Source organism: Orbicella faveolata, unplaced genomic scaffold, assembly GCF_042242905.1.
Source record: "Orbicella faveolata isolate gen_17 unplaced genomic scaffold, um_ofav_v1 contig_3, whole genome shotgun sequence".
In the NCBI taxonomy this organism is placed as follows: domain Eukaryota; kingdom Metazoa; phylum Cnidaria; class Anthozoa; order Scleractinia; family Merulinidae; genus Orbicella; species Orbicella faveolata.
In genome coordinates, this window is record NW_028301558.1 from 3673989 (window position 1) to 3958225 (window position 284237).

Here is a 284237-nt window from a genome sequence, read left to right on the forward strand (position 1 = left end):
AATAATTAAGAAAAAGATACAGTAGTGAAAAAAAAAATTAGTGACGAAGCTCCACTCACAGCAGAAGTTTTCAGTTAGATCCTGAAAACTTTCTTTTCTACAACAAAATAATAATTATCATTACTTTATACATAAAAATTAAAACAATTCAATTTCAAATAATTAGTAATTTTCTCAGTCATATAGTAAATGAATAATCCTATGAAAGCTCGAGTAGTTATGGATTTACACCACTATTAGAAAATAACTCGTAGTGTAAATTCACCGATCGGCTACAATCAATTAGTCAACCTGGTTCCCATGGTCTGTCATCTTTCCGCCTTACATGAGAAACCCTGGGAACGAGGTTGTCAATTACTGACGGGTGGATGGGTCAACAACGAAAGGGAGGTGCGTTAACCCTGACGAATATCACTATCTAAAATTTAGAAATTATTTGCACATTTTTTTGACTTACCGTTAAAGTGAACAGGGACGGTCGTTTGCAATTGCAAATCTTAGGGAAGCTCAACGTATGTATTATCAAGTAGAGGGTGACCATGACCCAACAGAAAATTGTGATGCCTTTGAAGAAGCTAGCTTTTTCATCATCCACTACTGTGTTTAAAAAGTCTTCTAGATCATCAAAGTACCTGAGGATACTTGCCCATGCGCCAAGCAGCACACCCTGCAAAACCGGATATTTCAATATATGACTTGAAAGGACTGACTGCAGACATTTTCACTGAGTTGGCAAATTGGCCGAAGACGAGTTTGTTGTTCTGCTCATACCGCGATCGTAGAGTTTTCAAGATGGGGGAGAGGCGAAGAAAGAAGATAAGAGAAACGAGAGGGAATCGGGGGTACCGCTTTTGGTATCTCTAACGTGCACTGTACATAAGCGAGCCCATCCATCTTAGCTATGATAATGAAAGTGAGTTTATAAAAGATGTTACATTTGAGCTGCGGAGAAAGTCATTTTTTAAATAAATTCGAAACGGCACGCAAAAATGAGGCTGCTGTTGTTTAAATCACAAGACACAAAAATGACCAATCATCAAAGTTAACTTAGTTTTCTAGTTAACCGTCTTCTCGCCCCGCAAGTTCTCAAGTCAAGTTGGATTATGCGAGGAGTCCTTGAAGTTAGGACTTTCCGTGCTTGTCTTCTTATTTTCTCTACTCGAAATTAGAGGGAAATGCGATACTCACAAATTCTGCTATTTTAATGTAGCACAGAGGGCTTTTGAGAAAATCTGTGTCAATAGTGAGATCCAGCCCCTGTCCAGCCTGTTGTTGAGGTTGTACATGTTGAACGTAAACCGGTTGCACTGGTTGGCCCAGCTGTACTATTTGTACCGGTTGTACTGGCTGTCCCTGTTGACCCGGTTGTATTGGTTGCGTCACAGGGACATAATAATACTGAATAGGCTGCCCATCTGCTGTAGTGGCTGGCTGACCGGCAAGAGCCTGAACAAAACCCGGTTGTTGTTGGCCGGGCTGCATCTGGTACATGATTGGTTGTCGGGGAAGGACTTGTTGTTGAGATATCACTGGCTGACCAGGAGGAGCCTGGGCTTGAGTTGTTTGGGCAACTGGAAGTTGAGCTGGACTGTCACCTTCCATCTGAGATTAAAGAAAATGTGAACTTGTACGAAAATATTCAGATTACATATCTTGCATCTATCCAAACTAAATAGGCTATAACGCACCATACAGTTTATAATTATAGAACTTGTTTATTTTATGTTTTTGTTTGCCATTTTTGTGTTTGACCGTGCACAAAATACAATGTGTAGTTGTTTAATTCGGACTTAGGAATCAATCAATCAAAACGTTTCGGTTGTGCACCTTTCTGGATCGGACCTTCAAATGTAAATCAATGTGTCTGGCGGGACTGCTTCGCGTGTGTATGCTTTTGTTTTACTTTGTCGGCATGCAAAACTAGGGCTTGCCACAAGTTGCTCGAGATTTCCCAAAAAGATGCCCGAAATTTCTCAAAAAGTTGCTCAAAAGTCGCTCCAAAAAAAGTCAAAAGTTGTTCTTCGCAACGAAAGTTGCTCAAAAGTTGCTAAAAAAAGCAAATTCTTTTTTTCTCTCTCTCTCTTCTTATATTTGGTCTAATGCAAAATTATGCAATCTGTACAACAAAAGTAACATTTCTAAGCATTTTTGTGCAATTTTGCATCGTAACCAGCGTCGTTAAATAAATTTGTTCACAATACGTATGATTAAATTCTACGCATCAATATCAAAATTTTGTATTTTTTTTTAACTTAAAAAAAATTTAAAAAATTTAAATTTTTTTAAAAAAAAATTAAAGAAATTCACAAACTGTCTGCTGAAACATTGGAAAATATGGAAGCATGGCCAATTAAAGCAACAAAAGCTGCTCCGATATCCAGAAAACTAGAAAGTCCTTAGAATGCAAAAACATGGTGGAAACAAAAAAAGTTGCTCGAAATACGAAAAGTTGCCAAAAAGTTGCCGAGCAACTTGTCGCAAGCCCTATGCAGAACCCACTCTCACGCGAATCCCGCCACCTACGCGGGCTAAACGTGTCCGTGACTTGAGAATGCATGTAGCAAACTTAATTAAACAGTTCATAATTGGACGGATAGACACAGGTCTCTTCTTTTGACCATCCCGGCCGCCACTAATTCAAGAGTTTTGACTCAATTTCATGGAACAACAATGCCACCACTGCCCTGTTGTCTCCCAATTCTTTTTTTTCCCTGTTTCACTCCCGTTTCCAGTTGAATATTTCGCGATCAAGAGCAGGCCAGAGGTCACAAAGGTGAAATGTTTTAGATTAGAAATCATGCGATACCAACCAAGATTCATTTTATCGCAGCAGTTAATGCCAAAAATTCTTTCCTAATTTATTTTACAGAGAAAAATGAAAGAGGATCAAAACGCATGCATCAGCACATGCTGGCGTACCATTTTCGTTTCACTTTCTTTATTATTAGTAGAACAAGAAATGATCACAACATAAACACAGCTTTACTGAGACTATTGTAAACACGAGCACTGAACCCAGCGGGTAATAATAGCTATAGTCGGAACCTGCTAAATCGAGTTCTGTTTTTTGAATCTCCTCTTTATTTCGAACTCAAACGCATTTTCACTGCAATCTTTTACAATTGGATATTTCGAACTCTTTTATTTATGTCTTTGCCTCTCCTGGCTAGACTTTCTAAAAGTCCTTTCCAATAATATTTCCATTGTTAGTTTTCGTCGCGCGAAGATTACCCTCTCGCTTCGCCCGAGGGAGATAAGTAAGTCAAGGATAAAGAAAAGGTCGACTTGTGGCAAGTCTACTCCTGGCAGGCGCGTAGCTGAGGTTTTTGGAAGGGTGTTCGTATTGACAGGAATATTTATCAAGGGGGGTTATTAAATACGAGCGCCGAAGGCGCGAGCAGCCTTTGGGGGTGTCTGGAGGCATGCCCCCCCCCCCTCCCCCCCACCCAAGAAAATTTTGAAATCTAGAGGCCCGGAAATGCTATTTTCAGCATTGTGCACGTCAATATTTCAAACTCGATGGAGTGTAAAATAGCTGGTATTTTTAGTACGATCGAACTTCTCAGGAACCTCACTCGCTGAATCGATCGACACATGACAAGTTCGACGTTTGGCCCGGGCCTAAGCTTAAGTTTTGCCGGCTGGTTGACATATCAATGTAACGGCCTTTTCGAAGGTTTGAGTTGCTTTAATTATGAATACATGTAACTTGGCGTCTGAGTCTCAATACGTAACTACGGCTAGTTTAGCGAGGCTCTGTCCTTGTTGATCCTTGCGATTGTGTAAGTCTATATCCACGTAAAACGATCGATATTCAATATAACACAACATTAAACAGACGTAAACACGCTTTTGTGGTCTAACATTACGAACTTAAGCCTAAAAGGAATAAAAGTTGAACAATTAGTCACTTACCTTTGGAAAAGTAACTTAAAATAGAAGCTGATCGTCCGGCTGATTGTTTAGACGCCACTTTTAAACTCCATACTTCATGTAAGGTTCTCGAATTTCACTTGTACCCATTCTCCTAGCAATTTAATACTTTCCCGATACTTTTAGCGTTTTCTTGCAGGGTAATTTAAGGTCATTCCATTGAAATAGAACCGGCACTGAAATTTTTGTCAAACTTTGCGTATTGACTGTTTATGTTGTAGGAACTTAAATTTGGAAATAAAAATGAGGGGTCCCCATGGTCGTTTAGGAGCAACAGCACCTTGTTTATACCATATAAATCCTTACAATAGCACCATGATTACAGTCACGATTGCTTGCTAAAATCACGTTTCCGACGGTTGTTTCTTGCTCAACACTGAGAATTGGCCCATATTTATTTTACGCAGAGAAATGTATTACTCAATTCAACACAACAGAAAAAAATGATAGGTCACCGTACTCGTTTTCGAGAAGATATATTTTGTAACGTTTCGCTAATTACACTGGAGTATGTTCACTATGTATGGTTCGTGTTAACTGTAGAAGTATTTTAGGCGTGAATCCCTAAGGGGCTAGTAGGCTATTTAAGAATTTGTAAGTTATGCAAGAGCCACTCGAAGGCATCTCTTTCAACTTTGCTGTTTAATTTTTCAGTTTATTCACTCTGTATTTTCTTTATGATGATGTACCGCTCGCTGTATCCTGCATCAATAAACGAGATGCCCGCCCCTGATGCTGTGTTTGTGTTTATTAAGATTGGTTACAAAATATTTTATAACCGTTTCAGGGTGATTAGAGTATAAATGACGATTTACCTCTATGGCGAGGTGCAGCCGCAAAGAAAAAGCCGCCATTTTTTAATGCGCGCGCGCTAATCACACGTGAAATCATGCGCAGTAGGGATGCGCAATGCAATACTGGGGAATGACCTTAAACGCTGCAACACTCAAAGTTTCTTTTCCATTCCTCCACTATTTGCTAAAAGCTGAAAATCAACGGTGCGTGTTTTCAGTCCTCCATTATTGACCTCCAAAAGGGGTTCGTTCCAACCCCTCGAACCCCCCCTCCTACGCGCCTGCCTGGCTTAGAATCAAAACCCCGTTTCTCTTTTCGATTACTTGCTCTTGGATTAGTTTACTCCGGGGCCCTTTTTGTCGCAACTATCAGCCGATGGAAATGTTAACCTTAATTTATTTCTCATTTCCAACATGTTGGTATTAAATTTAAAAAAAAAATTTCCAATTCGTATTTCCGTTTAGTTCTGTTTTGCATCTTCTTGTTTTAATGGAGGGTAGCAGTTCAGAGATTTGCTGATATAATTCGGTTCAGTTTACAATGTCAGAGGTAACTTTTTTCAATCATCAGATGAACTTCTATCTCACTAAATATGCTATGCAAAATGGCGCATGATAGCCTGTTTAATACACTATGACTATCAGTAACACTGAAAGCGTTCAGTGTTTGATGTGTATTTATAACTGTATTTGAACGCCCCAGTAAGATCCAGAAACTGAAGCCCACATAAGATTCGTTTAGGTGACCCTCGAGTCATGGTTCAGAAATCTTCTAGTACAATTTTGTAATGTTTTACGAAAAATGCGCCTTCTTAAAACCCAGAAAAATAGCAAAACAAAAAATAATCGTAACTTTCGCTAAAGTAGATTTTAAGGACTCTAAGGACGCCTGCCTGAGGAGGCTGAACTTGAAAAACTCTTCAAATTGATATACAGTCAACCCTCTCTAAGACGGACATCATCGGGACCGGCCTCAGCTGTCCGTCTTAGAGAGGTGTCCGTCTTAGGGAGGTGTCCGTCTTAGAGAGGTGTCTTGTAGAGAGTCGACATAACATGACCCCATGAATTTTAAGATAATAATGCTGAACCTGTGCACAGTAAATAAGCTTCTGTTTAAAGTTTGTTTTAAGTTATTTACTTGAACAAAACCTACAAACTGGAGCAAAAACATATTTATAAAATTGAATTTCTTGTCGTATCACAATCATTAGTTAACGTGTTAACTAGAGTCCAAACAGTGAACGGTACATTCTGCAAACGGGAACATGACCATCTTATTACTCAGGACTGTCTTTCGCGGCACCAAGTCTAAAAAGATGACATTTTTTCTAAAAAATAATTGGTAAAAGCAAGTTAAGTTAATAGCTTCTAATAGCCATGGCTTTGGTGGGCTTGCACTCAAGGTAGCATCCCACCGAAAATGGCCGCTTTGCGTTCGCACAGTTTTAAGGCGAGACGTTATATAAAAACCCGGACAAACTATATTAACTACTTAATAACCGAGAGTGAGGTCGTTACGGGAAAATCTCAAACTGAGGCCTTGCCGTATTGACCGAGCGATAGCGAGGGCAATACGGTAGGCCGAGGTTTGAGATTTTCCCGTAACGACCGAACGGTCGAGGTTATTAAGTTGTTTATTATATCACTCATGAATTTAACAAAGAAAAGAAAAAAATATTCGAGCGGAAGTCGTCAATTTACATCCGGCGATGCGCGCGTTTACCGATTCATTCATCGTCTCAAACCCAGAGCAAAACTACACAGTCAGTGACCTTTACGTATTCTGTGAAAAACACACATTTCTTAACGGAAAAAATGATTGTCACAGCCTCAACAAGGTATTTTAGTACCGTGGTGCCACAACTTGATGGGAGAGTTTTTCCGACTTTTGTGGCGAAACGTCAACGCATATAGAAAAGACAGAAAGTGCTTCAAAATAGTCCAAACCAAGGGTCTTTCGGTGAAAGAAAATACTAATGCTTCAGAATGTACTGCTCAGAATAACTCGATCTCCGCATCGCTTTGGACAACATATCTTCGCCTTCTTCATTCTGGGATTTATGGATGAACTTTTCAAGCCTTGTGAACGTCTAAAACTACCTGCAGTTATCAGAAACAGTGCTACCGACAGAAACCGCCCGATTGTTTATATTTGATGATCCTGGAAGCTGATTTACACTTGCTTGTGTTAAAGCGAGGGAATCTATTTGATAAGAACTGTTGCGGAGTTCAATATTTCAGTAATTGTTGTGACTAGGATGATGACTTATAAGTTTCTTAGTGGTGTTCTGCTCAGGATGCATGACAGATCTGCCGATGGTGTTTTTCACTTAGCGATTTTAGCTTTACCAGACTCGGTAAACTTCGATTGTTTTTCACCAGTGCCCGCCAAGGTTCCGGCTGGTAAGTCAAAAACGACTTCCATATAAATTTTGTTAAGGAAAAATCTCTAAACTTTTAGCAACTCGGATTAAATTTACTTTCTCTTACTGTTTTTAATCGGCTTTCATCGTTGCAATGCGCTTGAATTTTCCGAACCGGGCTCTTCCTAATTTGCATAATCCGTAATCGGACCGTGGACATTACGGCTGCATAATGACCGTTCAGATCTCGTTCTTAGCCAATCAGAACGCGCGTTATATTGACCACAAGCCAAAGCCATATAATAAATTTTCTGAAAGCTCAATAAATGAACATTGCCATACAATATTTATTGAAAGAAAAAAGATAAATGCCTTGAAAATATACCAATCGTTTTGCAAAAGTACATGGCTTGCAATATTCAGTTCCTGTTCAGTCGAAAGTGGTCTAGAGGAAGAGACAAACATTGCGCCAAGTTCTTAACACCTTTGTCTCAAAAACTGTGTCGGCGAATTTTGATATCTTGCCTCGTTTGTTTTTTACGCCCGCTTAAACTTCGAGGTTCGAAATAATATTCCTCCTGTTCCTTCATTTGTGTACAACTCTAGAAAGAACAGGAAAAACCGAAAACGCCGACATGGTTTTTGAGCCACATTATATAGGAATATTCTCGCCAAATTTGAGCTAAAACGGTTGAAAACTCGATGCACGCAAACTTGAGGTCATTCCTCACATTTGCATTGCGCATCCTTACTGGGCATAATTTATGGCGTCATTAGCGCGCGCTCGTGCACGCGCGCATTGAAAACATGACGGATTTGCCTTGATATTGAGCTCTGTCAGTTGAAAAATGGGTCTAGCTCACCAAAGAGCACGGGCACACCAATTTTTTTTCCAGTCATTGTAATCAACTAATCATAAGCTTTGCGTGAGAAAATACTGATCTAAATTCTATTGCTGAAAATTGAATAAATAAGAAAAATAGCAGATACACTGTGGCCTTTTCTATTTTGCAGTCGGTAACCACGTCAAGAAATTTGGTTCAAATTTTTAATCAAGGATTTAGCTTTCTGCCTGGATCAAACCTAAAATATTTAGCTGTGTCCGACACACTGTATTGACTGTAGTTTAATGCGTGTTCTTATGAGTCTGGGCTCACAAAGATTTTACAATTACTGGGAATGCGTTTTTATATTAAGCATTAAATAATGCCAAAATGGGGCATTTTCAATGCCTCACTGCTCCTTAATGAGCATGGGTACCCCCCTTTTTTTATTCCAAATTGAAGTTGTCATATGACAAATATTCAGTAGACAAAGTTTAAACAAAAATCTATTGCCACTTTTGTTTCAGAGGAATTACCTTAAAACATGCGCCCAATTTCTTGAAAATATAGTTTCGAGAAAAAGAGCAAAACAGTTTCAGAGACGTTCTACCGGTCGAATGAGATTAAAACAACAAGGCGTGAAAGTAATTACCTGCGGTTTACAAGCAAACGGCTCAACTTACTTCATAACAATAGCGCTCAAACAAACGAAAAAGGGGACAAAGGTAAACGGGACAAACACGACGAAGAATACGACGCGACGCCGAACGCGCAAGGCAGGGAAGAAAGCAAGTACCCCTGACTCCAGTGAAAATCCCAAGGAAGTCATGCTTTCTGAGATGCTAGCAGCTGGGTAAGAATGGTAATAAGCTGGATAGGAAACAATACAAATTGTTTTCTGGCCCATATGATCAGTACTGACGAATAGAGCCACACAAGTACCGCCACACAATTAATTGCCAGGCGCAACCTCCGGTGCGGGATTTATTTCTTGTTGAGTGTCTTTCACAATCTTTGCGAGGATCCCCGTTTTCGTACTAGAGACTAGGAGAAATACAGGCACCAGTATCTAGCCAAACTATGTTTGGTAGTGCGTCGTTCAAATCTGTCTTGTACACGTCTATACTCGATGGACTACGAGACGCATTGTTCAGAGGAAATAATAACGTTATTTGCCAAAGTTGGTCTCAGAAGGATTACGCCTCCAAATCCTGTCCTTCCTTGAACAGTTCGTGCTACTTATAGCAGGACCCTTTGTCGCCAGCGGCAAGTTTGTCAGCCCAATCCCTGTCAAAACAATTTCCTTGTTTTCTTTTTACCGATCCCTTTGGTACAAAAGGGCAGCTCAATCGCTTTCGCTTTTTTCTGTAAGACATGGCAACAGCGCGAAAATATTGTTGCGTGGTCTGGCCGTGACGAAATTGAGTGTCCAAACAAGGCCGGTGTTCGGGAGGTCATGGGTTCGATTCCTGTCGGGGACTCAGAATTTTTCTTTGTCCCACGCTCGTGTCATGTTGATTAATTCACCTTCACATGATAATAATGTGTTGACTGTCACAATGACTTGTCAACATTCCATTAAAGGCAATTAGTGAAGAAAACACTATGTTGTCCATAACTTCCCGTAGAAACAGTTTTTCAATTTTTTTTTAAAAAACAAAGAGAGGAGTAAGAGCTATCTTTCTATCGTAAAATATTTTTTTTCCCTTAATGGTTACATTTGGGGTGGGATGCTACCTTAAGAAGAAAAGAAATCTATGATCGTGGATTGTTTCAGGTAGACAGTTTAAAATCCTCAAAGCGCTGACTAACGCTGCTTAATTTTGATATGAGGATTTCATCTTGAAGCGTTGTGGAAGCGAATTCCTTTAGGTCGTCAACCAGTCTAAGAGCTTCTTTTCTGTAGTAGATTTGCCCGGTAGATTTGAAGGTTGGAGCCGGTGGTTCAAAGTCCACATCTTGGCCTTGAATGGGACAATGACTGATTTAATTTTAACTTGTATGGTATGTATTTCCCCGACAAGATAAGAGCTGTCAGTTAAACGTCTGGTGTTACAAAGAGTCACGTACTTGGTAATTTAAGAATTTTTCTGTCCTAAATCATAATTTGCGGTCACATTTAGGACGTCACATGCACAAGTGTCCGTTAACGATTTCAAAGTGTCCGTTGTCCGTCTTATGGAGGTGTCCGTCTTATAGAGAGTTTGGTTATAGTAAAATGACCGAGGTACGGCCGGGACCAGCACCAGGTGTCCGTCTTATAGAGGTGTCCGTGAAGAGAGAGTTGACTGTACATTCTTTTGCAATATACGATCGATAATTATCTCTAACTGCTTCGAGAATTAAGTGCAATATATATCATGAGGACTGAAAATGCACTACATTTTAATAGAGTAATTTAACCCATCGATGCTACAGGAAAGGGCAGTTTTAAACCATTTTAAATATACAGGCGAACCGGTTTAAAACGGGCACCAATGCTGGGCGGGACCTTTGTTCCCGCAGAAATAATTCTGCGCTATTTATCCGAGATCAAGCGAATTGTTCGTACACAGAGGTGGTAGCTTACCGAGGTGTCCGTAAGGAGAGGTTCGACTGTAAAAATAGTTTGAAATGGTTAAAAATACTCCTGGAGAAAGAAGTTGATAAAATATTAAGAAATCTAGGTCGCCAAGTAGTAGATGAAGGATTCGACAAATCCCAGCAGCGTTGCGCGGCTCTGCTCGGCTCGCGTTGCTCGTCTCGCCGCGCAACGCTGCCAGTATTTGTCGAATCCTTCACCTACTACTGAGGCGCGCCGCGCGCGTCCGCAAAGTTAAGCCTTCTGACGCTGCGCTCGGACGCACGCAAAGTAAGCCTTCTAATGTCGCACTCGGGCGCACGAGCACTATTTTAATAGTAGCCTTTCCTTGGAATAGCGATGTACGTCGCCCGTCACACCAAACGGTTTATCAAGACCGCCCCCAATAAAGCGCCCTAAAAAGCCTCCGATTATTGACTTTCAGAATGAGATCGAGGAGATGTATGTCGCTCGCGAGGGGGTGCCTGAGGGGGTAGAAGTCGAAAAGAAAGGCAGAATATTATCAGATGGACCTTTGATAAGAGGTTGGGCGAAAACCACACGCTTTCTATTACGGCAAAGTTTAGGCAACGCATCAACTCGGCTTTTTATGTTCGTTACATCTATGCATATGTCATAGTAAACACCGAAACAGATTTGAAAATGGTTTATTATAAATAGCGCAAGGGCTCGCCTTGGATGAACAATTTTACTGAAGCGGAAAGATGGCTGAATGCGCAGGAAACTGAACGGTTAAACCCTGACAACATCGAGCACCCGAACACCAAATGGGTGTTTGTAAAGTTTTTGAACATCCAAGTGAAGGTCGTGCTTGACAAGCAGCTAATGTTAGTCACAGGCGCATCGTCAGACTGGCTGCGAAACCTTGCTCACGGGCGCCAAATGGTGGCGCTGGACACTTTTGACGACAACTTGTGCCTGTGGCGCTGCATTGCTATGTATCAAGGAGCGCGCCCCGATCGGAGCACACAGACGGCGAGAGAGCTAGCACAGAGTTTTTTGAAACAAAAGAACATCCCAAAAACTTCTCTCGATGAATTGGATAAGGCCCAGACAAACCTCAATCAAGGGAAACGGTTGTAAGCTTGGTTTGCTATCAGAGTCTATGAGCCAGAGCGCCAGGAAAACGGCGAAATTTTGTGGCATCCAAAAAGAAACCCTTTAGACCAGCTGCAGAAAATTATGACGATTGGAATTTATGACGGACACACGTTTTTGATCAAACACATCAAAAATCTAGCAAGGCTGTATACATGCGCAGATTGCCAAGCACGCTTCACACAAACCTGCCATCTTCAAAGACACAGCCAAACATGCGCGCAAGGGAAAACAGTTATAGATTGCCCCAACAGGAGAGTCGAAGCCCCGCAGACCGTTTATGAGCGAGTTTTCTACGGCAAACCCCGAGCTTCAACGTCATCGGTCCGCTGGCTAGAGGGCGCAAGCAAGCAGCTGGGCCGGCAAATTCACCACGCGTTATGCGGCCACGGCGGCGAGCGGTGGATTGAGGGAGCGCCAGTTGACGGTTATGACCCAAAAACAAAGACGGTGTTCTAGTACCACGGCTGCCATTGGCACGGCTGCTGCCGCCATTGTCCAAACACCCGTGAAGAGATTATCAATCACGGCCAAACGCGAGAAAACCGCTTCCTCGCCACGGCAGCAAGGACCCACGCCTTGAGAGAAGCCGGCTACCGAGTGATCGAGAAATGGGAGTGCGACGACCAAAAAACCCACGACACCCTGCCAAACCAAGCAAAGCGGACCTATCCGCACGCGATCTTGTACGATTTTGAATCGTGGCATGATAAAAGCCAGAGAAACGAAGTGACAGCGTCGCTCACGCACGAAGCAACCCACATGGCAATCACCGTGAGCATCGGCGACACGTTAGAACGCGAGCCGACGCATATCTGCGAAGGAAACCCCAAAAAGCTAATCCAGACGTTCATGAAAGAGCTGGAGAGGCGCGGGGCAAACATCCGCAGGCGAGTCAGAGCTGAGCTTATACCGAAGACAGCCCTTTGTTAACAGGAAAGGGTCGCAGGGCGATCGCAGAATGGTGCGCCCAGGTCCCTGTTCTCGGTTTCAACTCTGGGCATTATGATATGAACCTGATAAAAGAACATTTCGTGGAGCTGTTGGCTGACACGACAGCCAAGGTACAAGTGGGGAAAAAGACGCACACGACGATGTTCATGAAAACCAGCGGCTTCCTCTTCGTAGACCTCATAAACTATCTGGGGCCGGGCAAGAGCTATGAAAAGTGGGTCGAAGCGTACTGCGGCGCCGATCTGAAATCCCACATGCCTTATGATAGGTTCGACACCCCTGACAAGCCAGATTTCCCCGAGCTGCCGGATTACCCGGCATGGTATTCGCGCTTGAAAGGCGGTTTTTTCGTCAAGCTATCAGAATGGCGGACTCCAAAAAAATCTTTAAAGAAAGGAGATGCAAACTTTCACAAACTGGCTGCGCTATTACAACAACCGCGACGTGGCGCCGGGGTTGGAAGCCTTGAAAAACGTGCGCGCCTTTTACACAGCCAAAGGGATTGACATCTTAAAAGATGCAGTCAGCCTCCTAGGGGTGAGCCTGCATTACCTGCTGAGAGGCACGATAGAGCGCGGCGCCGACCTCCACAGCCCTTGTGAAGAAGCATATGGGATGTTGAAAGACGCCGTGGTGGGTGGGCAAAGCCTGGTGTTCACGCGGTATCATAAAGCCGGCGTCACGCACATTAGACCGCACTGCTTCAAACAGCCGAAAATCTGCGAGCGCATCATCGGCTACAACGCCAACGCGCTCTATCTGTCGATAATGTTGAGAGACATGCCCTGTGGAAAGGAAAAGGTCGTGCATTAGGACTATCCAGCAAAAGCCGCGCCCGCGTTGACAGAACGCCTGAAAGCCGGAACCTTGTTTGGATTCGCGGAAGTGGACATTGAAATCCCCAAAAAGCTGTGGATGAAGAAATGAAGAAATGCCGTCCATCTTCTTCACCAAACAGATTCGCGACGAAGCAGTGCCGCAACACAAGAACGTTTACATGGTCCGCACCGGCAGAAAAAGAGGCGACGGAAAAAAGCTGGTGGGAGCGTTGTCAGCACAAAAGCTGCTGCTATATGCCCAACTCTTGCGCTGGTATGTTGCCCATGGCGCGGTGATTACAGCCGTGCACCGCACGATCGACTATGAGGCGACGAAGATCTTCACCTGGTTCGTGGAGTAGGTTACAGAAGCCCGCCACACTGGAGATGTGGACAAGAGCAAGGCTCTGCTGACCGAGGTATTCAAGCTGCTCGGTAACAGCGCATACGGCAAGTTCATCAAAGCGCTAGAGCGGCAGACATGAGTGGTGTACACAAAAGATGAGAAGGTAGTGGACAGAGTGCTGCAAAGCGCGTAATTCCGCGATGTGGAAGAGGTCGGGCAAGCCTATGAGCTGGAAAGCAGGAAGGCGCGCATCACGATCACTCGTCCTTTCCATATAGGCATCGCGGTGTATCAGCTGGCCAAGCTGAGGATGCTAGAGTTCTTTTACGACTTCTTGGATCGGTACCTCCACCGCCGTGACTTCGAGCTGATTCAGATGGACACGGACAGCAATTATATCGCCATCTCTGCTGAGCGGCCTGAGGGCGTCGTTCGCCAAGGTCAGTGCGCGCAGAATTTGAGGCAAAAAAGCACGAGTAGCTGGCGTAGGACAAGTGGAGCGGGCGCACGCCTGGGCTGTTCAAACTCGAATGCGAAGGCAGCCGGATGATTGCGCTCTGCGCGAAGTGCTACTATGTTGAGCCTTTTAACCCACGCGGTCGACCGCTGGCCCGCAGGCAAGACTAGTTCTACAGCATACTGATGCTCAAATAAGCGCTCGGCGAGCGTGCGGTTGAAACGCTCCACAATAGCTTGGTCTCCGTTAATTTGTGGGCGCCCGCGACGAATAGCTTTTTTGTGGTTTTCCATTTCTTTGGTCACGCCTCCCATGAACTCGCGCCCACGGCCCACCTGCAGCACCTGAGGCCATGTCAATGGGCTGTGCTTGTAAATCGACTGAAAAGCTTTCGCAACCTCAGCAGAGTCTTTGGAGGTCAGAGGCTCAACTTCTTTGTAACGGCTGGCGACGTCGACAACGGCCGGCGCGTATTTGTAAACTTTGCGGCCAAGAGGAAGCTTGTTATGAGACAGAGAAAGAAGGTCCGCCTGGTGGACCGCGTTAGGCGCCGATATGTCGAATTTGGGGCGAGGAATGTAGCGCGACGCGGGGAGATAGATCTGCCAGAGAGCTTGTTTGATGAGCCACTGCTTGGCGGTTCCTTCAGGGACTTTCGCGGCGTTCGCTAATTTTTTGATGGTAGCGATGTCTTTCCAGTAGCCTTTGGGGTTGTAGTAGACTTTGGCGAGCTTGGTGTCCATTATTTTACATCCGCGAAAGTTTAAAGAAAACGAAAAGCGGCACAGGCGAGCGCGAGTGCGTTGCCGCCCACAAAAACCAGCTCGTCTTGTTTCTGCAGCTCACTGGGTTGATAAAAGTCAGCGAATTGAGGCTCTTTGGGTGGCGTGATTTGCTTGTCTGGGTGGGCTTGGTTATGGAGTTTGAATGCGTAATCGGTGTTCGTGAAGTTCTGATTCGCTTGTTCTTTGATTTCTCTGTTGGTTTGAATCCAATCAAGAAGGTTCGTGCGGTCACGCGTGTATTTGGCCATAGCGGCCTGATGAGCCTCAAAAGTTTTGTCATGCCGCTTTTTTTCATCCAATGCCGCATTTCCGCTGTCGCCGGACAAGTATTTAGTGAGTGAAGGCAATGAAAGCAGCGGCTTTAAGAATAGCACCTCCGACCATCATCACAATGCTAGCCATCGTTAAAAACATGCATATCTTTTTTCTAAACAGAGGTCGGAAGGATCTTTTTGTCTTCCAGGTATTGTTTTAACGCGATACTGCCTGCCAGGACAGCTTTGCATAGTTCATGGCGCTGCCGCTAGGGTCAACGGTGAAGGTCTCTTTCACCACCTTTTTCGCAATCCAGCTGATGCCGGCGACTAAGCCGGTAAGAGCGGCCGCATCCATGATCGTTTCCACTACCTTGTTTTCAGACATATCTGTATAAGTTGCAGAGGAAAGTTTAATTGATTTTTAAATCCATAGGGCGGAGGCCTTTCCTTTGAATTGGTTGCTTTAGCTACAACCTCAACCGACTCTGCGAGTCAGCAGCCGGAGGTCTGTCAACACTTGCTTGCATAAAAGGAGAGGTCGCAGCCGGTGGATTGGTGCTGCTTCCACTTGTGGAAGCGCTGAAAACTCTTTTTATCTCTTCACGTTTGTAATAGAGCCCGATCATTGAAACGAAAATGCTGATGACACTCAGCCATTGTGTGGTGGTGAGAACGTTTCATGTGGTGTTCGTGTCTTCGCTCTCGGGAACGGCCGTTTGTGTGTCATTTTTTTCCCTTGTTATTTGCGATTATGACCGCAGCTTCAGATGCGGCTTTATTTCTGCGCCTCTCGAGCCAGTCTTGTTCTCTCAGCGACAGCCTTGCCAGCAACCACTCGGTTTGGGTTTTTTGCCGGTATCGTGGTTGGAATTTTTGCAGAGTCGGGCGAGGCCGCAGACAATTGACCCGAAGAGTCAGCCGCAGGTTGCGTGTCTGTAGAATCCGACATTGCGTATATTTACTAAACAAAAATATTTAATTGAGAAATTAGTCAGCAATGCTGACCAATTGTTCAGCAGTTGCTGAGGATTGCTGAGCCGCACTGAAATCGATATGTTTCGTTGTGATGAGTGCCGTGTTGGCTACCATGAGCAGCCGCCCACATCTCAACGCAAGACTTCCGACAAGGGTGGACAACTCTTTGGTGATGATGTAATCTTTTTTGAGATCATTCTGCAGAGCTTCAACGTCTTTAATCGGCACAAACGTCTCAACCGCCCTGGTGTACAACGAGAGAAAGCTATCAGCAAAGGTTTCAGTGGTCTTGGTGCCCGCATAAGTCTCGTACCTTTTGTAGTAAGCGCTTAACCTGCTCTTGTGTCAGCTGCACGCCGATGGCCTCTTTTGCTTTCAATTGCCTGTAGAAACCAGAATTGCAAGCTCTTCACGGAGGGCTGGAATGTCAGGCCCTGGCAGACTCAAAGAGTCGGTCAGCGAATTACTCTTCAAGTCAGGCTCAGCTTCCAGAAGGCTCATGACTTCAGCCGTTACCGGATGTTTTCCTTCAGCCATCGTATATATTGTAATTTTATTCTTTCACTTCAATTGCGAAAGGGTCGTGAAGAGAGAACACCAGGTGGGAGAACTTTCGCTCTTTCAGCCTTGCAATCAGCTGCTTGAAGGCGTCTTGGGAAAGCTCGCCGGCTGACGGCTTGTAAAACAGCACGAGCGTCGCCACATGTTCTCGGAAAGGCTTCGCGATGCTGGAGAGCTGCTGGGTCAGCATCCACATGCTGATGCCGGCGTGGCGAGCGGAAAAGGCGATCTTGACCAGCTCCCCGGTCCGCCCTTTCACGTCTTTCGAGGCTGCACAGTCATCAAGGACTATGAGAATGTTGGTGTCTTCGAAGAAAGTACTTATCGCTTTCAACCAAAGTTCAACCTGGTGCTGCTCGCAGATGATGACAAACAACCGCGGGTCTCTCTCAGCGAAGCGGTAAAGGGTCCTGTTGTGAGCGAATTTCGGGCAGATGAGCGCAAAGTAACCGAATTTGCCGCAGAAAGGACCACAGAGCTGGTTCACGAGGAACTGCGTCTTACCCGAGTTGGTCGGCCCCACGATGAGCGCGTTGAACGGAATATTGCCGGGGTCCATATTCAACACTGCACAGATTCTAGTTGTCTGTCCATGATGTTAAACCAGGAGTCAGAGATCACGAACACATGGCAGTTCACGTTGCCCGAGCGTGTGGTGGTACGTTCGATTTCCAGCTGGACGCCGTCCGTTGTGTTCACAAGGCGCGTGCCGCTGCCGTGCATTTTGCGGTCTGCCATAGAACGCAAATCAGTGAGCAGCCCAAACTTACTGTCGGTGTAAAACTTTTGCAGGGACATGTGTTCGGTTTTATTTTGGTCTTGCACAAAGAAGCGGCTGGCGTCTGCCCACATGTCTTTGCTTTCGAGGCCGTCGTTGTACAGCATGTTGGGCGAGCCGTTGATGGTGACGCTGACTTTTTTATGTCAGGGAAGACGTGTTTTTCCGAGTCCCTTGTGCCCGCGTTATACGGCTCTACCAACAGAAGGAGTATGCCTTTCATTGACCTTCTCGGGGGATTGACTTTGATATTCAGCCGCGTGACTGTGTTTTTTCTGAGGGTCTCCACTTTGTACCGCATCACGTGGTCATAAGCGAACTCTTTGCCGCTCGAGTTCCCCGCTGCGCGCCTCGTCTGCGAGCGTCTCGCTGCGGATCATTTCATACTCAAGCTGGATGTTGGTCAGCTTGTACGCCAGCTTGGTGGTGACCCTCTGAACAACTGTGAAGCCGGCGCCAGGGTGACTTCAAATACGAGATCATTGTAAAGGGCCTAGGGGTAGAAAACGCCGTGGTCTGTCAGCAGCTGATGGTGAAGCCTTATTCGGTAATTGGTTCCGTAGATCTCGTTCAGTTTGTTTTCAGCGTCGACTCCCGAGGTTTTCTTGTCCCCTGCTTTTGAACGTATCTTGCATAAGTCCTCGCTCTGTATCCCCTCAAGCAGCATGTTGTCGTGCTTTTCAGCTAGAAGGAAAAGTTTTGTAGATGTCGTACCCCACGGTGTCTTGTAAGATGGTGCCTGAAAACTTCACGACCAGCTTGTTTACCAGCGCCCGCGTGGTGTTCTGAACGAGGAAGTTGTTGGCGTGCCCGCCAATCAGGTCGATGTCAAAGCGCAGCGCCAGCGAGCCAGACACCAGCACCTCGTTTTCATGCAGCTTGGACACTGAAACATACAGTGTCTCATGGGGGATGGCTTCGGTGCGTTCGAAGGTGACGCGTTTGACAGCGCGGGGCCTTCATGGCCCACAAGGTCTTTTCCTTGTGCGTTTGGCGCACGGTCTCTGGCACGGACATTTCTTCTTCGAAGAAGGTATAATAAACCGGGTTTATTTTCTAATTTAAAAAACATAATTGAAATATTGCAATGGCAGAAGGCGGCGATTTTGGTAACGAGGATCCTGTCTTTGACCATCGGCTTGACCAGGATGATGACGAAACAGAAGTCAATAATAAAACGCAGCCCTATGCCCCTGGCGCGGCGTCCACCCCCTACCAGCCTGGCCAATGGCAAAGTGGCGAAGAAACGGAAATGCAAACGAGGCGACACGAAAAGACCGGGCTGCCTGACACTTCTTATGAAGAAACCCCCTTGTTGGGCGACTGTTTGGTTCCAGAAGAAAAACTATCAAGGCTTCAAAAGGCCAGAGATTTCATCAAAAAACGGTTCTATAGGGTAGACTTCGGAAAATTAGTCCCAATTAGTTTCAGCAAAAAAGGTAATAATACTGAGATTGTTGTTTTGGGCCCAAAGAAGGGTGAGACCAAAATTTTCAAGAGGGACGAATCAGGGTTTCTAAAGCGTTTCACAGACAAATTATCAACAGCTCTGGGGGAAAGGTCTGAAGAAATCATTGCTGAAGATCGTGCAACCATCCGGGAAGCACACCAAAGCTTGATAGAATCGCAAAAACAATTAAAAGCAGACGAAGACCTCGCTGCAGAAAAGCGCGAAAAAGAACAAGAGAGACAAGAACTTAGACAAAAAACTAGAAAGAGCTCAAGCACAGTGTGACAACATTCATGAAGAACATGGCACCACTATTGAAATGCAATCAGAAATTAACACGTTGGATCGGTTTTAAAAAATTATCAAAACGATTATGACAAGGTAAAAAAAGAAGTGGCCGCGCTTGAAGAAAAAGTAAAAAGCAAAGAAAAAACCCAAGCAAAGGTTGCCAGAGAAAGAGCAAGAATCGCTGCAAAAGAAAGAGAAACAAATGTCTTGTAGGAAAGGCTGAACAGCACAAAACCTTTGAATGACTTGAAAGAGCGAGAAAGCGAGCTGCAGCGTTAAAAACAGCAACACCATGATATCATCCAAGCTGAAGGCTCCTCGCCCGTCGACAAAGAAGCGGCAGAAGAAAGAGTGGCAGAAATAAACGAGGAGCTCGCACGTTTGCAAACTCAAGTTGAGGAAAGAGAAAGGGCGCGGCCTCTCTCGGAAAGAATCAAAGAGATCTTCAAAAATATGGTGTGAGAGTGACGGCTGTTCTTCTCGCCGCGGGAGTCACAATCGGGGCTGTCGTCAGTTGGGTTACTAAAGCTTTGAAAGCCACTGGCAAAGCTTTGGGAAATTAAGGTCTTCAAGATATAGGCGCTCAGCTTGGTTCCATGCTGCCCAAGCTGATTGGCTCGATTGTGAACTTCCTTTTCAAAACAGCGGGGAAAGTGGTCAGCTATCTCGCCGAGCACACCTGGCTGCTGGTTCGTGCCACGGTGGTCTTTTTATTCGAAAGATATATCAAAAAGTGACGGGCCTCTAATTAAAAAGGCTGCTCCTACACTAAACATGGCAAAAGATGGCGAATATGACCCCTGAGACGATGATACTTATTATCCACCCAAGAAGGACGATGGCGAAGGCGATTACGATGAAACCATCTGGTACAAAGCCCCCGTCTGGCCCGATGATGATGAGGACGATGAGGATGAAGACGATGACTTGCCAACAGCGGGGCAACATGAGACGGCCGAGCTGGCTGCTTATGTCCAACCGCCCGCCTGGCTGCCCACCCGGGACAGCACTGTTGATACCCTATTCGATCATATTCATGTTTTGAATGCCTCGATACACCCGGCAACGAAAATGGAAATAATCCAGCGTTACTTCAAAAAGCTTTTAAAATTTTTTTGTCCCTGGATTCACCGCATTGTTCACCCACAGTTTCATTCCAGCAACCGCCTGTTTCAGCTTATTGTTGTAACCAACCGTGCTTTCTGTGTTGATGTTCATTATAGCGGGCATTAGCCACGCGCCAGGGCACACCGCCAGGTTGAGTCTGACCTTCGCTTGATCCACCGCCAGCTGGTATCTTTGCCCGCTCTGTGCCTGGTGTGGCTGTCTGATCGCGTCTTCCATCAAAACCAGAAACTCGCTCTGGGCTTCTTTCGCTCAACCTCCTTCTCCAAGAATACTGCTGCGCACGATGACTTGCGCAGCCAAGACGCAGTAAACAAAGGCTTCGATTGACTGATTGATGCGCGAAAGGCCCGCCTGCGTCAAACCGGCGGCTGTGTTTGGGGCGAACCAGTCATACTGGGTGGAAGCAATATTGTCTGGCTCGATGTAGCCGATGTGTTTGGGGCCGAAAGTATGGTACTCGGGAAAATGAGCCCATTCTACCTTCCCTTCCTTGTCTATGTCATACATGTAAAGGTACACGACCCCCAGGCCGTGGTTCATTCCACGTTTAAAACGGAAGTCACTCGAGGGGTCTATTCCAAACTCATCGCAGATTCTGTCGTATGCGGCCTTGTCATAAGGATTATCGAATTGGTTGAATGTCAGGTCGCCGGGCAGAGCGTTTTTTCTGTGAATGCCGCCTATCTGATACAGAATTCGCCTGACCGTGAAATACACGTGGAATTGGTAAAAGGCTCTTATTTGGGGCGGCAGAGACATTCCGCTGTCAAAGATTTCGCGAGATATTCCACAAGCTTGTGTCGCGCAGAAAACAGCGAAGTTGAGTTGCTGAGGCCAATATTTCATTTTAGGGCCGCCCAGCCAATTTTTCGATTCTGTCTCATCAGTGTGTTTGAGCTAGGCTTTTTGGAAAATGTCGCGGAATTTTGTTACGAAGTAGCTGTCGGGCGTCACGTAGATGTTTATCTGGCCACTGAAGATTTTCTTAAGGCTTCGGCCGCTTTTGCAAAATCTACGGCTGGAATTGGCAGCGATTTTTTGGTTTTAATTAGCGGCAATTGATAGGGAAAGCCCGCCACGTCTGTCAGCCCAAGAGCGGCTTTCATTTTCTGACTCCAAAAGCGTCTGTCTGAACCGAACACGCTTTGAAGGGAACCTTTTCCTGCATTGAAGAAGATTTCTGCCGACACATTCCGCTTTTCATCAACATTGATTTGTGCAACGAATTAGGCTTTATCAGCATTCGGGAACTGTTTTGTGAATGCTGCCCACGCGCTTTGTTGGGCCGCGGCTTCTTTGGCTTTCGTATCTGGCGTTTGCGCCTATCTGTCAAAGTCCTTGAACGCATCCATTTTGAATATGTTATATTTGTACCATATAAAATGGTTGTGCTTACGATTGTCGCGCAAAACAACGGGGAAACTGTGTACTTTGAGGAGCCGCTACCGAAGGTACATTTCATCAGACTCCTCTCTTGCAGTTTGTACAATAGCTGGCATACTCTTGAAAAAGAAGGGAGCGCGGCCTTGGGTAACCCAGATAACACTCAAGGTTTATCAGTTGATAGACTCCCACCAGGGCATTACACTTTAGAGAGCTTGGCAAAAGAAATAGACAACCTGTTCAAAAAATATAAATATACCAAATTAGAAACAGAAACAAATTACCCGGTTGGCCAGCTTGTAATCAAAAATTTTGGAGGAAAACAAATTACCCTTGACCGTGATTTAGCCCAGTTGCTTGGTAATGGGCGAAATTTAAAAAAAATGCAACATGCATAAAACGGCTTACACCTCCAACGACATATTTTATTCATTGCGATCTGCTTGACAAAACCAAAAACTTTTTAAACGGGAAGAGATCAGATGTTTGGGCTAGATCAGGAGCCATAATCGGGGACGGAGACCGTAAGTCTTGGGATCCGAGCGCACCTATGATATGGGACAATTTTTCTATTTTTAGAACAAATTGCGCCATCCTGACGTCATATATCCGCGCCGACACATGTCGGGAGCTCTCGCGTGGATGTTGTCACGTTGCGTGATCAAATGGTGAGAGTTGCGAGATTCTCTTGCAGATTTTTCACAACGATGCCAGGGAATAAGGTAGGGAATAAGAACCAGGGCTCTTATATGTAGTTTTATGTTCTGAGCTAATGGAAAAGGTGAGTTTTTCAAGGTCGAAAAAATTACTTCGATTTCGCGCTGTGAATGGATGCTCGCGCTAGTTGTACGCGTAAGCTTTCGCGCTTGTTTTATAAAGAAAAGTTATGTAAGACAACTCTTTACTCTGGTATCGAGTTAATTTGTGAGTTTCCCAAACAATGCTTAGTCATAACCAAACCCTGTTTTGATAGTTTCTTATTGTTTCTGTTTGTTTGGCGAGTTTGCAAAAGTTTTTGAAAGGAAAGTCTGACGCGTACAAGTAGCTCATTTGCATAGTGCAGCGCATGCACTTTCAAGTCCGAACCGGTGTTTTCAACTGTCAACAAATCTTGACAAAGATTTCTTTCGTTGTCTTTTGTGCCGAGATGCTGCAACAATTTTCACCAACGCCAAAAGGCTACTAACATCATGAGTGTTGCTTTAACATAGTGAAAGTTTACACTGCGAAAATAAAATAGGCAAGGAGTTTTCAACCAACAAAATCGAAATCTTTATTCGGGTACCGTGACTATTCGAGTTGATTAAAGAAAGCTGAAAGAAAGCCGACCAATTTGACTAACAATAGATGGATCGAAACCCGCCAATGACTGATGACAAACTTTACACGAGTCTTTCAGCCAATACCATCATGATTAAACTGACCACTCATGTTCAACGAACCAGACTTACAACATCATCGACTGACAAAACTATTCACTTGACTCAGAAGATGACTTTCGCTCAGGTTGTCGAAACGTCAGTCACCAACAACAGTTCTTTTCAGAACTACCCTCACCCGGACGATCACACTATACGAACTATTGATACTCCTGGGTTCAAACCATTTACTATATTTCTGCTGTATTCACATATTTTCAGCTAAGCTTTTAATATGTTCTCAAACATTTATCAACCTTAAAAATATTGAAAAACTAGAGATACATGAGTTCGAGGTACGTTTTCACTCGAAAGTGGGGAAGTCCAATTTATCATGTTTTACTGACTGTACAAAACACGCATCGGCGGGTGCTCTTATTCATCGTTCTTCATCGACAACAGTCAATTTATTGGATTTTTACAAAACAAAACTGAGCAGCATCTACAGACTTAAACTTTATTGTCGCTTATTGGGCCCTGATAAAACATCAAGCGTTGCTTACAATTCAGACGAAACGCAAACTTGCAATTTTTTTTTTTTTTTTTTTTTTTAACTCTACGGTCGAGATAGACTCTGGTAAAATCCTCGCAAGCCTGTGGCAAGAGGAGGGAAACTTTGAAGTCCTGAAACGCTGCTATATCCAAATATTTCCAACTAGTGTTTTGCTGTGTTTTGGAGAAACTGTTAATCTCCAACATGTGTGAAACTTAGAGTGGCGTAATGTGGATCCCTTGTAAAAGAAGCTGCGGAACACAACTTGGTTAGTGATATAAAGCGGCACATTACTAAATTTGACACTGTCTTACTTCACTCAAACTGGAGCAGCTTACGACGTAAACACTGAAGCGAAATTCCAACAGACATGAAAGTATTGATATGTGGGCCGAAAGCATCAAACATTTCGGGAATTTCGGACGCCATTTCCCCGCGCTACATCCGCAAAAATCCTCGCAGCATGTACGCGCGTGTGCCGCACGGGATGGCGCAATTTGTTCTAAAAAAATAAAAAAATTGTCCCATATCAGAGGGACAGCCCCAATACTAGAAATGGCGCGCGTTAACGGTCTCCGTCCCCGATTATGGCTCCTGATAAAATTGATGATTTCTACAAAAGCTACGCTAAGAATATTAATCATTCATTCAAAGTTAAACTGTGCTATGAGAGACGAGACGTCCCCTTAGCGCAATAGAGCCGCATCTCAAGTTTCTTTCTACAGGTTCCATCGGATGCTAATCAGTGTTTGTAGCCTGCTTTCTTTTTGTTTAATTAAAGCAAAACTCTATATACTAACCACTTGCGGATCTGAATGCAAAAGAACTTCATATAACTAATCACGCTGATGTAATACATTATATTTACCAAGACTTCTCTTCACGTATTGTTCCGATTTGTAAAGCAGCTGAGCTATTCTGCTTACAAACGTCAAATGTTCCACCATTGACCAACATTTGTGCAGCATTGGCATGTATATGTAATGACAATATGTAATGACAATATTTGTTATGGTATAGCAGCCATTGTGCTTTAAAGTGACTACCTGTTGCTGACTTGTATGATGCGGGTTGTAAAAATGCTAAAAGCTGAAAATTAAGTTCTCTTTTACAGCATTGTTTCTATATACTGGACGCTTTTAAGTTACAATAGAGCTAGATTTCATCGCATATGGCGGATTTCGCATAATTCGGCAGCAGGCAATGTTATATTTTATTTCTGGGTCTCTCCTTGTGGAAGCTGTTGAGTGTAAGCCGGCGGAGGCATTCCCATCAGGACAGGCTGTTGTCCCGGATATTGAACTGGCTGCTGTCCCGGATGTGTAGGCGGTTGGTAGACTAGCTGTGTCGCGCCTTGTGGGAGAAAAACCACAGCGGGCTGTCGGACGACACCTGGCTGGCCTGCTTGCTGTGGATGACAAACCTCCTCTACCCTTTGCTGTCTGTACAACTTGTAAAGAAGGTAGACGTCCACAATGAAAATTATCCAGGAAAAGTGACCGAACCCCTGTCAAAACACCAAGAATGAACGGACATTTTTAAAACTCTGAATAGCTGTCATCAAGTAAGTATTTCTCTTAATCAAAGAAAAGAGTGATTGTTCCGACAGGTGGTACAGGGTAAGGGAATTAGTTGGGCCATGGGACGAAGGCTTTGATTAATTTCCATGCATTTTTGTCCAAAAAGAGTACTTGGATAGAAGAATAGCAACCCAGTTAGGTGAACTGTCTTTGAGGAATTTCCTGCTGAAAACTGGAAAGAATACGCAGTCGGCTATTTATGTTAAATAAATAAATTACGTTTAATAAATAAATATGTAAAATAAATAAATAAATAAATAAATAAATAAATGGATCAGACTCTTTACATTAAATAAATAAACCTGATTTTTTTTTTTTTGAAAGACAATATAGGAGAGGCCGTCCCGTGGCTTCTTAACCAATGCTGAACAGGCAAAGTTACAATTTGCAACTGAACAGGCCATTATAACAGTACAATTGAATTCTACTTACCAGCCCAATCCGATAGGCTAACATGTTGGGCTCGTACGCCCCTCCATAGTCGATAGGATTAAATGTCATGATTCCACAGCAAGCGCCCAATAAAACAGACAAAACGAATTGGATAAGCAGTGTCTGCAAACAAAGCAAAAAAAGACTGTGAAATACAAAAAAAACAACAACAACAAACAAAATTAGTGATTAGTGGTTAACGGGATTAACGGGTATTCTTCGCCCCTTAGTCCCCCTTTTTTGTGGTTGCCCGCGTATTCCTCGAAGTGCAAGACAAGTGCAACTTGCATATGACCAAGAGAGAGTACCTTTCATTATTCTCACCGAGAAAATAGCTTCATTGTGGTTGCCATAGAACGGGTAAATTTATCGATAATTTGAATTTGCACTGCCGTGCAAATTAACACTTGCGCGTGCATAATAATAATTAAGAAAAAGATACAATCGTCATAAAAATTTAGTGACGAAGCTCCACTCACAGCAGAAGTTCAGTTAGATCCTGAAAAAATTCTTTTCTACGACAAAATAATACTTATCATTGCTATATGCATAAAAATTAAAACAATTCAATTTCAAATAATTAGTAATTTTCTCAGTCATATAGTAAATGAATAATCCTACGAAAGCTCGAGTAATTATGGATTTACACCACTATTAGAAAATAACTCGTAGTGTAAATTCACCGATCGGCTACAATCAATTAGTCAACCTCGTACCCATGGTCTGTCATCTTTCCGCCCTACATGAGAGACCCTGGGAATGAGGTTGTCAATTACTGACGGGTGAATGGGTCAGAAACGAAAGGGAGGTGTGTTAACCCTTACGAATATCAGTATCTAAAATTTAGAAATTGTTCGCACATTTTTTTTTTTTTGGACTTACCGCTAAAGTGAACAGGGACGGTCGTTTGCAATTGCAAATCTTAGGGAAGCTCAACGTATACATTATCAAGTAGAGGATGACCATGACCCAACAGAAAATTGTGATGCCTTTCAAGAAGCTAGCTTTTTCATCATCAACCGCTATTGTGTTTGAAAAGTCTTCTAGACTATCAAAGTACTTGAGGATACTTGCCCATGCGCCGAGCAGCACAACCTGCAAAACCGGATATTTCAACATATGACTTGAAAGAAATGACTGCAGACATTTTCACTGAGTTGGCAAATTGGCTAAAGACGAGTTTGCTGCTCTGCTCATACCGCGATCGTAGAGGTTTCAAGATGGGGGAGAGGTAAAGAAAGAAGATGAGGGAAACGGCATGGGATCGGAGGTACTGCTTTTGGTATCTCTTACGTGCACTGTACATAAGCAAGCCCATCCATCTTAGCTATGATAATGCAAGTGAGTTTATAAAAGATGTTAAATTTGAGCTGCGGAGAAAGTCATTTTTTAAATAAATTCGAAACGGCAGGCAAAAATGAGGCTGCTGTTGTTTAAATCACAAGACACAAAAATAACCAATCATCAAAGTTAACCTAGTTTTCTAGTTAACCGTCTTCTCGCCCGCAAGTTCTCTAGTCAAGTTGGATTATGCGAGGAGTCCTTGAAGTTACGAATTTCCGTGCTTGTCTTCTTATTTTCTCTGCTCGAAAGTAGAGGGAAATACGATACTCACAAATTCTGCTATTTTAATGTAGCACAGAGGGCTCTTGAGAAAATCTGTGTCAATAGTGAGACCCAGACCCTGTCCAGCCTGTTGTTGAGGTTGTACTTGTTGAACGTAAACCGGTTGTACCGGTTGTACTGGCTGTCCCTGTTGACCCGGTTGCATTGGTTGCCTCACGGGGACATAATAATAATGAATAGGCTGCCCATCTGCTGTAGTGGCTGGCTGACCGGCAGGAGCCTGAACAAAAACCGGTTGTTGTTGGCCGGGCTGCATTTGGTACATGATTGGTTGTCCGGGAAGGACTTGTTGTTGAGATATCACTGGCTGACCAGGAGGAGCTTGGGCTTGAGTTGTTTGGGCAACTGGAAGTTGAGCTGGACTGTCACCTTCCATCTGAGATTAAAGAAAATGTGAACTTGTACGAACATATTCAGATTACAAAAGTTGTATCTATCCAAACCAAATAGGCTACTTGTATAACGCACCATACAGTTTATAATTATAGAACTTGTTTGTTTTATGTTTTTGTTTGCCATTCTTGTGCTTGACCGTGCACAAAATACAATGTGCAGTTGTTTAATTCGGACTTAGGAATCAATCAATCAAAACGTTTCGGTTGTGCACCTTTCTGGATCGGACCTTCCAATGTAAATCAATGTGTCTGGCGGGACTACTTCGCGTGTGTATGCTTTTGGTTTACTTTGTCGGCATGCAAAACTAGCGCTTGCCACATGTTGCTCGAGACTTCCCAAAAAGTTGCCCGAAATTTCTCAAAAAGTTGCTCAAAAGTTGCCAAAAAAAGCAAAACCTTTTTTTTTCTCTCTCTTCTTTTACTTGGTCTGATGCAAAATTATGCAATCTGTACAACAAAAGTAACATTTCTAAGCATTTTTGTGCAATTTTGCATCGTAACCAGCGTCGTTAAAAAAATTTGTTCACAATACGTATGATTAAATTCTACGCATCAATGTCAAATTCTTTAAAAAAATTTAAATTTTTTTTAAAGTAAAGAAATTCACAAATCGTCTACTGAAACATTGGATAATATGGAAATGTGGAAGCATGGCCAATTAAAGCAACAAAAGCTGTTCCGATATCTAGAAAACTAGAAATTGCTTAGAATGCAAAAACATGCTGGAAACAAAAAAAGTTGCTCGAAATACTAACGGTTGCTAAAAAGTTGCCGAGGAATTTGTGGCAAGCCCTATGCTGAACCCACTCTCACGCGAATCCCGCCAGCTACGCGGGCTAAACGTGTCCGTGACTTGAGAATGCATGTAGCAAACTTAAACAGTTAATAATTGGACGGATAGACACAGATCTCTTCTTTTGACCATCCCGGCCGCCACTAATTCAAGAGTTTTGACTCAATTTCATGGAAAAGTACAACAAAAAAGATTTTGCCAATGCCACCACTGCCCTGTTGTCACACTCCTCCCAATTCTTTTTCTCCCTGTTTCACTCCCGTTTGCAGTTGAATATTTGGTGATCAAGAGCAGACCAGAGGTCACAAAGGTGAAATGTTTTAGATTAGAAATCATGCGATATCAACCAAGATTCATTTTATCGCAGCAGTGAAATGCCAAAAATTCTTTCATAATTTATTTTACAGAGAAAAATGAAAGACAATCAAAACGCATGCATCAGCACATGCCGGCGTACCATTTTCGTTTCATTTTCTTTATTATTAGTAGAACAAGAAATGATCACAACATAAACACAGCTTTACTGAGACTATTGTAAACACCAGCACTGAACCCAGCGGGTAATAATAGCTATAGTCGGAACCTGCTAAATCGAGTTCTGTTTTTTGGATTTCCTCTTTATTTCGAACTCAGTCGCATTTTCACTGCAATCTTTTACAATTGGACATTTCGAACTCTTTTATTTATGTCGTTGCCTCTCCTGGCAGGCCCGTAGCTGAGGTTTTTGGAAGGGGTGTTCGTATTGACAGGAATATTTATTAAGGGGGGTTATTAAATACGAGCGCCGAAGGCGCGAGCCTCTAGGGGGGTCTGGGGGCATGTTCCCCCAGAAAATTTTCAAATCTAGAGGCCCGGAAATGCTATTTTCAGCATTGTGCACGTCAATATTTCAAACTCGATGGAGTGTAAAATAACAGGTATTTTTAGTACGATCGAACTTCTCAGGAACCTTATTCGCTGAATCGATCGACACATGACAAGTTCGACGTTTGGCCCGGGCCTAAGCTTAAGTTTTGCCGGCTGGTTGACATATCAATGCAAAGGCCTTTTCGAAGGCTTAAGTTGCTTTAATTATGAATACATATAACTTGGCCTCTCAGTACGTAACTACGGCTAGTTTAGCGAGGCTCTGTCCTTGTTGATCCTTGCGATTGTGTAAGTCTTTATCCACGTAAAACGATCGATGTTTAATATGACACAACAGTATACAGACCTAAACACGCTTTTGTGGTCTAACATTACGAACTTAAACCTAAAAGGAATAAAAGTTGAACAATTAGTCCCTTACCTTTGGAAAAGTAACTTAAAATAGGAGCTGATCGTTCGGCTGATTGTTTAGACGCCACTTTTAAACTCTATACTTCATGTAAGGTTCTCGAATTTCACTTGTACCCATTCTCCTAAGAATTAATACTTTCCCGATACTTTTAGCGTTTTCTTGTAGGGTAATTTAAACGCTACAACACTCAAAGTTTGTTTTCCATTCCTCCACTATTTGCTAAAAGCTGACAATCAACAGTTTGTGTTTTAAGTCCTCCATTATTGACCTTCAAGGGGGGTTCTTTCAAACCCCTCGAACCCCCCCCCCCCGCCTCCTACGCGCCTGCCTGGCTTAGAATCAAAACCCCGTTTCTCTTTTTGATTACTTGTTCTTGGATTAGTTGACTCCGGGACCCTTTTTGTCGCAACTATCAGCCGATGGAAATGTTAACCTTAATTTATTTCTCATTTCCAATATGTTGGTGTTAAATTAAAAAAAAAAAAAACACAATTCCCAATTCGTATTTCTGTTTAGTTCTGTTTTGCATCGTCTTGTTTTAATGGAGGGTAGCAGTTCAGAGGTTTGCTGATATAATTCGGCTCAGTTTACAATGGCAGAGGTAACTTTTTTCAATCATCTGATGAACTTCTACCTCATTAAATATACTATGCAAAATGGCGCATGATAGCCTGTTTAATACACTATGACTATCAGTAACACTGAAAGGGTTCAGTGTTTTATGTGTATTTATAACTGCATTTGAACGCCCCAGTAAGATCCAGAAACTGAAGCCCACATAAGATCCGTTTAGGTGACCCTCGAGTCATGGTTCAGAAATCTTCTAGTACAATTTTGCAATGTTTTACGAAAAATGCGCCTTCTTAAAACCCAGAAAAATAGCAAAACAAAAAATAATCGTAACTTTCGCTAAAGTAGATTTTAAGGACTCTAAGGACGCCTGCCTGAGGAGGCTGAACTTGAAAAACTCTTCAAATTGATATACAGTCAACTCTCTCTAAGGCGGACACCATCGGCACCGGCCTCAGCTGTTTGTCTTAGAGAGGTGTCCGTCTTAGGGAGGTGTCCGTCTTAGAGAGGTGTCTTGTAGAGAGTCGACATAACATAACCCCATGAATTTTAAGATAATAATGCTGAACCTGTGCACAGTGAATACGCTTCTGTTTAAAGTTTGTTTTAAGTTATTTACTTGAACAAAACCTACAAACTGGAGCAAAAACATATTTATAAAATTGAATTTCTTGTCGTATTACAATCAATAGTTAACGTGTTAACTACCATACAATATTTATTGAAAGAAAAAAGATAAATTCCTTGAAAATATAGCGATCGTTTTGCAAAAGTACATAGCTTGCAATATTCAGTTCCTGTCCAGTCGGAAGTGATCTAGAGGAAGAGACAAACATTGCGCCGAGTTCTTAACACCTTTGTCTCAAAAACTGTGTCGGCGAATTTTGATATCTTGCCTCGTTTGTTTTTTACGCTCGCTTAAACTTCGAGGTTCGAAATAATATTCCTTCTGTTCCTTCATTTGTGTACAACTCTAGAAAGAACAGGAAAAACCAAAAACGCCGACATGGTTTTTGAGCCACATTATATAGAAATATTCACGCCAAATTTGAGCTAAAACGGTTGAAAACTCAATGCACGCGAACTTAAAACGTGCGCCCAATTTCTTGAAAATATTGTTTCGAGAAAAAGAGCAAAACAGTTTCAGAGACGTTTTTCCGGTCGAATGAGATTAAAACAACAAGGTGTGAAAGTAATTACCTACGTTTTACAAGCAAAAGGCTCAACTTACTTCATAACAATAGCGCTCAAATGTTGACCAGACAAGATGTCAAATACGCTACAAATCAGCTCTACCAGGTATCACTGTTGGGTCGCTCGCTCCGAAGGTAAGTTGTTACTGTAAAATTGAAAGTGTTTCATCCCAGTTTCCGGAGTTTTCATGATTCCTCTGACTGGTAAATTGTATTATGAATAGACCAAACCAACGTTAGCAATGCCTAAACAAACGAAAAAGGGGACAAAGGTAAACGAGACAAACACGACAAAGAATACGACGCGACGCCGAACGCGCAAGCAGGGAAGAAAGCAAGTACCACTGACTCCAGTGAAAATCCTAAGGAAGTCATCCTTTCTGAGATGCGAGCAGCTTGGTAAGAATGGTAATAAGCTGGATAGGAAACAATACAAATTGTTTTCTGGCCCATATGATCAGTACTGACGAATAAAGCCACAAAATTACCGCCACACAATTGCCAGGCACAACTTCCGGTGCGGGATTTATTTCTTGTTGAGTGTCTTTCACAATCTTTGCGAGGATCCCCGTTTTCGTACTAGAGACTAGGAGAAATACAGGCACCAGTATCTAGCCAAACTATGTTTGGTAGTGCGTCGTTCAAATCTGTCTTGTACACGTCTATACTCGAAGGACTACGAGAAGCATTATTCAGAGGAAATAATAACGTTATTTGCCAAAGCTGGTCTCAGAAGGATTACGCCTCCAAATCCTGTCCTTCCTCGAACACTTCGTGCTGCTTATAACAGGACCCTTTGTCGCCAGCGGCAAGTTTGTCAGCCCAATCCCTGTCAAAACAATTTCCTTGTTTTCTTTTTACCGATCCCTTTGGTACAAAAGGGCAGCTCAATCGCTTTCGCTTTTTTCTGTAAGACATGGCAACAGCGCGAAAATATTGTTGCGTGGTCTGGCCGTGACGAAATTGAGTGTCCAAACAAGGCTGTGTGTAACATGAGTTCTCGTAGCTCAGTGGATAGAGCACCCGCCCGGTGTTCGGGAGGTCATGGGTTCGATTCCCGTCGGGGACTCAGAATTTTTCTTTGTCCCACGCTCGTGTCATGTTGATTAATTCACCTTCACATGATAATAATGTGTTGACTGTCACAATGACTTGTCAACATTCCATTAAAGGCAATTAGTGAAGAAAACATTATTTTGTCCATAACTTCCCGTAGAAACAGTTTTTCAATTTTTTTTTAAAAACAAAGAGAGGAGTAAGAGCTATCTTTCTATCGTAAAATATTTTTTTTCCCTTAATGGTTACATTTGGGGTGAGATGCTACCTTAAGAAGAAAAGAAATCTATGATCTTGGATGGTTTCAGGTAAACAGTTTAAAATCCTCACAGCGCTGACCAACGCTGCTTAATTTTGATATGAGGATTTCATCTTGCAGCGTTGTGGAAGCGAATTCCTTTAGGTGGTCAACCAGTCTAAGAGCTTCTTTTCTGTAGTAGATTTTCCCGGTAGATTTGAAGGTTGGAGCCGGTGATTCAAAGTCCACATCTTGGCCTTGAATGGGACAATGACTGATTTAATTTTAACTTGTATGGTATGTATTTCCCGGCAAGATAAGAGCTGTCAGTTAAACGTCTGGTGTTACAAAGAGTCACGTACTTGGTAATTTAAGAATTTTTCTTCCCTAAATCATAATTTGCGGTCACATTCAGGACGTCACATGCACAAGTGTCCGTTGTCCGTCTTATGGAGGTGTCCGTCTTATAGAGAGTTTGGTTATAGTAAAATGACCGAGGTACGGCCGGGACCAGCACCAGGTGTCCGTCTTATAGAGGTGTCCGTGAAGAGAGAGTTGACTGTACATTCTTTAGCAATATACGATCGATAATTATCTCTAACTGCTTCGAGAATTAAGTGCAATATATATCACGAGGACTGAAAATGCATTACATTTTAGTAGAGCAATTTAACCCATCGATGCTACAGGAAACGGCAGTTTTAAACCATTTTAAATATACAGTCGAACCAGTTGAAAACGGGCACCAATGCTGGGCGGGACCTTTGTTCCCGCAGAAATAATTCTGCGCTATTTATCCGAGATCAAGCGAATTGTTCGTACATAGAGGTGGTAGCTTACCGAGGTGTCCATAAGGAGAGGTTCGACTGTAAAAAAATAGTTTGAAATGGGTAAAAATACTCCTGGAGAAAGAAGTTGTTAAAATATTAAGAAATCTGGGTCGCCAAGTAGTAGATGAAGGATTCGACAAATCCCGGCAGCGTTGCGCGAAAAGAAAGGCAGAATATTATCAGATGGACCTTTGATAAGAGGTTAGGCGAAAACCACACGCTTTCTATTATGGCAAAGTTTAGGCAACGCATCAACTCGGCTTTTTATATTCGTTACATCTATGCATATGTCATAGTAAACACCGAAACAGATTTGAAAATGGTTTATTATAAATAGCGCAAGGGCTCGCCTTGGATGAACAATTTTACTGAAGCGGAAAGATGGTTGAATGCGCAGGAAACTGAACGGTTAAACCCTGACAACATCGAGCACCCGAACACCAAATGGGTGTTTGTAAAGTTTTTGAACATCCAAGTGAAGGTCGTGCTTGACAGGCAGCTAATTTTAGGCACAGGCGCATTGCCAGACTGGCTGCGCAACCTTGCTCGCGGGCGCCAAATGGTGGCGCTGGACACTTTTGACGACAACTTGTGCCTGTGGTGCTGCATTGCCATGTATCAAGGAGCGCGCCCCGATCGGAGCACACAGACGGCGAGAGAGCTAACACAGAGTTTTTTGAAACAAAAGAACATCCCAAAAACTTCTCTCGATGAATTGGATAAGGTCCAGACAAACCTCAATCAAGGGAAACGGTTGTAAGCTTGGTTTGCTATCAGAGTCTATGAGCCAGAGCGCCAGGAAAACGGCGAAATTTTGTGGCATCGAAAAAGAAACCCTTTAGACCAGCTGGAGAAAATTATGACGATTGGAATTTATGATGGACACGCGTTTTTGATCAAACACATCAAAAATCTAGCAAGGCTGTATGCATGCGCGGATTGCCAAGCACGTTTCACCCAAGCCTGCCATCTTCAAAGACACAGCCAAACATGCGCCCAAGGGAAAACAGTTATAGATTGCCCCAACAGGAGAGTCGAAGCCCCGCAGACCGTTTATGAGCGAGTTTTCTACGGCAAACCCCGAGCGTCGACGTCATCGGTCCGCTGGCTAGAGGGCGCAAGCAAGCAGCTGGGCCGGCAAATTCACCACGCGTTATGCGGCCACGGCGGCGAGCGGTGGATTGAGGGAGCGCCAGTTGACGGTAGACCCAAAAACAAAGACGGTGTTCTAATACCACGGCTGCCATTGGCACGGCTTCTTCCTGCCGTTGTCCAAACACCCGTAAAGAGATTACCAATCACGGCCAAACGCGAGAAAACCGCTTCCTCGCCACGGCAGCAAGGACCCACGCCTTGAGAGAAGCCGGCTACCGAGTGATCGAGAAATGGGAGTGCGACGAACAAAAAACCCACGACGCCCTGCCAAACCAAGAAAAGCGGACCTATCCGCACGCGATCTTGTACGATTTTGAATCGTGGCATGATAAAAGCCAGAGAAACGAAGTGACAGCGTCGCTCACGTACGAAGCAACCCGCGTGGCAATCACCGTGAGCATCGGCGACACGTTAGAACGCGAGCCCACGCATATCTGCGAACGAAACCCCAAAAAGCTAATCCAGACGTTCATGAAAGAGCTGGAGAGGCGCGGGGCAAACATCCGCAGCGAGTCAGAGCTGAGCTTATACCGGAAGACAGCCCTTTTTTAACAGGAAAGGGCCGCAGGACGATCGCAGAATGGTGCGCCCAAGTCCCCGTTCTCGGTTTCAACTCTGGGCATTATGATATGAACCTGATAAAAGAACATTTCGAGGAGCTGGTGGATGACACGACAGCCAAGGTACAAGTGGGGAAAAAGACGCACACGACGATGTTCATGAAAACCAGCGGCTTCCTCTTCGTAGACCTCATAAACTATCTGGGGCCGGGCAAGAGCTATGAAATTGGGTCAAAGCGTACTGCGGCGCCGATCTGAAATCCCACATGCCTTATGATAGGTTCGACATCCCTGACAAGCCAGATTTCCCCGAGCTGCCGGATTACCCGACATGGTATTCGTGCTTGAAAGGCGCTTTTCTCGTCAAGCTATCAGAATGGCGGAGTGCAAAAAAATCTTTAAAGAAAAGGAGATGCAAACTTTCGCAGACTGGCTGCGCTATTACAACAACCGCGACGTGGCGCCAGGGTTGGAAGCCTTGAAAAACATGCGCGCCTTTTACACAGCCAAAGGGATCGACATCTTAAAAGATGCAGTCAGCCTCCCAGGGGTGAGCCTGCATTACCTGCTGAGAGGCACGATAGAGCGCGGCGCCGACCTCCACAGCCCTTGTGAAGAAGCATATGGGATGTTGAAAGACGCCGTGGTGGGTGGGCAAAGCCTGGTGTTCACGCGGTATCATAAAGCCGGCGTCACGCACATTAGACCGCACTGCTTCAAACAGCCGAAAATCTGCAAACGCATCATTGGCTACAACGCCAACGCGCTCTATCTGTCGATAATGTTGAGAGACATGCCCTGTGGAAAGGAAAAGGTCGTGCATTACGACTATTCAGCAAAAGCCGCGCCCGCGTTGACAGAACGCCTGAAAGCCGCAACCTGGTTTGGATTCGCGGAAGTCGACATTGAAATCCCCAAAAAGCTGTGGATGAAGTTTGAAGAAATGCCTCCCATCTTCTTCACCAAACAGATTCCCGACGAAGCAGTGCCGCAACACAAGAACGTTTACATGGTCCGCACCGGCAGAAAAAGAGGCGACGGGAAAAAGCTGGTGGGAGCGTGGTCAGCACAAAAGCTGCTGCTATATGCGCAACTCTTGCGCCGGTATGTTGCCCATGGCGCAGTAATTACAGCCGTGCACCGCACGATCGACTATGAGGCGACGAAGATCTTCACCTGGATCGTGGAGCAGGTTACAGAAGCCCGCCGCACTGGAGATGTGGACAAGAGCAAGGCTCTGCTGGCCGAGGTATTCAAGCTGCTCGGTAACAGCGCGTACGGCAAGCTCATCAAAGCGCTAGAGCGGCAGACATGAGTGGTGTACACAAAAGATGAGAAGGTAGTGGACAGAGCGCTACAAAGCGCGTAATTCCGCGATGTGGAAGAGGTCGGGCAAACCTATGAGCTGGAAAGCAGGAAGGCGCGCATCACGATCACTCGTCCTTTCCAGATCGGCATCGCGGTGTATCAGCTGGCCAAGCTGAGGATGCTAGAATTCTATTACGACTTCTTGGATCGGTACCTCGACCGCAGTGACTTCAAGCTGATTCAGATGGACACGGACAGCAATTACATCGCCATCTCTGCCGAGCGGCTTGAGGGTGTCCCTCGCCAAGATCAGTGCGCGCAGAATTTGAGGAAAAAAGCACGAGTAGCTGGCGTAGGACAAGTGGAGCGGGCGCACGCCTGGGCTGTTCAAACTCGAATGCGAAGGCAGCCGGATGATTGCGCTCTGCGCGAAGTGCTACTATGTTGAGCCTTTTAATCTACGCGGTCGACCGCTGGCCCGCAGGCAAGAGCAGTTCTACAGCATATTGATGCTCAAACAAGCGCTCGGCGAGCGTGCGGTTGAAACGCTCCACAATAGCTTGGTCTCCGTTAATTTGTGGGCGCCCGCGACGAATAGCTTTTTTGTGGTTTTCCATTTCTTTGGTCACGCCTCCCATGAACTCGCGCCCACGGCCCACCTGCAGCAGCTGAGGTCATGTCAATGGGCTGCGCTTGTAAATCGACTGAAAAGCTTTCGCAACCTCAGCAGAGTCTTTGGAGGTCAGAGGCTCAACTTCTTTGTAACGGCCGACGACGTCGACAACGGTCAGCGCGTATTTGTAAACTTTGCGGCCAACAGGAAGCTTGTCATGAGGCAGAAAAAGAAGGTCCGCCTGGTGGACCTCGTTAGGCGCCGATACGTCGAGTTTGGCGCGAGGAATGTAGCGCGAGGCGGGGAGATCGATCTGCCAGAGAGCTTGTTTGATGAGCCACTGCTTGGCGGTTTCTTCAGGGACTTTCGCGGCGTCCGCTAATTTTTTGATGGTAGCGATGCCTTTCCAGTAGCCTTTGGGGTTGTAGTAGACTTTGGCGAGCTTGGTGTCCATTATTTTACATCCGCGAAAGTTTAAAGAAAACGAAAGGCGGCATAGGCGACCGCGAGTGCGTTGCCGCCCACAAAAATCAGCTCGTCTTGTTTCTGCAGCTCACTGGGTTGATAAGAGTCAGCGAATTGAGGTTCTTTGGGAGGCGTGACTTGCTTGTCTGGGTGGGCCTGGTTATAGAGTTTGAACGCCTAATCGGTGTTCGTGAAGTTTTGATTCGCTTGTTCTTTGATTTCTCTGTTGGTTTGAATCCAATCAAGAAGCTTCGTGCGGTCTCGCGTGTATTTGGCCATAGCGGCCTGATAAGCTTCAAGAGCTTTGTCTTGCTGTTTTTTTTCATCCAACGCTGCATTTCCGTTGTTTGCCGGACAAGTATTTAGCGAGATAGTTGCCGCCAGTGAAAGCAGCGGCGTTAAGAATAGCATCTTCGACCATCATCACAATGATAGCCATCGTTAAAAACATGCATATCTTTTCTCTAAACAGAGGTCGGAAGGATCTTTTTGTCTTCCATGTACTGTTTTAACGCGATGTTGCCTGCCAGGACAGCTTTGAATTTTGCATAGTTCATGGCGCTGCCGCTAGGGTCAACGGTGAAGGTCTCTTTCACCACCTTTTTCGCAATCCAGCTGATGCCGGCGGCTAAGCCGGTAAGAGCGGCCGCATCCATCATCGTTTTCACTAGTTTGTTTTCAGACATATCTGTTTAAGTTGCAGAGGAAAGTTTAATTGATTTTTCAATCCATAGCGCTGAGGCCTTTTCTTTGAATTGGCTGCTTTAGCTGCGGCCTCGCCCGACTCTGCGAGTCAGCAGCCGGAGGTCTCCCAACACTTTCTTGTACCGGAGAAGAGGTCGCAGTCGGTGGACTGGTGCTGCTTTCACTTGTGGAAGCGCTGAAAACTGTTTTTGTCTATTCACGTTTGTAGTAGAGCCCGATAATTGAAACGAAAATGCTGATGACACTCAGCCATTGTGCGGTGGTGAGAACGTTTCTTGTGGTGTTCGTGTCTTCGCTCTCGGGCACGGCCGTTTTTGTGTCATTTGTTTCCTTGTTATTTGCTATTATGACCGCTGCTTCAGATGCGGCTTTTTTCTGCGCCTCTCGAGCCAGTCTTGTTCTCTCAGCGACAGCCTTGCGAGCAGCCACTCGGTTTGGGTTTTTTGCCCGTATCGTGGATGGAATTTTTGCAGTGACCTGCGTTTGCCGACTCGCAGAGTCGGGCGAGGCCGCAGACAATTGACTCGAAGAGTCAGCCGCAGGTTGCGTGTCTGTGGAATCCGACAATGCGTATATTTACTAAACAAAATATTTTATTGAGAAATTAGTCAGCAATGCTGACCAATTGCTCAGCAGTTGCTGAGGAGTGCTCAGCAACACTGAAATCGATATGTTTCGTTGTGATCAGTGCCGTGAGCAGCCGCCCACATCTCAACGCAAGACTTCCGACAAGGGTGGACGACTCTTTGGTGATGACCTAATCTTTTTTGAGATCATCCTGCAGAGCTTCAACGTCTTTAATCTGCACAAACGTCCCAACCGCCCTGGTGTACAACGAGAGAAAGATATCAGCAAAGGTGTCAGTGGTCTTGGCGCCCACATAAGTCTCGTACGTTTCGTAGTAATTTCAACATCTTTAGCCTCCAAACACTTAACGTGCTCTTGTGTCAGCTGCACGCCAATGGCCTCTTTTGCTTTGCCTGTAGAAACCAGAATTGCAAGCTCTTCACGGAAGGCTGGAATGTCAGGCCCTGGCAGACTCAAAGAGTCGGTCAGCGAATTACTCTTCGAGTCAGGTTCAGCTTCCAGAAGGCTCATGACTTCAGCCATCACCAGATCATTTCCTTCAGCCATCGTATATATTGTAATTTTATTCTTTCAATTCAATTGCGAAAGGGTGGTGAAGAGAGAACATCAGGTGGGAGAACTTGCGCACTTTCAGCCTTGCAATCAGCTGCTTGAGGGCATCTTGGGAAAGCTCGCCGGCGTGCTCTTCGTGGTCTTGACCGACGGCGTGTAAAACAGCACGAGCGCCGCCACATTCTCTCGGAGAGGCTTCGCGATGTTTGAGAGCTGCTGGGTCAGCACCCACACGCTGATGCCGGCGTGGCGAGCGGAAAATCCGATCTTTACCAGCTCCCCGGTCCGCTCTTTGCGTCTTTCGAGACCGCACAGTCATCAGAGAGGAAGCAGAAAGGGCTACAGAGCTGGTTCACGAGGAATTGCGTCTTACTCGAGTTGGTCGGCCCCACGATGAGCGCGTTGAACGAAATATTGCCGGGGTCCATATTCAATACTGCACAGATTCTAGTTGTCTGTCCATGATGTTAAACTGGGACTCAGAGATCACGAACACATGGTAGTTCACGTTGCCCGAGCCTGTGGTGGTACGTTCGATTTCCAGCTGGACGCCGTCCGCGGTGTTCACAAGGCGCGTGCCGCTGCCGTGCATTTTCCGATCTGCCATAGAACGCAGATCAATGAGCAACCCAAACTTATTGTCGGTGTAAAACTTTTGCAGGGTCATGTGTTCGGTTTTATTTTGGTCTTGCACAAAGAAGCCGCTGGCTTCTGCCCAAATGTCTTTGCTTTCGAGGCCGTCGTTGTACAGCATGTTGGGCGAGCCGTTGATGGTGATGCTGACTTTTTTATGTCAGGGAAGACGTATTTTTCAGAGTCCCTTGTGCCCGCGTTATACGGCTCTACCAACAGAAGGAGTATGCCTTTCATTGACCTTCTCGGGGGATTGACTTTGATATTCAGCCGCGTGACTGTGTTTTTTATGAAGGTCTCCACTTTGTACCGCATCACGTGGTCATAAGCGACCTTTTTGCCGCTCGAGTACGCGCTGCGCGCCTCGTCTGCGAGCGTCTCGCTGCGGATCATTTCATACTCGAGCTGGATGTTGGTCAGCTTGTACGCCAGCTTGGTGGTGACCCTCTGAACAACTGTGAAGCCGGCGCCAGGGTGACTTCAAATACGAGATCATTGCAAAGGGCCTAGGGGTAGAAAACGCCGTTGTCTGTCAGCAGCTGATGGTCAAGCCTTATGCGGTACTTGGTTCCGTAGATCTCGTTCAGTTTGTCTCCAGCGTCGACTCCCGAGGTTTCCCTGTCCCCTGCTTTTGAGCGTATCTTGCATAAGTCCTCGCTCTGTATCCCCTCAGGCACCATGTTGTCGCGCTTTTCAACTGGAAGGAAAAGGTCTTTGAAAGTTTTGTAGATGTCGTACCCCATGGTGTCTTGTAAGATGGTGCCTGAAAACCTCACGACCAGCTTGTCCACCACCGCCCGCGTGGCGTTCTGAACGAGGAAGTTGTTGGCGTGCCCGCCAATCAGGTCGATGTCAAAGCGCAGCGCCAGCGAGCCAGGCACTAAATGCATTACCTCGTTTTCATGCAGCTTGGGCACTGAAACACACAGGGTCTCACGGGGGATGGCTTCGGTGCGTTCGAAGGTGACGCGTGTGACATCGTGGGGCCCGCAAGGTCTTTTGCGTGTGCGTTGGGCGCAGGGTCTCTGGCACGGACATTTCTTCTTCGAAGAAGGTATAACAAACCGGGTTTATTTTCCAATATTGCAATGGCAGAAGGCGGCGATTTTGGTAACGAGGATCCTGTCTTTGACCATCGGCTTGACCAGGATGATGACGAAACAGAAGTCAATAATAAAACGCAGCCCTATGCCCCTGGCGCGACGTCCACCCCCTACCAGCCTGGCCAATTGCAAAGTGGCGAAGAAACGGAAATGCAAACGAGGCAACACCAAAAGACCGGGCTGCCTGACACTTCTTATAAAGAAACCCCCTTGTTGGGCGACTGGTTAGTTCCAGAAGAAAAACTATCAAGGCTTCAAAAGGCCAGAGATTTCATCAAAAAACGGTTCTATAGGGTAGACTTCGGAAAATTAGTCCCAATTAGTTTCAGCAAAAAAGATAATGATACTGAGATTGGTGTTTTGGACCCAAAGGGCGATGAGACCAAAATTTTCAAGAGGGACGGTTCAGGGTTTCTAAAAAGTTTCACAGACAAATATTCAACAGCTCTGGGGGAAAGGTCTGAAGAAATCATTGCTGAAGATCGCGCAACCATCCGGGAAGCACGCCAAAGCTCGATAGAATCTGAAAAACAATTAAAAGCAGACGAAGACCTCGCTGCAGAAAAGGGCGAAAAAGAACAAGAGAGGCAAGAGCTTAGACAAAAAATTAGAGCGAGCTCAAGCACAGCGTGATGATATTCATGAAGAACATGGCACCACTATTGAAATGCAATCAGAAATTAATAAGTTGGATCGGTTTTAAAAAATTATCAAAACGATGATGACAAGGTAAAAAAAGAAGTGGCCGCGCTTGAAGAAAAAGTAAAAGCAAAGAAAAAACCCAAGCAAAGGTTGCCAGAGAAAGAGCAAGAATCGCTGCAAAAGAAAGAGAAACAAATGTCTTGTAGCAAAGGCTGAACAGCACAAAACCTTTGAATGATTTGAAAGAGCGAGAAAGCGAGCTGCAGCGTGAAAAAACAGCAACATGATATCATCCAAGCTGAAGGCTCCTCGCCGGTCGACAAAGAAGCGGCAGAAGAAAGAGTGGCAGAAATAAACGAGGAGCTCGCGCGTTTGCAAACTCAAGTTGAGGAAAGAGAAAGGGCGCTGCCTCTCTCGGAAAGAATCAAAGAGATCTTCAAAAATATGGTGTGAGAGTGACGGCTGTTCTTCTCGCCGCGGGAGTCGCAATCGGGGCTGTCGTCAGTTTGGTTACTAAAGCTTTGAAAGCCACTGGCAAAGCTTTGGGAAATTAAGGTCTTCAAGATATAGGCGCTCAGCTTGGTTCCATGCTGCCCAAGCTGATTGGCTCGATTGTGAACTTCCTTTTCAAAACAGCGGGGAAAGTGGTCAGCTATCTCGCCGAGCACACCTGGCTGCTGATTCTTGCCACGGTGGTCTTTATTCGAAAAATATATCAAAAAGTGACGGGCCTCTAATTAAAAAAGCTGCTCCTACACTAAACATGGCAGAAGATGGTGATTATGACCCCTGAGACGATGATACTTATTATCCACCCAAGAAGGACGATGGCGATGGCGATTACGATGAAACCATGTGGTACAAAACCCCCGTCTGGCCCGATGATGATGAGGACGATGAGGATGAGGACGATGACGTGCCAACAGCGGGGCAACATGAGACGGCCGAGCTGGCTGCTTATGTCCAACCGCCCGCCTGGCTGCCCACCCGGGACAGTACTGTTGATACCCTATTCGATCATATTCATGTTTTGAATGCCTCGATACACCCGGCAACGAAAATGGAAATAATCCAGCGTTACTTCAAAAAGCTTTTAAAATTTTTTTGTCCCTGGATTCACGGCATTGTTCACCCACAGTTTCATTCCAGCAACCGCCTGTTTCAGCTTATTGTTGTAACCAACCGTGCTTTCTGTGTTGATGTTCATTTTAGCGGGCATTAGCCACGCGCTAGGGCACACCGCCATGGTTGAGTCTGATCTTCGCTTGATCCACCGCCAGCTGGTATCTTTGCCCGCTCTGTGCCTGGTGTGGCTGTCTGATCGCGTCTTCCATCAAAACCAGAAACTCGCTCTGGGCTTCTTTCGCTCAACCTCCTTCTCCAAGAATACTGCTGCGCACGATGACTTGCGCAGCCAAGACGCGGTAAACAAAGGCTTCGATTGACTGATTGATGCGCGAAAGGCCCGCCTGCGTCAAACCGGCGGCTGTGTTTGGGGCGAACCAGTCATACTGGGTGGAAGCAATATTGTCTGGCTCGATGTAGCCGATGTGTTTGGGGCCGAAAGTATGGTACTCGGGAAAATGAGCCCATTCTACCTTCCCTTCCTTGTCTATGTCATACATGTAAAGGTACACGACCCCCAGGCTGTGGTTCATTCCACGTTTAAAACGGAAGTCACTTGAGGGGTCTATTCCGAACTCATCGCAGATTCTGTCGTATGGGGCCTTGTCATAAGGATTATCGAATTGGTTGAATGTCGGGTCGCCGGACAGAGCGTTTTTGCTGTGAATGCCGCCTATCTGATACAGAATTCGCCTGACCGTGAAATACACGTGGAATTGGTAAAAGGCTCTTATTTGGGGCGGCAGAGACTTTCCGCCGTCAAAGATTTCGCGAGATATTCCACAAGCTTGTGTCGCGCAGAAAACAGCGAAGTTGAGTTGCTGAGGCCAATATTTCATTTTAGCGCCGCCCAGCCAATTTTTCGATTCTGTCTCATCAGTGTGTTTGAGCTAGGCTTTTTGGAAAATGTCGCGGAATTTTGTCACGAAGTAGCTGTCGGGCGTCACGTAGATGTTTATCTGGCCACTGAAGATTTTCTTAAGGCTTCGGCCGCTTTTGCAAAATCTACGGCTGGAATTGACAGCGCTTTTTTGGTTTTAATTAGCGGCAATTGATAGGGAAAGCCCGCCACGTCTGTCAGCCCAAGAGCGGCTTTCATTTTCTGACTCCAAAAGCGCCTGTCTGAACCAAACACGCTTTGAAGGGAACCTTTTCCTGCCTTGAAGAACATTTCTGCTGACACATTCCGCTTTTCATCAACATTGATTTGTGCAACGAATTAGGCTTTATCAGCATTCGGGAACTGTTTTGTGAATGCTGCCCACGCGCTTTGTTGGGCCGCGGCTTCTTTGGCTTTCGTATCTGGCGTTTGCGCCTATCTGTCAAAGTCCTTGAACGGATCCATTTTGAATATGTTATATTTGTACAATATAAAATGGTTGAGTTGTGCTTACGATTGTCGCGCAAAACAACGGGGAAACTGCGCACTTTGAGGAGCCGCTACCGAAGGTTAATTTCGTCAGACTCCTCTCTTGCAGTTTGTACAATAGCTGGCATACTCTTGAAAAAGAAGGGAGCGCGGCCTTGGGTAAACCCGATAACACTCAAGGTTTATCAGTTGATAGACTCCCACCAGGGCATTACACTTTAGAGAGCTTGGCAAAAGAAATAGACAACCTGTTCAAAAAATATAAATATACCAAACTAGAAACAGAAACAAATCACCCGGTTGGCCAGCTTGTAATCAAAAATTTTGGAGGAAAACAAATTACCCTTGACCGTGATTTAACCCAGTTGCTTGGTATTGGGCGAAATTTTAAAAAATGTAACATACATAAAACGGCTTACACCTCCAACGACATATTTTATTCATTGCGATCTGCTTGACAAAACCAAAAACTTTTTAAACGGGAAGAGATCAGATGTTTGGGCTAGATCAGGAGCCATAATCGGGGACGGAGACCGTAAGTCTTGGGATCCGAGTGCACCTATGATATGGGAAAATTTTTCTGTTTTTAGAACAAATTGCGCCATCCTGACGTCATATATCCGCGCGGATCCACACACATGTCGGGAGCTCTCGCGTGGATGTTGTCACGTTGCGTGATCAAATGGTGAGAGTTGCGAGATTCTCTTGCAGATTTTTCACAACGATGGCAGGGAATAAGGCAGGGAATAAGAACCAGGGCTCCTATATGCAGTTTTATGCTCTGAGCTAATGGAAAAGGTGAGTTTTTCAAGGTCGAAAACATGACTTCGATTTCGCGCTGTGAATGGATGCTCGCGCTAGTTGTACGCGTAAGCTTTCGCGCTTGTCTTATAAAGAAAAGTTATGTAAGAAAACGCTTTACTCTGGTATCGAGTTAATTTATGAGTTTCCCAAACAATGCGTAATCATAACCAAACCCTGTTTTGATAGTTTCTTATTGTTTCTGTTTGTTTGGCGAGTTTGCAAAAGTTTTTGAAAGGGAAGTCTGACGCGTACAAGTAGCTCATTTGCATAGCGCAGCGCGTGCACTTTCAAGTCCGAGCCGGTGTTTTCAACTGTCAACAAATCTTGACAAAGATTTCTTTCGTTTTCTTTTGTGCCGAGATGCTGCAACAATTTTCACCAACGCCAAAAGGCTACTAACATCATGAGTGTTGCTTTAACATAGTGAAAGTTTACACTGGGAAAATAAAATAGGCAAGGAGTTTTGATGACTCAACCAACAAAATCGAAATCTTTATTAGAGTACCGTGACTATTCGAGTTGATTAAAGAAAGCTGAAAGAAAGCCGACCAATTTGACTAACAATAGACGGATCGAAACCCGCCAATGACTGATGACAAACTTTACACGAGTCTTTCAGCCAATACCACCATGACTAAACTGACCACTCATGTTCAACGAACCAGACTTACAACATCATCGACTGATAAAACTATTCACTTGACTCAGAAGATGACTTTCGCTCAGGTTGTCGAAACGTCAGTCACCAACAACAGTTCTTTTCAGAACTACCCTCGCCCGGACGATCACACTATACGAACTACTGATACTCCTGGGTTCAAACCATTTACTATATTTCTGCTGTATTCACATATTTTCAGCTAAGCTTTTAATATGTTCTTAAACATTTATCAACCTTAAACATATTTAAAAACTAGAGATACATGAGTTCGAGGTACGTCTTCACTCGAAAGTGGGGAAGTCCAATTTGTCATGTTTTACTGACTGTACAAAACACGCATCGGCGGGTGCTCTTATTCATCGTTCTTCATCGACAACAGTCAATTTATTGGATTTTTACAAAACAAAAGTGAGCAGCATCTACAGACTTAAACTTTATTGTCGCTTATTGGGCCTTGATAAAACATCAAGCGTTGCTTACAATTCAGGCGAAACGCAAACTTGCAATTTTTTTTTTTTTTTACTGTTCGGTCGAGATAGACTCTGGTAAAATCCTCGCAAGCGTGTGGCAAGAGGAGAGAAACTTTGAAGTCCTGAAACGCTGCTATATCCAAATATTTCCAACTAGTGTTTTGCTGTGTTTTGGAGAAACTGTTAATCTTCAACATATGTGAAACTTAGAGTGGAGTAATGTGGAGCCCTTGTAAAAGAAGCTGCGGAACACAACTCGGTTAGTGATATAAAGCAGCACATAACTAAATTTGACACTGTCTTACTTCACTCAAACTGGAACAACTTACGACGTAAACACTGAAGCGAAATTCCAACAGACATGAAAGTATTGATTTGTGGGCCAAAAGCATCAAACATTTCGGGAATTTCGGACGCCATTTCCCCGCGCTACATCCGCAAAAATCCTCGCAGCAGGTACGCGCGTGTGCCGCACGGGATGGCGCAATTTGTTCTAAAAATAGAAAAGTTGTCCCATATCAGAGGGACAGCCCCAATACTAGAAATGGCGCGCGTTAACGGTCTCTGTCCCCGATTTTGGCTCCTGATAAAATTGATGATTTCTACAAAAGCTACGCTAAGAATATTAATCATTCATTCAAAGTTAAACTGTACTATCAGAGACGAGACGTCCCCTTAGCCCAATAGAGCCGCTTCTCAAGTTTCTTTCTACAGGTTCCATCGGATGCTAATCAGTGTTTGTAGCCTGCTTTCTTTTTGTTTAATTAAAGCAAAACTCTATATACTAACCACTTGCGGATCTGAAGGCAAAAGAACTTCATATAACTAATCACACTGATGTAATACATTATATTTACCAAGACTTCTCTTCACGTATTGTTCCGATTTGCAAAGCAGCTGAGCTATTCTGCTTACAAACGTCAAATGTTCCAACATTGACCAACATTTGTGCAGCATTGGCATGTATATGTAATGATAATATGTAATGACAATATTTGTTATGGTATAGCAGCCATTGTGCTTTAAAGTGACTACCTGTTGCTGACTTGTATGATGCGGGTTGTAAAAATGCTAAAAGCTGAAAATTAAGTTCTCTTTCACAGCATTGTTTCTATACACTGGACGCTTTTAAGTTATAATAGAGCTAGATTTCATCGCACATGGCGGATTTCGCATAATTCGGCAGCAGGCAATGTTATATTTTATTTCTGGGTCTCTCCTTGTGGAAGCTGTTGAGTGTAAGCCGGCGGAGGTATTCCCATCAGGAGAGGCTGTTGTCCCGGATATTGAACTGGCTGCTGTCCCGGATGTGTAGGCGGTTGGTAGACCAGCTGTGTCGCGCCTTGTGGGAGAAAAACCACAGCGGGCTGTCGGACGACACCTGGCTGGCCTGCTTGCTGTGGATGACAAACCTCCTCTACCCTTTGCTGTCTGTACAACTTGTAAAGAAGGTAGATGTCCACAATGAAAATTATCCAGGAAATGTAACCGAACCCCTGTCAAAACACCAAGAATGAACGGACATCAGTTTAAAACTCTGAATAGCTGTCATCAAGTAAGTATTTCTCTTAATCAAAGAAAAGAGTGATTGTTCCGACAGGTGGTACAGGGTAAGGGAATTAGTTGGGCCATGGGACGAAGGCTTTGATTAATTTCCATGCATTTTTGTCCAAAAAGAGTTCTTGAATAGAAGAATAGCAACCCAGTTAGGTGAACTGTCTTTGAGGAATTTCCTGCTGAAAACTGGAAAGAATACGCAGTCGGCTATTTACGTTAAATAAATAAATTACGTTCACTAAATAAATATGTAAAATAAATAAATAAATAAATAGATCAGACTCTTTACGTTAAATAAATAAACCTGGTTTTTTTTTTGAAAGACAATATAGGAGAGGCCGTCCCGTGGCTTCTTAACCAATGCTGAACAGGCAAAGTTACAATTTGCAACTGAACAGGCCATTATAACAGTACAATTGAATTCTACTTACCAGCCCAATCCGAAGGGCTAACACGTTGGGCTTGTATGTCTTGTACACATCCTTGTACGCCCCTCCATAGTGGATAGCATGAAATATCATGATTGCACAGCAAACGTTCAATAAAACGGACAAGAAGAATTGGATAAGCAGTGTCTGCAAACAAAGCAAAAAAAGACTGTGAAATACAAAAAATATATATAATAATAATTAGTGATTAACGTCTTAGCATGTGCAGTGAAGAGAGAAATAAACAAATAAGCGGGTGGTTAAGTACGAACGGGTATTCTTCGCCCCTTAGCCCTCCTTTTTTCTGGTTCCCCGCGTATTCCTCGAAGTGCAAGACAAGTGCAACTTGCATATGACCAAGAGAGAGTACCTTTCATTATCCTCACTGAGAAAATAGCTTCATTGTGGTTGCCACAGAAGGGGAAAATTTATCTGAATTTACACTGCCGTGCAAATTAACACTTGCGCGTGCATAATAATAATTAAGAAAAAGATACAGTAGTCATAAAAAAAAAATTTAGTGACGAAGCTCCACTCACAGCAGAAGTTTTCAGTTAGATCCTGAAAAAATTCTTTTCTACAACAAAATAATACTTATCATTACTATATGCATAAAAATTAAAACAATTCAATTTCAAATAATTAGTAATTTTCTCAGTCATATAGTAAATGAATAATCCTATGAGAGCTCGAGTAATTATGGATTTACACCACTATTAGAAAATAACTCGTAGTGTAAATTCACCGATCGGCTACAATCAATTAGTCAACCTCGTACCCATGGTCTGTCATCTTTCCGCCTTACATGAGAGACCCTGGGAATGAGGTTGTCAATTACTGACGGGTGAATGGGTCAACAACGAAAGGGAGGTGTGTTAACCCTGACGAATATCAGTATCTAAAATTTAGAAATTATTTGCACATTTTTTTTGACTTACCGTTAAAGTGAACAGGGACGGTCGTTTGCAATTGCAAATCTTAGGGAAGCTCAACGTATGTATTATCAAGTAGAGGATGACCATGACCCAACAGAAAATTGTGATGCCTTTGAAGAAGCTAGCTTTTTTATCATCCACTGGTAGAAAGTCTTCTAGATCATCAAAGTACCTGAGGATACTTGCCCATGCGCCGAGCAGCACAACCTGCAAAACCGGATATTTCAACAAATGACTTGAAAGAAATGACTGCAGACATTTTCACTGAGTTGGCAAATTGACCTAAGACGAGTTTGTTGCTCTGCTCATACCGCGATCGTAGAGTTTTCAAGATGGGCGAGAGGTAAAGAAAGAAGATGAGGGAAACGGCATCGGATCGGAGGTACTGCTTTTGGTATCTCATACGTGCACTGTACATAAGCGAGCCGATCCATCTTAGCTATGATAATGCAAGTGAGTTTATAAAAGATGTTAAATTTGAGCTGCGGAGAAAGTCATTTTTTAAATAAATTCGAAACGGCAGGCAAAAATGAGGCTGCTGTTGTTTAAATCACAAGACACAAAAATAACCAATCATCAAAGTTAACCTAGTTTTCTAGTTAACCGTCTTCTCGCCCGCAAGTTCTCAGGTCAAGTTGGATTATGCGCGGAGTCCTTGAAGTTAAGACTTTCCGTGCTTGTCTTCTTATTTTCTCTACTCGAACGTAGATACTGCGATACTCACAAATTCTGCTATTTTAATGTAGCACAGAGGGCTCTTGAGAAAATCTGTGTCAATAGTGAGACCCAGACCCTGTCCAGCCTGTTGTTGAGGTTGTACTTGTTGAACGTAAACCGGTTGCACCGGTTGTACTGGTTGTCCCTGTTGACCCGGTTGCATTGGTTGCGTCAAAGGGACATAATAATACTGAATAGGCTGCCCATCTGCTGTAGTGGCTGGCTGATCGGCAGGAGCCTGAACAAAAACCGGTTGTTGTTGGCCGGGCTGCATCTGGTACATGATTGGTTGTCCGGGAAGGACTTGTTGTTGAGATATCACTGGCTGACCAGGAGGAGCTTGGACTTGAGTTGATTGGGCAACTGGAAGTTGAGCTGGACTGTCACCTTCCATCTGAGATTAAAGAAAATGTGAACTTGTACGAACATATTCAGATTACAAAAGTTGTATCTATCCAAACCAAATAGGCTACTTGTATAACGCACCATAGAGTTTAAAATTATAGAACTTGTTTGTTTTATGTTTTTGTTTTCCATTCTTGTGCTTGACCGTGCACAAAGTACAATGTGTAGTGTTTTAATTCGGACTTAGGAATCAATCAATCAAAACGTTTCGGTTGTGCACCTTTCTGGATCGGACCTTCCAATGTAAATCAATGTGTCTGGCGGGACTGCTTCGCGTGTGTATGCTTTTGTTTTACTTTGTCGGCATGCAAAACTAGGGCTTGCCACATGTTGCTCGAGATTTCCCAAAAAGTTGCCCGAAATTTCTCAAAAAGTTGCTCAAACGTTGCTCCAAAAAAAGTCAAAAGTTGTTCTTCGCGACGAAAGTTGCTCAAAAGTTGCCAAAAAAAGCAAAACCTTTTTTTTTCTCTCTCTTCTTTTATTTGGTCTGATGCAAAATTATGCAATCTGTACAACAAAAGTAACATTTCTAAGCATTTTTGTGCAATTTTGCATCGTAACCAGCGTCGTTAAAAAAATTTGTTCGCAATACGTATGATTAAATTCTACGCATCAATATCAAAATTTTGTATTTTTTTTTTAACTTTAAAAAAAAATTTAAAATAATTCTTTAAAAAAATTAAAATTTTTTTTTTTTTAAAAAATTAAAGAAATTCACAAATTGTCTACTGAAACATTGGAAAGTATGGAAATGTGGAAGCATGGCCAATTAAAGCAACAAAAGCTGCTCCGATATCTAGAAAACTAGAAATTGCTTAAAATGCAAAAACATGCTGGAAACAAAAAAGTTGCTCGAAATACGAAAAGTTGCTAAAAAGTTGCCGAGCAACTTGTGGCAAGCCCTATGCCGAACCCACTCTCACGCGAATCCCGCCAGCTACGCGGGCTAAACGTGTCCGTGACTTGAGAATGCATGTAGTAAACTTAATTAAACAGTTAATAATTGGACGGATAGACACAGATCTCTTCTTTTGACCATCCCGGCCGCCACTAATTCAAGAGTTTTGACTCAATTTCATGGAACAGTACAACAAAAAAGATTTTGCCAATGCCACCACTGCCCTGTTGTCACACTCCTCCCAATTCTTTTTCTCCCTGTTTCACTCCTGTTTGCAGTTGAATATTAGGGACTTTAAACAAAGACAACTCGGACGGCGACGGGAACGCCATGAGATCAGGGAAAAGCCAAAAGGTCCACTGCGCATGACTGGTGGGAAACAAGTTGACGTTCTGCGTTCGGGCCCGACGTGAGTGAAGCTCATTTCGCGTTGTCTGAAAACGTGTTACTAATTTCGAGGAACTTTAATGCTTGTCTTCTCTTGTTATGTGACATATTTCATTTTAAAGAAACGTCGAGAAATCTGAATTGCACTCAAGCCGGTCGGCGAACATGTGAGTACCGTGAAATATCTTTTTGAAAGCTTATGTAAATAAAGACAACTTACACGAATTTCAATCGAAATTTTTCCTTTCAAGAAGTACTCAAATGTCAAATGGCTCATTATGGTGAAATTCTAACACATTTAAAAGGGTAGACACCATTAAAACTTGCGTAGCTGTTTCCATTTTCAGTCGTAAGATCAGTGGTTTACCTAGATCTTTATCAGTCGGCACACTGATCTGTCGCGCCAGTCTGATTAAACTTCTGCTGATAATAAGTTCATTTACTTCATTGCACAGCTCAGCGAGAAGGGGCAAGTTGCGTTTGTGGAAACGAAATTCGGACCGGCAGTCGTCTTCAAACCATCGAAGTTAAAATCAGGAAAGGAATCATAGCGTTGGTCGAGATCATTCGACCGGGTTTAAATCGTACAAGAGTAGAAGTTCGTCATCGTTTAACACACCTTCATCGTGATTATCAGGAGTTGATTGCGAACTTCTTTCAATGAAGTCACCCTAGTTCATCCTGATAAACAGAGGACGAATAATGTCAATAAGCTTGACAGTGCGGAAACCGCGGTTTCGGACGGTGCTGCTTAAGTAATGTTTGCGAATTGCCGCCACAACGGCGTTCTCTCCCCAGCCTTCTCACAGGTTTCGGCGTCTCCGTCGCCGTCCGCGTTCCCGCTGTTTAAAGTCCCTAATGTTTGTGAATTCCCGCAGGTGTCACAGTGATTTGGGTATCCCTGAGTTTTGGGTACCCCAAACAAACACTCGAGAAGGGGATACCCCATATCACTAGGGATTTGGGTATCCCTTACATTTCAGCATTTCGATCTAGTCCTCGTTCCTCATTGGAATTTTCGTCTTTGTATTTTGCTTTGCTTTTTTTTTTTATCTTCGGTCGATTTGGCTACCCTGAATTAAATAAACAATGTCAAATAAACATATTGGAAGGGGATACCCATATCACTAGGGATTTGGGTATCCCTTAAGTTTTAGCATTTCTAGTCCTTTCCACATTGGAATGACTTTCGTCTTTGCAAGTTTGCTTTGCCTTTTTATCTTCGGTCGATTTGGCTACCCTGAATTAAAGAAACGATAAGAAATAAACATATTGCAAGGGGATACCCATATCACTAGGGATTTGGGTATCCCTTACGTTTTAGCATTTCTAGACCTTTCCTCATTGGAATGACTTTCGTATTCGCAAGTTTTCTTTGCTTTTTTATCTTCTGTTGATTTGGCTACCCTGAATTAAAGAAACGATAAGAAATAAACATATTGCAAGGGGATACCCATATCACTAGGGATTTGGGTATCCCTTAATTTTTCACATTTCTTGTCCTTTCTCCCCTTCAAGGCCTTTCGCCTTTAAAAATTTGCTTTGCCTTTTTAATCTTCGGTCGATTTGGCTGCCTGAAGTAAAGAAACGATAACAAACAAACACCCTAGAAAGGGATACCAATATCACTAGGGATTTGGGTATCCCTTACAGTTCAGCATTTTGATCTAGTCCTTTCCTCATTAGAATTACTTTCGTCTTTGTAAGTTTGCTTTGCCTTTTAGATTTGGCTACCCTAAATTAAAGAAACAATAAGAAGCAGGCACATTGCAAAGGGAAGTAATAGGAGAGATAATCAAGGAAAGAGCGATAAATAAACAAGTCTGAGACAAAGTTTATTTCAGACAGGCAACATACACAGAGGTCAGTCACAGCTTGAGACCGGCATGTTGCGTGACGGCCGTATCTCAGTGTGCCCGCTCGCATATTGATGTTATTCAATGGCCGAACTATCCGAGGTTTAGAATGCGCCTTTCTTGTTTAAAATGACGTGCATTTCAGGGATTATCGATAGGCACTAAGCGCATATTCATACAGGGAGCTTTGGCGCGTGAATACGGTTTTGTATGTCGTTATAAATGCGGACTAGGATCGGACAGTCTGTTATAAATTGCGACTATTTTCAGCGACGTTCTGTGTTTATATCAAGATTAAGAAAGCTTTTACTTATTGAGACAAAGCTTCGTAAGAATATAAATGGTTTTTGAGCAGAATTATGCATGATTTCACTTGCCCCAGTCTGTGGTATTTAACACTTTCAGTGTTTTGGGTACCCAAAACACTAGGGATTTGGGTACGGGGGTACCCAAAACACGGGGATACCCAAATCACTGTGACACCGCCACAACGGCCTTCTCTCCCCAGCCTTCTCACAGGTTTCGGCGTCCCCGTCCCCGTCCGCGTTCCCGCTGCTTAAAGTCCCTAATCGCCAGCAGGAAACTTGAGGCAAAAATTAAAAAGCATCAAGACATTACCACGCTCGCCGTCGCCAAACGTGACACAGTCAGCAGACTATTATCCAAAGCTTTGAATAACAACGCCGTGTCTGCCCACGAGTTTGACATCATTCTTTCCGAGTTTCAGCAGTACAACGTCCGGAAAGAACAAGTCCGAGCCAAGCTGCCTCGCCAACCGTCAAGCGGAAAGCTTGTTGATGTTGACGAACTGGAGAAAAATATCCGCGGCAACGTTGAATCCGAATATAGAAAAAAAAAAAGTAACCGATCTTGCCGCCGGTTCGAATTATCGTTTGAAAATTCACGATTTCATTTGCATATTATAAAAACATGATTGTCAGTGTTCACTTGATTGCGTGTCTTGTGAATACATATTTCACGCCTGAGTGACAGATAAACGTTCGCGATATTACACGCGAGATCGTCGCAGTAATTAAATGTTGGTTGCTACGGAAAGACGAATATCACGCGCCTGTTATTTTTTTTACGTGAAGTAACAATAGGTATGCGCGTGTAAAACAATAGATCGCATACCTGTGCGCCCTAACAGCCTGCATTCCTTTGCGCCCTAAAAACAAAATTTCAAAAGATAAAAAATCAAACTCCAGCGCTGATTTTCTTGGGCGCTCAGGAATTTTATGCTCGAGTAACTTTGCCTGTTTGTTTTGACAAGAGAATATTGGCGACCTCTTGTGGGTTCATCTGTTTCATCGCGTCTACAAAATCAGATTGTAAAAATAATGGCGGTTTTTTATCAACAGGCTTTTTTATGCCATTCCACTACAACATGTCTGCATCTTCTCTGTTTTTGTTGGCGGTTTTTTGGCTTCATTTTGCTCTGTTCAACCACCCCTTTTCTACCGCGGCCCATTTGTTATAGACAAGTAGCGCGAATCTTAAATTGCTTTTTTTGTCTAGACCGAAGGCAAGCCTCGTTATACCGATAGCTAGCCTTGCAGCCAAAAACCCCGCTCCAAAAGCAGCAAAACTTCTTAAAATTTTGTCACAAGCTTCTAGCTCTTCCAAACGGGCCTCTATGTCTACGAGAGATTCATCGACCTCGACCCTCCTTTCGATAAAATCGCTTGTTAGTTTCTCGTGGGTGCGTTGATCGTAGATGGTGGCCATCTTACACCGGGCCCTGCGGCGTGTTTAATTGACTGAAATTTCGGTGCACAAAAAATTGTTTTCACACCGCGAAGGCTTAACTTTGCGGACGCGCGCGGCACGCCTCAGTAGTAGATGGATTCGACACAAACTGGCAGCGTTGCGCGGCGAGGCGAGCAACGCTGCCGGTATTTGTCGAATCCTTCATCTAGTACTCGCCAGAAACGAATGTTCCTTGGGTGTCTGGAATAGTCGCGAATAGCGATCAGCGAATAGTACGAATAGTGCGAATAGTGGCGAACAGTCTCGAATAGTGGCGAATAGTGGCAAATAGTGACAAATAGTGGCAAATAGTAGCAAATAGGGTACCCAGTATCTCGCAGTCAACCTCGTAGCAACTTAGGATGGGATTTTCCCGCTAAAAAGCACTACGCTTATCAGGACAAAAGGTGTTTCTAAACGTAATTTCTTCTGTGTTAACCGCTGCAAAAGCCTAAATACGTCTTTATTAGGTTATCCTTGTGTTTTCTGTTTTCTTAATGTCGGCGATGGACAGCCTTAGCCGGAGTCCGGAGAAGAAAAGGTAATAAATTCACTGAAATTCTGTTGCTTATTTGGATAATTAATTAACGCAGGATATTAGATCTAAAGCGGTGACTATTGATGACTATTCATCACTTTTCGCCACTTTTCGTGACTGTTCGCCGCTATTCGCACTATTCGGGACCATTCGCTATTCGCTATTCGCGACTATTCGCTATTCGCTATTCTGGTTTTCAAGACACCCAAAGTTACTTCGAATTATAAATGATACAGCCTAGCAAATCGCTGTGGTCTCGAAACATTAGTTTCGTAACAAGGGCCATTAGAGGTGTAAATGTTTTCAATTCGCTTGAGAAAGTCATTGCTTGCAATGCCACTGATGTAATATTCTTACCTTATTTCGGGATTATTTCGCCTGTTGAATTCTTTTTGAGAAGTTCGGCCGAGCAGAAGACTTTTCGAGATGACAGGTTTACTGTACTTTGCAGTTTGAGCTTCCGGGGGAGGGGGAGGGTACTCCCTTACATGGGCTATATAGGTACGTGCGGCCCCAAAGGATATGGTTTTTCAGCTGTTTTGGTCAAAAACAGGGTATCGATTTTAGCTGATTTTGGTCATTTTGGTCATAAATAGGGTATGGTTTTTGCACTCTAGCCTTGATATGGGTATGTTTTTGAAAAGAAGCCACTTTTGCGTCATTATCGAAAAGAAAATCAACAAAAGCCCGTCAAAAATTATGTTTACGGTAATTTAAGATTGGTCTGAACTAGGGAACTTATCATAACGCAGGTCTGAAACAGGGTAAATAGGGTTTCGAATATTTGGTCAGGTAATAAATAGGGTAGGGAATATCGCAGATTTTGGTCATAAATAGCGTAAGGGTTTTGGGAAGTGGGCCGCACACCCCCACCCGATTTTTCTGGGAGTACTCCCTCCGGGTTTGAGTTACGGATCAAATTATACTTGAAAGTGTTGCCTTGCTGTCAGCTAATGCGCTAAAAAACGAGACATCAAAGTCAGAAGCCTCTTCATGTTTCTTGGTAAAACCGTTACAACACGCATCTCATCATAGCTTGCTCAGCCTACCTACATCCTCCCGGGGGGGGTGGTACTCCCTTATATGGCCTATATAGGATGTGCAGCCCCAAAGGGTATGATTTTTCGCCCGTTTTGGTCATAAATAGGGTATTGATTTTGGCCGTTTAGGTCATAAACAGGGCATGGCTTTGCCTGTCTAGTCTTGAATTTTTTAGAAGAAGCTATTTTTTTTCATCAATATCTGTAAGACCATCAACAAAAGTCCTTCATAAATTATGTTTAGGGCAACTGTGCCAGCCGCAACGGTCAAAAGTAGGGTTTCAAAGTTTTGGAAAGGTCATAAACAGGGTAGAGAAAGTCGCAAACTTTGGTCATAAATATGGTAAGGGTTTTGGGAAGCGGGCCGCACACCCCAACCCAATGATTCTGGAAGTACCCGATATCATTTGAAACATGACTGACAAAATGCAGGAAAAACACTGGTAAACAGAGCTTGTTTGAATATAACAGCAATGGCTAATAGTTCTACTTATTTTAAAAGCAATAATATATAAAAATGTTCCCAGTATCCTTTCCACTAAAAAAAGTTTGAAAGCAAAATAACTTTGTCAATTTGAAGTCCAGAAGGATACTATTCCATATGAACCCCTGACCATATTGAAATAACACTTGCTATAAAATAACTATCATAGGAAACTTAGTTTGATGGTGTGATTAATCACGTAACTAAGCCCAGATAATCAATTAATTTTAATATGCAAAAGGACGCTGATGTTTTTCAACTAAGGGAGCTATTAAAAAAGAATAATTAAAGAAACTAGACTTTTCCTTAGCTTACGACACGAACACACGAACGAAGAACGATCTAGCGGCGAGAAGTACAGTCATATTCTCCTCACCTCTCCTTTAATTGGCATAATTTTAACTTCTCTGATCGCTCGGAGGAATTCAGAACTAACTGTCATGTTATGTTGGTGTTTTAGATCAATTATACAAGCAACTTTTAAAAATTATGTACTGATGAGCGTATTCGATGCCCGTAATTATCTGCTCTGTTTAAAATGGTCTCTTTTAGGGGTCAAAAAATTAAATCGGGCTTCGACCAGATTCGTCTCCTTCACAGGTTTAATCTAAATTTTCTGAGTAAAATAAAACTACAAGAAAACTACTTGCAAAAATCCAACAAAATAAATTAGATAAAATCAATGATTTCTGCAAAAGCTACGCTAAGAATATTAATCATTCATTCAAAGTTAAACTGTGCTATCAGAGACGAGACGTCTCCTTAGCCCAATAGAGCCGCGTCTCAAGTTTCTTTCTACAGGTTCCATCGGATGCTAATCAGTGTTTGTAGCCTGCTTTCTTTCTGTTTAATTAAAGCAAACCTCTGTATTCTAACCACTTGCAGATCTGAAGGCAAAAGAACTTCATATGACTAATCACACTGATGCAATACACAACATTTACCAAAACTTCTCTTAACGTATTGTTCCGATTTACAAAGCAGCTGAGCTATTCTTCCTACAAACGTCAAATGCTCCAACATTTGCACAGCATTGGCATATATATATAATGACAATATTTGTCATGGTATGGCAGCCATAGTGCTTTGAGTGACTATCTGTTGTTGATCTGTATGATGCGGGTTGTAAAAATGCTAAAAGCTGAAAATTAATTTCTCTTTTACGGCATCGTTTCTATACACTGGATGCTTTTAAGTTATAATAGAACTAGATTTTAACGCATATGGCGGATTTCGCATAATTCGGCAGCATGCAATGTGATATTTTATTTCTGGGTCTCTCCTTGTGGAAGCTGTTGACGGTAAGCCGGCGGAGGCATTCCCATCAGGACAGGCTGTTGTCCCGGATATTGTACTGGCTGCTGTCCCGGATGTGTAGGCGGTTGGTAGACTTGCTGTTTCGCGCCTTGTGGAACAATAACCACAGCGGGCTGTTGGATGACGCCTGGCTGGCCTGCTTGCTGTGGGTGACCAACCTCCTCAACCCTTTGCTGCCTGTACAACTTGTAAAGAAGGTAGATGTCCACAATGAAAATTATCCAGGAAATGTAACCGAACCCCTGTCAAAACACCAAGAATGAGCGGACATTTTTAAAACTCTGACTAACTGTGATCAAGTAAGTATTTCTCTTAATCAAAGAAAAGAGTAATTGTTCCGACAGGTGCTACAGGGTAAGGGAATTAGTTGGGACGGAGGCTTTGTTAATTTCCATGCATTTTTGTCCAAAAAGAGTTCTTGAATAGAAGAATAGCAACCCAGTTAGGTGAACTGTCTTTGAGGAATTTCCTGCTGAAAACTGGAAAGAATACGTAGTCGACTATTTACGTTAAATAAATGAATTACGTTCTATAAATAAATATGTAAAATAAATAAATAAATATATAAATAAGTAAGACTCTTTGCGTTAAATAAATAAATCTGATTTTTTTTTTTAAAGGACCATATAGGAGAGGCCGTCCCATGGCTTCTTGACCAGTGCTGATGAGGCAAAGTTACAATTTACAACTGAATAGGCCATTGTAACAGTACAATTGAATTCTACTTACCAGCCCAAACAGAAGGGCTAACACGTTGGGCTTGTATGTCTTGTACACATTCTTGTACGCCTTTCCATAGTCGATGGCGTGTGATGTCATGTTTCCACAGCAAGCGATCAATAAAACGGACAAGAAGAAGTGGATAAGCAGTGTCTGCAAACAATGGAAAAAACCGATATTAAATAGAAAGAAAATTGTACGGTTGGATTATTTTCAGACTCAAATGTTTCGAATTATTCTTCTCCGTTTTATCGAAAGATTTTTCCAGGCTTTAAATTAATTGAAAGATTTTTGATTATCTGAGATGCCTTGGTTGACGGTTCAAAGTTAAAGCATTTTTCAGCTGGTTCAACCAGTTTTAACTGTGACAAGATACTGAGAGCAGTTTTCAATTGAGTGTCATAAAACCAAAACCAAGTCAATCACGTATCAATTAGACTACTCAGCTAATCTTAAACCGTAGTAAAACCAACCCAAAGTAGCTGCCTTATTACTTTCGACACTTAATTGAAAACCGCTCTATCTCAGACTGTTCCATGACGTACCGTCAGAGTCCAGGGAGATGATCGACTACAAAGCTTGTCAAAACTTAGCACAAACGTCAAGGCCAAGAGGATGACCATCACCCAGGAAAAGATTGTGATTCCTTTAAAGAAATCGGCTTTAGAATCTTCTGCTGGGGGCTGGATTTTAAAAATGGCCATGTCAAAGTACTTTATGATACACACCCATGCTGCAAACAGCAACGCCTGCCAGGTATAAAACATTTCGAGTCAGCGGAGTTACATGATAAAAATTGAATACATGGGTAAGTACACGGAGCAAATAGCACATGGTAAACCTTTTAATGACACTTAAACTAAGAGACGAGGAAGGTGCACTGGTTGTTTTAATAGACATTATAGATCCATCTCACCTTATAAAGTTAATTGCATCGAAATAGAACTCACTACTTTTTGAAACTTCACCTGTTGGCTGCTTATATTATATCAAGAGAAACTAAAATTTGAAATAAAAAAGGGGGGTCCCCGTATTCGTTTAGGAGCAGGAGGACCTTCAATAAACTCCACAATTCCTGAAATTATCTGAAACGTTTTCAGAAACGTTTATATTTGAACCATTCACCTTACGCTTTCAGAGTGAAGAGGAGCAGAAAAATAGAGACAAAGTTAAGCGAGAAATACAGCAAAAACCCGCATAAAAGAATACGTGTTTTAGGGTTTCAGGCTGATTTTGTTCTTTTATATATCAGGTGTTTTCTGCAAAATCAGCCTGAAAATGTTCTTAAGGTGTTCTTAAAATACTGCATAGACTACCAACAGATGAAATCAATGTGCAAGCACAACATTTTAATTAATTAATGGATAACACATATATTGATCTACTCAGTACTGTACTTAATACTGTACCCTAGTAGGTTATTCTAATCTAACTGGCAACCAAATTTATATGAGAACAATTTTCATCTTTCAGGCTGAATGTGTTCTTATGTATATGGTACCTTTTTAACCAAATTTCCGCCTGAGTGTTCTTAATCCACTTGTTCTTTTATGCGAGTTTTTACTGTACAACAATGGTGTGTTACATCAATGTCAAGGAGCAATTTGATGTACGTTTCGCGATAAAGGCACTCATATTTAGTCGACAGGGATTTAATACCTCCAAGCACGCAGTGTTCTGGGGCCCCACATATTATCTTTTACGAGTGCTAGCTATGCTCTCATTTTCCGTGATAATTTTCACTGTATAGAATATAACCTTCACTGTATAGAAGGAAGGTGATCTCTGCATGCAAACTAAACAAAAAAAAATGTTGTGTCCCGGTACTCATTCCCGAGGAAAAAACGATGATTTGTCTCTCGCAAGCCAAGCGCTAGCCGTTTAAACCAACCGTTTTGGGCACTCATGCCGAAATTAAGAGTAATTTTCGAATATTGAGTTGGCTATCGAAGAATAGTCAATGGTTTATTGGTATCGCTAGACAAACTGGTAATAGAAGATACATTTAGCTCTTTAAGAATTTGGTCAGTCAGTCAGTCAGTCAGTCAGTCAGCCCGTCAGCCCGTCAGTCCGTCAGTCCGTCAGTCCGTCAGTCCGTCAGTCCGTCAGTCCGTCAGTCAGTCAGTCAGTCGGTCAGTCAGTCAGTCAGTCAGTCATTCAGTCAATCAGCCAGCCAGTCATTCAGCCACTTGGCAACAATCAGCACTGGCCACAATCGTATCGCGATCAAAAGACAAATCTACATGCCGTCATTTTAAATTTTGCGAACTGTGTTCAGATTAGTGCTTTTCCCTAAAAAGTACCCCTCACTGCTTGTTTTGTCAGTTATCCGAGGAAAACTGACAACGTTAAAGCTACTTTTGAAAGGCTTACCATTTCTGCCAACTTCACATAAAACAGCGGGGATCGTATGTACTCGGTGTTGACATCCCAGGCTCGTCGCTGGGGAGGTCCTTGCTCAGGGGGCATTTCCTGTGCTCGCTGTTTCTGAAACAACTTGTGATTCAGAATCATATCAACGACGAACGCTATGCAGGATAAAAATCCAAAGGCCTGTCAAAGATGAAGGAAACGGAGTAATGTTAGCAAGAGAAACAGCTTGTAAATATCACAATAAGATAGAAAAGCCAATGTATGAGGTTCGTAGGTACGTTATCAGGCTAAAAGCCGTATTTTTCCTTAACAATTAAATCATGAGCTTGAGATTACTACCGAGTGATCATTTCTACCGCGTAATTTTTTTTTTCCATTGAATTCTTTTTCTTTATTTTTTAATTGTCTTGCAACAACTACAATTCCTACAGTACTAAAGCTACTTACAGTACTAACATTACTTACAGAATTAGTTTACAGCACTGTAAATTACTTACTATACTTTAACATCTAAATAGTACAGAGCTGGCCAGGATGTAGGGGAATTCACAAGATTGTAACTATAACTATATCAGAAGATGTCTTTTCGTTAATTGATATTTATTCTAAACATTTGTTGTGATAGTTGACGCGTAATAGTTGACGAGGGCTGCGCCCTCGTCAACTTTCACACATAGAATTCGAAAGCGATTAATCTAATTGATTTAGTATAAATCTGCTCGTTGTTTAAAAGTTTATCTAATTAAATCTTCTTCACAGACACTTCGACAACGCAAAGAAGCGACGGCCAGTTTGTTAACAAGCGTTTACTACTATGCCACTCACTATCTATCACGGAATAGATAGTGAGCGGCCTAGCCAATCAGAGAACTACATTCTTGACAGAACAATAGAAGATTTATATTAATTACCAATTAGATTGTGAGCTCGAGATTTCTATCGCGTGATACTTGACGAGGGCCGAGCCCGAGTCAACTAACAATTGTTTTAGTATTTCTCGTCCTCGCAAACTTCCACTCGTGTTCCTTAAACTCGACAAAACTGTCTCGGAACATGTTTGCTATTTCTTAACTGATTTCCGTCCGCTCATAGCGGGGGGTACAGTTAACCTAACCACGCATTTAGGCACCCAGGAAAAATGATTAAAAGTAACTGTTTTTACCAAGGCAACGCTGAGTGTGTTGACAAATTTCTTGACTGTCTTGTTAAGAAAAGGCAGTTTTAGGACTTTTCCAAAGTCGACGGCCCTGGAAACCAAGTTTCCTGTACAGGCGAGCAGCAATGCAAACATGATGAAGTAGAAGATCAAAGACTGTGAAATAAATTAAAAAAAAAAAAAAAGTGATTAACGTCTTTGCATGTGCAGTGAAGAGAGAAATAAACAAATAAGCTGGTGGTTAAGTGCAAACGGATATTCTTAACCCCTTAGCCCTCCTTTTTCTGGTTCCCCGCGTATTCCTCGAAGTGCAAGACAAGTATAACTTGCATATGACCAAGAGAGAGTACCTTTCATTATCCTGACTGAGAAAATAGCTTGATTGTGATTTGCATAGAACGGGTAAATTTATCAATAATTTTAATTTGCACTGCAGTGCAAATTAACACTTGCGCGTTCATAATAATAATTAAGAAAAAGATATAGTAGTCATGGTAAATATTTTTAGTGAGGAAGCTCCAATCACAGCAGGGATTTTCATTTGCAATAAAACGACGGCGAAAAAGCGTTGATCTTTCTCCAAAATCGTTTTTTGGACGTCGAAACAACTTTTCGCTATATATTTCCTTCTAGCGACAATGTTTGCCCCCTGACGATCCCAGAGTTCTTTGCGCAAACACGGGTATTCGATTAGTGGCAAATCATTCATTGCGCTCGTATTCATACGATCGCCTATACTTAACCGATCGGCTATAATCAATTAGTCAACCTCGTTCCCATGGTCTGTCATCTTTCCGCCTTACATGAGAGACCCTGGGAATGAGGTTGTCAATTACTGACGGGTGGATGGGCCAGAAACGAAAGGGAGGTGTGTTAACCCTTACGAATATCAGTATCTAAAATTTAGAAATTATTTGCAGATTTTTTTTTTTTTGACTTACCGCTAAAGTGAACAGGGACGGTCGTTTGCAATTGCAAATCTTAGGGAAGCTCAACGTATACATTATCAAGTAGAGGATGACCATGACCCAACAGAAAATTGTGATGCCTTTGAAGAAGCTAGCTTTTCCATCATCCACCGCTTTTGTGTCTAAAAAGTCTTCTAGATCATCAAAGTACCTGAGGATACTTGCCTATGCGCCGAGCAGCACAACCTACAAAACCGGATATTTCAATATATGACTTGAAAGGAATGACAGCAGACATTTTCACTGAGTTGGCAAATTGGCCAAAGACGAGTTTGTTGCTCTGCTCATACCGCGATCGTAGAGTTTTCAAGATGGGGGAGAGGTAAAGAAAGAAGATGAGAGAAACGGAGGGCATCGGGGGTACTGCTTTTGGTATCTCTTACGTGAACTGTACATAAGCGAGCCCATCCATCTTAGCTATGATAATGCAAGTGAGTTTATAAAAGATGTTAAATTTGAGCTGCGGAGAAAGTCATTTTTAAAATAAATTCGAAACGGCACGCAAAAATAAGGCTGCTGTTTTTTAAATCACAAGACACAAAAATAACCAATCATCAAAGTTAACCTAGTTTTCTAGTTAACCGTCTTCTCGCCCCGAAAGTTCTCAAGTCAAGTTGGATTATGCGAAGAGTCCTTGAAATTAGGACTTTCCGTGCTTGTCTTCTTATTTTCTCTACTCGAAAGTAGACGGAAATGCGATACTCACAAATTCTGCTATTTTAATGTAGCACAGAGGGCTCTTGAGAAAATCTGTGTCAATAGTGAGACCCAGACCCTGTCCAGCCTGTTGTTGAGGCTGTACTTGTTGAACGTAAACCGGTTGCACCGGTTGTACTGGCTGTCCCTGTTGACCAGGTTGCATTGGTTGCGTCACGGGGACATAATAATACTGAATAGGCTGCCCATCTGCTGTAACGGCTGGCTGACCGGCAGGAGCCTGAACAAAAACCGGTTGTTGTTGGCCGGGCTGCATCTGGTACATGATTGGTTGTCCGGGACGGACTTGTTGAGATATCACTGGCTGACCAGGAGGTGCCTGAGCTTGAGTTGTTTGGGTAACCAGAAGTTGAGTTGGACTGTCATCTTCCATCTGAGATTAAAGAAAATGTGAACTTGTACGAACATATTCAGATTACATATCTTGTATCTATCCAAACTAAATAGGCTACAACGCACCATACAGTTTATAATTATAGAACTTGTTTGTTTTATGTTTTTGTCTGCCATTTTTGTGCTTGACCGTGCACAAAATAAAATCTGTAGTTGTTTAATTCGGACTTAGGAATCAATCAATCAAAACGTTTCGGTTGTGCACCTTTCTGGATCGGACCTTCCAATGTAAATCAATGTGTCTGGCGGGACTGCTTCGTGTGTGTATGCTTTTGTTTTACTTTGTCGGCATGCAAAACTAGGGCTTGCCACAAGTTGCTCGAGATTTCCCAAAAAGTTGCCCGAAATTTCTCAAAAAGTTGCTCAAAAGTTGCTCCAAGAAATTCAAAAGTCGCTCAAAAGTTGCTCAAAAAAGCAAAACTTTTTTTTTGTTTCTCTCTTCTTTTATTTGGTCTGATGCAAAATTATGCAATGTGTACGACAAAAGTAACATTTCTAAGCATTTTTGTGCAATTTTGCATCGTAACCAGCGTCGTTAAATAAATTTATTCGGAATACGTATGATTAAATTCTACGCATCAATATCAAAACTTTTTATTTTTTTTAACTTAAAAAAAAATTTTAAAAAATTCTTTAAAAAGATTTTAAATTTTTTTTTAAAGAAGTAAAGAAATTCACAAATTGTCTACTGAAACAGTGGAAAACATGGAAGCATGGCCAATTATAAAAGCAACAAAAGCTGCTCCGATATCTAGAAAACTTGACATTGCTTAGAATGCAAAAACATGCTGGAAACAAAAAAAAGTTGCTCGAAATACGAAAAGTTGCCAAAAAGTTGCCGAGCAACTTGTGGCAAGCCCTATGCAGAACCCATTCTCACGCGAATCCCGCCAGCTACGCGGGCTAAACGTGTCCGTGACTTGAGAATGCGTGTAGCAAACTTAATTAAACAGTTAATAATTGGACGGATAGACACAGATCTCTTCTTCTGACCATCCCGGCCACCACTAATTCAAGAGTTTTGACTCTATTTCATGGAACAGAACAACAAAAAAGATTTTGCCAATGCCACCACTGCCCTGTTGTCACACTCCTCCCAATTCTTTTTCTCCCTGTTTCACTCCCGTTTCCAGTTGAATATTTCGTTATCAAGAGCAGACCAGAGGTCACAAAGGTGAAATGTTTTAGATTAGAAATCATGCGATATCAACCAAGATTCATTTTATGGAAGCAGTGAAATGCCAAAAATTCTTTCATAATTTATTTTACAAAGAAAAATGAAAGAGAGTCAAAACGCATGCATCAGCACATGCTGGCGTACCGTTTTCGTTTCATTTTCTTTATTAATAATATACATGAAAAAATTACTCGATTGTGATTGGCTGAGAGCAGTGCAGTTCAAGTATAACACCAGTGCAAAAAGTGTAACACCGGTGCAAAAAGTGCAACACCAGTGCAAATTGCACATCGTAATTCTGGATTATGATTGGCTGAAAGACAATAGGAATTTTCCAAGCCAGTGATATTACGTAAAATGATGACGAAAATTTTGTGTGGAAACTTTGAAAAAATGGTTTCAAGAAAGGTCTTCCGGCACTTGCTCCGCGCAAATTTTTTCATGTTTATATTATTAATAAGTAATCATACGGTTTTTCTCATTCAATTTGGAATTAATTCGCACTTGTGAGTTTTTCAAAAAGCTGAAATTACACTCGCCGAAGCGGCTCTTGCAATTTCAACTTTTTGAAAAACTCACTCATGCAAATTAATTCGAAATTGAACTCGAAACCGTCTGATTACCTATACTAATAGTAGAACAAGAAATTATCACAATATAAACACAGTTTTACTGAGACTATTTTAAACACGAGCACTGAAGCATCAATAAAGCTGTGGTCGGACCCTGCTAAATCGAGTTCCGTTCTTTGGATCTCCTCTCTATTTTGAACTCAAACCCATTTTCACTGCAGCCATTTACTATTGGATATTTCGAACTCTTTTATTGAGAAGTCTTTGCCTCCTCCGGCTTAAAATCAACTCTGTTTCTCTTTTCGATTACTTGCTCTTGGTTCAGTTGGCAGAAGGGGTCCTTTTCGTCGCAAGTATCAGCCGATGGAAATGTTAACGTTTATAATTCATATCTCATTTCTAACATGTTGGTAAGAAATCAAACACCAAATTCCAATTCGTATTTCTGTTTTGACACATGATGCAGAATCGAGTTTGAAATAAAAAGAGATAAGACACAAAAAGAAAATACTGAAAGGGCAAGTTATAAGCTAGCTAGAGCCAAGCGTTCTTTTTTGCGCAAAGGCGGGCGCGAAAATGAACGCCTAATAATGCAAGTACTGAGTGTTTGTACTTGTGCGACTTTGCACTTTCACAGAGTTGTGAGGGTTGGCACGGCGCAACGCGTGATGTTTTTGTTTTTGCTCCCGTTTAGAGGGTAGCAGTTCAGAGATTTGCTGATATTATTCGGTTCAGTTTACAATGTCAGAGGTAATTTTAAATATACTATGCAAAATGATAGCATGTTTAATACACTATCTATGACTATCAGTAACACTGAAAACGTTCAGTGTTTGATGTGTATTTGTAACTGTATTTGAACGCCCCAGTAAGATCCAGTAACAGAAGCTCACACAAGATTCGTTTAGTTGACCCTCGGGTCATGGTTCAGAAATCTTTTATTGCAGTTTCGCAATCTTTCACGAAATATGCGCCTTCTTAAAACCCAGAAAAATAGCAAAACAAAAAAATAATCGTAGGTTTCGTTCAAGTAAATAACTTAAAACAAACTTTAAACAGACGCGTATTCATTGTGCACAGATTCAGCATTATTATTATCCACATCTTGGCCTTGAATGGGACAATGACTGATTTAATTTTAACTTGTATTGTAGGTATTTCGCCGACAAGATAAGAGCTGTCAATTAAACGTCTGGTGCTAAAAAGAGTCACGTACTTGGTAATTAAGAATTGGCCTTGAATGGGACAATGACTGATTTAATTTTAACTTGTGTTGTATGTATTTCGCCGACAAGATAAGAGCTGTCAATTAAACGTCTGGGTCACGTACTTGGTGATTTAAGAATTTTTCTTCCCTAAATCGTAATTTGCGGTCCCATTCAGGGCATGTACTAAAACCCGAAGCAACGAAACGAAACCACCGAAACGAAACGACCGAAACGACCGAAACGAAACCACCGAAACAAGCGAAACCACCGAAACGAGTAAAATAGTAAGTAAATAAATAAAAGTACGACCAGAAAACCTTTCTTTGAAATTAGATTTCTTGTTTTAGCTAGAATACCATTCAACATGTGAAAATACCTACTTTTTTCTCGATGTCTTACTGCTCAACACGCTTGCGTTCATCCACCTTTCAGGTTTGTGATGCCACGATGTCACACATGTGGCTTAAGAGCAGGATCTGGGTACGAGATCAGGCTGCCATAGTAACGTGCCAGAGATTAAGGCTGTTTTTTTTTCTTTTTGAACTTTTTCATTTGTTTACTTGTTATTTTACTCGTTTCGCTCGTTTCGCTCGTTTCGCTCGTTTCGGTGGTTTCGGTAGTTTCGGTGGTTTCGGTAGTTTCGTTTCGGTGGTTTCGTTTCGTTGTTTCGGGTTTTAGTACATGCCCACATTCAGGACCTCACAATTGTCCGTTGACGATTTCAAATTGTCCGTTGTCCGTCTTATGGAGGTGACCGTCTTATAGAGAGTTTGGGGATAGTAAAATGACCGAGATACGGCCGGGACCAGCACCAGGTGTCCGTCTTATAGAGGTGTTCGTTAAGAGAGAGTTGACTGTACAAAATATACAATCGATAATTATCTCTAACTGCTTCGAGAATTAGTGCAATATATATCACGAGGAATGAAAATGCACTACATTTTAGTAGAGCAATTTAACCCACCGATGCTACAGGAAACAGCAGTTTTAAACCATTTTAAATATACAGTCGAACCAGTTTAAAACGGGCACCAATGCTGGGCAGGACCTTTGTTCCCGCAGAAATAAATTCTGCGCTGTTTATCCGAGATCAAGCGAATTGTTCGTATACAGAGGTGGTAGCTTACCGAGGTGTCCATAAGGAGAGGTTCGACTGTAAGAATAGTTTGAAATGGGTAAAAAATACTCCTGGAGAAAGAAGTTGATAAAATATTAAGAAATCTGGGTCGCCAGAAACGAATGTTACTTCGAATTATAAATGATACAGGCTAGCAAATCGCTGTGGTCTCGAAACATTAGTTTCGTAACAAGGGCCGTAAAAGTGTAAATGTTTTCAATTCGCTTGAGAAAGTCATTGCTTGCAATGCCACTGATGTAATATTCTTACCTTATTTCGGGAGTATTTCGCCTTTTAAATTCTTTTTGAGTACGTTCGGCCGAGCGGAAGACTTTGCGAGATGACAGGTTTACTGTACTTCGCAAATTGAGTTTCGAATCAAATTATACTTGTAAATGTGGGTGTTGCCCTGCTGTCAGCTAAAACACGAGACATCAAAGTCAAAAAGCCTCTTATCATCTTTCTTAGTAAAACCGTCACAGCGCGCATCTCATCATTTGTTCACCCTGTCTACATCCTCCCGGGGGGGAGGGGGTAATAATACTCCCTTACATGGGCTATTAAGGTATGTGTGGCCCCAAAGTGTATGGTTTTTCGGCCGTTTTGGTCATAAATAGGGCACGGGTTTGTCCTTCTAGTCTTGAATTGGGTATGCTTTTTTAGAAGAAGCTACTTTTTTCATCATTATCCGTAAGACCATCAACAAAAGTTAAAAGTCCTTCGTAAATTATGTTTAGGGCAACTGTGCCCAGTTGCCAGCCGCAACGGTCATAAATAGGGTATCAAAGTTTTGGAGAGGTCATAAATAAGGAGGGAAAATCGCAGATTTTGGTCATAAATGCATTAATAGGGTAAGGGTTTTGGGAAGCGGACCGCACACTCCCACCCAATTATTCTGAAAGTACCCCCGGGCTGCATCCGCTTTTATGCTGCTATGAGATTCTTGGAAAGGGGCAGGAAGTTGTCTTGTTGAATACTGGTTTATTAAATATTTAGCTCGCAAAACATGAAGGTATATGTTATTTAAGGGCAAAGCTTTCCGTAAAGCCAGATCCCTATGAAATATAATTTTTAAGTGCGTGCGGACTGTAGGCTGAAGCTCCGGTAGGTTAACGCCAGTAATACTTAGCTTGCTGATCGCACACGCACGCAGTTTTCATATTTAGAGGGGGTGTTGAAACCTTTACAGGAAGTTATTTTAACCTCGCGAAACATTCTTTTCCCCAGTCTTGACTAAATAAATGCAGTTTTATAAGGAAAAAACGAGAAATGTTAGAGGAAAGAGTCGCACAGCTTTTTCTTCCCTTTTCCGGGAGTCATTTACGTCACGTTGCGCCTGTGTAAGTTCCGTAATCAGTTTCCGGTCTGTTTTTCTCCGAAACACATGCGAAGCCGTGACTAAGCACATGAGCAGCTTAAGGTAGCGGGCGTGACGCTATTAAGTCTGTTGAAATCTTTGAGCTCACACACCAAAAATTGGAAAACAAAGGAAGTTTTACTTTTGATATTTATTATTCCTCACGTACGTTTTGTCTGTTGTCATTCGGGGAAGATTAAAGAAAAAAAAAACAAGGGAAAAAACAACATGCACAGTAACGCAAAAAAAAAAAAAACATTAGCAATCTTAATGAACTTCGCCGTCGTGTTTTCGAGCCGCAGGCTGAAAATTAAGAGAGTTGTTTGTAGGTACTTTTGTTTTGCAAATTATGTTATTCCAAGGAATCTTAATCATAGGTAAATAGCTGCATGGTTGACCGGCTGCATGGTTGATCCGTCTAAAAGAACTTGTGATTATCATGAAATCTCTAACGTTAAAATTAACACGCGCGTGACCTGTCTACATGTGCAGTCCAGACTACTGTTGCCTGCAGAACAGGCGGATTAGCTTGGCAGAGAACGAAACGCGATACACGAGCGCGGGATTTTTTTTTCGACTCGCGCTTCGCAGTGCTCCGCTAATCCGCCTGTTCAGCAGGCTAAGACTACTGATTTGCAGGGTTCTTTCGTGTCTGAAATCATGATGAGTGTCACGTCCCTTAGCTAAGAGGGGTAATGTCGCGAATTGCGCATGTGCGACGTTTCGATCGAAACTTGAAAAGTCCAGGCGCAATTTTACAAGTTTGAATTTCGGCAAATTCAAAATGGCGTCGACTAGGGATCCAGTCGTGGTGTGTGAACCCGGTGTGTAAACAACGTGAATTTGTAACTGACTTGGACAACTGACTTAATAGCTATTAAGTCAGTTGTCCTTCGGATCTTATCTTTCCGGTCAGGGTGTGGGCATAATTAGTCATGTCTGATTTGTCTTCATTGATTCACCTCGTGACTTGACCGTTCTTCATCGAATAAAGGAGAACAGGGACTGAAAGCAATGCGGTGTGGCTTCACCTCTGCTGCCTGTGCAACAGACGTTTGCATGGCAATAACGGCCTCTCGTCCTATTTTCAAGGTAAAAAGGCAAATGCTTTCACAGGCGCGCTTTGCTTTTCTCCTTACCATATTCTGAGTACCGTGTTCTCGAAACGCAGTGGACGAGGGAATTTCTCTTGTTTGTTGCACCAGCATAACTTCAATGTCTTTGCAATTAGAATGTTTGAATGTTTAGGCATTGCCTGTAGACACGTTAGAATGAAGAGTAAGAGATTTTATCCCCTTATAGGACTTTTTCCCAAGGTCAGTAACCCTCTCAAGTTATTTTTAGAAATGGTCACGTGAAAAAAAATCCGCGTTAATTCTAGAGCCTCCTTTGATTTCCGAAACGGGGGAGAAGAGAGGGACATATAATCGAGAGGGATTTCCTTGGTTTCCTATATGGTGGATTAGCCCACAACGACAAAGAAAACTCCAGTGCATCAAAGATGGAAACGAAAGGTACAATACGGCAGAGGGGATTGAATTAGCAATCGCAGAAATGGAATTAGGCGTGGGACGGGATATGGCCATCGAGGTAAGCTATTCTATCTTCAGTATATCTGGACAAAGAGCCGACAGAGGGAGGGTCGCGAACTGTTTCGATACTGTTATTTCCATTGCATAGTAATGAATCATAGTAGGAGATGTTTCGGTCCTAACCACGCTTCGCTTATGCAAATTGAACGAAATTCAGTTACAGCTCTCCGCTTGGAATATAGAAGCAACTTGTTCAGTGTCAATTTGTGAACTCAAGATGTATTTACTGTTAGTGTTTCGTTTATATTTTATACAGACTGTTGAACAGCCAGCTTCGCCAACTACCAAGAAAATGAAGCCTGAGTGAAAATAGAAGCTATCATATTAATATCAATAAACAACCCTTTTGTGAACAGAATAACTGTTGTCTACCTTCGTGTGTTTTTACTCGGAACAAATATTATACGGTGTCTATCTGAAAATGAAACTTTTCGCTGTAGCTTTTGGACAAAGACAGTTTTCTTCCATACATCTCTGTTTCTATTCCATAATCCAATAACTATTGCGAAGTAAACATACAATTACAATTAAATGAAATTGCATTGTGATGTTGTGAAAAAAGTAACTCCTTTCATCGCAGCGCCCCGTCGACCGCCATATTGAATTATACACTGTTGCTACCAAATAATGTCACGCCGTGAACGAAAACTTGCGCAGCGATTGGTTAATGGTTTGTTTTGGTCGAGGTTATCAAATCTGATAACGATCCCGGACTGTTTAGTAGAGCAATTTAACCCATCGATGCTACAGGAAACAGCAGTTTTAAACCATTTTAAATATACAGTCGAACCAGTTTAAAACGGGCACCAATGCTGGGCAGGGCCTTTGTTCCCGCAGAAATAAATTCTGCGCTGTTTATCCGAGATCAAGCGAATTGTTCGTATACAGAGGTGGTAGCTTACCGAGGTGTCCATAAGGAGAGGTTCGACTGTAAGAATAGTTTGAAATGGGTAAAAAATACTCCTGGAGAAAGAAGTTGATAAAATATTAAGAAATCTGAGTCGCCAGAAACGAATGTTACTTCGAATTATAAATGATACAGGCTAGCAAATCGCTATGGTCTCGAAACATTAGTTTCGTAACAAGGGCCGTAAAAGTGTAAATGTTTTCAATTCGCTTGAGAAAGTCATTGCTTGCAATGCCACTGATGTAATATTCTTACCTTATTTCGGGAGTATTTCGCCTTTTAAATTCTTTTTGAGTACGTTCGGCCGAGCGGAAGACTTTGCGAGATGACAGGTTTACTGTACTTCGCAAATTGAGTTACGAATCAAATTATACTTGTAAGTGTGGGTGTTGCCCTGCTGTCAGCTAAAACACGAGACATCAAAGTCAAAAAGCCTCTTATCATCTTTCTTAGTAAAACCGTCACAGCGCGCATCTCATCATTTGCTCATCCTGTCTACATCCTCCCGGGGGGGAGGGGGTAATAATACTCCCTTACATGGGCTATTAAGGTATGTGCGGCCCCAAAAGGTATGGTTTTTCGGCCGTTTTGGTCATAAATAGGGCACGGGTTTGTCCTTCTAGTCTTGAATTGGGTATGCTTTTTTAGAAGAAGCTACTTTTTTCATCATTATCCGTAAGACCATCAACAAAAGTTAAAAGTCCTTCGTAAATTATGTTTAGGGCAACTGTGCCCAGTTATAAATAAGGTAGGGAAAATCGCAGATTTTGGTCATAAATGCATTAATAGAGTAAGGGTTTTGGGAAGCGGACCGCACACTCCCACCCAATTATTCCGAAAGTACCCCCGGGCTGCATCCGCTTTTATGCTGCTACGAGATTCTTGGAAAGGGGCAGGAAGTTGTCTTGTTGAATACTGGTTTATTAAATATTTAGCTCGCAAAACATGAAGGTATATGTTATTTAAGGGCAAAGCTTTCCGTAAAGCCAGATCCCTATGAAATATAGTTTTTAAGTGCGTGCGGACTGTAGGCTGAAGCTCCGGTAGGTTAACGCCAGTAATACTTAGCTTGCTGATCGCACACGCACGCAGTTTTCATATTTAGAGGGGGTGTTGAAACCTTTACAGGAAGTTATTTTAACCTCGCGAAACATTCTTTTTCCCAGTCTTGACTAAATAAATGCAGTTTTATGAGGAAAAAACGAGAAATGTTAGAGGAAAGAGTCGCACAGCTTTTTCTTCCCTTTTCCGGGAGTCATTTACGTCACGTTGCGCCTGTGTAAGTTCCGTAATCAGTTTCCGGTCTGTTTTTCTCCGAAACACATGCGAAGCCGTGACTAAGCACATGAGCAGCTTAAGGTAGCGGGCGTGACGCTATTAAGTCTGTTGAAATCTTTGAGCTCACACACCAAAAATTGGAAAACAAAGGAAGTTTTATTTTTGATATTTATTATTCCTCACGTACGTTTTGTCTGTTGTCATTCGGGGAAGATTAAAGAAAAAAAAAACAAGGGAAAAAACAACATGCACAGTAACGCAAAAAAAAAAAAAAACATTAGCAATCTTAATGAACTTCGCCGTCGTGTTTTCGAGCCGCAGGCTGAAAATTAAGAGAGTTGTTTGTAGGTACTTTTATTTTTTTGCAAATTATGTTATTGCAAGGAATCTTAATCATAGGTAAATAGCTGCATGGTTGACCGGCTGCATGGTTGATCCGTCTAAAAGAACTTGTGATTATCATGAAATCTCTAACGTTAAAATTAACACGCGCGTAACCTGTCTACATGTGCAGTCCAGACTACTGTTGCCTGCAGAACAGGCGGATTAGCTTGGCAGAGAACGAAACGCGATACACGAGCGCGGGATTTTTTTTTCGACTCGCGCTTCGCAGTGCTCCGCTAATCCGCCTGTTCAGCAGGCTAAGACTACTGATTTGCAGGGTTCTTTCGTGTCTGCAATTATGATGAGTGTCACGTCCCTTAGATAAGAGGGGTAATGTCGCGAATTGCGCATGTGCGACGTTTCGATCGAAACTTGAAAAGTCCAGGCGCAATTTTACAAGTTTGAATTTCGGCAAATTCAAAATGGCGTCGACTAGGGATCCAGTCGTGGTGTGTGAACCCGGTGTGTAAACAACGTGAATTTGTAACTGACTTGGACAACTGACTTAATAGCTATTAAGTCAGTTGTCCTTCGGATCTTATCTTTCCGGTCAGGGTGTGGGCATAATTAGTCATGTCTGATTTGTCTTCATTGATTCACCTCGTGACTTGACCGTTCTTCATCGAATAAAGGAGAACAGGGACTGAAAACAATGCGGTGTGGCTTCACCTCTGCTGCCTGTGCAACAGAAGTTTGCATGGCAATAACGGCCTCTCGTCCTATTTTCAAGGTAAAAAGGCAAATGCTTTCACAGGCGCGCTTTGCTTTTCTCCTTACCATATCCTGAGTACCGTGTTCTCGAAACGCAGTGGACGAGGGAATTTCTCTTGTTTGTTGCACCAGCATAACTTCAATGTCTTTGCAATTAGAATGTTTGAATGTTTAGGCATTGCCTGTAGACATGTTAGAATGAAGAGTAAGAGATTTTATCCCCTTATAGGACTTTTTCCCAAGGTCAGTAACCCTCTCAAGTTATTTTTAGAAATGGTCACGTGAAAAAAAATCCGCGTTAGTTCTAGAGCCTCCTTTGATTTCCGAAACGGGGGAGAAGAGAGGGACATATAATCGAGAGGGATTTCCTTTCTTTCCTATATGGTGGATTAGTAACTCTATTGCCTTCGTCCTCTCTTGATGCAGATTATTAAAGCTAATAGGTATAACAGGTGTAAAGCACAATATGAATACAACAGTGCTAAAGGCTATGTTTATTTGATCGTGTATCTGTCTACAAGAGTACGACTTTTTAAAAACTAACTTTTAACTGAAATATACTGCTAATTTTCTTAAATTCTTACTGATCGGAAATAAACCTTACAACTACTCAATAGCTTACAGTAAATGATCTTCTCTCACTACGTTTTTGATCCACAAAGACCTGGTAAATCTCAATTTATACCACTTCAGTTTGACACAGTTTAGTCACCCGAAAGTAGGACTAAGCCCCAAAGTAGAGACCCTTGGAAAAGGTTCTACAAGTAGGATTAGACGGCTTAAGCGGGGAGCAATGAAGTGTCGTCACTTGCGGAACTTCACAGTATATGACCAAGATTTCATCGCTAAACCTGAGTATCCTTGAAAAAGGACCCATTAATTAAATACAGTAGCATTGAATTTGACTAAACCACCGGCCTAATTAAAAACAAAACAAAACAACGAGTTACTTAATATTATTTGCAAGAAAAGCTATCAATATATTCCTTAACTTCTAGATGAAACAAGTCTCTGTTTTCTCTTTACCGCTTTACAACAAATTTAGGCAAGCATTGTATGGGAGCAAAAACCCTGATCATCTCGAGAAAAGTGTTTTGGTTGAAATAGAAATTCTCAAAAGGTTAATGATACAAAGAGTACGAAGATCAGAAAGAAGAATTTTGAAACAGACGGCTTGGAAATATAAAAGGGCAAAATCTCTACAAAACTAGTAGCTCTTGGAAGACCAATGCTTAAATCACGAGTTTTGCGCCAACCACAAAAAATACGCCTCCTGTATTTTAATTAGCAAATATTCACCGAAGTGGAGGTAAATATTGGTGGATATTTACTGAGCCACGAAGACCATGATCACTTTCACCGACACTCAGATGAATAATTGTTTTTCATAATAAAACTGGACAACAAAGCCGTTTTACAGATCGGTCACCGGGTTATCAAAACGGCTGAAAAACCATACCCTTCGGGGCCGCACATATCTATATAGCCCATACAAGGGAGCAACCCCGCTGAATACTCGCCCTCGTGTCGTATGACCGCTCATGGAAAACTAGCTCATGTAGTCCAGTTGTTAAATAGAAACCTGGAGATGTGAGTCTTATTCTTACTGCAAATAGTTTTCTTTGATCAGAATACCTTTATGGATTCAGATTAACACACTCAACTTATAATTAGGTTATGTCAACACATTTCAATTACATTTACTTCAGTTTACTAGCTTGTAAATTGACTCAGTGAACTAGATATGTATAGAGCATTTTCACCCACGTCGTAGCAGCCACGCAAATTTATTGGAACAAAAGAAAGTTTTTACGTAAGAAAAGAGTTCAACTCCCACAGGATTGGTTTGGTACACCAACATGGCCGCCGTTTCATTGTTATTGAACACCAATATGGCTGCCGTGACGTGACGTGAAAACGCTATATATTTGTGGTTCGCGGACGCTGCGCGACACACGTGACCAGGAAGATTATGTGACGTCAGATCGTCGACTTCTTTACCAACTTTATCCTAAGTGTTCCCACGTCTTCCAAATGTAAAATGACATCTGTGCATTTGAACAACGGGAGGACGCTATGGACGTTTCCTCCTATCTTACTCAATACAAATCTAAAATTAATTACTTCGTCAGCAGTTTCTAACCATGACTCAGCGTTACTGAGAAAACAACTTGATAAAGGGATATAATATTTAACTTTCACTCAACAAGTACAGCAACACAAAGATAAGAACCACACTGGTCAAGGACTGTGTTGGATTACATTTTTCCGCTGTATTTCAAAAAGTGCACAACAGCATCACCGATGAACACAAACATGGAGATGAATCCAAAAGCCTTGAGAGAGAGAAAAGTGTCTTGCATTAAAAAATGGAAAAAAAATTACAAATAGAGACTAGAGAAGAAGATGGGAGGGAACCTGGGAACGAGTAACAGGCCGTTGCAGTTCTCTCCCAAGTCCCATTTCATCTATTTTTAATTGGTTATTTTTCTGGCCTTTGCGAACACCTCTTACAAGAACAGTTCAGAAAAGTGGATAGTCACATCTGTTTTTAACCGGTTCTCTTCTTATTATCTCAAGTTGATGACACCGTAACCTGCAAGCAGAGGTCCCTTCGACATGTTCGATCTTTCTTGGAAGATTGAAGGGCCAGACCTCTACGACACCGTGGGTCGCGCGCGGGCAAAACTGAATCCACTTTGGGCTTATTGCAGGAATTTCTATATTTCACTCTTGTCCCGTTTGCAACTTGTTCCCTGCTGTGTACTAACCTTGGTTTTATTATATTTGCCAAATGAATGCTTACCGCGGCAGCTCGTAACTTGTCAATCGGAGAAACAAGTGATGACAATATCTTCCAGTCCTCGGCATCGTCAGCGATCAGAGAAGAACTGATCAGAAGAAGAAAAGCAACTACAACAGCAAATATCAAGACCTAGAACGAATGAAAAAACGGAAATAATGATTCAAATAGCTGCTATCAAAACCAGATCTTTTGGCTGAAAATGTTTGTGTCGTGTCCCTGTATTTTTGTCACTAATATAATAAATAGAAGCATTCAACTGGCATGCAAGTTATGATCACACTGTCAGAAAAAAGCCTGTGAAAAAAAGAAAAAAGGAAAAGAAACTAGGAAATTAAGAATTTCTATATGCTCTGATGAGGTATGTAATAGAACTTAGACTTCAACTTATTGGTTACATTATTCTGCACAAACAGAATGCCATTAGTCAGTATCACGCGCAAAATGGTGTCAGACCCTCAAACCAGTTTTCCCTGATTGTTTGAGCAATGTGACGGGGCGGCATAAATTAGGAGACTTACCGGAATATTCCAGTCAATATTGAGATTGATCTTTGAGATGATATTGAAGGCGAACAGGACAAACACCGCCATTACAAGGATCCATGACGTAATGGTGACGAAGAGAAAAAAACTCATTCGTCCCCAGGTTCCAGGTATGTCGGCCCCCAAAGCAAATGCTATCATCAGCGTGAACTGAAAAGTTTAACAGTAAAAGAAATATGTCTTAAAAACGTCTCAAGCGGCATATACACAACTCGGTTATGACAAAACTAAGTTGAGGAAACGATATGTACCAGATTTGGCAAATCCGTTTTTCGTAATCTTGTCATCCAATCAAAAGCCGAAAATCCATGCCTCATGTTGCTTAACAACTTCAGTGGCGAAATAGGCCAGTTTGCTAATGCAAATATTTCCTTGTTCCCTTGTGGGGGCAAGAAGTGATCACTCAGCAAAAAATGGCCTCATTAATTCATTAATTAGATCAAATTTTGCCCCCACAAGGACTGGAGCTAGCATTAGCAAAATGGTGTATTGAACCCGGAGACAGTTTTTGGTTTTGGTTTTCGTGATGCACAAAATTACTTCCAGCTCGAGCGATTTCAATATTAATAATAGTTTTTTAATGCAGAAAAACACGTAATACTTGTTAAATCATATGATGAATACTCTGATTCTGTAAAATCTTTTGCCTCAGCAACTCCCCCTTTGCTACCCTCATGTAGATAAGCTAGCAGTCAGAGAATGCTGCTAGCTGGAAGGACAGGTTTGTTCCCGTCCGTAGACGTTAGTCAGTAACTGTCTTGACGTAATCAAAAGTTTGTGGGTTACAAAGATATATATCTGTGATGTCTCCCAATGATCTCTGAGGTGTAGTCCTTGATGTAGTGTATAGTCACTGTCGTAACGGGGGAAAGGAAGAAAAATTCGTCATCTCGGTCACCAACAACATTCCAAGAAAAACTACCAGTACTAGAAAAAATATTCGTCTGGGGGCCCTTTTATTTTGAAGGTAAAAGAAACTTACGAACTCAACGATCTTCAGGATTCCAGGAATTGACATTATATAGGCCATGGAGAGTCCTATCTCGCCCCCAGACCCTCCACCGCCAGATTTCTCTGCGGGGGCTAGGCCGGATTGAGCTGCAGTTCCTTGGTTCTCAGGATCTGCCATCTTTGTAAAGAACTTCTAAATTCTCAAACTGAAGAAAAAGAGAAACTGTTATCAGTGCCAGAGGCCAATATACTCAACATTTCTGCCAGGGAGTGATCTCGACTACGTGAAAAATGTTTGCTCCGTTGTGATGAAAAAAAAAGATTAATTATTAGCAGATGATTGAGTTGCTCGTCCGCTCTTTGACAAAGAATTGAAATTTTCAAAGAATTTCAAGTGAAATTTAACATCGTTACAACGGCATAACAAATAACCATAGTAACCATGGCTAACTGGCAGATGCCAATTAACTCTTAAACACATTGTTTTCACTACAAATACCAAGATATGGAATGCTGAAAAACACACACGTAAGTCTAAGAATAAATAATTTGAATAACACTCCGAAACCGCGTCCTGTTTAAAGCCCTTGTTAGATCGTCTACTTTCGATCGGTAAAAATCGGTTGCAGAAGTGCTCCAGAATAGAGTTGAATACCAACCTTAGAGTAGTGTAACGCATTCTTTTATTGGGTTTGATTAATTCTAATTAAGTTTGGTTGAATTTCTAACGTCGTAGAAGTATCAAGATATCCAGGTCTAAGAAGGTGAGTGGCTTCAATTCTCTTACAGATTCACAGAAGGAAAGGGAATGAGTTTTAAAAGACGAAACGTAAATAGTCAGCAACCTAGCCCCGAAATATATACACTGTGACGTACATGTCCGTATTGGGAAAATATCGGTCGTGTTTTGCCGCAGGCGAGGTTCATAAATTTGCAGAAAAAGATATAATGACACCAAATATTTCCCATTTCAGCACGGACCGAGCAAGCTAGATGAGCAGAGTATTAACTTAAACGGCTGTTTTAAAATTCTACTACCAATAATTGGTGCGCCGGCCTCACGAGTCATTCTCAGTAAACGAAACTAATTCTTGAGCGGTGCATCTTAGCGGTCCGTATTGTAAAATTCGGACAGCTTAAAGAACCAATCAGAATTTTCCTTTTCATCTTGGACCATTTTTTCAAATAATAAATAAATTTGATGCTATGGCTGTTTTCATAAGAATTGAGTCTTGAGCGGACAAATGCAGATGTACGAACTTAGAAACGTGCAGTGGTCACAATACTTTTTCGGCATAACGTATCTTTTTTATCATCGGGTTAAGCTAGAAAATTGTGGTGTTTGTCCGCTTTATCATGAAACCAGACCTACACCTACTAACCTATATGGTTGCCAGGTAACGTCCACGGGCTACGAACCTGGGGCCTGTGTTTCGAAAGCCCCGCAAACTTTTCGGGCCCGAAAAGCCATTTTTCTTAATCGGTATTTAAAGACAGAGAGCCGGTGTATACGCCTGAAACTTCTTGTACGGAATGGAACCTTCGTTTATGTCAAGAATGTGTGAATATAACAGCTCTGTAATCATAAGGTTTGAGACTTTGCTACGGCTTTCTGGGTGCGAAAACTTTTCGGGACCTTCGAGGAACGGGCACCTGGTAAGGTTTTCTTAACCAAACCATTACTTTAGCTAGCTGTTCAGTTCCTCACAGTGGCTGCTTCGCGAAACTGGGATTAACCGGCGCGCTAATTTATTATACAACAATAGCAGGATGTTCTGAGTATTTAACTTCCGTGTAACCTAAGTTGATATTGCTCTCTTTTGAGTGAAACGTTAAGCGAGTTATTCGTGATAAGCGTCCGATATTATAATCCCGCTTAATTGAGCCGCCATACTATCGACTTCATAAAACAATAAAAAGTTGATCGATTATTTCAGTTTAGCTTGAGCTCCTGTCGGGGGAAAAGGTTTTGAAATGCACGTATTTTAGTTTCATAAACTAGTTTCAGCAAACCTATTGAGACACTGACGTGGGAGTTTACGTTTCTATTCATTAGCATTTTTGTCGTTTTTTTTAAAAATACACCTACACGCGAAACCATTATTCTGACCGGAGCCGAACTTGGATGATGGCTTGGATATCAGTTGCTCTATATCGGGTTTTCGTTTAGAATTTTGTTTTCAAGCAGATTTTCGCAAATTGCTCGGTTTCTCATCTCCCTCCTCTCTAAAATTTGTCATGCCATATTCCAGTTGAAATTCGCTTGCTTAAGCGAATACTGAAGTGGATACACTCCAGACACTTGTTACAGAACGTAGCCAAAAGGTGGTATTTTTAATCATTACCATAATTCTCAGTCTAGGCTTTTTCAAACTGGATGGATTTTTTCCAAGGCAACCACCGAATTGAGTTCCAGGCGTTACAAGATTGACGTGTCGAGTCACGCTACGTGAAGTTATTTCACCCTTTGGCCAGCTTAAGCGATGCCGCGTCAAACGAATTGCATAATTTAAATAAAATTACATTTTGAATAAGAAATGTAATAGAAGTTATAACGGCTAATTTAGAAGCTATAGGGGTTGTACTTCGAAGTAATCGACAGACACCAGTGTAAAGGCTTTTCAAATCAATATCGTATTTTTGTAGAGCGAAAACCTTTGTTCTTGATCAGTGAAGCGTATATCATTCGTTTTCTATGCCTAACTAACAATAGTGTGGATTTTAGTAGTTTGAGGTCTTTTTAAACTAAATCTTGATGTTTTGCGTCTTTTTGCATTTTGCGAATACAGCTGGTCTCGAATGTTTCGAAATAAAAAAAGAGAACGCGGTTTACAAGACTGAAAAATTTGACGCCGAACAAAATTAGTATACATAAACAACAGTAGTGTGTCTTCCTATCTATGCATATTCAGTTAAAATTACGCTTTGAAAACTTATTTCTGATCTGCCCCCGTTTTGTTTGGCATCACGGTAATGATTAAGCTCACAATTTATTTTATAACTTACTTAACTTAAGAAAATTCACAGATGCAACTTAGTTGTTCGAAAATTGACTGCATTTTGGTGATCGCTGGCTTATTTCAAGTGTACTGCGAAGTTGCAGTTGATCGAGTGCAAGCGACGCTGCAACACTACTTTTAATACGACTAGCTTCTAAAGGCCTTCGTGTGGTTGCCACTACAAGCTGGGCAAGTGTGTCACCCGATGCTTGCACTGTGCGATATGGAAAACGAAGCATTGGTAAATCGAACAAACGAAAGGGCAAGATAAGTCAATCGACGAAAACCAACAAAGCGAGCAGACACGAATGCTTTGTTATTGTCGAAGACCTAAGCTTTTACAAAAAATAGTCCATAAAAAAACAGTCATTCTTACCTCAGCGAGCTTGGCGTAAGCTAGTGTTCTGTGGCAGGTTGCTCTCTCTCGGGGTTGAAGTCAACGGCCAGATGTCAGTTATACTTTTGATAACGCCGTCCGCGGTCGTTCGAAGTGAGAGTCAACGCCTACTTAATTTAAATTTTATACAACTGCTTAGTACACTGCTTAGTCGCTTAGAGATCATTCGACCGTGAAGCAGCAGATGAAAAACCGGCGAACTGTTGGTCGGTTCTTGTTTTGTAAAGGCGGCTGTTATCAACTTCTAGCGTGTAAATTTTGCATTAATTTTTCCTTTATTTATATGCATAAAACTGTAATGTCCGCAATTAAATAAGTCAAAGAAACGGACAGAATGCTTAAAATTAAAAACGTTGACAGCTGTTACATATGTAGTGCAAAACTTCCCAGTTTAAAATACACGAAACCTCTTACAAGTAAGTTATTTTTAAAAAATCATTTTTTTTTTTTTTTACCACAAAGATGAAACATTTTAGAAATTTTCCAGTTTATTTAGTTGGTAGTTAATAAAGATTTTTTACGACGCTAAAATATTAACACCAAGCTGTAGTAAATTGACCACTTTTCAACCTCCCTTCCCACCTTTTTAGTTTTACGAATTTCGGTATTCGTGAAAATTCCGAGCAAGGAACTTTGTAAAAACAAATAGAGAGGCATTTTCATCACTTTCAATTGTTTATCTCGGATGGAAAAATGACAAAATCGGTTATTAATTGCCTCTCTCGGTAATTCAAACAAATGTGAGATTGATTGAAGTCAATGTGGAAAGATATTTTTGCAGTTCGTTTATTTTCGACCAATTTCGATGTACTTCGCTCCGAGGCTTAGGGGGATAAAACAAAAGAAATTACACCGAGGGCGATGGATGAATAATTGATGTATTTTTGTTCCATTCCCCTAAGCCTCGGAGCTAAGTCAGAATTTAAATATGTTTAAATTAGCCTATTTTTGAGGTAAGCGTCCCCAGTGCCAGGGCTCTTATGACGTAGGATTTCAAAATATAGGCAAGCAGGGCGTGCACAAACATTTTTCAATATAAGCTGACTGACATAATTTTTTTTCATTGAACTAGAACATCTCTAAGAGGAGATTAAATGGACTGTGGCAATATACCAGAATTAATCTCCAGACTATTTAAAGCTCTTACACTTTAATCTTTTGCCTTTTGGAAAACATTAATCTTAAAAACACACAGCACTTCAAAGAGATTTATAGCCATGACCTGAACATGCAACGCACCGTTCGGGGTTTTATAAGCTATCAAGAGTCATACTCTGTGAGATTCGAGTAATATTAAAAGGTCGCGGCCACGGTACCTCATGTCATGATCACCGATTTGGCTTAAATTTTGCATGTAGTCTTGCTTTGGGGTCCTAACTACGAAATAGATGTTTTAAAGTTCTGGCAAATTTTATTTGGTGGTTCTGAACATGGCCGGTTTCGGCCAGTTTGGGCAACCCTAAAAGCATGGAATCCGGAATCCGAAGGACGAAAGAGAAAATTCACTTCAGCAATGTTCAATAAATAAATATAGGAAATATTGTTGTTGTTGTTAATTTTCTTTGCTTTACTTCAACCACAAAATGCATGTAACTGTAAAAACATAACTAGTTTTGAACAACCCCCAGCTACACAGGCGGCCCGGTTGTGCGAAAGGTGGATAACCCCATCCATTGGATAAATCATTTTCCAGTCAGGGTTCAGCCGGTGATTGTTTCGGGTGGATAATTTGATGACCTTTGGCTGGCTTCGATTCTGGAACCCGTTTGTTGTTTTGAAATGGATAGCTCGAAGATTTGTGAGATGAGTAAATTTAATTATTTGCTAGAATTAGTTGAAGGGCAACCGAAAGATCCGATTCTGGGACTGCCACACATCCCTGAAGGCTATAATGAAGCCAATAAAATTCTTGAACTAACATTTGGAAAGAAGATTAAAGTCCACAAGGCCTGGGACTTGAGGAGCTAGTTGACAATCTGATGAAGTAATCGTAAAATCGTAATCTACAATCGTACAAGACAATCGTACTTCTGTTCCAAACGGTCACTTCTGAAGATGTATGTCGAAACATACGAAACGTCAAGTTAATGAATTTTGTTTTCCAAAATGCGTTTTATTGTCATGTTTGTCACCGCAGTTCGTGTGTTATTTCTTATTAAGCTACGATGGCTCAAGAAAAAGAGTATTAACGATATTGGTTCCAATTTGTTAGTAACAGAACCCGGGCTATCCAGGCCAAAGAGCATTCACAGTGGCATCATGTCCCTACTGCTGAAAACTCCAGTGATCAAGGAAGCCGTGGCGTGGCTCCTAGCAAAATGGGGGAGTTGTGGTTTCGAGGGCCAAAGTAGCTAAGTACTCAAGAAGAATGACCAGATCAACCTGAAGTGTCAGAGAATCCAGAAAATTATGCGGATAGGGTCAAACATAAGCATTAAAAATCAGCTCCTAGTTAAAACAAAGGAAGAAACGAATGAGACCAGAGATACTCTTCTGACCAGGTATGAGGGTCACTGCATTCTTCAAGCGATTCATCAACAACTGTAGAAACCAGAAAAGAAGAAATTCAGAGACCCACTAATGACCGAAGAGCTCCAGGCAGCTGATAGGTTCTGGATCATTCAAGCACAGGCTACAGTGTCCAAGACAGACGTGGGGCTAATGGAGGATGAAGAAGGAATATTGAGATGTGCTTGCAGAGTTCTCCATTATCATCCAGTCTTTCTACCTCGAAACAGTAAGTTGGTTTCCTTTATGGTTCAGCAAGTCCATGAGCAGATGCTGCATGGGGAGTTTCATCAACCATGCGCTGTATGAGAGAAAAGTATTGAATACCAAAGCTGAGGTCGCCAACCAAGACAGTTATCGGCAACTATAACGTTTGCAAGCGTTAACCTCTCCAAGCCGAGATGCGATCTTGCCAGCGTTCAGAACTGAACTGTCAAACCCTTTTGCTGTTACAGGAGTGGATTTCGCTGGTCCTGTGAACTACAAGATAAACAAGTCTACTACTTCATAGGCATACATCGCACTAATTACCTGTACCAGTACTCGTGCGGTGCATCTCAAGTTATGTCGTGACCTGTCTGCCCAAGAATTCCACAGAGCACTGAAGGAATTTGTTGCCAGGAGAGGCTGCCCTTAGATCATTGTGAGTGATAATGGAAAAATGTTTGTTGCCACTAGAAAATGGATATCCAAGCTGAAGAAAGACCAGCGTCTCGCAAACTATTTTAGGTGCTTTGGAAATAAAACGGAAGTTCAATTTAGCCCGCGCCCCATGGTGGGGAGGATTCTTTGAACGCCTTATTGGCATCATGAAGAGCCTGCTAACCTTCCAGGAACTAGAAGAAGTCTTGCTGGACGTTGAGATGACCATGAATAACAGGCCACTCATGTATCAAGGAAAGGAGTTTGAGAAACCAGTATTTACCCCAAATACCCTACTAATTCCTATCTTGGAGGAAGACCTGCAGAACATAGGAGAAGAGGATGTGACTAACCGCGTGAGATTCCTAGAGAAAAGCAAACAGCACCTACGAAAGAGGTTCACGAAAGAAAACGTTCACGCCCTTGAAGAAAGGCAACAGCGGTCTGGAGGAAAATAATGCTGAGAAGATACCAAACACAGGAGCAGCGGTGTGGTCAGAGAGTGACGCCAAGGACAAGGCATTGTGGAAGCTCGGACAAATAGTGAGCAAGATCACTGGCAAAGATGGGACGGTCGGCGGATTGAAGCAGAAACAGGGAAATGGGTACATAGTAGAGCGCCCCTTGTAGCTTGTGTACAACTTGGAAATTGGAGGTGAACATTTCAAGTGGAAACCGAACCCTGAGACTGAAGTGTTCGTCCGGAGAGTAGGACCAAACCGACGAGCCGAAGAGATTGCAAATGAACTTTTCCGGAAGCAAGTAAACATTCAGCTTTTCCACTCACCGAAGTTTCAGCCTTTGAAGTGCCTGCTATCCTGAAGAAATTCTTCTCGAAAGAGACCGCCATTTTGAACTGTACTTGGCAGCAAGGCCGTGTTTGTGTGACATCATTCCGTCCGACTCGAAATTGGCGGCAGGGAGAAAAACCTGCTACTGACTTTGCATCCTTCACAAGGTCGGCAAAATATATTTTTCCAAGCGATTATCAACTTCACTATCTTCACTTCTATCATTTTCGGAGTTTGGAGCATGTTTGGCTCAAAATAATACGGCTCAAGAGCAGCCATAACCCAGAGTGATAGTTTAAAGGCTTGCTGGAAGCCATTTGGACAAAATCTCTTGGACGAAATGACATCACGAAAACGCGGTCTGGCTGCTGAGTACTGTTCAAAATGGCGGCAACGATGTCGAATTTTGGTCTTCTTTGGAGACGAATTTCATAAGGAAAACCCGCACTTTAGAGGCTGAAACTTCGATGAGTGGCTAAACTTACCGAGGGGTTTTTATTAGAGTTTTCAAAAATATACGTTTTTTTTTTTATGGACCTTCTCCTTTAAACGGGGGGAGGGTGTCCGAAATCGTATTATGCAAATTTTTAGGTCACGTGATATGTAACTCGAAGACCTTGTTGTTAATGGCGAAGACGCACTGAGCACTAAGTTGAAGGCGGTTTATTAAATCGAGGAAGTGTCAAACTTGTGAAATTTATTTGGTGTACCGGGTGAAACGTTCCCCATAAACATTCAGTTTAAGTTATCGTTATTACTCGTGGAAATGTTAGCAAATTTTGCTTCTAAACAGCCATTTACTATTTTATTTGTACTTGCAATATCGTTCGAATGATTTGTCGTAGAGGATCTGCTTTCACTTATAAAGAAACGCTCGAAACAAATCTTATTCCGTTTTGCAGTCTAAAGGGAACCGCGCTCTTTTAAAAATATCATGATTAAAATGCGTTACGCGCAATTTAAGCTGACGAAACTATATCTATTGAGGTGGCCAAACGGCAAAATAAGTCTAGAGGACATGGACAGTTGAATACAGATCTAAATTCTAAGTCAATGTACCGTACGCCGATGTCAATAATCTCGGCCTAAAGTAAACATGCAGACACGCTCGATGTCACGTATTGAACGCAGTTCACTATACATTATTTGAATTAGCTCAATACTTGACTCACCTTGTGCACATCGATAAGAGCTCTGAAGCACAATTCAAGGTTGGTGTTCCTTTCTGTTTTAATATCACGCGTCCCACTGGCACTAGTGATCATCAACCAGCACAACAAACAACCAGCGGAAATAGATCCTTTTATCATTGAGAGGGTAGGGGGTGGACGGGAGGGCAATATTCCGCAATAGAAAGGAGGAGGGAAGTAAAACGAACCAAAGAAGAATAACATTTCCAAACCCTAGCTTGCTACTGTTGGGATCTTGGAACAAATGCTAAAACAAACCTTCCTGAACCTTCAGGAGGGAAACAACTTTTGCCAAGCCGTTAAAGGCGACTGACAATTTTTTTATCAGAAAATACGTGACTGTCCTCAAAGAACAAATTGTCCGTCTCTTATCAGTGTATTGTTGTTTCCCTTGGGAGTCCCCACTATTTGATAGCATTTTAACAGTCTGCGATGATGAAAGCTGCGCGTTATTCTGAGCAAAAATTTGAAATTGCATTGGCTAGCGTAATTAAGGGCGTATCAAAAAAAGATAGTTTATCGATCCTTACTAACATTGAAACACTGTACTGAAGAAACGTTGATACATGTACAGTGGAAACCTAAGTAGCTCGTTCAGTGAGATGTTGTGAATTCTTAAAGTTAGCATTACCAGGATACGCCAGAGACTGAAGACCGTCGTTACGATCTCTCCCATCGCGTAATCTTACCGGACGTAGTGACAGTTGGCGACAGGGTAAACGGAGTTGGGTTGGTTGGCGGCGATATGGGGAAGCTCCACCAGCGGGCAAAACAATCTCTCTTTACAAGGTATGCGACACAATTGAAATGATCAGCTTGCAGTTGCATGTCAAAACAAGAACGAGCTCGCACATGTTTCTCCAATATCTCTACGTATGGTGCTTGTCGACGGAGTAGTTGCTGTGATTTTGAATTGATCTTTAGTTCAAAGTGGCAACAAATGCCTCGTAGAACGGGTACTGTAAGCCTTTTATTTCGTGACTCGTGCTCTCAGGGCAGAAAAAAATAAACGGTCCGCAATGCGTACTTGTGGGCTTGTGGCTATAGCTAGTGTTATTTCGACAGGGTTCTTCATTTTGCGATATAGAGCATCCTTGAATTTTCAAGTTTACGCGTTGCGTGATATTGAAATGGCAGTCCTAGAAGGCTTTCGCGTAGGTCAAAAGATGAGGTTTTGCTCACTGAACAGTTCTTGCACTAGAAGAAGTATAAATTTCAATCTGTCGGGGCTGTAGAGTAATAGCTTTTCGTTTTAATAACAAAACTCAATGACAGATGTTTGCCTCTCCGAGGGTCTCTGTTAAAAGCTCTATAAATTTGCATGGGCGTAACATCTCTCCGAATAACGCGGGAATGAAAAACCGCACAGACCTACATCTTGGTGAGGTTGTGTTTACATCAATCATCAATCATGTACCAGATTCTTCACTTAATTTATTGAATGCTTGCGATTTTTATTTTCTATGGCGTGACAGTGAAAACCAGAAATAACGGTTACACGGTTGGTTAATAATCGTACAATGGTCACACCTGTTTAGTTTTATTTCTCTCGTGCTAAAGAAGTTGCACATTTTTTATTTCTTCTGTCAAACTTGCAATAAAAGCTCTACGTCCAGGTTAAATAGTAAACTGTCAATCCTTTCGATTTACAGTAAATTTATGTGCCTCTCAAAAGTAACGTGGAAGTACACTAACAACTTTTCGCTCGGTCATGACCAAATCGTCAGAATCGTTTTATTTCAGAGAAGTATTTGACATAGAATGTGAGACAAAAATAGCTCTTTTAGGCCGCATTAATGGTTGAACGATGACAAGAAGTCCTTTGATCCGACATGTTGGCGCCCATTCGGGGCCGACCGAAACCGGCCATGTTCGGAACTACCAAAGTAAAATTTAACAGAACTTTTTAAAGATTCGAGGTTTTTTAAAACGTCTATTTCGTAGTTAGGACCCCAAAGCAAGACCACATGCAAAATTTCAGCCAAATCGGTGAGATACCGTGGCCGACCTCGAATCTTATAGAGTACGCCTCTTAAAGCCCTGAATTTTGCGCTGCAAAAATTTTTTTTTATCGTAGTTGCTTTTCCTGACAACAATGGTTTTCTTAATAACAATCATTTGTTAAAAAATAAGATATCTGTGATGAACTAGAAAACATAGGTAACGTTTTATTAACACTTTTCAGTCTTTAAGCTTAAAATGAGGCCAAACCATCTTCAATACGACAATGTAAATTTGGAGTTCTGAGGAGCTTCACGCAGTCAAGCAGTTGATTTTTGTGTTGTCACACAACGCGTCTGGAGAGTAAACTCGAGGTGACAAAAGTTTCCCGGTTTATTGTTCCGCTTGCCTTCGCTTTAAGCGACGGTACTGGACCAAGCTCACAATGATATCTATGATGAGCAGTAGCACAACAACAAATGCAAGAACCTGAAAAGAAAAGAAACGCAAATAGTTATAAAACGCGTGTAAACTAGTAAGAGTCACTTATACATGTACGCCCCGTCTTTCTAGCCTGCGTAACAGGCGCCGGGGGGGGACTTACATATAAAAAGGACGGAGGTTCTCGTCATACCTTTTAAGGGTTAAAAACGCAGTTTTTGAACCTCTTAGGACGTTCAGTCTCAAAAGTTCAATGGCGAGAGCTTTCGCAATACCCTTTAGGGCATTGAGCCGAAAAAAATATGTCAGGAGATATTTGACAATCAACTGATTTCACTAATTTTTTTTTTTTTTTTTCATTTACAAAGTATTCATCGCTTTGAAAATTATGAAAGTGTCGGTTAGTACCTCTTAGGGGTGAAAAAAATTTCAAGCCACACCCACAAAGCAGGATTTTGGTAGTTTTTAGTGATTCTTTTCAAAATTTCCGTCCCGCCCCCTGGAGCAGGCGTTTCAGCATTTGTGAATAGCTGTCATTTTCTTCCTGTTACGTGGTCTAAATAATAATAAAGAGAGGACACTCGTACAGTAGACCAAACAAAAGTCGATTTCAGTCATTTCAAAAATACACTTTTAATTGTCTGTGGGATTTCTGTTTTTGTACTCCTGAAGTTCGAACAACTCCTCCACGTAGTGAGTGAGCGTGAGTGTGAGTGAGAACTTTATTAAAGTGTCAAAAAATCTTATAGCCCGGGAATAAAAACACCATACTAATTAGGGGACAGTGCTAAAAAACTATACTAATACTAATATTAATACAATAAAAAAATAAATGACTTGAAGGGCATTATGTGCAGCGTAGGATGCAGCCCTTACAGCCGGTGTCCATTAGAGAGCTTCACCAAACCACGACGGCAACGGCAACGAGAACGCTACCAAACAAGCAGAAGAACAACCTCTGCACAACAACAACTTGAAATGACGGCGGCTAATTTTCTCGTATTTTCATTTGGAATTGAACGGTGGCGTTGGATATTTACCTTGAGCAGGCTCTGAGACGGCGCACTGAACAGATCTACACAATTGCGAAATTCGAAGGTAAAATATAAATTCATTTTTACCAGCCTCTGTCGTCCCCGGAGTCGCCGTCGTCATTGCTTAAGCTCCCCAATAATAGTTATGCTTTAGTCTTACAGCTGCTTATAATAAAAAAGGAAATGTGGTGTTACGTACCACAGCAGTGACCAGTCTATCATAAAGCCAATTTGTGAATTGAGTTCCATGCCTTTCTTTAAGGTCAGCCTCTCGAACAAGAAGTCCAGCGCTTGCTATAAGGAACACGGCTAGACAGCCACAGAAGATGATATCCTATAATGAGACACAGAAATGATGAAGGAAATTGCCTGTGAAACATTCTTTGGTACTAAAATCTTGAAGCGAACGCACAGCAAGAAAGGACTAGAATTTCACAGCCTGACTATACTTCAATTCTTTTCTCCCCGGCCCTCCCCGGGTGTTTCCTAAACCTAGGATTGTTCAGCGCTTGTCACCTCACCATTTTGAATGAAGATTCAAAGCACTCGCGAGAACAAAATGCTATGGTTAAGCTGATAGTGAAGTATCGCGAAAGTATGAAAGTGGTAAAAAAAAAATGGTAAATAGATAAATAATTTGCAGGGGCACGTCCTGCAGAGGGGCTCTTCGTCCACTGTTTTGAGATCGAATTGGACTTTAAAGTGCTGGTTTTTGTTTTGTTTTGTTTTTTGTTTTTTGTGTTTTGTTTTTTTCTGAGGGATGAACAGAGAAAAAGTTCAAAACCCTCATTGAGTATTTCTTTCTTTTTTGGTATTAGGTCAATTCCATCTACACTTACCAAAAGATACCAGTTAAAAGTATCAAACTGTTTATCCAAAGAGAAAAAAAAGAAGAGGTAGAATGCCAGCAGGAGAATGAATCCAGTAAACACAGCCACGAAAAAGAAGGGAAGATGAGGCGGACTGTAAAACGATCTATAAAGCTGACCAAATATGAAGGCCACCAGCAGGAGTATCTATAAAAGAAGAGCAATGAAATGAGATGAAACGAAGAGCCAACACAGTTTCTTGGTTGTGGATGGGGTTTAATTGTATGAGAACTGGTCTAAATTTCAACTGTCGGGCGAGAAATGTAGTGCGGGGTTTTTTAACAGTTGAGATCTGAGATCTGCAAAATGCACTTGGAAATAAAAAAATGAGAAATGAGAAATGAGAGATTGTGACTGACTGCCGAAAATTAAACTGATAACTGAAAAAAACAGCGTCCCCATCGATATCAGACCCTCCTCCTTGCTTCTTATGCCGAGAAATAATAAATGGCTTAAATAAAACTACTAGTGCGGAGAAATATAGACGACTGAAGAGGTCAGAACGTATATCGCCTCGACGAGGTCTCCGATACCATTTCGTATGCTTCGTTTCTGCTTCGTTATAAGCAAGAAAGAGCGATTGTATTACGACCTTAATCGCGGGCTCAACGTCTTCCCCATTGGCTCCGATTCCACCCGGAAGCATTTCGTACCAAGCTGTAAACTTCAGAGACTCTTTACCTCTTATATTTGATTTGCTGCTATTTTCTCGTTCCAGGATCCGAATAAAAGATATCTAAGATAAAAATTACGGGCTGCATGTGTCTCCTTAAGGATTTAAGCGCAAGTCTGAGGTTGTTCGGTACTGTCATCAGGCAAGGCGTTCTGACGTCATCATTTCTCTATGAGTATCAGATTTGAGCGCTTAAAAAAGAACAAGCTTTTTTTCGCCTGTTGGGATAATTTTGTTTTGAGGACTGCCATTTCCCACGGGTCCTGACATTTTTTTGTTGTAACTGAGTCGGAACAAAACACGCATGCCATGAATGCCTTAATCTCAAATGGAGCGGGTAAAATAATATTTTACAATAACTGTTTGCCACTGAATTGGAGGTTGATGTTAAATCCTACCCCAAATCCGGATTAGCTTCAGTCCTGATTTCAGCAAATGGCCCATGTGATGCATGGAACCAGCTCGGCGTAATCAAAACTTTCCTTCGCACAAGTTCGGAAAGAAAATATTTGAAGTACGCAAGGCTAAATCAATGGTCAGGCTCTTTGAGTATTATTTGAATGAAAATATTTGACAGTTCAGCCGTGTCTTGATCACTTTACCTCCGGCTAACATTCCGGGCCATATTTCACATCTGTTTCACTTACACTTTCGATAATCTTGAGGAATCCCCGCACGGACAGGACATAGTCACCGTTGATGACAACGGTTTTATCATTTTCTGGATAGCTGCTCATCCTGTGTCGTGAACCTGATGATAAAAAAAAAACAGTCTGTGGTTTAGGTTAAATGCTGTGCGTTCTCGTTACTATATGCCTTTTGTGGTATAAAGGGTGGAACGGTAAACAACAGTATCACACCACAGTCACTGTAGGATAATTAAACAATAGCATCCATTTGGCGGAAAAATATGCTCGGATATTTGTCCGCGGACATTATCTGTTCCAAGAAGCGAACAATTTTCCGAGAGCGTAGCTCGAGGAAAACTGCGAGCTTTGAGAACCAAATCAGATATACTGTCCAAGAACAAATATCAATATAAGCATATTTTCGGGCCAAATTGAATCGAGGCAATTGTGTTTATTATCCTTCAAATATTTCTCGCAACATGCGCAGTTTTTAAAATTGGGAAATATCACTCGCATATTACTCAGTTTTAGCTGGAGCATATTCAGTCACGTGACGCGTTTAGACCCATCGCGCACGAGTGAAAATATTTGATGGATTATCGAAGCGCAATATTTCACTGCCCCACTCCAAAGCACCAAATAATGTAAGTATAATTTACAATTCAGAGATCCGCAACATTATGGCGGGAATACATCGTTACAGTGGTTTTTTTAAGCCACCTCAGAAATAACAACTGACGAAACATCGCGAAACTGAAGACTTTGCTCATCAATTGAGTAGACAGGTCATTAATTTCAAGCCTCGCTTCATTTCGTCATTTTTTGTTTCCAGCACAGTGCAAACTATCAAGCTTGGTTGGATTGCTCATTACACTGGGCAACATGTCTTTGCAATCAATAGGGTCTCTAGAGTCTCGTACTTTCCGCGAACCGTCATATTTTGTTGCTTCGAAACCGCTTTCGTTTTCTCCTAAAAACCGAATCTGCCGTACTAATGGAGCGGTAATCATAACAAGCGATCTTTAGTAACAGCAATAAGAAATTATTTTCGATATGTTATCTAAATAACCGTATTTCTCCTCACAGAGGCCACAATTGTTTCTACCTCTATTCAGTAACCAGCGAACAAAAAATTTTGGTGTCTATTAAATGACTTCTTCTTTGCCTCTTAACTCTGTATGAATGACGCCGCGAAAACATGCAAAAACCGAAAACCGCGAGCTAGGCGCGAGCTTAAGCTAACCGCCAGATAAATGTGAATGTACCCAAAAACGGACACTCAAAATTGGCTTGAAATGCCAAACCGCCAGAGTCTAACAGACCCTCAGTTTAGGTCTTTTGCTATTTAGTCTAGTGTTTTTGTAATTCACGTACGGCGCTAAAATAACTACATGTAATTAACATATTCTCCCAGTCTTCTCGCGATTTTGCAGTGAGCTATATATTAACTTTGAGACCACACGAATTTCACAATTAGGGGAATTAGAGAGTTTAACATAAATTAGAGAGCTCAGCTAAATTAAACGGGACTTAAAAACAAATGCCATTACTTGCGGAAACCGCTCTAAGAGGGTTCGTGGTTCACTCGATGAAATAAAAATTCACTAATCGTCACACGTTCAGCCGCGTACCTTGATCTACCTTGAGCCTCATTTTCAGAATATAAAAGGTGTACAAACTAGCCCTTCTTCGAAAATTCAACGAGATAAACTACGGTTAATTACTTTTGCAAAATGAATCGTGAAAAATTCTCGGCTTTTGTTACATTAATGAGTTATCGAAATATATTATGCCAAGGTCGGTGTACAATATAAGATAACACATGTCCGAAATTATATTTCCCAATATCTTATCGGCTATCTTTAAAAAGGGGAACGGGGAATCGGGGAATGGGAATGGGGAATGGGGAACGGGGAACGGGGAATCTTTAAAATGGGGAATCTTTAAAAGCAGGAATCTTTAAAATGGGGAATCTTTAAAAGCGGGAATCTTTAAAACGGGGAATCTTTAAAAGCGGGAATCTTTAAAATGGGGAATCTTTAAAAGCGGGAATCTTTAAAACGGGGAATCTTTAAAAGCGGGAATCTTTAAAATGGGGAATCTTTAAAAGCGGGAATCTTTAAAATGGGGAATCTTTAAAAGCGGGAATCTTTAAAATGGGGAATCTTTAAAAGCGGGAATCTTTAAAATGGGGAATCTTTAAAATGGGGAATCTTTAAAATGGGGAATCTTTAAAATGGGGAATCTTTAAAATGGGGAATCTTTAAAAGCGGGAATCTTTAAAATGGGGAATCTTTAAAAGCGGGAATCTTTAAAATGGGGAATCTTTAAAAGCGGGAATCTTTAAAATGGGGAATCTTTAAAAGCGGGAATCTTTAAAATGGGGAATCTTTAAAATGGGGAATCTTTAAAATGGGGAATCTTTAAAATGGGGAATCTTTAAAATGGGGAATCTTTAAAATGGGGAATCTTTAAAATGGGGAATCTTTAAAATGGGGAATCTTTAAAATGGGGAATCTTTAAAATGGGGAATCTTTAAAATGGGGAATCTTTAAAAGCGGGAATCTCTAAAATGGGGAATCTTTAAAAGCGAGAATCTCTGGGAATTATTATTCATTGTAATAATATCGCACGCTAAAGCATATCTGTTTAGCGGGCTAGTTAAGCGGTTCAAATCTCGATTCTTACTCTTTGAGATCTGCTACACCGACCGAAGAATTGATCCGCCTGAAGAATTGAACTCCGGACTGTGACGTTTTTAAATCGAGTTTCGCAGCGATAGATATTTGTCCTAGCGTTATCAAGTACTACTGGAAAGACATGCTACTTAACGACAAAAATATGGCACGCACAATGGGTTCTTGGTTTTGTGATAGACTACGCTTGAATTGGCGGCCGAGAGAGCTGTAATGTTTGTTAAAAAGGTGATGTACTTCATGGAAATTGGCTATCTGAACAGTATTAGAAAAAGTACTATTGTAATGTTTATGATTTTCTCACGCTTTTGTGGCAAACTCAGCGACAGATGTTTCTGTTGGTTTCCGGCCAGCATGGCGTCTCCATACAAATCTCTTGAAATGTGGTAAAAAGTTTGTCCGTATATCTTGCATAAGAAAAATGGCTCTGACCTGAATCCAGGCGGGAGTCTTAGCATATTTACTTTCTTTCTTTTCCCAGATTCTGTACTGCACCTTGTTACTGGGAAGTTTCATGCGTCCCCAGAAACACATAAATAACATATTCTTCATTAAAACAAGTCCGCATTAAATTGTCCTCAAGAAGAAAACTCGTGTTTTCAGCTTTTCTTATACATCTCTGAAATTTACAAATTATTATAATTAACGAACAAGAACGTTGCTGATAACCGAACAGAACACGAAATGTAATTCAACTAAATAACTAGCACCATGCAAACTAAGCGTCTATGTTTTGAGTGCGTGACCAAATGACATCTATGCAATGTGATTGCCTACGCAGGAACGTATTATAGATGGCCATGATAGTGTTATCTTTTTTCTTTGCACGCGGTCTTAAAAAACATTGTCTAAAATTACCCTAAAAGGGTTAGCCACTGGGCACTGCTACATGTAAAGCAATATATGTAAGACTGATCGCTATAACAATAAGTCTATCGGTTTACTGACTCCTATTTACAAATGAAATAAAGGACTTCAGGAAAACAATTGACATATTTTGTTTCCTCACGCCGTGAAAGGCCACCTTTTCGCAAGTCTTATACAGTGTTCAAACTTTTCGAAATGTGCTGGGTGATTCTTTTGCGACCCGTTCCCGCCGAGGTTGCGTCGGATGCATAAACTGTGCCATGAAATGACAAAATAGACAAATGCGTTTTTTTTCCCCTAAGTTATGCTAACTGCAAAGGTCCTGCCCTTATGTCGTGTTAGACCTTTCGTAGGAAACCATTTCACATCTTTAGCGTGCCATACGACGCATTGCGTATGTGACATAACGAAACGCCTGCTTCTTAGGTGGCGGCTAATTATTTCCGCGGATAGTATTTCCAGCATTCATACCTTGATGGATCAATAATACCAGTCCTTTACAGTTTACGCTAAACCAAACGTATCAAACGAACGCCTAGTTATTTGTTATAAAATTCATGTCTTTTTCTTCAAGTAACAGAGTACTAAAGCAACACTATAATCGATTAGATTTAAATGCTTATAACCCGAAAACAGGCCCCGTGACATGAATTTTCTATAATGTCACTATAATTATGAAACGGACATTAGCACATTAGACAAAAATTTTCCCAAATTTTGCAAAACAAACCGGAACAGCCAAACAACGGAAGTATCATGCAGGCACTTTAAAAGTTTGTTTTAAAGTTTGCTATTATTGATCCAGCAAAATGTTAGTGCCGGAAGCCGTTATCAAACGCCTTAACACCGCAAAAACACTAGATTGTCAAGACCAACTCAACTTTGCCGTGTCTATCCCCAAGCAATTTCGTAATGACGTAATAGATTAGTTCGCTGAATTTTTACTTCAAATTTTCATCGAAACCTTCTACTCTCCAGATAAATAATCTTAATTCCATCTGATTTGATTCCCTGTCCCGCCACTACTTCTTCGAGGCCGACCCTGAACAAAGAAATGCAAAAAGCTTCATGAAAGAAAATTTCCGTTACTGTGTATTTATGGCTCCATTGCTGCGTTATTGACAGCAAAAGTTTACTTGTCCAGGCTTGACTTTGAAATATGCTTCGCAATCTAAAAGGGGAATTATGGGGTCCACCCAAACTCCGACATGAGCCTGCCAACGTGTTCCACCCCGAAACGTACTGCAAATTCCATTGGAACCGACAGGCAACTTCCCGTAAAATGGGGATATCTCGCGCGCACGCAGGCAATGCGAAGATGGAAATGGACGTTTTGTGGCGTTTCTGTGCAGTGTAGCTGACCAGTGTATCGATCACGATATCGCCGAATGTCCCTATACACTATAACGATATCTTCTGGTGCTCCCAAAGGAGGGTTCTGAATGTCGCCACCGCACCCATAACATCGTGTAACTTTAGTACCTGCTACCCACTTTAGCTGGAAAGAACTGGTGTTTGGACCCGGCATTCCAACAACTTGACCTGCATAGCACTGCTGCTGTTGACTTGAGTAAATGACGCTGGGGTTTTGAACCCCCAAGTGTCTTGGTAATGCGATATTTTGATTATTAAATGAAGAGGGGTACTGACCGTGACTTGCTAGGAAACCACCGTTTGACAGACCAACAGCTGGGTGCAAAATGTTGTTCGAACCGATCGGGTTATGGGGAGCAGAAGACTGGGCTGAACTTGAGTCGAGGCCTGGCGGGGTATGGCCCTGATTCAGGGTTGCTAACCCACTGCTTTGGTGATTTACATGCATTGCATGTAATTGATTGCCGAACGCCATCGAGGGGCGCTGATCGTGAAGTACATGGAAATCCTCCTTAGCATGTTTAGGAGAATGCGTTGACGGATCTTCAAGTAAATCAACGGTTTCGTGAACAGGCTGAGATTTGGCGTTTGTCCTCTTCCGTTTGCTTGGCTTTTTTCCTGCACATTTTGGACCTCCGCTAACGGCCATGTCTAGCATCTTAGGACCTCTTCTTGATCGCCTATACCAGTTGATAAACCCCTCTAACTTGTCGGTGAATTGCGCCACTGCAAGGGTATGCTCGCACATTTTTGTGGAGTGGTTTACACAACCACGGTCGCAGACCAAAGAACCACCTTTACCTGGGGTAACAACGTGTATTTTGTTGCATACCCCGGCAACTATGAAAGATCCATCTGTTGCCCCAGGTTTCGGGATGATCTTTCCTGGTGTTGCTCTCAAATTTGCCGCCTTCTGGAACATCGCTTCGAGGATAGCAGCGGGTATGGTGGTTATACCACTGTTTTTTGCATCGATGGTGAGAGATGGAGGAGTATCAATGGGCGCTGCTTCCATTGGGTCCTGGATGGGGTCTTTCCTGTCGTCTATTTCTGCCTTGAGAAATGTGGACAGTTTTCTCATACGTTGCTCATGAGTCAACTGTGCCCACATTACGTCATCGACGACAAGATATTTAAAACCTTCTCGAATTTGGAATGGACCTTTTCCAAAGACCGCACGGTCCTCGTTACGTTGCTGCGTTTCGATAATGTTCTTTATCTCTTGGATAAACTCGTGCGGTTTCTTGGCATCGAAGTGCAGCCCATGCTTGATCATAAAGTTCGCTGCCTCAGGGTCATTGTTGGTGTACTCCGATGGAGGGTTGCCCAGTCCCGCATCAATCCTAACTGACTTCAGCATAGAATCCTTCATGTCGTCGGCCTGGCGAAACAAACGCACGTTTAAGGAGTTTGATTATCGGTGTGTGTATGTGGATGTATATAAGGTGAGCGATGAGGAGAGGAGCATTTCATAGCCCAGAAGAAAACATGTATGTCCATAGATATATCTATAATTTAAACCAAAAATGGGAATGTCTGAGTCATAGCCTCATGTACTTCACCATACTTTACTATATACTATATGTAGTATATACTATACTATCTTTTACCGTCTATAACGCGAATCACGATTTGAACCTTTCAAGAAAATCGAGGAAAAAAACAGTGACCAGGCGTCTGTAACATTATTTCATTTCATTTTCACGTTTTGTAGCCATATAGTTTACTAGTGGACGATGATGTTGTTTGTCACAAATATGACGTAAAACGTCTTTTCTTCTCAAAATAGTACACCGCATGCTCTATTTAGGTCGTGTTTTGTTACGTTAGGTACAGATTTATAATCTAGAGGTATCTTTCAATTTTCACTTAACATTCCTACCACTTACTGTGTTTAAAATGTTCACTGTGCAGTAAAAACTGTTTGTCTCCTTACTCCCGGCTATTTTCACCGAACTTCCAAGAAGTCGAGATTTCGGATAAGTCTAATTTTTTGTCGACTTCTCCTGAAAGTTGGAGTTATCGGGAGTGGACTTTAACAAAGAACATGCGCACTCGCGTCAACCGTAGAAGAATTCACTTGACATATTATACGTTTGAATCTTTTAGACCATTTTTGGTCCAACAATATGGCCGTACTCTTGATTAAATGCACAATTTTGATTTCAAGACATGAAATACCATCACAAAGCTTCTTAATGATAATAAAAGGAAATTTCCTGAAGATTGCGAACGTCACCGTGCAAAAGAATTTCATTTCATACCTTTTCTTTTCGAAACCAGTTGTAGAACGACGACTGTGAGCTGCCCTTTGATCCCGAGGTCTTTTCCCTTTCTTCCCACACCTCTTTTAACACTTCGAGTTTGGTCTCAAATTCGTCTTCTGAATTGCAATCTACGAGTCCGTAAAATTTAACATTTCCCTCTTGCTTGCCGAATATCTCTTCTACGAATTGCTTCCGAACTTTCTCGTCTAGGCCTCTGCTGGTAAGTTCCCTTTTAATATTGTCCTTGAAGTGGAGGAAACACCTCAGAAACACTGCAAAGCGAAGGTTTCTTTTGAAGCCCTCCATCAATGCTTTTTCGCCGTCAGTCCCGCATGCTAATATTCCCTCAAGCTGTGGTTTCTCCGCAATTAATGTATGTGCAAACTTAGAGTATGTCTTCCAGTCTTTGTGTTGGTGCATCAGAAGTGGACCTATGAACACTGGTGGCTTATTAGTGCTTTTGCTCTCCAATCTCAGATTACGGTAGGTGGTGACTGTAAGGCTGATGTTCTTATCAAAGATATTAAACGTTGGATCAATGCCAAAGACACAGAACTCGTTTGGGTTGGTGCAGAACTGGCTGATCTGTTGCAATTGTCGGTCATTGGCCAAAACAAGAAACAGGTCTGGGTGAATGGAGCATTCGCGAATAAAGACTGCATCTTTGGACGCTTCTTCTTCTCGTTTGGCACGCTCTAGGAGTGTCCACACATTACTCAGGCTGACTTGTTCTTTCGTACCATTTGTAGTAACACCGTTCTCACCTTGAAAGGTTTCGGGAGCTGATTTCTTGGCGGAATGACGCGCATTGTACAAGTCAGCTGGTCCTCGTGGAAGCTGTCCCACGGATCTGGCTTTGGTCACGTCTCCCACTGAACGATATACATCATCAAGAGATTCTCTGGCAGTCTTGCCCTTGATAAACGCTGATTCCTTTAGTTTATCGCGAGTGCTCGATAGCACACGCCTATAGGATTTTTTCTTCTTAGCGTTTCCGTGTGGTCTAATTAGACGTATTCCATGCTCTTCGCCCTTGAACAAGTACTGTACTACTGTATTTGGCAACGTCCTGCCCTTGTTATCTAAAGAGGAGCAAAAGACCATAAACGGTTAAGTCAATTGAAGAGCACATCCTGCATTACGTACATTATTACCGAGACAATATAGAGTGTGTATCATTGAGTCAAACAATAACCACAAGAGTGCGTGGCTTTTTCGGAAAGACATTCTAAGTTTATATTCTCTGCAGAACCAGGGAGTCTATCACGTCGGTAAAGCACAACCTAGACATAATGAAATGAATCCAGGTATGGAATTGGGCCATGAAAATCGATAAGTTAAAGTAGCCTTCTGCCAAGAAAATCTAAAGTTTTCACATGAAATTATCATGGATAATCGTCAATTATCTAAATATCGACAAGGCGAACTGAAGACATCGAGAATCGTATCACAGGGTTAAACCACACCTTAAAACTGTTGTGTACTTTGTTAAGCCCTTTAGAGTTTTACGCTGTCATATTGTATTGTCTTGTCTTAATAGTTAAAGGTCTGTTCAAAACTGGCACATAATACTCTGTGCGGGTTGTTTGGACTTGGATTGATCACATTGTTGTCAGGTACAGAAATTTGATTTAGAGAAGGTGGAAGGGTCCTTTTTCAGAACAGAGGCTCCCTCCCCATACACCATAAGCCCGTCATACACCATTAAAAAGCAATGGCCCTAACCTGTTAATGTCGCGACCACCTTGCGTACACTGCTGTCAGAAGCGTTCTCGGAATACGATCTTCTTAGCATGTATACTCCTTTATCCTGCTCATGATCTTTTTCCGTAACAGGCACAATACTTATGATATCGTTGTGTCTGTTCCTCTCAACAAAGAAAAATCTTTTCGGCGACCCTTTGTGTTTCCACACGCCCATATCGTCGCACTTTAGGTCTTCTTGGTTGTGTAATTTGGAGCAGTCCACCAGGAAAGAGACATTATTTTCCACATTTACAGGCTGGGAAACGCACATAAATTCGGGTTCATACTGCGTTAAGAGTAGCTTAACTAACGTCTGGCCGGTGTAAGCCGTTTTACTCCAACTGAAAACGGGAACAGAGGCATCTCCTTTGTATGGAATTCCAGTCGGCTGTAAGGTCTCCATATCGACATCCTCTGACTCACAATCACTGTAAACAAACGAGTTAAAAACGTATCAGTGCATAGTGTACTAAATACTCAGTCCCATTGGTTAGAACAATGTCACGTTCAAGCGCTTAAAAGAAATCTCAACGCGACCCGTGGGTAAGTCTACTGAGAGACCTGCGATATTCTAGTCTGTTCACTATTGTGGTGCTCGACCCAGAACTCAACCACTCCACCCCAAACCGTGACATGGACCGAAACGTAGTAGTCTATAGCCGGTTTTCTTATTGCAATACAGTCTCGTACTAGTACTCATGTACTTCGTGTCCATACTCTACAATGCTATACTATGTAGGGATGATACTGTGATGATGTTGAAAAGCGTCATTGACATTTCAGCTCAGTCTTCCTGACGTTTCATACCTTGATACTTCTCTCACTGTGCACGGACTGTCTGTTTTTCTCGTAATTGAATGATCTTTACATGAATCAGCCTGAAAATGAAAATAAAACCCGATGTTGTCAGCTAACAATCATACGATATTCATTGTTGCTCTTAAATCCTTTTTTACAGGAAAAGGGCAATTTCTCGGTAGGAAAAAGAAGGCCTAAGTTTGGTGATCATGGCTTGAACGGTTTTCAAGCTATTTAACTTTTTATCGATGGCGAAGGGAGGGGGCTGAGTGGGGCTAAGGGAGAGGAATGAATCAGGAGGGGCCTATTTGGGCGGATAGAATTTAATCTGAGCACTTTAAAATTCCGTATAGTGTTTATGCGTAAGAAAAAAGCGACACTTACACATGAGTCAGTGTTGGCGTTGTCTACCTTCGCATCCGTCTTGTCCATTTCCCAGGGCATCTTCACAATAAAAATGTCACTAACATCTTCGCCTATGTCACTTGTAGTTAAGTCGTGTCTCTGAGAGTGCTCCGCTTGAAGCCATGAGTGAACAGCCGTCATATCATCTAATGGATAGAGGAAATTGATTTTTTGGGGGCAATGTTTCGTCCAAAAAGAAAATGAAAAACAGAAGACTTTCAACATATATCCACAACATCGCAAAAGGCAGACAAATGAAAAGCCCACATCCACAATCATTTTTTCTGTGAGATTTTTCCCTTCGATTTTAGGTGGTACCATTGATTATTTTGGTTCTTGTTTTCAGTGAAAAATCGTCACTAGAAAAAGCGTCGCTCAGCTTGCAAGGGAAAATTCTCCTTTACCACGAATTACCAACATGTCCTGCTTATTAACTAAAATTCTGCTATAAATCATTTAAGTGAGTTAGTGTGCTAGAACTGAACGCTTACCTTCATTGTACGGGTCCTTACGCGACAACCTCTCAACATTCATACTACTTTCACCTCTGCTGTCGCAGCTGTTTTCACTATTTCGCTGGTAATGTTCCTCAAGAATCCTGGATTGGCCAGCATTGGTAACGTCTGAAGGGAAAGGACAATGCTTTAGTATGGATAAAAAATTGAACGAAACGGTATCCTAGAAAAGGAACGATCCTCGGCTATCTAGTCTTTCACCTTGTATTTACATCGCTGACAACAGTACTCCTCATTGTCAGGAGTCTCTTACAGCATCTGATATAGTATTTTCACCTCTCTATTTTTTTTCACTTGCGAGTTGGGTGAATCAAGTCTTGCACATAGTTATTCCAGGATACCCTTACCCTTACTGTGTTGTTGTTGACTCGAAGCGGAACAGTTGACCCTGTTTTGCTCGGTGTTCATTTCCCGGGTATCTTCACTGTCGTCGTTGCTTTCATTATTTCCCTGGGATTGTTTTCCCTGTAACCCGGGTTGGCCAGCATTCGCAACATCTAAAAGGAACAAGACAATTCTTCAGTTTCCCTAACAAAACAACGGAAATAACGTCATCCTAACATAAAGCGTTATGTTCTTGACGGTAATCAGAAACGTGAGGCTTTATCCTGAAGTAATAACGTTGATCAAAGTTCTCTTCACGTAACGGAATACACTCTTAAAGCATCTGACACAGTACTATAATTAAATGTCCAAGTTTTTCTACGTCGACATGGGCCAAGGTGTGTTTTGCCGCGATACACTTACCTTCCGCATAATTGTGCTGTTCTTGACCGGACGCCGGAGGTTTCTTTCTGTTTATTGCACTCTCATCTTTACTTTCCTTGCCGTTTCGATTTTTTCCTTGGGATTGTTTTCCCTGTAAGCAGGGTTGGCCAGCATTCGTAACAGCTAAAAGGAACAAGGAAATACTTCAGTGTTGGTTAAAAACGAAAAAACGAAGCTTACGTTATCGTAACAAACAGCCTCATGGTATTGATCATGAAAGTCAGAAACTTGAGGCTCCACCCTCAATTACCAACGTTGATCACAGTTCCCTGCATGTTCGGGAAGACACTCTTAAAGCATCTGACACAGTACTATATTGAACTGTCCACGTTTTTCTATTCATTACCTGCGTTCAGTTTTATCGGCATGCACTTCCCTTCCGCTTCATTGTGCCGTTCTTGACTCGACGATGGACTTTCCCCCACTTTTTTCTTCCTGTTTATTTCTCTCTCATCTTTGCTTTTCTTGCTGTTTTCGTTATTTTGCTGGGAATGTCCCACGTGAATCCCGGAGTGGCCTGCATTCGCAAAACCTAAAGGAAAAGGATAATATCCTACTTTTGCTTCCGCAGAGAAGGTACGTTACGTTAAAATGTTTTACATTCAGGGCTCAAATTGACCGGGTCCAAACCCGGCCCCAAAACAGCTCTCTCCACTGTTCGACCGTCATTCTGTAAGTATTAGACATGGTTTTTCCTATCACCTGGGGCCATTTGTTCACAAAGTGGAGAACAGTATCACACAGTTAGGTAAATTTTAATTAGTTTCCCCACAACTCATCCTCTGGATAGTGATTTATCCTGTGTATATACAGTAGATTAAACCAGGTTCTCCTTTTCAGTCTCAAAGTGCAAATTGATTTACACCTTAGCGCTATCCGTTTTTGAAAAGTGGCGGAAGGTTTTACACTCACTTGATACCACAATCAAGCGGTGCGTTCAGGTTTTTCAACATGACCTTACCTTGAGAATAATTGGGCTGCTCTCGACTCGCCGGCGGAAGATTCACACTGTTCTGATTTGTTTTCATTTCCCGTTCATCTTGGCTTTCGTTGTTGTTTCCATTATTTCGCTGGGATTGTTTCAAGAGAATCCACGAGTTCTCAGCATGAGTACCATCTAAGTAGGGAAGACAACGTTTAATTCTACTTTGGCACGCCACGTAATACCGTTACGTAAATTAGAAGAAACTTACATACATCTATTAGCATAAGAAACAAACGATGTACAAGCCAACCAGCCAGGTTGGAGTAACAGTACTCTTATTTGATTGACCTGGGGAACCTAACAGGGATACGCACTGGACGCTTGGCCTTCTGTGGGTCATGTGTGAATTTAGTTTTTTGAAGAAAGCTCTAAACCAATACAGACTTGATTTTCTCGCACAACGGCACCAGGGTCCCTTCGCCATCATTGAATACATCGTATTTCATTAAACTTATTTTTTTCCATTCTTTAAAACTATTACTTATTGTTAAGTAAAATGACTATAAAACAAGCCTACCTTTACCGTTGAAATTTTGGCTTGACGCTGAACATTCTTCCTCGCTCGGTTCTATAATGTTCCCTTTTTCCTGACTTGCAAAAGCAACACTTGCACTAGATGATCGGAATGGTAAAAAAAGGAGAAACAGTTTTCACTTAATCCAACATAATCATGCACAGGTATCTGGCTGCTCTAAAAAAAAAGAATTTGTGCGTTCCAGTTCCTCACCTCTCATCCCTTCCCCATTATCAACTGACGTTTGAAGCTCACCAAACAAGCCTTATTAACTTCGCGGTTGACTCTCATTTTTGCTGTTAATTGGTAAACCAAGTGTACGTACTAGGAAGCCTTGAAGGTTATTGCCCTTAAGGTGACTGAACACAGTTTTCTGATAAACTATCGAAATCTTAAACATTTATAACGAATTCACGATATTTCACACAAACTGAATATATTCTGTGCATGCCAACTTTGCATCTTTACAGCTACAAAGAGTCATCCAATGAATGGTAGCCCCTTACAACCTATAAAGGTTGTGTTCAGCCACCTTAAATGCATCATAATGCGCACTTTTCGCCAGCAGATATTACTTGAAAGGAGAACCCAAGCTACTAGCAAGTCTTTTACCCGTATCGCAATGACCGCATTAATTTATTGTTAACCGCTATCTTGCAGTTAGTTATAAGTTAATAAATTGCATACACTGATTAAAACGTAACGCAAAACGAGAGAAGAAATAAAAGAACTACAATATACAAATGCTGAAACGCTGCACAGTTGAAGTGATCACAGAGAAGTGTTTGTTATTTGTGGTTGGCATGGTAACATCAATTTGCCTGACAGGGCTATCATTAAAGCAAAGGTTAAATAAGAAACTCATACCTTTCCTGGAGAATAGATCCCTGAAGGCAGCCGACTCGAGTACCTCGATGTAGCAACCGTAGGGCGTTTGTTGCATCTGGTCTTCCACACGGTTGGACAACTGTGCAGGCTTGATATACGTTCCAAACGTTGCGCCACTCCAATTGACATCTCTTAGCATACTTCTGAGTTGGCTTTAACCTTTCACCTTTGCGGTGGAAACGGATAATCTTTTCTTTGGTGTCACCATTGTCCTCTTTCTTCAGGACTTCTTGGAACGGATGATGAAGACAGGGGTTTAATAAATTAAAAAGCAGCATCCCGTAGGCCTACATGTCCACTCGCAGTAAATCCTCAACTGTGGCTCCCCCACGTGAAATGTCACCTCCGATAAGTATTTCCGGAGCCATAAAGGGTACAGTCCCCCTGTCAATGTCCAAAGTTCTCGATTGGCAGACAGATCTTGTTTGAAGAAATAATGACCTACTCTCACCAAAGTCAGTCAGCTTACATACAACCGGCTGGTGACTCCACGCATAAGCGAGTTTATCGCGATCTTCCTCCTCGCGATAATGATGATTGCTCACTAGGACATTGGCTGGTTTTAAATCTCGGTGGGCAATCCCTCTTTCGTGCAAATAAAGCAATCCAGCGGCAATATCGGACGCGATCTTCGTCATGAAGGATCCTTCAATACCCTCGCAGTTGTGGGTGTCAAGGCAAGCCATAAAATCCTTTAGTGAGCTGACCTGGCCTTCTCCTCCGAAAACGCTAAGGTCAAAATAAACATATTCCAGCATAACTGCCACTGGATCGTGGCATACAGCTTTGAATCCAACGATGTTGTCGTGCTTGAGGTCGTGCAACAACCTAGCCTCTTTGGCGAACGCATCGATGAAGTCGAGTGAAGACCCGAGCAATTTCTTTACAACAACCGTTTCACCTTTCCTGGCAGAATCTCCGTCCTTCCTCCTTGTGTACTCGGTGACAAAAACGGCTCCAAATGACCCTTGCCCGATGACATCTTGTCTGCCGATGTCAGTCCACTTAAACTGCGGAAGATCTTCGAAGCGACCGATTCTTTTTTTCTTGGAAGTAAAAGCAATTGGTATTTTGAAGTTGTCTTCGGAAGACCGCATCGCGTAGAAAGAGGTATGATGAAGCACACAATGACGAATTATACGCGAAATTCCCGCCAAAATATCTAACAACCGACCGATGAGAGTTTCTGTGTCAGATAGCTTATAATACTGACATGAAATAGTAAATTCTCCTCAACTCTTGACTTAAAAAGTAAACTAAGATAAATCATGTCAAAAAATACCGCCGGCACATCGTTCGGGATATAGTTACTGTATGCTGGTTTTCAGTGTCACGCCACTGAAAATACATCAAAATCAAAATAAATCAAAATCAAAACCGTTCAATAGATAAAGTACAGAATCTGGGAAAAGAAAGAAAGTAAATATGCTAAGACTCTCGCCTGGATTCAGGTCAGAGCCATTTTTCTTATGCAAGATATACGGACAAACTTTTTACCACATTTCAAGAGATTTGTATGGAGACGCCATGCTGGCCGGAAACCAACAGAAACATCTGTCGCTGAGTTTGCCACAAAAGCGTGAGAAAATCATAAACATTACAATAGTACTTTTTCTAATACTGTTCAGATAGCCAATTTCCATGAAGTACATCACCTTTTTAACAAACATTACAGCTCTCTCGGCCGCCAATTCAAGCGTAGTCTATCACAAAACCAAGAACCCATTGTGCGTGCCATATTTTTGTCGTTAAGTAGCATGTCTTTCCAGTAGTACTTGATAACGCTAGGACAAATATCTATCGCTGCGAAACTCGATTTAAAAACGTCACAGTCCGGAGTTCAATTCTTCAGGCGGATCAATTCTTCGGTCGGTGTAGCAGATCTCAAAGAGTAAGAATCGAGATTTGAACCGCTTAACTAGCCCGCTAAACAGATATGCTTTAGCGTGCGATATTATTACAATGAATAATAATTCCCAGAGATTCTCGCTTTTAAAGATTCCCCATTTTAAAGATTCCCCATTTTAAAGATTCCCCATTTTAAAGATTCCCCATTTTAAAGATTCCCCATTTTAAAGATTCCCCATTTTAAAGATTCCCGCTTTTAAAGATTCCCCATTTTAAAGATTCCCGCTTTTAAAGATTCCCCATTTTAAAGATTCCCCATTTTAAAGATTCCCCATTTTAAAGATTCCCCATTTTAAAGATTCCCCATTTTAAAGATTCCCCATTTTAAAGATTCCCCATTTTAAAGATTCCCCATTTTAAAGATTCCCGCTTTTAAAGATTCCCCATTTTAAAGATTCCCGCTTTTAAAGATTCCCCATTTTAAAGATTCCCGCTTTTAAAGATTCCCCGTTTTAAAGATTCCCGCTTTTAAAGATTCCCCGTTTTAAAGATTCCCGCTTTTAAAGATTCCCCATTTTAAAGATTCCCGCTTTTAAAGATTCCCCGTTTTAAAGATTCCCGCTTTTAAAGATTCCCCATTTTAAAGATTCCCGCTTTTAAAGATTCCCCATTTTAAAGATTCCCGCTTTTAAAGATTCCCCATTTTAAAGATTCCCCGTTCCCCGTTCCCCATTCCCCATTCCCCATTCCCATTCCCCGATTCCCCGTTCCTCTTTTTAAAGATAGCCATATCTTATCACTGGGGTCGTATACCCTAAACAGGACGGCTGATCCATAATGTCTGTCTGTTACTAAACTTGAGACGTGTTTCTAGCATCAGAATTTCATAGAGGTAAGCGGAACTATGAGTAGAGTAGAAACTAGTGAACCATATCGTGTCTAAAATACGTGTCTTTCAAAAACATCAGATGTTACACTAATGTGGTTTAATCATTCACCAAATGCCCTTGAAAGTAAGATAACTTATACACAGTCACAGTCTTAGCTTTAAGTAAAGACTGCAAATTTCCTCCATTTTCGATTATTGCCATCAAGGTTTCTCCAGCATTTTTTGACTTGTTTTGAAATATTTGAATTATAAACGCAAACAGACGCCCTCGACGCGAGCGCCTATAGAATACATAAGCGAACCCTCAATCCTTGTCATTTCTTACCTGTTTGTGAAAATTTTGCTATGAGGCGAGGAAAAGGAGCTTCGATTCGATTTATCCCACAATAGACACTGAATAGAGAACACGAGTCTTCAAAAGACAGATGAATACTCGAGAACGTTGCGGTTCGGTTGTCTGATTATTACACAGCAATCAAACATGCTAATTGTGTAAGGTTATGCATGGCAAGGCTCAATATTTGCTACACGAGTGATTGGTTAAAGACTTTAACCTCTGACGACAGACTACAATGCTTAGGGTCCGCTAAATTTGCCGCATAACTTTGTTTTAATAAGTAACCATTATCTTATCATTGCCTTTGTACAAGGGACATTGTTTTTGCGCACAGTCGAGGACCCTTCTACTGTAATGTTGGTGTCCTCGTTAAAGATTACTACTACTATTACAGTAAGAACTAGTAAACTAGCAAAAGCCAAGAACTGAGACAAGTCAAAATTGAACATTATTAAACTCAGGCAGTTTAACAGTTCCCAGCGCGGGACTTTACATTGTAACCTGTTTTGGAGATCTTGGCATTCTTTAACATCAATACTGTCTTAGCTACCTTTATATGCTCTGTGAGATTTTTAGGTGAAAAGATTGGGGTTCGAGGACTCAAATATCTCGAAGTTTACTCAAGATTAATGTTGATATCGGAATTTTTGTCATCAGTTTGTCTTTTGTGCCATGGAGGCATAATCTGTCCGAAAATAACTCTAATTAACCAGAACTTTCGGTGACTTCTAATTTTTTCTGGTGATCAAAAGGTTGGATAGCAGCATTCCAAGAATTTTCATCCTTTAAATACTTGTCAGAATTTCCCAAAACGATCCAGTACGTGACGACCCAAAACACCATATAAGTGCTCGTGATTAATTTTGATACACTACAACCAGCCACCACATACACAACACAAACCCTGTAGAATACAATCTGAATGAGCTTAGTTTTAACGGTGCAATGGTCTCACGGACCGCTGAACTATAACAACGCGCGGTTAGGTTAAAATGGAAGGTCCGCGTCGGGCCAAGTGGTCCATCCCGTTTTCCGTTGCATAAAGCATCTAGGAGTATTTCTACTCCCCCCTGGGATGGGATGGATGGCATGCTAGTCCATCGCAAGGTTAACCCCTGGCATTAAATTCTCCGGCACCCATTTATACAACTGGGTGGAGACAGACAGTGAAATGTCTTGCCCAGGAGCACAACACAATGTCCCTGGCCAGGGCTCTTACCCGGAATGCTTTCCAGTTTTCGCGCGCACGCAACAACCTGAGAAGACCGATATCTTTGGACCGATATGGCCTAATCCCTAGACCTGTTTCCACGATCTGTCATGTCTGGCCTTGGAGAAGGGTAAGGCGGGGGGGGGGGGTGGTTAATGAGACACCAATATACCCCATATAAACCCCAATATTTGCCCCCATTTGATACCAATATACCTCAAATTTCTAAATAAATAAATAAATAAATATATATATATATAAATTCTATTTCCTTGTGGTGAATGGATTTCAAAAAGCGCTCAACTCTTAGAGGAGCATAGTATATTCATTAAATGTAGTTCAGGACTTCAGAAGTGATTCATCGTTTTATTGCTACAGACCTGTTTCGTATGGTCAACAAGTGACCACACTCATCAGGCAACATCAACGAATGACCGGTTAATTTAAATGCTGGCGGTTAAATACAAATTCAAATAGTTGCCATGGTGCTGATTATTGCGTTACGTTATCTTAAGGTTTTTGAGTACATATCTGTTTCTGTGAGGGCACGAAGTTGCTAATTCATTACGTTTGTTGAGGCTACATAGGTCTTTCCTGCAGATTATTAGAAATTTTTCGTAAAGACATAAACTGCATTTTTTAGTTACGTTGTTGTAAGGCTTGGATTTTCTGAGGACTTTCCATGCTATATTGAATGGTTTCTTGGCGTCTTTCAGTTTCCATACATGTTTTGACAGTTCGGTGCTGTTTCTTTTGTTGACGTGTCGGAAGGATGTTATATGATTTCTGAAACGTTCTTTGAAGTTTGTTGCGAGTCCTACGTATGATTCTGTTTCTGTGTCGGTTGTTACGGTTGCTTGGTATACCACGTTCGTTTCAAGGCATTTACCTTGAAGGGGGCATTCGTCTTTTGTTCGGCAGTTGCACTGTTTGTTGGGTTGTTGTGTTGGGACACCCCCCGCAACTACTAAAGAACATCCCAGAAAACATAAACAAAAGGCTAACAAGCATCTCATCAAGCCAAAAGGTTTTCGACGAAGCCATACCCCCGTACCAAAAAGCTCTAAATGAAAGCGGATACACCTACAAATTGACATACAACCATCAGCCCATACAAACACCGAGGAGAAACCGCAAGAGAAACATCACCTGGTACAATCCCCCATGGAACTCCAACGTCAAAACCAACCTAGGAAAGAAGTTCCTCCACATAGTCGACAAATGCTTCCCAAAGAACCACCCACTTAACAAGATCTTCAACAGACACACGCTCAAGCTTAGCTACTCCTGCATGCCCAACATGAAATCCATTATCTCGTCACACAACAAAACACTCCTCTCCGATTACAACACAGCCCCAACACAACAACCCAACAAACAGTGCAACTGCCGAACAAAAGACGAATGCCCCCTTCAAGGTAAATGCCTTGAAACGAACGTGGTATACCAAGCAACCGTAACAACCGACACAGAAACAGAATCATACGTAGGACTCGCAACAAACTTCAAAGAACGTTTCAGAAATCATACAACATCCTTCCGACACGTCAACAAAAGAAACAGCACCGAACTGTCAAAACATGTATGGAAACTGAAAGACGCCAAGAAACCATTCAATATAGCATGGAAAGTCCTCAGAAAATCCAAGCCTTACAACAACGTAACTAAAAAATGCAGTTTATGTCTTTACGAAAAATTTCTAATAATCTGCAGGAAAGACCTATGTAGCCTCAACAAACGTAATGAATTAGCAACTTCGTGCCCTCACAGAAACAAATATGTACTCAAAAACCTTAAGATAACGTAACGCAATAATCAGCACCATGGCAACTATTTGAATTTGTATTTAACCGCCAGCATTTAAATTAACCGGTCATTCGTTGATGTTGCCTGATGAGTGTGGTCACTTGTTGACCATACGAAACAGGTCTGTAGCAATAAAACGATGAATCACTCCTGAAGTCCTGAACTACATTTAATGAATATATATATATATATATATATATATATATATATATATATATATATATATATATATATATATATATATATATATATGTATGTATGTATGTATGTATGTATACATCGATACTTTTATACTTTTAATTTATCCCGATATACCGAATACCTATTTATAAATTCAGAAAAGTCTAAATAATTTATGCCCGAATTGTGACCAAAACAAGAACCGAAATTAAAACGGCCCCGGATATCGTAGATACCCAAAAAAGGGGCCCGTTTCTTGAAGGTCCCGAGAAGTTTTCGCATCCGAAAAGCCGTAGCAAAATCTCAAACCTTTGACTACAGAGCTGTTTTATTCATATATTCTTAACACGAACAGATGTTCTCTTCATACAAAAAGTTTCAGGCGTATACACCTCTCTGTCTTTAAATACCGATTAAATAAAAATGGCTTTGCGGGCACGAAAAGTTTCCGGGGCTTTCGAGAAACGGGCCCCTGATCATATCGTTTTTGTGGCCAATAATACCCTTGGTCAGTAAGACTCAACTTTCATTGACACAATTTTATCAGTGTTTCTTGTTGATTTTTATCACCCAGTTAAACATAGGAAATGAGTGTACTGACTAATAAAAAAGGATGTCGTAAAATGCGGAACGCTTGCTTTCCGATGTGAAGGTGCTAAAAATAATATCCTTCAATATTCCACTGTGTGCACAAATTAAAAACATTGTCAAATTTGTTGAGTAAATTTTCAAGCGTCAGTTTTTCCTCCAAATAAGCGATTACTGTAGTTAGAATTAAAAACAAGCAAGGACAACAAGAATTTTCGGGCGAGTTTAAGTCATCTGGTCTTGTCGCGCGTGGTGCACGCGTGATCCATGGACTTCAATTCTTGAAGGGAAAAGATATTCCCGTACTAAGCCATTCCAAACTGGGGTCGAATTTAAGTTTACGCCTTTGTCGCTCTGAAAACTGCAGCTGAATGTCCTGTTTGGTCCTGCCCCTGGATTAAAAACATCCAAATAAACTTTTCGAAAGCTCTTTTAACCCAGTACTTACTTGTTTTCAAATAAACCTGACTCTCTTCCGCGTCTTGAGTGTCTCTTCCAGTCAAATTTAGGTGGAGTAAATGAACTACAAAGCAATTTATTTAAGATCGCCTCTTTCGATGTAACTCTTTTATATCATGTGTTTTTTCAAATCTTGTTTTGCTTCCATTCGTTACATATTTAGTATAGCTTTTTCGGGTTTCAATTGCTGTACACAACATTTTAGCGTTTGTTAAGAGTACGTTCTGCAATTTTAGATGTTTTCAATTTAGCTAATATTTAGGTTTGGACATCAATAAAGGACCCTTTCTAAAAGTCAACTTTGGCAAATAACTCGTATGTTGTTGTTATGTAAATAACGACATCGATAACTTTTTACGTGGGATTAGCTGAGTTTCAACAGTTGTACAAGTTGGCCCTTCGATGCAAGCACTGTTCATTGAAATAAACGAATTGGAAGATTTCCAAGGAAATTAAACATTTCAATCCGTCAGTCACTGCAGATATCCTTATCTGATGGTTTAACACTTAAAGAGCGCAGAAACGTGGCGAATTACGCAGAATTTTTTCGAGCCCCGAATTATGTTTGCGAGCAATGAGTAAAATATCATGCGTATTATATGTTAAATCGTCGAATAAGGGATTAATTTACTCCATTATTATGTCGTTCTCTAGTATTTCGCCTCCTAGTTTTTGAAATATATCTCGCATCATCCGAAAATCCTACTGATCGCATAAGGCGCGTGCGAGAAACGAAAACAAAATGCGACTCTTCAGTGCAACTTTACAGGCTTATATTTTGCGCTTTCTCTTTATCTAATATAGTTTAATGCCCGGAGTGGAAAAAAAAAAATGCCTGATTAACATTTTCGTGCCCTTAATTTGACTCCTGAGAAACAAAAAAAATATACTCCTGTTACTTCTATGTTACTTTGTTTGGTTTTTCTTGGCAAGGAAATTAATTTCAATTTAATTTGGCCCTTGGTGAAAGACAACTATTCTTCTTCAGATAATAATTGTCTGTTGAAAAATACTCTTTTAATCTGTCAAAATTAAACGGCATGACAGTTTCAGAGGTCGATTCTTCAATGTCGGGTTTTTCTACGCTGCAAAAATTATTTTTTGATATTTCAACTTCCCCGAGGAGCAGATAAACACTTTTTAGACATCAACAAATTTTGTTATGGGCCGATCAGTTATATTGAATCCAGAAAGGAATAGGACCGTGTAAACTTAAGTGTTTGAAGGAGCTGACATTTAAAAACAAAGTCAAATAAACTCGATGTCTGTACTGCAGGTGAAATGGCTCCCAGCAATAGCACTGAAAATGTCAATAGAAACGTATAAAGTCAATATTTTACCTGACGCCTCAAATTACATTCGTTTTCGTATTTGAAGATCAGTTATAATGGTCTTCAATTTTTCCTTCTTCGCTTTGTCTTTCGTAGGTACATGTAGATGGAAACCTCCTTAACAAATTAAGGTTCTAAGTACAATAATAACAGCTCTGAAATAAAACTGGCTACGAATAACTCATGCAGTATTCATGTGGCTTTAAACACACTTAACATATAATACAGGTGATATCACTAAAGCAAATACACGCGCTCTTTGGCTTAATATAGTTTTAAAGTTTCTTTCAGTTTCTTATCTGCTCTTGCAACAGTTTTTTCTCAACATTACTGCCAAGAAAATTCAATGCACAGACCGGCTATGTACTAAACTAAGCGCATTTTCGGTTAGTCAAAGCCAGTTTATATTTGAGTTCTGTGATGCAAATTTGTTGGTGAAATCAGTGAAGAAAGTCAAGCCTTCTTGCAAGTGATCGTTCTTTTATATTCCGCCCGGAACGAGCGGTTCATGAGGCCGTACAACACTGGGTTTATGGCTGACGACATGTAGATTGACAAACCGTAAAAGTAATAAACCTGTCTGGGAAGCATTGGTGCTCCATTGTTCATGTCGATTTGGTCGATAGCCCTAATAGGAAGCCAACAACACGAGAACCCAACAAGAACAGCGGCCAGCGTTTTGGTCACTTTCACTTCTTGCACGTGTGCGGTTCGTTGCTGGTTTTCTGCATTCGAGTTGCTTTCTTTTGGAAACACCGTCCTCCGCACCGAGAAACAGATACGGCAATACAGGCACGACATGATAATAAAGGGTGATATTATAAACGCCAATCCCATGCAAAGAGCGAAGATGAAATTCTGTTCCATGGCGAAAGCGCAGTACGCTTTTCCCGGGTGAAACATGTAGCCTTCTCGAGAGTAAAACATCGGGGATAGAGTTGGAAAACACGCCAAGCAAAACACCATCACGGCGAAACCAATCGACTTCTTCGTCGTGAAGACTCGGCGACACAGGTTGGGTTTAACCACACGCAGGTATCTGTTCACGGAAATGACCACCATTAACTGTAAAGATACGACCGCCAGGGTCAGAGGAAACGAGCCTTGGAATTGACAGACTTCGTTGCTGTAAATCCAGCGTCCTGATATGAGGACGCCCACGGTCAAAGGCATTGTAGCAATCGACATGGTTATGTCGGTCATGGCAAGAGCAAAGATCAACATATTAGTCGGCGTGTGAAGGCGAGGGTTTCGAGCAATCGCAACGCACACCAACGTGTTTCCCAGAGAAGCGCACAGGGCCACGAATGCTATCAGACCAGACTCCGCCACAATCACGGGCGTTGTTCGGGACTCAAGTTCGCGGGCTAACCGTGCGTTGTGAAATTTCAGCAGCTCTTCCAGATTTGACATGGAAGAAGGCTATGGTTGTAAAGTAATAAAAACAACTGCGTTTTGTAAAGCTTGTGCTTCTCACGTTAGGTGTGAAGTAGTTTTGTATCAAAACCCTCTCATCCTGGACTCTTATATGTTGGCATCACGTGACACTAGAAGAAACAAAGAAACACAGGTGCTAAAACCGCTGTTTTTCCAAAGCTATAATTTTTTGAACCGATCCTCATACATTTCTCACAACGTTAGCTCTCGGAAATATATTGAACGTTGTCACATTTGAAGATTTAAAAAAAGTGTTAATGAAAACAGTGTTCTGCAAATAACCACTACCGCTTGTACTTTCCTGTCGAACATAAATTTCCGTGATTGTAAAAAAATTGGTGAACTTACTAAACGTGTTTGATTAAAAACTAAGAAGCCTCCGGCACCACTTTTCTGTCCATTTTTGTTCATTTAATTTCCTCTGCTTTTTCTAATATAACCTTCCTCGTCATTATAGATTTGAAATTGTTCCTTTCGTCATTAACGTTCTCCTTGTTTTCCTTTGTTTGATAATCTTTTTCTCCTAATATTCAAGGCACTGATTAAATAGTCATTCCATATATCTTGAAATCGAGTAACGAAGCCCGCAGTGTCCCGAATTGGCTATTTCATGAAAGACGAGATTACATGTAAGAGCATGAACGAATGTTTTTATTTTATTCGGTAGGCTGGTTTGAATAATTAATATTTTATTTACGTACCAGCAGAAAGATCATAGTGAAAAGCCAAAAAGGAAATTGATGCACAGCTACCCGCACCATATGAGTCGGAAACCAATTATTTATGAGGCTCTTGCGTTCTCGCGTCCAGTGATATCCCCATCAAACATAATAGATTTACAAATTTTCAGTATTCCGACTTATATATCCCGGATTGTTTTTTTGGTTTTTTGGTTTTTTTGCGGGTACTATTCTATTAAGTCCACCGATTGTAGTTGGATATATGTTTTTAGCCTGTCAAAATCATGCTTAGAAATCATCATATGGACATATACATACATACATCATATGGACATATATACCCTGAGTGAATAGGACGTGAAAACAACTTTTAAAAACAATTTTACAATACGAAGTCCAACCGCTTGCAGTAATAAAGGATTTGTACCTACCCCCTGTTTCAGAAGATTTTATTCCCAGCATTTTTCGTGTGAGTGTAATTTACGGTTTTGTTGTAGAACGTTCATTTGTAGCATTGCGAGTGACTACATAAAAAATTACATGTATGTGAAATAATTCCGGTGGTAAATTTTGTAATTGACAAAACAATTTAGGGTGGTAAAGGGTATTTTCGTGACCCGTGATCGGCCCGTTTTATTTCCTGTGAAATGAGAAATAGCCATTTTTTTTCCTCGTGAATCGTGATTTCCATAGTCGCCGTGAACCGTGATTTTCCAAAACGTTCTCTTTTATTTTCCGTGAAGCGTGAAATTCCAATGTTGTATTTTTCGTGAATTGTGAAAGGGCTGCTTTATTTTCCGTGAAACGTGATCTATATCTCCCCTTTACCACCCTCACAATTCTGAGTTCAAGATCGATAAGTTTTAGTTTCAACGAAAACCGTAGGTAGATTTTTTTTCGGAAGAAAGTACATTGAACTTATGTAAAGTTTTGCTGCTAGTTTTCAACTAGATCTGATCGATATCATGTTGATTTGTCATATGTCTCTGGTATGATCGGATTTCCAAAATGATTCACTGGTCATAATTTGAAATATTATCGCACGTGCTTGAAAAGGTCATAAAATAATGGGTTCTTCGGAGTGAAAATTTTAATTTGCTCCTTCCACTAGCCTTTATAGACCGCGTTGATGTTCTTTTACAAAACTAACTTCTTTTTAAAGATAGATGCTAGTCTTACTAACCAAAGTGTGTATCGTTTTCATGTGACGTCATCATTTTCTAAAATCGAAAACTAAAAAGCCATCAAAGTTTTTATCTCCATCAGGCATAACAGGGGTGGGGGGGGGGGGGGGGTAAATTTATATCTGTTTACAATGTTGCAGCCCAATAGTGTGCTTCGTTTGAAAACCAGCGTATCAGTTAATTTCAGAGTTATGGCGGTGCGTGACACAAAGCTACAATCATTTGTCGAAACATATTTACCTATCTCAGGATTTTTAGCTTTTTCAGAAGTTAGATCATAAGGGAAAGTGCTTATGCAAATGTTTGTTTGTTCAGTACAGATAATCAGTCGCCTAGATAGCAAAAGTAAGTTCCATTGTCCGGCCACCATATTGGTGCACTAACATGGCGTTTCCATACTGGGCTCTGTAAATTTCTGCGAAACGTTTCGACAAATATCTGCAGTCTGGGAAAGCGCACAAACCTAAAACTTGGAAAAGTGTCTTCTCTATCTATTTCCTATAAGATCAGATTTCTTAACTTTATCCACTGAATGGTTTTCGACTTATTTTTTAATTTCTTTTTTTTTATTGAAGTCGATTGTATCGCGGACGAGTTGGGGACTAATTGGTTTCCAGTCTTTCAGGCGCGTTCATTCCAAAATGGCGACCGAACTCAACTGAGTCAATGCGCTTTTAATTTTGAAAGCTATTTTTGCTGCCTCGACTTAGCAAAACGATGAATAGTGACAGCACTGCGACAGTGGCTTGTTGAGACGTCAGCTGGTTGATTTAAGCGAGGTGAGTACAAAGTTGTTTGTTTCCCTTTTGTGCTCGCAGCACTGCTCACTGGAGAAAACATTCTTGAAGTTGATAAAACGACCATACACAGCACAGTTCAGGTAATAAGCTCGAATATTTAGGAGGCTTATATTTAAGGGCTGAATGGGGGATGGGGCTGTTGCCGGATCAGGCAGGACAAGTATATAGTGTACTAGCTAGGTTTTAATTTCCATACTTTGCCCTTATAATCAATCAAATATGTCCAAACGCGTCACGTGACTGAATTTGCCCCGGCTAAAACTGGGGAATATCCGAATGATATTCCCCGATTTTCAAAATTGTGCATGTTGTGAGAATTATTTGTTCTTAGGCATTATCTGTTCCTTGAAGCTCACAGTTTTCCTCAAGCTACAGTATCCCCTCGGTAAACTGTTGGCTTCTTGGGAACAGATAATGTCTGTGGACAAATATCCAAGAATATTTTCCCGCCAACTGGAGGCTATTGTTTATATATCACATGTGACGCCTGTAGTGAAGATATCAGTGACCTCACAATCAGTTTAACACGATCCTTGTAGGCATAATGTGATGATAACAGTCAAGGAAATATATAACTATGAAGTTCAAGTGTTCTTCAATTGATTGTCACTTCACTTCAGTTTAGGATTATTTTTTCATAAATTTCTGAAACTTGGCCAAAACACTAATTTTGGGGTGCTCTTTCCAGATGCAACTGTTGCATTGGTGATTTTTCAATCAAGCAGAAATAATGAGTTTCAAATGACTGTATCGTGGACTGTTTATATTACATGGGCTACATCAAGGCACACTAAGATTGAAAATCTGTTGTTTTAGAGCTTTCTTGTGAGCACCTAAGTGGATTTTGATGGTTTAGTTAGAATAGTACAAGTCTAGAATGCTACATCGCAAAACTGAAGGAAATTTAAATGCTGATGCATACCAAAAGTCATGTTGGAAATTCAAGCACAAATAAATGTTTCACTTGCTTGAAAGCTCTCTCTGGTGGTGATGGACAAAACACTGACCCCTAGTCCATGGACTACCGTAATGGACTACCCAAATGGACTACCCTCAAATGGACTACCCCTAAAAAATGCTATTTCAGATGAGTGGTATGTTAAGAAGCTGCGATTATATACATTGCACTTACACTGCACAAAGGATGCTTTTCTTTTCACTCCACATCACCTTCAGCCGCCATTTTGAATAACTATAGTGAATAAAATTGATCCAATCCAGACAACTCTTTTCCGAAAACGTTTATTTAGAAAATAAAGATGTTGTTGTTGTTGTTGTTATTGTTGTTGTTGCTGTTGCTAAAGGGACAGTCTCTGGGATGTTGTGGCATAGTGGGTTTAATAGTGACTTTGTTGATGATTTGTCCAACTGTACTGTTTCAAAATTGGTCCATACTCCAGTAACAAAGGAGGAGGAAGCTTCGATAGACTACCATATACTGACTCTCGCAAAACCACAAAAATTTCCACATAATTATAGTCCAGGCCAGCCAAGAATACTACTGCTTCCACTCCACTCTGAATTTTTGTAGCGTAGTCATTGGAATTTCTTGCTGTCCCATAGCTTTATCCTCATTCCCATTTCTATTTCATTTTGATACACTCAGGAAAAAACCAGAAGACTAGCTGCTTCTATGCCATAATTTTCACCACAAAACAAGCAAAACAAATCATGAGTAACATCCTGAAGATCATTTCGTCTGTTCAAGAAAGACTGAGCTACTGAATCACATGGGAGGAAGACTGAGTTGTCCACAGAATAATTGATTTGATTTGAGTCTACACTTTTTGTGTACAGCCGTTGTTTTATTCAGTATAGTTATTCAAAATGGCGGCTGAAGGCGATGTGGAGTGAAAAGAAAAGCATCCTCCGTGCAGTGTAAGGATATAATTGCAGCTTCTTAACATACCACTCATCTGAAATAGCATTTTTGAGGGATAGTCCATTTGAGGGTAGTCCATTTGGGTAGTCCATTAGGGTAGTCCATGGATTAGGGGGTCAGTCTTTTGTCCATCACCCTCTCTGGTCGCTACACCCAGCTTTGCCAAAAGTAAAAAAGCAATTAAGTAGTATGGAGGTTGAATGTTGCCGTTGTTTGTGAAGGGTGCATATACATGTAGGGCGGGTTATGGAAAGAGTTAAAAACTTTCAAATCTCTCACATTCACACACTTTCAGTAAATAAATATAGTGATACCAAACAATTTTACAGTCTTCATTAATTTTCACATGCAATTATTTTGCCATATTTAGGCAACACAAAGATGTCTCAACCCATAAGATCAGGCCATAGTTCAAGATCTTTTTCTAACCTTCCCTGATACTGAATGGGTCTGGAATTTGTTCAGCTACATTAAATCCACTTCAACTTACTTTTGTATTGATCATATTATGCTGTGGAATCCAAACTTTTCATGCATTCAGAGCACAAACTTCTAAAATCACCCCCACACGCCACGTACATGTAGTAAACACAAGCAACCAGACAAATGCATATGTCTTTAGGGTGATGTCATTGTTTGTAAACTGATACCTTCACTATAGTCTCAAACAAGTTACTGTACATGTAGGTGTTGGAACAGATGCCCATATCACGTGTATGTGCTTTGAGGTCCACTGGTTTAATTTATTATGAGTTGTCTTTACATTTAATTTGCTGTGCCATAAGAAAGTATGTGATCAGTCAAAGATATTTTAATAGTAAACATTTCCAGGCCAAAAATGATGTTGCTTTAAATATTGAGGTTTTAAGAAATAACAATTTAAAGGAATTTTTTTCTATTAATTCTAGGTAATTTACAATTGAGTCACTACTGCATGAAAAGCAACCCATATGACATGGAATATGCCTGATTTACAATCAACAACATCACATTCCAGTCCCCTCTGGATGGTCAAGGGAGATGGTGCAGATGATGACCATGTGGATCTCGCCACCTTCTTGAAAGAGGACCAGATATATCTGTGAGTTGGTGAGTGATAATGACTTGAGAAATTTGGAGGTATTTTTTGTTCTTTTCCTTTATTAATCAGTTGCATAATATTAGCTGCCATTGGTTGGTCTCATCAAAACAATTGAGAGCAAGTTCTTCTTTGCATTGTTGATCAATTCTGCATTTATCCCACCCTCCACCCTTCCCCCCCAGAAAAATGTATGATCGTTCATTCAGGTCACCAACTGTCTGCAACAAAGAGAGGAACCATCTATTGTATGTAAAATTTGTTTGAAGGAGATAATCAGGTAATCAGAATTTTTGTTGAGGGAGCTTCACCCATTCTTTGAAACCCTAGCCTTAACTTATCTCAGTCATGTGTCTGACCAGTCCACAAATATTTTACCCTGTTTCTTACTTACTGTATGGCATTTCTCTGTGCCACAAGAATGCAACAACACCTTATTGGCATGATTATATAGGTGTGTTCCCTGATTTCCTAACTCAATCTTAGTCCCCATTTAGTTTGTGAGAAGCTCAGCCAACAGGAAACCATTTCTTGCTGGTCTTTTTAAAATGTTGAAGTGGTATTTGATCATACAGGGTGGTGTGTATCTTGGAGAATCTTTCTTGCACATTCAATAATAGTGTTGAGTAGTATTTCAGACTTTCGTAGGTTCACTTAAGCCTAACTCCATTTTACACCAAAAAGGTAGCTATGAGGGGTGGTGACTGGCCCTTTGAAAGCGTGTGTCTCACAAAATTTTAGCCAAAATTTGCAGGTCTCAAACATTGATGTCTGGTAATAAAATTTATTTTACAAAAGAAATTCTTTCACAGCAACTTATGACTCAATGCTTCATGAGCTGTGAAAGTCAAGCAAGGCAACAAGTTCTAATAGTTTTCAGTACATCTGATAATGCATAAGTGCAAATCCAACAAAACACACACACTTTTTCACTCGTCAACACATCATTTTTTAAAGAATAGTTTTCATAATTACAGCATTTTCTTCCCAATTCTCTGTCTGTGGGATGGCCACATTATAGAAAGTGTCCATCCTTGTAGCATTTTCTTCCCAATTCTCTGTCTGTGGAATGACCACATCATAGAAAGTGTCCATCATTGTGGCATTTTCTTCCCAATTCTCTGTCTGTGGGATGACCACATCATAGAAAGTGTCCATCATTGTGGCATTTTCTTTCCAGTTCTCTGTCTGTGCGATGACCACATCATAGAAAGTGTCCATCATTGTGGCATTTTCTTCCCAGTTCTCTGTCTTTGGGATGCCCACATCATAGAAAGTGTCCATCATTGAGGCAATTTCTTCCAAATTCTCTGTCTGTGGGATGCCCACATTACAGCAAGTGTCCATCCTTGTAGCATTTTCTTCCCAATTCTCTGTCTGTGGAAGGACCACATCATAGAAAGTGTCCATCATTGTGGCATTTTCTTCCCAATTCTCTGTCTTTGGGATGACCACATCATAGAAAGTGTCCATCATTGAGGCAATTTCTTCCAAATGCTCTGTCTGTGGGATGACCACATTATAGAAAGTGTCAGTCCTTGTAGCATTTTCTTCCCAATTCTCTGTCTCTGGATTGACCTCATCAAGAAAGGCTTTCGAGATTTTGGCAGTTTCTTCCACATTCTCTGTCTCTGGGATGACAAGAAATGTTTTAGTAATTACTGCAGTTTCTTCCAAATTCTCTGTGTCTGGAATGACCTCCTCAAGGAAGGCTTTCGAGACTTTGGCAGTTTCATCCACATTCTCTGTCTCTGGGATAACGAGAAATGTTTGTGTGACCATGGCAGTTTCCTCCAAATTCTCTGTCTCTGGAATGACTTCATCAAGGAAGGTTTTTGAGATTGTGGCAGTTTCTTCCACATTCTTTGTCTCTGGAATGACAAGAAATGTTTGTGTAACCATGGCAGTTTCTTCCAAATTCTCTGTCTCTGGAATGACCTCATCAAGGAAGGCTTTCGAGACTTTGGCAGTTTCTTCCACATTTTCTGTCTCTTGGATGACAAGAAATGTTTGTGTAACCATGGCAGTTTCTTCCAAATTCTCTGTCTCTGGAATGACCTCATCAAGAAAGGTTTTCGAGCTTGTGCCAGTTTCTTCCACGTTCTTTGTCTCTGGGATGACAAGAAATGTTTCTGTAACCATGGCAGTTTCTTCCAAATTCTCTGTCTCTGGAATGACCTCCTCAAGGAAGGCTTTCGAGACTTTGGTAGTTTCTTCCACATTCTCTGTCTCTGGGATGACGAGAAATGTTTGTGTAACCATGGCAGTTTCTTCCAAATTCTCTGTCTCTGGTATAACCTCATCAAGGAAGGTTTTTGAGATTGTGGCAGTTTCTTCCACATTCTTTGTCTCTGGGATGACAAAAAATGTTTGTGTAACCATGGCAGTTTCTTCCAAATTCTCTGTCTCTGGAATGACCTCCTCAAGGAAGGCTTTCGAGACTTTGGCAGTTTCTTCCACATTCTCTGTCTCTGGGATGACGAGAAATGTTTGTGTTACCATGGCAGTTTCTTCCAAATCCTCTGTCTCTGGAATGACCTTATCAAGGTAGGTTTTCGAGATTGTGGCAGTTTCTTCCACATTCTTTGTCTCTAGGATGACAAGAAATGTTTGTGTCATTATGGCAGTTTCTTCCAAATTCTCTGTCTCTGGAATGACCTCATCAAGGAAGGTTTTCGAGACTTTGGCAGTTTCTTCCACATTCTTTGTCTCTGGGATGACAAGAAATGTTTGTGTAATTATGGCAGTTTCTTCCAAATTCTGTATCTCTGGAATGACCTCATCAAGGAAGGTTTTGGAGATTTTGGCAGTTTCTTCCAAATTCTCTGTCCCTGGGGTGACGTCATCAAAGAGAATTTCCATGATTGCAGTGCATTCTTCCCAGTTTTCTGTCTCTGTGACGACCTTATCACAGCTTAATTCTTCAGAAGCCTCCCATATTGGAAACTCATTGCTATTGAAGTCTAGAATGGGAAACAGGGGCGGCTGGGGCACTGCCTTGTTCATGTCATTCTGTGAGCGCACTCGACGCAGATTTTCCTGACATTTTTTGGCTTTTTCCATCAGATCCTTGTACCGCAGATCATTCGAAAAGAAATTTGCCATCCTTTTTATGGCTTGCAGTTTTTCCTCTAGCTCTGTTTTACGAGTGCTGCATTCACTGTGAAGAGAAGCAAGTTTTTCAACATTTAGAACTTGACAATAAAACGCATTTTCTTGCTACATGTCCTAACATTTTCTCAGGCTGTGCAATACATGTAATTATGAGAAGGAGAGGGGCTTTAAAAGCAGGGGGCATCATGTAATGTCATACCCTTTATGTAAATTTATTTTTGAAAAGGAGGGGAGTGGTATATAATTTTCTTGTGGGCAAACTGACTGAAAATATTCCAATACCATTTATGTACATACATCACTAACAGTGTACTCATTTCTTTCTGGAACTGATTCAATATGAATTTTACAAGATTTTTATGTCATCAAAATATAACAAAGAACTAACGTTAATTAGTACGAGAGCCACAAGCAATTTACTTATATGGTCACATGGCATTTTAATGATTTTTAAAAATTATTTTTAATTATAACACAGGAGTACATCCAGGATCTCAGTCAGTCAGTCAGTCAGTCAATCTATCTATCTATCTATCTATCTATCTATCTATCTATCTATCTATCTATCTATCTATCTATCTATCTATCTATCTATCTATCTATCTATCTATCTATCTATCTATCTATCTATCTATCTATCTATCTATCTATCTATCTATCTATCTATCTATCTATCTATCTATCTATCTATCTATCTATCTATCAATGAATCAACCAATCTATTAATCAATCTATCTAACTATCAATCAATCTATCAGTCAATCTATCAATCAATCTATCAATCAATCTATCAATCAATCCATTTCTCAATTTTAAAAGGTAGCCCACGTCACTTATGTAGTTTTCAGAGGGGCGCTGCATACTAAAGAGTTTAAAGCTAAAAATCTAAAAACGTAGCTATTCTACGTAATTTTCACAAAGTTAAAGTTAATAATTTTGAACGTTGGAACTGTTTTTTTAATTTCATCTGGTTAAGTGTTCCAATCATTAATGGCATGGTAAACAAAACGGTTCCGGCCCCAGGAGAGACGTGGTTGAGGCTTACAAATGTTGTTTTTACTTCTCCTCTCGTCCCTTAAAGCGCAGAATATCTTAGTAACTGAGTACTGTAAGAGGAAACACTGTTGATTTGCAGCATTATTCAAGCCCTTTTGTGTTTCTAGTCCTTGATACTCACATGATCTCAGACATCAACATTATGTGCTCTTCTAATGCTCGGTCCAGACTACCCTCAGAGAGTTCTACTTGAGCCATCGGATGACTTCCTGTACTTTTCGTCGTCTTTTGTTTTCTTTCTGCAGCTCTTTCTCGCTGCTTGCCCACCTCTACAGTGCTTCTGTGTGCAAACATGGAAACAGTTAGCATGCCAGTTTACAGACTGAGTTATTTTACAGCACAGTTTTTGCCAAACTGGTATTCCTGCGCTTAACGTTTGAGTGCACTTTGTAACATTTTTAGGGAATTTGACGAGGAAGTGGATGTGTTTAATGACAAAAACAAAACTACTAGAATTCTTACCCTGTGGTCTGAATATCTTCTTCAATTCTTCTAATTGCTTCATGCAAATCGCAGAGTTCTTTTTCCATTTTTCTTCTGTGGATTAACAAGAAGAATCCGTCAACGAAGACTGAAAGAAACAAAACTCAACAAGCGTCTTTAAAGATTCACACCTGGACTTGACTTTTCTTTCACCGCAACTACAACAATTTAAACGCCTTACGAATCGTAAAACACCCATACTCACAAATTTGAGAGTAAAATACCAGGAGAAAATTTAACGCGCAACTTGCACAGTGTTTTTCAACTGAATGTGTCTACGTACGTCGAGTGACTATTGTAATGTTTTTAACACGACACGCGCGCGCTCGTGCTCGCGCAAGTTAAGGTGACTGCCATTTGCGACGAACAGCTACTGTTTGGTTGAATTTTGATGGTTACGCCTCTCGCAATGTTTAGTCTGTCCAGGATAAATCGAATACGTTGCATTGTGAACGCTGTTCTCTTGCTTTTACCAAAATTGCAGCTTTTCTTGACTAAAGTGTTGGGTTTGTCAATTGTGATGCCATTCAAGTTCTGTCTGTTCGCTTAAGTTTTTTTTCCGAGGAGTTTCGTGGGCTGATACAAACGCGGATTTTCTGTTTTGAAGAATTTTGAAGTTTGTGTAAACCTATTTTGCGTTAAGCGTTGTAGACGCTACATATCTTTACAGGGTTAAATTTCCGTCTGGTAACGTAGACTAATGTAAACCCAGATATCGAGTGAGAATTTAACTGAGTAGTTTCCAATTATCTCGCTTAGGTGAATGATGCAGGGGTGGAGTTGATGGCGTGATTGACGTTACACGCAGAAAGTTGAAAGCTTGACTGACATTACGTACACGCGCAGACGATCATTGCAGGCGGTAACGGCCTCACACCGGCGGTTGATAGCGTGACTGATAGAAGGTTGATGGCGTGAACCGAGAGGATTATTGGTGTGATTGACTTGGCACGGAAACGCTTGATTGGATATCGCAGTGGAAAGACTACCAGAGTTTGAATGTAACGGTGAGTAATGACGCAAAAGAAACATACTGATACCCTGACAATGGAATGACTACCGATATGACAGGAGTTCCAACGCATCAACGAAGTATGCACCTAGTTATCGATACTTTGATTCATCTGACCACAACGCACGTGATTTGCTCGCTTTTCAACGTAGATTATCCATAAAAAATCTCCAAAGTGGACGTTCCCTTAAAAAGTTTACCGTCAAACATCCACTAACGACCACCTCCCTACAACGGCCACTTTTTTGTTCCCGGCGGACAGTCCAATTACCCCACAACCGAACGGCCCCTCTCCACAACGGCAACGACCACTAAAGCGCGTCCCTACTGCCAAAATAACTTCTCGATAACGGCCAATTAATCAACGACTGTCGACTGATGTGTACGAAACACCATTTTTTATTGTGAACGGGCACGAAACTTGAACGGGCACGAAACTTGATCGTACCGCGCGTCGTTGGTCTATGTTCCAGTTTGGTTTTTGTTTCATTGATACATTTTGATTCCGTTACGTATTTATATGCTACAATGAGCATTTTATAGAAATAAATATGTTGCAACCCTGGAAAAAAATAGGTGTCATGTTACACCCTTGCCTTCCCATAGCGGCGGCCACCTCTCTATAACAGCCACTTTCCTCTGTCCCCAAGGTGGCCTTTGTGGAGAGGTTCGGCTGTACTTTCTGTAACAGAAATCAGATGCGGATATTTAAGAATGCATTCACAGTGCACCAGGTCGGAGAAATTTCTATGTAGTTAACCAAGGACAGTTATCAGGTGTATTTTGTTGTTGCTGTTGTTGCTGTTGCTATGCTTATAACCCTTGCCTGCTGTGTATATAAACATTCAAAAAGTGCGTCCAGTAAAAAAAGAAAAGGAAAAAAAGGTTCCGAGCTGTAATCGAACTTGTGGCTGTGTGGATTGAGGTGCGACAATGATCTCCACTACACCACGCAGTAAACACGTGAAATACCGTTGCAAATAGTTTATCAAATAATATAGCTTGAGCTATGATTCGTCAGTAACTTTCAAAGACAACCAATCATGACCAATCTTGATAGCCTGTTCATATTTTTTGAATGTCTCCAAATAAAGATCTAAGAATGCAAAACCCTTTAAGATTTTGAAATAAACTAATCATACAAACCAATATTGCGCTAAAACAGAAAAACAAGCTTATAACACCAAATTTCGGTCAAAGTGCCTTGGAACACAAGGTCGCCATAGAAACGTGAAATATGACATTTGGCCATTTGGGAAGGGGGTGTTAACGCTGTTGTAGTACGGTGGTTTTGAAGTCCATTCGAGTATTTTGTGCACCCCTGAAACCTCTCCCTCCTCCTGTCCCCAGGTTAAACGTTGGTCAAAATTAAACGCGCGTATTTTGTTCTCGTAAATGAATCTGGTACACGATCTTCTGGCGGAGGCTCAGCCGGCCAGTTTTGTTTACTTAATATGAATTCTAAATTTTACGAAAATAAAAGGCATTGAGTTACTTATTTCAGTTTTTTTTTTCTTTTAAATAAAGCGAACAAGCAGAGCCCAGCACCTTTCAATTTATTCATAGGATCACAGTCGCTCACTGTCTCCCGGTCCTGCAGTTTCTTCACTAGTTTTTAGAGCTAGAGCTAGAACATAACGCCCCTAACAGTGAAAATACTTAATTAATAGAGGTAGTATTCAAAGCGGACGAATGGAAAGAGAGGTTCTAGAAAGGAAGTGTTTTACTGGAGTCCCTCAAGCTTAGTCTCAGAGGTCACGTGTGTGCGCCGCCCTTTATGTTAAACTGTTATCCCTCAATATTTAAGTTTTATTGGTGTTTCCTAAGTGTTCCTTATTGTTGCTTCAATTTTTTGGTTGTAATGAATATACAATGTAAATTGCTGGTGAAATCATAATAGGCGATATTGCTGTAACTGAATACTGAGAATTTGTTTTCATTTATTTCAGGTATTCAGTCAAGAAAAGCAGTAAGGCCTGGACGAGCTGTTGATGATGTCATTTTGGATTGATCATACACCACGTATGTTTTAAAGCTACAAGCCGATACGTTAATATATCTACTGTATGTACAAGTGACAGGTTAGATATCCCTTCTGAGAAATATCTTTTTTGTAACCGTGCTGTGGAGCAGAAACTATTTCTTTTTAGAGAAGTTGAAACCTTGAACTTGAAAAATAATATTTTGCTACTGTCAAGGGACGGCAAACGTTTACGAGAACAAAACAGAAATGAGGATGGATAGGACTGGGGAAGATTTAGACCGATAACATTTCAAATCTGTAGATTCTTGATTTCACATGTTTCTGACGTAACTCCTTATCAGTACTAAGAGACGTATCACATTTTTCGTTATAATTTTGTTAAATACTCAGTTTGTATCAATCTTTGGAAAAATCGGATTTTGTCAGTGCTTTTTTTCGCAACATGTAATAGTGATGATAAGCTAAGGAAGAAATTATCGTTTGTTTACGTAAGAGAAGGTAGTCCTTACAATGACGAACTAAAATGCAACTTGTTTGCATGCACGGATTGAAAAATAGGGCTTTCATTTTAGCCTGGTTAAAACATTGATGTCGCGTGTATTTTTCCTGTTTAAGTTTCATTGGCTCTGTGTAAAAGAAAAAAATACAAATTTCATTTTCGTGCTGTTTTTATAATGTCGAGTAGGCAATGGCTTTGCATTTTTCTTTCCTTAAAGTATTTTGGTTTTCAACGCGAGACGGAAGTTTACCGATGCATATTTTCACAACAGACGTGACTGTTTATGATACAGAAAACCTGCGAAATTCAAAGTCATTCAAATTTTTTATTTCAATAACAATACGTATGATAATTCTATCGACTCACTGTCATTCTTTTATCATTTTAATTCACGTTTCTGTTGTTGCTCACGCACAGCTCGGCTAGGTTAATATCGTTCAATCTTTCGTGCGTAATTTTTGCTGTAATCATTGAAAAAAGAAGTTTATTTAGTGGCAGTTGTAAACTGAAAGAGTGACTTATAAAACCTCTGAAAGTTGAGTCGAACTATTCTTTGTAGTAGTCAAAGAAAAATATTGGCCATTATGTAATTTTGTCACCTTTCTCGTGGGTTTTGAAAAAAATATATCACGTTCATTTAGCTTATAGTCTAGCTCCACAACTACAGGTAAAGGCAATCGAGTGTTGTTACACTAAACGGCAGAGTAAATCGTTACTGGATTTTGTTAATATTGCCGTTACACAACACAACAGTTCTTAAACTTAAGTCTTATTTTGATCACACCTTGAGAATGTAGCGGCGGACATATGACGAAGAGTTACGGACTTTTATAAATAACGAGTACACTGTTATTTATTGTTATTATTGCACGCAAATGATATGGACACTGGAAGATATGCACTCAGAAAATGTTTGAAACCTTTTATTGTATTTTCTTTGTAATAATATCACAAAATAAATTATGATTCTACAAACTTGTGTCAGTTTACTGAAAGCTTTGCTCGCAAGACTCTTTTGCAGATTCCTCACAAATGACGAGTCACAGCAAAGAAAATTTTCAATCTTGGAAGATGCGATGATGTGGAGCAAGAGTTGAGAACTACCATCCTTGTAGTACAGTGGCCTCTAATACGCATGCGTACTAGGTGAGTGTCTTAGTTGTAAGAAAGTCGAGTATGCTGTGTGTGGTAACTGTAAGTAACTGATAACTTCGTTTAGTGTAACCCGAAGTTTGAACTTCGGGTTTAAACTTCGGGTTACACAAGACGAAGTTATCAGTTACTTACAGTTACCGCACACAGTATACTGGACTTCTTACAGCTAAGACGCTAACCTAGTACGCATGCGTATTTGAGGCTACAGTACCACAAGGATGAGGACTCTAAATCCTTGTTATAAAGTATAAAAAAAAAAATGCTAGTTAGTGGAGGTGGCGGGGAGGTGGCGGTGTTCGACATAAATTTTTGCCTTCCTTCCCGCCAAAAGACTTAGAAACATTTTAGCCAAGAGTATGATACCAAACGATGGGAACTCAAAATTCTCGCTATAAAGTATAAAACAAATGCTAGTTAGTGGTGGCTGGCGGGGAGGTGGTGGTTTTCCACATCAGATTTCGCGCTCTTTCCTAGATCGACTTTTATCTTTGCCCTTTCTTGATGTTTGTCATTTCTATGGCACCTAAAAAAGAAGAGAACAAGATCTTTACACATAAAGTATCTCCCATTAAAAGACTTAAAACAGGTATCCAATCAATCAATCAATCAATATATTTATCGTGATCGGTACGCTTAGCTAAAAAGCTAGTATCCAGGAATATTATTCCAAAAAAAACATAATTTGTAACAACTTAGACTTGTTCAAATAGTGGAAAGACATCAATGTAGCGGAACTAACCAAACAATATTTACTAAAAACTAGTCGTAGCGAAATTTGTTTGCATCTCTGTTGAAGTTTTGGCACTTAAAATACTAATCCTTGTCGAGTTTTATTGGTATGAATGCTTCTCAATATTTACTGATTTGGATAAATCTCATAACAAAACAGCAAGTAGTTGCTCATTGACCCTTGCTTTTTTAACTGAAGCTTAAGTTTTTTTGCCAGCGATTTTAAATTTGATATAAGCTAGAATTAACTAAATGGTTTGGTATTAACGAGGTCAAATTAAGCATAACTCAAATATTCAAATCCAGATTAAACAAGTTAACAATACGACTTACCTCACGCTCACAGACAAATACCAAAGGAACTTTCCCGATAGCGAGCAAGAAGGTTTCCGAAGCCGTCCTCTCAAACTTTAAAACTGTTCGCTGTTGATGCCTTAAACGAAACAAAAGGAAATAAAAATATTTCACTGTTATCCGAAAAGAAAAATAAAGAAAATAAACGGCGCTGGCAAGAATGAACGCAAATACGATGCAAATCGTGCCGTTCGCTGGTTGTGGTAAACACATTTATTACGTTTTCTTTAGCATAACGTGCGATTTCACTGACAGTCACTGCAATAAACTAAACTTTAGAATTACTAAAGCATAAACAAACAACTCAACCGTTATTTTCCCTATCACCGTTAATATGTTGATGGTAAAATTCGTTTTATTATCTAAGGTTGCGACAGATATAAATTTGACAAATTTATAATGACTTGCATGTTCCACATTTTACATACTTCAAAGCAAGCCTTGAAATTTAACGTTTGTGTCTAGATGAGCAAGATCTTTTTCAATGAATGGTCGCAAGATAAAATTTCTCTAAGAAAACGTTCAGTACAAAAGTAACATTGTGTGCGCTTCTTTCGTTTCTCCCGCTGACCATTGTGCGCGCTGTTAAAACTGGTATGCATTGGCAGTCAATTTTTCTTCCCCAACTGTGTCAAAGCCGGTTGGCGCAGTGGATTGGTGCGCGTTTCTTGGTAAGAAGCGTATAGTATTTCAGAGAGTCGCAGGTTCGAATCCCGGTCCTGACCAACAGAACAACTTTTTTTCTTTTTATAAACTGAAATAAATTGATCGAACCTTCCGTACCTAAAAAATGTCTATAAATTCTATGGTGTAAAATTCAACCTTCTAAAGCGAAGGAAAAAAGGCAAAGAATATCTGGCAATATATACTTCATGTTCAGAAAGTGGCCACATTCAATTTATTTATATGGACTGGAAATAACGCCGACATGGCTTCAAAACCAGCTTATAAAAGCGCGTTAAAAATTTTTATGTATGGGTAATATCAAAACCAGAACACTGTGTACAAGTCTACAGAGAGGCCTTAACATGTGGTTTGAAAATTCTCAAATAAAAATGCAACTTAAAACATGAGGGACCCGCATTTTGAACCTATTTTTGGTCTTGCTGAAGTTGGTAAAGAAGCCTACCTATATTCTGGAAACTCCCCGATGAAAGATTGTCGCGTTTGAACATCTTTGGTCACCTTGACTGTTAAACCTGTAGAAATTAACAAAATCATTTCAACAGAGTGTTAATTCACTTTTCAACTGGCGTATCTACACTAACTCTATAGCTTAATACCAATTTGAATCATGCAGACAGTCCAGACTCAAACCAGGGTAAGTTTCTATTTTGCACCGCTTTTATGTACTTGTGGGGTCAGTCTGTCACACGGATAGAGAAATACACGGGTCTACGAGTATTGCTTAGCGAACTCAACTCTTTTGAATGGCAGGTCAAGTCTTACACCCAACTCTCTGCATTCCTGTCTTCCAATATTTCTCGCCAAAAGAGCAGTTTTACACATATTCCAAAACTACATGATGTGTAACAACTACGACTTCCAATTCAATAACTTCGAATGCTTAAAAAACGTAAACCAACCAAACGCTTTTCGAACAGTCACCGTACGAGTAATCGAGGCAACATGAATTTTCTTTGACATGTGTGAACAGGATTTCAAGCCCGGTAAAGATCTGTAAGCGTGGTTACGGTTAGCTACCTGAAATGTCCCCGCTTCCAAAATAATCTTGTCAAAATTTCCCAACCAGCAGACATCAACAGAGAATTTGCACACACTAAGCGCACTAGGGGGTGATTCTACACCTTCCGTGTGGTGGGGGCGGGGGCTGTTATGTCATACAACCTACAGGAAACAAGAGTCAGGGTTAGATTAATGAGGATAAGAGCCCCCAGGTATCCTAGCCAGCTGTCTCGTCTGGATATTTTAAGGAGCACATCTGCTGCATACCCCTGACGCGAGATCCTTACTAGAAATATGACTGGAAATCTGCCTTCAGCTGCCAAGTTGAGATTCTCTTCTTTAACTGGCAGAGGGATAACATAATGACTTAATGAGTAAATCTCACAATAAAACGGCAAATGGCGATCACTAATTTTGTCCCATTGACTGATCCAGTCTAAACTATTTTGTCAGACATTTGAAATTTGATAAACTTAGGATACTTCACCCACACTCAAATCCACGTGCACAGCAGTAAACATGTTCACAACTATCTTACTCAAGGAGCTTTTCCAACAGCGTGCAGGACACCTTGGAAAACCATCTTCTCAATCTTCGAAGATGCTCGTTGTTGATACCTAACAAAAATAAATGTTTTATCCTTATCTGACTTAGTTATCAAGTTGCCATTTTAAAATAAAAGGGCAAGACTAAACACAAATAAAATGTAGATAGTATGAGGAAAACAAATCTACTTTTACTTGCCATTACTGTTTGTTGCAACAGTAATTTAACTAAACCGCTAAATACTACTTTTACAAAAAAATCTAAAACACAAATAATCAATGTAAAATGTCAAAATGCCTCAAACACAAAATAAAGGTGTTGGACTATGATTTGGTTTTTAACTGACTGATAGGAATTTGTTCAGTATTATTACTGTAAAATATTCATTACAGAACAAAAGTTTGTTACAGACCAAAAATGACTACAGTCAGTACAATAATATTTATATCCGTAAAAACATAGAAATACATTTAGTCTGGAGGTACGTTTTTCTTATCAGGACAAAAATCCAATACAAAATATCATTTGTTTATTCAATGTAAATTATCGGATGTATTTTTGTTGCTGTATTATTGCCCTTTACTACCGAGTGGCAATTGGCTTCAAGATTTACTGCGGGTATTTCATCTGAGCCACAACTGCACCTTTGCGCTCTTGTGAAACAAAAGGCAGTTCTTTTTTGTACTGGGAAATAATTTTTGTCCTGAGTAAAAAATATTTCTACTGAAAAAAAAAAATTGATTTGTAATTGAATAAAACCTCTGCCTAGTTAGTTTCTAACTAGTTTGCAATAAGATTACAAGCCAGAGTCTTAATACAAAAAATACCTCACAGAAAAATTTTGTGTCAAGCTGGCAAAAACATGCAACGTTAAAATTCCTTACATGGAACCTTAGATTGCAAACTTACAGCATGATAAATTTCCAATATTGGAAATTTTGAAAATATTTCCAAACATCAATTTAGCTATCTGAAGAATTTTAACAAACCCAAATGTGGGTAAATGATAATTAAGGCTGTTCCACATGTACACAAAGCAGACCTATTTTCAGTCAGCCTGAAGTCACTTTAGAGAGCTTACCTGCATTTTGGCGATTAACTAAAGATTCTTGTGTTCAACATTTTGGCTAAGTTGAATACCTCTGATCTTAACACCTGTGGAAGTTAAAAAAGTTATTTACATGTAAAAGGCGTATTCCTCTTTCTTTTCAGTCAATACTTAAGCTATCATTCAAAATCAGTTTTAATCATACTGACAGCCCAAATTCAGAACTGACAAGTTTTTATAATATGATTAATGCTTTTATGTAGGATCACTAGGCCCATCTGGAGAGAATATGTTAAATAAAATAAATAAATAAAATAAATAAATAAAAATAAATATCTTTGATGGAATCAACTCCTTTGCAGGTCACCTCCAACACCAATCTCTTGTACAAAGCTTACGATCCATTCAGCACATACGGACAGTCCAATTATTCCTATCTTATCTTGTACCGGCAATTTGGATGTAGGACGAGTCTATGCTTCACAGATCAGGTAACTCAGGAAGAGAATTTGCAGGGTGGAACAAGCTCCCTTGTGGGCCAGTTCTTACACCCAATATCTCTTGTACGAAGCTCAAGATCCATTCAGTGCATGCAGATAGTCCGAATTGTTCCTAAACAGAATTTTCATTTGTGCCGGCAATTTGGATGTGGACCAGCCTATGCTTCACAGATCAAAACTCAGGAAGAGCATTTGCAGGGTGGAACCAGCTCCCTTGTGGACCAATTCTTACACCCATCTATCTCTAGTACAGAGCTCAAGATCCACTAGCAGGGCATACTGTCCAGCTGTTCTTAAACAATTTTGTGCTGGCCACTTGGATATAGCACCTGAGTCTTTGCATCAAAAATCAAATCTACAATTTTCCCAAAAGTTGCCAGCGAGATCAACTAGATCTATTATCAAGACACTCTGGTGGCAAATTTGGTGGAACTGACCATGCCATTATTCATGCATCCTTTGTTGAACTTTTTTAAAGAGTTGTTCTTGATTGAAAACAAAAATCAAGAATCTCTAGGGAGAATTTCATGGAGCTAAACCATGTACATATTCAGGTGGCCCTTATTGAACTTTTTTTTTAATATTTGTACTGGATTGATGAACAAAATAAGCAGGTTCCTTACTTTATTATTTTACTTTTAGTAAACAACTAAACTGAAATAGTCTCTGTCAGAAATAAAAGTATAAAAGTTTTTCTTCGTCAGTTAATGACTGTGTCCATTTTCTTCCGGATTGCTATCACGGGACCAGACCATATCCCTTCAGGGTTCAGTTAACAACTTCACAACAATTTGTTTAATTCATGATTGCTGCTCTGTCAGCAGTAATGTATCTTTTTGTTAAATACAGAATGAAGTTGGGCAGATACTTATCTGACTGCATTCTTTTCTATATGCCTTCTGGTCAAAGAGTACTGTACTTGATGGATGAGATTTTTTTCAACCTGGAGGAGAAAAACAATTAAAAGATACCTATCAGGTGGATGATATTAACTCAAAGGAGAACATATTTATAAACGCTGTAGAATTACACAGATCATGTTAACAACCTGGCTTTACAAGCTTAACATGTTAAATTATCTGCTGTTTGCACATGTATTAAAATCAGTAAAATAACAAAACAAGTTCTTTGTGAAAGGGATGGTTCACAGTTTCATGTCACATGAAAACTCAAGAGAAGTCTTCATTCGGTTAGAAGGGGTGGCATAAACATTTTTATTTTTACCTGCAAAATGATAGCCTTGAGCAGTGTTTGTGAATATAGTCGAACCTCCCGTAAGCGACCACCCAAAATGTCAAGCCTACGTGGTCGCCAACGGGGGGTGGTCGCTTGCGAAAGCTTAGGCTATATTGGGTCAAAATTTTGCCTCATTAGCATATGGTAACTACAGAGGCTTACCCCATGTTTTAATGTTTTATTCATGTGAAAAGTCAATTTCGAGAAAAAATCCTGTACTTCCCATTGAGAAATTTCCGTCTCTTGCACTACTCAGGAATGCGATAATGCAACAAAACCTTACTATCCAACTTACGCTCTATCATCTGTCAAGTGGTCGCTAACGGGAGGTTAAAAACAAAGAAAATTTCAAACTTTTATTTCTAAAAGTGGTCGTGGTCGCTTACGAGAGGTGGTCGCTTACAAGAGGTTAAAAATATAGTTATTTGACTTGGAAACTTTTGTCTTTTTGGAAAACTGGTCGCTGAGGAGAGGTCGCTTACGAGAGGTGGTCGCAACAGGAGGTTCGACTGTATATGGTATAGCTTAATTACATAGCAATCTTATAGACCATATAAATGATGTCATGTTGGAATTACTTTAGTACCTCACTCTCCTCTCTGCTCAGTAAACCTGAAGGCTACACTTACCACTGCTCTGAATACTCTTCTATTAATTCTTTCACTGTTTTCATGCTCTCCAACCTCCCACATCTATCGATAACTAGATTGCACGTGCAGTCTCAAGGAATTAATGATGACCCAATACCTAGATAAACACTCTTACAGAATGAGCGCATGGTTCCAGGAAATATCCTCAATGACCCCATTGCAAGGGGCTGAAGGTTAATGGAAATTCTAAGAGGAGCGATGGTCTCATAAGCCAATTCTAATGGAAAATATGAACCAAAACTAGAATTTCTCTTGGATTTGGGTTGGGGGGGGGGGACATAGCTGGTAGAGGGTCCCCTTTACCAACCATGGGGGGGGGGGGGGCTCGTGCTAATTTGGATAATTCGTTTGGATATCTTCAAGGGCAACACAATCTGACAAAGTCAGGTAAGTTGTGGACTGTAGAGCTAGTTTAACTAAGCTTGGTTTAATTTAACATGTAACCTTATATGAAAGCATTACTGAGCAGAAATACATAAGACTTATTAAGCTTATAAATACCATTTGTAATATTTTTGTCTGGAACTAGTATTAAAGGTCATGCACACATTAACGGGAAGCAAAAAGTCTCTTCCATCCCAAAGCTTTCACACGTTCCCGGGTACTGAAAACACCCTGAAAACTGTAAAGGATTATTTTCTTAATAAAACCGTATAAAACCCATAAGGGGGTTTGCTGGCTTTTTCACATTTCTGAAATAAATTTCGGCATTTTTCTGGCTTAGAAAAACTAGTTAGCACTACGAAAATCTACGCCGGTCTTGGTGTGCATGTTAGGAAGCCAAAGGTTGAGTTTAGATTAACCGTGCTTGCGAGAAGGCGAGAACAGCAACATAAAGCGCGCGGAGATTGGGGAGAGGGAAATAAAAATTGTCTCGTTTCCATGTGACCAAAGTCACATGGACGCGAGGTAATGTTGTGACTTCGGTCCTTTCCTGTATAAGACATTCCTGTGTAACCATTCTTTGCGTTCCTAATGTAATATTCCTGTGGGAGGTAGATAGATAGGTAGATGGATATGGTTCAGGCAACTTGCGGGTTAATCAATTTTGGCTACGAAAGGCAGGCACAAATCTGACGATGAATTGACAACCATTGACGGCGTTTGGTGGTAGTGATTTTGGAAATACGAGTTTCGACCACGCTGTACAGGTTCAAGACACCTTATTTTATTTATTTAGTTGTTTTTTTTACGAGGACTGGGATGTAGACCTTGAAGACTCAAGCATTTGACAGGCCGGCTGTTTTTAGCATTTTATTTTAATTTGTTAGTGTCCAAGCCCTCTGTTCACGCAACTCGGTTGCGTTTAAATCCAATTTGACAACAAATAACAGGCTCCCAGGCTCCGTTGTGAAAACGTTGGTAAAATTTGGAATTATTTACGCAACAGACCCACTTCTACAAAATATGACTAAGATCGTTTGCCTCCGTTGACTCACCTTCAATATTTTTAACTGCAAACCCCTGTCGACCATGCTGAATTACGTGCGCCAATTTTTCAAAATCAGGGTAGTTTTCCACACGCTTTGTCTCTGAAACGAAGTCGGCGACCTCCAATTTTTTTTGCATTTCTTACACAAGTAACTCATTATCTGACCGCAGTAAAAATTTGAAAAAAAAATCTATCGAATGGTAAATTTTCGCACGAACGTCCTTAAACTTAAAATTGTCTTATTCTGAAATACAGAGCGGCGTAAAAGTTCCTTAAATGGAAGACATGGAATTCTATAAAACTGTACAACAATCCAGAGTTTTAGGTAACCCTTTTGATAGACGGTTGTAAATAATGATGCCCCAAAAACCTAAATGTCACCCTAAGATAAGAAAAATCTAGGGATCACAATGAGAAGATTAAAAACTAGCATATAACGGAAGTGAAAATATATCCTGTACACTTGATCTAGCGTTACGCTTGCATTACACTTGTTTGGTTTGCCAGAGGATTTCTTCGCCCAGGCTGGGGCCTCGATCTGATGTGTTGTTTGTTTGCATTTCTCTTTTTTTCCCCTTCATTTTTAATTCTGATTTTGGTTTTCCTTTGGTAAAGTTTTTTAACTAACATGTTAACGAACGACCAAGCTAGTGAAATTTCAAAACAGTTTGCATTCACCCGAAAAATATTGATAACTTTTAATCGATCATTTTTTGATAACCGCAGAAATTTTCGCTAATTTTCATTGTCAATAAGAGGACAGACACATGAATTGACTATTTATGCGATGTTGGTGCAACCATCGCGGCCTCGAAGTTTGCGCGACTTTGAAAGGAAATTCATATGCAAGAAACCGTTATATCGTAGAATTCCGATAGTAACGGCCCCCGTTACTTTCGGATTTAGCAGCCAAAAGGGGCTGCTGCTTTCGGGTAGCCGTTACTTACGTGTAGCCGTTACTTTCGGATGGCTAAAAACCGTTTGTTCAGTAACAGTCGTTTCAGACAAAGCGGGCTTGTAACAAAAGAAATTAAACGTTCCGTTTATGTATGTTACTAACTACCCACATAAACAAAGCAGCCGTATAAACAAGAAAAAGGCCCTAAACCGGTTGGTACTGTGAGCGAATCGAAAGTATAATGATCGCATTATATCGCAATGCAACTGATTACCCTACAGCAAATCATTTGACTCTAAAATTCAGTCAATTTCGGAATAAATTAAATCACAGATAGCTCTTCAAGTCAATGTTCAGTCCTGCGGTCAGGCTGTTCCATCAGGCCGCATGACCCGCGGTTGAGAACAGAGACTTCCCCTTTTAGTGACTTCTTCAAAGGGCCGCTACTTTTGGGTGGGCCGCTATTTTCGGGAGGGGGGGGGACCATTACTTTCGGGGCTCAATAGGAAGGGAAAAAATTAACGTTACTTTCGGGGAGCCGTTATTTTCGGAATTCTACGGTATAAGCAATTGCGAGCCACAGAAATTACATTCTCCATGCATATGCGACGTACCATATTAAGTTGATTTTTCCTTCCAATTAAGAGAAAACGACAAAAGTTGTAACTGCGCGCGCGCAGTGCGTTCGACCCCTGTCAGTGGACTATAAGTTCATGTTCGATCCTGTTGCCTTATGTTCTTGTTGTAACAAGTATTTTAGAAATCGGAAGTTGACCAATGGTAAGCAAGACAAAGCGTGCGAAAAACGCACATTTCCTACCAGTAAAGTTGACAATGTTAAATCAATCACCGAAAAAAAAATTGAAAAGCCATTAATTTTATTCGCATGATACGTCAAATTAAATGCTGACGTCTTCGCACGTAATAAACGAATCCGAGGCAACAAGAAGTTTGTTCATTTTGGAAACTTGTTGACACGGTTTTTGTGCGCGTTGCAAACAGCAGTTGTACAACAAATATTTCTGAGGTTTTTTTTATACATTGTTATCAAAGTTGGATTGCGCAAGATGTGTGGGTCGCTGCTGTCAAAGTTTAAATCTGCAAACAACAAGATCGATCCAGCAATGATGATTTTCACGGAGCCGCGACGAGTCGTGAGTAAAATGGAGCTTGCCAACCAAGACGCGGCATGTTTTCAGGACCGAGAGTTCTGGAAAGACGAAGAACAACAGGGTGAATCCAGTGTCCATTCTTTGGCGGCAGTCCGGAGCAAAAGTTCACTCAGCGAGGACAGTTCAAGCCAGTCTGATGATTCCTCGCAAGAAGAAATAGAAGCTGCCTTGCGCGCATTGGCCAACGAAAGAGTCAGTGCGCCACCCGTGCGAAGAAATATGAATAACAGGCTTCGCGCTGCAGACCGTAATCGGCAACTAGTGGATACTGCGTTTGAAATCCTCGCATTCCAAGCTTACGGCAATTCTTCAAGTTCCAATACTGTCCGCGCTGTCCAGCCACTCAGCTCAACTGACTCCACTCTCCCACAAAAGGTGAAAACCGCAGTCGCTTTCGACATTCCTGTTGGAGACAAGAAGACTGTCTTCCCGCCTGCTAGAGTTCCGCGACGGTTTAGAAAGCGGAAGGTGGCGCCTGAACCCACCTTGCAGGATATGAAAGAGAAAATGCGCGCTGCTGAGGAGAGGAAACTTAAAGGAATTGCAGCGCATCCGAGAGTGCGCGCGCAGTAGGGCTGGAGTTAGCCGACCACACCCCGCGGAGACGTCCGCCCAAGCTACCGCAGCCAAAATTGCAGCTAAGCAGGCAGCAGCCGACACCAAGCGGAATGAGGAAATGGAGAAGAAGAAGCAAGCGGGGAACAGAGCGTCACGGAATAGAAGCAGGATTGCCGCGGCTCAAGCCTTTGCTAAGACGCAACTTCAATCCTCTATCAAACGGAAGGTGGACGAGACCTTGAAAAGGAAGGAGAAACGTCAGCAGAAGATTGACAGGCAGAATAAACTGCGAGGAAAATACACCAAGAAAATCAAAGACAGAGTAAGCTTTCTTCAATGTTACTCTTTAGTCAAGAATAATCTAATTAACTAATTTGCTAACATTTTTTTGATCCGTCAGATGTGTGACTCAGGAATAAAATGATAATTTTAACTAACAATTTAGATGTCTATTTTTTTCAGCCCATCTATTTTAAACTGAAAGGTCAAGGTGCGGTTCTTAAAATGTTTTCTTCCAATTTGTAGATGGCACGAAGGCTAAAACAGGAGGAAGACGAAATCCGCGCTGATCTTCAAGAATTAGAAACCTACCACGCGTCAGACGACAGCGATAGCGAGTCCTGGGGAGACAAACAAGACAAGGCTGTCGTGTACGAGTGGGAGGATTTCTTCACCAATTAGGGCGTTCCAGTGGCGGATCCAGGGGGCGTTGAACGTTTTTCACCCCTACCCCACCGCTATCACCCTATACCCTTATCACCCCTCCCCCTTTATACTGCGCTATCGCTGCTCCCCTTTATTTAAGGGGAGCAGGAATGGTGCAGCGGTGAGAGCGCTCGCCTCCCACGAATGTGTCCCGGGTTCGATTTCCGGACACGACGTTATATGTTGGTTGAGTTTGTTGTTGGTTTTCTACTCTGCTCCGAGAGGTTCTTCTCCGGGTACTCCGGTTTCCCCCTCTCCTCAAAAACCAACATTTCCAAATTTCAATTCGATCCTTGATTACACGGGCATTTCTGAAGGCGTTCTTGTGAACTCCTTGGTGCTCCGTGGGTAAATAAAATTACATACATTGCATACGTTACCTCTGGATCCGTCACTACATTTCTGCTCTCTTTTATACCCCGTTCTCCGGACTCGTTAACTGAAATGACGTTTGAAACAATTAAAGAAATATCTCCATTTTCCTGTTTTGGTGGAGATATGAACTAAACTTTTCGCTTGACTGTTTACTTGTCCATTTGGCCACTTTGCCATTTTAGCTTCACTTCACCGTAGAAGTGGATGACAATATCCGACAGTTTCGAAAAATCAATAATTTTGATTGTTGAGCACTAACGTGTGCTTGCAAATTTTGAAGAACTTTGAATGTATTTCGTCAGCAAGAAGATTACCTTGTACTGTCAGAACTCAAATTTTAGCTTACAAACAAGATACGCTTCCTAGTTAAGTTTATTTCCTTAATTCTGGCAATTTCTTGAAGCACTCATGAACAAATCTTCCATTCCTTTCTCTTCCTATCAAGTATAACACCAGTCAATAAGTGATGCAAACCACTTGGGGATGTTTAGTTTCAAGAAACGTTTGGGAAAACAAAGCGTCCAGCGCGGAAATTTAATTTTGTGCCGTTTTTAAACTTGTGTATTGACGCGTGATTTGCATGACAGCTAATTCCTGGGAATATACAATTTATTAGATCTATGTGGTACAATCCGAGTAGAAGAACTCTAAATGTATTTCGTCAGCAAGATGATTCCTTTGTACTGTCAGAACTCAAGTTTCGGCTTACAAAAAAAGAAACGCTTTCTAACGGTTGCTTACTAAATTGATTTCCTGAACCCTGTTAAAGTTTTGTCTTGTTAAGATCAGTGAATAATTCACTGGCTGATATTATAAGTAGCTGAAATCTTCAGAAAGAATCTAACAATTTTACCAACACTTCAAAAGTACTCGAACACCTAACACTTTCAGGTAGAATTGTCAGTGGGCTTACTCTCGTTGTGATCGGCCTGATTGGTGGATTTGGCACCTCAAGGGCCCTTTTTACCATCGTCAAGATGCCAACCTTGTTTAGCAAGACCGCAAGACTTATTTTGGTGGCCCTGGCCTGTTGATCTAACTGGGTGTCTTGTAAATATTCCTCTGGTGTTTGCTGCACTAGTAATTCGTGCTAATCGCGATAAACTCTACTCCGCATCACTAGCGCATATCATCATAACATACTGTCTGCTGTGGTGGAGCTATTTCTGTTTTGTTTTTATCGGCTGTGACATGAACGATACTTTTAGAAAGATAAAAGCTACGTGTTAGTTTCGACGTTGGGCGTTGGCATTTTCTTGCACTATTTGCGCGCAAAAGATCTGTTGTCCTTCAAGCGCGACAATCATCGGGGGCAAAACACAATTTCGGGGTCATCCTGAGAGAAGCAGTTTCGGTTGCCGTTTTTGCTCTTCCCATCGTCCCTGTGTGAAATCTTACTTCTTTTTCTATCTCCCCCTCTCCTAGGGAGCTCTGGAAAGGAGAAAAGATCACTTCGAATTAACTCTTCAAAAACACATTTTGAGGAGAATATTAGAGAATTTAAACCACGCCCACACGTAAGCTGTTATCAAGATATTTTGTTATTAATTACACGAGGGGACGGAAGCGACCTCTACTGTAAGTATTTCCCCTCGCTTCTCTCAGATGAGTTTCCGAAGAGAGGAAGTAGATTCTTAAATAGAACACAATACCACATAGTCACACAACACCATCCAACAGTGCCTAATTTAAGGAAAGACTCGTTGAATAAATGAACTTAATATAGAATCATTTTTTTGGCATAAAAATGTGCAATTCGGTAGAAGAAACGCGACCGCGTTCGTTTCCTACAAAAGTCCTGCAAGAAAAAAAATACGCCTATCAGGTCATTCACAGGAAACGAAATACGAAGATAAGCAGTACTAGAAAATAATATCTGGAATCCAACAACTTTTGCAATCTGGAATCCACTGAGGTAGAATCCGGAATCCAAGACCATCTTGGATTCCCTTACATGGGGTGAAAAATAACTGTTATTTCACTGTGAGCTAAAATGTGTCATCCTCTAGATCACTCATTGGTATTTTTCGTTTGTCCAAGTCAGTTGCCTAACTAGAATTGTTAAACTTTTACAAATTTTACATTCGTATTGATTCCGGTATATGTGGTACATTTCTAGTGCTTCAACAAAGTAAATCCCACCAGGTGTTAATACTTCTAGTGGAACCCCATTAATCTGGTCACTCAGCAACAGGCCACAAATATCTGGCCGTATTAACGGGATGGCTGTACTAAATAGGTTATTTAAATAAGAAAAAATGACTGACTTGCTGCGCAAGGGGACTATATATATTTGGATGCATCATGCTCAGTTTTGTACTTCCTCCAGTTCATGAACCTTTGTAGAGGTTAGAGACGGGCAAAAAAATAAATAAATAAATAACCAGAAGAAAAGACTTGAACTTGGCTGATTCAAACACTAAATTTATATTCATGAGTACATTTTGCACCTGCAATCTCGTTATCCCGGTCCTTCTTAATCCCTCGCCCACCCTCTGAGTCTCCTCTATAACTCAGATCTTGTCTGACGACCCCTCTGTACTGCCTTCGTCCCCCTCAGTCCCTTCCCCTCCAATTTCTTGAAAGCTAGCTTGTCGATCACATCCCAAGTTATTTTAGTTTATAAACGATACAGATAACTGAGACCGCTATATTGAATGATTACTTTACCTTTTGAATAATATCCTGCTTGCTTCTGCTCATAAAACTTCCAGTAAATGCCACGCTATATTGAGTCGCCATTTCCTCTCTATCCGCGTGAATTTCACATACAAATTGCACTCGACGAGGAATATGAAAGCATATAAATCGCGCTAACTTTTTTTGGTACAGCAGAACAAATTATTGTTCTCCAAGTTACATTAATCTGCCAGGGTTTCTTTAAAATTCTCCGTCACACATTTTACCAAAACGTTCACTGCTCGACGGTCGGCCAACAAAATATTGAAATTTTCTCTGTAAAAAGCGTGCAGGAGCAGACGAAACTGATTAGCATAGTGAAAATCAAGGTCCACAGGGAATTTTGGATTTACAAGTTTCACATGGGGTAAATGAACTATTTGGTTCACATTTCTACACCTTCATTACAATGTACTGTAGATGTTTATCATAGTTGTTGCCGAGTTTTCAAGGAAACGTCAGAGCGTTATTTGAAACATCGATATAAAGTAATGCGCTCCTTCCGTTAATTATTGAACACTATCTGAGGCTTAGCCTCGAGTTATTCTGCGATCGGAACTGCTCCGCGAATTCTTCGGAAATTTTGCGACAGCTTCTAACAATCTCGAACAGGTTCAGAAGTGGTCGAGGTACATCTTTAAATCGTTAAGATTGTTCGGAAATCAACAAACATAAATTCAGCATCTGACTCGGCTTTCTTTACAAGATGAAAGCTCTAACACATCTTCTACTTGACGTTGTGCGAGAAAGAAACGAGAGTGTAAAACGTAATTTAAAAACTGGCAAATGTGACTGCTATTGAACAGGAAACAGGATATTCTGCAGAGCTGGAAGGTGACTGAGATATAGAGTTAATCCACCATATAGGCACTGTTCATAAGGCAATCCCCCGGCTCAAGTTCTTATTAACCCGGTTGTGTTTTTCTGCCATTTCTGTGAGTCATTAAAAATGTACGTCATGTTTGGGCATTAAATAGATCATTTATGCAACTCCTTTCCAGTTCAATCCACCCTCCCCTCTGCCGACGTTCCCCCTAGTTCATAGAGCTGATGTTCCGTTTAACCCTTTGACGCCCAAGTAGCCATATACGGCCACTAAATGGTCGTGCTCTTTGTACCACTTGTGACGTCATCATTTTTGGTTTATGCGCATGCCCAGAATTGAAATATTGCTCAATTTTGTACCTAATCCTCGAAAAATCTCTCCTTTTGGTAAAAGAAAAAGCTTTTTAAGCAAACATTAGGCCTATTTAGCGTCATGGCAGCCAAAACACTGACTAAACGGTTAAAAACGGTATTTTTTGGCCAAAGTTTGGTATTCAAAGGGATAAAAAGATGTCCTGAAAGTAACTAAAGAGAAAGCGTAAGAGTTTTATTTCTCGAATCAGTAGTGTGACAAAAAGTCACATAACCAGTTGTAATATCTCAAGCACAATGTCTTCCTTTGGTCTTTAACCAAATGAACTCAAATTTTCAAGTTTGGTAAAGAATACAGTCCTGTGAAATTAAAACTACAATAATTGATATTGACCCTCTTCACTTAACACTTAATGACTGGTCCCGAGGGGAACAGTGAATTTTGTTTCCCGAGAATCTCAATCTTTCCCGATACGAAGACGAAGTCGAGGGAAACACTGAGATTCGAGGGAAACAAAATTCACTGTTCCGCAAGGGACCAGTCATTAAGTGATTTGTTACATAGCAAAACAAATGGGTCAAACCGGTGGAAAACAGATAATCGACCTCTTTATTGACAAATGACGTGCAACAGCGGTCAACATTTCGCGGGTAACTGTCAACTGACGTCATAGTTTGAGCAATGTTGCCCGCTCATGGCATTTGGTGAGAAACAGTTTCATTGTTAGATGTCATGTGACCATGAACTAGCCAATGAATGGGCGTGCTGTAGCGGGGAAAACGCCAGCTATATATCAATAGCTAATGTTAATTAATGTTACCTTACATTACGCTGTTTTCGATTTTTTTTTTTCGAAAACTTACTATCGGACAAAGCAAAGATAATTCCATACTTCTCGAACCAGGTGCCCGTTCCTCGAAGGTCCCGAAAAGTTTTCGCAGCTGGAAAGCCGTAGCAAAATCTCAAACCTTTTGATTACAGAACTGTTTTATTCACATATTCTAAATCATATGAACAGAGATTCTCTTCATACAAGAAGTTTCAGGCGTATACACCTCGCTGTTTTTAGATACAGATAAACTAAGAATGGCTTTTCGGGCCCGAAAAGTTTCCGGGGCTTTCGAGAAACGGGCCCCAGGCAGCCTAAAAGCGTTATACGGAACATTTTTAGGAACATCCATGACATTACGGTCCATTTTGTTCTACTGGTAAATACAAGCGTGAAGGTTTCCAGCTAAATACCTAAATGGTGGACATGTTTGGGTTCACTGACCTTGGGAACCAAGGACTACCCTGACTTAACTAATTAGACAAAAACTAGACAGAACTAGGGACGAAGCCAAATAGTTGATGATCAAGCAATGAAAACGATGGGAAAGGTAATTTTTTAAGGAAATGGAACCATAACGAACATTTTCGTAGAGGTTTCAACCCCCCGGGGGGGACTCTCTGTAACAGCCTATACGGGGAAGCTCCGCACCAAAGGGTACCTTTCTCGGACTCAAGGTATATAAAAGAGTAGGGATTTTACAAGTTGAGGTAATTGAAAGTGTAGGGAAATCGGAGTATCTTGACTCCCGTCAAGACCTGAACTGAACAAATAATACTTGCTTTTTGTTTAACATTTCTTCTGGCAATGCCTGATGTTGTCACGTAGTATTGACTCATTGACTTCAATCGAAGAGTTTGGAAAAGGATGCAGTGTTTTTATCTCAAGAAGATATTTAAATGGAGTACTTTTTTCAATAAAAGGCATACGAAAGAGGTAGTTTTTCTGTCAAACTGGCATACAAGGGGTGAGGGGTTGAACCTCGGGGCGGAGGTTCCCCGTAAAGAAACTTTCTAGAGTACCCTCGTCCTCCCCCCCCCCCTACCCCGCCGGGGGCGGGGGTTTCAACCCAGGTCAGCAAGACTACCGAAACATGTTCATGAGAACAACTGTTAAAAGCTAGCTATAGGGAACCTAGACAAATTTTAAACGGACAATAAAACTAAGTACAAGGCGATATATGTGTCAGCAGGTCTTGACTGTTAGACAGCCATGGAAGATCACAGAACTAACACAAGAACCAACTAACAATTACAGGTACTCCAAGTTCGGTCCACGACTAAATCAGAAAATCCTATGAGATGTCGAGAACGTTGTCCCCTTAAAAATCTAAATTAAATTATAAAACTGAACAGGTTACTACATAACTACGTACACGGCTACCCATGATGTTAACTGATTATTCACTAATTAATATCTTAATTTATTTGAGAAATATTGTCAGTTAATAACGACTCTCGGAAATACTTCTGTTCAACCCTTGACTTTCATGAACACTAGAACAGTATCCACCAGAAGAAGAGCAGCAGAAACGAAGCCAAAAAACTAAAAAAAAAAATCAAGAATACAAGAGATGAGACAATCATGTTTTCCTTTCTATATTTTTGGATGAGTCGGAATTGAACCACCTTGAGAATAAAGCGTCTTGTTGAAACCTTGGTTAGGCTCGACAAGACCGCCAGCTTTGAGCAAATCATCACGTTTTCAACAAATACAGATCAGGGGCGTATAAAGGCTGGGTTCCAAAAAACATTTGTAGTTCTAAGATTTTTGCAAAGGTTCGATATTACTATGTACCTTATTTCTTTTTGGAACTGTTATGTATTGTTCCAAAGAGTTCCATAGTATGCACTAAGAAAATTTCAATGAACGAAAGGTACGTTCTTCGTTTTTGGCAGCCATATCGGACAGGGGATCTGAGGAGAAGACCAAGTCTTCCTCGACATCTAATTCAAAATGGCTGTAGACCCTTTCTCCAGAGTGGGCAAAATCCTGTTTAAACTTTCGCGCATGCACTTACCACGGACACGGTCAGAACCTCTGTGCGTCGCTTCAACCAGCTAACCTTGTGCCAGCGAGCATCGTAAAGATCATCAAGGAAGTCCGCCATGAGCGAAGATGAGATAATAAACAGCAAGGCAAATAACGCAGAAAACACCAGAAGCTAACAACAGATAAATCAAAAAGAATTCATGACTTCACTAGAATTCTCTCAATCAGTAAAGAGTGTTACCCTTACCCCATTTTTAATTTATATTTATTATATAAACACCGGTGAAATACCAGGATTTTTCCTTTTACTAAAAAATCATATCTTCATCGCGCGCAGTGAAGATACTATTTTTATCTTTCACACTGTGAAGATATCATTCCCTTTTGACAACATTTTTCTTTTGTCCTTTTAACTACACTTAAATTTGTTGATGTATGATCGAAACATATTCGGATCTTCTTCGGTCGCCTTCGGCAATCTTCGGAAAATGTTCGGAAGCGTTCGTCTGGCCTTCGAAACAATTTTGGAAAATCTTCGGAAATCTTCGGAAAGTGGTCGAAAATCTTGGGAAAATTAAGGTTACTTCCCACCTTCGCGGGTGCCCTTCAGGAAAAAATTCGTACGTGCGCCAGTTTCAATAAAACCTAAAGAAACTAAATATCAGTAGAAAGCTTAATAAATGTAGTTTTTGAGAAAAATATAATTTAAGTGACTTTTTCTTTTGGGAAGTGTCAGCAGCCGGTAAACCGTGAAACGACCGAGAGTTGTTCCCGTGAATTAATCGGGTATCGAATGCCGCGGCACGAGCAAAATGGCTGCACAGTCTTATTCAACAGGCATCAATCAAGAAAACGGTGTCAGACTTTTTCGATATTCTGATTGGTTGCCAAGATATCCTAGTCCAAAGTTGAAGAAGCTAAAAATATACGAGACGCGTTGCGTAAATGGTCGCCACGGGAAAAATATTTCAAATACGATAATTTCCTGACACCGTTTTGTTTGTTATTATCCGTGGAATACTTTGGCCAAATTTTACGAAAATCCGTGAAATCTACATACCCTATTAATTCGCTCAAAGTCGACACATTCTACGAGAAATCAAACGCGAGATTTTCGCTCAAAAAGGTTTGGAAACAACTCGCGCCGCCCCATGAGATTATGTCGCCTCTTGAAACCGCAAGCCAATGGCGTAACAGGACCTCCTGGCGTCAACTACAATGGGTTAGAATTTCCCGGGAAAAGTGTTACATTACAGTCACGTTTTCGATCTTTTGACCGGCAAGACGAAAGAAAAGCAATCCTGGCAATGGGTAAAGTTGCCAAAGGCAAGGGGAAATCCCGCGTCAAGAAACGAAACGCGTCAACCGAAGGAGAATCAATCGAATCGAGCGAGAACATTCGGGCTGCTCTCATATCCGAAATGAGGTCTTTGGGGTAGGTTGTGTTTTGTTGATTTATAAATTATTTTAAGTCAAAGGAAAGCACATTTCCAAATCTATGTCTGACAAATCTATGTCTTGCTCCAACGGAAGAACCAAGTGAACCAACTGAATTAGACCGCTCGTGTTCATCGGTCGATGTCGACAAAGGCGCTTGGCCGAACCAAGAGCCTTTGTCGCTTTCTGCGAGGCTTTTTTTCCTTTCTTCCCCAAAACCTTTCCTTTTTCTCTTCTTTGGCCCTGGTTTTTTCGTTGATTTTACCCAAGGACTTCTTTTTGTTTTAGATTTCTCCATGAAACTCGAACGCGCAATGCACAGAGAAAATATGCAAATCACATGAAATAAGAACCCGCTTCCCGCGAAATTTCCTCCGAGACGTCACCTACTTATGAGATTATGACACCTTCATTATTTATTAACTTTTATTGCATTCTCGTCCCCAGAGCCTCCGTTTCTTTTGGTCACGTGGTCGGAGATGTAGCGTTGCACTTTCGTCCTGCGTGGCAGACATGTCTAACACCTTTTGACCAATTGTATGTGTTGTTGTTTCTTCCAATGAAAATGCGTTGTGATCGCGTCCTCTGAGATTATTTTACTAGGGGACGGGACGGTGTTTGCCAGTTGAAAGCTCGAAACCTATCGATTGTGACTTTTATCGTGAGGGTGTTTTGCCGGATCTTTCTGCATGTTCCGAAACACATTTACAGCTGCCTTTGAAGCCTAATATTGTTGGTAAGAAGCTTTGTGAAGTGTAGTGTATTGTATTATGTTGTTTGTAGAAATGGAGTGAGCAATTTATATGGCTCAAGTCTACGAAGCCATTTCGACATGTTCATCAGCAATCTAAGTTTTGTTGATCGTGTTGCTTTCAAGCGGCACGAACTAAGCTGGCACTAGTTTGTATAGTCCACACTGTTGTGTTTTGAATTTTGCAATTAAGATCTGCCTCCGTCACGGGCATAAAGAAACGCTGTCGTGCAGACAGAGCAAATTTTCACTCAGCTTATTACCACCTTGTATCGCCAAATGCCACCAAATATACAGCTTAGTTGGATAAAAATGTTATAGAGCAAAGCAAAAACAGTAGTTTCGAAATAATGTGCAGGATTGCAAGGATTAAAATTGGTTACAGTTCAAGAAATTTGAGTTTAGTTCAGGATGTCAAGAAATCGAGTTTACCATTCTTGTGACAGTTTGAACTTTCGAGCCTTTATTTTGTCTGGTATTTCTTTGCTTCTATCAGTATTGGGAATGATTTCTACCGATGTTAAAGTAAGCTTAAAAGTAATCTCCTGGGCACAATCATGAAAACAAATGCACAATACATTTCCCTGAATGTTTCCTACCAAGCACAGTCTCTAAAAATAAATTAAAATAGGTCACCATGCTTGCAAAAGAGATATGATGTACCAGTCTTACCCTATTTTGCCAGGTCTTTTAAATAGTACTATTCATTTATTTTATCACTCCGCATTACATTTTGCGGTGGCTGGAAGGTACAGTTTTTTGATGAACTTTGATAGGCATACATGAATTTTTGAGCATAAGGAACAACATAATAAACAACTTATGCAAAAGAATCGAAAATAATCCAAATAACATACAATCCATGAGTAATGATTTTGTTTTTGATGCTATTGAATAAGTGTAAAATTGTGCGCTTGAAGCATTCGCAATATAGTGCTAAGGAATCACCAGTTAAGGTCAGGGTTGTTTGTCCTTCTGTTCTTCCTTTCCTCTGTTATTGACTTGCTACCTTTAAGCTGTTTGTTACGAAACAGTGTTTTGTAGACACGCAGTGTGTATAGTCATCATGTGAGGCTGCTTCAAGAAGTGCTTGCCTAGGTTTCCTTTTCTATGCAGCTGGTCCAATTAATACATATTATAGTTCACCACTGAATTTTCTCCGATTCTTATTGGTTTAAATTGATCACGTGACGCAATAGTGTTCATCCGTGGAGAGACGCTATCAGCCCATAGTGCCTGTCTGAGGAAAATACCTGGATGGATAGTACTCATCCGTGTAAATGTTTCTGTAAAGAAGCGGGCTTACAGAAAGTAAACAATTGAAATATATTAAGTGGGTTTTTGTCTGTTTTCTTTTTCAAATTTTACATTTGGCTTCAACGACCTTCCATGGCTTTCATCTAAAAAAGTTGAAAATAATTCAATATGAATTTTGAACTGGCGCGCAGAAGAAAATTTAGTGGTGAACGATAAAGACAATAGAGTGTTTATGTCTCGGAACTATCGGTTGATAGTTGTCCCTTGGAAATTTGATGTTCTTAAAACTAGCATATTTGTTTTAAGAACATCAAATTTCCATGGGGCAACTATCAACCAATAGTTCCTCGACAGAAACTCTCTATTGTTTAAATAGGGATACATGCCAATACCTTGTCATGTCTTCATTAGGTGGCATTGCCATTATCTCTTTGTGCCAGCTCTTGTGTGAGGAACATTGCCATTCTTGTTATCTTCTGGAGAATTTATTCATGTTTTTGGATACTTGGTTTTTTTTTTGTTCTTTTAATGTAAAAACAATTAAAGAAGGAGAAAACGGTTTGTTTATCTACTTGTATTTTTATTCTCAAGGATGTCTTTTATCTCTTGGTAAATATATATGGGTTATTGACCAAGTGTGAGGTCAAGATGGCTGGATATTGGCCAAGTTCATTTTTTGCGAGTTTATGGACCGAGACGGAGTCGAGGTCCATAAACTCGCAAAACAAGAATGAGGCCAATATCCAGCCATCTTGAACGAACAAGCTTGGTCAATAAAGGATTTATTATATGGCTTTCGGGGAAATTTTTCTTGCGGGACACGGCAGGTAGTCCCGAGCGGGCAAGATAGCTCCATCTTGCCCGCTCGGGTAGCCAATCACAGCGCAGGATTTGATTCATCTTGCCTGCTCGCGGAGCTAGCCATATAATAAGATGTAGTTCTCACCAGCTAGACTTTGCCACTAGAGATTCAGTCTGTTCTGTTTTGGTTTCATTGTCAGTTGAAATAGACTTTAAAAACCTAGGTCTTGATAAGATAGTCATACTCTTGCAGTTGTTTCTGATTGAATTTTGTTTTCTTTTAAATTTCCCTTTACTGAGGAACAGCTTTTAATCTACAAGGCTGTACATGTATGTTATTTTAAAAGTCAGTGTAACTTAAAATATAATTGCATTTGTGTGATTTTGTGTTTAACAATAATGCTTTGAATTTCTGTTTTTGCAGTAATGGATGATCATCATGGGTTGGATGAGGGAAAACATGCACAAACTGAAGAAAGTCGTAGTAGAGAAGGAACTAGGGATGGTGAGCATCAGCCCTTACCATGATATGTATCAGTTGCCATGCATTGATAACTTTTTTAGAGTTGTGTCTTGCCAAAATAATTCATTTTTTTGTTACCTGTACGTAATTGGGTCTTAACTGTAATGGCAACACTTTCTCAAGAATTTTAGGGCTTATGTCCTCATATTATACTTCAATATCTGGTTAGCTTATGAGTTTTTTCTTGTACACTAAGTACTCCAGCAATACTAAGAAGAACATTGCAAACCAAATGTGTTAGAGGAAGCCAACTTTTATGTATCAGAGAAAGCCAACTATTATGTGTTAGAGAAGGCCAACTATTTTTCAAAACACATCTTCTTCGCACCTGGATAAATTAGCCAGTTTCTAGTTTTTAATTCCTTTTCATCCCTGCTATGAAGGCTTAAAATTTAGCGCAGGGAGTGTTTAGTAGATGGAGTTTCAAAATCTTAAGGAAGAAGTGATTGTACAGTACCACGTTAATGCACAGCTTATTATTCTTGTGTATCCATTAAACTAGTCAACAACCCATTGTCCCTACTAGAATAAAATAATTTTGTTTTTAAAATTGATATAAAATAAAAGTCTCAACTTACCGGTAGTTTGGGAGGTTCTGTGGTGTATTATAGGTTAAGGTATAGATGTATGGCAGTGATACAAGCAATCTTTGCTGCATGTTACAAAGAAGATATTTGCATATCATATGTAGTTACTCAAGCATTTGTCACATATTTTTTCTATTCTTTGTTGTGACTCTTATTTAAAACCCCAGAAGCTGTGAACAAGACAGCTTGTAGGAAGTTGAGCTTTCTGTGTTAGCAAATGACAACCTTAACTTAAATGACAAAACTGGTAAACCATACATGTACAATTGCCCCTACTGTATTCTACATGTATACTTACAGCCTGCAAAGCACTCACTTTCTTTCCTGCAATGGTTTGGGGCACAACAAACATAAATGAATTAAGAGAGGTTGAGAAGTCGAGGAGGCAGAGTAAAGAAAACTTTTGGATGCCGCAAAGCTCTTAGAATGAGCTTGACGGCTATTAATGCAGTGTTCGACACTAACTTTCTTGCTAATTTGCCCTTTGAGCAACTAGTTCTGTTTTTGTTGGTTCCCCGTGTGTCTTTTTAGTTGCCTACCTGGTAGACTTTTGTTGCCCATTAGCACTCATGAGAAAATTTCAACTTGCAGAAATGCTCAACTTTTTTATAAACTTGCCTTCTTGTTTTGGTGTTGCAACAGTGATTCATTGGGTGATTAATCAGTCATAGAGCACAACCCTCACAAGATTTTAAACATCCATGAACTGTGCCCACACATTTTGATGAGACTCCACTTTTCTAACAAATAGACCCAGTGAAGCACTTTTACTGGTCAAATACAATGAACCAACTGTCATGAATGAAAACATAATTCATGCCCAGAAGCACATCATTATTATTAATATTATTGTTATTATTTTTGTTGTCATCGTTGTTGTTTTTATTGCTATTTTTATTTATTATTATTGTTATTATTAATAATTGTCTTTTTAACTATATATTAAGGAATGGCAAAAAGATGGCTCAGCCTGTACCTGTAGTGGCTATTTTGTATTTGTAATCATAGATTAATAAAACTGCTTCTCTTCCTCACCAGAGATCAGTCGGGGAGTAGCTTACAATCCTGACAACAGTGCCCCATTTCTTTTTGAGTCACAACAGTAAAACTTATAGCCAAAATGTTGCCGTACTGTACAATTTGTGTGGAAAGACTTTGACACAAAAGTTATTTCCAAATACTGTTGCAAAATGCATCTTTGAAAATTCAATGAGGTTATCAAGCATTTTATAGTATTTTAAGAACTAGGGATTAATGCTTTTTATGGTTCGCACGATCACTAATTGACTAGCCACTTTTATTTAGCAAGCTTTGGGGCAAGCTTCTCACAAAATTTGGGTTCATAGCTTGTTTTGGAAATGAGAGTCAATTGTAGAAACTTTCAGTGAATGTTAGAGTTGAGTTTACATGTCTTTGACCTTTAAGTTAATACTTCTGAACTTCTGCTCAAATGATTTCCCCAAAACTTGGGCATGGTTTGTATTAAGTCAGAATAAGCTGGTTCCAGAAATTGAGTAAAAGTATGCCAGCAAAATTTTTTTTACTGGTAGTGTTGTTGTCCAAAAAATGGGGTCCAGTCAAACACCAGTAAGAATAAAGATATTTTCCCCAGTAAATGGAATTAAGTAACATTATCACCGAGTGAAACACAAAATATTTCCCAAAATTTCTTAGCCAACACTTCAAAGCCCCAAAATTTATGTTGCAAACTTTGACATGGGGTAGTGTGCCCACAATAACTGCAGAACCACCTTAAGTAATGATGAAATGGAATCAATAGAATAACCATGATAAGAATGGTGTTATCCTTTTGATACAATATTAATAACAAACAGTGGGGCTTGACTTTTCAAAATTACAGAAAAACTCAAATTGCATCTAGGGCCACCAGATCACAGTTTTCAAGCAACATACATTTAAATAGAAAGGAATTGTTAGCCAAATGAACTTTAACTAAAAATAACAGGCACTTTTTAAAAATAAAGTGGTTTGCTATTAAACAGTTAAAAAACAGTTCCTTTATATTGCTATATGTAGAAACAAAAAAAATGAAAAGGGTTTGTCAAACACAACTCGATACACCACCACCACCCACATACGTTATGATACTCTCCCATGTAGATGTGGAAGGAAAACACCTTGTTTTCACTCTAAGAGGAACTGGAGTTTGCAAGCCCTGACAGCAAGCCCTGACAGTTGTTCAGATTGGTTTCTTTGGAGTTAATGACAATAAATTGATTAACACCAAATTAATTAAGAGAGCACTCGACAACCAAATTGATGGCATTTTGTTGGGTTCTTCATTAGGCCGTTGTTGTTGTTTTTTTTTATCATGACAGAACTCAAAAATGATATTGTTCGTAAAATGCTTGACAGTGGCCTTATAAATGAGTAGTTTTATGGACGTTATTTTGAAGATATGCTTTTGATGGACAAACCAAATAAATCTGACATGTTTTACAGTCAACAAATTTGAAGATGGCGTGATCCATTTCCAGGACATTTCTCTGAAAAGAACATCCATTGACATTTATAGGAATCACACAAACACTGGACAGAATGTCTTGTTTTCTAGTCAAGTACGTTGACTTGCCAAAATTACCTGGGTTAAGCCTTGTTGCACCAGGCTTCTCGTATATGTGAAATAGACTCTCTCATTCAGAAACAAAGAACAATGATGAAAACGTTTTGTTAGGGAATGGCTTTCCTAAATCTGTGGCTTCTAATCTTGTGAGGTGTTTCAGACACAGTAGCTCAGAACCTAGAACATCTTATCCCAATAACAACAAGACTATGAGTTTTAAGGATTTTAAATTCTAATGTGGGGTTTAGGACTGGCACTAGTTTTGCTAGGCTAATGATGTAATTTTGAAAGCAGATGGGAGCTCCTCTGAGGGCCTGTCCAGGAATCCCCATCAATGTCCCAGACCAAAAATGGCATGTGCTTTTAACTATTACTTCATCTCATGCAGGAAGGAAGTGATGTCTGAACAGTTTTCATTGAAGTGCCTTGAAACCAGAACCAGAGTATTAACAACGAACAACGCAACAAAGAAAGTACAGGATGCAAAACAGAGCACAGTGATGCAAACCCAAATGCAAGTTAATTTTGAAACCAAATTGAAAATTGCTATGTAGAGTGAGACGGGTAACTGCAATCACAACTGGTGGTTTGCTATTTGCGTGAAAAATTAGCAGACATTAAGTTGAAGGAAGTGAGTTTATAGAGAAGTCCATTTGCATCATATTAATCAAAAACTGGTTTTCTTAGTTAGGTATAGAAATACAGTATGTTAATAAGTAGTTTCTTAGAAATCGATTTTGAAATAAAAACTAGCGCTAAAAAGTCACGACGTTTCGACCTCTACGAGGTCATTTTCAAGTGACTAAATTTTCTACAATAGCATATAACCATAAATATGTTAAAAACAACTTATAATAGATAAAAATGTGGCGAACGCTAAAATGTGATAAAATATGTGAAAAAGTGTTAAAAATATACAATGGAAAAATAAAATAATCTTAGCAAGAATTGCTCTTAACAAATAATTGGGCGCGAATTGAATCGCACTGTTTAGCATTGGTTTCAGTTCTTTGATAAAAAAACATTTCAAAAATAAGGTAGCCAAATTTGTTCTGACACTTTCTTAAGATTCGAAAACTCTGTGCGATGTCTTCTGGCTCCATATCGTGCTGCTCTCTGAGGTGGTTTCCGATTGCCGATCCTTTGTGTTCTTCAATTCGTTGGTGTAGGTGTCGGCACGTGTAACCGACATAGCCTGCATCACACAGGCCACACTGAAATGAATACACCACGCATTGTTGACTAACAAGAGGCTGCTTGTCTTCCCTGACCTTAATTTCATCCTTGATCTTTCTACTTGTGTGAACTAGGTTAATATCTGCGTTGATCTTCCGACTGAGGTCAGCCAGCTGTTTACGTACTACGTTTGCAGATTTCTGGTCCTTGTAGGGCAACACGATTCTGACTGGGGCTTCTCTTTTATCAGCCACTCGAGTATGTGAATCCTCGGACACTTTTGATTCAATAAATCTGCGAATGATTGACTGCACAAGGTCGTCAGGATAGCACAGTCGGGAAAGGATCTCTTTAAGGCGTTCACATTCCTCGTGAAAAAACTTCCACTTTCAAAATACAGTATGAATATTTATAATTTGAATTATAATAATATTACTGTTGTACTTTAGATTGTAATTCCAATGCTCTTTTTAAAAACTGATTTCAGTTTCATTAGGTAGTTTGGTGCTTTGAGCCCAAAACAGCAGCCTGAAAACGGTCCTTGTAAGTTGACAAGCTCTTGAATAGCCAGGAAGTTTCAAGAAATGGGCCCTGAAGAGGCAAAGGGCCGACTTAAGACACAACTTAAAGCGAGTTTCAATTAGTCCAGCAAATTTATTTCACTTTCCGTAGGAGGAAGGTAAATTCCTAAAGATAAACATGAAACGAATTACTACAAATAACTAACTGAAGACGGCAGAAAACTAAGAGGAAAACACAAACAGACGATAAACTAAACGGCTTACCAAAATGTTGGCAACGGGGTTCAGGGAACCAAGAAGATACAAGTGTACCGGACGATAAACTAGCACTAAACGAACATGAAAGGATAACACAAATATATACGCAACGAAATTTACATACGACGCGACAAAAAAAGCATGCAGAATGTGAAAAAATACATTAACATACGGAACAAAAAAGGACACAAAGAAAACACGAAATAGCCGTAACAGGCCCCTTCACAGAAAGTTTCAGTTTTCCACAATATTGTTGTGGCTATTAATGAAGTAAATCCATCTCCATATTTTTAATAGACTGGCCAAACCATACCTGGAGGCATTAGATGATATGATCGATGAGGAGGAGGGGGAGTTAGAAGAAGACAAAGAAGAAGAAGAAGGACAAGAGGATCAAGAAGAACAAGTGGAAGGGCAAGAAGAACAAGACAATGATGATGAACACCTCTACAGAAAGTTAATAGAGGATGAGTTTAGTGACAGTGATAAAATCAGTATTTATTTCGTAGATTTTTAAAATTTTTATCAGGATTTCTTTAACAGATGTATTAATAAGTAATAATTAAGTAAATAGAGGATGAGTCTGAAATTGTTTTGATTGTTCTACATTTACAACAGCTTATTCAAATTAGCCCAAGCTCAAAGGCTGAAGAAAATATGTCATTACTTTTTTTTTTTACTAAATGAACCACAAATCACTGTGTTGCCTGTGACTAGTTTGTTGGATCTAGATTTAAGGGACAAAAGAGTGACAGAACTTTTCATCTTTGTTATAAGAACCCAGCCACAGTCGTGCCTGACTAACTGCGTCCACCTTCCTTGGTTTAAATAAGCTAATCAAAATGCATGAATGGTGAAAATATCAAGCATCATGTAACCTGTTGATCAGTCGACAACTCCACCTTTCACATTTCTTTTCATAATTTGGATTTGCCAGATTTGAATGGAAGCCATAGGAAAGTTGTTGAAAACATGTCAAAAAATGATGAAAAAAAATTAGTTTGGTGGTCTGTGTTAGAAGTGCACCACTGTAAATGCAATGATAAGTATTATATTAGTATGTCCAAAAGGCATTTATCTGTCAAAAATAGAATTTCTCAAACTAATTTTAACTTTGGTTATTTTGCCTTTGTAACAATACAAATCTCAAGATTATAGTGGTTTTACAACACAGGCTAAAAACATGCCCTAAAATATAATTTTCGAAAATGTTTGGATAAAGCAACGGTTTGTATCATACGTGAGCATTGCAGATAATTCAAGCCAATTAATTCAAGGTCACAAGTCAGATTGTTTTGGTTCGTGTGTAGAAAGATCTATAAGATTCCAGTTGATAGTGATAATGGTAATTATACCTGCTCATGAAAACACCAGTTGTATAAATTCCAGTCTAGCCATAAATAAATAAAAAAAGATTTGTAATCTTCTTTGTCATAACTGAATTATGTTATTGAACTAGTATGAGGTCCGTGTTGGTAAAACATTGGTCGAGTTCTTCGCCTTGCAATGTTACGGCGAGATCCATAGACTTGTTAAAAAAAGAAATACCCATATCAGTATCCGACTAAAGTTTCATTCCATGTTCAATGCTAAATTCCTGAGGGGTGTGCCTACAAACGAGGACTAAAAATAGAGCTATAAATCAATGAACATAATAAATCCCTCTAAGATTCTCTAACCGAAACAAGTGATAGGTTGAGGTATCACTGAATTCCTAATTTTCAACCTTCTGCTTTCATTTCATCGTCTCTCCCGGTCAATAACACGTACCCGTTGTAGCTAGTTCCAGCCGATCCCAGGAATGCAAATCTCATTAGCAGTCAGTGCTCTCTCTGATAACCATAACGAGTACTTTTAAGGGTATCAAGTCTTATATCGGAGGTTCGGTGATATTTCTTTCTAAAAACAAAAACTGAAATAGTGTTCAACATAACCTTGCTCAGCACGTTTGCGAAAATCTATTGGTTCCTTTCAGAGGTTTCTTTAAAAGCACTCGGCTAACCTCCAGGTACGATTTCCGTACAGCGCCATACATTAATTATGTATGCAACTATCTCAAACTATCACATTATACTCAAACAGCAATCGTGAAAAGAACGAGTCAGTCAAAAAATTACATGCATAATTAATGTAAGGGGTGGTGCGAAAATCTTGCCAACCTCCCTGTCCAAATAAGAGAGCCCCTCTGCCAGTTTTATCCACATAGTATAATTTCCACTGACAGAATCGCTATGATTACGATGACGACCACAAAGCGCTTTGTGGTGTATTGAATAGGCCACAAAGCGCTTTGCGGTGTTTTGAATAGGCCACAAAGCGCTTTGTGGTGTGAAAAATTGGAAAAACCAAATTATTTCAGAAAATAGCTGTGAGATATTTGCGAGTCAACGAGCCATCCAGTTTTCAGTGTTAAGTCCCAAAATAAAATACCACATAGCGCTTTGTGGTGTTTTGAATAGGCCACAAAGCGCTCTGTGGTGTTTTGAGTAGGCCACAAAGCGCTCTGTGGTGTTTTCAATAGGCCACAAAGTGCTCTGTGGTTTTTTGACTACTACTGCTGTTTTGTAAAGCAAAGCGAACTAGGAACAGTTAGAAAGCACTCCGGCCATAAAAATCTACTCGACAAGAAAATTTCTGTAATAAATGTTCGATGCTACAGGAGACGGCTTACCCAAAAAGGTTCAGTCAGCCTCAACAAACTTATACTGAGAAGAGGGCTTTCGCGAACCGGATTTCGTGTGAGTGACAAGATTGGGAATAGAGAAATATTGCGCAGATTGAGTGGTAGTTTTACAGCACCGAAACTAAAATTGGTTACACTGCTTCTCAGAAATTTTGTTTTGCCTCTGTAATATCATTAAACGATCTGAATAATTTGAGGATAATCAAAGCGCGGAGTTTAATATTGGCTGGCCGGGAACACGCAGTTCGCAAACCGGAGAGCAACCACTGTTTAAATCTTCGATCGAACTTTCATGTTGAAAATTTGAAACTGAAAATACACTAAGCGGTCAATTTCCGATAGAAATCTTGTGAGGTAAATGCCATTCTTGCAAATAGTCGCTGCATATTTACGTTCAGAGTCACTCTGGTTCAGAGTAAAGACATACAAAGTCAAATACTGCTTCCGAACGCTACCCCCCTCCAAAAATCAATTTTGCTCGAAGACCGAACTGCAACGGAGTTTAGTTACCAGTCTTATGCTGCGTGTTATTAGATAGAACGCATGATATGATTGGCTCCGTATATCACATTACGTCAGAGGACATGTCTGCTACATAGGACATAACTGCAACGGTACAGGAGAGGCTACTCGTCAACGACATTTTAAGACGAGTAGCACTGGGGACGAGAATGCTTTTATTGGAAAACAAATTTTGTTAAATAACGTCGGCGATTTTTGAGACTTTTAAGTTTTTTTTTTTTTGTAAATGTTAGATAAAATGATAAACTTCAATTTAGGCAAATAAAAGGTTTTTGAAGGTGGGAAGTAACCTTAAATCATAAAAAACGTCGTCATTAGTGTTTATATAATAAACAGAATATTACATGCTTGCTTATGGATACGAGTTTTATCGAGTTGAACACTCGAAGATAAAATTCGTGTCCACGCGCGCGGGCATGTAATATCCTCTATATGTATGTATCGCACAAACGGCACTTTATTATCACGTACAGATAGATATATCTTCGAAGTGCAAGGTCATCAAGAGTGAGATAGAAAAAACATTACTCTTTACAGTTTACTAGTGTTCTGTAAAGGAGTTCAGTCAGGGCATGTTGAGTTATTTGGGCCACGTACGAAATTGCCTTTAAACTGAAGGTAACCTAAAAATAGTAGTTTACTACTACTACTTTTACTTTTACTACTACTACTAGAAAAACACCGAAGACATAATTATAAACCATAAAGGAACAAGGATGGTTAGGGATGGAAAAGATTAACAGGGATTGTAAACGACGAACATGATCAATTTAGGCTAAACTTTTCGAGATGCGCAAACCGTGACGGAGATCCTTTGAGGTTTTACACCGCTTTCACCTCAGCTGTTTAGAGAGAGCAAGCGAAGGTGCGAGTGAATTACACATCATCGTCCTCTACTATGTAGTTCCACGATGGACAATGTGCATGTCTGTGCAATTGTTCGCGCACTTTTATTCAATTAATGGTAAACAGGTTAAAAGTTGGCCGCGCGCTTTTTACTGAGGCTTTCCTTCGTATTTTCGGTCAGTAGCAATAATTATTATGGGCGAGATAAACCAAATCAAGCACTGTGATTCGCTACCCGACATAGACGAAAAGGCGCGAAAGCTGCTGGAAAGTCTACGAGACAATTATTGCGTCACAGCCAGGAGCAACTAAGGAATGCATGGGAGACAGGTACTGAAATTGGAAATTTCAAACATGCGCCTTTGCCTCCCTATCTATGCACGCCCAGCCATTCCTCATTTCACTTCTCCTAATTATAAGAAATAGAAAACCGTGTACCGTGTTTCTATCGAGTTTTCGTATAAATGTACTGGCGTTCTATCACGAATGTTGCTCGCTGATTGGCTACGCTACTCACTATTTATTCTGTTGTAGATAGTGAGTAGCCTAGAAGTGTGCGTTTGTTAACGAACTGGCGGCCGCTTTTTGCATTTCCGAAGTGTCTACGAAGAGGATTTAGATAATGTTTTGAACGACCAGTAGATCTATACTAACACAAATAGATTATTCGCTCTCGATTTTTATGCGTGATAGTTGACGAGGGCGCAAGTCAACGATTTTTAACCAGTCAGCGCGAGTATTTTCTTTGGGCTATTTTCTTTGCCGATATAATCACCATACAAATTACAGCAGTATACTTACCATGATGTTCCAGTTCTTTTCCGTCGTTAATTTACCTTCGAGAGTAAGGAGGAAAACAAAGAACACAAACAAAACAACAGCCCAGCCGATGACAAACACTGCCATGAAGAAATCGTAGCGTCCTTCATATTTGCCTCCGATTACAACTATGTCGCGGTCAAAATCAGCCAGACACGAATACGCCACGCAGATGGTAATCTGTTGATATGAGCAGAATGTTTCACGGGTATGGTATACAAGTGGTTCGGTAACAATAGAGAGCTTAAGCAATGACGACGGCGACCCCTAGGACAACGCCTAGTAAAATATGAATTTATATTGTACCTTCGAATTTCGCAATCATCTAGATCTGTTCAGTGCGCCTATTGATCTCAGAACTTGCTCATATGTGTAACGCCAGCGTTCAATTCCAAATGAAAGTAATAAAAATTAGCCTCCGCCGCGAACATTCGTGTTCTCCAAAATATGCAGAACTCAGTCATTTCACGTTGCTGTTTTGCAGAGGACAGCTAAGAAATATAATATACAAAGATTTATAACGCACGTGCAAAGCCATTGTTCTGCTCGTTAAACTTTTCGTTTGGTGGCGTTCTCGTTGCCGTTGTCGTCGTGTTTTGCTTAAGGACCCTGTTGATGTTAAGAGAACGGCTAAGAAATGTACAAAGATTTATAACGCACGTGCACAGTCATTGTTCTGCTCTTAAACCTTTTGTTTGGTGGCGTTCTCGTTGTCGTTGTCGTCGTGGTTTACTTAATTAAGTTCTCTAATATGAAATGTTTGTCACTGTTGGAATATAGTCAAGCACCGGATGGTTGGAGATGTCCACTGATTTATGAGTCAAATGGGTCTATAAGTTACGAATCATATGTCAATGAACGAATCACTGTGGTTAACTAGCCTATAGGCTTTTTGCAACAGTTGGTCACGTCACGTGCTTTTTGAGAACACGCTGATTTAGTCATTGGATATGCCGTTATGTGATCATAAATGGAAAGAACATTTACAACAGCTAACATCAGGCACCTTGGCTCCTGGCTTACGTGAGAATCTTCAGGTTTATATCTTTTAAGAGGGAATTTTATGGACGTTAGAAATTAGAAGGATTTGAATGGATAGAAGACGCTTTGCACTCCAGTCACGCTCCAGTGGAAATCCATACAAATCCTTGTAACAATAACTGTAATATTGTCCGTATTTAATCTCGGCCTTTCAGTTTACTAGTAAGAGCCCAGAACTTTCAATTTTTCCTACTATTTTATGCCACAGCTCTCTTCTTTTGCAGTGTTTAATAAAGAAAAAAGTTTGTGGACGAGGGGAGGGGGGGGGGGGGGAGGGGCGGGGGGATTCTTTCTCGCTTCCATACAAAACCTTCTAATTTTTGCAATATTCAAATCGTCATTAAATCTCAACCTTGCAAGGCATTGGTCTGAAAATTGCTGATTTGGTTATTTAAAGCATGCTCTTTCCAGTTCTGAAATTCACATAGCTGTAGCAAAATTTTTAGAAAGCAACGGTCATATGACCAGCTGTTACAAAAGGCCTATCGTAAGTGACACTTCGGGTAACACGCAATGCTCCTAAACAGTAGCAGTGGTTTGCCAGCTGAATAGCGCTCCTCGTAACCTGAACAGCGCTCTGGTTAGCATGAACAGCAGTCAGCTCAGGTTAGCTAGCTTGTTCACGGTTAGCTCTCAATAACGGCAACGGTACCAATTGAAAGATGCTATATATACTTGAAAGACTTATTGACAAATGACTCATGGACTAATCTGACTTGTACATATTTTGATCTCGTGGTTCGGAGAAAATGCTTTGTGTTTTCGCTTTCTAAGAAGAATAACGATATTCCTCCGGATGTTTCTTCCCTAATGAAGAAATGCCACGAGAATGTGGTCTGTGTATGTGGGTAGAGTAAAATATCTCGACTTTCTACAACTTTGTAACGGGTGTTCGGTGGGCATGGAACTAAGGTGGCTGTATAAAGGGTTGTGAAGAGAGAGATGTTATAAGGAGCTGCGCCATTCAGGTTTCTAGGTTTTAGCTTGCACTCTACGTGCAAATTAAAAGCTTTATTCGTCGGCTGTTGACGTGTTGAGTCAGAAAATTGACGAGATCAGAGAAAAACCTAGCGAGATAGTAACAACCAATCTAAAAATACCTTTAAAAGCTAGCAGACGGACTAAAGTCACGCTTTGCGTTCTAGTATAATTATTGAAAGTATACTTACAATTTCCAAGATTTTAAGAATTCCCTGAACGGACTTCACGTAGCCTGTATTTAGAGACACCATCTTGTTTTGTTATCTAGAGTACAAAGTCAGATTATCAACTTAAACTTAGCGAGAAGGTGTGAATTCGTGGATCGCTCACTCTTGTAGAGTTGCACGAGCCAAACCCGAGCCCAAGTCAACCTCGAGTCACGAGTCAACCTCGAGTCAACCACGTGTAAACACTTCAACTCCATCATGTCTATAACACAGTAATTAAAATAAGGAAAAGGCGCGATGTAACAAAAATGAGCTTGAATGTTGTATATTGTTCGCTGTTTCACTGAATTTCATACAGCGCCAATATGTTTCAACGAATAACAAAATTTAACAGCACTTCTGTATGTTTTTGAGGAGAAAAAGGCCACCGAGCGCAATTTCGCGTATGCTCATTTCTGAAGACTTATTCTCTCGTTTTCAATTTTTGCGGCAACTACTTGTTGACAAACTCGGTCACTTCATTGATACCTTAGGATTTAAACTGAATTAGTTATATTGCCTTCGGGGTGGTAGATCGCATTAATTAAATCAAAAACATTGGTGTTCCTTAATGCCCATTCAAGTGTAGGCGAGAATTTAAGTGACTATCAAAACTGCCCGTGCAATATTCAAGCAATATATCAAACACTTTCAATTGAAAGGTTCTCCAAGTCGATAAAAGAATAACAATGGCGGAGAAATGACGTCCCAAAACTAAAACGCTAGGAGTCAAATTCGATGGTGTGATTTCCCGCCTCGACTTTTTGCATGTCGCTCAGCCGGGCCTTTATCTTTGGTGAGCTGTTTCGTGTTTGAAATTGTAGAACTGGCTGCATGAGTTTTTATTAAAGAAAAAAATCAGTCGCTCTTAACGACCCCTTCTGCTAGTCAATTATTTTTTCAAACATTTTTCTTTTTAAATTTTCCCTGATCCAATTTGGACCCGCTTTATATAACCATTCGATTTTTTATACGTTCCTTCGCTTTCAGGCCCTAGTTGCTCAACGTACCGGGAACTCTTTCAAATCAGATAAATCACTATCGACCATCTAGGTAGCATCGATCGATTCGTTACCCGGTTTGTGCCGGGTAACCTTTACTGATAGCGAATTATTTGGTTCCTTTGATCAACAACCCATATGAGCCTGCCCTAAATATTTCGCACTAGCGTTTCAACTACTCCCTACCCTTCGTTCCGTTTCACTTTTAGTGCAATGAAAAAAAAAAAACGGTCCTGGATAGTATAAAATTTAAACCTATTACGGGCGTTCTAAACGAAACTTGATTGAATATCTAAATCTCTAACAACTTACCTTTTGGAAACGTAACCAAATCACGCAGCAAACTAAGAAATCGTGGCGATGACAAAGCTAAACGATCCTCTAGTAATTTCTATATTGCTCTCCTTTTCTTGATTAGAAAATTTAACCAAGAAATATCGTCGAACGAAGGAGGTTAACACGTCAGTCGAAACAAACAACGGGCACACCTCTCAGTCTCCAGTTATAATTTTTTTTATAATTTATGCATCAGCGGAACAGATTCTTTGTACAGAAGCAACGGTATGTCAATCATGTTAAGACAAGCGAAGCCCTTAACTTGCTCATGACGAACTTTCGTCTCACCTGTCAAAGAGTATTTGCTCAAAGTTGTCTGATTAAAAAATTAAAGACCTTTGTTCCAACGCAACCAAATTAGATGCGAAATAAAACAAGTACGAAATGAGGTTGGTAACGCAAGCCTCAAGTTTTGACGTGTACTACATTTTCAGTCATTCTCGTCATTATTTGATACATATGTCGTCAATTTCACTTTCTGCAATTACACTGCCAGACGTAAAATTCAAAACTGCCGTCTTTATGCTCTGATGATTGTCTGCTTCTTGGGTATGAATCATGCGGAAAGAGAAGTTTCTCGATTGCCATGTGCTGCTCAGGAAAGTAAGTCCACAGTCACTGCTCAGCCTTAGCCTGCAAACCTGGCGTGATATCGCGCACGAGTACTTTTGGTTCAAGTCCGTCGGAAGCTGGGAGCTAGGGTGAAAAAAAAAAAAAAAAAAAAAAAAAACTGGAACAGAGTAACTGATAGACTTAACAAAGCAAGCAATAAACACCATACTGGACTAAAGAGCACAGTGCCGATATGATAATGGCCGTTTTCTTTTTATATATATTAGCAAACCAACCGAAAAGGCGATGGCGCTTACCATTTATTATTCGGTTTCAGGTTGCTTTCATATCGGGAGCGAAACTGCAAGTGGAATGAGCGACTGGTAAAGAATTTTCAGACTTTCCGTTCCAAACGGGAAGAGAGGAGAAAGATAATCCCGGCAAGGTTCGAATGAAGGTTCTGGAAAAGTTTTGCACGATTCATGTTCCCCCGAAAATAATGTATAATTGGCTAAATAAATGTCAGCTGGGGTTTGTTCTAAAGACACAAGTCAAAGAATAAAATGAAAGGCCATTCAGTACGCGTTATCTTGTTCCTCTGTTTCAAAACGAGTCCTAATTTGATCTGCATGAGAATAAACGCGTAGGCGGAACACATTTTGATAATAAAATAATAATAAATAAATATATTTATGTAGGATGACCATTTCAGTTATAAAAACTGCTATTAACATGGGTCCTGCGTAAAATAAAAAAATGAATAATTAGTAAAATAAACTATAAAATAGGCAAAAATCTAAAAGCTATATAAGAAATCTAAAAATATACATATAAAAAGAATAGTTGCTTATGAAGACTCGAATTGAAACAGAGGGAAAAGGCAACTCGAAAATGGCGTATTGCGGATTGAGAGGCACGAGAAACACTTCCACTTCTTACAATGAACAATCACTTACATTGCAGTATATGCCAGCTGCGATAAAATTGTGTGCAGACTGTGAAACCTGAGTGAGCCTTTAGAACATCTCCAGAAGAGATGATTTTTTCTTTTTATTCAATGGGACTTGAACTTTAAAGTTAGTAAACCCAAAGGTACAAACAAGATGATGTCAAGATTAGCAATGAGATTTCCAATATTTTCTGGCCAGTTTTTGCGATGAGAGTGTAAGTTATTGTTTGCCACTTCTACAGTGAAGCAAAACATTATAGAGGCCAAACGGACAAGTAAACACGAGCGAAAAGTTAAGTTCATATCTCCATCAAAACAGGAAAATGGAAACTCCTTTTTTTGAATTTCTCTGATTACAAAATACCCTTGAGAATAATACAAATGAAACAATGTTTCAACCGTCATTTCAGTTGACGAGTCGGAAGAAACAGAAATGCAGTGACGGATCCAGAGGTGTTTAATGGGGAGGGGTCATAGGGGGTATAGGGTGATAGGGGTGGGAGAGGGGTTGAGAAACGTTTTGTGCCCCCTGGATCCGCCACTGGGACACTCTAATCAGTGAAGAAATCTTCCCACTCGTACACGACAGCCTTCTCTTGCTTGTCTCCCCAGGACTCGCTATCGCTGTCGTCTGACGCGTGGTAGGTTTCTAATTCTTGAAGATCAGCGCGGATTTCGTCTTCCTCCTCTTTTAGCCTTCGTGCCATCTACAAATTGAAAGAAAACATTTCAAGAAAAGTACCTTGACATTTCAGTTTGAAATAGATGGTCGGGTTGAAAAATAGACATCTAAATTGTAAGTTAACATTCACATTTTATTCCTGAGTCACACATCATAACGGATCTAAAACAAAATATTCGCAGATTAGCTATTTGGACAATTCCTGACTAAAAAGTAACATTGAAGAAATCTTACTCTGTCTTTGATTTTCTTGGCGTATTTTCCTCGCAGTTTATTCTGTTTGTCAATCTTCTGCTGACGTTCCTGCTTTCTTTTCTCGGTCTCGTCCACCTTCCGTTTAGTAGAGGACTGAAGTTGCGTCTTAGCAAAGGCTTGAGCCGCGGCAATCCTGCTTCTATTCCGTGACGCTCTGTTCCCTGCTTGTTTCTTCTTCTCCATCTCCTCATTCCGCTTGCTGTCGGCTGCCGCCTGCTTAGCTGCAATTTTGGCTGCAGTAGCTTGGGCGGACGTCTCCGCGGGGTGTGGTCGACTAACTCCAGCCCTGCTGCGCGCGCACTCTCGGATGCGCTGTAATTCCTTTAGTTTCCTCTCCTCAGCAGCGCGCATTTTCTCTTTCATATCCTCCAAAGTGTGTTCAGGCGCCACCTTCCGCTTTCTAAACCGTCGAGGAACTCTAGCAGGTGGGTAGACCGTCTTCTTCTCTCCAACAGGAATGTCGAAAGCGACTGCGGTTTGCACCTTTGTGGAGTCAGTTGAGCTGAGTGGCTGAACCGCGCGGACAGTATTTGAACTTGAAGAATTGCCATAAGCTTGGAATGCGAGGATTTCAAACGCAGTATCCACTAGTTGCCGATTACGGTCTGCAGCGCGAAGCCTGTTATTCATATTGCTTCGCACGGGTGGCGCACTGACTCTTTCGTTGGCCAATGCGCGCATGGCAGCTTCTATTTCCTCTTGCGAGGAATCATCAGACTGGCTTGAACTGTCCTCGCTGAGTGAACTTTTGCTCCGGACTGCCGCCAAAGAATGGACACTGGATTCACCCTGTTGTTCTTCGTCTTTCCAGAACTCTCGGTCCTGAAAACATGCCGCGTCTTGGTTGGCAAGCTCCATTTTACTCGCGGCTTGTCGCGGCTCCGTAAAAATCATCATTGCTGGATCGATCTTGTTTGCAGATTTAAACTTTGACAGTAGCGACCCGCACATCTTGCGTAGTCAAACTCTGATAACAATATATGAAAATAACCTCAGAAATATTTGTTGTACAACTGCTGTTTGCAACGCGCACAAACCGTGTCAACAAGTTTCCAAAATGGACAAACTTCTTGTTGCCTTGGATTCGTTTATTACGTGCGAAAACGTCAGCATTTAAGTCGACGTAACATTCGAATAAAACTACTGGAGTATGGACTATTGACAGGTAACAGGTTTTCAAATTTCCTTCGGTATTTGATTTAACGTTCTCTGTTTCGCGCGCTTTCTGTTGCTTACTATTGGCCCAGTTCCCGATCGCGAAAACATTTGTTTGCACGCGTACTTACGGCAATAGAATATGGACACGCAGTCCACAGCGCTCAAATGCATTGCGCGTGCGCATTTACCACCATCGTTCTCGCCTTCCGTCCTTTAACATTTCAAATTTTCGAAATCCTTCAAGCCTAAAGTGAAGACTGCTGCTGGAAAGTTTACCTTAGTATAGTACGCCGCATATGCTTAAAGAATGTAATTATTGTGAACTGCAATTGGATTTACCGCTGCTAGAACGTTTTCTAACAAAAGTCTCTTCCAAACTTTGAGGCCACGAAATCCGGAAGTGGTGTTGCATTTTTGCATTTGACCGCTACGAAGACATACAGGAACTGACTGGGCCCACAGTCGACTTTTTTTTTGGTCAGTGGGTTGCTATGTAACGCGATGTATTGTTAGCACCTTGCAAACTAACCCTGAAGCCACTTATGTCGATACTTATTGCGCTAAGACCAAGAGAGATAAAGCGATGCAACTTAAATATTTTCTTGTGTCCATGCGGTTCCGTTTTTCTTTTGTTTGTTTTTCTTTTCCACCTGAAGCTGATTCTGGCAAGGACATACCATCTCGCAGTTTGTACGTTTTAAATTTTTAAGGTCAATGACTCTCGAGGGACCCCTCGAGTGAGACTCCTGTCTCAGACAAGGACAACAAACAGAGCAAAATGTTCGAAAGAAAACTCGTAAATTTCGCCCGTAAACTAAAAAATTTGTCGCATAGGTCATTAAAAATATCGCTTTGGTCACAACAATAGGATCCATTGAATGCAATTTTCCCTGATGTTGCAGAATATTCACCGCAAACAGTGGAATGTACCCTACAATGAAACACGCGAACATTTCTTCTGTTTTATCTGATCGCCGATTTAAACCATGAAGCTCGCTCATTAACTGTTATGCCGCTTAAGAATGGCTTGTAAGCGTTGAAACGAGTGTACAATGGACAAAAACGACAGCATCCCGGCGACAAAAACTGCTATTTTCAGGATGACCCCAAAATTGTATTTTGCGCCCGATGACTGTCGCGCTTGAAGGACAAACGGATCTTTCTCGCGCAAAGAGTGAACAAAAATGCCAACGCCCAACGTCGAAACTAACAAGAGGACCAACGCAGCTTGAATTCGCCGCACTGTAAGAAGCATTCCACGCCTTGTCATCTTTCTAAAAGTATCATTCATGTCACAGCCGATTAAGACAAAACAGAAATAGCTGCATCACAGCAGACAGTATGTCACCATGATACGCGCAAGCGATGCGGTGTAGAGTTTATCGGGATTAGCACGAATTACTAGTGAGGCAAACGCCAGAGGAATATTTACAAGACATCCAGTTAGATCAACGGAGGCCAGGGCCATCAAAATAAGTCTTGTGGTCTTGCTAAACAAGGTTGGCATCTTGACGAAAGTAAAAAGGACCCTCGAGTTGCCAAATCCACCAGTCAGGCCAATTACAGCGAGAGTAAGTCCACTGACAATTCTGGCTGAAAGTGTTGGGTGTTCGAGTACTTCTGAAGTGTTGGTGAAATTCGCTGAAATAGTCGATGTCATTTATAGATTCTTTCTGAAGATTTCAGCTACTTACAATGTTAGCCAGTGAATTATTCACTTAACAAGACAAAACATTAACAGCTTCAAAGAAATCAATTTAACCAGCAGCCGTGAAGAAGCGTCTCTCTTTTCTAGGCGAAAATTTGAGTTCTGACAGTACAAGGCAATCTTCTTGCTGACGAAAGACATTTAAAGTTATTCTGTTTGAATTATACCGCAAAGATCTTAAATTATTAATTTCCAGGAATTAACTGTCATGCAAGTCAAACGTCATTACACAAGATTAAAAACGGCACAAAATTAGTTTCGACACCAAGATATCTGGACGCTTTGTTTTCCCAAACTTTACTTGAAACCAATGATCCTCAAGTGGTGTGTTTCATTTATTGATTGGTGCATTACTTGATAGGAAGAGAAAACAAAGGAAGATTTGCTCGTGGGCGCTTAAATAAATTGGCAATTTTTAAAATTGTCACCGTACTTCAAGAACGTTGACAAAGGAGCAAGCGCGAAAAAGTTTCGGTGGTTTTCTTTGAAGTGTTTCACAACATAATCCTCCTTAATCTTGTTTTCAAAACTTACAAGTAAGCATGTGCACGCCGGGTTTCGAGGCTCTGAGGACGAACGACTGGAATTTGTATTTATTGACGAAACACTGCGAAAGGTACTGAAAGGTATTTACAGGTTAAGGAAGGTCCATAAGCTACGCTTTCCTAACTTAGCAGCGACATTTTCGGCGGAATTAGAGCAACTTGGCTACCATAAATTATTTATCTGTAAACGGCAGGTGGCAAAGGTGACTTCAAACAAGAGAAACATTCAATTGCAGGACAAAATGCCTTTATGTGAAGAGTCCTCTCTGTCCGCATTCACACTATTGTAAAATAATAGCAATCGGTTGATTCCGCCTTTGAAACAAGAGTCTACCTAGCACCTCTAACCAGCCAGTGAAACGAGTGTCGCTATTAGCGACACAATGAGAGCTTCGTGTGCAAATAACGAAACCATGGATGTACTAGAAAGGATTCTTTCGAGAATATATGACGGTAGATATTAGAATCTAACGCTAGCAAATGCCAGTGAAGGAATGTCCTCTTGGTGTTAACTTAATACAATAATTTAAAAATACTCGCTGAAAACAACGTAATGGGTTATTGCACAGAAATACAACGCAATAAAATATCTCCGTGTTTCTTTAACCATATAATTTTATTTTTTCTTAAACTTACACTTATTTCCAGTTGACAGGAGTCTTGAGAAAAAAAGAAACGTAAACACTTATTTGGGAAAAACTGAGAGCAGATTGTCCACCAATATGACGTCTAAGTATGACGACATGTATACAACCCAGCGGTTTTCATCCACTGTCAAAACTAGTCCAAAACGTGTAGTGCAACAGACTTTAACCTATCAAAACAAACTTCGTTTTCTTAACCAGTCAGGAACAAAACCAAACACATCCGAGCTTTTTCCCGCGCTAGGCACCGGTTGCACGTTTTCCCGCGCAAGGCACTCTTTACATGTTATGGCCTCGAGTTCTCATTGGTTTATTGTTATTTGCATTTGCTTTGATTGGTAAGGTGTCATTGCCTTAACCGATATCACAACAGTCATCAGAAAACCGCTGTAATCGTTTCTAAGGTTACTTTGGCCTTGAGTAACAAAGACAGCTCTGACTAGCTTGAAGACTGGCTCCCATACGTTTGCATGACAATTCAAGGAAATTCAAAAACGAACCTCATGGAATAACCAACACATTGCGAGCATGAATTCATTTTTGAGAAAGCAAGGGAAGAAACCTGAGACACACGAAACACGAACGGTAAGTAAAAACGACTTCAAATAAGGTTTTGTTTTAGATGATGGCGTGAACAACTCAGAATAGAAAGAATGTCCATTCTTCTCCCCAGACTAAATGCCTAGACGACGACTGAAGGAATCGCGCGGCTCTTGTGACGAGAACGTTCAGCATGATTCTGGCATGTTTCAGAGGTTCCTTGCAAACTGTTAACGCTGAAATCCATTGTCCCTCCGGGGCTATCGTGTTAAAAGCTTGATGTTCACTCTCCAAAAATGGCGCGACTCGAGATAAAACAAGACCATTTTAGACTTGCCGACGATTTGCGGCCCCATGCCACTGGGGGCAATAAGGATTGATGATGATGATGATGATGATGATGACGATTTCGTAAGAGCCAGTTTCTGACATGGAAGACACTAAAGACAAAACAGTAAACTAAGACAAGCAATTTACTTCAGACCATCGAGTGGATGACATGGTTTCTTAAAAACAGTACACTCACGAGGTGCTTAAAACAACAGGCAATCAGTGGTGGGTTCACTCGCACTTTCCACCACTATGAGAGAAAAGCTGTTATTTTCAAGAACAGGAGGCTAAGCAGGATTTGCTAGTCACGATACGCTTGAAGAACTCGAACATATCTCGAGTGCTGTTATTCCTACACTCGCCAAAACTCCGTTCTCCCGTCAGTTTTACGTCATAAGCCCACGTCATATGCAGCCCAGGAACACCTCTGACGATAACACGGGATCAGCCAGTTTTTTTTTTTTTTTTTTACAGTCCTAATCAGGTTTCCGACCGATTGCCCAAACACTTCCATCAGTCGAAGAAGTGTCCAATTAAAATAGTGAGAATCCAGATTTCTATCACCAGTCTGTGGATATCACCATCTCGATGAACTTCGAATTTGATGAATACTACCAACTTGCACAGTTCATTAAAAATATATTCTTTGTTCGTATTGGATATATCATTAAAACTATCGGAAAACACCTGTAATTTCAGTTCTGCATTCAGAACGTGGATTGAAGCAATATTTTACTTTTCTATCGTCTTTTCAGTTTCTTTGATTGGTTTGCAATATCTCCTAGCTCTTGAAAAGTTACTCTTACGACATGTATTAATTATTTACAGTGTCACGTCACTTATATTATCGTTCTGAAAAATTTTGCCCCGGCAATATTTGCCCCTTGAAATTTACTGAAAGCTTGTCATAAAACGTCTATTTAACACTGGCCCCGCAATCAAGCGAGATCGTTACGATTTGTACAAGTGTTCTCAACCACAACGTAACTCGGAGGACAAGGCTTCTGAAAATTCATGGCGCCGCCTGGCTCGTGATCGTCGGAAATTCTCGCCAGAACGCGCAGATTGTTCATGTTATAAACTCCAGGGAGGGAGACAAAAGCGTCGAATTTCAACGAAGAAGTTCCATTTGAGTCAAGCTGAAATCTCCTCGATGTTTGTCCTACCCAAGTGAATGAGCTAGGCGATGACCTGGGGTCCAGGTTGGTTTCTTTGTGAAAGGAAAGTGCACTGTTTTGGGAACTGTTGGATTCTCCTGACACTACTGTAGAGTTTCCAACGCTAGAGGGAAAGAAAGGAAGTTCAATTCTTAGCGATCAAGATTGCAAAATGAATCAGAGCAAACAGGAGCTGATGAAGTACAGCGCACAAACCTGGGAAGTAACTCCACAAACACGTCAACCGGTGTTGAACAACAGTTATGCAACAAAAGTTCCACAACGAGACAAGCCAACCTGGAAAAGAAATGTGTCGGTAAATCGCGAAATCATCCCAGTGAAAAGGAGCGCTTCCCACGACCCAAGTAATAAGATTGTTGACAGAGACAAATACTTTCTGATATTATCGCTTTTCAGTCAACTCCCCGGCCAAAATATACGAAGAAACCATCAATAATGATAACACCAGGTTACAAAGGAGAATTCGACCAAAGGCTTGATCTTGACGTCGAGTACACATGATTGCAGAAGTTTGTAGAATTGCAAAATCTTCACAGTAAGTCCAATTTTTTGTGATTGCGCCGCGCAAACAACAGCCTGTAGTCAATTCTTTTTTTATGCACGAGACAGTGTTTACTGTGATAGGATTTGGGTCGATATTAGGGCGGTAAGGCTTTGCACAAAATTAATTCCATCAACGAATCAATACGATGTCACTTCAAGGGTAGCATCGCCGAATGTCATCGGAAGACTCTCGAAGATTGCGGGAAGTGTTCCGAAGATTACCGGAAACCAGCAGAGGAATTCCGAAGATTGCTGAGGATACCATGAATGAAAACGAATAACAAGCTCTTAGCATGCTATTTTACCTGCTGGAGGTGAAATCGACTTGCAGCGATGCAGGATGCCGCAAAGAATACTTGACTAACAGCTCTCTGTTACTCACACCATCCAAAGGACTTGGTAAAGCTATTTCGTTTGAGGATGAATCCACCTGTGGTACCTAGGTGAGCACAAAAGCACTGATATGTAATAAGCGAATGTGTTTATCAGATACGTGGCTAAAGAGAAAGGAGGAGGGAGGAAAGGGGAGCGACTCAGAGAGAGGGAGCGATAGAGGATAGAAGAGGTAGAGAGAAAGAGGGAGGGAAGGAAAAATACTAGCTCCTTACCTGAGGTTGTGTGACCGCTGACACTGTTTCTGCTAGTCTGTTGATGTTCACGTGGCTCTGACCATTGACAATTTGCTTCTGAAAGTCCTTGTCTATATACGAAGTCTGATGTTAAATAAGGAGAAAAATGGTCACTACTTGCTGGCACGATGCACTATACGCAAATAGCATACACCTTGAACACTTTTGACGCCAAACCGAGCATGATCGAAGACAAAGCGACCTTTCCCGAATATCAAGATATCCTTTTATGCCTTGACTTACGCTTTTCAGACCAGCTGTTCCTTAGACGCGACGAGTATTTGCTACCTCCGTATCTCCGCGAGCCCAAGTTTAACACCGTTGATATGGACATGATTTTTACTCGCGAGGTTTTGCCGGGTACATGAGCGTTTCTCCTTTGTTTTTAACGCTTTCTCACCTGCCAGAACACAATTAAGCCAATGTCCACTTGCGATGTGTCATCGACACTCGCGGATTCAAGGTTCTCGTTGAGTTTCCTTTGCTCCTCCCAAGCCTGTGATCTGAAGTAGAAGTCAACTGCTGGAGAGCACGAGGCAGCGATCTACAAATATAAAAAGAAAATGCAACCTTGAAATATAATACAGTCAAAGATAACCATATAATTGAAGTAATATCTGAAGTGGCCTCATTTAGAATTAGCCGGCTCACTATGCTACAGAAACATTTACCACCTTAATTTTATTCTAGAGTGGTTCCTACCTACAAGGACCATTCTGGCAACAGAATTAACCGGCCGTTTTACAGGGGTGGGTACAGATCGGGTGGAAGGTCACGACGAAACCGTTTAGCTGTTAGTGGCCGTTTCAGTGTTGTTCGAGTGTGAGCGACAGTAAGTCTCTAGTTATGGGTATGGCTACTATTTCTTACATGAATAACGACACATGATCTTTCTGTTTGATTTGTCGAACTGAGAAATGTTATTAAGTGACACCAAAACAACAACAACAACAGAGGAATTTTTCCCTATTATAAATTCTTGAATGAATTCTTACTTCATTCTCGACAAAAGACACGTGACTGAAACGGAGTTCGTCATCCGAAGAATTACTTTCACCTGTGGAAAGAAACAGAATTACGTATAAGTAATACGTTAATACATGTACGTTATAGTATATCACAAAATGAAGACACACTAATGTGACGAATACGGAGGCAGACAGGCAGGCAGGCAGACGGACAGACAGACAGACAGACAGACAGTTGACGAGAAAATATCTGTATTTCCATTCGGATCAAAGACATGACATAGTTGTGAACATTTGGTGGCGTATCTAACCAACATCGAGTGTCAACGTTTTCCCCGTCTGTTTGGTAATTATTTTATTGATACCAATTCTGTTACCTTGGTACTTCGTTGCTTTAAATTGGACGATCACTGTCTCTCCATATCTTACTTTAATTGTACCATCTGTTTGACGTAATAACAAAGAATCAAGTAATTTTAACTTTTAAATAACGCGAATATCCTTTGACATACTTTTAGAGCTTGAAAATAAAATTTATGAAGCGCAGTTCTAAAATACCTTGCTGTCTCATTCAGGTTTTACAGGTAAGAGTCACCAATTTTCACTGAATTTACTGAGCTGAAATTACTTCTTATTTAAGGTGGCGTTTGTTTACGAAGGAAAAGGTGGCAGCCGGTATTACTGAATCCTCGCTTATTCAATGCAGTTGACAGTCAGTCATCAAAAGTGTTTATTATATGGCTTGTTCTTGTAGCCGACATAACGTGCGCTCTGATTGGCTAATTGTAGGGCATTATTCTCCCGTGATACCCACCGGCTGATTACGGGATTGCAAAAACAAAGCAAAAAGCCATATAATAAACTTATTAACCTCGAACGTTCGGTCTTAACGGGAAAATCTCAGACCGAGACCTTGCCGTATTGACCGAGCCATAGCGAGGTCCATACGGCAAAATATCTCACTCTCGGTTAACAGAGAGCTCACCCTCGGTTAAGAAGTAGTTAATACGCTGACCCGGGTGTGGAACAGTACATGTGACTGCCCGCTAGCAGACCGTTTACTTTTAACCTCAAGAAAGAAGTCTGTGCTTGTTAAGAAAGGTGTCCATTCGAAAGACTTTCGACGTACGCCTAAATGACGCATCTATTGGTAAACGCTCGAGTGTACCTGTCTTATGATGGCTTAGTGGCTGCAAAGTCCATTTTCGACTTGCACAAGACACTTGAACAACCGAAAATTCGATATGTTTTCTTGCAACATCACCCTACAGAACAATAGAGAAATATTAATACAGCTGAAAAAGAGACACATTACTGAGGGGGGTTGCCCGAGAGACAGTACACATGAGTTATGTAAAATGACAATTCACTGACCTGTACAAGACTCTCCACATCCAGTGCAATAATCAGCTGATTTTGATCCTCAGAACTAGGGAATAATTCATTCAAGTGAGAATAGTGTTTATCAGTTAAACATGTCAGTGCTTCAGACAAAAAATGTCTGCAAGCATGTCCTTGCATCAATCAATAAACTGCTCCTTCATTTCTTTATCTTTCTTCCTTCCTTTTTTTTTTTCTCTGTTCATTTGCCTATTATTACTGTACCCCATTCCGGAAAATACAGCCATTTTGAATCAGTTGATGAAAATAAACATTTACGATTATTTTTTTAAAAAATCCTAAGTCATTTGAGGTATTGTGTATATAATCACACAGAAAAAGAACAGAAACAGTTGAAGCCAAGACTTGCTCACAGGATTTCCTTAGAGGTAGTCATACCGTTTGAATCCAAACAAACAAACAAACGGCAAACAAAACAAACCAAACCAAACCAAAACAAAACAAAAAAAACCTGTTTTCAAGACCAGCGTGCCTGTTCCTTCTTGCAGTAGCACGCACGGAGACAGAGCTATTTGTAGTGATGTCAAAAGCATGTTGGAGAACTCGATAACTGAAAGAAAATGAACAGTACAGGAGATTAACTGGCAATACAGCCATGTCCGCGCAAATTTCCTCTGGCACCACAAACAGATTAACCCTTCAAGATGAAATGTTTCAATGTAGCGTGTCATACCTATGTACTCAAAAACTTAAGATATGGAGAAGATTTATGTGACCTTAGCAATGCAAATGGAAGTGTTATAAACCGGTAAATCTTTTAAAAAACAGTCGAGCTGTTGGATATATTGCTGCTACATGTACTGCACAATCAAAAGAAGGAAAGAGCAGGTAGACAAAATTGAAGTCTGTATTAATCTGATTGTACATGTATGGTATAAAGTGGAATCCACGGATTTCTCGAACCATCGATTTTCGAACCTCCTAGTAACTAGAACCAAAAGTCGCTTTCTTCACTTAAGTCGAACACTGAAATTTACCCCCGATTGTGCAAACGAATTTTCGTTTTCCTTGAAGTTTAAAAAAAAAATACCTGTTCCCTGCAATCCCCCCCCCGCCCCCCCCCCCCTCCAACCTACTCCCAGGACTCTTAAACAATAATGGTAGTAGACAGTGCACTAAAGAGGGTTGAAACGATTTGATAATAACTACAATAAGAAACACCTCACCTCATCAGGGACTTAGTTTCTGCTGACTGGTAATAAAACAGCACCTCGCGTTTGAATTTTCCTGGTTTCTGGTGACCGTGGATCCAAACTGGAAGCTTGGTTGTATAGCCAGGAGCAAGACTACCTCCTGAAATGGGAACTTCAGACACTCTCCTGATGTTACTCACATTAGAATTACATTTTACACTGCTCTGAGTAGTTGGATTATCCCTCGGTGTCGCCCGCGCGCCTCCAAAGGTGAAGAATTCAGGGTTGGGTGTAGCGATGTTGAGATTTTCAAGGTGACATTCACTGCAGTTCGTGAACTCAGCCGTGGTTTGCACCACCTCATTACAGAGAAGTTTGGTTGGAAATCCACAAAATCGAACCTGTGAAAACGATGGCTGGTTAGCATGATTCTTAGAAGCTTTACAGATGTAAGTCATACCTACACGTAGATCAAGCACGAGAAACTCAACAATAATGGTTTTGTAGACTTAGAATTTGGATTGTTAGTGTTTGGAGAGAGAGGAAAACCGGACAACAAGGAGAGAATCCCTCGGTACAAGACCTAAAACCAACAACAAACTCAACCCACTTATGAAGCTGGGTCGGCGGTCCTCGATTCAAACCCAGGCACAGTGATGGGAGGCAAGCACTCTCATGCATTGTTGCACCACCCAGTCCCATTACTAAAGCTGTGTAAGAAAACAAAATCTACAACTGCTCTATATATTCCTAATTATTTTTTTTAAGCTTAAGAGGATTACTTCCAGGAAGCTCATCACCTCAAGTAAAGGCATAGGCGCCACAACATCCAGGTTAAGACGATTGTCCAGGCCATGCACCACGCTTGTCTTCTCTGCCTTGGTGTTGTTCAGTCTTGGACCCTTCAGCACCAGGTCCAACCTTCCCAGCATACTGACAGTAGTCATGGCAGAGGCTGCCGCAGCAGGGACGGAGAACTTCTCGTCAACTGGGCCATTAATGGCCACGCTCGTCAAGCTGTATTTGATGGCTGTGATGTGAAGCTGGCCTGTCTGGCAAGGGATTACAGTCAGATGGGCCTGTATAGAAAAACAGAAATTGTTGTTTAGCCATTGTGGTTTGGTGTGGGCAATCTTTATTTTACCTGCTGCAGATATGTCATTTGCGATCTCGACAAAGCTCCCGCAGCACCAGTACAAAAAGCAATGTATCAGTTAAATTAAGAATATGTATAGTAATATTTACAAGTAACAGGCCACTTTCGATATATTAAAATTCAGCTTGATGGTGAGGCCTACAGGACACAAACAAAAGAAATGAATAAACATGGTCATCCAATTTCCTTTGTTTTCGTCCTCTAAGCCCCGCTGCCAAGCTGAATTTTAATGTATTGTCAACGTGAACCGTGTACCGATGTTAAGTAAAGTTAGTTCTCTGTATTTTGCACACAGATACATTACTGTACATGCAAACAGCATGACGAAAAAGAAAACTATGGCGAGGCAGGGCAAAACATCAAAAACATGCACGTAACAAAAATAACATTTTTACTCAAACCATCAGCCAGTACATGTATAACGTTTATTTTACTTACAGCTTTGGTTTCGTTTCCACAAATATCAAAACTCTTGATCACTTCTGTTTTGACAACATCTTCCCTTGGGGAAAACTACAGTGAAAAGAAGATCATGTGGTGAATAAAACAATTTACAATTACCAAATAAAACTCTGTTTTTCGGTCAACTTTAGAATGATGACTTATAACAGCAGTAACTAATCAGAGCTAACCTCATTAGAGATGCTGTCACTGTTGTCTTCAGGAGTGAATTCCCACAGTAACAACAGGTTTGTCAAATTCAGTGGAATCTTCAAAGGATTTTGCAGGACAACTTCAACTCCAACAGTTTCTGAAAGAGTAGAATAAAATTACAATATACTTTAACAATGTTGATATGTCATTTTTGATCGACCACTCAAAGTTAACTGTGTTACTTCGACTTCTTGTATGGTTCTCTCCTATGAAAATTCATAAAGCAATTCTCAAAATGTCACTGCACGTCATAAGAGATCTGTACATAGCACAGAAGGTTGGGCTTGACCCATGTCAACAGAATGAATTTGGGAAGTAACTGCAGACACATTGGGTGCTTACCATTTAACCAAAAATCCGCAAATTTCGGTTAAAAGTGGAATAGAACGGAAATTTTCCGGGAAATCCGTACGGAAATTGTAGACTACCTCCTGAGGTAGTCCTCCATTTCCGTTCAGAATGGAACGGCGGAATTTGCTACATTTTCCAGTTTCCAGTCTCTCATCAGCCGCAAACAATAACGGGAAATCGATTTGTAAATAGTAAGCGTCGTCTCGCTCGGTTGGTTGTTGATTTTGGAAAAAAACCCTTATCGTTATTCAACGGTTATGCCAATCGGTTTATTCCGACAAATGGTAAGCACCCATTATCTTGTTTGTTTCGACATATTGGCTGGTTTGACACCTAGCACTTGTTAAACATACTTTACTTTGGTGAGCGGAGTTGAATATTGAACGTTAATTGAGCACGTAACGTAACTACATTTTACCCAGTACTAACAGAGATGGCCTTTTACTAGACAGTAAGCCTATCAAGACATCAGTGCTTACTACAACTCAGTACAAGTAATAAAACATACCTCTAACAACACACAGGGGTCTTGTGCTGTTATCCGTCTTTGAGCTTAAACACGGTACGTGAGGTCGAAATATAGGCGGCAAAGGAGTTCTATTAACACTCTCGTAAGCTTCCTCTTCGAGTTGAATCCATCGCTGAGCCAGCTTTGGGTCAAATTTATCCTCAAAAGAAGCATGTCCAACTGAAGCCCAGCTGTTATTTTTTGCAATTTCATCATTCACGCCAAACGTTTGATTAAAAAAGTTGTCCTTGGTTTCAAGTGCACTGTTCACCACTTTTCTCTCAGGGTGTTTGCCTTTAAGATTGCTATGTTGATAGCAGGGTATTACCCTTGTCAAATCCTGATCAACCATGGGTAAAGGTAACACAGGAAGTCTGCTCATCTGCACTTTTTCCTTTTGTCTGATGTCTTTCAGTTGCTGGAAGGAAAAGCGAAATGTCTCTAGGCAAATGAATGTCTTTGAGCAAAACTCACACAGAATTGTTTATGGTGCCAATGTTCAAGGAATTGTGCTGGTCAGTTCTAGTTCATTATGCCTCCATAAATCATTTGCCCTACAGAATTTACATCAAATGATGCCATCAATATCTAATATCAGTAAAATTCTACCAGTATACTAATGCAAATGCTGCCATCTGATTGGCTGAGCTACTCGTATACGATCAGGCATTAGAGCGCAGTGGCTCTCGGTCGTCCACGAAATGCGACGTTTTTATCGTTTTTCCGAATTTTTGGCAGAAAGTTTACATGTAAATGGATAATTAAATTCCTGAGAAGACGAAAAAAAGGATAATGACGGTTTTTTGACCGTAAAAGCTTGAAATTATTGAGTTAACGGGTGCGCGAGCGTAAACACCTGCAAATTTACTAAGGCCAATTCAGTACGTGCGATTTTGTTAAAGCGTAAAGTTCAATAATGCGTACAAAAATAATTGGAAACCGTTATTTGCGTTAATTTCAGTTAGAATTCTACTAAAACAATTAAATTATTGATTCGGCCTTCGGCCTCATCAACTATCACCTCATAGAAATCTCGAGCTCATAATCTAATTGTTAATTAGAAACCAGTCAGCTGTTTTCTATTAGAAATCCGCAAATCTGAATGGCTCTCTCATCGTTTTCTCATTGGCTGATAGACAATAATCATGCGCCCCGCTTCTTAATTTTAGGCTTAAAAATACACAAAATTGCAGGTTTTGTGTTGTACATGTCATTAAGGTTCTACTGAAACAAGCACACTACTCGCCCTCGTTTTCTATGAGCGATAGTCAACTTGGCCACATCTCGTCGACTATTCACTCATAGAAAACTTGGGCTCTCAGTCTAATTATTAAATATATTTATCCCAACTATACAATGTATGTTTGTCAGATTAATGTTGATTTCTGATAAAATGACTATCGTGCTAATGAGAAGATAGTAAACATAGTAATATACAAAAGCTAACCAAATTGTCCTGAATAGCATTCTCACACATTCCAAATACCTTGAAAACAAACAGAAATTCCCTGAGGTAAGAAGCTTGTTGTTCTGGTGCTTGGAGACTTTCATATTCTAACAGTTGTCTAAAGAATGTTTGGGCATCCTCTAATAAGCGAAGGTTAAATGACTGACGGCCAAGAGTGAAGTTAATGTGGTCCTGCAAAAACCAGAATTCATGATCAGAAATTAGTTTCAGATTGTCTTATTCAAAACAACACCTTATAATCTCACACCTGATTGGCTATCAGCAGGCCTGATGGCATGCAAATAGGACATACCAGCAGTAAGCTTCACTATCTGTATCACAGCCTGCATAGCAAGCGTTCCCGTATGAAGAGCTTTCCTGCATTCTGGCCGTGCGTACATTGGAACGAGAGCAAAAACCCGGCGAAGCAGGGGGGTGGTGGTCGAGTTTTTGCTCTCACTCCAATTTACGCGCAGTCAGAATGCGGAAAAGCTCTTTGTAATGGAACGCTTGCTATTCAGGCTATCCGTATCACGCACATACACGTAACTGGTCAGGCAGCATACATCTCATGGGTGTAATCGGACAGTTTGTGTCAGTTTTTCCTTGCACTTTACATGTATTTCAGACAGATATACTACACTTTAAGGTGGCTCAAAACAGTTTCCAGCACTTTTCAAGGCCTAGATTTTGATGAGTTACTGTTACCCCTCTTTATCAGTTGATACTACAATCAGGCCCAATCATTGGTGAACACAATGTTATCATTTTCCTGACACAATAGGGTTACCATAGCAACAGTACGACCTGCTAACAACAACCTTAATCTTAACTTTAACTTTTAATAACTCAAAAACAAGCTTGGTGACCCCCATTTTTTGCTATCAAATTTTAATGAGCAGGATAAGATGTACATGTACCTTTTGGCAAAGTTTTAAAAACATTTTTACACGGAGTTCAGAGCCACCATTAATTCATTTTTTCAGTCACCAATACTCAATTCTGACAATTCATTCCTTTTACCATTAGCAATAGATTGGACAAAATATGATGAAAGAAAATTACTAAAAGAAGTCTTTGTTGGTATTATAGTATAATAGCGGAGCTCCGGCGGCCCGAAGGGCCGCCAAACGGAGCCCCATACTCATACGGGAAAGAAAAGGAAACCCATGAGTTGATTTTCTCATGGTTATCATGGCTAGCGGTATTGCTCGTGGGCGCGTACGCACGACGACGACGACGACGACGACGGCGACGGCGACGGCGACGGCGGAGTTGCCCAACATGGCGGCCATACTCCAAATAATAGGTTGACAGAGACATGCAGCCGTGGTTTACCGTGTACTTCCTTGATATTGGACATCCATGTTATGATCAATTGACACCTGTCAATACAAGGTATCCGCTGACCAGTATCACGTGACCATATCGCGGGCTCAGGTTTACAGCTCCTCGAGGTCACGTGTTTTCTTGAAGTTGACCGCTGACCAAGCGCTGGTTATCGATTGGATCGCAGGCTCATATTGGGTTAGCTTGATGGAAACAGGGCAGGATTGCTCGGAAGCCAGTTTACGCTAACCCAGGATTAAAAGTTAATCGAATTATACCTTTTTCTTCTATACAAATGTGTTTTGCTGTTTTGTTTTGTGTATATGGTGATTATTAAAACTCAAAACAGAAGGCCAAACAATATACAGAAACCTCACCGCAAAGTTACAAAACTCAAATCAAAATTCTACCTTTTTCTGGGTTAGCTTAATTGGGCTTTGAACAACCCGGCCCAGGAGCTACGCTTTTAGGGTGGCCTAAATCTATATATTAGTATCATGTACCTGAGCAAGATGCCATGATTTTCCATTGTACACGTGAAGGGCTTGGCGATAACATCTCAAAGAGTGCTTTCTCTGTTGATAACGGGAAACAACAACCAAATGACTGTTACAGCACTTTTCACTTGAATGTCACCAGTAATTTGCATTTGCTTTGGTTTGGTCAGTTTCATTTGCACTGGGTGAAGACTTAAATTAAAAAAGACAGCTGCAAAAACTGCTTTATAGTTTTTCTTTCTGTCATTAGATCATGTACTCATCACAAGTGCAAAGTTCTACTCTCTACCCAGCTTTCATGTAAATTAACAATAACCCATAGTTAGCCTTAATGCCATCTGTAGTAACACATACTGTACTTTGAAAATCCATTTCAAGAATTACAGTACTGTATTGCAATCACACAGGTTGTGACTGTCTTACCTGTGCTGATTTACTATAGCGATGACCTGCCAAAATCATGTTAAAAGCATACTTGCGGATCATGGGTGGGTCACTGTGAAGAAAACAATGTCCTGCTTGTTCCAGGAACAGAGCACAAAGAAGATCAGAATCCTGTGGAACAAACCAAAAAGTTCAAAGTGGCATCTTTCACTTTTAAACTCATAACTTAAGATATGACTTTAAGTTTGTTGATCTGCCTTGAAGAAATGTCCACCTTTGAGATGTGACTTTTTTGGCAGGTGTCCCCATACAGGCAGATCTTAAACAAAGGCCTTAGTGAGGTGTCTACATGTACCTTAGTGAGGTACATGTACCGGCATTCATGAATATCTTCCTTAGAGAAACACTAGCCCTCTATCTTTGAGTTGGCTGCTGTATGCCTTGAGCAAGTAGCAGGTACCTTTTGAGAGGAGTCCACCTAAGAGAGGTGGTAAAATAACAAGAACCCAAAATGGTCAAATGCCGAAAATAAATGAGGGGAAGAGATGCCGCAAACTTGCCATAAACAAAGGTTAGGTGAATTTTATTCAAAATAACGCAAACATTGTCAATAGCTTTTCTCACTTTTTGATTGGCTACTTAAAAAAGTCCATAAGATCTCACTGGTTAAAAAGTTGACAGTTTGACAGCTGAAAGTTGAACTTGAAAGTTTGCATAAACTAAAATTTTATGCGTCTGTACTCTTATTGATGATAAAAATGAGCCAATCAGCGTGCAAGAAATTAGACAGTTATTGTAAAATTTAAAAGGTATCAGCCTAATGGAAGCATCCACCTCAAACAAATGCTAGCCTTTGAAAGGTGTCTCCAATAGATGTACATTTACTTGATAGAGCAGTTTGTACATTACCTCAGCAGTCATTCGCATGAACTGCATAGCAGCATCAAGATAAATATTTCGTGACTTGAATGTTTCAGTACTCAGGAGTGTGGCTCTAATCGCAAACTGGTGCTGTCTGCAAACAAATTGACACCAACCCAAATGATAAGTATTGCACCCATGTGGAATCTCCCAATTGAAGTACACTGTACAAACTTCCACATATTGTTAATTTATTTGGGTATAATTCCTTGTGCTAATATGACCTGTGGCACGATCAGGCAAAAGTTACTTATCAAACAACCTACTAACATCAAATAAAGTATGTAACGTATGTGATGTAATGTAAGTTGGTCATACACAGAGGCTTAGTAACAGTCAAAATTACAGGGTACATGTATACGTTACCTTCAGACCACAAGAAACATGATCAAATAATGGCTGAACTCAGATTGGAACAATTTTCTTATCTGATAAAAGGTTAAGGAATCAATGTTTTTTTTTAGTCATCTTGAGTTGGATTTTGCTCTGTATCACCTGGAGTACTTCTGCCAGTGAACATTGAGCAGAATTAAAGTTCAACCCCACTGAACCATCTGAAAAGTTATTAAAAAACACTTCCACATTAACTAAACAATACCTGCATGCATTGAGGTACGTGGTGATGGATGTTTCCATGTAGTGGGTGGGATAAGGACGTTGATTTGAAGCCATGAATGCTGATATGGCAGCCATTTCCTAATAGAAAGGTAAATCAAAGGATATGCAGTAGGGCAACATACATGTAGATGTAGGTGGAATCCAAACACCAAATCCAGAAGATATTGGGACTGATGATAACACAAGATATACAGTATGAATAGACTGTGCTAAAACAGACCAGTCACTGTGCTTATGATCACCATTGATCCCTTCATGAACTTACCAGTGCTCCAGCAAAGTAAAACCAAGCATGCTCATGGTTAAAGTCTCTCTTGGCTGTATGGTAACTGTTATAGGCAAACTCATAGTTTTGCACCAAAAACGCCAGATCCCCCAGCTTGCGCTGAAACAGCTCTGGTGAGTCATTGGTATAGCTGAAAGCAAACAATAAACAAAATGTGTACTAAATATGTACATATGCATATTTATTAATTATTAAGATATTTGCAGATAAATTTCATTTCATATCTCTCTGCAGCTCACATTATTCCTGGCACCAGACCAGAGGCTAGTCCAGCTGGCTTTCCTCCACCAAACCACTTCTTAGTTGCACTGAAGATAGAACGATGGAGACCCTTGCGGGAAACAATCTGAATGTTCAAACAGATGCAAAAACATGTAATTTAACAGCTGTAAGTAAATTATCCTTGGGAGATTACAGTTAGCTACAAATTACATGTACCTCAATTCATCTGTAGTGCTCTTACCATTCTTAAACAAAATGATCCAGGTATTCTATAGAGGTTCACCTCTCCTGGTGGCAGGCAAGTCATGCAACTTTAAACCATTGTTCAGCAAGGACACTTACATGTACAAAAGAGATGGGGTGTCCTTATCTAAAATAACATGTCTGCAGGCAGGTTCTAATTTGCTCTGATCAGTAACAAACTAGTGTACAGTGTATGCATGGAAAATGTGTTCTAAATAGTAGCACAGGTGTACATGTACAATGTAGATTGAATTTAACTTGAAGCAATCTTTTGCTCCTTTGGTAAGAAAATTAGGAGAACTTTACTCTCCCTTTGTCAAAGCTACAGTACCAATTTCATGAACTAAACTCTGTTCACCCAGGTGGTTCAACAAATCAAAATACAACACCTGATCATTAAGATATCTCATCAGCTTCTCAATATACTGTAACAGTCCTCTATAACCCAACTCATGAACAAATATCTTGATCCTGTCATGATCACTCAGACTCAAGCACAATCCATGATTTCTTTGCGTTGTCATGCCCCTTGTGCCTCCAGAGAACTGCCGACTGGAGAAGTAGCGGTAATGACTTGCGAGATGATGGTGGTGTTTTTCATTCTGTTTTGTAGCGAAATTTTTCTCTGGTTTCTCATTCATCAGGTCATCATCTTCAGGTACTGGGCCATCATCAAACGTCAGTGGACCAATCAGAATTGGACCTGAGCTACTACGAACTCGACCTCCATCTGTCTCTTCATTAACTGCAGCCTCTGGGTCAAAGTTTTCATCAACAGCACAGTTTTCAGGGTCATCTTCCACAGACTGGGCATCTGCATCGACTTCGTCATCATCCCAGTCCTTGCCGAAACAAAGCCACATTTTCAAGTTAGAGAGTAGGATGAGAGGGGAAGAGCGAAGGACAAAAGGATTACCTGCTCTTTTACTTCGATTCTTATTACATCTTAAATAAATTTGAAAGTCATGTTCAACTTCAAGACTTCTGTACACATGGCGTGTACATGTACATGCATATAATAATATCATTCCTTTTCAACTCGTTCCTTTTCAACTGAATGACACAGTATTTTCTCTGCATCATTCACAAAGCCATGCAAACAGTGCAGTACAGTTCTTTGCAAATAGAAGTACAGTGTACAATGTACTGTACTTTGCTTTCACAGGTAATCATCAGCAACTTTTCTCTGGAAAAGGCCATTCTTTGGCTTTTCAATCAGTGCATGAGCAACATCTCTATGATTTTAATGTATGGATTTTGTGGTGACATCCTCCGTTTTGTTACCTACAAAATCAGGATGTCTTGCTATTTTGGTCAGGGAGTGGGAGGGAGGAAACACTGACAATACACTAATGAGTTGGAGGTACAATGAGGAAACTTACCAGTGTGTCCTCACTAGTTGGTATGATAAACTGACTCCAAGGATCAGGAAGGTTAGGGAGTGGATTGGAACCTGTGTTATTAACAGAGTTGATCTGTAACATGTGACAAGCATGTGTACCATACACAGACTTCATACTCTGGTAAATAGCCTCTGCCCTGCAAGACAGAAAATAATATATCAATAAAACACATTTATTTACGTATGCTGTGACTGAATGGTGGGAAACCATCTTACTTCCACCATTTTGAAGAGAACACATTTAAACAATAAATAATTGACCAGGGCCCAGTTGTTTGAGAGCCGGTTAATGCTAACCCAGGATTAAAAGTTAATCGAAGTACATGTATCCATTTTTCTTGTATAAAAATTCTTTTCACTGCTTGTGTTTTGTGTAGTTTGAGATTTTTCAAACTCAAACCTGAAGGACAAACAATATAAACAGAAAACAGCACACAAAAGTTACAAAACTGAAATCAAAATTCTCACTAATCCTGGGTTAGCTTAATCGGGCTTTGAACAACCCGGCCCAGGTTCATTTCCCCAGCCCTCAGCACTGATCAACTTGCCTCCCATGCATCACAGGGATAGACGTATCTTTGCTATTTAAATCAACAGCACCTAGCTTACAATTCATATTGCAAGAGAACTTCACGGAATTTTACCAGGGTGCCCCAGAAATACATGTACTTCAGACCCATTTATAATAAAGTGAGAGTAATAAGAGCATTTTATCCTGGCTAAGACAAAATATTGTACATGTCAGCACCCACAACAGACTCAAACTCTGGACATCTGGACTTGGATTCAATACTAGCTAACTACATGTATTGTACTTCCATGTTCACATATTAGTGTATACAAATTGTTGTAGTGTCACTTTACGGACATGTATGTATCTAGTAGTCATTATAATTATTGCAAATTCCATTTGGATCAGAAACAAGTCATTATGATTATCATGGTAAAAAAGATAAATTAAGCTAATTACATAACCACAGGATCTTACTTTGATTCCTCGCCAACACTGACGTCATGTAAAAGTAGATGATATTTAAACACAGTATTGGTAAACCACCTAAAGTGGCCATGCTGTTCAGACTGCTGTTCCATCTGCTGTGAACTCATGGTAGCAAAAGCATTCATAGGGTCAGGATGGTGTGAAGATACAACAATCAGACCTTCAATAAAGTCAGCTGTCAAGGAAAATAATTAATAAAAATTGTTTATGGACATTGCCTCAGTCATATCTTTTGTTGGGATGGTCCTCCCTGTTACTGATCAATCAAAATGTCCTTCAATCCAGTTACATGTAGCAGAGTGCACCACACCATTGCCACTGCCATCACCATCCTCAAACAGAATTATATTATTTCAAGTCATAGTTTTTGATGGGGTTAACTAAAAACTTCCATTAAGTTATGAAACTGGACTAGATGTAAGTTATAGTACCCAAATTCCCCTTTCATTTAAAGGCCAATACAGGAAGCATCAATTTAAATCAAACTGTGAAAAGGATACAAGCTAAAAAGTGCCTAATGAATTCATGATCAGATGGTTTCACCAGCTGAAAGAAGCAATCTCGAAAGGCCTCAAACCAAGGTGCTGAAGCTGTCAAAGAATGAAAAAAAAAAAGACAACAAAAGTTTCATCATGTTCATGTACTGCATGGGGCTACATTACATACACAGTGATCACAGAAGGTTAAGAGGTTTTTATGTGGCTAGGTAAATGTAATTTACGCTAAGTTGAACTGAAAACAACTGCTGGCCAGCATTAGCCCTCCTTAATGCAGGACAGTCTACAGGTTCTGCAGGGAGGCTCAGAAATTTACAGCTCTCCTGTTGACATCAGGCTGTATATTGAGTACAGCAAGAACAACAAAATCCCAGCTCCATCATAGAGAGCTGACAGTTGTAGAGGAAAACTAGTTTTTTTAGAGAGGAGGTTTCACTCTAACTGCAGGTTCTGGGACCTTGTTCACATGAGCACAATGAGGCCAAAGTACAATCTACTTGTAAGAAAATGTCTAGATTATTTCTTGTGGTAAAATGAATGAGGTGATAGAGTTTTAAATACAATGTACAGCTCTGATGTACATTTCTCCTACCCACCTCTTGCCTGAGCTTCTGGGGTCAGGGTGCTAGGGTCAGTGTTAAGAGGCTGCGTTCTCGACACGACTTCACTCAATAGTTTGTTCACAACATGCTGAGGAGGGTGCGTGGCAGACATTTCAACCAGTCGTATGCGCCAGTTTTTCACAGAGTGGATGACACCAGAAGGGTCTCTGATATGAGCTGTAAAATAATAAGATGTACATTGTCAACAATGGTTACGGTAGTCAACAACAGCAATTAGAAAATGGCCCAAAGAAAATAAGTGCACTGATCGTTTTAACATTGTGGTTCTATTAAGCAATTAGATTATAAGCTCGAGATTTCTACCATGTGATAGTTGATGAGGGCACAGCCTGAGGTCAACTATCACACATAGAAATTGAGAGTGAATAATCTCATTGTTTCAGTATAAATCTACTAGTCCTTCAGAACTTTATCTAGATAATTTTCACAGACACCTTGAAAACACAAAGAAGCGGCCGTCATTCTGTTAACAAGCACACACTGCTACGCTAATTGGCAATCAGAGAACGACATTCGTGATAGAACGCTAGTAGCTAATCAGAGAATGGCAAGTATCAGAGCTTAGCCAATCAGAGAACAGCATTTGTGATAGAATGCCAGTAGAAACTCGGAACTGGTACAAGCCGTTGACGTAAATGCAATGATGAGTAATCAGGAGTCATGTCATTTTAAGTCAGTTGACAAATCAAAGCATTAATAAGTACAGTCAAACCATCACAATGGCCACTCTTTTTGTCTGAGCTGACGGTCCATACATTCACTCTTATTTTTAACCTCTCTATAATGGGCACTTTTTTGGTCCTGGCCAAAGGTCCATATATTCACTCTTATTTTAACCTCTATACAACAGCCACCTCTCCACAACAGCAACGGCCACTGAATTGCATCCCAACTGCCAAAATAGCATCTCATCAATGGACAGATAGTCAATGATTGACAAATGGTGTTTATATAAACTGTCTAGAAACCCCATTTCTTATTGCAAAAGGTCACCAAACTTGATCTCCTGGAGTTAGTGACAACAGGCGATAATGAGAGGAGGTCCAGATAAGGAATCCTATTAGATACATGTAATGAGATTGAAAATTTACACCCAAAAATCACTCAGTGGTGAAAAAGTCAAACTCTCTGCCTTTGGCAGTAGTCCCTCCTTCACATGCTTCTCGCCCCCAGGAGATCGCATGGCCATTTTTTCTCCCGGTTTTCTTTCACATCACCCTCAATGGACTAAGCAAAAGAGGGACTTCTCATAGTCTACTACAACAGCCACTGTCCTCTGTCTCCAAGATGGCCATTGTGGAGAGTTTTGACTGTGATACAATATGTAAAAGAGTAGTTACATTGTATTTAATAAATTGGCTGAGAAATCAAAACACTTATAACTGAAACTCCTGCTCTGTGTCCTTTAGTAAGTCAAATCATTTATACATGTAGATCAGTAGAGACCTTTTCACCACTGGATAAACTTTATCAGTTTTCTGTTCAGCAGTTTTGGTCTCCTGCTTTGCGCATCACATCAGTTGCTGGACAAATTGCAACAGAAACATATGAAAAAATTTAAAATTCAGATGGGAGACATGCATAAGCTGTACCCCCCACCCCCCTAACAGGGTAAATCAAATTTGATGATTTTAAGATTTAATCTTAAGCTTGTGACCGGTCTGCTTAACATTGCATTAGTACTATGAAAAGAAATTCTCTTGATTACTGCTACGAACTACAGGCTTAGGTACAGTAGCTCATAAACTACAGTAACGCAAGTAGATATCTTGTACTGTTCTGTAAGTTACAGTGTGATATCGCGCCCATCTGTTTCATTTTGTTTCATAGCGGAATTCATAACGGAATTCTTGCTGTTTAAACGTTAAAATAATAACGATTACACAGCACGCACAAATAGCATTCTTAAAGATGCGCGCTTGAGAAAGCAGCAACAAATAAAAATAAAGTTATTACTGAATCAACGTAATAATTTACGTTCTTACGAGCTTAATTGCTTCCGCTTTATTGTACATTACCAACTTGCAAGGATATGTTTAGCATTTTATTTTATCCGACTAATAAATTACTAACAAAGCAGTCAGAGCAATCTGATAAGACTTCAGGATACTGTTATCTTAATGTAATTACCTTCACTTGTTAGATGGCAAAACGGACGCACCATTTCCACAAAACTCAAGTTGTTCTTCTGGCAGACTTTTTCGGCATCTTCGCTGCACATAACAGCGACCATAGGGCAAAAGGCGCTCTGTATAAATTCAAAAGCGCTCTGCGTGCACTGAGCCATCGCAGGTAAGTGGTGTGCTAACGTTTCCAGAAAGGTCCGTACGTAAAATCAAGAATTTCCTGCATTTCGAAGGAGTATAATCCAGGTCAAAATGATAATCGCGGTAACCTGTCTTCCGTCCGCCATATTGATATTCAATACCACCACTGCGCACGTGCAAACTTACTGGCCCATACTGCATTGCGAGTAAAAGTAAATAGGTCTGCAAAGCATGCACGAGAAAAGCGGGTAGCCTGAGCACCGGGCGTTCCTTAGGAAGGGAAGAGGGAGGGAAACTGGAGGAAGCGGAAAGAAAGGATCAGTGCAAATGAAAGGGCGTGTGAACGACCCAGGAGGAAATCAAAATCCACAAGAATTACTCTCATCTTCACCAAATCTATTAAACCTACCTCGTACAAGACCAGAAAATCTTAGGTTTTTCAATTTGAGATTCGATTCAAATTCCAAAACACGTCTCCTTGAAAAAAAAAAAACATTCCGGAGGAATAATTTTTAGTGAATCAATAAAAGAGTTGACACCATCCTAATTACAGCGAAAAGAAATCCTCTATACCTCCCCCATCACTCTTATACTTGATTGCCACTTCTTCCACACATAACAAAGAACTTTGCCAATTTTCAAAATTATTTCCCCCTATTAACTATGGTGACTGGAAGGGTTTTATTTTAACAAAAAAACTCTTCGGCCCCTATTATAAACTTTGGGAGAATCGGTACAACATGAAGAATTCATCTCTTTCTTGACTTATATAGCTGTATCGAAGCTGTAGCACCGGCCATCCTATAGCGTAATTTTCCTCTTAGAGGTCTAAACGCTGAACGGATTTTTTTCTATTTTTTCTTTTCTTTGCTGTCTAAATACAGTACGTACAAGAGTAATAAGAGTCAAAGCGACGGCGAGAACAGCAACGTCGTTCCCAGGTTCTCTCAACCTGAGAACAACGTTGAAAACTCCTGGGAACGAGGTTGTGAAAAAAGCCGAAACAGGTTAGAGCAAATAGGCCATTTCCCAGCTGCCTCTTGCCTCTGTGTCAAAACGAGGTCTCCGTGCGAAACCATTCATATGAAATGCGTTTTGACTACAGGTTCATTTTCATGCAAATTAAGCACATTTTCATATGAAAGGTTTTACGCGAAGACTCGTTTTAAATTGAGTTATTGGTTAAACCGCAAGCTCAAAGTAAGGCGGCTCATAAGTTCTTTGTTCCCAATTTCTGCGCCTCAAAGATCAACACAATCCGAAAGGCTGTCAAACCGCAGACAGGGCGAATCTTTCTTCGCATTATCTCTTCAAATTTCATTTTATGAAAACATTTGATGGTTACATTTGTCAGCGTTTGCTAATTAAGATTTGGAATCAGCGAAAAAGGCAGCTGGAAATATGGTATAAGTTAAAATTAATGATTATACGCTGGTCATTAATGTCAGTCCCAGCGCAATTTGTGAATGATGGTCCCCTGATAAAATAAAACTTTAATATTTACAGCCGTAAAATTCCCAGGATACGAGTGTTTTTTGCGCTTTAAATGCACTATTTTAGCTCCTTGTGTCAAACCGTTTACATTATTTTCTCGCCGAGAAAACATTGCAAATGATTAAAGATAAAACTTTTTGAGTAAGAGTCAATGCACAAATAACATTTTCAATTTTTTCTCGTTAATTATTTGCCTAGCAACTTTGTATGTATAATGTATCTTATTTTCTCCTCTTTCTTAGAGCATTTTTATGCTTGCTTTTACTATTAAAAATTTAAAGGCACTGGACTTGAAATATTTAAACTCCAATTATACTGACACTCCTGTAAAGAAACTGAGAAAGTTGGCAAGGCTTACTGGGTTAAGTTTTAAGCACGGATAATGTCGAATATGTGCACATACAATATTTATTTTTTCTGGATACATCTGCCTTAAAAGTCATAAAAGGTCGTTATTTTTTCTGAAAAGCAGTTAAAAGGCTATATTTCGATCAATTTACCCTGGAAGCAGAGTTTTCGCATTGCCAATTTTAGTCCGAGTGTAACAGATTTATTGCCTTCAAGGCTAGAGTGAGATGTTACAAATACCCTTGTTGGATGTTGCCCGCTTAGAATTTATTAAGGCTTTCAGTCTAAAAAGCGTCTTTGGAAGGCAATATTCATTGTTTGGTAACAGAGATTAGCGGAAATTACCATGTTGCCGTAGAAACCACTCTCGCTACACAAGAAAAACTCTGTTGCGATTCAATTTTGAGCACATCCATCTCTTCTCCAAATTTACATAACTCAAGTTCGAATTCATGAAATTTTTGTAGCCGTTATAAGATAAATTTGGCAATGCATTGCCCAAGGTAATACATCAAACCGTGGTCAATAAAATCCCTGTCAAAATATAAATTTGTGCATGCAGGGAACAACGAAAACACACAGTTCTTGACGAATTTTCGTTCTGACTTAGAACGCCGCCGCTCGCGTTACTTCGCGTTTGGTTCGTGCGTTTTCGAACTTCTTCGCGAAGTGATCTGAAGATCTTGACGATCAGAAACGCGATTTACAAAAACCGCTTCACGGTATTGAAGTCATTCAGTTTGGAGATAAGTTTTTGGCCCACTAGTTGGCAGTTTCAATGCTTTAATTAATTATACCTGACATGATATCGTAGGATTAATAAGAAACCTCCTCTATATCGTTTGTTTGGGATTGCAAAGATATAGTTTCCAAGTGACAGCTGTACGTCAAACACAGGTGAAAATTCATGCATATTCTAGCATCTTTCCCTTAGCAGGAAGCCCTTTGTTTTCACGCATAATTTGTTATAAACTGTCCAACGAGGGCTGTAGGCTATTTATTCCTATTGAATTCTGACAAGGCAAGTCGAGCGAAATTCAGTTTCGGTTTTATCACTCTACAGTGAAACAGAACAATACCTCGTCTTTGTAAACGTTCCTCGGTTCAAAAATGGTAAGTTGCGTGAAGATTTCCTTGGTGATACGTCTTATTTTCAGCGCTTTCCGTTGATCAAAAATTTAGTTTTTTGAATCAGACTAGCTTGTTCACCGGATCTTTGCTCACTGATGCCTCGATGATGAAGTTCATTTTATCAACAAGGTTCGGAAGAGGTAACTTTCCAGCGATGGGTTTTCCACGTGAAACTCGTTTGACAAAATCGAGCTGCCGCGCATATACAAGCTCGACAAAGAAAGAAAAACTGCCGGAGTATTTCTGCATAATCATAATATTGAGACCACTGTTCAGCAGCTAGTAGATTCATGTCATTACTGCATGTACGTGTGAGACGCGAGCTTCGGGATCACTCCCGCTTAAAACCACAAATATTAAATTATTGAGAATATTCTTTTAAAAAACTTGATATTGTTTTGTCGAAAAAAAAATCGTAGCGCTCAAAATAGAATTTGCGTGACGTCTCAACAGTTAAGCGAGATGATGCTGAAATCTAACAAAATGTAAATTCAGGAGAGAAATTACTTTTTTTAATTGATTCCATTCTAGAATAACACTCAAGTCGTTACCATATATACAATATCCTCAGATATCAAACGAATTGAGTTTGTGCCACAAAAACCACCCCTTTCTTTTCAAATGAATCTACATGAATGATATATGTAACTCAGTCAGTACCTACTTTCATTTCTATACTGATTCAGTAAAAGAACTTTAAACCGATGTATTTATCTCTGAAATCGTATTTTTAATTTTTCCAAGTTGAATTCGTACAATTGGTTTTTACACTTTCGCCGTTCCCAGCGTTAACGAATTACGCCTTAAAGCCTGGCTATTTACCTTAAAGTACATTGAATACATACATTAGCTCTAACAAATTAATCCTTAAAAAAGCAGAGGGAGTCCTTTCAGACACAAATGAGTTGAGTTTTAACGAAATCTCAACTTGAACTTGAAAAAGATATACCTGCTACAAGTATATTGGTTTGCAAGTGGTTCCCGCCGTGCGGGTTGTGTTTTGCCAAAATTTTCCATCTTGGCACTCCCTTTTCATTAAGTTAGGATGTAATTAAGAAAAAAAATAGCGAAGCTGCGCAATTTTTTTTGTTATTGTTGATAAATAATTAATGTTACCGCAGTATTTCATACGTCGAGGGAGGCAGTGAATTTCGCCATATTCAGGCCTCGCTCTTGATCTTATACTCAAACATATTTTTCATTCCTGTTTTCTTTGCGAAATAGGGATTATCTTAAATAGGTGTGTTTAAAAGATATCGCTTTATATAACTTGAGAAAACAACTCAACCAGCGAAGATGAAAAATATTTTTCATAAAGTTTGTTGGTGGAGAAATGTTTGCGTATTGATAACTAAATCTCTGAAAGTTAATGAAAAAAAAGTCATCCTTACAGCGTTTTTTTAGAAAACAACACATGCATTTTCGATACCTGATTGGAGATTCACGGTAGAATATAAGTAAAATAAAGAGGCTTAAATGAATTTATTTCATGAATTTCAACAAGTACAAGCAATATCGGTCGACACGAAACTTCTTAAGCTTATGCTGCAGTGGACTAGCTCCAAATGTCAAAGCTTGTATTGTTCAAGAAATAATCTACAAATGCCGTTGAAAACATGTCAATATTGTTCTGTAACACTATAATTACAGCAGGTAATGTCGAGTAAAGACTTTCGCAAAAGAAATGCTCTCTGGAATAAATTAAGCGAAAACTGTTCAACTGAAACCTTAGGTAATGAGAAAAAAAAAAAAAACATTTAAAAAGCTAAAAGCATTTCAGTAAAGTTTCCATTTTCGACGATGTGGTTTTTTTATTTGAAAAGGTTTATTTTATATACATGAAGTACATGATGAATATCATGATAATTTAAGCAAAAAGCCAGAGTCAGCTGCCTAGCAAACCTTTTTCGTTCGCTACAACTAGACAACGTTTTAAATTTTACTTAAGACATCAGGCCTTTATGTGACCACGTCATGCTAAAAAAAAAAGTATACATATAACACATGTAAGTAATACTTTTCTATTGCTTTTTATCGTATGAAGTTTCCATCGCCTGAAAGCTAAATCATGGTTAATGACATGCCAAACCTGTCGAAGTTTGAAGTAAAGTGGTTTCCATGCATATTAAGAACTTCATTTCCGGCGCAAAGTTTATACTTAAAGGTCGAAGCAAAGTTCTTATATCGTAAATAGCTCGCAAAATGCGGCAAAATTAAAAAGAATTTTCCTGGTGGCTATCTCGTTTGACAAACAAGTCAACGCCTTTAGAGTACTTTACATATCTTAAGATAAATGTAGCACCAAGCGCGCGTTTGTTTGTTTGTTTGTTTATTTTTTTCTGTAAAACTAATTTACAAATTGGTCTGACCTGTACACAGATCTACATTGATTCCAAGTGGAGATTTGGTTACCCACAATCACAATTCTATTTAACTGTCATTTCTGAAAATGTATGTTGAAGCATACGAATATTCATTAATCAAAGTTTCTTCTTTTACAACATGCGTTGTTTGAATTTGTCATGTGTATTATTTCTGTTAAAGTTTAACTGGCCGAAGAATAAGAGTCTTCACAATTGTATTGTATTATGAGCTATTTTCTTTTACTTTTTGCATCCCAGGCCAAACGACTGACTGAAGCCGAACGCGAAGGTAAGACTCTAAGACGTGCAAGGAAAGACAGAGCAGCTAGTTTCTGTAGAAAACTTGAATACCAGTCTAATTTCTAAAAGTCTGAGATACTGCTGATGAGCATGCCTATGACGACAGCTCAGCGTTTGGGTCACGACCCAACCGCTGACTAAGCCGGAGAGACTCTGGGCCCAAGATTGTGCCACAGCTTCTATCGGCAGCCTCGTTTTTGGATCTGTTCTGACATTTCTTAAAAGTTGTTCAAGTCCAAGATGACAGACTCTCTGAAGAGGGACGTTATGTAGGTGTGACGTCGCGATTAACACGCGATTGTTACTGAAATGAACATGATTGCATGCCAGTAGCCCACGTGCATGCTTAATATGCCATGTAAGTTTGATGGCAACTGAATTAATGCTTTTGGAGATAGATGAGGGGCACAAAGAGCTCCTGCCCCGCCCTGCCCCGCACCACGAATACGAATTAAAAAACATTTCCTGGCTTTACGTCGTTTTATTTCTTCGTCTCAGAAATAGCGGCAGCCTTCAAGCTATTTGACAAAAACGGTGATGGACAGATATCTGTAGAGGAGCTCGGAGAAGCTATGAAGCAAGCTGGGCAGGAGATGTCAGTTGAAGATCTTAAAGATATGATTAAAGCAGTGGACAGAAACAGTAAGTGAAAACAACCTTGTGGTGGATATCTACCACGGTTTGTATAAATATACTGCCAAGCCGATTTTTTTTTCTGTGTTACTGGAGCGTTAGGAACAGCTGTTTCTTTAGCCAGGGTGGCAGGTGCTCAAAGGCGAGGGAGAAGGGGAAATTTTCCCCCTCTATGATCTCCTCCCTCGCCTTTGACGGCTGCCACCCAGGCTACTGTTTTAAAGGCTGCTAAAATCTCTTCATCTGTTACTAGAAGCTCGCGCCATCGCCACTCGCCACTCGCCACTCGCACGTCACGCTCAAAATCCCGATAGCGCGCCTACTTGTTTGCGTTCTTTCCCACGGTTTTTGAGGAAAAGAGAGACTGCTCGCAGTCTAGTTCGGTTATGAAGGCCTTTTTTTGCCATTTAATGAGCCTCGACTGCGTAACGGTCGATAAACACGCAGCCTTATCACATAGACGCGAGACTTTTACTGGAAAATACACCACTCGTAAAATTTATACGAAACTGCCTCCGGGATCCGAGTGGCATATTTTCGATATCCTCACTAGTAAAGATATTGATGCGGTCATTTCCCGGCACTTTTTCACGGTTGTTTGTGCAAAATGTTAGTTTGTCTATATAATAAAAAGAAAACTACACGGTAATTTGAAGATATGACTTCATTTTTCTCGTGTTAGAAAACAATATTTTACGAACTGCTGTCGTTCGTAAAATACTGTTTCTAGCTACCTCTCGAAATTAAATTCATATTTTCGCACTGCCGTGTAATATCCTCTGCATATTGACCGAATGTTTGGTCAATAACCCATATATACTGCATTCTGTATAACTCAATTACTTATTTTACTCTGTTTTCCACTTTTCGTAATCCTTCCTTGTTCCTAGTGTCTCACATCTTCCCGCACTACTGGTAGGGCGCGGCGGGAACCTGGGAACGAGGTTGACAGTGTTATTGAGGAAACATGTACATAATAAGATGCTAGGGGTTATCCTGAAAGTTTCCCTTCAACAGATGGCTTGCATTTGTAGTTAACGTTCCAAGCTACAACTTTTCACACATTAAGTTCCGCCACATTTCCGTGAACGACGTGACAAGCTCGTAAGCATTTCCATGTGTTACAGCTTCTTGGTCAACACTGTGCAACTGAATTACACTTACGTGAAGATTAAACATACAACAACCGTTTAGAAAATGAATAACGTTAAATGTTTTCAAACCTTTTCAGAAAATGGAAAAGTAGAATATTCTGAGTTTGAAGATATGATGGCTAGTCAAATTGGCGAACCAATTACCACCGATGACATGAGATACTACTTCAAAAAATTCGACGCGAATGGGGATGGTTTTATCACTAGCGATGAACTGGCCCTGGTGATGAAGACGTTTGGCGGAAAGATCTACTCAAAGAAAGAAATCGATGACATGATCAAAGAAGCTGATGTGGATGCTGATGGAAAAGTCAGCTACGAAGGTACGTTATTAAAATTCCTCTCTCGCAGCCTTGGTCTATGCATGAAGTGCTCAAATCCAACAGCCATCTTATCTTATACCTTGGAGCTGAACGAAAGACTCGATCCGAACATGTTTAAGATGGAGTTGAGCCTGGACAGGGGTTAAAGGCCGGCATCGTCGGATGAGCCACCGACAACATCTTAATTTTTCAGTTTTTCTCATTACTTGTGATTTTGAATATCCAGAACTCTTGAAAAATCAAAGGAAAACGTTTACCCAATTACGAAATTTATTTAAAGGCAGGTACAAATCGATATATTTTCTTTCACGTGTAGACTACGAGAAATCATGATCTGGGTCGTTTCTCACCCCCAGATTTCGCGCCGCCAATATTTTTTACTATTTTTTTTTTGTCGCGTCACGCTGAACAGACTAGTGAAATGGAGAATTACTCGACGTCTACTTTCGCGCGGAAAAAAATCACTCTTTTCCCCGTGAAAGGAAATAGTAAATTTCTACAGGCAGGCTAATCCTTTTGGAAAAATATAGCAATGAAAGGAACAAAAGTTGAAAACCCTCCTTTCTTTTTGTATCACTCAGTACGCCGCAGAAAAGTGTCTGAAAATCAAATTCTCACCTTTTGGTCGGAGTTATTAATTTCGATCTTCTCATCTTTACAGAGTTTTGCGCGATGGTCAGCAAGTCGAAGGCTTAAGTCGCCAGAACAGGACGGGTTTGGCACAGATCACTAAACTTGAAGGGTTTGAGGACCGACGACTGATTTCAGAGTAGTATCTCTGTTGATAAACTGATTCAACTATCTCGAATGCTATATGTAATTTTGGTAAATTGAACGAGCGAAAGAAAAGCTGGGTATTGGCAAAGATTAACCTCTCGGAGAGGAACTTGTTGTTGTCTACACCAGAAGAGGGATTCTTTAAAGCTCATTCTTTTTTGTCATAGATTTGTGGAGTTAAAAATTGCTGTTATTCCAAATGACCGTGCATTACTTTAACCTTATTTACTTAACTATTAATCCATAAAAGTGGCTAAAAGATGTGTAATCACACTGTTCTGTATACCACGAAATTATTCATCAGAAGAGATAATCCATTAATAAAGTATTTCACTCAGCTCTAAACTGGCTTGGTGTTGCAATTGCTGTATTTGAGAACAACTAGAAATTGAGTGTGGAACGTGCAGGGTGGGGAGAGAAGAGGGACTATGTCATAGGACAATGTAAAAGTGGGCAAGTAATATATCAAACACGAGAGACAGTGTTTCATCGGGATATCCAAATACCGAGAAAGGAGTTGAAAATACGACGCGCAATGGAGTATTTTTGACGAAATTCGAGGTGTTTGGATAGCCGATGAAACACTGCCACGAGTGTTTGGTATCTTCTCAATCGAAACAAAAACTAAGGGGTAAACGGAGAAGTAAAATCTTCAAAATCTGTGTTAATTAAGACCGGGTATCCAAACGTCCTTCACGATTGTGATTTTCTTTGTTTCAAGTTGATGAATTATTAATGAGTTTGAGAAGGGTAAACGGACCATTCAGGTTTAAGATTGGTGACTCAAGGTACTCAATTTTTCTCTGATATCTGGGTCAACGGCATTGGCCAGCTCCAGAGTTAAAGTGCTCACACACGGAGGGACTGGGCGCAAGGACATGATAGATGCAGGGACTTGTAGCAGGAGCAAAATCACAAATGTGCAGACACAAGAAAATGTAACAGGTCTTTGATGTAGCGAGTTGTTCCATGGAATGTGTAGCTCGGCTCAGACACCATGGTGCCGCGTCATGTTCTTGGGAGCAACATGCCCCTGTGTGTGTTCTACCTATCGGATATTTCTTTGTCTGTTTGTTTGTTTGTTTGTCTTCTTGGAGGACAGTTTAAGGTTATTCCCCAGTATTGCATTGCGCATCCCTACTGTAGGCGCCAGAATTTGTGACATTTGTTCGTGCTTCTAGCTTCGCGTTCGGTGTCAAGTTTCGCGTAATTAGTTTCTTTTGTTTTGTGCCCTTTTGTATATGTTATGTTCATTTGCATACTCTATAAGTTCGGTTCGCGTGTAATTTATTTCAGTTAGTAGCGTCATTGGGTTCTGCGAGCGTCTCTGGTTTTCGGTTCGTCTTTGGTTCATCACATTCGTCTTTTTCGTGTTTCGATCATTGGGTGGAATAAATTTCTATGTTAGCGGAAGATCCGAAACCAGTTAAAAGCGTGTGCGACTTTACCTACTGCGCATAATTTCACGCGTGATTAGCGCGCGCGCATTAAAAAATGGCGGCTTTTTCTTTACAGCTGGACCTTGCCATAGAGGTAAATCGTCATTTTCTCGCAAACGAGTATGGTGACCTATCGTTTTTTTCTGTTGTTTTGAATTGAGTAATAGATTTCTCTCTGTAAAATAAATATGGACCAGTTCTCAGTGTAGAACAAAAAGCAATCGTCGGAAACGTGAATTTAGCAAGCAATCGTGACTACAGTCATGATGCTATTATAAAGATTTATATGGGTATAAACAAGGTGTTGTTGCTCCTAAACGAACATGTGGACCTCCCATTTTTTATTTCAAAATTTAAGTTCCTATAATATAAACAATCAATAGGCAAAGTTTCACAAAAATCTCAGTGCAGGTTCTATTTCAGTAGAATGACCTTAATTAGATTTACGTCGCGCAATGCTCCATTATGGGACCAATGCGTCCCATTCTGGGACGGATAGGGCTTAGAAAGAACTTAGCTACGTTACGGTTAAATATTTATCAAATCAAGCCTTCATCTATACCTCCCAGCTCTTGTTTATTTTTCCGGTACATCCCCAAAATAGCCATCCGGTTAAAACGAAAGTTGACAGAATTACTGATGCCCAAAATCAGTTCACGGAAGGTGTCAACAGATTTAGACAGAACATGTGGAATTCAGTATTGAACATCGAATTTATTATGCGGCCGAACGGTTTTATTCTGGACTGGACGCGCGAGTTATCTCGCATCTGATTGTTACAGAAACAATGGAATTGGATGGACTACATACATCTCTTACACATGTGCCGAACAGTGAAACTATCCCTTAAAATAAGTGGATGAAATGCGATTTCTGTTTTTATTTTTTATTTATTTTAATCTTTTTTTGTTTTGTTTTTCGGGGGGATCGCCAATTTTTTTTTTTTTTTTTGGTTCTTTGGGGGCTGAACTAGAGGGTCTGGATGGGACGTTGCGAATGTCAGTTGTCCGCTTAAAATTTGTCTATTTGTCAGTTGTCAGTTTAATGTTGGGCCATTTGCAGTTATCAGTAAGCTGTTTTAAAAAATAATTTACTCAAGGCCTTACACGGTTTAAAACCTCTCCTAGTTTACCCCTTTTATGGAGAGTATAGTGGGACCTCTCCACAACGGCAACCTTGGGGACAAACGAAAGTGGCCGTTGTAGAGACGTGGCCGTTATGGGGAGGTAGGGGTGTAATATGACACCTGCCTTTTCGGGAATGCATCGTTTTCTAAACAGAGAAACGCTTATTTTGACATCATGTATAAATACATAACACATTTTCAAAATATATCAACAAAACAGGCAAACAAAAGCAGAGACCAACGACGTGAGGTACAGTACGGATCAAATTGTGACCTTTTACAATATGAGCAAACGCGTCGATTGCTCATTGGATGATGATTGACATGTGTGGCTTACGGGTTATTCTAGTTATACGAATTACCATATTGACTTCTGCCTATACTTGTTATAACAGCAGTCTTAAAAAAAAAAGGAATAACTTTTCATGCATACTACATGAAGTACAAGAACTGGCAAACCTCCATTACATGACCTGCATTGCTCTAATCGATTTACTCATTCTCGACTGAGCCACCCTACCTTGTAAACTTCTCATCACCTTGCCCAACTTATTTTTCTTCCCGCCTAAAGACGAAAGCGTAGTCTGCTTTACGCGACTCAGCGCCGTTAGATCGAAAGCGAATAGTTTGCGAATGAGATCGAAGCGACTCTGCTCGCAGGGTAGCTGCAAAAGATCTTCGGAGAAATCGAATTTTTTTATTATGAATTAAAAAACGCACAACTTCTAAGCCATCGGATGCAATTGAGGTCCATTATGCAAAACAGCAAGGTCGCGTAACGTCAAAAACCGTGTCCTTATCGGTTCCAAGCTTGAAATAAGTACGTGTAGCTACTTGTGGATGTCCTTCACCAAAAAAGGGTTAAACAAGAAAATAAAAAGACCAGTGGCTTAAAAAAACAAGCGGAAAAAAAGCCGACGAATCCCGGAATCTAACTCAGGTCCACTAGATTGGAACGTGGGTGTTGACCATAGTAACACGTAAGAAACCTTGCTTCAAAGGGGAAAGACAAAAAGTACTTCAGCCTAATCTCAAATTGGCTGGCAATTATGCGAATTAGCTAACAAATATGGGACATATAGTCTCTTAAACTCCAAACTTCTCGGAATCCGACGTTTAATGTGGCTAGTACACAGGGAACAGAGGAGTCCTATTCGACCTTTTTTCCAGTAAAATTCGCCGTACAACTGTAGCACGAATCCATTTTTTGTTAATTCAAATGACCTCAGAATCAAACCCAAAAATTTCTGTCTTTGGGATTCGTCAGCCAATGCGATTTATGTGAGTTTGTCCTGAAGACTGAGCAGGATTTTCTCGCCGTGGATTCCATGCCCGCGGTTGAAACTTATAATCTGGCGTAATCATGAGCCTTTTAAAGGCTCGCAAGACCGCGATGTTTTTTATGAGAGACTTTTTCGACAAATGCTACGTTGGCCTCAACGAAACTGTTTGCTTTGATTTCCGCAATTTAATTTCAGCTGGAGCTCAACCATCCAGTGGTAGTACCATCGATATGCAGAGAGGATTGCCTCTTGTCAATCTTTACTAAACTTCAAACTTCGGAACCGAAATTTACAATAGCAGCTTCCAGTAACTTCACCTTTGTCATCTAAAACGTTCCCAATGCGCATTACAAAAATCAACATTAGGTCTTTTTTGGAGTTAACTGTTAATTTAAGATTAGAATTGTAATAGAAATGTTAAATGAACTATACCCAGAAAGCAAACAAAACAAGTTTCCATTTTTAGTGCAACAATCGCAGCTAGACCTAGTAATGTAAAACGATACACGTGCCTGCATTATTGACTAATACAGTGATTTCTGGAGCTTTATCTACTGGTCAGCGGAATTACTCCAAAAAGTTTACAGATGATGGAAGGACATCATTTGCATATCATTTGCATAATCTGCACCACCACTAAAACCCTATGGATTGCTTACGCAATCTCCTAGTTAAAAATGGCCATTGCTTGTCGAGAGATGAGGGTATTTTTAATAGACAGTTGGGACGCGTTTTAATGGCCGTTACCGTTGTGGAGAGGTGGCTGTTGTAGAGTGGTTAAGATAAGAGTGAATGTAAGGACCATGCAAATAAAGTGGCCTTGGTAGAGAGGTTTGCCGTTGCGTTCGAGCTAATTATATCTTGCGCGGTTTTTGTTTCGTTAGCACGCTCGGCCATCTTGTGACAAACAGACTATGAAAATGTGGTTTCTTGGTGTTGCGGATAGTGTAATCACCAGACGACGTGAAACAAAAGATTCGAAAGACAATAAACGATACCCAAACCAAAACACAATAGCTAACCAGCAATAGTTTCTACAACACCAAGAAGAAAGTAGTTTGCTAATTTGCTGTTGTCGGTCATCAAGCTGGCGATGCTAATTAATAAAGGTTATACAAATTAAACGACCAAGGTCAAAGTAATAATACTCCCACCGAAAAAAGTTCTTTTCAGTGAATTTCAAACGATTGACAATGAGTAAAGCCTTTTGTCAGTTGTCAGTAAATCTGACCACAAATGTCAGTTGCTTCTTCAAGTATAAAAACGTGTGCCCTTGATCCTTTACCACTGTCTATTCTGACCTTTTGTTTGGATGAGTTGTTCCCTGTTCTTACGAATATCATTAACCTATCTCTTTAATCTCGCGTCTTTGTGGAGGATTGGAAGAATGCTTTAGTACACCCTCTTCTCAAGAAAGCAGACCTTCAACCTATCAACAGCAACTTTCGACCTGTAAGCAATTTGCAGTTTACGTCCAAGATTGTGGAAAAGTCTGTCGCTATCCAAATGCAAGATCATATGGCAGCCAGCAGCTTATTTCCAGATCTCTAGAGCGCATATCGTCCAAATCATAGCACTGAGACTGCGTTATTGAGAGTCAAAAATGATCTATTGCTGAATATGGACAAGGGTCACGTAACCTTATTTGTCATGTTAGATCTCAGTGCGGCGTTTGATACTGTAGACCATGGCATACTTCTGCACAGGCTGCAGTCCAAGCTTGAACTGCGCGGTAAGGCTTTATCATGGTTTAAATCCTATTTAGCAGGAAGAACGTAGCAGGTCTCTATGAATGGAACGCTTTCTGAGAAATTCAACCTGGGCTGCGGGGTCCCGCGGGGCTCGTGCCTAGGCCCCCTCTTATTCATCATCTACGCGAATCCGTTGTTTGATATTCTGAAATCCCATCTGCCATCCGTTCACCCCTATGCGCATGATACACAGCTATATATTTCGTTCAATCCTGCTGATAACTCCGGTGAGGTTGATACTGTGACTGCGACTGAAAATTGTATCCATGAGGGATGATACGCTGTCAAGCCTTGAATTTATCTAATTTTTATAGAAAAAGCGCAATATAAGTAATAAATGTTGTTCTTGTTGTTGTCAGTTAAATTTTCGGGTATTTGTCAGTTACGGTATTTTTTTCTCCATTTGTCAGTTAACCCCATCCAAACCTTTGAAAAGTATTTTCCGCTGGTATGTTTAACACAATTCTTTGCAGGAGTATCTGTGGCACCTTTTGATTGGTTATTTGATACCATAAATTCATTAGCACGAGGTGCTCCTTCCTCTCTCTAGCGTTCCAGTTTTCGACGTGTTTGCCGTTCGTTTATCTCCTCTCTCATGAGGTTAGAATGCCTGATCGCATGAGGTCCCTGAGCATCGAACCATCAAAACAGCGTTGTTTGTTTTGAATGTATTGCATTTAAGAGGAAAATGATTAACGTTAGTTTGAGCAGAGCGAATTAGCACGCAATTATACTAACCACTAGGTGACAGCCAATCACAGCGAGCCACACCCAAGCATGTTTTTTTAACATGCATGAGCTCTGATGCATGAGTAATATTGTTTCTGTCTGATCTCGGAGAACGCCCGACTACACAGACAAATCAAGGCAAAACGTTTTCTTTTCTTGAAAGTACAGCAAGTAATAATCAAAATGGTAAGTGGTTCATCAACATTTAGTACACTGCCATAACTAGTACATGTGCGTGAACATGCATAAACAACCCGATGGAAGCAAGCCCTTGAAAATTTGCATACTCTTTGAAATGGCGTATGCAGATATTATCTTTGCTAAGCACAATGATTTTTCGCTCATCCAAAGCAAGAAAAAAAAAAATCAGTGCTTATTTCTTAATTGGAGAACGATAGTGAAGGTATTCCCAACTTTTTAATCGGTGTGGATTTTCCAGCTCACAATTAAGCATCAGCAAAGATAGGGAAAATAGGTCAGGTACGATCATTGCGAGTGCTTTGTTGCGTTTTGCAAATTACCGAAGCTACAAAGGCCTACAGACGCAAAAGAACCCATATAAAGAATAAAACGTTATTTCTGTATCCGTTTCCGATGTATCTTTGAAAAACAGAGGCCTTACATCGTGCCCAGATACTTGTGTGTGCTACAATATCTTGCGAATTTCAACAAAATTGGCCGAGAAGATACACAACGAACGTGAAACGAGATACATTTGAATAATTAAGAATTGGTTCATGCTTAGCGTGCGTATATCGAGTTATGGATGAACGCGAGAAGTTTGGAGAGCACGAAAGAAGCGTAAGAGTTGCTCGAGGTGACAGCCGAGAGTAACTCTAGCTTCTTGAGTGCTCTCCAAACTTACCAAGTGCATCCATAACTCGATATACGCACAGCTAAAAGCATGAACCAATTCTTTTATAACAGGGCGACAACACCTTGGCCGCTAAAACATATTTTATTTGTGATTGACTACAAAGTTCTCACAATGCACGGTGAAGGAAAACAAAGGCCATTAGGATCCAAAGACGACACAATCAGTTGAGCAACGGTTGAACGAAAACGCTTAACCTGGTTTCTAAAATTGTCAACGAGAAATTCGCTTCTTCGAATTAATTATAATGAAAATGTAGACAAATTAAAATACTCAAGTTTAAGTAAACATCTTAGCTTGGCAAAAGTCAAAGGCTCGAAGAAGAGTTTGGATTGTTCACTGAATAATCTTCACATTGCCGAAACTCAAACAAAAGGAACTTGCACTAAACTCGACGGAAATTTTGCAGCTAAATTGAAACGCATTCGTCATCTTATATACGCACGGCCGTGCGTACATAGAGATTTCGTCCATGATGGCTCAATAGGAATTAGATAGGACTACTGTCCTCTCCTAACCACACTGCTAACGACATGCAATTAATCCCCATCGAAAAAATCGTTTCTAACCGAGACTCTATCCGTACGGCCAGGGAAGCTTTTTTAATTCAAAAAGGCAGAACAATTGATCCTAATGGTCTGAACATCCGCGAAGAAACATATTAATTGTTTCCATATGTTTTCTTTTATTATGTTCTTTTATCATGTTATTTTATTTTACCGTACGCTTATCTTCAATTTACACTATCAATTACTTTTGCGTATTTCCCCTATTACGTAAATATCGGCTACATAAAAACACACACCAATGTAAAATCTTCCATTGCACCTGAAGAAGGCTGGTTTGGCCAGCCGAAATATAGTACACCTTCAAAAAATCATTCTACGTTGTGTCGGTTTTTGCTTTTGTATCCTTCATTTTATATGTAAAGCCGATTAGATCACTATTGATCCAAGGTATACCAGCAGGATCATCGTTCCGGTCGCTTGCTTAAACATTTTATGTTATAATGTATATTTTTTTTGTACAATTTTTGTTATTGACACGTAAACCTTGATTTTTCGTTGCAAAGCGGTATAGTTGTTGAGTTGGACGAATCAGTTAAGCGAATTAATTCATTAAGAAAGTCTCCAAGTCAGTAAGATAGCCTGTAAGGCGACCTTATCATTTGATCAAAAAATAATAAATCGATTTAACAAAACATACCAAACATACTGATTTGCATGTTCAGTGGCGCGTAACAAAAAATTAGAATATTAATTGAAAAACATTATCGCCCGTTATTGCGCAATCGCATGGTCCAGAATCGTAGCGTTCCGGTCAATATAAAACAAGGACTGCGGACTGCGGACTGCGGACTGCGGATTGCGAACTGTGAACTGTGAACTGTGGACTGGGGACTGAGGACTACGGACCGAGTATAAAACAAGTACACTGACTGAGGTATAAAAAGCGGACTAAGCATTTCGGACTTGGTATAAAACACGAACTCGGGTATAAAACGCGGACTGCGGACTAAATGCGGCTCACCGATTGCTATCCGTGTTTTATACTGACCGGTCGTAAGTAATGTTACGTAATACATGTATGAACGAGAACAAACACTCTCGTATGCACGTGTTTTGCGATCAATTTGTTTCCGTCCCTGCTGGAGGGAGGCCAATTTCACGCCTATCTAACAGCTCAGGCATAAAATTCTGTCCCTAGAATTTTTGTTTTTTTAACATACCAAACCTTCCAATACTTGAACGCACTCTTTAATCTACGATTACTACTAGCTATAAGAATTTGTTTTATATAAAGGCTGAAATTTGTGAAATTTAAGAAACTAAACCGCATAAAATTCTTCCTTTCTCTAAACGGCAAAACTTGTCAAAAAGCAGCAGGAACAACAACTCTATATGTTCGATGCTAATAGCATTTCTGCAAGTAGTTATTATACAAGGCTTGCTGGCTCCAAAATTACTTTAACACTATCCAGACACCAAATACATTCGAAAACAGAAATGTCATACGCTATAATCTAAGAATATTCACAAGAATATTTTCAGCCTATAATCGGCAAAAAAAGGAAAAGCAATATTCCAAGAGAAAATAAATATTCTTATACAAAAAGAGTGTACCACTGGTTTGGTATATATTAATACAAATTAATTTGAGATAGATTTGATCTAAAGTGGAAACGTTAACCACGATAGAAATTATATTATTTGATTATTGTTTTTTTTTTTCTCTTGTAATTCAGGCAAATCGATTGACTCCAGATCAACGTGAAGGTAAGAGAGAACAAACCATATATATATTGACCGAGCCCGCGGAAGTGAGTCAACATGTGCATATTCCCATGGCGACAAGCTCGCGTCACGGTCGTGGCGACAAGTTGTTTAGTTGCTCAGCCTTGTTCTCATGTAGGGCTATACCCTAGTGAGGCAAATCAGGGGGTGAACAGAGGAAGGTAAATCTGTAATAGACCTCTGGGGACAGGCTCAGCGTCATGCTGCTGTAACTGGAGTTTAAGGACGGTGCCTACTAATAGTTGCAAAGGTTTTTGCGCCGGGTTGGGACCACGCGGAAAAAGTAGATCTTTGCAAGGGCTACTGGAATCTACAAAGAAAAATGGGGGTAGCCACGCATTTTTTCGAGATAATTAGCCTTGAATCTCAACAAAAATGCTGACATCAGCATTTTCCTGAAAAAAGAAGGAAAGGATATTTCTTCACAGATTTCCATAGAATTCGCCTTTACATACAGAAAAGCAAACACATTTAAAAAGATCTTTAAACTACATGGCAAATGGTAATAAAAAACATTTTTGATATGTTTTTAATGACGAAATTGTTGCAAAAGCGCTTTTAGCGTATCTGACAGCCTTCCTCTGGTTCAGCTAAAATACAGTCTAAATACCTTTTGCTCACAACCAGAAACTAATCACGTGTTGAATAGACTTGCCACTTCCATTTCATAACATAAAATGTAGGGGTAACCACGCGTTTTTTAAAGTTATTGATCTTTTTTTGAAAACTTTTACGGTGCCCGTTACATTTTTTGCTGTCACCTCCCCAGTAAGTAAGACATTTGCGTATCTCGCACTTGTCTTGCGCGCGCACTACATCATCTGCAGGTACATGTTTACAGTTGGATTTCAGTATAATTTTCTACAGATAACAGTTAGGTTTTCAGCTGGAAGACGTAAACAGTTAGTGGTTAGCGATATGCTGCTATTCCGGTGTTCCTGGTTTAAGTACAGGTTCATTAAACTTGATTTGGTCACAGTAGGAAAATTTTGCTTTCATTTTGTCGTGTACGTGATAGCGTAGTTGATTGCGTCAATGTCAGCCCCATGGCCCAGCGGGCGCGTGGAGCTAAACCATAGCTTGCGTGATGCGCAGAACGTGTGCGCACCACCAAAAGTAGGCACCTTGCTAGCGCAACTAGACTCAGACAACAACTATTTCAGCAGATCTTGTGGCTGTCACCTTGCAACTCGGCTAATATTCCTTAATGTTCCTTTGCCCAGATGGTCACTAATTTCCACACACGCTCCTTCTTTATTTCTGCACAAATCGCTTCAACACGCGCGTATCTCGCAACCACGGTCATACTTTACACTTTTTTTTATAAGAATATTCTTCTTCCGGCCGAGGCTTGATATGCTTATTTTTCTGCGGATTTAAGGCTGAAAATATTCTTGAGAATATTCTTAGATTATAGCGTATGACATTTTAGTTTTCGAATGTATTTGGTATCTGGACAAGAAAATAATGGTGTTCAGTTTTCAACACGCAAAATTACATATTTTTTTTCAAAATCTCTGCCTCGGGTTTATTCTTGAAATATTCTTAAAATTTCGCGAATTTCAGCCTCGATATTCTCATAAATCATTAATTCTTATAAAAGAGAAAGAGTATATTACGCAGTGTTATTTGTTTTTTCCATATCAGAAATATCGCAAGCCTTCAAGCTATTTGACAAGAATGGCGATGGGTTGATTTCTGTGGAGGAGCTCGGCGAAGCTATGAAGCAAGCTGGGCAGGAGCTGTCAGATGAAGAAATTAAAGATATGATCAAAGCCATGGACCGAAACGGTATTACAAACTAGCAAGTGTTCTCTAGTACTGCCTTCAGTTTATAAAACATATGTTGTGCTCTGGGTTGCACGAGGTCGTGTCGGGGGGGGGGGGGAGGTGGGGAGGGTGAATTGAAAGTGGTCTTTCCATAGAAAGCTTGTTACACTTTGCAGGTGTACGTTAGGCTTTATCACATTTTTGTAAAAGACGTAACAATTTGCTAGAAACAGCATCTCGTGCAACAGGTAGATTACGCTGTGTAAAAATAATTAACCGTTATAGGACGAGGTTGAGCAAAATATCGTGATTTATCAGTGGAGAACAGATCAATTATTTACCGAGGCCGAAGGGGAGGCAAATAAATGATCTGCGAGACACTGACAAATAACGGTATTTTGCGATAACTGAGTTCGATCACCAAATTTGTTTTCTCATTTAAATCACTCGCTGACAGCTCAGGGGATCAATCTGCCATTTTTTCACCAGAGATCATGGTTACAATTACGCATGGGCAGAATATTATTTGCAGCAAAACACATTTAAACGGTACTACGTATGAACAGACCATTATTTGTAGGCAGTATTTGCAGGTCATGTGGTTGGCTCTCGGCCAATGAAAAGGAAGAAAAAAAAGCATCGAATGATACAGCTATGTATCAGCGCCTTAAAAACTTGAATTCTGTTCAGCTCAATATAACCTTGCGTTTACTACGATCCTTTTTAATCCCCTTTCCAGGCAATGGGAAAGTGGAATTTTCTGAGTTTGAAGACATGATGGCTAGTCAAATTGGCGAACCAATTACCACCGATGACATGAAATACTACTTCAAAAAATTCGACGCGAATGGGGATGGTTTTATCACTAGCGATGAACTGGCCCTGGTGATGAAGACGTTTGGCGGAAAGAGTTACTCAAAGAAAGAAATCGATGACATGATCAAAGAAGCTGATGTGGATGCTGATGGAAAAGTCAACTACCAAGGTACGACCGTGACACCGATGAGGCTTGGGCTGAACCTCGAATCAACCTCACTTTTAGGGCCTTTCTTTTAATTCACGGCCAGTCCTCTTGCAACCTTGTACTCCCAAATCTAATAGTCACTTTGGATTTGAACGGAAGACCCTGAAGACGAGGTGAAGCCTGGGGAAAGGCTAAAAGCCAACTAAGCGCTACATCTTCTCCTATCTCCTATCACTGACCACTCAGTAGAAAAAATGTTAATCAAATTCTCGCCTTTTTGTTAGTCGGAGTTATTCATTTCAAACTTCTCATTATCTTTACAGAGTTTTGCGACATGGTCCGCAGCAAGTAGAAAGCTGTACGAGCCTAAGTAGCAACAATAGGACGGGCTTGGAACAGATCTCTTGAAGGGTTTGAGGACAGCTGATTTCAGAGTAGTATTCTGGTTATAAATTGATTCACCTATCTCGAATGCTATCAACCTAAAAAAAAAGTGCTGAAAGAAGTGCAAACTTATTGTTCTGTATACCAAGGAATTATTCATCAACAGAAATAAATTCTAATGAAAAACATTTCTCTGTCTAGACTGGCTTGGTTAGCTCTTCGTAAGCTCTAACGTTAGGTGCTCACGCATGGAGGGACATGATGCAGGGACACAAAGCAGGGGCAAAATGACAAACATACAGACACGCAAAAAATATAGCAGGAACATTGTTGCAGCGAGCTGTTTCATTGTGACACAATAAGATGTGAACCTGCTCTGACATCATACCGCTGCCACCTTACAACATGTTTCTTCTTGTGTCTACCTTTCGGGGATTTGTTTGTTTGCGAGCTTCCTATAGCTTTAACAGCATTTGTTTTCGTTATTTTGGAAATTTGTCACACCAGCGTAACAAAATCGCCGGCGTGTTTATACCTTATGTGACTCGGGCGCAGATTTCTGCGATTGTACGCGAAACTCACATACTGAAAGATTGCATAGAGTACTTTTTTAAGTCTTTAATGTTATCTAAAAATATACAATTGTGGGTGTTATTATAGGTCTTAAGTGGTCCATACAGATTGTAATCTCACAATAATAGTCAGGGTCATTAGGGAGAGCAGTATTACAATAATTTATCATATCTTGTTATCACTGGTTGAAATCTCAAACTTTGAAATGTATTGTCCCGTTCTACGCTGTGAGTGGCTTTCGTTGTCTAAACGGCCACGTTACCCGAGGAGTAATATTAATACAATACGCCAGCCGGCATTTTCAGTTGGTGTAAAATTTTACGACGAGATCGAGAAGTTTGTCAACTCGTTTGAAAGCTTCAACTCAAACATCACAAGAATTCAGTGACAGAGACAATGAAGCGATTCATGAAGCAAGCTGGCATCTTAATTGCTGCGTTACTCTTCATCAGCACAGAAAAGTGTAACGGGTCCGTGCTGAAACATTTAGACGAAGACTACAAAAGAGCTGGGGAATTGAAACAGCCAGCCATTTTTGGGGGAAAGGTGGAGAGTCAATAATTTGGCTTGTTTTTTGTCTTTGTTCTTTCTATTTTTCTTTATCTATTTTTTTTTTTTTTTTTTTTTTTGTCAATGTCGTTCATTTTAGTTGTAACTTTCAAGAGGTTGAACTTTATTTTAATAGGGGTTCGTCAAATTCTAATGGCTAAGGCATAATAAGGTTCGTGGAATCGTATCCGTTTTCTAGAGTGTACCAATATGTGTATCTGTAATGGAACTATAATGTAGCGTGAGGTGCGTATTGTGGACAGGTCGGTCGTGTTTTTTCTTAATTAGTATTTTTTCGACAAGTATTTTCGGGTCATGTCGCTTTCGTGAAGGTCAAACTGAAATTGCCCACCAAATATGAAGGAGAAAAGATATCTACTTGACGGCAAACTGATTTCTTTGGTCCAGTGTTCTGAAAAAGCAATTCATCCATACTAGTTCGTGATTGGTCCATCCAAGCGGTCCATATAAGTCCAAAATGTGGACCGTTCAAGGAACCAATCAGAATTTCCTTTTCATCGCGGACCAGTTTTCCGTGAAATAAGAGAAATTATATCTCCGACCTTAACTATTCTGCGATCGATGACCACATGTTTCATGAAAGTCGATTTTGTTTTTGATAAGAATGTACGGGTACTTATCATTCCATATTGTTTGGGTTGTAAACTACATTTGCACGAGGCAGTACGTGGAAACTGAGTCCGCCGATAAATGAAAAGTTCACGGTCGACGTAAAAGTTACAACAAGCCAACTTCACCTGAATTTGTCGAAAAAAGTGTTTCCAAGGGTTGTTAATTACAATCGTCAATATATTTTTCAATCTGTAAACAAACCTATAGATTAAATATCAAGCTTTCTTATATATAGATCACTGATAAGAGCGGATCACTTGATCTTATCATTATGGTAATCCTTCGGATAAAACAACAGAATAGAACAATTAGCCAAGTACATTTTTCATAAGGTCACCTGATATAGAAATTAAGGAACATTACTCATAAATTTAGTTCAATTAAACGTGTCAATAACAATCCAAATTCTTCCGAGTACTGCCGGTAAGAGAAGAGCTCGCCACTTCCACATGCTAAGAGTTCTTTAAATTTTCGTGAAAAAGGAATAACATATAAATTTATTTTTTCTGTTTTTCTTCTTGGCTTGTGGTAATGAAAAGAAAATTCCTGTATTTTAATCGATGTGTGCACTTTAACCTCGCAGAGGTCTTAAAGTCCATCTGCAAATATTTCTGTTTTCTGGCCAGATCTGCGTAAAGACCAAAACTGAAATCTCGAAAAGAGCTCAAGTTTAGAATTACAAATAGCTTACCTTTTAACCACACACCACATTATTTGATAAAGACGCTAATTTTACTTTACCTTCATTATTTATGTGCCAATCCGTGAGTTTTAAAGTCTTGTCTTCTATGATATGCAAGTCTTTGGAAGGCAAGAATGAAGCGTAAAGGCGAAAGAGGGTCGCCTTGTGGGACTGCGATTTACACAAAAACGATATGATCAGCAATTGTAGTAAAACTATTAAATATTTAGCTAATTTAACTTTGTATAGGAAGTCCGTGTCTTCAGCATGAAAACGAAAACGTTCCAAAATTAGATTTCTGCCAAACTGATCCAAAGAATGTTTAAAATATTAAAAATTCGAAAGTTTTCTGTAAATCAATCGCTACCAGAATCCCTGGTCTATCATTCTCTCGTTGCACACTGTGTCGACCTGTGTGATCTTTTATTCTCGATGCTTCAAAGCATGATAGACCTTTACAAAGTGTATTTTCGATCTGACGAAATATACTGATTCCAAGGTTGATTCCATGATGTCTAATGATTGCGACTGATGTCAAATGATAGTGAATAGAATCTAATGCCTGAAGGTGAATGATATCTAATGATGGTGAAAAGAATCATTTCCCTATCTTTTCTTAGCATTTTCCACATCTTCCTACTTTCTTCCTCCTACATAAACACTCATATTTTGAGAGCCTTTGGGCGCATTTATTTCCCTTGTCAAGTAAGATAACTACCAAGCGGTGTATATAAGGGCTTTTTTGTAGGTACTAAGTAGCTAACTTTTTGTACGAGATAAGGAATTAAGGAGGTTGATTTAAAGTAATTAATATATGTAGGTTATCTATCTGCTGTACAAACTAGTCAATGAATGTAATATATGGTAACTAAGGAAAGAAAAAGAGAAAAACGTCAATCAGCACTCAAGTGGGTTCAAAGTGAACATAGTTTGTCAAGTAGGCAAAAACAAAATCAAAACAAAAAAAACCTTTTCCTTGTTCTCCTCTAGTACTTTTTTCAATTTAGCGTTAATTTTTCTGCGATTAGTGATCGCATTTTAGACGTGGTATGGAATCATTAACGACTCTTCTTTTTCAGTTTTTACCAAGACGACAGCGATCGACTGACGCCCTGCTTGCTGGTATGACGTCTAGGAATAGCTCGTTTCAGGCTCTCGGTCAGTGCTGATGATCGAAAAAGCAGGCGGCCTAAGAAAATTAGCGGGATATCCCGCCCGCTTTTTCCATCTTCTCGAAGGAAGACTGGGGAGCGCCTGAGATAGGCTAGTCTAGGAATTGTAGAGGGGGTGGGGGGGGGGGGGGTGGAGCAGAATAAGTACGGATTTGTATCTTTTTTGTCCACGCGAGGTCGTCTAATCTGATGAGCAGCGACCATAAGCATGCAAATCCAGTGAACCAATCAAAACTTAAAGCATTGCAAATATATGTTACTGGCGCGAAGCGCAAGAAAACGGAGACGGTGACCTCATTGCTCGAAAAAAAAATACATAATGCCCGAAAACGTGTTGTTCAAACGCACTCAAATCGCAGTAAAAACAAAAACGTTCACAGTTCTCATGTGTAATGAAACTGCTATCATTCCAAAAATAGTCCCTTCGTTTTAGAGATATTTACGTTTTTGTATTCTGCAAATGAGGAAAGTGATGACGTCATAGGTGGTGCCACTAAAAGAGTACAACACTCAATCAAGAAGTATCTCTAGAAATATTAAAGCAGTGTTCTTTAAACTTGGCACCAGAGATTTACATCACAAGTGAAAAAAAATGACACCCGTTCTGCCGTTGCCATGACAACAGTTATGCCGCTGATCCTGTTATAACTAAGACTAAAATTCCCAGATTTTATCTTAAACAAGGATCATTCATTCCCAACGATCTAATGGGGAGAGTGAAGACAATATGGGAGCCTTGTGTGTTCCGATCAAGACACTGTCCCACTTTAAAAGGTTGCAAATGGGGATATTTGGTTTTTCACAGAAAGAGACTGGAGCCAATATCGTTGCCATGGCAACAACATAGTAGGGTCATTCTGTTTCTTTTGTAATGTACATTTCTGGTGCCAAGTTTGAAGAACACTGCTCCAATATTTCTAGAGATATTCTTTATTCAGTATTTTATTGTTTAAGTGAGACTATTTATGCCGTCATCACTTTACTCATTTGCATAATACACAAACGTGAATATCTCTAATACGAAAAAAGATATTCCAAAAATAAAAACGCCATTCTTCTTTACTTTAAACAGCCTTTCAAATATGCAGCAATTATTGTTTACTTCATGGGCACTTTACACATATTTTTAACTTGTTAGAAATGCAAGGCTTCCAAAAGTTTGACAAAAATGGTGATGGACATATCACAGTGGAAGAGCTCATAGAGGCCAGGAAGAACTCTGGAGAGGGGGACTCAGCTGGCCATGCTAAAGATATGATCAAAGATGTGGACCGTGATGGTAACATGCTATCTCTAAAAAAATAACATATCCTATATATATATCTATATAACTTGAAATACTACTATTATATAGGCGATGGAACAGATTTACAACCGCTCTACCGTTCAATCTCTACAAGGAAGGCATTACAGTGGTTATAATTAGTAACCACTTGAACTCCATCTCTAGTGGGGTGGAGTGAGGAAGGAATTTGTCTAGTCACAGATGACCTTTATTTTGTGGAGTGGCAGAGAGAACTGAAGTTTACTAGAGCAAAAATTTTATTTGGTGGCACGGTTGAGTGGAGGATATAGCTGCTGGGAAGGTCAAAGAAGGTGTGATACAGTAGTTAGATAGCAGGAGCAGCGAAATTGAGCTTTGTTTTTATTTCGTCCTTTAATAGACCTTTCCCGCATTCCAACAAACAATAGTACTAACAATGGCGCCCAGTCGAGGTCAGGGTAGCCTCTTTAACTGAATGCCTGGAAGAGGCTAGGATCAGAGTGAGATACAGCAAATACAGAAAATGTATGAAAATGTCCACTCAAAACGTTGCTCTGGTGCTATAGTTCATAGGCACTGAAGTGGAATACAGGAAAGGTCTATTCACTGTGTTGAAAAATCACTACCGGATAGTTGGTGATCTCTAGAGGCCTGAATTCTTGGACAAATTAAAGAAAGTAATTGGCAACCGCAAATGAAGATAAGGAGGATTCAGTAGTACCGAATTAAAGTCGCTTTTGTTTTCATTTGTATCACTGATTGCTGATAATTTTCAGGAAATGGAATGGTGGAATACGCTGAATTTGAAGACTACATGGCCAGTCAAATTGGCGATCCAATCACTCAAGAAGACACAGGGAACTATTTTAAAACATTTGACACCACCGGCGAAGGCTTTACCATTGGTGACAAGAGTTACTCAAAGAAAGAAATCGATGACACGATCGCAGAGGCTGATGTGAATTCTGATCTACAAGTCAGTGATGAAGGTATGACCATGTCTTGGGGTTTGGACCAAGGTAACGTTGAACTCAGTCACTCTCGTCCTTCAGCTTTTCCAAATGACGGAAACAGACACGGGATATCAGTGACAAACTTGACTATCGCCTCCAGTGCCACATTTTTGTTCTTACCACAATTTGACGTAATTTATGATCTATGACGTCATTTGTGACCTATTACTGAACAGACGCACAGCCAATCACACCAACAAGTAATGAAAGTTCGAACTCTTGTGTCTGAAATTCTTCCAAACTAAGTAAAAAAAAAAAAAGAATGACAAAGATACTTATTTTACCATGATGAAGAATATATCGTTTTTGAAGGAAACAATAACCACAACAGCATGGAGTTTTTAGGCAAAACTACCAGCAGTGTAGCGCAGGCGAATTTTCCTTCCGATTTAACACCATCATGATCCATCCTCACCAGGCCTGATGATGTAAATAGAGAATGTACTGGTTGCCTGTGGCTTGATATTAATTCAAGTTTCCATGATATCTTGCAGAGTCTCCTCAGATGGTCAACAAGAAAGGAGTGTGATGTGATGAGACCACCACAATGATGAACGCGTTTGGCCTATTTTGACATTAGCTAGCTAGAGTCAAGAGAGGGTGATCACTTCATCCTCTCTTGATAGGGTACAAAAGGTGTTAGTTTGCCTCATCAGTTTGGTGAATTGAAGTATGGTACAGAAGTTGTAGTAATCAATATGTGTATTCATTAAAAATACCATTGGTCATCCAGTTGTTTTGCTTTGTCCTTGAGGCATGAAGAGCAGCCATGATTGGTTTGCTTCTCAATAAGTTGCTAGAGCACATTAGTACATTCCATAGAGCCTCCATTCTACATCTTTTACACGATTACAATCAAAACAGGTATTTTTTTTCTTCCAATCAAGGTAACAACTATTGTCCTAACTGTCTGTACCTACATAGAAAGTAATTGTGCTGTGTTCTTGGCCAAGGCACCTTAATCTTCACAGTGCCTCTCAACTCCAACCAGGAGTCTCAATGAGTACCAGCCATCTCTTGAGGATGGCCTGCTAGCATTCGACAGAAAAGCTAGAAAAAGCAACTGTCTCCGTACACGTGATCCCTTCATGAAATCTGACCTCAACAGACAACCAAACAAGTGAAGGCATGGAGGCAGAACCAAATCCATTGGCATAGTAACAAGGAGGTCAAGGAGGACAACATCCTTTATGACAAAGCATTCTTCCAGAGTTATGTTATCTGGCTGTTGTTTTCTCCTTTCAAGCCATTCTTTGGTATGATTCAATGAGCTACATTCATATGTACAGTACATGTACCAATACATCTCAGCCCCATCACTCTGCCAGTTTCTTCTATCCTCATTTTGATAATAAGAAATTTATCTTGCACTTCTCTTCTCCTTTGAATTATTTTTTCTTGAATCACTGTCACTATCAGCGCTTTTTGATGATTTCCGACGTTTGTGTTTATGTTTCTTTTTCTCTTTCTTTTTATGTGCCTTCAATTTTCTGTGCCGTTTTCTCTTTTCTTTATGACTGGAATCCTCACAGCTTTCATCTGAATCAGTTTCACTTGTTGTGGACTCATCAAGTAATGCCTTGAGTTGTTCTATTCTGAAAGATCAAGATTTCCAACTAAGTTCAAGTGTGGTTCTGCTCCTTGCTCAGTGGCGTGACATTAGCGTGACATTAATAGTGTGACATTATGCAGTGACATGACATTATGTATCACGTGCCAATGGCATGACAGCAAGGGCACACTTCTTTCTTCCTCTCTGTCAGCTGTGCGATGAAATACTGATTCATGTTTTACACAAAATTTTGCGACCACTTTCTGTCCAGGAAAGCTCTTTACAACTTATATAATTATTTTCAATTCAAATTTTTCTTGCCATTACAGCTCAAGGACAAAGGCTTATCACGATGTAGAACCTGCTTGTCTTTGTGAAAAACGTTTGTTGCTGCACATAATCTTCCTGAATACATAAGGTCACTTGTTTTCTTTTTTGACAATTGTCAATGCTATAGAATTTTGCTGCAAAGTTTTGATGTGTTTAAGTCAGCCATGAAGTTTTCAGTCAGAAATTACTCTGATCAGTGGGAGTAATTACAAAACAGCATTACTTGTTAACCAGCATTTAACAATCCTACCTGCTTTCTTTTTCTGCTCTCTTTTTATCTTGGATGAACTCATGCATTGGGTCTTCATGTGCCTAAAAGAAGACATTTTTGTGTACATGTAGTGGCCCACAGACAAATATATAATTATATTTTTATTTAAGACTGATTCATTTGCTGCATTATTTTTTCCTCCTACATCAAGAAAAATGCAGTGCAGATTCCCAAACAGAAGCAAGATGACAATTAAAATAAGACATAGATTTAGCCAAGCCTAAAAGCAGAACAGGGTTCGTACCTTTTCCAGAAACAAATTTCCAGGACTTTTCCAGGACTCTAAAATTCACATCAACCCTTTCACTCCCAAGATCTCAATTTTAATTCTCCTTGCTGTCTGGCATACATTTCATATTTTTTACTTCAGTTTAACAGATTTCCAGCACTTTCCAGGACCAGTAGCCCTTTTCTAGGACTTTCCAGTCCTGGAAAATGCTGCAGTAAAATTCCAGGATTTTCCAGGTTTTCCAGGACCCATATGAACCCTGGCAGAGTTCCCGCTTACGATAAGTTAACCTGGCTTGAGCCTGCGATCCAATCAAAAACTTGTACCTGGGCAGCAGTCAACTTCAAAACACCATGTGACCTCAATGCGCCCTAAACATGAGCCTGTGATACAGTCATGTGATACTGGTAAGCGGATACCTTGTTTTGACAGGTGTCAATTGAACATAACATGGATGCCCAATATCAAAGATGTACACAATGAACCCACCCATCATGATCTCTAAGGGAAAAGCCCTGGGAACTAGGTTGCTGCAGAGTGGCATTTCACATTGATTTACATGAATGGGCATACATACAGATGTACGTATGGACGTACGTACGTATGGACAGTCATGTGACAACCAAATATATTTGAGATAATTTGATCAGATGGTTTATCAAATTTTCTAAGGTATGGGGCTCCGCTGTAATGAAAAGTAGAGCCATAGAACTGTATGAAAATTTCTACAGCCAAGGCGAGATCAATCCAAAGCCAGGTATTGATTAACAGAAACCCAAATATGAATAAACTAAGAAATTCTTTTTTAGCATTGTTTACTTTCATTGTCTATTTTTTTAATCCTGTATACTCAAGTACAAAATTAACTGTCAGTGAATTAGACAGCTACCACTGAATGACAAATCAAGCTTTAAAATAATCATTACAAGAAAGTAAAATGTGCTGTAATGTTCAACTGTAATAAAAGAATGAAGAAACTGCAAAAGCTGAAATGGCCCAGATTACTCTTACAGTATGTATTACATGCACATTTTACTAGCTATGCTACTCACCATCTATCCTGTTGTAGATAGTGAGTAGCCAGCCTACAATGTGCAGTTGTTAACAATGTGGCAGCCCTTGCTTTGCTTTTTTGAAATGTGTGTCTACATCTGTCTTGTCGTTTAAATTGTGAACCTTTAAACTAGTACTGATTTACTGTGTATGGGTGAGGATTACTCTCATCAGCCACATTCTGAACATAATATTTATTATGGTTATATCTACCCATAAAGGAAAAACACCATCATTATTATCAATCACATTGCATTAGGTAACCTTAGTCAAGGCTTGAATTTTAAAGCATTACCAAGGATTTTTTAGATGAGGGTTCTGAAATTTTTACAAGTATTGAACACTTAATGATGAGAATGATGATAAAAATATTGTTACTTTTAGGACCTCACCATTCGGAACTTTTCAATATCTTTGTTGCCACTGATAAACATGGGACATTCTCTGTCACCTGTTCTGTGGCCATAGGATTTGCAGCGCCAACCTGAAAGGATCACATGCATTGTAAATGCATCACTCTGGGACCATATACATGATAAATTGAAAAGCTGACACTAACAAGTCATAAGATAAAGGCATTTCACTGGCTGGGACAAACACTTGTGTATAACATATTATCTAGTTACTCTGGGGTGTATGTTAACTTGCCTTATGGCTAATGTGGCAGGCTTCAGCTCAAGTGGTTTCGGGTTGAAATGGCCTGAAATATACTTTAACCCTTAAAATACTTTAGGCAGTTGCTAAACTCACATTTCATAACTTTAACTTCCTTTCCAAGGGGCATCCACAGTCCTTTAGAAGGGGCGTGAGCAAGAAATTCCCTTGCATCCTTGTTTTCTGGTAAATCAGGAATACAGTCCTCTGGGAGCTCATCTTTCTCCTGGATTATAACAAGAGACCCACAAAGCAATCATTTCGTATGAATTCCATTCTAGACGGCAAAAAGTCATCATCCCAAGTCAGATCAGAACTTCACACACTTAGTACAGTATTCTGCACAAGGTATAGTGTGTGCAAGCTCAGGAAATTCATCAGCTAGATTTTGGAATAACTTGGTGTTTCCAAACCAGAGATTCCAACCCCTTTTGAAGGAAAATAGGGAGACTCGTTTAGCACCGGAGGCGGCAGCCTCTAGTGGGGTCCGGGGGCATGCCCACCGGGAAATTGTGCAAATTTAGGTTTTCTCAAATGCTTTTTGCTACATTTTGGAGCTGCTAAATGGAGTAAGACTGCTGACCTGATGAGTCTGCACAACAGGTGGTGAGAGACTGGGTGAGGTAATATGAGAAGAAAGTGTAATACATCACAAAAAAATACTTAAGATTAGCATTTTTTCCCTTGTTTTCACAATTTCATGATAAATCAGGAGAACTTGATAAGAATCGGGAGAGTGGGAGGCAACACATCAAATCAGGAGGGTAAGAATCTCTAACAGACAAACATAGATGATAGTCAAAGAATACTCTCCAGGGCTTCAGTCAAAAACTGAAAAAAAAAAAATGGCGGTGAACATTGCTGACTTCTGGACTTTTACTTTATTTAGGGCCTCCACAGACTAGATATTTAGTTGTGAACAATAAATTGTTTGTTATCGGCAATTAAATTTTATCTACAGCCCAATTGGGGGATACCCAGGGCAATCTGGGGGTTTTCACCTCGTTTTTACTTGAATTAGGTCCCCTGACAGTCGGGGAATGCACCTTTTTACACTGCTTCACTATACAATGCAGGGGCTGAGCAGGGGCTTGGCAGGGATTTCACTCGCAGTTCACAACCTCTTTTAGAGGACTGGGTTCAAGTTGCCTGTTCACATAAAACATGGAGGCTGAACAACTGACGGAGAAGGTATGATTTCAGTCACTTAATATCATACTTTGACTTGACCTCAGTGGCATGAAAAAAATCCTGTGAAAGCTCTAGTTGTTAAAAAAAATTATAATCTAGTTAATTGTGTTTGATGTTTAGAGGGCAGGGAGTTCACCCTGAATTTCTTTCCCTGCAAGATGAGGCTTTCACTGCATTTCACTGACAGTAAAAGTGAATGCCCCGGGTATCCCCCAATGGGGGGGGGGGGGGTGCAGGGGTATCAAATGACTGGTGCATTAATTTTAGATTGATGACCATTGATCAGCTATGTCATAGGCACGATTTCAAAGATATTCGCCACTGACCTTTATAATCCCAGGGGGTGGCTGCTCATAGCTGCAAAGATAAGCACATTTCTGAGTCAAAAGGAAGTCTTGACAAATTGAAACTTTCCCCAAGCCCACAATGCAATCCAACATGCACGCATCGCAGAACTTTCAGGGCAGTATACAGAAACGATTTAAGGAAAATATGTCCTTACAATGTTTCATAGTGTTTAGTCAGTTCTATTTCATCACTTTCACTACGTTTTCTTTTCCTTTTCCCTTCTTTTGTTTTACTTTTTTCACCCTTTGCCTTACACTCTCTTTTCCTGTCCGACATGTTGTTGTCTACGAATGTATACCGCAGACCAACTAGCTCGTCATAGACTGTAAGTGCCAATTGAATTGTGGGATTGCTATTGGCCAAGATGGCGGCCTCCTTGAGACTTGGTTTCCGACGATTTGTTGTTAGAAATAACCTCCGTTCAGTGGCAGCTCTTCATTCTTCTGTACGAAGTTACGCTGCTCCTGATAAAGTGACACATACTGGCCAGGTAGTTCAGGGTTTGAAAGAAATCGGTGAAACATAAAACAATAAGCAATACATTCTAAGAAACTTAAAACGATCTTTCTCCTGATCTTGTGTTGATTAATATCACATTGATTGTGTGATATTGTATTCTCATGAACTTGTAGCAATGGGATTCAAACGATTACAGACTTGCTCGTTTTACAGACAGGCAAAAGGAGGTAGGCTTAAGTCTTCCAATATTGAATAATGTTGTAACAATTACTACAATTTTATTCCACTTTACGAGCTCATCGAACAATTTTGTTTTCCAAAGTCATCATTGTAAACCCCAGCCAACCCCATGTATATGCATTTACTTTACAGCATGTAACCATCACTGGCTTGTAAACTTCACTCAGCCAAATAGTTACGAACTAATCAAAGTTGAAAGAAACACATAAACTTAATAATATCAAAGAGCATAATCATTATTGATGTTGGTTTTGGACTTCTATACACTGTAGTTACCAAAATTAACAATATACTGACTCGGGATTGTTGCACAACAGCATGTTGCAAGTAACTGCAAAACCAGAAAGTGAAGAAACTTTGTGATTAAAGCTGATGATGCACTGAGGCACATTTGAAATCACTTTTGTAAATGCAATTTAGCTCACACCATTTGAATGCTTAGACGTTGTTGTTATGGTCACGTTATGCACTTAGCAACCATATGAATGCAGTTGCAAAGGTGTTCACGATCAGTCATGGGAGGTCTGACCATGGTAATGCTTCCCTTAAAAAGTCTGAAAACTAGTCCCATCCAACACTGGGTGCACACGATAAATTATTTGAAAGACATGGTTCTCTTCCTAAGAAACCAAGAATTCCCCAAGAGTCACTCATTAAGCAACATTAATTCCAGTAAAATGAAGGTTTGAAAGGATGTTAATCAGAAAAAGCACTTGTGCAGTAGGTGCACTGTATGTGTATTTAGACTGAAAATGTTTGTGTACTTTTAGGTGAATGAAAAGTTTGCAATTGACCTAATTGATGAAGAACCACCAAAGGAAATCCATGGACGCCATGTATGGTGTGATGGAGGTCAGGACTTTTAACTTTCCAGGGCACAAATTAGCTTTCCTCAACATTTCCTCTTCAGGGGTATCTCTTTTATTAGATTTGTTATTATATATCAAACAATGTTAAAGAGTAACAAAAGAGAACAGCAAAGTGGTCTTTTCTTTCTTTGCAGCACACCCATCCATACCCTCATTTCGAGTTAATTTAGTGTTGTGCTTCTTGCTTCCTTTGTAGAGGAAACAATCAACTCAGTCTCCTTTGTTTTGTCCTTGTAAACTACCCAAAGGATTGTATATTTCCAAAGTAAGGAAAACAGATTACATTCATCCAGTTAACTTTTTGGTTTGTATTTTAGGGGGAGGGGCTCTTGGACACCCAAAGGTCTACATTAACTTGGTAAGGATTGTTGTGGAAAATGTTCACATGTTTACTTGAAAATTAAAACATTTATGCAACACATATTTTATGCTGTGTTAACAGTTAAATTATATAGCAGCTGTGAGGGGTGTTACTGCAATACAGTGCTGTGATACAAAGTTAAGAAACCCTTTCGGCTGCCACCTTGGTGTGTCTGTTAACTGAAATTCAGTGACTGATGGTAAAGTTAATTCAGGGAACCCTGTACATTGTATATCTTACTGTGCTGTATTGTGTCAGTTACAGTAGTTTTTTGATTGCATGTACATGTAAGTATTTAGTACTAGCATTTATTTGTACAAGGATATACACACATTCATTTGCCATTACTTCTGTCATTTTGTCAATTGCATAAACTTAGTACAGTTATTGTTCTGTTCATCCTGTTCAAAAACAAATTTTAAAGTTACATGTGCATTTAAAAATGTTGATTCAGCCTCATCAAGACATACTCTAACAGAGTCATACAGTGAGCCCATGTACAGTGTAGTGCCTTGTATTCTTGTTTGTCACTTGAAATCATTAAACGTTAAAAAAATGCTCATCAACAAACAAGAGACTCTGTGAATTTAAATAATCAACTGGTGTAGAATTTCAGGAGTTACATGTAAATCTCCACATCTCTCACACAAGAGAAGAAATAACCAGGCAACAAGAGCTCCCTGTCAACTGAGGCTAATTTATCATTAAATATATATTTTTTCTTGTTTCTAAGCTTCCTTTTTTTTCCTTTCTTTTTTTTTATTTTCTTCCATGTACTGTCTTAAAGGACCAAAATGGACCTCATGCTTGTGGTTATTGTGGATTAAGATTTGTCATGGCTGCTGAACATCACTGATGAATGGACCAGTCTTTTTGATGTTATTGCAAAATTAAATGGAACATTCACAAATGAAAATGTACATAGCTTTTACCCTACTGTCTTGATTTCTGACATGAGCATTGAATTTGTCTTTTCTTCAGCCAGGTAGCATACATTTTCCAAGTACACAATTTAAAGAGTGAAGGATTGAATTTTCTTTGAGGGTATCAGTAATATTACTTAACCCCTTAACTGGCATTACAGTCTTTTGTCATAACATCTAAGTCAGTGTAAACATTTTGAAATAAGTAAATAAATAATAATGATCAGACCCTATTTTGCCTTTGTTTCTTTGTATGTTAGTATGTTTTTTATCTTTGGCCAGTATCATTGGTGGTATTTGCCAAGTAAACTGAACTACAGGCTGTACATGTTCATTGTACATAATGTAAATACTTCTCAAAGGCAAAGAACCATCACAGAACATTTTCACATGACATCATGGAGGCCATGTCAGCATCAGTCACAATTTCCAAACAGTGAAATTTGTTTCTCTCCCTGAGATTTTTTCTTAGGCAAAAAAATTGTCTATTGTTTGGAATACCAACTTCTGCTGGCCAATGTGAAAACACCACCATGAAGACAGAAAATCACATCATCAACATACGGATCAACATACACTGATAACATAGTACATGTTCATGACCCAAAGCTTTCGTCTCACTACCATGAAAAGTTACAGGATAACAGACAGTCCATGTTCACGGAGCAACAGGCAAAAAGTTGTCCCAGTGAGCATTTTGAAAAGAGTGTTAGTTTGAACTCCACAATGAGACACAACATATTTCTTGAGTGCTCTCAACTAAAATTTTAAATTACTCCCTGCGGTATTGTGACACAATACCGCTTTCCCATGCTGTATGAAAGGAACTTTGTTTGCCTTCCACACTAGAAAAATGCTGTGCACAGGTGTGCAAAAACAATTACGTCTATAATGCATTGCTCATCAGGTCTGTCATTAAGTTTTGAGTCACCTGTAGCCTCGGTCTCCACACCCGTAGCAAACTTGTTACTTTGTGGCTGAATTCTACCAACAACAGGCAATTTCACCCGTAGCATTAAGGGAAAATCAAGCATACTCAGCCATAACAGGTGTTACAAGTTACACCCTTAATGAAACCCTTAAAAAATCAAAGTTCAGTTATGTTAGAAACCCTGCAACTGCTGTAAAAAGGTAAAGCCTGCATATGAGCCAAGTGACCCATCAGGCCAATGCATATCTCTGGTTTCAGTAGCATGAAGTGACTGCGATTATTTCTACTCCCCCCAGAATGGGATGCTAGTCCACCACAGGGTTACCCCCAGCATTGTGCCAGTACCCATTTATACACCTGAGTGGAGAAAGCACAGTGAGAGTAAAGTGTCTTGTCCAACAACAAAACACAATGTCCCCAGCCAGGGCCTGAACCTGGACTGCTTGATCCGGAGGCGAGCACACTAACCATGCAACTGATATACGTGTACTACTGATACCAAATATGTTTATGTGGTCACATCTACATTAACACTAACTTTTAATCTCAAACAATGCATCTTTCTATGACACAGTACTTCTAGCCAAAACAAAACAAGAAAAAGCAAAATATATGGAATGATGTTATTATGTTACCATACATGTACATAATAATATCTTTGCTTTTCATAGGTCAGGGAGTTGTCTAAAAATTTTTATTTGCTATAATTCTTAATATTTCATCTAATACACATAAGTGAGATAAGATACATGTACCCTTGACTATCAGGAAATGCTCATAATTCTCTTTTGCATTTATAAATTTCAGAAATAACAAATATTTTACAAGTGAACAGGAAATATGACAAGTACATGCACCAAGATTTATTGATGATTCCTGTCTTATCCTGCATCGGCTCTGAATTATTAAAAACACTGTAACAGCTACTCTCTCTATTATTTCAGGCAGAATGATGCACAGGGCAATCATGCAAATTTACAACATGCAAAAAACACAAGTATCGAAAAAAAAAATTCTTGGTAGACTTGATCGTGTCATGCCCTGTCAAATCTTCAGAGTTGACATTCCTGTTGCCCAATCAGAGAATGATAGAAGCACTTTCCAGTACCTGTATGCTGTAGACGCAAATATTGTACACAAAGATTTCACTGTTTTCTGACAGATTGCAGGGTAAAGCAATAAAAAATGTTTCTCCTGTGTGATACATACTGTAGAACAGTGAACCATACACTTTTATTATCAAATGTCTTGCATAACAGTTCCTTCTATTCTATTTCTTCTTAAACTGGAAGATATCTTTTTAATTCTCTGATCAAGCCATGCTTGTAAATATGTAATTTACACTCGAAAAATATCTTATGTTTAAAATTATCATAAAATTTAGTTAATATCTTTTATGTTTTGAACGTGACTAGACACTTAACAAATTCTTAGCAAGGTGTGGAGAGCGAGAATGTTTATTTATAAAATGTTTCTGCTGCACAGTCTTGAACTGGTGTAAGAGTTCCTTGAAGTTTATATTCTGTACATGTTCACGCAGAGGGAAGTCATGTGCACCTTGGTTATTACTGCAAAATAAAATTGTAACCATAAGAAAAACTAATTATCATCGTCGTCGTCATCATTGTCACCAACATCATGATCATCATTGCAGTTATCAGTACTATTATCTACGTAGTTGATGTATATAAAGTATGCAGCACAGGATAACGGTTTCTCTTGGGTTCTGGGTCCAAGAGTGCCCTACCAAAATACTGAGTAAAAAGTCATTAAATAGGCCCTTTGCACGATCCTGTCACATGGTACAAAATCACACATGCTGGTGAGCAAGTTGCACAGTGGGACTTCCAAAACAATGCCACTCGTACCAGTCCACCTGGACCTGCCTTTGTTTAGAAGTCCCACTGCGGAACTTGCTTGCCAGCATCTGTGATTTTGTACCATGTGACCAGATCGTGCAAAGGACCTAGTTCCATAGTTTAGCACCTGATAAAATAGAGACAGGAAAGAAGTGAGCTAGTATTCAAGATAAATTTCTAGTGACTTCATACTATTAAATATAGCACATGTATGTGAAACCAGAGTCATTGAAGTACAATATTATAGGCCACTAATTTCTCAAGAGAATGGACTTGATATGCTATAAATTTATTTTGTTAATCAAACTTGCCATTAAGTTCTTCTTAATTGATGCCATTAAGTAACCATACTGTACTTACAGAGGTCTTAGTGATTTGATTCCAGCAATTTACCTAATGTTACCCTTTGATCAGGAGCTCCTTTTTCCAGCCTGTCAAAGTGCAGTTCCACCTTACTTTCTTGAGAAAAATAATACTATAGGCATCCTGTCACAGAATATCTTACCTGATGTCAGAAGAAAGCACTCTTCCATTTGGTACACAGTCCAATCTGTTTCTTAAAGTTGTAAATGCATCACTTTGTGGAAGAAGCATTAGCAAACCATATAATGACTTCAGAAGGAAATGGTTGTGTTGTGTGTCTAAGAGTTGAAGACGTAAGACTGTAATAAAAAAAGGAGAGTTTCATTAGAAATAAAACTTGCTAACATCTCTAGTGAAAGGTTGGCCTGTGAACAGGCTCCCAGTGAGCCCAAACGAAGCGAGGGAGCCTGTAGACATTCTATTGATGCTGCCGTTCTATGATACCAGCTCCTGGTATCATGATATGATTGGTTAAATCGCTGATTGTTGAAATCTTTGAGATGAATATTTGACAGATCTTTGTAAAATTATACGACTTCAACGGTTCGTTACAATAGTGCATTTGCCGTTCTCTTTTAAGTTCTGGTCTCCCGACCTCTCGTTATTTCACAAGTGATTCTGAAGGGTACTTTATGCTCTGTTACGACGAGGAATTTTAAGTAGAAGCTAGTGGAGTGAAGCCGTTTGGCAGTGCTATAGCAATTTTTTTAGAGGTCAAGGGCATGGTTTCCTGACTTTCTGCTGTTATCTGCTTGTCGCTTTGCAGAGTTTGACACCTCTATCATGTGGTTATAATTTCTTTAGGCTCATTTCAGTATTGCAAAATATGTTTTAAGCTCTCTACGTATTGGCTCTGGAGGGACAAAGTGTTTGAAATATTCTGTGAACATGTTGCTTACTTGCACTCTATATTATGACGCCCAGCCCAGCTATTTGATTAGCTCGATTAGAACTGTTTGCAAGTACCGAAAATGTAGCTTCTTGACAGGTCTAATAACCTCATTGACTGATTTGTTACAGGCTTATCACCAAGGGCAGATAGGCACATCAAAAACAAAGTCTACAGGCTCCCCTGTCCCTGCCCCGATTGCTTTGCTCTCCAAATTCTTGTTTCACACTCGCCAAAAATTTTTTCCATCGTCGCAGGGAGCCTGTTTGCAGGCTAGTGAAAGTTAATTAAAAATTTTATATAATAGAATAAATACCTATAACTTCAACTGAGAGAGAGAAAATAATAATAACAATATTATTGTCATTGGTTTTATATCTTTTATTGCTACCACTCACATGTAAATATAGGAGACTCTATGAGCTGAACCAGTTTATCAATCTGTATAAGAAATTCAACATTGACTTCTAGATGTCCACTGATAAATACACAGTCAAGGATTATCCATTAAAACGTGTTGTGCAGAAATACTAAGAGATTTACACTCCTGAAATCATACAGAATTGTGTACCTAGAATTTTGTCACTGTGACAAGCTCTTCTTGCATTTAACAAAATAAATTAATTTTGAAAACTTGAGACTTTCTTTGCACCCTGCCATGGGACGCTAACTCATTGCAAAATAATAAACTCCCAGCATCTTGTCAGGATTTCCTGGTTTGCACTTCACTTGTATCCATTCTTATTATCCAACTGCAGTGAATACCACCCAAATAAAAGTAGAACTATACAGCGATATTGTACATTATTTTATTTGTACAGTAGAAAACCTGTTTGCAGTACAGGTCAGCGCACGCATGCAAAACTGTCACACTCTCCCTCTTTCATTGATAAACTTATTGACTACAGCAGTTAGATAATAAATATCTTATTACTCATGTTTTGGTGTATAGTACTGCTTTATACTTTTACTTTTTTGTATTTTGACTCGCCCTATGGGCTCGTCAAAATACGGCACAACTTGTAAACATATACTGGGATACTACACGCCAAAACATCCAATAAGATTATATACTCTTGGAGAGGTTGACAGGGATCTTGCCACTGAGAACAACCAGTGTTCAAACCCACACTGCTCGGAGTGAGCAAGAGACAACTACCAGGACACTATGATGTATGCTACACATTACTGTAGTTCAGTAATAACTGGGATACATATCAGATTACCCCTCAGCATTTTAAGTTGTAGACAACATTCTTATGAATATGCAAATCCAAAAGTTGACCTTGATTTTGTGTTTTTCAAGGATACAAGATCATCAGCAGTTCACATGCATGTTGGTAATTCTGTGTCAGTAAACACAGGGACACTGTTGCTACAGGATTGTGACACCAAGACTGGTATAAACAACAGAACAATGAACAGCTCTCCTAATTAAACAAACAAACAAACAAACAAACATCACTGGCTTTATTAAATTGCACAACAAAGTAAAAATTACTCGTAAAATTTGGATATTTTCTAAAGAAACATTACTCTGGAACAAGAGGAAACCAATTGAAACAAAATTAACTGCAATTTTCTTACTGCTGTTGCTAGCTCCCTTAGTTGATCCCTGAGGTCAAACAACTCACTGGATGTGAGTAGAATCATGTTCAAATACCGCACCATAAGTGAGGCAAACTGAAAGTCCTCTTCTTGAAGAAGAATTTCTGACATTGCTCTGTAAATATCCTCTGCATTTAGCAGAAGACAGAGTTGCCTGGAAAAAAGAAAACAGTTTTGTATTAATATGTTACATGTGTATTGTGTTTCAAGACAAACAAAGAAATAATCATGTATACCCAAAAAAACAAAGACCAATTTGCTTGTCATGCCCTGACAAGTGAATGTCACACCATGTCATGAGAAATACACGTCATGTCATGTCATGTGTAGCACATGTCATGTCAAGGTACAAGTCAAATTGTGATAAATACTTGGACATGTCATACAATGCAAACTAAGTACATGACATGTCATGTCATGTCATATGCATATCAGGTCACTTAATGCACAATGTCAAGTACATACATTGTTCCAGTGGCGAATCCAGACCTAAGGGGCAGGGGGAGGGGGGGGGGGGGCAGTTTTTTTTGCTTGCCCTGCAGGCTTTTTTTCCTTCTGCATTTTTTCTTTTTTACCCAAAGATCCACCCCAGATCCACCACTGCACACATGTACATGTATCATATCATTCAAGTCATTTTGAGTCAATTAATTCTTACAGGTATGTTATGGTGACTCACAACTTTCTCCAGAATTTTTCTTCATGTACACTTCATCTTTGATGAATCACTAACAGCAAAATACTGTACAACTCTTTTGCAGTCAATGATATACTTATAATGGGATTAAATAAAATGCCCAATCATTGGTATACAAATTATGGTTGCCATCAGATGGTAACTTGTTCTGTCAAAAAAATCTTATCTTGTTCACTAATGTTTGAGCATTTCTTTCATGCCCTCTTTGTAGTTAGCTGTACGTGTAAACTGAAGAGGAGTTACCAGTACTAAGTACTCATCCATCAAAGAAGAAGGGCCAGTAAAAGCTGGAAAACCATTGTGAGCCACCTCAAGTAATGTTGTGTCATGTTAAGAGCATGTCATATTATTTTGTATCATTTTGTCAAGTCATGTAATGTCATGTTTTAAATGCATGTACATGTCATTTACTGTTATGTCATGTCAAGTACATGACAAGTAAATAAGTACACTAAGTAACTTCATTTTACCAGGGTAGCTCATTCAACAATGAGGCTAGAATCGATAGGGACCCTCAGGGAAAATAGGGGCCCTGAGACATGACATGCAGAGTAAGTGTACAATGTACTGTATACGGACAAATTACATTACCTTAAAATGAATGATCCTCTCTCCTCTAACAGCTTTCTGTCTGTTCTAAACAAGGACATCACATTGTTCATAAACTTATGAAAGTATTTGTTAAGTTGCCTGTGTGGTGCAGATGTCTGCTCTGATGAGGCTGGTGAGCTTGATTCTGACATACTCTGTGAGGGACTGTTTCTTGGTGGCCCAGCTGGGGAGGCTGAGATCTCTGCAAGTGCTTCAAGGACAAGAAGGACCACCTGTAAAAAAATATAAAAAAAACTACAACAGTGAAACTAAACTTTGATATGCAGTGGAGTAGTAATTCTTCACTGGTCAGGAGTAAATTTAAATATTGTGCCATTTATACTTGTATAATTTGCTAGTAGCAGCAGCATTGCATCAATGACCAAAATCATACATTTACCACATAACTTTCCTATCTAACAGACTGGATGAAATTGTCATTAGTCTCCAAAGACAATACTGTGGGCAAGATTATCCAGCAATAATTTTTTCAACAAATACCATTATTATAACTAAAGACAGAAGCGATTATTATTGCCTCTGTCTTTCATTGCCTCATACATACATACATACATACATACATATATTTTTGATGAGGCAGGTCTGCGTCTGGCAACCCAGGGGGCTGGTGTGGACCATTATTGTCTCATCTGTCAGTGTGTGACAACAAACAATTGCTTATTCATTGGTTGTTCACAAACTGTATAGCCAATTATTTATAGTTCACTGAGGTTCAGAAATTCCTCAAAACACCTACAGTAGGATAGATACGAGCTAAGTTTCTCATACACGTAGCAATAGCCTTGTTACAAGTACTTCAGGTTCACCTCATGTATTAAAAAATTGCAAGCAAATACTAATGCAGGTCATTTCTTACCTCATCTGAGGGATCAGACAAAGTCTTTAAGAGTTCTGGAAAAAGTTGCTCAATTTGACCAAATATCTGCCACAAAATTATACAAAATATTATCATGTACATTTATTACAAAATGGTGTATAATGTTATTAATTAATGCAGCTTAAATTTACATCATACACTGATTTGAGTCCCACTTGACAGAAATATCCAATTGCTGTGAAAGCTAGAGATTGCTTTTCAAACATACTTGGGACCATTTTCATTACATCCAGTTCAGACATCACAGTCGTATATCTGAAGACTTCCATCAGCACAACAGCTATACAGTAATGTATCTCAAACGTTGACTCAAACTCAACCTTCATGTACCAGCCACACTGATTTGTTCTTCGGTGGTTGGCATGGCTCATTTATACACAGGTAACAGTGTTTATAATATTATTATTAATTTTATGTCAAGATGTAATGTATTTAGAAAGCTTAATGTAACCTTACATGTACATGTAACTCTTGCAACTGGTGAATGCCACAAACGTTTTAAATAATTTTAATAATCAATATCTGGAGTTTTGTGGGATGATTGTTACAGCAGCTAGATTACTGAACAGGAATGTAAAACTGAGGTACGTGTACAGACTGCAGCAAGCAACTCACCTTATTAGGAGTCTTCATATGAAGAAGTAAAATCCATCGCAAGACAGCTATTCTTGTTTGTATTGACTTGTGTGATAACTGGCAGGTCAGTACGTTCACCACTGGGCCAAGATCTAACTGTGTTCGAGGTTCAACAAAATCGTTATCACAATCCATGGAAATGGAGTCACTGTCCACATCTTTATCATCATCTTCTGTAATCAATCGCATCAAGCTTTGATTGACTGCTTTGACAACTTCTTTGATATATAGATACTGTTAAAGACAGTACAATCTCTTACTCAAGTGATACTTACTCCATTAAATAGAGGATATTACGAGTACATGGCCATGTGGAGTTATGAAATTTCTCTTCTAGTGTTGAAAAAGAATTATTTTATCATGGCCATCTGGAATGCATACATGTACATGCAAAATGCTAGTACATCTGATATCAGCCAACCAAACCTTATTGCAGGTCCTACATTACATTATACATATTTGTCTTTAAAAAAATTACCAACCCCGCCAAGAAATACATGAAATTATACACTCCTCCCAGTACATTCTTGAATGCAAGAATGTCTTTTCAAGATATCTGCACCAAGTGGCTACTGGTAATTTGTGGGTGACTGAAAAGACAAGTTATGGTTTCCAAATTATTTTGCAGAAGGTTTAATGAAATCTTGCTTCTTACCCATTGGTGATTGAAAAAGCCAAGTCATACATGTATAATAAGGTAGATGACCTTCTCAAACTCATTAACAATTCAATCGCATAAAGTTTAAACAAAGGAAACCATGACAATTTCTCGAACTACCCGATTTTTCAAACCAATTTTAGTTTCTCTTGGAGGTTCGAAAAATCGGGATTCCGCTGTATTACATCGTGGAATTATTGACACCACAGTAATAAAAGGATATTTTGCTTGTCTTGTTCATAGGCCATGCAAGGCAATATTGCTTTCAAAATTCCTGCATTGAACGGCAACATTGTCCGTCCTGAAAGTGTGATGAACTCTCTCAACCAGGTGATTGCAGTAAACTGAATCACCTCATCTGAAAGAAAATGAAAAAAGTTGAATTTAGAAATAGATTAACATTAGAGGACGTTGCTATTGGCAAAAAATAATATTATTACTGATAGCCTTTTAGATCATTTATGGTTGGTTACTTTTCTAAGCTCTTATTAATATCATTTCCAAATTATACTGGTATTAATAGTACTTGAGAACTTGATGTTTATTTTCCTGATGGAGAAGCTCGCACATTCTTCTTTCCATCCAAAATGGGTTTTGTTTCTTTACTGATTTCCAAATAACTATATTTTATTCAAACTTATTTACTGATTTATTTGCTGATAAAAGCCATGACCCTTGACAGACCTACAGATACTGAGACCTTCCCCCTTGCAATGTTGTCTTGGCTAAAACAGGAATAGCATGTGTTGGTTTTCAGACCAAACAACCTTGAATGAGGGGATGGGAGGGGGTGAGTTTGATACATTTGTGTGGTTTGTTTAAATGTAGCACACAGTTCAACAGTTTGGTCTAGGGTTGTAGCTGGTACATCAAATAACAAACTCTCTAATTTTGATCTTTAGTCTAACGGACACCTGCTGTTGACAGATACATGTATATGTACATCTGCCATCACGTGTAAGTGTACAGCTTTCCTACATCTAATGAACAACCAGGCTACACCTGTACTTTAATTTGACAGTTAATCACATGTACTTCTGATCACCTTCTGACTGTGAGTGAATAACCAAAATGTTGACCATGTCAGCAAAGTTGACATTTTTAGATTCTCTCTTGATGCCTCTCAAGAACTCACCAAGGACTGCTTCACACCTGCACAATAACAGACATGTGGATTATAATATTGCAACAATCACCTGGCAGTATGGAAATTATATCTTTGTCATATTCCTTTCCCACAGGGAAAGCATTTTCTCTTGTGATCCACAATTCAAAAAAGCATAGATGCCCATGGTTAAAAAGGTCTGTAACAAGAGAATTGTATAATCATGTGACTGTATGTACAGTATATACATTGTACAGTAGCAAACCAGTGGAACAACAGTGGGGGATGCAAACAAAATGTATCAATCATAGAAAACCTTCATGATATAAATTGTACTGTGTAAAAATTGCCTGATGATGACTAGCAGTAAGCAGTCTATATCTCAAGTGACGATAACATGAAACAAATGATGTACTTTTATTAAATCTGAGTTTGTTTCTAGGCACCATCATGCAATCCCAAAATTTTTATTTAAGAGTTCAGTGGAGAAGTTGCCAACAAAAACTGTCAATAACTAAATAATATTTATCAATCACGGACAATAATTACATTTTTCTAATCTCCGCATTGCGATCCTTGAAAATATTGAACAGCCCATCAAGGAATTCTGGAAGGTGTGCAATAAGATCAAGGTCCGGTACAGCATCCAAAACCACCAACTGAAACAAGACAAACTCAAATATCAAAGATTTGAATCAGCTGCTGTTATGATGTACAAATCTTTACATGGGATAAGTTAACCCCTGAGTGTCTGAGTTCTAGATTTGTGTTTCGAAACGACATAGCATCATATCGATTAAGGAACACTGAAAAACAAATTGGAAGCCCTGCACCAATTATTTGAAGAAGAGTTTCTCTCACAGTGGAGCCAGGTTGTGGAACAGCCTATCCAGTGACCTTCGTGCAGCAACATCTTTACATGATTAAAATTTTTAAACTTAACATACGTCACCACAGTTTTGAATGAGTTTTAACACGGCATCCTTGTGAAGCAGCTTTTAGTATGTAGTTTAGGTTAGTTAGTTTAGTTAGGGACAATTAGTTGGTCTTTTATCATTTTTTTATAATCCTTGCTGAAGGATTTACCGAGTATAAATAAAGTTACCACTACTATCACCATTGCAACATACAATAAATGTAAACAAATGTAAAATTCTTTAAAATTTTAATGTTGTTAAATACAATTTAATTTAACAAAGTTAAGAACAAAGAGTAGCTGGTACTTCCGGTCAGCGATATTCATATGGTATTGCAGGCTCAGTACACTTTGCCTTGTATTGGCGTGTTCCAGTGTGGCGGTCCCTGGAACATTTTGGTCGTAGGATTGAGCAGTTTCCTACACATCTTTGGTCTATTCATCAACTTTTTTTCTGCCCCTCCCCCCTCCCCTCCCATCTCAATTATTGTTAACTCAGTGTGACGTGTACCTGGAAGACTACGTGGGGGTTCATGGTTGGGTTGCTGGGATTGCCAGCCATGGAGGAGCATTATACTGTCTAGGAGACTGCTGGTCACAGTGGAGGCCCCTGGATATCCCAGACACCCATCTTCCATACAGCATGATGCAGTTGTTAAACTTTTTTAACTTTACAGAACACACAACTGCAGTTATACTTACCCAAGAGACTAGAAATTGTTTTGCAAAGGGGTTAGCTGTATAAATTCTGTCTCTTAACAGAGGAATAAATGACACCAAGTCAAATGAGGAGCTTTCTGTCACAATATCCTGCAAAGAGAAGGAGATGTGAAATAGTCTTTTTTAAAAAGAAAAACAGTATATTTTGCAGAAATCACATACAGGCAGGTCCTACTGTACAAATCTTCAACTAATCATTCACCGTGCATTGGTGAATTCAATTGATCTACACTGTATCAAAAATCAGACATACATGTACAGTATACAGTTTTATATGTACAAATACATGTTTATGTTCATGAATATATGTACATGTACATAATTATCACAATCATGTCATTATTTGAAGACTTCAAGCACGATGATCAGCCTCAAGTTACCCAGATTAGGACCATTGTTGAGAACTTATCCATTGTAACTAACTGATCTGTAACTTGTTCATTATTTCTTACCTAATGACTTACCTTAATTAACCTATCAAGTAGTTCTGCTCCATTTTTCACATTGGGGTCAGGATCAGCAGCAAGCTAAAAAAAATAATAAATCTCTCAGAAAACATTTCTAATAAATAAATATTTTTATGGTGGCACAGCTGTAAAACACAATAATTGTGGACAAAATATCCTTGGGACGGTGACATAATGCCATGGATTACGTGTATCTGTTTTACAACTGAAGTTTGAAAAAGCACTGCTATCCTTTTAAAAATGCATTGCTTTTGCCCCCTGCCCCAGCCAATACAATGTTGAAACTGATCAGGAGAAACTGCAGACCTGTACATGTAATTATAGTCTTTGACATTGAAGGTGGGATAGGGAGATGGTCTGGGTAAGTGAAGTTTTCATGTTTGACTCTTTATTTGATGTCTGTGAGAAAGCAAAGTGCAACTAATGACCCAAGACTTTAAATTTACCCATGGGCAGAGCAGCTTCATGACCGTACAATGCATATAGGTGCCATTCTGTAGAACTTGCAAAGCAGCCTGAACAAGACTCTGGTGTGTGCAAACAGACATAAGAATCTTCTCTAATGTACATTGTACAAGTATACAGTAGTTGATCTCTTCATGGACTATCCAAGAATTGTTCCCACTGATCAGATGCACTAAACTGCTGATTTTACATGGTACATGTGTTTACCTTGCTCAAGCCATCAAAGACATCATTGAAGAAGGGCAACACAGAGCCTCTTGCTACCTTGGCAATGTTATAAAGGGCTTCACAAGCATAGTACCTCACCCTACTGTCCTGGTCATAGAAGCAAGTCAGTACTGGAGGAATGAGATTCTTCAAATACAGACCAGCATCCTGATAAAGAATTCAATCAAATTCATACATTCATCATTTCTGTGTTATGCAGTTATGATGTTAAGCACACTGCATAGTCAACATTGTCAGCATTTGTGGCTGGGATATTAGAATAGAATATCATATTACTAATACACTGTAGTATTGTATTATATTACTAATACAATGTAGTATTGCTCTATTAAATTTACAGCCGTAGTACTAGTAGTAATATTAATAGTTACATATTAAGTACAGTTAAAACAAATTCATTTTGAAGATTTGATGCTTATGATATGTTTAAATTCATGTATGGTATCTAATGATTTTAGTAATAATATTGTGTCTGAGCTTACCATATTGGTTTAGCCTGGAAGCTCAATTTACTTAAAATAGAACAAACTTGTCTAATGAAATAAACTGTAATGACTAATTTGATGAATAAGTCATAATTAACAAAAGATAAATACAGGAAAGTGAAATTCTACTAGAAAGCCAAAACCTGTGCTACAGTGTAGCACGAAGTTTTGCTATAAATGTCATTCAGTATCCTCACTCAAATGACTATATATACAAACATGTGAACTGGAATAATATGTATTAAAATTCAATATACATGTAATTTAGTAAAAATTCAAATTGATATAATTTGAAAAAAATGAAATAATTTCTCAATTTCACAGATTCAGAGTTCTGCAAATATACATGTACATGTGCACTTTTGCATGATGGACAAGGCTGTGACAACAGCAGGGTTCCGTAATAGGCCTGTTGACCTGAAATATTAGGAAAGCTCCAGAAAATGTTTAAAATTGTCATGTATATTCACAAATAGGCAACTTAATTATAACAGCAAATCCTGAAATCATTAGTAATCAAGAAGTAAAACCAAGCAAACCTGTTACAAAGAAGTAATGATACCTGATCTCAATTAATTATCATAGATTTTTATACCATTTCCTTTTGGTGTTCAGGAATGTGTTGGAATACACGCTGTTTAACCACTTGAAAAACTAGTTCTCGTAATTTTGTTTGGAGATTTTTGTTCTCAAAAAAATTGTCCCATTTGTCGATTCCCCAAAGAAATGGTCAAGGTTTGAGGATGTGAAAGCTGAAAGGTTTGGAATTAGTGCAAACAGCCTAACATGGAAGATCACAAACTTCCATTCACAACAGTTCCATGGGAAAACAAGACTGTACCTTTACAGAAGTTCTGTTTTTTTTCTAGAAATTTTCTACCTATATGACCCCACCTCAAAATTTTAGGAATGAGAAATTTGCTCTGATTTAACATTCATGCAAAGTAAGATAAAATCTGTAAGACAGATTTTCTGAAAACTAAGAAAATGAGAGATCAAAAATAGCTCAAAATCTGTCTTATGTATTTTTTTAAAAAATTTTGGCTCTAAATGCGATTCACCCCTGCAAATCAACTGTGAAAATCTCATCATGGGTTGTACGGTAGGTTTTTGAGCAATCCTCAATCAAAGACTAGCTTTTACAACCTTGGACAAGAATTGAATTGTACACCCCCCTTTATTTACACGCGCTTATGTGACGCCATGTATCGCGTGCAAGAAAACAAGAGTAAATTCAAGCTCTTTTACCGCTTATTTACAATGTATGAGCTTTTTTGTCATATTTTTTTAGCCCTAGGTTTAAACACATGTTTGAACAGCGTTTGAAACTACTGCTACACATACCAAAGTGATTTAATGCCTTTCAAGTGCTGTGGTGGTTTTTGTTTCTTCTTAGGGTTACTTACGTCATTTTTGCACGCATCAATACTGACATCTGGCAGGCAATGGTAGCGCACGCTACTTAGTCTCAGAAAAACTTTAGTAGGCCACCTTAAGTCTCAATCGCAATTTCCAGAACTATTTTTGTAAAGGGAAAAAGACACAGTCCCTTGGGGTGTCTGGAAAACCCGAATAGCGAATAGCGAATAGTCGCGAATAGTGAACAGCAATTAGTCCCGAATAGTAAATAGCAAATAGTACGAATAGTCTCGAATAGTGCGAATAGTGGTGCACAGTCTCGAATAGTGGCAAATAGTGGCAAATAGTGGCACATTAGTGGCAAATCATAGCAAATAGGGAACCCAGTATCTCATACTCAACCTCGCAGCAATGTAAGACAGGATTTTCCCACTAAAAAGCACAGATGCTTATCAGGACAAAAGGTGTTTCTTAACATAATTTCTTCTGTTTTAACTGCTGCAAAAGCATAAATACGTCTTTATTAGGTATCCTTGTGTTCTCTGTCTTGTTAATGTCGGCGATGGGCAGCCCGAGCCTGAGTCCAGAGAAGAAAAGGTAATAAATTCACTGAAATTCTGTGGCTTATCTGGATAATTAATTAACGCAGGATATTAGACCTAAAGCGGTGACTATTGACGACTCTTCGTCACTATTCGCCACCTTTTGCCACTATTCACACTATTCGAGACTATTCGCACTATTCAGGACTATTCGCTATTCGCGACTATTCACTATTCACAATTCAGGTTTTCCAGACACCCCAGCCTTTGAGCTGATATGTTAATTGATGAAAATTGACATCACTGCACCTGTAGAAGTTCAAAACTCACTTATCTGTACATTATTTGTTTTTTAAACCTTGCATGTTATTTATTGACTAATTATTATTGATTGCTACAGCTGTATCACCCACCAGCAGTGATCAAAATAAGTGTTCAAAGGAGCTCTACCTTTCCCAGAGCAATAGCTGTAGCAGCGAGTCCAATAAGGCCTCCCTTTCTTGAGTGATTGTTGTGTGAAACTGCAAATTCCTCAGCAAGCACAGACGTCAGCCGTTTAATTTGTCTCACGTCATTATTGGCCACAAACTCTTTTACCATCCTGATAAAACAGAACACAGAGATCGCTGGGTAAATAGGCGAGTGAACAAGACACATTCGCAGTTTCGAGACGCCAGAAGACTAATGAACCTCACACAACATGTACATGTAAGCTTAACCTTACATGTGGATTCAGGTACAAGTTCAAACGTTTGCTAAAAACCTGTCTCCCTGCAAGAAGGTTACTGCACTAGCATCGTTACAAATTGAGCAAGAATTCTTGTAGTATAATCAAAACAATCGAAGGTGTAATATTTACGGCATATAACAATACGATCGCCAACACACATGTAGTACGAATCATAATGCATGCGCCAACATTTTAACGAAGTGGACCTACCGTTCTATTTCTAGAGCTGCTGTTTTGCGTTTTTCATAAAGTTTGTCGTTCAGTCCACGGACAACATTCTGTGTAAGTGGTGAAAGGTCCTTCTCTGCCATTGTAGCGAGGAATCGGACCACATTTATGCGATTTTTTCACGCTGCGAAATCTCAACACTGGACGCAACTTTCTTGCAGGCGACCATGCAGAGGGAACGCTCGCCCCAGTCCTAGACTATTTTCACTTCATTTAACACACTTGAAAAGTCCACTCCCAAAGCACTCCGGCGTTTCTCGAATTTTCTTTCTGTTTTCCACTCTCTCGTCTTCCTGACACCTATATTTCTTAAGGTTTACAACGTTGGCCTTGGAAAAATTAATATTTTCTTTCCTCTTTTCCAAATGCAGTTTGCGTGACCCAAGGAATAACTCCGCAGGTATTTTCGTACCTCCTGTTGTTACTGAAGGTGAGATGCCCTCAATGGGACTTCCGATCTGTTCATTAACTGCATTTCTTTTTCCTAGAAAATGAAAACAAGCTTGCAGTCTAGATCTCCTCACTTAAATATTTTTGCCACATGCATTTGAGACTAGTGGCTGGACAAATATTTTTGTTCCGGAATTGATGACCAGAATATTGAATTGATGGATGACATCATGGATTAGTACAGGCGGGAAAATAATTGCTAATGCTCTGATGATCCCAGGGGGTAAAACATCCAGCTGCGCCCTTCTAAAGCAAATCAACATTTTTTAAACTAAATTGCATTTTTATTTAAAATTGAAGTGTTTTTACTTTCTAATATAAATTGAGTCAGGTTTATCAGGTTGTTAGTTGTTACATATGTTTTAACTTTTTCTCAAACAACGCAACTTCAGGCTGTTCTTCTGCGCATACCTCGTTATGATCCAATTTAAAATAACCTTCTCGCTGGTCGACTTCAAACGAAATAGCCGACAAAAAGGAGACAAGATTCAAACTTTATGAAAAAATTTAGCCTCAACGCTTGAAAAAAAGCAAAGTAGAAAGCGCACTGATATAGTCCACTCTTCCTTCCCCGCTGTGTATCATGGGGGTTTAACCCAAGCGGGAGAAGAGATAGTCCAGGTGAGTCCGACGGTGAATTCAGAATAATTTGCCTGCACATATTCACAGCGAACCAATAGATTAATAAGAGTGTGGTGTAGACACATGCGCTAGGATTTAAATTGCTCGTTCAAATGACGAATTCATCATGTTCAACTACGATCAACCATGGGACCAAGAACGCCTACATCTATTTTTAATGAGCATGCAATAAGACCACGAATGCCGGAATGGTCCGAAACACCCTTAAAAAAATAACCCTATCCACACACGACTAACCCAAAAAACACTGAATTTACAAGCAGTTACCTGCGTAGTTCGAACCTAAAATGTTTGTCATTTCAGAGAGTGTGGAACTCTAGCAAGTCAGTATAGCCTTTTCCAGGCGTTCAGTTAGTTGAAGCGCAACGCAAACAACGGCGAGAGAAAAAATAGGGCAGAAGCGCGGCCCACCAAGCCACTCTCTCTCCTTTTTTTCGCTCGCCGTTTTTCGCGCTGCGCCGAAGTAAGTGAAAGCCTGAAAGAGGCAAAAGTAAGTACAACTATTTTTTCATCATGAATTACGTCCAGATAGCGGATAACAAATTACTGTTTTGGTTGTTAGCTTTTAGCAGGTTAAGCTTTTTGAAAGTTTCTGCTTGTAATTAATAGCTAGAGATGGCCACAAGGCGCTCGCGCTTCTAAACATTCTGCCATAGATATACATGGTCTTCCCCTGATTTGAGGGGAGAAATAGCGGCGTTCTGAGTATGCGCAAGCACGTTATCCCGGACTCTCTCCTCTCCTGCCTGGGTTCAGTCCCTATGCGCGGGAATAGGAGAGTTCATGGTCGATCAGGGACTGGCTAGCATTGATCATGTTCGGCTTTACCTCGTCGTCATCTTCATCGTCGTCGTTGTCATCATCATTGTATAACTTAAAGTCCATTCCTATGCCGGTGATTAATTTCAGTTCTTATAACTTAAAGGGGCTAACTTTTCCTACCCTCTTTAGAAGAGAATCTAGTCAATCACCGTGTAATATCCTTCCCCGGCCCGTTCCGGAATTGTCACTGGGTAACTGTTGGACAGTTACTCCTCGGTATAGACGCTGAGGTAGTTCTCATAATAAACTGTTATCAGAGGTCAACTGTCAACTGCAAAACTATCAAAAGTCAGACTGGATTTTGCGCGCCGTAGCTTTTATTTTTTAGGTGCCTCGATTTTTAATTTATTGCCTTTAAGTTTAAGAAACATTAATTCTGGAGTTTTATTTAGGAAAGCCTTAGACGATTATTACTTGTAATTTCTATTGTATTTTAACGGTTTTTAATATGTATCTTATTTTATATATCTTAATAATTCTTGTTTATTAGTTTTTAATTCTTAGCAGGACCCCGTTGATAACAGTACTTTGTACTGAAGGGTTATCCTGAGGAAATATTCGATTATTACTAATATTACTATTATTATTATTATTATTATTATTATTATTATTATTATTATTATTGTCATTACCATATATGCATTTAGTAGACAATCGGTCCCCAAGTCGGTTGTTCTATTTTTTTCCTGCTATACTGTGCTGGCGAGAACCAACCAGGTCGAGACCGCTGTCCACGGTTGCCAGTGTTGGCTTTCAGTTTGGACTCTATCATGTCGTTGTCCCGTTAAGCTTTCCACATAGTAATCAGCCTTGCTTCATTGTCACGTGATAGAACAGATAGGCATCTGGTTAAGCCTGGTGGTGATTACTGATGATGGATAGCTGTTATCATCTTGTTTTTTCCGGGCCTTTTCCCTGCAAGAGCCTACAAGTGAAATAGGGCCTTTTGGATAGTTGTGTCTCACATTATTAAAGCTGCTTACAGTCGACTTTTCTTCTATATCTCATTATGGAAGGAACTGACGTAATTTTAAACATTTTCTCCTCGCACTCGGCACATCTTCGTCGATGCATGCGCTTTCCAATTCCCTTGAAGTGTTGAAAAATACATCCTGGCCAACTTCCTCAGCCAGTCAAAGCAGTAGCAAGATCAGTATATCTTTAAACTGATTCCGCAACAACAAATTAAATAACAAGGGTCCAAGAGGAAGTAAAAGTAATATGTCCGCGGATTGAAAAAGAACACGTTTATATAAAGTTTCACTGGAGCTTAATATACTGATCTATACTTTATAGCCTGCCTGGTAAGGCACAGGAAATTATCATGATCAGTGTCAGTTGTCAGCTGGCAGTGCGTGTCAGGAAGGGTGTATCCCTGTTTTCCTTCAGGCGCTTATTTTTATTCGTGCAGCATGCAATACGGTACGGTATTGGACCGGGTAAAGTTTCTACAATTCTTTGTCACCGTTATGTACGTTGTAACCTGTGTAATAAATCTCTCATTACCCAAACTTACCTGGGTACCTACTCTGTCGATCGGCCACAAGGCTATTAGGTCTCGTTGACTCTGTCTTGACCGTGCGGATCGAAGGGGCCAATATTCATCTGGCACAGCCCTAGCTATATTTAACATTGATTGACGGTAAATCAAGGCCCACCTTGCCGCCAACGTGAAGGTTTGGAGCGCTGCATTCTTAAGAAATGCTAAAAGGAAAATAGACTGTTGCAAAACAATGGCTGTTTTTGCATTTTGCAGCCAGAATACGATCTTATCAACAGTTCAATAACGTTACAAACACAAATCAACAGCCGCTCTTGTAAGATCAAGACCTTTTAAGTGTTTTTAAAATGCTGATGTAAACGCACTTTGGACCCGGTCATAGCACATCCACGTGTGCCGGCTGACTCATAGGTACGCCATAATTATCGGGCAATGGAATCATAATAAATGAGACACAACGTAATTTATGCAAGACAAGCCATTTGGCATTTATCATTAGCCGTTTGGCTACATCAATTAACACCCTAGAAGCTTATGATTCGTTAGTCACGCTTAACTGAGGGCAAAGCTTGCTAATCGTGAATTGTATTTCGTTGAGCCTAATAAGTAGTTGTCAATTCACTCCGGTGGATGCTTGTGTTAATGGACAATAACTTCAATAAATAACCGATATATATAGATACTTTTGTGTTTGTGAACCTATTGACAAGGTTATCTAAGTGAAACATGATACACAACACACGCGGGGGAGCTTTTGAAGTCACGCAAACGACATGGGCCAATATAATATCCGGACTGAATTTTTAATAAGGTACCCTACGCGGAGAATAATTTGTAGAAACAGTACCTGATTTTAAACGGATTGTCTTTGGAAATTGAGTAAAGAAATGGCCGATTGCCCAGCCATGCAGATAGATGAAGAGAGTGCCGCGGTGCCCATGGCAAATTGGGAAGCGGAGGCCATTCATGATTACGGGAAAACCTATGCGCGCAAATATTCTGACTTCAGAGACGATCAAGCGACGGTTTGGACGAGCATGTACGAGAAAAACCTTGGAAGAAAGGTCAGTCGCTTACCGCCGTGGGAAGTCTCTCAAACTGGTCGAAAAGACAGCTCTGAAAAACACTTTGGTGATCCAAACAAGAAGGACTTTGCATCCGTTCACTTGGAAAGGGCTGCCGATGCGGGTGCGCTTAGCCACAAGAAGCATTTTGACACGGCAGAGCACCGGCGAGCAAAGAGGAAGGTTAAGAAAACGCGAAGCGGCGGCTCCGATTCAAGCAAAGAAGGGGATGCAGCGAGCAAAGGAAAGAGCGACAACGAGAGGAAATCATCGCTTTCCGAACAAGATGGGGAACAAACGACTGCGAAGAGTGAATAAACTTGAGACTTGAACTTATAATACAAGTAGCACTGCTCAGCAATTTTCTTCTCTCTTCAAACACGGAAATCGAGGTACTCCTAGTCAACTGATCTGACATAAGTATTACATCTTGTTCACCAAGCGTAATGAACTAAACATAAGTTTTTAATCCAGTCATAAATGCTGTTTGAAAGTTGGGAAATTCGTTGAGCCGGTGTTTTAATATGAAGGCGACTTCGCGGGATATTAAAATCCGTTTGAAATATTTGGCTGATAAAAATTAAGAATGCGCGCAGTTGTGATTTTATTCACTCTTTTCGATAGCTTTGTAAATACAAATTTTTACCAGTCCAGCAAGACTGAAATATTTGACTTTGCTTTACGAAAAGTGTGGACACTCTCAGTACATTAAATTATGACAGTATCATGAAATTGAGCGCGTTGAAAACACGTGAAACAGACAATGTCGATCTCACCGAAGACAAAGGCTCCCCATTACACTAAGTAAACACCTGTATATTTCGCTTATTTGTGTCAAGTAACGTAGTGTTAAAAGCACTTTCTTAAAGTGCCTTCAACAGTAGACATTTTCGTCAATATTTTAAAAGCGTGACCGCGGCGCGGTCTGTTCTTGCTCTTCTGAAAAGAATATGATCATTGCGTTGATGTAAAACATAAATTGTTTTTAATGAGATTAATAAATTTTCGCCACACAAGGAAGGAAGTGTCCTAGATTGATAAGAAAGTGTTCTAGTTTCGTACTTTTCTTGTAAAGTGTGATTGTGATCTCGCAAATATTTCGATGGAAGTATTAAAACAACAAGATTTGAATATGCATAATTACCATTAAGTGTTGATGTGAAGTGTACATTGGGAGACAGTCTCTGAACCGCTATTATATTAAGAGTCAAACCAAGTTTCACTCGTATGATAACACAGCCATGAACTTTGACTTCTTCGTGGACACCGCAAATCGATTAATGTGACAAACGTCTATGAAACGTGAGCAGAAGTCAAAACTGAGTGGGACGCAATCTTCAAGCGAGCTTATCTTTGACCATCTTTCCGGTGTGGCAATTGCAAGGCATCAGCCATCATCGATTTCAGGTCAAGTTTGAAATGCATTCTAATACGCGCAAAAACGGGACAGTTTATTGCAATTAGATCATTTTACGGTATATTTGTTAATCTTTTCCCCTCAATTTTTACGATCTCAGGAACTTCTGTGAACATCTGTGATCCGCCTATGACTCAGTTTTATTTATTCTGTATGCAAATTTTAGTGCACACACAGATAAGATAAAGCTCTTAGCAAAAATGCCCATCGAGCCTGTCACTGCAAGTTCAACCAAAGCCAAATATTCTTTAGCATGGACGCGGGCAAATCGGATCAACGAGATGCGGAATCGAAGGCGTTAATTTTAACAGGAAAACGTCTAGATCTAATATTAGTTTTGTTTGTCACGAAAAACAAAGGCTATTGCTAAATGAAATGAAATGAGGAGTAAATCACTCGGTACAAATTAAAGAAACACAAAAGAAGCTTTCGACTGGTAATTTTCTTGAAGGAAATTAGAAACATCACGCCTGTTTTTCAGAGTTATAGAAACAATCGTCAAAGTTGGTGAAAGCTCAAGACAGCTGTGGAAGCACTCGCCTGCGGCTTGTATTTCGGTAATTTTCACATTATTTTCCTATCTTTACAACCCACGCCTAAAACGTAATGATATGGACACACGGAAATTTGTTTTAATGTATTTACAAAACTATATAAATGACAGGTATTTTTGGTAAAAAAAATAAATAAATAAATAAATAAAATAGAATAAAATAATCTGACTAATGCCTACAATATCTGCATCAAAAACCCAGAGGAATTGGCTGAGTACACCTGGCCTCAAATCAGAAACAGAAGGTTTCATTATTGCTGCCCAAGATCCATGCATTAAGACCAACTATTACCGAAACAAGATCCTGAAAGATGGCACCGACCCAGTGTGCAGAATCTGTGGGCGATTTCAAGAAACAGTTGACCACCTTGTCTCCGGATGCCCTGAACTTGCCAAGACAGAGTACATACAAAGACACAATAAAGCTGCAGCATATCTCCACTGGAAAATATGCAAACACTATAACATCAAAGTACAAGATAAACACTACATGCCATGCCAATCCAAACCAACAAAGAGATAAAAGCAAACATACCAGACATAGTGGTGAAAGACAAGAAGGAAAGAACCTGTCTGCTTATCGATATGTCCATCCCCACAGAAAGGAACACCTCCTTGAAAACAATGGAAAAACTCACAAAGTACAAAGATCTTGAGATTGAAATCGAGAAAACGTGGGGAATGAAAACAACAACTGTCCCAGTGATCATTGGAGCTTTCGGGCTTGTCAAGAAGGGAACAGAAAACTACATCGGCAAGATCCCAGGCGATATTAGAATAACAGAGCTACAGAAGACCGTCCTCCTTGGAACTGCTCACATACTTAGGAGGACTCTATCCATCAAGTAATCTTGTCAAGAAGGGAACAGAAAACTACATCGGCAAGATCCCAGGCAATATTAGAATAACAGAGCTACAGAAGACCGTCCTCCTTGGAACTGCTCACATACTTAGGAGGACTCTATCCATCAAGTAATCTTGTCAAGAAGGGAACAGAAAACTACATCGGCAAGATCCCAGGCAATATTAGAATAACAGAGCTACAGAAGACCGTCCTCCTTGGAACTGCTCACATACTTAGGAGGACTCTATCCATCAAGTAATCTTGTCAAGAAGGGAACAGAAAACTACATCGGCAAGATCCCAGGCAATATTAGAATAACAGAGCTACAGAAGACCGTCCTCCTTGGAACTGCTCACATACTTAGGAGGACTCTATCCATCAAGTAATCTTGTCAAGAAGGGAACAGAAAACTACATCGGCAAGATCCCAGGCAATATTAGAATAACAGAGCTACAGAAGACCGTCCTCCTTGGAACTGCTCACATACTTAGGAGGACTCTATCCATCAAGTAATCTTGTCAAGAAGGGAACAGAAAACTACATCGGCAAGATCCCAGGCAATATTAGAATAACAGAGCTACAGAAGACCGTCCTCCTTGGAACTGCTCACATACTTAGGAGGACTCTATCCATCAAGTAATCTTGTCAAGAAGGGAACAGAAAACTACATCGGCAAGATCCCAGGCAATATTAGAATAACAGAGCTACAGAAGACCGTCCTCCTTGGAACTGCTCACATACTTAGGAGGACTCTATCCATCAAGTAATCTTGTCAAGAAGGGAACAGAAAACTACATCGGCAAGATCCCAGGCAATATTAGAATAACAGAGCTACAGAAGACCGTCCTCCTTGGAACTGCTCACATACTTAGGAGGACTCTATCCATCAAGTAATCTTGTCAAGAAGGGAACAGAAAACTACATCGGCAAGATCCCAGGCAATATTAGAATAACAGAGCTACAGAAGACCGTCCTCCTTGGAACTGCTCACATACTTAGGAGGACTCTATCCATCAAGTAATCTTGTCAAGAAGGGAACAGAAAACTACATCGGCAAGATCCCAGGCAATATTAGAATAACAGAGCTACAGAAGACCGTCCTCCTTGGAACTGCTCACATACTTAGGAGGACTCTATCCATCAAGTAATCTTGTCAAGAAGGGAACAGAAAACTACATCGGCAAGATCCCAGGCAATATTAGAATAACAGAGCTACAGAAGACCGTCCTCCTTGGAACTGCTCACATACTTAGGAGGACTCTATCCATCAAGTAATCTTGTCAAGAAGGGAACAGAAAACTACATCGGCAAGATCCCAGGCAATATTAGAATAACAGAGCTACAGAAGACCGTCCTCCTTGGAACTGCTCACATACTTAGGAGGACTCTATCCATCAAGTAATCTTGTCAAGAAGGGAACAGAAAACTACATCGGCAAGATCCCAGGCAATATTAGAATAACAGAGCTACAGAAGACCGTCCTCCTTGGAACTGCTCACATACTTAGGAGGACTCTATCCATCAAGTAATCTTGTCAAGAAGGGAACAGAAAACTACATCGGCAAGATCCCAGGCAATATTAGAATAACAGAGCTACAGAAGACCGTCCTCCTTGGAACTGCTCACATACTTAGGAGGACTCTATCCATCAAGTAATCTTGTCAAGAAGGGAACAGAAAACTACATCGGCAAGATCCCAGGCAATATTAGAATAACAGAGCTACAGAAGACCGTCCTCCTTGGAACTGCTCACATACTTAGGAGGACTCTATCCATCAAGTAATCTTGTCAAGAAGGGAACAGAAAACTACATCGGCAAGATCCCAGGCAATATTAGAATAACAGAGCTACAGATGACCGTCCTCCTTGGAACTGCTCACATACTTAGGAGGACTCTATCCATCAAGTAATCCAGCAGACTTATGACTGCCCTAGGCTCACGGATTGAACTCGGCACCATAAGTTAAAATCGGCAAGACTTTTCCAACAGCGACAGGACTTTTCCAACGTGTTGTATTCAAAGCTCGTCCCAGTCTCATTGCATTGAACAACGAAAAGCGCCTGGGTCGATATTTTCACACATCGTTACCGTCATACTTGTCATACTCGCGCTTACTGGCCTAAGATCATGTCGAAAACGCCACAGTCATGTAGATTCTTTGGGTATTTTTGGTCACAACCCAGTCGTGCGACTCCCGCCGGGGTGCCACTCTCGCAACAGTTAACGACGATGGTACCAACGACTACTCGGAAAGAGTTACACAATGATCTAAAGAAGAAAACAAATAGACCGAGGAATCCGATGGAATACTGCAACGGGAAAGACACAGTACTCGGCCAGGTTAACTGGAGATACTGACAAAAAACACCGAGGTTTGACCTGCATAACTCACTTCAACTGACATCAGAAAACGTCATATTGCCAAACATTGCCGCAGTCAAGGCTTCTCTCTTAGTGTTATCGGAATAATGTTTTTTCCCTTTTTTCGGTGCTATTGTAGATCAAAATGATCGGAGGCGTTTTAAATGTCTTGGACGTTGAAAATAATCTTTATAAGAACCATATTTATGCATGTTGCTATATGTACTTAACACATTAAAACCACGAGCTTTCACGATCTCGTTTGCCTGTTTAAAATAGACACGCAGAATCAGCCGAAGAGGCTTGGACAGTGCCTCAGCCAAGGATTTGTGTTCATCGGCATGCTTTGCCAAATTGTTGTGTTCTTCCAACATACATGTACAAGAAGGCTGTTTCACATTGCTATCATGTTCTCTTTGTGGTGAACAAGAAAGTAGAAATGCCTAGATCTTCCCTCAAGCTGACACTCCTCATGCTGGGTGAGACCAAAATCCTTGATCTGTCCCCCCCTTCCTAATTAGGCCCTAATGTATACGACGAGCATCCCCGACCTTTTCATATGGGGAGTCCCCCCCGTGGGCAACAACAAGTGCACACCTAAAGACGCTTAAGTACAGTTAATCCTCCCACACATGAAATCAAATCAAATCAATCTTTATTTGTACTCATTCTTGCTAAAGAAAAAAAAAATTACAATTTCAATGAAAATATTAAAAGCAAAATTTGAGTACTAGCTGCCTGGAATAACCATAAGGGCTAGCGGAGCCAGGCAGCCAAAACGTTAACATCGAACTGTTAACAGAGTTGCTAGGTGGGTAGAACCAGTTGTACAGTACTATTAATGTATATGCTAATAATCATTTTAAGGCAGTAACCGTTTTCAATCAAGCTACATTATGCATTCTTTCAGAACTCAGTAGCAGGCCAATAGAACGCAATACTCCCGAGGATATATGGAAGAAAAACAAGGAATTTGTACCCTTGCTTGCAATTGTCGCCGTATTACTACGGTTATACAAATTAACTTTAACAGTACTGAACTTCGATTTTAGCGGATCGGAACTGCATTATTTTTCAGTGTCACAAGCCATGACTGCGTCATGCCTCTTTCAAAGTTTCTAATTAAAGTGAGGCTAATTTCCCTAAATGTAAACTGAGGTGACTTGTCAAACGTGCAATTATTCTTCACATCATAACGTCCTTCAAATTTAGCATCTGGTATCTGACTTCGGCTTGCCACTGCATTTAAGTTAAGGATAAGTTCAGCTCATATTGTTCTGTTAAGAGGCCAAGGTTGTCAGTGGGCTTTAGAAGCCACAGGCCCCATATAACTTATTTCTACACAATTGGTAAGGCTTCACTGTCAAAAACAACCACGTTTAAATTTCAGGCCTTTTTTCCGACTCACATCTCTAAATTGCTAAGCTCCCGCTTCTAAAAAAGCAACAGTACTTGCAAAAAAATTCAGACGATTTTAATTTTGGACGTGTGTGTGCGAAAATAAGACTATCCGACTTTGAGCGTCCGAAATGTTTAGCGTCCAAAATATTTACAGTACAGTCAGTATTTAATTTTTAAACAGCTCCAAAGGTCTCAGTTACCCTTATGCCGAGCTTTAAGGAGCGAACTCTAATCGAGACATTGAATGAGATACTTAACGGCTTGAGAGAATTTTTGCCATTTACTCGTCGGTGTATCTTCATAAACCTGAGGGAGAAGTTAACTATCGTTTTCACAGTTGTTGTTCCAGTCTAGTGCGTATTTTTACGTGTAAATTTACTTTAGCAATGTTTCAGCAAGGTGTCCGAATTTTTTACGATCCGAAATTTGTCCGAATTGAGAAAAAAAGTGTCCGAAAATTAAACTGGCGTCCAAACTAAAATTGTCCGAAATTTTTTGCAAGTAGTGTATACATAATATTCAGTCGCACTTTACAAACGGAAGAATATTAGTTCTATTTCAGTTCATTTATAAAATGATTGCTTTCTTCTCTATCGGTTTTGCTCTGGACGACATGCCCATTCCATCGGCCACGCTTCTGGCTTTTCTTTTTCTGGGCCCTTCCGGTTGCATCACACTGTACGCGATGGTACACGCCATGCTAATCTCAACCAGACGAAAACTTGACTGGAAAGCCAACCACGGCCAAGGGGAAGGATGGACTACTGTGCTGTACATACCATATACTCCTAACATGGAGTAAAACTGCAACCCGCAAACGGCGATGCCCAAGAAGCTGGTTCCAAGCGTGATCTTGGCCACTTTAGTCGTGCTGTGTCTTTGCTGTTTGTTCCGCAGGTGCGCCCTTCTCTCGATAGCACTGAGTTGCTCCTGGACGTTTTCCACGTGGTTTATCAGTTTACATCCGCTGTAGATGAAGCTGCCAGAGAGCAGCAGGCCCCAGAGAATGAAGAACGACTGGCACACGATCAAAAGCGCGTCCAATTCTGGTTTGATGGACGATGATGTCTCCGCGGTGAAGACGATGATGAAATGAATTATTATGACGCCAGATAAGAATTTCAGACTTTGCAGCTTGCTCGAGGCTATTCTCATCTTTGTGACCTCAAGAAAAGCCAGGTGAATCAAACAAAACGCGGATGTTAAACACGGGTAGGCGATTCCAAAGAGAAGTAACGTCAGCCATTTTGGATCTTCCACGTCATTTTCTCTGGACTCGTACGGATCCAACAAGAGATACACAGCTCTGGTGGCACCAAGGGTAAACAACAGCGAGTTGATAGCAATAAACAAAGGTTTACGACCAAAACCTTTTCTTTTCGTCACTAGCGCTACAGCAATTAAGGAGTGAATCGCTAGCAAGCCAAATAGAGCACCGAAGCCAATCCAATGCAGCTCCCATGCCAATCCCCAGATTGTCTTCGCAACTGGCCAATCCGGGCCGGGCTCGGCTAAAGCTTCCGAGTACGTGGGTTGTTCAACAGGTTTAATTGTTGAGGTCGACATATTCATCTGCGTGAATTAAAAATTGAGATATTAATATAATTCCTTGACTATTATATATTGCAGTCTGAATTGAGACCTTTCTTCTTAAAAATATTATTTCAGTCATTAACCGTGCATTTACAAGAATAACAAGGCTCTAAAAAATAGGAATTGAAAATCAAGAAAAATTAGATTTAGGAACTTGATCTTATCGAAATATTAGCTGCGCACTCACAAATAAAGAATTGGGAGTAGGCAAATAAAAATAGTGAATAATTTTAATCTTGTGATGTACAACTCGATAGGCACGTTCAATGTTATTATTTTCAGCAGTTGACAGGGATCCGAATGTACATATGTTTACTATTTAGACTAAACTCAAGTTCATCACAGCGAGGACATATCAAGACATTCATTAGAAATGATTGAATTACTGTAACGAAAAACTTGTAAATATTATGTTTTGAAAATTGAATTGCTCTCTAAAAGCAAAAATGAATTCTAGGAAGGAGATTTAGAGATTAGTTTGCAAGTCTCTGTAAGATTTACTTACCCCTTAAGACGCTAGTTCACGATGTCATGTGAGAAAGCCACTCGAAAGAACTGTGTATTTCTAATGTATTCATAAGTTCAGTTCATTTTTCTGTTCACATCATGATCATTGGATGTTTATGACATGAAGAATGGTCGGATGTAACTAAAAAAGCTTGAAAAATCCAATTACAGTTTTGCATAAATATTTCATGGCATATCATATAACGCGAAAAAATGACTCAGCGAGCATCTTCCCCCGTTAAATAAATCTTTGATGACTCATTTACTTTTTAAAACTTCAGGAGGCGTATCTGTTACAATAGCTGGGCCAACAAGGTTTTTGAAAATACGAACCTGACGTTTGGTGATACAGGAAGTCACTACCAATGTTTTGTGCCACTGACCCACTAATATCACCTCAGTGATTAACTTTGCACCTTCATGAACTTATCACCTGAAGCGATTTATAAATGCCAATATCATGACCTTTGAAGAGGTCGCTACGCAACAAACACAGTTGCAGGAGTGAAGTTGAAGTCAATAAAAGCAAGGTTCCCTCTTTTTCTATTGAATTTGCCTGTTCTTTTCATTTATAATTAGATATATGCGAGAGCAACTAAAGGAAAGCTTTGCGCCTAAACCATCTCGAATTTTTCGAAGTAATCCTACCGAAATACGTGTGAATGAACCAAAAAAGCAATAGATCAATATGTGTGTTTCCAGTCAAAACATTACCCAAGCTGAAAATAATACGAAGATCCAAGAAAACTGACACATGTCTTAGAATAGTAAAACATTCAATTCGCGTTGTACTTAGTAATTTCCTTATTTCCTCTGATCGATACAAGTTTTACGACAAAGAAACAAAGAAGTCACCAAACTCAGTTCTAAATTTAGACTTGACGATTACGTTTGAATACATTCAAATAGAAGCAGGTGCGATGGTCTTTTAAAAGTGTGAATAAGAGTTGCTAAAAGTCTTAAGTAGTCACTCTCGATATATATTAAGAGGAAAAGATGAAACTTTTCTCGGTCTTAAGACCTCAAAGTGGTTCTTACAAAAAAATATTCCGCACTCGATACGTTCTTGTTTAATTTGAGTTGGCACAAAAACTATGATTTTAGGGGTTAGTGTGTGCATCTTACGTCTAACTAAAATTTTCATTATCAAAATTATATAAGAGTTTCTAAGTTATTGAAACCAGACATAATATTGGCTGTAAATTTAAGATGTGTTGCACCCAAATAGCTTCTGTCGATCAGAAGCAGACGAGCGAGGAAGGAGAGCAACATCTGTTCTCCGCGAAGAACCAAGCACTCAGGAAAAATTCAGTTGCTGCGCTCGCTCAAAAAGCAAAGATTTTACTCACCATTACGGTTCAAGATAGAGAAATTTTAAGTCCAACTTATCTCCTTTTTGTAACAAAGGTTGCCGATTGGCGATCTCAGCTAGCTAAGACGTATAGTGTATTTCATACAATAACAATAACGTGTCAGTTTTCTAATAGCAATATTGGACAATTATTGACATGTAAACATCTCCATCATGCACGGAGAAAAAGGAGATACAACCGGAATATGCGCTGCTTAACACACGATATTAGGTAAAACAAGCTAAAACACGTACAGATACAGATATTAAGTTTGGCCGTTTCCAAAAGCCTCCGCTTTTTCCACTAAAAGTAAGCATTCATTTTTTGTAAGTCAACTGATATTGTAATACTTTTGTCTATTTAAAACTTTACCTGGCCTTTCTCCCAGGGTCAGCTGCGTTAGGTCATCGAACAGGAAGAGTGGGCAATTTTTCATCTGCTGAGGGCGATTGTCACGACGGCACTAAAGCCTATGACACTGCAATTTCACCTACACGGAAACCTCTGATGACACCTGCACTGATGAATTGGAAAGGAAGACGGAGAGTTGTATATTGGTCTCAGTAACGTTCCAAGAGTTCTTTGGTAAGTTGGGCAATTTTGGTAGAATTCAACAGAATTCTAGGCCATATAGAAACAACCCACTATATAGATTTTAAAAGGTTGCTTAACCGAAAATACTTTGTAGAAATATCTCGACGGTGAAAGTTCTCCAAATGAAGAAGCACAAAATTGTACTTTTTCAAACCCAACAGGATTCTAACCATTATTACTAAAAAATGTTCCGTTTTAACCGTCATTAAATATTCATTTTTCCTTGTTTACCTCATATCCACCTATCCTCTCCTTTCTACTCTTTCGTGCCACACTTACAAATCAACCCGCAAAGAATCTGAAAACCTAACTTGGGACGTTTCACTCTGCACCTAAGATGCTATTTTAAAAACTTATGAAAAAGGTAGCATTCAACTGTATTCCGCCCCAGCCTCCCTCCAACTAATGCAATTGTCCCACCCTCAACCTCAACTGAACAGGTTAGCCGGTAAGTGTCATTACCTGTCCGAGGCGGGAAGGTGTTTTAAAATGTAAAAATTAAAACATCATACCCTTAAAATGGGATTGCATACTTTTTATTAATATCCTGTGTAAGTGAACCTTACAAAGTGAACTCCACCATGTAGCCAGTAAAGAAACATCTCAAAACACCAAGTTATATAGGTTACAACTGCTATGGACTGAGTCTCAATCAAGAGACACTAATAAGACTACTATAAATAGCTTAAGGGCACTAACAGGTTTAAATCTGAAGAGAACATTGCTCGGATCTTCTCGCAAGCGTACGAGAGTATTAGACAGTCTTCAATTTTTGTAAACTTAAAATTTGTAGTGCATGTCCATCTTAGTAAGTTTTTAGCCAACCGCGGAATACTCCCCAATGCAATAGAGGAAAGTTGAACTATTCATCGAAGTAATCCAATGGCCTACGGAGGAGTGGGGTACTCCCAGAAAAATTGGGCAGGGGTGTGCGGCCCACTTCACAAAACCCTTACAATATTTATGACTAAAATCTGCGATTTTCCCTACCCTATTTATGACCAGACCAAAAATTCGATACCCTCGGCTTATGACCGTTGCATCTGACACAGTTGCCCTAAACATAATTTTTGGTCGGCTTTTGTTTATGGTCTTGTCGATAATGATGAAAAAGTAGCTACTTCTAAAAAAATACCCAGTTCAAGACTATAGTGCAAAACCCATACCCCATTTAAGACCAAAATGGCCAAAATCGATACCCTATTTCTGACCAAAACGGCTGAAAAACCCTACCCTTTGGGGCCGCACATACCTATATAGCCCATATAAGGGAGTACCCACGGGTCCAATGGAAACCTCGCAGATTAAGCATAAGAGTGTCCTATTATGTACAGGCCCATTTGTGTCTTATTTACAAATTTACAGCCTCTAAAGTTTTTAACCAAATGCCCGGCTAATTAGACAGAAGTTTGCTACCCGCAGGTAACAAACTCTAAACTTTACACCATTATTTTTCTTTGCCAGTCTAGTCTGAGAAGGGTTAGTTAAATTTCTTTTTTTCTTTCTTCCTGGCACGTTCTTATCTGCTAGTTAACTTGTTGTGTTCCCTATGGGAGTTGTCAATACTTGAAAACTCTGCACGTCGTTATCGCCAACTACATTGCAGCGGGGTATGGAAAATTTTGGATTGATGAGTTTTAAATGCAAAGTAACTTAAATGTGAAATACACTTCAAAGGCATTGTCTCTAAAACTGAACATCTTTTATCTGCCTTCTACTAAGAGATCCAGAGTCGTGCACTTTAACGGTCAGTGCATCAGTTAAATTGTTATGAAAAATTATCCTCCATGTCGGGTTTAATGAGCAGTTGCAAGTATCTAACGTCAATCCTTCGTTTATCTCACGTGCCCAATGTTCGTTTTAAGGTTACCGTATACCTTCAGGGGTGTCTCGCGTCCAAGCGATGTAGCGCGTCCGGTTTAAGCTGTAGATACCTAAGCCCCTATATCAAATTAAAGCTTATAGAGCTGGCTATCAAACCATACCAAAAATTTTGAAATAAAATGAATTGCCAATTTTTTCACGGTCACTAAATGCAAGCGTCCTAATCACCTCTTGGAAGCTACAAGTCAAAGCGAATTTTGTTTTTCGCCAATTTATTTTTTTCCTCGGTTTTAGGACAAAAAGCGCTAAAGAAGCGTGTCTGCGTTTTTCCATATTCAATTGTAGTAAAAAGTTACAGAACATTTTCGAAATAGGATTAAAAAAATGTGAAGTGATCATAAAAAAATCGCTCTAGGAGAAAAAATATTTCGAAATAAGCAATTCGCAGAGACCTTTTTGTTTTTTATATGTTAATCTAGCTACTGTCCAAATTTAAGGGCAAACAAACAAATTCCGTTTGAGTTGTAACTCTTTAAAGTGTCTGCTTCAAGCGAAAAAACTTATCCGAGAAAACAGCGCTAAGAAAAATATCTTGCTTCGCAAACAAACTCCGCCCACAAACTCTCAGATCACTGAGCCAATCAGCGCTTGAAAAATTTACTACCATTAACTCGCGGTGAAATTTACGCGTGAATCTGCAAAAAAACCTTGCGTTTCGCAATGCGCTCAAGGCGGAGAAATAATTGTTCTGCAGTTGGGTTTTTCTTGAAGCTGGTTTGGCAAAATGGGAAAGACGAAAAAGGATACGAACGCTAGAGTAGCTGGGCGACGAGAACAAACAAAAGAAAGCGCGGCAGACCAAATGTGCATGGATAATGTTACAATGGATCTCAATGAGTTGGACGATTCATCGGTATCGAACTCAACAAAAGAGTCACTGTAAGCATCGCTGTTATCTCTGTTGAGTTCCCAAATTTTACACAACCTTTCTCTTCTCTTGACACGATCTTTTTGCCCGCTTGATACGTCCGTAGCTTCATCCGCGAGGCCAACTTTCGCTTCTTCACTCATTGATGTACATGTATTTTTATTCATTCTTCGCTCTTTCGAACCGGTAAACGGAGTTTTCCGTGGTCCATGTTTACTTATAACTTAATAGAATTACATCTAATACCGAAAATGCTTGGATTAACAATGCTGATTAACTGAGTAGCCAGCCAATTCGTGGTATCCATATCGGTAATATTCCCGCGAAAATAGTCTCGGTTGATTGCATACACGTTATAGCGCTGTCAATCAAGAGGGAACTTCTACTTCCGGCCATAACGTAAAACATCCATTTCTCCGCCAATATTAGGTTTTTTTCAATTTTGTTTTCAGAAATTAGAGATTACTCTTCGACCATTAGTTTGAACCAAAAATCCAAATTTGAAGAAAATTGCCGATCTGAAGGTATACTGTAACCTTAAGCAGATGAATGTCATGTCACCTTAATAAGCCATGTCATATCATGTCGTGTCATCTCACGCCACGTCATGTCGTGTCACGTCACGTCACGTCATGTCACGTCATGCCATGTCATGTCATGTCATTTCATGTCGTGTCATGTCACGTCACGACACGTCACGTCACTTAATCTGATGTTATGTCATGTTAAGTTGTGTTATGTTCAAAGGGGTTTTCCCGCCATGTCACGTTATGCTCTGTTCCCCCGAAGTTTTCCCTGCTTCACTGACTGGTATCACTCTCGAAGACATGTTCATTCTGGACACATCTGCAGCGTTTCTTTTCTTCTTACCTCCTTCCGGTTGCATCACACTGTAAGCGATAGTGCAGGCCATGGCAAGCTCAACCAGACGGAAACTCGACTGAAAAGCCAGCCACGGCCAAGGAGAAGGATGGACAACATTGCTATACATACCATACACGCCTACCATGGAATACAAATGCAAGCCACACACTGCAAAGCCCAAGAAACTTGTTCCGAGGGTGATCTTCGCCACTTTGGTAGTGCGGGATTTTGATTTCTTCCTTTTAAGGTGCTCGTTTTTCTCAATGGCATTGAGCTGCTCCTGGACATTTTCCACGCGGTTTATCACCTTCCATCCGCTGTAGATGAAGCTGCCAGAGAGCAGCAGGCCCCAGAGAATGAAGAACGACTGGCAAACGATCAAAAGCGCGTCCAATTCTGGCTTGATGGACGATGATGTCTCCGCGGTGAAGACGATAATAAAGTGGAGTATAATGACGCCTGATAAAAACCGTACATCTTGCAGCTTGTTCGGTCCAAGTTTAAGCTTTGTGACCTCAAGAAAAGCCAGGTGAATCAAACAAAACGCTGACGTTAAACAGGGGTAGGCGATTCCGAAGAGAAGTAGTGTCAGCCATTTTGGATCTTCCACGCCATTTTCTCTGGACTCGTACGGATCCAACAAGAGATACACAGCTCTGGTGGCACCAAGGGTAAACAACAGCGAGTTGATAGCAATAAACAAAGGCTTACGACCAAAACCTTTTCTTTGCTTCGCCAACACCAGAGCGAGTAGAGAATGGATTGCCAGCAAGCCAAACAGAGCACCGAAGCCAATCCAGTGCAACTCCCATGCTAATCCCCAGAGTTTCTTCGCAACTGGCCAATCCGGGCCGGGCTCGGCTAAAGCCTCCGTGGGTTGCTCGGCTGGTTTACTTGTGGAGTCCGACATTGATGAAAGTTAATTAAGCGTCTGCAGATTTAAACATTAGGATATTAATTCGTTTGATGTCTGTTGCAGTTATATGGCTTAGTATTTCTTACAAATACAAGGCTTCAAAGAACACCGTACAGGCCCGCGAAAATAATTAAAACAAGCAAATTTGATCCTCTATTAGCTTATATGAAAATATATTAGACGCATGTTAGTCTTACAAAAATAGGCGTCACCTGAAGGAATACTGTTTTGAGTTGTTGTCCACTAAAAGATGAAAAGTGAAACAACATTTAGCAGAACTAGGCACAGTTCTGAGGAAGAAAGCACTGAACTGGAAAAAAAGTGCCAGTTATATCATTGTTTTTAGGCCGCAGAAGGGAACGTAAGGAAAACCTTAGCAGAACTTTGGCAAAGATTTGAGTGTTTACCGTTAGCCTTTCCTTGAAACAAAGGACGTAAACACTTATACATGTAAGTGGAAATCTGAACGTGCCAATTGTATCATTTTGTTTTTAGGCCACTAAGGTAAAGAGTGAAAACCTTAGTGGAAATTATTTAGTTCAGTTTGAGTGTTTACTGATAACCTTTTCTTAAAAAGAATGACGAAAACACTAAAATTGTTTTTAGGTCACTAAAAGGAAGGAGAAAGCAAATCTTAACTGAACTAAAGCGCAGCTTTAGCCTCTCCTTAAAACGAAGGACGAAAACACTAAGTTGGAAAAACGTGCAATACATCATTGCTTTTCGGCCGCTAGGTTTAAATCGTTCTGAAAGCAAATAGCAGAACTATATTTTAGGATAAAGAGTCGATTTGCCATTGACTTTCTTCTGGACTTACCTTCCTATCTATCACGCACACAAGGCCGACCGAAAAATGGGCATAGATGATTCAAAGAAAACAACTCATCATGGTTTATGACTGAAGAATTTCCTTTACGCCTATAGAGCTGATATTTATTTTTCAGTAGCGTCAATGCAATATGCATGTCTTAAGCGGAAATAGCTAACAAAGCGCAGAAACCGCAATTAAGAGTTTTGATAAACAAGTTATGTTACATTAAAAGCGAAAACAATGGCATCAGCGAAGAACATCCTACGTTAAATAAAATCATTCATGGTACTTTAATTTTCCAACCTACAGGCGGTAGAGACAACAAATTGGTTCGTTAGTTGAACTCATAAAGTTTGTCAAAACTTGTGGGTGACATTTTGAAATTGTGGGTTGTATTTTGTGAGCTAGAGAAAATTAATTTGACCAACCTGACGTTATGTCACCACGCATATGTAACTTTGCATCTTAATTGCGGCCCGCCTCCTAAAGCTATTCACAAAGGCCGATATTAATTAAAACTTTTAAAAGAATTTGCTTTTTAGCAAAACAGTCATATAGTTAAGTTAAATTATTTAAAATGCCATTTTTTGTTAATAACATTTGCTCATGAAATTAAGTTTTGGAGCACTAATGTGCGAATTCTAGAAACAACATTTTACAAAGATGACTCCCAAGAATATTTTGCGATGCAATAACGTCTATCTCTCTACGATGTCCAGATTTGCTCGCCCCAATATAACTACTTGCTGACAGAGTAGAATTGCTGTCAACCCTCTTTTTACTTGACTCTGGCTAGCTAACGCCCATCTCTTTCAAGAACGGCATTCTCCATGTTTACGTATTATTTAATTTCTGAACTACCCTCGCCCTTTTTCGACACACGTCGAGGAGACATCACTAATCAACGGGTGGCAAATAATTAAGTTAACCAAACCTATAATTAAGATTTAGGGACAAATAGAGAGACAGGTGTGGTAAACTTTCCTGTAAATAAATAGTTTGCAGAACAGCCCTAACCCGGGGCTAGGTCACGTACGTTATTTTGAAGTTGTTATTGACCAAGTATGAGTTTAATATAAGGAATATTGCCCAACTAATTTTGTGGACCGAGGCTTCGTCTCGAGCAAAAAAAAAGAACTAGGCTATGTACATCGAGAGGTCAATGAGAGTTTTTGTTATATTTCTTACTACTTGAAAAGGTTATCTACGTCGAGCGTTTCGGGCAAAAAAAAAAGCAAGCGCTCTACACAAAAAATAGAAAAAAGTCAAACTGCACGGTTCAATTACTGGTATTTATATGCATGGACCATGCGCGGATAAGGGAATTAAAAACGGTAATTATGTTACATATAGGTTGGTCTTTTATGAGACGTCTAAACACCTATGGCTTGAAACTTGAGAAATACACAAAGAAAATAGCACAAATAGTCTGGAAGAGTGGTTCGTCTTCCATATCTCTCTTCAGAAATGAGTTAGAATGAGAGGATGACGGGAAGGAGCGAAACTGAGGAGGACTATATTCCCTTCTTCCCACCATCCTACGAGTCTCGCAAGCGATGTCTTGAGAACGAGTGACGTCGTGTTTACAATGGGCTAGCTTGAAAAGGATCGGGAAAGGTCGATACTGACAATACTCAATAACCCATAGCCAATAGAAATTAATAAGCTCGGTAAGAACTGCAATTCTTTGCTCGAATTAGTTGCGTACGAACGAGGGAAATTGAGGCTTGTCAAAACGGAGATCAAAATAGACGCGCTCCGACAAATTCGGCAATCATTGAGATGCTATAGTCCAAAGGAATTGAAGCAAATTCCATGAAGAAAAAGAAAGAAGTGGAGATTAAGCCAACCAAACAGCTGCCCGAAAATATAAACACTATATTTTTGAAACAGTTTAAAAACAACAGCATGTACAGAACTAAAATTCGCCTAAAATTGTGAGGAACTTGAATTGAGCCATTTTAAGTCTTTTCTGGCCTCTCAATACAAAAAAGAGGCCCTATGATATATATCATTGCGTATTCAGTTATTATTATATTTTCGTTATGCCTGCTGACATCAAGAGCTCTGCGAATTTGTAGTAGCTGCATGGAGTGCTTGCGAACCTTTGTGAATCACCACGATGCAGGTAATAATTGCATGCAATGTAATCAGTTATGCCTGAACGAAACAGGATGTCGGCACTTTGTTTCAATGTACTGTAATCGGCTCAAATTGAAACAGAACGCCTGCTCTACCAGGAAGCGACTCCTGCTCGATCGAACTGGTGTCATCACGATGATAATATCTTATCAAGTTGAAAACTGATCAGGCAATTTCTTAATTACTCGCGAGTTCGTAATTAAAGAAGTGTTTCCTTCGTTCAGTACTGAGTCACATCCTATCTCTCCATTCTTCCTCTTGCTTGTGTGAGTTCTTAAATTGGTAACACTTCGATCGCCACTTTTAAAGATTCATTGTTAACTGTGTATCTAATATTTTTGGGAATATTATGAACGTGCGCTGCAATAACTAAGAAAGGAAATATCAATGTAAGCACAATCACATCGGTGTAATATCTAATTGAGGTGAAGAACTGACTACAAGATTACTTATTTCAGAATTATTATCACCGATCGTTGGAATTGGTGTTTACACGATTAAAACCAGTGTGATGATTTTTAAAATGTTTCTTGCAATTTAACTTACCAGTAAATGCGAACAGTTGTTGATAGATTCCGTCTTCCTCAAAGCCTTGTTACAATATAGTGTATACCATTTTGCCGGCTTGCCGCAAAAAAATATAAATAATTATGTGTGAAACCATTGTTGTTTATATTATGCTGATCCAATGAGCTGATCAGATCTGTGCAATTGAAAGTTATTTTTTATCATGTTTAATAATATCTAAATCGTAATTAAAAAAAGAAAAACTGCTAGTTAGAGTAGGTTTTGCAAACTAAGCCATTAAGAAACAAATAAAGGGAGAAAAAAAGGCGCACGTTTCTTATTGTTTAATGATCTGGAGAAATTTAGTTTCAAAAGAAGAGTTCAAATAAAACGAGAGAATTTTCAATTAAACATCACTTGTCAAAACATTTTAGTATGGGCAAGGAAGTAAGATTCCCTGGGTATTGAGTCTGAATATCCTGCGGTGAGAAATCAAACCATTTGCTGACGCTAACATTACAAAAACGAAACGCTATGTACAAAATTGTAAGATTAAAGTTTATCAGTAGATGCCACTAACCATTGCGGAGGACTTGATCCCTTTAGATTTAATTGCGTGCAGATGCTTAATTCGCATGGATCTGGCATTGAAAGACATACTATCTCAGATTAGATTGTAATTTACCTGCAATTTCGTTAATCTGTCAGATGTGTTGTATATTTCGCTAAAGGCGAAAATGAAACCCACTGAAAGCTTGCATGCTATTAAAGGAGATTGCCGAATGCAAATTTAACGTAATTTTGTAATGTCGACACCTCCCACAAAAGGTGCACTTGCTACACTGAAAAACACAAACACACAAAGAAGATTTCCGACTTTGATGATGTTGTTTCTTCAAAACGTATTGACGATAAAAAGGTAAGTTATTATGACTTAGCCACGCGCTATTTAATTAATGATGCACTTTGAAGCTTTTCATAGATCCAGTTTGAATCTTTTTTTTTAAAAAAAATGCTTAATGGCTTAAAGTAAAGAGAGAACTTTCTAACATTGACACCGGGGGATATCAGGACCTATCTAAATAGAGCAGCGTTGATCAAATACCCCTACAGCTATTTGTCATGATACATGGCAACTAATGCAAGAACGAACGATTTTCCTAGTCTTGCTAGAATAGTCATACCAATTAGTTGTTTCCCGTCACACAAATTTTAAAACAAAAAATTGTTTAGGATGGTGCATAAACTGTGTTTGTAAGAGCTTGGGTAACTCACTACACCTTTTGCTGTTCATTTACAGAAAATAAACATTCATTTGTGTCCAAATTTCTTTCATTATGTTCAATAGACTCTCACTAATACCACTATGACCTTCATTTGCGCGTAAGGAACGTTCAAGAATAACATTTACATATGTATTAACATTCAAAATCATCAAAAGATAAACAATACCTTCATTTGACATTCATTGACTGTAAATGTATTTTCATTTTGGTCGAAATAAAATTCATTGTCACGAAACGACAATCATTTACACTTAAGGACAATCAGTTTTCAACAAGACTTTCGATGACACAATTTGCATGAGAACTCACAATCAATTGCATTATTATGCAACCATATCCATGAAGGTAAAAATCTTTAGTGCGGTGAGACAAACACTACTGTGTTTTCCCGTAACGTGAAGAGAAAACAATCGCTCTTAGCGTAATTCCTTTGAACAGAGATATCTCGCCCAAATTTCCCTCGAAAATTTGATTATAGAACAAGGGACCATATGTCCTTTTTTAAATCATATTTTCACAATCCTCCCCTTGCAGATATAAATTCGGCCACTTACGAAACTCTTTGCGTACAACTCAGAGGGCGGGCTGCACCTTTTGTTGTTCATCTACAGAAAATATCCATTCATTTGTGTTCAAATTTGGTTCATTGTGGTTAATGTACTCTCATTAACACCAATATGACATTCATTTGCGCGTAAGGAACGTTCAAGAATAACATTTGCATATGTATTAACATTCAAAATCATCAAAAAATAAACAGTATCTTCCCTTGACATTCATTGGCTGTAAATGTATTTTCATTTTTGTCGAAATAAAATTCGTTGTCACGAAACTACAATTCTTTACACTTTTGGACAATCCTTTTTCAACAAAAGACTTTCAATAACAAAATTTGCATGAGCACTCACAATCAACTGCATTGTTGTACAACCATGTCCGTGAAGGTGACAATCTTTAGTACTATACGTTGAGACAGACATTACCGTGTTTTCGCCCAACATTAAGAGAAAACAATAGCCATTAGCGTAATTCTTTTGAACAGAGATATCGCGCCCAATTTTCCTCGAAAATTTGATTATAGAACTAGGGACCGTATGTACCTTTTTTTAATCGTATTTTCACAATCCTCCCCTTGCAGATATAAATTCAGCCTCTTACGAACCTTTTACGTACAACTGGATATTTTCTGTAAATGAACAGCAAAAGGTGTACAGTATACGTGTGACATAGTGACAGTTAGATTTCTCCAGAAATTCCACGAAGAAATAGAATCCCATTTGAACATCGCGAAAGGATAGTCAAGGCTTTTGAAGGTGTCAACGAAGACTACATGTAAAACTGACCAAAATTCAAAGATTTCTGCAAATGATAGCGTAGCTATAAAAGTCTACCATCTTATCAAAAAAAGGGTATCCATTTGTAATTTTTTTTAGCCTTTCAGCCGCATATTTTTGAAAATAAAAAATTAAAAACCCTTTGTTTTCTGAAAGTGAGTGAATCGTATGTGACAGTTTAAGTAATATAGTTGTGCTTTTTCGAGACACACTTTCAGGTTAATTTCTAAAATGAGAAAAAAGATAACGTTAAGTTAACAAAACACAGCTTTCCGCTACAAATTAATTTCCAGTAGAAAATAGTACTGTAGACTGTTTGTCGACGAACAATTGTTACCGCCAGAATTGTCAATGAGGTTCCATAGCATTAATTTTTAAAAACAAAAACTGAGCAGAAGTTATGTGTTAATGGAACTTTCTAGCCTGAGATCAGGCAAACACGGAGTGGCCGGGGCAGACAGAAGCAAGCTCTCGAGCGAACTGGAAATGAATGCCGGTAAACATTTGTGGTAATGTTTATTTTTTCGAAATGTTGGTTTGTCAGATCAGTTTAGTAAAAGGACCTGGGACCAAATCATGTACCCAGGCCTCGTATACGTATTAAAATGGGCGTAAGGCCTGGTACTTGTGGTAAGGTGTGCAAATGAAGCAGTACGTGTTCCATTTATTTTGAAAGTTTTTCGCGCTGGGAAACAAAAATAGTCTTTTTTTTTCCACTACAACCGAACGTCCTTAAATAATCAAATGATTTTTCTCGAGATTTTCGTTTGTTGCCCCAACAGAAATGTTTCGATTATTATATGTAACAAACAACTCTTTGGAAAAAAATAGCACAATAGTACAGTATTTGTTAATTTTATTCAGCAGTCAATGTTGTCATCAAGGAATGGTCTGAAAATGTCAATTTGAGAGCAAAACTAATAAAATAACTGACAACGCCGCCTAACTTAAATTAATTTCTCACAGTCACTTCCTATTTACACGGATTTCAATCAGCAAAAGACAAATTAAACTTTCTTCTTTTTATTACGATGGTCGTCTCTCAATGCATCAAACTTGTATCGCATCTGAAGCTTTAATCACAGACATCACAGTATTTAGCCGGTGAACCGCCTTCATCTTACGATCGACTAGATGACATAGAAGCAGCAACATATCGGTTTCAATATGCACTTATTTAAATAACATGTAGTTTTGAGTCTTTTGCATTAGCTCCTTTTTAACTAGAAATGCAACATATATATTCACTTGGACTAATAAGATGTAATTTTAATTTGGAGCTTGCGTACCTCACGTTATAAAACTGAAAATCAGGGATGCAGTAAGTAAACACGCTGCTTGGCAATGTAGTTTGGATGCCAACAGCACTGAAGTATTTACATTAATGATTCTGCATCTTCAACCTACACAAAGTTACAATCTTGGACAATTTAAATGAAAAATTATGACCACCCCTTCCCCCATTTCAGTGACGGAAAAAATGGCTCGTTTTGGGTTTTGCTTTAGTTCGTTATTGATTCAGGCGGGGGCGGGGGGGTGGTGGTGGTTTTATTTAGTTTATTCTGTTCAATATTGCAGTCCTCTTGTAACACCTGCTATCATGCAAATTGATAGTGATATGAAAGCAAAACTCTGCGAAATTCGACCGTTGAATTGAATATTAAACTGGCATCTCTTAGTGACTTTCTAAGTTCTGCAAGCTAGTTACTATTTTTAGGAGCTTAAACCTTCCATGCGAGTGTGAAATTAGGACTATTTTAGTCATTACCTCAATCTTTGGAACTGAATATCGCCTCAAATGAAAAACATAACTATCTCATCGTAACAAGCTCCGCCTTTATTATAAAATATTGGAACTAACAGGACATTTCAAACGTTTCTTTTCACTTTTCTAGGTTCAGTAACATTTTATGTTCTCACCGGTCAAACGTCACACCCTAATTTCTTTTCCTTAGTCTAAGAATTATTGCGGGGACGATAATGAACTTTAAACGGAGAGGGGTCAACTTTTATCCCTGATTATTGTTCCCGCATCCCAGCGGACAAAAACTCAATACAGTATCTCACTTCCATTAAGTCTTGCCCAGACGAAGAAGTTAACCGTAACAAAAACCATAGCGAGATTGAAGTGTTGAAATATTAATTAAAATTAGCACTGGCAAGAGTTTTAAAATCTCTTTCATAGTTCATTTTAGGCAAATTGCACTTACCAGTGAATCCGAAGTTGTTGTTGAATATAACTGTTCCACCTCGCTCAAAGTGGAAGTTTGGTCATATTGTTTAGCTTACTGTCTCATCACGAAAACGTTTCACTGCAATACCGTGAGGGGAATCTGTAATATTGAAAGCGATCAGATTGGTTCCGACTATACGCCTCCAATCAATTTGAAAACAAGTGGTTTAGCTGTATAATTCCAGCTGCCCATTAATATCTTTTTGTAAACAGATAGAACAATTGCTCTGTTCGAATCTCCTCTTCGTAACGTACGTGACAAAACATAGGGTACTGCTCTCGTTCAAACGGGTGAGAACTTTTTCCTTTCTTTAGGAATCAAATTTCCTTTGAGAAGTACAAATTTAATTGTAATAAAACGCTAGCGCGTTCAATTTGTTATAGAGAGAACTTGCCCGAAGGGAAAACGTGCTGTAAACATTCATGAGTGCAAACAAGACTTGGCACAAAGTAAACTTGTCAAGGAAAGCGTGGTCGTGTTTTGACATTTTCACTGGTGATTGTGAAGAACCTTTGCAGCCATGTAAAGACTGGGTCCAATTTTGTCGTTTAACACATTGTTTTTGAAAAGGCGTCGAATAGGCAAGCATGAAGGATATTCTGAAACTAATTGTATAGCAATGCAATGTCAAATTTTATAAGAGAGCTAATAATAATGAAAGAGAGCTCGCATATCGAGCGCTTTTTGTTAATACCTTATCTCGCTCTTGTTGTCATGACAAAAACGGTTCGCTTTAATTTGTGCCATTCGCGCTCACGTACAGTGGAACCCCGTAAATACGTTTGGCCGTATTAACGAGGTGCCCGTATTAACGGGGTACGGCCAAATTTCATGATTGGCCTAAACTGAGTGAAGTCGGCTTAACAGATATATACACAATAGCCTCCATTTGGCGCGAAAATATGCTGGGATATTTATTGTCCGCGGACATTATCTGTTCGGAGAAGCGAACAGTTTTCCGAGACCACTCTTTTTGTCGCTCAGCAAAAACCATCGCTGACAATTACCAAGTTGCGCATACTCGGTTTACTAGTTGCGCATGCTCGGCTTGCTAGTTTTGACTCTGTGCTGGTTTTTCATCGTAATTGCCTGATAAACTTTGGCGAATTGACATAAGTAAAATAAAAACATCTCCAAAACTCTTCGGATCAACCCATTTCAGATACTTAAGTTTAGAACTAGATCTTAATTTTTGTACCTAGATGAACGTCCTCACAAGCTAGCCAGCCCGGACCAGTTGATCGTAATGTTACTAACAACATTGAGTAACTATCATCTTTAATGGAAGACTTAATGTGGCAAAATGAAATCACTCTTCATGTTGAGCTGTATGTTTTGTGTCCTCTGCACGCAAAACTTGCGCAAGATTCCAAGTTTTGTCTCTTTCTTAGTTTGGGCCTTCTTAATTTCTGGTGTTTTCTCAAAGTTAACTGTATGTGAAAAATTTATGGATAATTATGGTTCTCGGCAGAAAATATGCCAAGAAGGCCAACTGAGGTGTAAATGTTTGGGCTCAGATTGAAAGCATTCGAATTTTAGTAGGAACTGTTCAGTCGATTTCGAAGAGATTTAAAACTGCTCAAACTGAAGCCGGCACCAAAATAACCACTTTGATGGTTTTACAAATGTTGTCACTACAGAACTTACCAGTAAATCCGAATGAGTCGATAGTCTTTCGCGGTCATCTTGCTCCAACGCTAGATCATTTTGTCAAGACAACTGCTCGCCACTGAAATTAATTATCGTCATTTTATAACAATGAATTCAATGAACTGGTATTCTAGGATTGGACTATTCAATTTGAAATTATCGCGCAGTAATGGCCCAAACACCGATTCAGACATAATTCCGTGACGCATATTCATATATTCCTGTCGATATTGAGTATCTCGCAGTTATTGGCACGGAAGCTAGTGCCAACAGGGTTATTAAGTACAAATACCGTGAACATTCTTTTTTTTGTTTTTGTTTTTGTTTTTCTTTTTTACAGTGTGTCCGCTTATGCCCTGTCCAAACTACGCCGGAGGAATTTCAAGTAAAAACGCAACAATCACCGGTCATTTTGGATTTGACTCTGAGGGAAACTCGATCAGGGAAATCACATGATTATCGTGACGCCATCGTTCTCGTAGAGCTCCGTTTCCAAAAGTTTTTCTGTCCACGCGAAAACGAAAAGCCGGCGTTTTCTAATTCCTCCGGTTTGAAGAGCGTTTTCACAAAAGCTCCGTTTTCGTGACGAATTAGTGTGTCCAACCGTAGAAATAAAGCTGCGAAAAAGTATAATAAAATTACTACTTTCCATTAATACACATTTCCTTCTTTTGCCAGTATGTAGCATTGTTTTAAAATATCTTTTTTTGATTTTACAAATAGATCTGTTAGCTTGAATTGAGCGGTTCGTTACCTCATTTCGAACCAGGAGACGATACTGTTGAGAATTTCAGCTTTCAAAGTTTTCAAATAGTCGCGTGTATATGAATGAAAACGTTTTAGATGGATAAAAGAAAACTCTCTTAAATTCTCTAAAGAATATCACGAGGACAGTAATGAAAAAAAAAAAACTGCCCAAGCTAAAAAGGTGTATTCCAGCCCTGACGAAGATATTTTGAAAACTTTACACCGCTCAATTTAAAAGATTAAGTGACTTACAGCACTTAAAATACTTGTTTACTTTAGTCCTTAAATACGTGTTAATTTTCACTGGTGTTGGCTCAGCCATCATAATATTGCATGTGACGGTTCAATTCAACCTCTCTTGAAGGGAAACTGACAGAAAGAAAAATTGAACCGAAGATAGTTGGAGAAAAACACTTAAAACTTTGCAGGTGATTCTCTTCCAAATGAAGTCGTTTGTTGAAGCCATTTGGGATCAGCTGGCACAGGTAAGTTTATTTCTGAACAAGTTGACTTTTTAATTGCTCAGGATTTACATATTTACGTGATTTGCATATTTACGTTTTGTAATATTTGCCATTTGTTGACCTTTGTTGTCCCATTCCTAACTTGTTTTACGCATTCTGTGATTCAATGACGTTGAAAAATATTCTCCCGTAAGCCTGACAACGTCACTTTCCAGAGGATTAAAGCTGTTGCCTTGATCTAACGTAGTAGACAAATTTCAGCTAGCCTTTTTACTGGCCATTATCCTGCTAAAAAACCACATCACAATTCAATTTCATACAATAAACAAAATCGTGTTTCTTTACTCGATTGTGTGGTTACTCATATGTCTCTTACTGGTTACAGCCGGTTTCGAATGTTGCATAACACTATAGGCTATTGTACAAGCCATGCAGAATTCTACCAATCGAAAACATGTTTGAAAAATCCACCAAGGCCAAGGAGAAGGGTCCACAGCTTTGCTATACAAGCTGTAAACGCCGAACAATGAATAAAGCTGCAGTCCACAACAGGCAAATCCCAAAATACTCGTTGCGAAAGTGACCTTTGCGACCTTAATGGTCTTTGTTTTTCGTCGTTTTTCACTCGCCGTCTGTCGAGCTGCTCCAGTTTCAATCATCTCAAGTTGTCTCTGTACTTTTTCAGAGCTAAGAATGACTTTTAAACCGCTGTAAGTAAAGCTCACCGAGAGAAGAAATCCCCAAAGGATGAAAAATGACTGGCAAACGATAAGCAGTGGAGTTAACTTAGCATTGGTAGCAGTGGTAGTTTCCGCAATTATGACGAGAACAAAGTGAGATGTAATGACCCCGCCTAAAAACGGGACACTCTGAAGCTTGCTGGGTCCAATGTGAACGTTGGCGACTTCCAAAAAAGCCAGATGGATCAAGGAGAACGAGGACGTTAGACAGGGGAAAGCAATACCATAAAACAATGTCACTAACCAATGCGGGGAATGTAAACCATTCTCTCCAGACTCATAAGGATCAAGAAACATAAACAAGGCTCGAGTTACTCCTAGAATTACAAGCAGGGAGTTAATAGCTACGACCAACGGCCTTCGACCAAATCCTTGTTGTTGTTTTACTTCGGCCAGAGCGAGGAAAGAGTGTGTGGCTAACATGCTGAAAAGGACTCCGAACCCGGCCCAGTGGATCTCCCAAGCGATTCCCCAAAGCTGTTTTGCCACCTTCCAGTCAGGGCCTGGCTCCGGATGAGGGACAGTAGAGGGATCTGAAAGCGTTATATTGGTTGACGAAGAACTTGACATGGCAGAAGTGAACTAAACGCGGGAAAATATCTTATGCTTGAACAGCTGGCTGTACCAGCTTAACTAACACGTTTTGTGAAGCCACTCTGGAATTGTGGGAAATCGTTAAGACACGACGCGAATAGTTTAATAATAAGCAGAAATGACCCGCAATCAATGTGAAAAGTGAGCGTTCGTCTATTGTCCTTTGCTTTCAACTCAAAAACGATTTGAGAATCACTTCAGTTTTTTTTTTATCAAGGGCACGAGTTGCTGGCAATAAACCGCCCCCGTACTTCGCTACTGTTTGAAGCAAGATGTGGGAGTGAATGTCCCAGACCTGATTTTGTTGCACTACAGATGAAAGTCGAGCGATACGATAAAAACTTCCATGATGTAGTCAAAACGCTGACTGATAAGACCATCCGTAATACACCGTTAAAAATAATAGTCAATCCTAAGTTCAGCTGGTAAAATTCTGCCTGTCGTAAAATACCGATCCGCAATCAATATTTTGTCCAATAGATTCTTGGAGATCGAAAACGAACGGTTTCGCCTTCAACAACGAGAAGCCGAAAATTAGATTGGCGGCTTTCGGGGTAGTTCAGTCAAATTGCCTGATAAACGGTGCTTGTTTTGAAGTCAGTGCTGAGGTCAATACTGAAATTCAACAATGTAAACTCTACAAACAAGCAAGGCACTTCGTTTGGACGAACCAGTGCTGAATGAATGACATATCGAGCAAATTAGCTGCAAACGGGAGCTTTTGCCGAATCCAACTTCACGCAGCAGCAGAATTCAGATGTTTCTTAGTCTTGGCTTTGTATGATAATGATCACTCTGAACCTTGACTACCACCATGCAGAGACATACAACCGCATTACCGAACCCATAGCAGAAGTAACGTCGCACTGCTTGTGGCATGCAATAAGGCAATTATTTCATAGTTCTTACGCAAGATACCTGTCGCTAAATTGTTTGAATGGTTTTGTTGATACGCAAATATTAATATCAATCCTGCCAGGTTTAAATTCTTTTGTTAATTGGACCAAACACATCGGAAATGACAGCAAAACTGAACAAAACGAATCTCGTTCCATATTTTCCGCTCAATGTGCAGGAAACACATATCTTGGGGAGAAGTCGCTAATATAGGTTGGAAACGTCCAATTAGAGAGAACGGCGTGATTGAAGTTTCACAGAATTTAATCAGAAGAGAGAAAAAATAACTCATTAAGGCAAGCTAGGTTTCCTTTAATTGATAAAATAACTTCGAATTTTCGCGAAACGCAAAGATGCCTTTTTCAGTTGGAGGATTTGTCACGAATATAATATGATAAAACACTTACTTTTACGGTGCGAGACCAAACGTAAAGAATAAAAAAACCTGAGATTAAAAAAAAAACAAATTTTAGTCGAGGAAAATTATCTAAAAAAAAACAACTCATTAACTCATTAGACCTCTTTGTAGGGCATTGATAATACCTGACTCTTTTAACCAAACTAAACATGATTCGGCACTGTAAACATGTAAGGTAAACTTCTCTGACAGGTGAATTAAGGATAAATTTTACACAGCCTATCACAGTCTTTCTATCTTTCATTTAAAGGATAATAGAAATCATGTTTAACTATTTCATTAGTTCAGGAAATAACGCTCATGAAACGCGGCTAAATCGATCAGATAAAGTAGATTAACGCAAATGATGAGGCCATTAATATCACCAAGTTACCTGATGTTGGAAATTAACGCCAAAAGAAAACGCTTTCGTAATGACAACAGCAAAAATTACGACCTTAATTTGAAGTAGCTCAATCACGAAGTTTTTAATTACTTTGGCCACGTACAAAATTATCTTTAAATTGAAGGAAACTTGAAAATAGTAGTTTACTAACAGAAAAACATCAAAGAGATAATAATAAACCAGAAGGGAACAAGGATGGTTAAGGATGGAGAGGATTAACACGGATTTCAAACAACGTAAACTTGAAAAATTTAGGCTACACTTTTCAAGAAGCCTAAACGTAACAGAGCTCCTTTAATGGTATTAAACAGAACCAGATCGAAATGATGGACTGCCCAGTTTCCGACCGCTTCCCTGGGTATCCGGTCAATTCTAAAAATAATTTCAATATTCTCGCCGTGCTTGTTAAACGAAATATAAACCCGTAAAGAAGTTGAACATTTCAGCTTTCAGAGGGAAGTTTTGGCCAGCTCGAGGGTCACTTGAAGAAGGTACTGTTCTTCTGGAAGACCTGCACACTTGCAAAATCTTTTCCTCCTTGCTGTGAAATAATATGTTATCTCACGTGATCTTCTTGTTACATGAATGAAATTTGGGGCCTCCTCCTCAAACGCGTCCTAATCGAACAAGCGCGTGGACAAACAAAAGGGTACGCACGCAGCCCGAGTGGGACCATGGGAAGGCGGGAGACGATCCATCTCTCGTTCCACGCACATTTTGTTTTTTCCTTTTTAGGCAAAATGAGAAACATCTGGGGCCTGGGTTCTAGGCAGAAGTGCGCATGGTAACTATGGAAGTAGCAAATATCAGCGTATATCTATTTTCCCGGTGTTGAAAAACACAAAGAAAAGACATCGGTAAAGAGACAAGAGCGAGTAATCATAAAGAATAGGACAGAACTAGATCACTACATATGTGAAATTTCGGCACTCTTGACTTGGAAATATTGTACAAGATCGACTTAAAGATTACAATCTGGAAAACTGTAACGGATTTCATTTTACTATTACAATATTTCAATGTTTCAGTTGCATCTCGAAGAGGGAGAAGGTGCGATTAGTCACTGAACAACTATGAAAGGGTGTAAGACTTACTACCTAGGTCTACCTTCCTTCCAGGAAAACTGGACGATTTCAGAACCTCCTTCACGTGCTACAAAATAACATTGAGTAGCTCTCTACGCGCTTCAGATCAGATTTCCTTCCTCTTTGCATCAAGGAAATTGGTCGTTTGCACGCGATGTAATCATGGAAATGAACAGGGAAGAAAGAAATAAATATCAGCTGAGACGATAAAAGGTTTGTCGGTACCTTTAACCAGGTGAAAATGTAAATTAGACAAAATTGACGCGAGCATTACACAGTGAACGCGGAGATGTTTTCTTTAAGGCAAAGTGACTGAGATAAAACTCCGTTATCAAA

The 284237-nt window shown here is 40.1% G+C and overlaps 24 protein-coding genes, 5 long non-coding RNA genes and 3 pseudogenes across 34 annotated transcripts in view; 13 read left to right on the top strand and 19 right to left on the bottom strand.

The window, feature by feature from the left end:
* LOC110061661 (uncharacterized) overlaps positions 1–4000 on the bottom strand; it is a 13629-nt gene extending 9629 nt beyond the window's left edge. The window contains exons 1-3 of the mRNA XM_089298127.1: positions 3916–4000; positions 1189–1602; positions 458–667 (exon numbers count right to left, since the gene is read on the bottom strand). Coding sequence (XP_089154253.1) covers positions 458–667; positions 1189–1602 — 624 coding nt within the window. The 5' untranslated portion in view covers positions 3916–4000. The remainder of the gene's footprint in view (positions 1–457; positions 668–1188; positions 1603–3915) is intronic.
* A 19369-nt stretch (positions 4001–23369) lies between these two features.
* Positions 23370–30100, bottom strand: LOC149106090 (uncharacterized). The gene is made up of 5 exons (XM_089298130.1): positions 29799–30100; positions 27312–27698; positions 26579–26791; positions 25697–25819; positions 23370–25191 (listed from the first exon to the last, which is right to left on the bottom strand). Exons 2-5 carry the CDS (start codon positions 27696–27698, stop codon positions 24898–24900), a joined length of 1017 nt encoding a protein of 338 aa, XP_089154256.1. The 5' UTR covers positions 29799–30100; the 3' UTR covers positions 23370–24897.
* A 5773-nt stretch (positions 30101–35873) lies between these two features.
* On the top strand, positions 35874–36848 carry LOC149106091 (uncharacterized; annotated as a pseudogene).
* Positions 36849–46114: 9266 nt separating this feature from the next.
* Positions 46115–56371, bottom strand: LOC149106092 (uncharacterized). Of its 2 annotated transcripts, none has more exons than XM_089298129.1 (5): positions 56257–56371; positions 50074–50460; positions 49353–49556; positions 48418–48561; positions 46115–47925 (listed from the first exon to the last, which is right to left on the bottom strand). In XM_089298129.1, exons 2-5 carry the CDS (start codon positions 50458–50460, stop codon positions 47632–47634), a joined length of 1029 nt encoding a protein of 342 aa, XP_089154255.1. In that variant the 5' UTR covers positions 56257–56371; the 3' UTR covers positions 46115–47631. The 2 variants fall into 2 exon arrangements, with proteins under 2 accessions (XP_089154255.1, XP_089154254.1); XM_089298128.1 differs by lacking the exon at positions 56257–56371 and adding an exon at positions 54231–54524.
* Positions 56372–57368: 997 nt separating this feature from the next.
* Positions 57369–69260, bottom strand: LOC149106093 (uncharacterized; annotated as a pseudogene). Its single transcript, XR_016209874.1, has 8 exons — positions 69152–69260; positions 64664–65047; positions 63931–64143; positions 62996–63145; positions 61834–62013; positions 60006–60209; positions 59470–59613; positions 57369–58982 (listed from the first exon to the last, which is right to left on the bottom strand). The product of XR_016209874.1 is annotated as an uncharacterized LOC149106093 (transcript).
* A 2361-nt stretch (positions 69261–71621) lies between these two features.
* LOC149106094 (uncharacterized) lies at positions 71622–72451 on the top strand. Its single transcript, XR_016209875.1, has 2 exons — positions 71622–72088; positions 72347–72451. It is a non-coding gene; the product is annotated as an uncharacterized LOC149106094 (long non-coding RNA).
* Positions 72452–75847: 3396 nt separating this feature from the next.
* On the bottom strand, positions 75848–88253 carry LOC149106095 (uncharacterized). Of its 2 annotated transcripts, none has more exons than XM_089297851.1 (5): positions 88179–88253; positions 79701–79875; positions 78695–78868; positions 78177–78305; positions 75848–77706 (listed from the first exon to the last, which is right to left on the bottom strand). In XM_089297851.1, the coding sequence occupies exons 2-5, from the start codon at positions 79845–79847 to the stop codon at positions 77629–77631; spliced, it is 528 nt and encodes a 175-aa protein (XP_089153977.1). In that variant the 5' UTR covers positions 79848–79875; positions 88179–88253; the 3' UTR covers positions 75848–77628. The 2 variants fall into 2 exon arrangements, with proteins under 2 accessions (XP_089153977.1, XP_089153976.1); XM_089297850.1 differs by lacking the exon at positions 88179–88253 and adding an exon at positions 83045–83320.
* A 2086-nt stretch (positions 88254–90339) lies between these two features.
* Positions 90340–110847, bottom strand: LOC110067064 (uncharacterized). The gene is made up of 5 exons (XM_020774346.2): positions 110669–110847; positions 93802–93905; positions 92452–92628; positions 91812–91946; positions 90340–90626 (listed from the first exon to the last, which is right to left on the bottom strand). Exons 2-5 carry the CDS (start codon positions 93889–93891, stop codon positions 90531–90533), a joined length of 498 nt encoding a protein of 165 aa, XP_020630005.1. The 5' UTR covers positions 93892–93905; positions 110669–110847; the 3' UTR covers positions 90340–90530.
* LOC149106096 (uncharacterized) lies at positions 90621–92505 on the top strand. The gene is made up of 2 exons (XR_016209718.1): positions 90621–91676; positions 92431–92505. It is a non-coding gene; the product is annotated as an uncharacterized LOC149106096 (long non-coding RNA).
* Positions 97980–103152, bottom strand: LOC110060519 (uncharacterized). The gene is made up of 3 exons (XM_089298714.1): positions 102713–103152; positions 100985–102069; positions 97980–100101 (listed from the first exon to the last, which is right to left on the bottom strand). Exons 1-3 carry the CDS (start codon positions 103134–103136, stop codon positions 98530–98532), a joined length of 3081 nt encoding a protein of 1026 aa, XP_089154840.1. The 5' UTR covers positions 103137–103152; the 3' UTR covers positions 97980–98529.
* Positions 104779–107947, bottom strand: LOC149106097 (uncharacterized). Its single transcript, XM_089298362.1, has 6 exons — positions 107586–107947; positions 106722–106816; positions 106181–106336; positions 105566–105751; positions 105199–105342; positions 104779–104948 (listed from the first exon to the last, which is right to left on the bottom strand). Exons 1-6 carry the CDS (start codon positions 107882–107884, stop codon positions 104779–104781), a joined length of 1050 nt encoding a protein of 349 aa, XP_089154488.1. The 5' UTR covers positions 107885–107947.
* On the bottom strand, positions 107894–109173 carry LOC149106098 (cell division protein kinase 2 homolog CRK1-like). Its single transcript, XM_089298216.1, has one exon. It carries the CDS (start codon positions 108701–108703, stop codon positions 107894–107896), a length of 810 nt encoding a protein of 269 aa, XP_089154342.1. The 5' UTR covers positions 108704–109173.
* A 1829-nt stretch (positions 110848–112676) lies between the features above and the next one.
* LOC149106099 (uncharacterized) lies at positions 112677–113711 on the top strand. The gene has a single exon (XM_089297849.1). It carries the CDS (start codon positions 112714–112716, stop codon positions 113695–113697), a length of 984 nt encoding a protein of 327 aa, XP_089153975.1. The 5' UTR covers positions 112677–112713; the 3' UTR covers positions 113698–113711.
* Positions 113712–115918: 2207 nt separating this feature from the next.
* On the bottom strand, positions 115919–117908 carry LOC110067053 (beta-4C adrenergic receptor-like). Its single transcript, XM_020774334.2, has one exon. The coding sequence runs from the start codon at positions 117665–117667 to the stop codon at positions 116708–116710; it is 960 nt and encodes a 319-aa protein (XP_020629993.2). The 5' UTR covers positions 117668–117908; the 3' UTR covers positions 115919–116707.
* A 2097-nt stretch (positions 117909–120005) lies between these two features.
* LOC149106100 (uncharacterized) lies at positions 120006–132438 on the top strand. The gene is made up of 4 exons (XR_016209889.1): positions 120006–120334; positions 123146–123326; positions 128728–128975; positions 130930–132438. It is a non-coding gene; the product is annotated as an uncharacterized LOC149106100 (long non-coding RNA).
* A 10162-nt stretch (positions 132439–142600) lies between these two features.
* LOC149106101 (uncharacterized) lies at positions 142601–144324 on the top strand (annotated as a pseudogene).
* Positions 144325–148908: 4584 nt separating this feature from the next.
* LOC110051764 (uncharacterized) lies at positions 148909–169658 on the bottom strand. The gene is made up of 5 exons (XM_020757838.2): positions 169452–169658; positions 168121–168196; positions 165893–166090; positions 151174–151317; positions 148909–150698 (listed from the first exon to the last, which is right to left on the bottom strand). Exons 2-5 carry the CDS (start codon positions 168181–168183, stop codon positions 150627–150629), a joined length of 477 nt encoding a protein of 158 aa, XP_020613497.2. The 5' UTR covers positions 168184–168196; positions 169452–169658; the 3' UTR covers positions 148909–150626.
* Positions 153050–162462, top strand: LOC149106102 (uncharacterized). The gene is made up of 3 exons (XR_016209643.1): positions 153050–153318; positions 155816–155896; positions 161338–162462. It is a non-coding gene; the product is annotated as an uncharacterized LOC149106102 (long non-coding RNA).
* A 1381-nt stretch (positions 169659–171039) lies between the features above and the next one.
* On the bottom strand, positions 171040–172879 carry LOC149106103 (uncharacterized). Its single transcript, XM_089297569.1, has 2 exons — positions 171893–172879; positions 171040–171683 (listed from the first exon to the last, which is right to left on the bottom strand). Exons 1-2 carry the CDS (start codon positions 172862–172864, stop codon positions 171528–171530), a joined length of 1128 nt encoding a protein of 375 aa, XP_089153695.1. The 5' UTR covers positions 172865–172879; the 3' UTR covers positions 171040–171527.
* Positions 172880–175921: 3042 nt separating this feature from the next.
* Positions 175922–197272, bottom strand: LOC110051759 (trafficking protein particle complex subunit 8-like). Its single transcript, XM_020757833.2, has 28 exons — positions 196959–197272; positions 194802–194984; positions 194209–194298; positions 193697–193868; positions 192689–192845; positions 191696–192148; positions 191081–191187; positions 190821–190971; positions 190536–190633; positions 189926–190031; positions 189056–189187; positions 188639–188710; positions 186846–186998; positions 185360–185777; positions 184479–184597; positions 184285–184359; positions 183491–183769; positions 182724–183091; positions 182009–182107; positions 181531–181585; positions 181325–181421; positions 180534–180599; positions 180184–180245; positions 179589–179732; positions 179168–179272; positions 178865–178998; positions 178212–178292; positions 175922–178119 (listed from the first exon to the last, which is right to left on the bottom strand). The coding sequence occupies exons 1-28, from the start codon at positions 197113–197115 to the stop codon at positions 177777–177779; spliced, it is 4476 nt and encodes a 1491-aa protein (XP_020613492.2). The 5' UTR covers positions 197116–197272; the 3' UTR covers positions 175922–177776.
* Positions 197273–199738: 2466 nt separating this feature from the next.
* Positions 199739–205963, top strand: LOC110051765 (uncharacterized; the record flags this gene model as incomplete). The annotated part of the gene is made up of 5 exons (XM_089298363.1): positions 199739–199834; positions 202690–202720; positions 203230–203373; positions 204596–204841; positions 205503–205963. Coding segments are annotated over 5 exons (552 nt in total), but the record flags the coding sequence as incomplete, so codon positions are not given.
* A 6046-nt stretch (positions 205964–212009) lies between these two features.
* On the top strand, positions 212010–218420 carry LOC110051699 (uncharacterized). Its single transcript, XM_089298712.1, has 5 exons — positions 212010–212132; positions 215066–215096; positions 216762–216905; positions 217624–217869; positions 218172–218420. The coding sequence occupies exons 1-5, from the start codon at positions 212130–212132 to the stop codon at positions 218198–218200; spliced, it is 453 nt and encodes a 150-aa protein (XP_089154838.1). The 5' UTR covers positions 212010–212129; the 3' UTR covers positions 218201–218420.
* Positions 218421–219077: 657 nt separating this feature from the next.
* Positions 219078–224846, top strand: LOC149106104 (calmodulin-like). Its single transcript, XM_089298711.1, has 5 exons — positions 219078–219351; positions 221749–221791; positions 222980–223120; positions 223882–224094; positions 224613–224846. The coding sequence occupies exons 1-5, from the start codon at positions 219202–219204 to the stop codon at positions 224645–224647; spliced, it is 582 nt and encodes a 193-aa protein (XP_089154837.1). The 5' UTR covers positions 219078–219201; the 3' UTR covers positions 224648–224846.
* On the bottom strand, positions 224323–230064 carry LOC110051748 (retinitis pigmentosa 9 protein homolog). Its single transcript, XM_089298710.1, has 6 exons — positions 229901–230064; positions 229725–229755; positions 228304–228433; positions 227946–228037; positions 226251–226312; positions 224323–225713 (listed from the first exon to the last, which is right to left on the bottom strand). Exons 1-6 carry the CDS (start codon positions 230020–230022, stop codon positions 225479–225481), a joined length of 672 nt encoding a protein of 223 aa, XP_089154836.1. The 5' UTR covers positions 230023–230064; the 3' UTR covers positions 224323–225478.
* Positions 230065–230101: 37 nt separating this feature from the next.
* LOC110051779 (NADH dehydrogenase [ubiquinone] iron-sulfur protein 6, mitochondrial-like) lies at positions 230102–232831 on the top strand. The gene is made up of 5 exons (XM_020757852.2): positions 230102–230236; positions 230379–230432; positions 231216–231297; positions 231632–231672; positions 232463–232831. Exons 1-5 carry the CDS (start codon positions 230111–230113, stop codon positions 232529–232531), a joined length of 372 nt encoding a protein of 123 aa, XP_020613511.1. The 5' UTR covers positions 230102–230110; the 3' UTR covers positions 232532–232831.
* A 1378-nt stretch (positions 232832–234209) lies between these two features.
* Positions 234210–249173, bottom strand: LOC110051713 (protein VAC14 homolog). Its single transcript, XM_089298706.1, has 16 exons — positions 248956–249173; positions 248466–248616; positions 245609–245776; positions 244934–244996; positions 244452–244559; positions 243383–243492; positions 242774–242880; positions 241947–242086; positions 241050–241292; positions 240414–240479; positions 239537–239769; positions 238228–238402; positions 237952–238070; positions 237039–237118; positions 235894–236050; positions 234210–235097 (listed from the first exon to the last, which is right to left on the bottom strand). Exons 1-16 carry the CDS (start codon positions 249054–249056, stop codon positions 234941–234943), a joined length of 2178 nt encoding a protein of 725 aa, XP_089154832.1. The 5' UTR covers positions 249057–249173; the 3' UTR covers positions 234210–234940.
* Positions 249174–251176: 2003 nt separating this feature from the next.
* LOC149106105 (uncharacterized) lies at positions 251177–252714 on the bottom strand. Its single transcript, XR_016210009.1, has 2 exons — positions 252404–252714; positions 251177–251812 (listed from the first exon to the last, which is right to left on the bottom strand). It is a non-coding gene; the product is annotated as an uncharacterized LOC149106105 (long non-coding RNA).
* Positions 252715–253134: 420 nt separating this feature from the next.
* On the top strand, positions 253135–254472 carry LOC110051714 (uncharacterized). The gene has a single exon (XM_020757775.2). It carries the CDS (start codon positions 253276–253278, stop codon positions 253768–253770), a length of 495 nt encoding a protein of 164 aa, XP_020613434.1. The 5' UTR covers positions 253135–253275; the 3' UTR covers positions 253771–254472.
* Positions 254473–254670: 198 nt separating this feature from the next.
* On the top strand, positions 254671–258552 carry LOC149106106 (uncharacterized). The gene has a single exon (XM_089298152.1). The coding sequence runs from the start codon at positions 255918–255920 to the stop codon at positions 256269–256271; it is 354 nt and encodes a 117-aa protein (XP_089154278.1). The 5' UTR covers positions 254671–255917; the 3' UTR covers positions 256272–258552.
* A 1639-nt stretch (positions 258553–260191) lies between these two features.
* LOC110051677 (proline-rich transmembrane protein 4-like) lies at positions 260192–261813 on the bottom strand. Its single transcript, XM_020757734.2, has one exon. It carries the CDS (start codon positions 261599–261601, stop codon positions 260597–260599), a length of 1005 nt encoding a protein of 334 aa, XP_020613393.2. The 5' UTR covers positions 261602–261813; the 3' UTR covers positions 260192–260596.
* Positions 261814–264595: 2782 nt separating this feature from the next.
* On the bottom strand, positions 264596–277076 carry LOC149106107 (proline-rich transmembrane protein 4-like). Of its 3 annotated transcripts, none has more exons than XM_089298707.1 (2): positions 276898–277076; positions 264596–268622 (listed from the first exon to the last, which is right to left on the bottom strand). In XM_089298707.1, exon 2 carries the CDS (start codon positions 268599–268601, stop codon positions 267591–267593), a length of 1011 nt encoding a protein of 336 aa, XP_089154833.1. In that variant the 5' UTR covers positions 268602–268622; positions 276898–277076; the 3' UTR covers positions 264596–267590. The 3 variants fall into 3 exon arrangements, with proteins under 3 accessions (XP_089154833.1, XP_089154835.1, XP_089154834.1); XM_089298709.1 differs by lacking the exon at positions 276898–277076 and adding an exon at positions 272107–272431; XM_089298708.1 differs by lacking the exon at positions 276898–277076 and adding an exon at positions 269425–269577.
* Positions 277077–280037: 2961 nt separating this feature from the next.
* On the bottom strand, positions 280038–281296 carry LOC110051780 (proline-rich transmembrane protein 4-like). The gene has a single exon (XM_020757853.2). It carries the CDS (start codon positions 281090–281092, stop codon positions 280124–280126), a length of 969 nt encoding a protein of 322 aa, XP_020613512.2. The 5' UTR covers positions 281093–281296; the 3' UTR covers positions 280038–280123.
* Between the last annotated feature and the right edge of the window lie 2941 nt (positions 281297–284237).

Excerpts from the sequence above, each read along its gene's own strand:
- LOC149106103 (XM_089297569.1), bottom strand. The coding sequence starts at position 172,864 with ATGTGCGGGTCGCTACTGTCAAAGTTTAAATCTGCAAACAAGATCGAT. Across the intron at positions 171,684-171,892 it reads CCAAGAAAATCAAAGACAGA|ATGGCACGAAGGCTAAAAGA; the intron begins GTAAGATTTCTT and ends TTCAATTTGTAG.
- LOC110051748 (XM_089298710.1), bottom strand. The coding sequence starts at position 230,022 with ATGTCGGACAGGAAAAGAGAGTGTAAGGCAAAGGGTGAAAAAAGTAAA. Across the intron at positions 229,756-229,900 it reads ACTAAACACTATGAAACATT|CTATGAGCAGCCACCCCCTG; the intron begins GTAAGGACATAT and ends TTATCTTTGCAG. Across the intron at positions 228,434-229,724 it reads CACCCCCTGGGATTATAAAG|GAGAAAGATGAGCTCCCAGA; the intron begins GTCAGTGGCGAA and ends GTTATAATCCAG.
- LOC110051713 (XM_089298706.1), bottom strand. The coding sequence starts at position 249,056 with ATGGCAGAGAAGGACCTTTCACCACTTACACAGAATGTTGTCCGTGGA. Across the intron at positions 241,293-241,946 it reads AACAAGACAAGCAAAATATC|AAAGAAGTTGTCAAAGCAGT; the intron begins CTTTTATTACTG and ends TATCTATATATC. Across the intron at positions 239,770-240,413 it reads TGTCTGATCCCTCAGATGAG|GTGGTCCTTCTTGTCCTTGA; the intron begins GTAAGAAATGAC and ends ATTTTTTTACAG.
- LOC110051677 (XM_020757734.2), bottom strand. The coding sequence starts at position 261,601 with ATGAATATGTCGACCTCAACAATTAAACCTGTTGAACAACCCACGTAC.
- LOC149106104 (XM_089298711.1), top strand. The coding sequence starts at position 219,202 with ATGAAGCGATTCATGAAGCAAGCTGGCATCTTAATTGCTGCGTTACTC. Across the intron at positions 219,352-221,748 it reads CAGCCATTTTTGGGGGAAAG|TTTTTACCAAGACGACAGCG; the intron begins GTGGAGAGTCAA and ends CTTCTTTTTCAG. Across the intron at positions 221,792-222,979 it reads GACTGACGCCCTGCTTGCTG|AAATGCAAGGCTTCCAAAAG; the intron begins GTATGACGTCTA and ends TTAACTTGTTAG.
- LOC110051779 (XM_020757852.2), top strand. The coding sequence starts at position 230,111 with ATGGCGGCCTCCTTGAGACTTGGTTTCCGACGATTTGTTGTTAGAAAT. Across the intron at positions 230,237-230,378 it reads AAGTGACACATACTGGCCAG|CAATGGGATTCAAACGATTA; the intron begins GTAGTTCAGGGT and ends ATGAACTTGTAG. Across the intron at positions 231,298-231,631 it reads CCATGTATGGTGTGATGGAG|GGGGAGGGGCTCTTGGACAC; the intron begins GTCAGGACTTTT and ends TTTGTATTTTAG.
- LOC110051780 (XM_020757853.2), bottom strand. The coding sequence starts at position 281,092 with ATGTCAAGTTCTTCGTCAACCAATATAACGCTTTCAGATCCCTCTACT.
- LOC149106098 (XM_089298216.1), bottom strand. The coding sequence starts at position 108,703 with ATGCGGTCTTCCGAAGACAACTTCAAAATACCAATTGCTTTTACTTCC.
- LOC149106106 (XM_089298152.1), top strand. The coding sequence starts at position 255,918 with ATGCCAATCCAAACCAACAAAGAGATAAAAGCAAACATACCAGACATA.
- LOC110051759 (XM_020757833.2), bottom strand. The coding sequence starts at position 197,115 with ATGGCTCAGTGCACGCAGAGCGCTTTTGAATTTATACAGAGCGCCTTT. Across the intron at positions 188,711-189,055 it reads GCTATAGTAAATCAGCACAG|AGAAAGCACTCTTTGAGATG; the intron begins GTAAGACAGTCA and ends CGTTATCAACAG. Across the intron at positions 178,120-178,211 it reads TTTGTGGAGTTACTTCCCAG|CGTTGGAAACTCTACAGTAG; the intron begins GTTTGTGCGCTG and ends CTTTCCCTCTAG.
- LOC149106092 (XM_089298128.1), bottom strand. The coding sequence starts at position 54,323 with ATGATGTCAAACTCGTGGGCAGACACGGCGTTGTTATTCAAAGCTTTG. Across the intron at positions 48,562-49,352 it reads CGTCCCTGTTCACTTTAACG|ACACTGCTTATCCAATTCTT; the intron begins GTAAGTCAAAAA and ends CTTTGTTTGCAG. Across the intron at positions 47,926-48,417 it reads TAGCCCTTCGGATTGGGCTG|GGGTTCGGTTACATTTCCTG; the intron begins GTAAGTAGAATT and ends GTGTTTTGACAG.
- LOC110067064 (XM_020774346.2), bottom strand. The coding sequence starts at position 93,891 with ATGAGCAGCTATCCAGAAAATGATAAAACCGTTGTCATCAACGGTGAC. Across the intron at positions 92,629-93,801 it reads TCCTCAAGATTATCGAAAGT|ATACTCCTGCTGGTGGCCTT; the intron begins GTAAGTGAAACA and ends CTTCTTTTATAG. Across the intron at positions 90,627-91,811 it reads ATAGACTGGTCACTGCTGTG|GTTCTTGCATTTGTTGTTGT; the intron begins GTACGTAACACC and ends TTTTCTTTTCAG.
- LOC149106107 (XM_089298707.1), bottom strand. The coding sequence starts at position 268,601 with ATGTCGGACTCCACAAGTAAACCAGCCGAGCAACCCACGGAGGCTTTA.
- LOC149106099 (XM_089297849.1), top strand. The coding sequence starts at position 112,714 with ATGATTCTGTTTCTGTGTCGGTTGTTACGGTTGCTTGGTATACCACGT.
- LOC110051699 (XM_089298712.1), top strand. Across the intron at positions 215,097-216,761 it reads GACTCCAGATCAACGTGAAG|AAATATCGCAAGCCTTCAAG; the intron begins GTAAGAGAGAAC and ends TTTCCATATCAG. Across the intron at positions 216,906-217,623 it reads CAAAGCCATGGACCGAAACG|GCAATGGGAAAGTGGAATTT; the intron begins GTATTACAAACT and ends TCCCCTTTCCAG.
- LOC110067053 (XM_020774334.2), bottom strand. The coding sequence starts at position 117,667 with ATGTCAAATCTGGAAGAGCTGCTGAAATTTCACAACGCACGGTTAGCC.
- LOC110051764 (XM_020757838.2), bottom strand. The coding sequence starts at position 168,183 with ATGGTGTCTCTAAATACAGGCTACGTGAAGTCCGTTCAGGGAATTCTT. Across the intron at positions 151,318-165,892 it reads AAAAGAACTGGAACATCATG|CTTCTGGTGTTTTCTGCGTT; the intron begins GTAAGTATACTG and ends ATCTGTTGTTAG. Across the intron at positions 150,699-151,173 it reads AGGTTCTGACCGTGTCCGTG|TTTTTTGGCTTCGTTTCTGC; the intron begins GTAAGTGCATGC and ends TTTTTTTTTTAG.
- LOC110060519 (XM_089298714.1), bottom strand. The coding sequence starts at position 103,136 with ATGGAGACCTTACAGCCGACTGGAATTCCATACAAAGGAGATGCCTCT. Across the intron at positions 102,070-102,712 it reads GGTGGTCGCGACATTAACAG|ATAACAAGGGCAGGACGTTG; the intron begins GTTAGGGCCATT and ends GCTCCTCTTTAG. Across the intron at positions 100,102-100,984 it reads ACTGGTTTCGAAAAGAAAAG|GCCGACGACATGAAGGATTC; the intron begins GTATGAAATGAA and ends TTGTTTCGCCAG.
- LOC110051714 (XM_020757775.2), top strand. The coding sequence starts at position 253,276 with ATGGCCGATTGCCCAGCCATGCAGATAGATGAAGAGAGTGCCGCGGTG.
- LOC149106090 (XM_089298130.1), bottom strand. The coding sequence starts at position 27,698 with ATGGAAGGTGACAGTCCAGCTCAACTTCCAGTTGCCCAAACAACTCAA. Across the intron at positions 26,792-27,311 it reads ACATTAAAATAGCAGAATTT|GTTGTGCTGCTCGGCGCATG; the intron begins GTGAGTATCGTA and ends CCGGTTTTGCAG. Across the intron at positions 25,820-26,578 it reads CGTCCCTGTTCACTTTAGCG|ACACTGCTTATCCAATTCGT; the intron begins GTAAGTCCAAAA and ends CTTTGTTTGCAG.
- LOC149106097 (XM_089298362.1), bottom strand. The coding sequence starts at position 107,884 with ATGCTGCTTTTTAATTTATTAAACCCCTGTCTTCATCATCCGTTCCAA. Across the intron at positions 106,817-107,585 it reads GGATCTATTCTCCAGGAAAG|TGCAAGTGTTGCTTTTGCAA; the intron begins GTATGAGTTTCT and ends CCGATCATCTAG. Across the intron at positions 106,337-106,721 it reads CCAAAATTTCAACGGTAAAG|ATGGTACTCATGCTGAGAAC; the intron begins GTAGGCTTGTTT and ends TTCCCTACTTAG.
- LOC149106095 (XM_089297851.1), bottom strand. The coding sequence starts at position 79,847 with ATGGCAGATCCTGAGAACCAAGGAACTGCAGCTCAATCCGGCCTAGCC. Across the intron at positions 78,869-79,700 it reads TCCTGAAGATCGTTGAGTTC|TTCACGCTGATGATAGCATT; the intron begins GTAAGTTTCTTT and ends TAAACTTTTCAG. Across the intron at positions 77,707-78,176 it reads ACAAGTTACGAGCTGCCGCG|GCTTTTGGATTCATCTCCAT; the intron begins GTAAGCATTCAT and ends CTCTCTCTCAAG.